This window comes from Camelus dromedarius, chromosome 33, assembly GCF_036321535.1.
Source record: "Camelus dromedarius isolate mCamDro1 chromosome 33, mCamDro1.pat, whole genome shotgun sequence".
Lineage (NCBI taxonomy): Eukaryota > Metazoa > Chordata > Mammalia > Artiodactyla > Camelidae > Camelus > Camelus dromedarius.
Genome location: NC_087468.1, coordinates 11,496,646 through 11,721,518, shown reverse-complemented (window position 1 = coordinate 11,721,518; position 224,873 = coordinate 11,496,646). Strand labels below are relative to the sequence as shown.

The following is a 224,873-nucleotide window of genomic DNA, read 5'->3' as shown; positions in this document are numbered from 1 at the left end:
TTGAATTGGTGGACTAAGTAAAGCAGTAAATCTATAATTGATATCTGCATGTGTCTATACATCTGTATCTGTATTTCCTATTAGATAAAGGTATTTATTGCAAGGAATTGGCTCATGCATTTATGGAGGCTGAGAAGTCCTAGGACCTGTTGTCTGCAAGCTGAGGACCCAGGAAAGCTGGTGTGTAGTTAAAAAAGCCTGAGACTGGAGAATAATAATGTAGATTCCAGTCCGAGTCTGAAGACCTGAGAACCAGGGGTGTGGAGGACAGGAGAAGAGAAAGCTGGGTCCCAGCGCAGCAGTCAGGCAGCGAGAGCCAGTTCACGGGTCCTCTGCCTTTCTGTTCTGTTCATGTCCCATTCATGCCCTCAGCAGATTGGATGCTGCACCCACACCGGGGAGGGCACTCTGCTCTACTCAGGCCAGCAGGTCTCTGATTCATTTGTGGAAGTTCTTTATGTCTATTCCTGATACAAGTTCTTCATTAGGTATCTGCATTGGGGATGCTACCGCCCTTCGCTTCGTTATGATGAAACGTGGGAAGTGGGAACCCTTTGTGCTGGCTGCTCTGTCCTTGTTTTCTGAGAGGAGGTTCCAGGCTCACTCTTCTCTTTCCTTGGACCAAATCTGGAATCAGCCATTCTCCAAGGATCCTTGGTTCCTTTTAGTGAGAAGTGATTCTTTTGTCTGAAGGTAGATTTATGTTTTTATGAGCAGACATAGGACGTTTTAATGCAGCATCTCCACTTCTGTTGGGAATTTTAGAACATCTGCCTCACTTAATGCTGACGTAACAGTTCATTTGGATGCTTATTTTCCTTGCTTTGCTGCTCAGATAGAATTGGACTTCTCCAGATTTTAGAAATAAAAGGAAACTCATACACTGCTGGTGGGGAGGTAAAAATACTACCCCACTTTGGAAAGTGGTTTAGCAGTTTCTTAGAAAGGTAAACATTTACCTACCCCGTGACCCAGAAATCTGACTCCTGAGTATTTACTCAAGAGAAAGGAAAACACTTGTTCACAAAAACTCTTCTACAAGATTGTTCCTAGAAGTGCTATTCTTAGCCAAAACTGGAAACAGCCCAAATATCCATCTGCAGTATAATAGAAAAGTAAATTATGGCATATTCACACAATGGATAGCTGCTCAACAATAAAGCTACTGACGCCCGTACGAATTTCAAAAACACCACGTGAGTGAAAGGAGTTAGAACATACAGTGCGTACTATACGATTCCATTTATACGAAACACTAGGAAGAATAAAACTGATATATAGTGACCAAAAGTAAAGAGCCACTGCTTCTTGGGGGAGGACTGAAGGGAAGGGACACAGAGAAATTTCTAGGGCGATGACAGATCTTCCTTATCTTGATTGGGTGTGGGTTCCACAGATGCGTCTCTGTCTGCCAAAACTGTACAGTTAAGATTTAAGTATGCAGTGCATGCAACATTTTTCTTAAACTTGTATAAGTGTACGTAATATGTATGTGTGTGTTTTCACGTTTCAGAGTTTAAAAAGAAATAAAAAGGGGAGGAGGGAAATATTAACTGCCTGGCAAAGAAGCAGAGTTAGCTGAGTAGATCACGTTCATTTAACGTTAGGTGAAAGGGGGTAAGCAGGACCTCGGCTCTGCTGTCCTGGAGCTCACTTTGGTTTTGCCCTTTTCAGGGGTTTATTGTCCTTTTAACACTGTCCTGTAGTTCCCTTTAGCTTCACCAGGTGGCAGTGTTGTACCAGTCATTCAGGGGCCGAGGCCCCGTCAGATCACCAGAGATACCTGTGCCAAGCGGAAGCCCCTAAAGAGAGCTGGTTTCATTCTGTCCTTATCATAATCCAGACAGTATTACTCATCTTCATTACCTGTTTAGTTCACCAGCCTCAGCTGAAAAAGACTTTGATCTTCTTCCAGCCCATGGAGGATTTTGGAAAATGATTTACCTTCACAGAGCCACACCCCCGCAATTTTCAATTACTGAGCCCCAGGCTTCACTGACAATTACTACCATTTGTTGAGCACCTGCCACGTGGCAGGTACTGTGTAAGTGCTGAATACACATTCTATCCTTTCTGCTTTAGGAGGCAGGGCCTATTCATAAACTAAACTTTCACGTGAAGACACAGATCAAAGGGGTTCTGTGATGTCCCCCTGATGGTAGTGTTGCAGAAAAGTGTGTTACAGCTCGGTGTTACAGCTCAGTTGTGACAGCAACCTGGATCCTGGCAGAGAGAAGCAGCATTTGGAGAGCTGGAGAACTCAGGTTTATTTACACCAGCAGGCCCAGAGGAGTTAACACTTCAAGCCCTGGATCCCATCTGTGGGTTTACACAGGCTTTTATAGGCTGCCAGTCTATACTTTGCAACATCATATGCAAATAAGGTATAATAAAAGTTGACTAATTAGGAACAAGCTTTGTAGAAATGGATCAATCAGGAGGGAGAGAAATGGACCAATCAGGAGTGAGCTCTATGCAAATGAAGTACTACAAATGGACCAATCGGGAGTTAGCTCAGGGAACCAATAGAATTTTAGGGATAAGTTCCACTTGCCTGGAAATAAGCGGTTTCTGAGGCAAAAGGTGAGATAGAGCCGCTGGGCCAGGGAACCTGATGGCAGGAGAGTAGTGGCCCTGCCTGGGGGTCTTGCTGGTCTTTTTTATGGGGCTTTCCACCTCAGTAAGATGACCCCCCAGCAATCGGACATCAGGGCCGCAGTCAAGGCAGTGGACCTGGGACTCTCCTGGTCTCCTCGCTGAGCAAAACAACAGAAGACAGGTTTTGGCTGATGTTTCCATGAGGGTATTTTGCTTTTCATCCCTTTAAAACTCTGGAGTGGCTCACCTGTTCAGTGCTGGTCCTTAGCACATCCCATGAACTTGCCAGCTTTGGACTCAGGACTTCTAGCATGTCTGCTTCAAAAAAGAGTAAGGTGATTGGTCTCTTTAGAAGCCATGTCTATGGAGAAACAACAAAAGGAAAATGATTTTATTTTCTTGTCATTTCTTAGAGCATCTCCGTACCCTGATCCCTTCCATGGCTCCTACTGATTTAGGCTGCTCCTTTTTTGTTTTCAGGAAACAGAGTTGCAGAAATATCCCTCCATTCACCCGTGCTCCCAGCTCCCAGCATGGCAGTGGGCCCACAGAGGGCACTCAGTGAAAGTGTGTGGACTGAATGGCCTTTTGAATTCTTGGCAAAACACACCTGAAATTATTTTTAGCTCTCTAATTCTAGTTTGCCTCATTATGTGGGGTGTCCTGTTCTCTGCTGGACTAATTGTTTTTGAAAGATGTACTTTCCCTGGGAATGACTTCAAGTGACGTGGTTTTAAATTTTGGAAGCACACCTTTGTCCAGGGTTTTTTTTTATAAGAACTCCAAATTCTAGCTCTTTGTTATAACTACACACACACACACACACACACACACACACACACACACACACACACACAAACGTTTTAAATGGTCCTTTCCCTTTTCAATACACACATTTGCTCAGCTTGGGCAGGCTGTTCTTGGCTGACACCGTCTGCTTCTTTGCGCTCATGCAGCCCCACAAGACCAGTCACCCAGTCTCTTGCAGAGTTAGGTCTATAAAGTTGCAGCCATAGAAATGACCAGAGGCCTCAGGATGCGGAGCAGAACACAGCCTGCCGTGGGGAGATGCCTCTGACCTGGGCTCCTCAGCTGGGAGGAAGGAGGGTCCTACGGCTTTGAGTTGGGGATCCTGGCTGTGCATGGAGGTGAGGCCTTGCTGGGAGATGTGCCCTTGTGTGGTTCAGTCCCAAGCAAGGCCTTCACAAGGAAACCCATCCAAGGGTCCTGGTGAGCCTGTTCTAACAGTGATGTAGACTCATTTCTCAGAAACTCCAGTGGGGAGATAAACAGACACATGACTACACTATCAGAGGAGAGGTGTGGCCCTGGAGACAGGTACTCGGACCTCGGCCCCACTGGTGGTGCAGTCGCAGGCTTAGCCACCAAGAACTTCAGGAGGGCATTTGGGTGGGGACACAGCCTGTTCAATGGCACAGATAGAGGCATGAGCGCTGGCAGGTTGGGGGCAGAGACAACTTCAGTGTGGCTGTGTCTGGGGACGGAGGGGCGTGGCAGGAGATGACAGCTGGTTGTGAGCACATGAAGATGCCGGGAGACACCTGGTCCACAGGCAGCTGTAGTTAGGTAGGATGGCCTAGGCCATGCTTCAGTAACAGATTAACTCCAGATCTCAGTGCCTAATCCAACAAGGATTTAGTTTTCATTCTGGTGGCTGGAATTGGGGTGTGTGGGCGGGGGTGGTGGATGTTGGCAGCTCTGCCAAGTCCCCGGGATACAGGCTGATGGATGCTCTACTATCCCATGACAGCCCATCTTGATGTACGGCTTCAGGGGCCCCACGCAGAGGGAGAGAGAGAGTCAGGAGACCTCACACCTGCTCTGCTGTGCTGTAGCCAGAAAGTAACTCCCTTTACTTCTGCCTCCGGCCTGTTCACCAGGATTAATCAGTCACATGGCCTCAGCCAACTACAAGGGAGGCTGGGAAGCGGAGTCTTCCTCGGCCTCCGGGAGAGGATGCTGAAACGGGGCTGGTGAACGTGGACACTGTTCTTGCCGCAGCAGCTGAGCAACGCTGGGGACAGAACTTTATTAGGGGCTCGAGGAGCCCGGAAGCATTGCACGTCGGGGACTGTTGTGACCAGATGGGGTGACCTGTGGGCCGTTCTCCGGGACAGGCGCCCCGCCGCCTTCCGCCGAGGGGAATTGCGGAGGCTCCGCGGTGTGGCAGGTGCTGCTGAATCTCAAGGATTTTCATCAGCCAGGGAATCAGGGGACAGGACTCCCTCCATGCCTACTTCCCTGACCTGAGCAAAGGCCACTTCTCCCTGGAAGTTTCCAGGTGCTCCTGGTTTTCTGACATCTACCCAAGTGGAGGCACGTTTGACCTGAGGCTTCTTCTGTTTTTTTTTAATTGAAGTGTAGTTGATTTACAATATTGTGTTATTTTCTGATGTACAGCATATTGATTCAGTTAAACATATATATATTCTTTTTCATCATAGGTTATTACAAGCTATTGAATATAATTCCCTGTGTGTAATTCCTTGTTGTTCTATTCTGTACATAGTAGGTTGTATCTGCTAATCCTAAACTCCTAATTTATCCTTCCCCCACTTTCCCCTTTGGTAACCGTAAGTTTATTTTCTATGTCTGTCAGTCTGTTTCTGTTTTGTAAGTAAGTTCATTTGTGTCATTTTTTAAGGTTCCACATATAAGTGATACTATATGGTATTTTTCTTTCTCTGTCTGACTTCAGTTAGTATGGTAATCTCTAGGTCCATCCATGTTGGATGGAAGTGGCATTATTTCATTCTTTTTAATGGCTGAATAGTATTCCTGAATACAGCATCTTCTTTATCCAGTCATCTGTCAATGGACGTTTAGGTTGCTTTCATGAATATTGGGGTGCATGTATCTTTTCAAATTGGAGTTTTCTCCAGATATATGCCCAGGAGTGGGATTGCTGGATCATAAGGTAAGTCTATTTTTAGTTTTTTAAGGAATCTCCATACTGTTTTCTATCATGGTTGCACCAAACTACACTCCCACCAGCAGTGTAGGAGGGTTCTCTGTGCTCCACACCCTCTCCAGCATTTATCGTTTGCAGACTTTTTAATGATTGACTTGTGGCTTCTTGTGAGAACTTGGGTTTGGTGGAAACCGGAGTCCTTGAGCTGACCCTGGAGGCCTCGCAACAGACTACAGAGCTGAGGCCTCCTTCACCTGCAGCCCCGGGCCGGCTTTCCTGCCCCTGGCTGCCGGCACCTGCCGGGTGCCCTGGTATCTGTATCTGCGCAGGTCCCACCTATGTGTGTCTAGTTCCTCAGCCCGCTGCTTCCTCTTGATGCCAAACTTCCATCCCTGCTGGGTTGCCACCTCACTACCTCACACCAACTCTGCAGTGGGCGTCTGGCCTCCCTACATCCTGCCTGGCCCCTGATTTAGCCTAGGTCCTTGGCTCTGGCATACCCCCAGCTCTTCCCCTCCTGGCGCTATCCTGCTGACACCCATCTCCCCTTTGTCACGCCTCCTTTCAAAGGGCCAGGTCTGCTTTGGGGTGCGGTGCCCTCACCTCCAAAGCATGCTCCTGGCCTGGCTGTCCCAGAGGCATCCGCTTCCCAGATTGCAGCCCTCTGTCCCACCAGTCACCCCACGGGGCATCAGCGTTCACCCCAGTTACGCCTCCCTCAAAGCCCGGATATTCTCAGGCCCTTGGGTTTTCAGCCTCCCTCCCTCTGGGCCAGGAAGACCCTGACCCTGACTCCGTGGCCCTGATACAGGTGCCCTTGCCTCCCTTGTCCCAGGCCTGCCTCATCTGCAGGAACATTGCTCTCCGGGCAGAACTCACCCTGCTGCGTCAGGGGAAATCAGCTGTCACTTTGTGGGGATGAGGGGTCCACCTCAGGGGCCAGCAAGACCGAACTTCCCTTTTGCATTTAAGGAGACTGAAGTTCTTAGAGGTTAATGAGTCTGAAGCGAGGGGCCGGAACCCAACACTGTCCTTTCTGAGTGTGATGTGTCCTTGAAACGTCACCTGCTGTGCACACAGAGGGCGCCCAAATCCCAGTCTCAAACAGAATCCCTCGACCACAGTACCATCAGGTTACAAGCTGGGGTTTCCCGTACCAGGACCTGAGACAGGAGGAAGACCAGACAACACGTGGGAGGAAGGGCCTGAGGACAGACAGAGCCCAGGAGAAACTCCCGCTGGCGAGATTGCCAGGAGCAGGTTGCTAGGACTGTGATGACTGACACTTCAATTTGAAGTCTTTTCCTTCCTCTGCGGCAGTCACCTTCCTTTACCCCTTGGCCATTAGTCAGAGATCCTTACATAATTCCTTTGGTGATGAGTCAGGGATGAAGAAGGGCCAGCTCCCCAAATATCAGGTGGTGACCAGCAACAAGGTGAGCAGGGGCCACGACACAGTCCTCCTTTGCCCCAAGGCAAGAAGTCCCTGCTGGTGTGTCCAGTCCCGGGGATGCAGCTGGTAGGCTGGGCCCCAGTGCAGGACCTGCAGCTCCCCTGCACCTTGAGGGTTTTCCCTGGAGCTGCCGTACCAGCACATGGGTGCTGTCCCACAGCTGAGCACCAGCAGCCAGGCATGAGTGAAGGGGTAAAAGGAAGATGGAAATGATGTGGCTTAGGTCTGACGAGCACAAGATTCTATTTTGATAAAATTTAGGGACATTTATGTTTTCTTCAGTACCATATAGTTTGATCTTTAAATACTTTCACTACTGAGCCTTCTTCGGGAGGCACAGAAATGGGGTGAAAGAGGGGCATGGGAGTAAAGAAGAGTGGCTCGTGGGGCGGGGACAGGACAAAAGGGCGTGTCACAGAAAGGGCAGAGCGTTGAAGGAAATTGCCAGTGGCACTGAGGGGCCTCCAGTGGCCAAGGGCCTGGTGAGACAAGCAAAGGAATTCATTTCTATCCTGAGGCTGGTGCAGGAGGCATTGGAGGTTCGAACCAAGGAGTCACGTGGCCCGATCTGCATTTCTGAAGGTCCATTCTGGGGAGATGCTCAGGTGCTGGCACTGGCAGGATACAGCTGAGTGGCTGGATGCAGGATTGAGGGACAAGATATCAGGATGGTTTTCAGGCTCAGGATTCATGATGGTGGAAATTCTCCAGAACAGTCCCACAAAGTTATCCCTTCTCCTCTCACTAAATTCTCAACCCAAAGCTTTTCAGAATGATATACTTTGGTGGCTTTTTGGAACCAGAGTCCTGCTCCCACGATTATAACCAGTATCTTTTGGATGTTACCTCCTGCTCAGAGGACTTTCCCCACATACCCACCACCCACCACGGTGGACCAAGCAGCCATGCCTGGACCACACAAGGCTGTCGCCATGGGCTAGGCTGCGGTGGCCTGGGAGACGCTGTCTCAGGTTGGCATCATCATTTCTTCCTGCTAGGATTCAGGATGTGGCTTGTGGTTCTGTGGGTTCTGGCACCAGTAGACCTGGAAGAACAGGTAGACTCAGACCAGCAGGCAGCCTTCTCTGCCCTGTTGGATGCAGAGAGGCCAGTCTGCAGAGGATGCTGGCCAGTGTGCAGTGGGGAGAAGCCTTGAGAGAGGTCTGAGACAGAGCGGTGGGCAGTGGGCACTCAGTGGGTTTCCTGCTCCAGCCCCTGAGCACCCCCCCCGCCCACCTCCCCTACTCAGGCTTATGCCCTGTATCCCTATTATAAATGCTCACTTTTAAAATCCTTCAGCGCCTAAGTGGATCTCTGATTCTTGCCATCAAAAGAGTGTTGACTAAGGCAATGCTGTGCTCTGGCCTCAGTGATCTGACCCCTCGGGTTGATTTACAACCTGTTCTCAAGACATAGCGTGAACACCTAAGGCCAGAAGGAAGAGGAACCAGCCCTCGCCCTGCTGCTTCCTTGAGAACTGCTGAGTATCTCTACCTGGGTATCTATCCAGGGAGGTGGCACAAGGGAGCTGGAGGGCCACACCTGGTGTCCTTGGGCCCTACTGCTTAATAAATCAGGGCAGAGTCCCACCCCTCACCCAGGTCTCCCCGGCTCCACACTCCCCTTTCCGACCTCAGGGCTGTGGGGCTTAGGGACCGTCAAACTTCTGAGGATGTGAGTCAGGGGTAGGAAACTGGCCCCAGGAAGTGTTCCCAAGGTAACAAGGACCAGCTTACCCCAGATCAACCAAAGATGGATGGCGGAGGGTCCTGAAGATAACAGGAGGAAGGGACGTGCAGGTGTGCCCAGAAAGAGGTGAATAAAAGGAGGGGGCTGGACAGGTCCACCCTTGGACCCCCTTCCCTACTTCTAGAAGCCCACCAGCCCTGCTGCCTGGCAGCCCCACGCCCTGAGAGGCTGCTGCAGGAGGGTCTGGGCTGGCCCAGCCCCCACAGAGCCCGCTTGGTCTGCCCCTCCAAGGAATTCAGTTACAACAGCAATTTCATCGCCTCCTCTGCCCAGCACCCAGGGCTGACCCCGGCGCTCCACTCATTCTCCCAGGTGGGCTGGGGGAGGGGAGGAGGCTGGGGCCAACCAGACAGGCTGATGATAGATTGTTCCACCAGGATCCAGCTCAGGAAGGAGACTCCGGGCTTAGCCACTGACTCAGGAAAATCCCTTCATTTTGCCCACCCATCAAATAGGCAGATTCAATATTTTCATCAACCCTCCTGCTTAGGCTGAGAAGGAGGCTTGGTATGTTTTGTTTTTTCTTAGGTGAACTCTTATGTTCAAAGTATGGTGCTTCTATTATGGACACATGAAAACAAGAGCACTAGAAACTGATTGGCTTAGTTACAATAGTTGCGGGTGGTGGGGAGACAGGACCTGGGGGCCTAGGCTGCTTATTTCCCAAAGTTCCAAGCGTTTTTAATCCTCCCCCAGGAAGCTGGGACCTCAACTCTCCTGCCAACAAATGCACCCAAGTCAGAAAATACAAAAAAGCATAAATGGCAGTTATTAATTGCACCGTAGGTGGGTTATATCGAGCTGGGAAAGGGCCATTTCCATCTTGCGGGTGGCAGGACTAAAGTTAGAAAGTGATGGCCAGAGGAGTAATTCCTTTCAACAGCTCACATTGGAGGAGAGAGAGGAGAGGCAGGTGGGTAGCCTCCAGGGGGCCAGGTGCCCCCAGAGCAGGTGCAGAGCTCAGGTGAGTCAGAGGAGAAGGGTGAGGGATGGGCCCAGCCTGCGTTTAGCTTTTCGGCAGTCTTGGGGTGGAGTGGTCAGAGGCCTCCCTCCACAACTAGAGTTGGGCTCCAGGGAGCAGTGCTGGCCCAGGAACCTCCACCGGGATCTGAGGAGCCCCCCTCCACTGCTGCAGCCCTGATCCTCATCTCTGAGTCACCCTTTGATGAGATTCCGTTTCCTGTCTGCACCCCGTTATTAACTGGGCTATTCCTTCTACAACTGGGTACTCTTGCCGCCCACCCCCACCCCCCCTCTGAGAAAACTGCGGGGGCAGCAGTGGGAAGGGTGTGGACTCTGGTTCAAACTGAAGTCACTTCTCTACTGCTGACCCCCATGAGCAGCCCCAACCCCCTATGCCCCTCACTCACCTTGCAATCCAAGGTGGGGGGTTGCAGGGACATACCCAGCCTCTCCCTCCAGGGCTCCCATGGGGGCTGCTATGGAAACTCACAAACTTCTAATACTTCTCTGAACGCAGGTAATGCATGTTTGTTGCGCACAAATTCGGAAGTACAGATGAGAAGAGAATTAAAAATTGCCCGTGATTCCACCTGGAGATGATCGGTTTATGCCTTCACCCCATGTACTATTTTGTAATCAGCTATTCACACCTGTTAATGCACTGTGACTGTATCTTTCGGGTCAAAAGAGCCATGTCTACATCATTTTTCTTTAATGACTGCTCAGTGTGTTGTGTAAAACGCTCATTTTACCAATTCCTTCGTGGTGGTGCCGTGGGAACTGTTTCCGGCATCATGAATAATGCTGCCAGGAACACCCTCCATCCATTTAGCAATATTTCCCCATGACCTGTTCGGCTACAGGCACCCTCTGGGCTCTGGGCTTACAGCCACTGACAAAACAGAGGCCTGTGCAGACACATCTCTGGGCATATTCCTGATAGTTCTTCAGCTGACAACTGGATGGGCCACTGCTAGGCCAAAGGACGCTACTTGCTGGGATTCACCTCCCCTCCCCCCGCCCCCAACAAAGGACTGTGGCCCCTCAGAGAACCGCTCTGGAGGCCTCTGCTCCAGATTGGACTGGCAGTGGGCACACGCATGACCCGAGGGGACAGAGCAGACCGCAGAGGAAGCTGGGAGAACCAGGAGCCTGGTTCTGGGGCCTGCGCGGGTGCTGGTCCTGCCACCCTTGGGCCAGACTTCAAGGGGTGGCTCTTTTCCAAGGCCCCAGATTTGAGTGTTGAGTCTGAACACGGAATATACCAGTTGACAGTGTGCCACCCTAGACAATCCAGAGGTGCTGAGGTACTTCCTCCTCCCAGCTCGGAGGCAGCCCTCCCAGAGCATCTGGGGACCGGAGAAGGGACGCAGGCTCCCACCCCAGACGGCTGGGGGCGGGGCCGAACACCCCCCGCCCCGCCCCTCCCTGCTGCGCTCCGGGCGGGTGCCCAGGTAGCCCAAACCTGTTGGGCCGGTTTCGAGAGCGGGCCGGAGGCTGGTGAAGGATGCACGGCCTGCCCCGTGCGCCGCTCGCACTCTCGGCCCCCTGAGCCCGGTGCCGCCCGGCCCGCAGCCCACCAGCCGACCCCATGGTGTGCGCGCCCGGCCTCCTGGCGCCCCTGCTGGGCCTAGGCCTGGGGCTGGCCCTGAGCCCGCTGGGGGCGGCTGCGGGGGACTGCGGGGCCCTCGGCCGGGCGGAGCGCCTGGTGTTCGCCCCGGCGGCCAGGGCCCGCTGGATGGCCCCTCTCGTCCGCGCACCGGGGCCCCTGGACCCTCTCTACGGCACCGTGCGCCGCTTCCTCTCCGTGGTGCAGCTCAACCCCTTTCCCGCCGGTGAGTGCGCCTCTCCCCTAGGCGGGCCTCGCTGGGTATTGGGGTCGCCACCCTGAACCCTTGTCCCCCCTCCACCGCGGGGCGCGCCCACCCGGTCTGCAGGTGCTAGGAGGGCAGGTCCTCAGCACTTCCCACCCCCATCTTCCTCCCCAGAAGCGCGGGCACCCAGGGCATCACCTTCCTTTGTGACCTTGGACAAGCCCCTTTTCCTCTCTGAGCCGCAGTTTCTCTGTCCTCAAGTAGAGGAAGTTACATTCGAAATTCTCAAAGAGCTGGCTGAGATTTTCTCTGGTTCTAGTGGTGCCAGGAATTGGGAGGTCAGGAGGGGCAGCAGGACCTTTCCCAGCCGCCCTGCCTTTTAGGGGAAGGTCTGCTAGGCCAGGCCCCTTCTCTGCTTTTAACCAGGCTGCTGGCTTCCAGCCACAGGACCAACCTGGAGGGTCCAGGAGGAGGGGTGGGCCAGGCCTCCCTTCAGCCACACCCTCCTGTAGCCCTGCTGAGGCCTGGTCTGGACTGCCTGGGGCTCTGGTGACACTGCCTTCTCCAAGGGTTCTGTGGTGGTGGGAGGACCTCCTCTGGAGAGCCTACCTCCCCTTCCAGTGGGGACGGACACAGGGACAGGGCAGGTGCTGCCCCAGACTCAGCTTGACTCTTTCCCTAGAGTTGGTAAAGGCCCTGCTGAATGATCCGTCCTCCATGAAGGTGGATGAGGTGAGCACAGGGCCCTGCCGGGGGAGGGAGGTCCGAGGTGAGCCCGAGGGGCAGAAGGAGAAAGGCCGCCTCAGCTCAGCCCACATTGCTGGGTGTTCCCAGGGTGGGGTCTCAGGCACAGGCATCCCTTCCCCTCTTCTGTGAGCACTGCAGACCTGATTTCAAACCACAGCTTTGCCCTTAACTGTGGGGTTTGCAGTGAGCCCCGGCCTCCTTGTACTTCAGTTTCCTTGCTTGTAAGATGGTAAAGAACAGTAAGGACACCATGCACCTCGCAAGGGTTCAAGGATACACTTGCAAAGTGCCCCCCAACCCCCGAGTGCGCACCCCTCCCTTTCTGGTTTCCCTCTGGAGTCAGGACGGCCCCTCATGCCTTGCTGCCCTGCCAGGTGGTGCGGTACGAGGCGGGCTACGTGGTGTGTGCTGTGATCGCCGGCCTCTACCTCCTGGTGGTGCCCATCACTGGGCTCTGTTTCTGTTGTTGCCGCTGTCGCCGGCGCTGTGGAGGCCGAGTGAAGATGGAGCACAAGGCCATGGCCTGCCAGCGAGGCATCCTCATGGTCTTCCTGCTGCTGACTACCCTCGTGCTGCTGTGAGGGGCACCCACATCAGGTGGGAGGTGTGGGCCGAGGCCCGAGATGCCCACGGGCATCCAGCCAGCCCCATCTTCCTCCCCCATCCCCACAGGATCGGCATGGTCTGCGCCTTCGTCACCAACCAGCGCACGCATGAGCAGATGGGCCCCAGTGCCGAGGCTGTGCCAGAAACTCTGCTCAGCCTCCAGGGACTGGTCTCTGATGTCCCTCAGGTGAGCACCAACTAACCCCTCGTGCCCCACTAAGCACCAGGCCTAGGCAGGACAGAGCAGGGTGGGTCCTGCAAGTAAGTCCATAGCCTGCAAGTGAGAAAGGATGCCCCTTCCAGCACGCACCTGACTGCCCTCTACTGGAGAGTCACTGTAATCCATAAATGCACCCATGGTACCCTGTGGTTGGATGCCCAGTGGTTTCGGGGATCAGGAAAGGCTGGGGAAGGGATGGGGCTGGGGCTGTCGGGTGACGGGAAGAGCAGCCACACGGCCCTGTGTTTGCCTAGGAGCTGCAGGCCGTGGCACAGCAGTTTTCCCTTCCTCAGAAGCGAGTCTTGGAGGAACTGGATGGTGAGGGTTCCAGCTAGCAGGTTGGCCAGCCCCAGGGGCCCCCTCATCCCCTCCTCCCAGGCTCCACCTGCGAACACCCTCACAGAGGCGGAGGTCGGGCCCAGCCGAGCAGCACAGCAGCCACTCTGCTGCAGGACCCCCCTGTGGAGCCCGGGGCGGGCTGGCTGGCCGGGTTGGGGGCCCTAGGCTTCTGGGGGCCAGCTCTGCAGACTGCCCTGTGCTCTCCAGGTGTCGGCATGAGCATTGGGAACACGATCCACACCCAGCTCAAGAGCACGGTGTATGAGGTGCTGGCCTCAGTGCTCAGCCTGGGCCAAGGTGAGTGTCTCTGGGGGGCAGGCCCCACCCCCGCCCAGCCCTGCATTTCCGATGCCACCTCAGTAGGCCCCACCCCGACTTTCCCACACCTTTATCCTAGGATCCCTTCTGGCATCCCTTCCCACTCCTGGCTTAACGTGCCCTGGGGCAGTTTCCATTATAACTACAGAGGTTAACAACTGCTTGTCCCTTAGGTTGGGGGTGGGGGGAAATGTTTTGTTTCCCACAAGGCCTCCAAGGATGTTGGTAGCAGTGGAGACTGCTCAATCCAGGTGTCCATCTCTCAGCCCTGCAGGTCTCCGTGGACCACCTCCGAGCCCTGAATGCCACCTCCGTGGAACTGCGGAAGGGGCAGCAGGCCTTGGGGCCGGCTGTCCAGGGGCACCAGGAGCGCCTCCTGGCCCTGCTGCAGGAGTCCAGCTGCCAGGGCTGCGCAGAGGCCCTCAACAGAACCCGTGCGCTGAAGCTGGGAGCCGACTTCAGCCAGGTGCAGGGCCAGGACGGAGGCCTCTTGGAGCAAAGCGGGCTGCTCTGCCTGCTGCTCCAGGAACCCCTGGGCAGCCTGTATTCTGGACTCCTGACCTCTTTCCCAGGGCTGCCCCTCCAGTCTCCACGCACCCAGGGTTAATGATGGTCACCCTGGCAGTGGGGCAACAGCTTTCCTGGGCCACATGCTGTGCCGTGAGCCTCACAAGGATTAGGTTCTTGAGTTCTCCCTGCCACCCAGGGCTGTCAGGTCCTGTGGTGGTCCCCATCTTGCACACAAGGACACTGAGGGTTCAAAGACCTCTTTCCTCCATCCTCCCCCAGGGACTCCTCACAGTCCTCTCCATGGACTTTGTCATAACACCCCCCCCAAACCATTTCAGGTGCCCCCAGTGGACAACGTCCTGCATCGGCTAAAAGATGTCCCAGAGGCTAACTTCTCCAGCATGGTCCAGGAGGTGAGTCCTGCCCTGGTCTACCTGACTCCTCCCCCACTTGCCTGGGAATTCAAAATTGAGAGGCCTCGGTTTCCCCCTTTTGGGGTGGGAGCCCAGTTGAACCCAAGACTCGGGTCAAAGCAGGGCCTCACCTACCACATGGTGCCCCGGGCTGGAGGCTCGTGATGTTGGTCCTTGAGTGCACACGGTCTGGTGGGGGAGGCAGGCCTGGAGCTCAGAAGGAAGAGCTAGGACCCTCACGGGGTGCGGGGCTGGGGGTGGCAAGGGAACGAGCGCACAAGCTGAGCCGCAGAGGACAGGCAGGCTCTCCTGGGTGGAGACAGGCTGTGGGGGAGGGTGCAGTGTGAGTCAACACCTGTAACCCAGGGCCTGGAAAATGCCGGGGTTGGGGAAGCGGTGAGTCAGCTGAGCTGGTGACTGGAGCAGAGGTTCCAGGAGAAAGGAAGTGGGAGCTGAGGCTGGACGAATAGGTTGGAGCTGGACTTCAGGAAAACAGTCCTGACGGCCATAGGCAGGATGGCTGGGAATCTACCGCACTCACGAGTCTAGGCAGGAGGGGCAGGGACAGAAAGGAGCAATGTCTAGGGGGCTGAGTCAGGCTGGGCCGAGGGAGGGGAGAAGGCATTGACCAAGAGAGCAAAGGGAAGCCTGTTTCCTGATTTCCTGGGCTGGGAGCACGAGGCGGGATTCTCTCCCTGTGGACCTAGCTGGGACCCCTCGGGTGGAGAGCAGGAGGCACAGCCACATTTGGTCCCCACAGGAGAACAGTACCTTCAATGCCCTCCCGCTCCTGGCTGCCTTGCAGATGGCCGACGTGGTCAGAGGTAAGGGCGAGCCCAGGGGCCCGGCTGGCTGCCCAGGATGCCCCCCATCCCACTCCTCCCAAAGAGGCTTGTTGAGAGAGGCGTGGGGCAGTGGGGTGGGGGAGGGTGAAGGCCATCTCGGCCGGGCCTGGACAGAGAGTGGGCCAGCTCTGCGTGTCCCAGCTATTCTTCCTGCCCATCCGTCTCCTCCCTGGGCCCCGGGATGTCTTCCCCATCCCATAAGCCCCTGCTGCTTTGGGCAGAGCTGAAGAAGGTGGTGGCCCAGCAGCCTAGAGGGCTGAGGACGCTGGTCGAAGCATTCCCGGGCTGGGAGGCAGCTTCTCGCTGGAGCCAGGCACTGGAGGAGGCGGAACAGGGCAGCCGCCCCTACCTGAAGGAGGTGCAGAGATACGAGAAATACAGGTGCCTGGGAATGCGTGGGGGTGGGGTGGGATGGGCACCTCAGCTTCTCAGCCACCCGGGGCCCAGTTTCCAGCCCTCATCAACCCTGCTAGTACTGAGTCCCTGCCTCCATTGAAACCAAGACCCCATACTCCTTGGGCCTCCATGTCCCCACCTTGGCTGTGTGCCCTTGGGATCTAAACCTGGGGACCCCACTGGAACGGTGGGGCCTCAGGAAGTGTCTGCACCCACACTTCTAAAGCCCCAGCATTGGGGTGAGTGGCCCCACCCAGCCTCTAGGTCCACCAGCCCGTCCTGACTCCCTTTCACTGACGCCCCACCTTCTCTGCGGCAGGTGGACTGTGGGCTGCGTGCTGTGCTCCGTGGTCCTGCTTGTGGTGGTCTGTAACCTGCTGGGCCTCAACCTGGGGATCTGGGGGCTCTCTGCCAGGGAGGACCCCGGCCACTCAGAAGCCAAGGGCGAGGCTGGAGCCCGCTTCCTCATGATGTGAGAAGCTCTGGGGAGAGGGAAGGGTCCCTCCCCCAAGCTGGTAACTTTCTCTCATGCCCTGGACAGCTCCTGGTGTGGCTGTGGGAGCAAGTCCTGGGAATGAAGGGCCAGTTTTAGTTCTGGCTCTGAACTAACTTGCTGGGTGGCCCCAGGCAAATTATAATCCTCAGTGTCCTCATTTGTATGAAAGGGTTGGTCTAGAGCAGGAATGGGAAATAAGAAGCATTTCCCCTTCCCACACCGGTGGCAACTACAGTAATCAATGGCACCCTTTCCCACTGAACCCAGATACAGCCTCAGAATCCTTCTTAACCCAGCTTCTAGGCAGCAGCACTAATAGGAGGGGGCACCAGAGGTAGAATCTGTTTACCATCCTTGGACTAGACAGTGTCTAAGGCCAGGGCTGCCGCATTCAGTTGTGCAGGCTGATCACTGCATAAGGGTGCCTAGCCAAAGAGGTGAGTGAAACCCAGCCCATGTTTCACTCTTCAGGGCTCCCCTGACCTGGGGCTGTGCCTGTCTCACAAGGAAGCCCTGGTCAGCGACACAGGTCCTTCTCAGGTTCTCTAGGTTGGTGCCCCTGTTGGTGGATCACGGCTGGCTGTGCTAGGTGGTCTGCTGAGGCTGGGCTCTGGAGCTGATCACTTCCGTGTGCCTTGGGCCCAGAGTCCGGCAGTCCTGGCTCCTTGAGTAAAACGGCTGCCCTCCCCTTCAGGCTCCCAGGGCTGCCAGGGCACCATATCCACCAGTGGGCACGAGGAGAGGATGAGTTGGGGACAGTCAGCAGTTCTGAGTCCTCTCTTCTGTCCTGGAGGCTGAGTCCTCTGAGCTTCTCTCCCCAAAGGGCTCAGCCCTGGGGCCAACTCACTGACCATGCTTGCCCTGGGGTATGGGTGGGGACAGAGCATCTTGCCTCCTCTCTCCCATCTCAACCCTGTCCCTCTGCCTTCCCCAGGGGTGTGGGTTTCAGCTTCCTCTTCGCCACACCCCTCATCCTCCTCGTCTTCACCACCTTCCTGGTGGGCGGCAACATGCAGACACTGGTGTGCCGGAGCTGGGAGAGTGGAAAGCTCTACGAGGTGGGCCTGCCTTACTCCAGGGCCCAGAGGGATGTGGAGAGAGACGTGGGCAGAGCAAGAGGTTTAGAAGGAAGTGGGAGCCGGAGGGGGCAAGAGGGAGAGAGGGGCAGGAAGAATGGTGGAGTCGGCTAAGGAAAGAGACAAAACCAATGATAAATAAGGGGTGAGAGAAAAGAGCCAGTGAGCCCCTGGGGTGCTGCCCAGGCCCTGGGACAGGGACCCGGTGGGATGGTACCCAGACCTGAGCCCCTCTGCTCTCCTAACACTGAGTCTGGGAGCTGGGGATCCTGGTCCCCTATTGCATCAAGGAAGTGAGCCAAGTTGCTGGCATGGATCCTCTGCTGAAGACCAGAGGATCCAGGCCACCTTCCCAGAAATTTGTGGGGCAAGTCCCTGCCAGGAGTTAGGACCCAGGAGTGATTTGAGTTAGAGGCAGATTTGGGCTGGAGTCACAGGGCTGTGGTCTCTGCCGTGACAATAGTGTGGGACTAGGCCCTGCGGAGCTGGGGTGGCCTTGCCCCCAGACTCCCCGCTCTGGGCCCATTCCTCCCTTGCCCCATCTCTAGTTTGCAGACACCCCAGGGAACTTGCCCTCGTCCATGAACTTGTCCCAGCTTCTTGGCCTGAAGAAGAACATCAGCATCCTCCTGGCCTATCAGTGAGCAGGAAGCCTGGGCTGGGAGTGGTGAGGGGGAGCTGAGGGGAGTGTCCCACTAGGGCGATGGCAGCCCCCACCTGCCCTCCCTTTCTCTCATCTTCGATGCCCGTTGTTCTCCTCCAGACAGTGCAAGCAAGGGGCTGCACTCTGGAAGGTCCTGCAGCTCAATGACTCCTACGACCTGGAGAAGCACCTGGATATCAGCCAGGTAAGAGAACCTTCTGGAATACTGTGGGGACCCCTCCTGTAGATCCCCCCTCTTGGTCTTGCCTTTGTGGAGGGACCGTCTCCTTGAACCTAAGAAGTCTGCAAGAGCAACTGAGGTGCCTCAGGGGCAGGGGACCCAGGTGCAAGCTCAGGGCCTGGCCCAAGGCTAGAGCCCTGGGAAGGTTCCAGGGTGTGTGGGTGGGTGCATGAGTGCCTGGAGGCTATGGCCAGCTCTGAGCACCATGCTCCTGGAGAAATGGAACACAGATGAGGACAGGATGGTGACAGTGAGAGGGCTAGGGTGTGTGTGTCCTGACTGAGGACAGGCATTGGTTGGGATGCTCCAGTTGAGAACGGGGAGGATGGGGAGGGATGTGACAGTGAAAACGATGGTGGTGAAGTTGGGTACCACTGGAGGAGGGCTCACCACAGCCCCTTCTGAGCTCACAGTGCCAGTAAGTGGTGTCAGGATTTCCACCTCCCCTCGACCATCACCACCAGCCTGTTCCCTCATCTCTGGGCTTTGCCAGAACTTGGTATGTAGAATTGGAGAAACTTACCCATGCTGGCAAGAAACAGTTCTAGGACAAAGAAAATGAAGAGCTACTTCAAAAGAGGAGATGTACTTTGAAATGTGGGTCTCTTAATGGTGTACAGAAGCTGTAAAACGCCCCTTCTTTCCTCTCTCCACTCCTAAGTGAGGCGGGAGGAGAGCTGCCTTGACTCTGAGGGTTCCCGGGGAGCCCTCTCCAAGCATATCCTGGGAGAACTCACATTTCTCCCACCTGCCTCTCCCCCATCCCCTCCTACAGTGCTAACTCCTGATTCTGTATCCTCTCCAGGATCCTTCCAACTCCTTTGAGTCCACCACCCATTCCTAGCCCACAGGATAGCATGGCCAGGTAGTCCAGATTTCAATCCCAACTCCATGCCTTAAATTGTCTAACCTGGGACAGCTTCCATAATGCCTTAGCCACCGTCTCTTTCAGTGTCTCTAATCAGGTGTGAGATCCACTGAGCAGGCAGTATCCTGGTGGAGGCCACAGGGTGAAGGTGGGCCAGGGAGGGCTGTGGCAGCGGGCCTGGGCAGAGGAGGCCCTGTGCCCTGGTAGCTGGAAGGGGAGAGCTCTCCGCCCTGGTCCAGGGAGGAGTGGGGTCTGAAGAGATAGGGCTTCAGGTCCAGAGGCACTGGGCCATCTGGCAACATACTAAATGTGACTTTAGGAGAACTTGTCCTCAAAGGAGATAATAATGAGCTGATGGTGCAGAGATAAGGAAGACAAAGTGTGTGCTTTCCAAGGCACCAGGAGGACTCTGCCCACCTTCAGACATCTCCTGTACCTGGTGCTTGAAACGCTGCCCTGAAATCCCCACCTCTGAGAAGATAAGCCTTTTCTCCCCCTGGGGAAGGCGGTGTGGTGGATGGGGGAGGTGAGCAGAGCAGGGCTCCATCCTCCAGTGCTCCTCTCTGGCTTCAGCCTCTTGTCCACTAAATATTAGGCTGAATTTCATGCCCTTCAAATCTCTCCCAGCAATGGTTGGAAATGTGGAGTCCCTTTTTAAACTGTGCTCTGTCTTAGAAATGTGAGTGTGTCCATTCATTCATCCAGTCATTTATTTTTACACATTCAGCAAACTTGTATTGTACCCGCCATGTGTGAGCCTCTGCTCCAGACATTGCAGGTCGGGTACAGAGTGGGCAGACAAGGTACCACTCTCAGGGAGCTGATGGCAATAAACAAGTACCCAAATAAGTAAATAGCATACAGGTGGAGACTGTACTATTGGTGATGTGATAAAGACGGGCCAGGAAGCTATTTTGTATCCTCCCAGGGAAAGTCTGCGTTGCTGTCCAGTAGCCAGAGGAGAGCTGGGTCTTGGTAGGGGGAGTTGGAGTTGGGGATGGTGGGTTGGGAGCAGAGGCCTGCTGGGAACCTCTCTGGGGTTGGGACTGTCCAGGGGAGGGGCCCTGGGTATCCAGGAGGAGGGCCCTGAGGGCCTGGTGACCCCTCACCTGGGATAGCAGCTCTGGGGTCCTGGCTCAGACACGGAGTGCGCCCCTACCCTGCCCTTTCTTTCCCAGTACACCACCAAGCTGCAGCAGGAGCTGCAGAAAATCAAAGTGGACGTGAAGAATCTGGACCTGCTGAGCCCAGCTGCCCGCCAGGACCTGGAGGCCCTGCAGAGCAGTGGGCTTGAGAACATCCCCTACCCTGGTTTCCTTGTCGAGGTCAGCAGTGGGCACCTCAGGCCAGATCAGAGAACAGAGGGGCCCGCAGAGGGGGTGGGGGTGTCTTGCCTTGTCTCGGCCCTCCGCCTTCCCTCAACTCCTCCGCATGTCCGTGGGGCCTCTTCTGTTGGGGGTGTCCCCAGATCTTGGGCCCCAGGGTGCCCCAACCCAACAGCATGTGTCACTGTTCATGGTCCTGAATCCAGTGCTGTGGCGAATACTGGTGGGAAGTGGCCTCTCTTTGGGTTACACCAGAGGGCGCCTCATTTTTTTTTCCTAATGGAAAATGTTTCATATTTCACAATTTCAGGTCAAACCCAGTGTGACTGATGTGTCACAATAGACTTAGCTGGTGTGGGTACTTTAGAAAAGACTGAGAATCAGGGGCTGGAGGGACCAGGGATCAGCCCCTCTTGGCCTCTTCTGTCCGTCTCTAGATCCAGAAGCCTGTGGTGAACACCAGCATGGAGAAGCTGGCGCAGGAGCTAGAAGGACTGTCCCAGACCCAGGTGAGAAGGGAGCGGAGACCCCACTGGGCAGGCAGGAGTCAGAGGCCTGGGAGAGGGGAGAGGGTAGGGGTGCCTGGATTGGGGAGGGGTGAGGGCAAAGACAGGTGATTGAGGGCCCCCACAGTGAGGGCTGAGGCTCTGGACCCCTGGATGGGATGAAGGGTTTTACAGCACCGGTTCTGACTCAAGCTCTACCATTGGCTGTGTGGCCTTGGTTCCGCATCTCTGGGCCTTGGTATCTTCATCTGTAAAGTGGATTATCCTCCACCTCAGATCAGGTGCGGTAACGGGTCTGACATCACCCAGCTGGGCAAGCACTTCTCAGCTTGTACACCGACCGCTTGTAGGATCCACCGGGCCGGATGCTGTGAGGACAGCCTGGTGGATCAGATATCGTGACAGTTGCCCTCTAGAAGCTTACGCTCTGCTGGAAGAAATAGCATTTTGTATTTATAAATATTGAGAGTTTAAAAAGTTCTCTCAAGATGTCTCATAGATACCCCCCCAACCCCCCAAGAAGGGCGGAGCAAGGAAAATTCCTTGGTTTCAGCGACTGCTTGGCTGACATAGGGGCACCTAGCAAGCCAGGGCTGGACCTGGAACTTGGGCTCAGGCCCCCAAACCCAGATCTGGCCCAGGACTACAGGAGGCCTTGGGTTTCTGCCTCTGAGCCCATTTCCCACTTCCCAGCAGTATGTCTGGTTGAACAGTTTGGTAGAAGACACATTGGCAGAAACTGCCTGGCCCGGACTGGTACCATTCTGATCTGTCTCCCCTCAGGGCAATTCTATGCTGGGGCAGCAACTGCAGAAGGAGGCCCAAGGGCTCAGAAGCCTCCATCAGGAGAAGGTCCTCCCCCAGCAGAGCCTCGTGGTAAGTTTGGAGGCCCAGGAAGCCTGGGCCTAGGGAGGAAAGGCAGGGAGGGGGCCTGGAAGCAGACGGAGGCACTCGGAACCCTCTCTAACCATCCCCTTCCCTAACCAGCCCTTATCTCTTTTTTACAGGCCAAGCTCAACTTCAGTGTCAGGGCCCTGGCATCCTCTGCCCCATATCTCCAGGTGGCCGCTTGGGGTGGATGGGGTGGGTGGGGTGGAGCAGGTGCACAGCAGAGGGAGGAAGGAAGGGCGGGCCCAACTGTCTTGGGACCACACCTGCTCTGCCTGGTCCCACTGGAGGTTGAGGCTGGGGTGGGGAGAAATGAGGGTGGGTGGGCAGATCCTTGAGGACCACCATCTTTGGCTACTGTGTCCTTAGGGCCTGTCACCCTCCACCCCAAGGTGAGCAGGTTGTGCGTAGTCTGTCGAGTTAATGAATGGATGAGTGAATGAGTGGCCGATCCCTGACTGAGCCCCTCCCCTCTCCCCTAGCTGGAGACTTCAGGTGTCCTGGACAATGTCACTCACCTGAAAGGAGAGCTGCCTGCCTGGGCCACCAGCATCCTGAAGAATGTGAGTGGGGAGGATAGGGCAGGGGGCAGGGGACTGCCTCAGAGCCAGAGGTGAGTTGAGAGGTCGAGGCACACGGGGCTCCCACTCCAGGCTTCTCCAGCCCTGCCCCATCACTGTGGCTCCCAGGAATGCCAGCTCGGCTGGTCCTGGTGGTGCCTGGCATGGGGGGGCAGGGGTGCTGGTCCTGGGGCTCCTACCAGCCCAGGGCCCCTCTCTTCCTGCAGGAGAGTGATTGTTTCCTGACCCGGGAGATGGACTACTTCTCCCAGTACGTGGCCTGGGTGAGAGAGGAGGTGAGTGGGGGCTCAGGCCCTCCGGGCCGCAGGCAGGCGCCTAGGGCACCAGCTGTTCACCCTCCTCTGCTCCCTAGAACCCCTGGGAGGTGCCTTGGGCCTTCAGGATTGAACCCCAACTCCCAAACCCAGCATCTGTGACCCTATTCGCTGGCTGGGTTCTGCCCATCCGACTTCTGCCACAGCCCGTCTCTGAGGCCCGAGGTGGGGCTGGGCTGGCCGTGGCTCTCTAACAATGCGCTGTCCACACCTTGCCCCCTGCCCTTCCTTATGCTGGTCCCCTTGCCCGGCCTGTCTGAGGCCACCCCAGCCCTCAAAGTTCACCCCCTCCTGTGGGCCCTTACAGACCCTGTGGACTGTATGTCACCCACATTAGGATGGCAGGGGTCTTGCTTAACCCTGAGTGTGTGTGCACACGTGTGTACAATGCATTATGTGTACGTGCACACACATGTGTTGCCTCCCAGTGAGAGTGTGACTTAGAGGACAGCTCTGGGCCCACAGTAGGGGCTTCATACAGGCTGGTGAGTTGGGTGGGAAGGGGAGGAGGTAAGCCATGAGCCGAGTCAGTGCATCCTCACCTCTCTGTGTTCCCACATCCACGTCTCTGCATACCCCTGTGCAGTGGCTCCCCACTATGTCCTTGGGCCTATCCACATCCCTGTCAACCTCTCTCTGCATAAGGGGTTTACAGCTGTGGGTCTGAGTGTCTCTGCCTGTACCTACATCATTTGACATGACAGGTGACCCAGCACATTGCCACCTGCCAGCCCCTCTCTGGAGCCCTGGACAATGGCCGAGTGATCTTGTGTGACATGGTGGCTGACCCCTGGGTGAGTGCCCCCCAGCTCATCAGGGCTCATGGACATCAGGGCTCCCATGGGAGGGGTAGTGTGGACAGGGCATGGGGGCTGCACCCTAGTCCTTCCCCTCAGCTCTGAGAATGCCTCCCCTTGTCCCTCTGGGTCAATGGGGAGACCTGGGGGGCGGGGCGGGGCGGGAAGATGCTGCTGCCCCACCACGGTGCGCTGATCTCGCACCCTTTGTTCCAGAATGCCTTCTGGTTCTGCCTCGCGGGCTGCACCTTCTTCCTGATCCCCAGCATCATCTTTGCTGTCAAGACCTCCAAATACTTCCGTCCCATCCGGAAACGCCTCAGGTGAGGAGACTGCCAGGACTGCAGGGGGCAGCAGGGGCCCCAGAAGGAGTCCTGGCACCCTGCTACAACCCCTCCAGAGACCTCTAGGCAGGGGAGGATTATGCCTAACCCTGAAAGTTCATCCACTTGTCTGCCCCAAATCCTTCTTGCTGCAACACATCCACCAGACGTAGCTTTGGGAAACTTCCTACCCCTGGAGAGCTTCTGAGGCAAGAAATCCCAGGCTCTGGGTTTGTTCCTGTGTCAGGGCTGAGGGTCTGTGCCCAGGGGCTCACTCACTCACTTCCTGTGATGCCGCAGCTCCACCAGCTCTGAGGAGACTCAGCTCTTCCACATCCCCCGGGTCACCTCCCTGAAGCTGTAGGACCCCAGTGGGTGAGTTTCCCCACCCTCTTTAATTCCTGGGTGCCAGGGGTAGAGATGGGAAGGAAAGGGTTTGGGATCTGGGGTCTCCAGGGCGCAGGAGGGCAGGAAGATTCTGAGACTTGGCCAAGACCGACAGGTCTGAGCTCGGCTCCTCCCTCCTTCCCCCATTTGGTTCTTGATCCAGAACAGGGATATTTGCTGCAAAGTGATGCCTGGGGCTGCCTGCCTCCCCCACTGACTTGACCTGGACCAAAAGACTTCTGTCGCTTTTGCTGTCAGAGCCCAGGCTGGCAACTAGGCCTGGATTGTCCCCAACTCCAGTGACCTGACCCCATCTTGCTGCTCCCTTTGCACCCCCTTTCTGCTCCTGACCGCCATTCATTCTCAAAAACACACTTCTGCTGAACTGCAGAGCCAACAGGTTCTGCTAGGTGTCTATCCCTTATCCTCCTTGCTGTAGTCTGTCAGCACCAGGTAGAGCCTGTTCTCCACCTACTGGAACCCTCAGCCCCTTAGGTGGAACAGAGGCCCTGCCCAGCCCCACTCTGTCCCATCTGCCCACCCCCTGCCCACACCTCCCCCGCACCTCTCTAACCTCCTTGCCCCTTTTCCTCATCTTGGCCTCCCCAGCCCTTACATCTTCCCCCTGGGGAAGTCCCTTGTCCCTCTTTGTCCCCTCTTTACCTTATCCCACTACCTGCTGGCCCCCACAGAGCCCTTCTGCCCAACCAAACTAATCAGGTGAAGCCACTAAACAGGCCAGGGGCCATTGTGGCCTGGGCCTGGACTGGCTGCAGGCTCTGCCTCATGCACCCCAAGCCCTCCACTGCTCGGGGACCGGGACCCTCCACAGGCCCGGGTCTAGACTTCTGGTCCCTGGTGGGTGAGGGAGGCCTGAGTGAAGGCTGAGCCCCCGCCTGCACCTTGGGTTGGAAACCGCACCGCTGCCCCTCAGCTCCTCTCTGAGCCCTGGCTCCCTAGGAAGGGACCTGGGGCATGGGCTGGAGCAGGGTGTCCCCCTCAGCTCCCCAGAAGCAAGCCTCTTCAACAGCGCCACCCAGCTTTCCCAGGAGAGATCCAGTGGCCACAACAGGATTTTGCACTGTGGCCCTCACTCCTATCCTATGTGCGTGGCCTAGGGTCATCCCTGGTCCATCCCTGTGCCCTGTCTCTGTGCTGGACCCTGAGTTCCAGAAATGGGAAAGAGGAGGAGAGAGAGGAGACGGAAGGACCTCGCATCCATTAAAGTGTTCTCACTTGGCTAAGTCTTGGCCTTGGGTCTTTCAGCTCTTCCAGGCTAGGGCCCTGGATGTGGTTGGCGTTTAATGAGTGTTTGGGGAGAGGAGAATCCCAGGTGTCCTCTGACCGCAGGCACCCAGTGACACCACAGCAACCTGCAGGTGGGGAGTGGGGCCCACTCTGGGAGAAGGAAGACTGGGGTTCACATCCTGGCTCTAATGCTTGGTAACCAGGGCACCTTGAACAGTTTCTTGGGTCCCCTAGACCTCTTCATCTATAAAATAGGGAGAATAGTTATAGCCACATCAGAGGGTTGTGAAAAATGTGACAGTGTTTGGAAATCCTTTGGCAGGGGCCGGCACAAAACAAATGCTCAGATGCCGCTCTTTTTATTTCCTCCATGACTGTTCTGAGCAGAGCTGGGTCTGGGCAGATACAGGGGAAGAAGGAGACAGATCCCTGTTCAAAGGCACAAAGCCTTTTAAGATTATAGTCTGCTGAATTTCAGGGGGTATCTGTGTTTAATTGCATCTTACAAACCAGCAACAAATTTGCTGCTAAAATTAGGATGGTGCCTACACAATGTATTGTCACCATTGCAAGTACTCTCAGACAGGCATCCTTGAACGTAGTACAGTCGCCTCTTTTTGGCTTTTCCCAGAGAAATTTTGACTTGCTTTTCATCTGATGCCCTGTGTGGGGAACTATAGCACCCTGCATCTGAAGAATGAAATCAGTGGGATTAAAAACAGAAAACCATTAAAAAATCATTTCCAGTTCTGTATCAGAATTGCCTATCTTATCTTTTATGTATTTGAGTGTATTCTGTGTTATTTTAAGTTCAATAACTCCCTAATATGGAGCCTCTGTGAGTCTGTTTCTAGTGTCTGTTTTTTCTCTTGATTTTTGTTAGTTTTGTCTTGTCTCCTTGCACACTTGGCAAAATTGAGTACCACCCATTTTATCTGAAAACCTATAAAAATAATTTGAGGCTGAGGATGAAGTTATCTTGTTCTGTGAGAATAATGTTTACATCTGACAAATGGCTGGGGATCCTTCAAACCGGGTTGTTTTAATTTACTTTCAGGGACTGAGTGATTTGCAGTCCCTTGGAGCACTTGTCTGTTTCCAGTTCATTCATATTCTGGGGGGGTAAAAACTTCTGTGGACCCAATCCAAAGCATGAAGGGTTTGCCAGGCACCCTCTGCTCTTGGTGGGCCTAGTTTTGACCTCCTTAGTCCCAGAGGCTGTAAACAGCTCTGCTGAGCATCTTTGCCTTGTCTTCTGGGATCAGCAGAAGGGAGAAAGTTGCCCCAGATGCCAGGCACATGTCACTGGGTTTCTTTCTTTTCCTAGGTCTTGGCCTGGTGATTTTACTGCCTTGTTTGCTCCCTGACACTCCCAAATCAAACTTAAATGTGTGTGTGTGTGTGTGTTTGTTTATTTAAATTTTTAATTTTATTATTATTTTCTTACTGGAGGTCCTGGGGATTGAACCCAGCACCTCCTGCATGCTAACTGTGCACTCTACCACTGAGCTATACCTACTCCCCCCTAAATATATATATATTTTTTGAGCAGCTTTTAGTTGTCCTCAGTTGGGAATTTAGTCCAAATTACCTGGCCACCATGATCAGAAGTAATAATCCTAAATCATTAACTGGTTTTTTCCCCTGTGACTTGGGAAAGGCTGCCACTCATTGAATTTAATATAAGAAACCTTGGCCCAGCCAGTTGAACATAGACTTTCATATATATATATATATATTTTTTTTTTTTAATTGAAGTGTAGTCAGTTTACAATGTGTAGATTTCTGGTGTACAGCATAACAGTTCAGTCACACATATACATACATGTATTCGTTTTCATATTCTTTTTCATTGTAGGTTACTACAAGATCTTGAATATAGTTCCCTGTGCTACACAGTAGAAACTTGTTGTTTATCTTGAACATGGACGTTTCAAAGGAGCTTAGCGTGGAAAGCATCACTGTAGGCTCTGGTAACCTGGGGGTGGGGCTGGCGCTCTGCAGGTGACAGAAATAGCCACAAAGAGAAATATATTACATATTTTCCCAGTTTTAAAATGCTGAGATCCTAAGATGCTCATCCTACTTTATGTGTGAAGCAAAGCCCCTTCGTGGTCACAGTGTCATCTGTTCTCGTGACATTCCCTGAAGAGGGTGGGATTGTCATCCTTGTCTCATGGTTGGGCAGATAAAGCCCCAAGTGGAAGCACTGCCAGGCCTTGGATTCAGATGCCCTAACGCGGTGGCCGTGGAGGTGTCCTCCTGGGCACACTGCCAGTCCACGCTCCCCGTGGGAGTGTGGGAGGGAGGCTCCGTCTCCAAGGAGGTGTGATCCGAGTGTACTTGCTGTCCCTGTGGCAGCAGGGGTGACAGATTGGAGGGCCTGGGAGTTCTGCCAGCCTGGCCATCCCAGAGCAAAGGCTATGAGCCATGGGTGGCAGATTCTGCCAAATGCCACATGGGCCAGGGCATCAGGTCCCAGGTGGCTGGCCAGGGTAGTTCTGGCTGGCTCTGGGTGTGCAAAGGAAGGGCCACATGGCTAGAGGCTGGCTCAGGCTACCTGAGGGGGCAAACAAAGAGCGTTTGATTTACTGAGCTCTGAGTATAAACCAGGAAGTGTGCTAGGCCCTTCACATGACCTGACTAAGAGACCAGCACTGAAACTGTGCTAAGCATCTCTGTCTCTGTCTGTCTGTCTGTCTGTCTGTCTGTCTGTCTGTCTCTAACCCCTTGGCCAGGGGCAGGCAGAACTGGGGCCCAAAAGGGTCTGGAGAAAAGATACAGACTGGGGACTCCATGGAGCCAGGTTTGGGATATGTCGTTGAAAAGAATCAATAAACAATCAGTAATAAGAACAGAAAAGAGTTTTATTTGAGCCAAATTGAGGACCAGCCCAGAAGTCCGCTTCCCAAATGACTTCAGGAAACTGCTCTGAAGAAGCAAGGTTTTCAGCACAGTTTTATATCTCGTCAGGGCAAAGAATATGACACGAGTCAGGAATAACTTTCTTCAAGGTTTCAAAAAACAGACCAGCATGTACAGTGCGGCCTTGGCACCTGGGAAGGGAGTCTTATCATCAAAGGAGGACCAGCATTGGCATCCCAGGAGGAGGGGCATTTAATCTTTATTTTTAACATGAACATTCTTTACTTCTGGTTCATGAGCCCTTTTCTTTAGTAATAAAAGCAGATGTGCAAAGTCTGTTTGATAGGCCACAAACAGCCTGTTTGATTAGCATCAAATTCAAGTGAACACATGTATGAGCCAGAATGACTTCCCTATGCCTCAATATGTGAAAACGTCTTTCATGTTTACAAAAGTGCCTGAGGAGGAAGGATTTGAACTTGGGTCTAGAGTGGAGAGGATTGTGAAAAGCAGTTGAGGAAGCTCCAGAAGACCCCGAGACTTGGGGGTGGGGCTGGCGTGAGCCCTCACCAAGATGGGATTAGAGTGAAGCCCCCCAGCTAAGCTGCTTGTCACTGCCTGCTCTCAAATGCAGGCCACTCACATGTTGTGACATAAGGAAACTCAACCTTCCTCCAGGCTTGACATCATCCCTTCCCCCTTCCAAACTCCCTCATCCTCGGGCTTCCCACCGTGAGGAAAACCACAGCTGAAACCCATCAGGCTGACGAGCTCGTGGCCGACAGGGCAAGGTCCTCCTGCAGCCTTTTTTGGGTCTGATGCACTTGCCAAAGAATCTCCGGAAACTCCCATTCTCAGGGAGAGTTAGACTCTGCCCACGTGCCCACACTGCTGTTGGGCCCGCTGGGGCCCACGTGAGGAGCCGGGCTCTGGAATGTCCTTGACCTCCATGCTCTCCTGGCCTTTCTCAGTCCTGCATTCCCCACGGCCCTGTGCGGACAAGCCGGAAGTGCTCTAGAAAAGCCCCTGCAGGTGCCAGGGGAGGAAGAGGTCGTGGCGGGGCACATCCCTCCATGTGTGTTTTATGCGTGGCACCCCCTTGATGGCAACTGCAGTAGAAGATTCCCCAGGTCTGGAGAGGTAGGCAGTAATTCCTGATTTGTTGCAGCTTTAAGCTTGAATTAACTTGTTAATTTGGAAAAATGCATCTCTGGGTGGTGGAAGTTCAGCCAGTGCACCAAGGTGGGGGGCGTGGGGGGTGCTTCTCTGGTTCTACCTCCGCAGACCAGGACATAATTAAGGCCAGGCCTGTCCTGGGCGGCATGCTGGCAAGTTTCCAGGCTGATGTATGGAGCATGGGAGGTTTGGCAGTGTCTTAGCTACGTGCTCACTTCGGGATGAAAGGAACAGGCTTTCTGTACCTGCTTTGTCACTTTCTAGCCTGTGACCTTGGGGAAATCATTTAACTTTTCTGGGTCTCACTTTTGTCATCAGCAGAGATGACCGCACTTCCCTTCCCAAGGCCACTTTGAGGACCCATCATGATCAGGGTGTCCCTGCTTGCTCAGAGCCAAGGTCACTAGGTAAAAGGCCTCCCTGGCTCTCATGGAGCTCAGCCTCTGACCCTGACCTGACAGCTGCAGGGGGCTTGCCCGCACCTCTCCCCAGGGTGCAGCAGTGGGGGGCGGCTCCAGAGTTCACTGAGTATGAGGCCCGGGCGGTCCTGGAAGTCCAGCCAGGCCAGACACCTGGACCACCTCCTACTCTAGAAATACTCCTCCTCCCTTGGTGGGTCAACAGCTCCAGGCTAATTTTTTACTCCTAGGATCTGAAAGTTGGAGCTGATCGGCCGGCTCAAAGACACACACACGCACGCACGCACGCACGCGCGCGCACACACACACGCACGCGCATACACACACACAAATGGAGAAGGGCCTGCAAGTGCTCTTGTGCCTGCAGAGGAGGGGGTGTCTCAGGGCTCTGTTTCCATGGGAACCAGTGGCACAGGCTGGCTCCTTCCTGGGGTGCAGAAAAGGGAAACTTGGCTGAGGTTTTGGGCACCTGGCTCCTGGGCGGTTTCCCCAGGGGCTAAGCAAATACCCAGGGGTTGCCCTCCTGAGGGGCAGGAAGGATTCCCCCTCCCCATGACGCCCAGGGGCCCTCACCCATTTACTCCACCACCACCCCCAGGAGGTCTGGCCTGGTGCCTCATATGGTCCCAGCTGCCCTGATGTGGTCCCAGCCTCGGACACAGATAACAAGGACAGAGGACAGGCTGGCTGGAGAGCATAAGGAGCTCAGGTTTGGGGAGGGCTGCCCCACTGCAAGGCCCTGTGTGGGGCAAAGGAGACAGGTAAGGGTGGGGCACAGATGAAAGAGACTGAAGGACCCCAGCCTGTGACCCTTGTGATGCAACCTTGGTAGCAGTCGCCATCTCTGGGTGATGAGCCCCCATCGGTGGGGCCATTGAGCCCAGAAAGATGTCCCCACCGGGAGGATGCTCCAGACACAAGGGGTGTCTAGAGGTCACCTGCAGAGCGGCTGGCAGGATACCAGGGAGACGGCTCTCCTTGACGGCAATGCCCGAGGTCATCTGGGGTTACTTCACCTGGTGTCCAAAAGGAGGGGCCAGTAGGATGAGGGAGGGGGCAGCAAGGAGGGGCGGGGCTGCCCTGTTCTGGAAAATGCTTTGAGAGGCTCTCCAGGGCTCCAGTGCTGCCCCCTCCCCCTGTTGGGACAGGAAGTTGTGCCGTAGTTCCCCTCCCCCAGCCCAGGCTCTCTGCACCCTCCACCCATCCCCGTCCCTGTCCCGAGTGTGTGCGTTAGAGAAAGAGACAGACAGTGGGGGTGGCGCACAGAGAGAGACGGCCAGCGACAAGGGCAGAGGGGGAGAGGGGAGACCCAGAGAGCGGGACTTCAACAGGCTGACACGCAGGGTTAGAAAAAGCATCCATCAGAGGGCGTGGGACAGGGAGCCGGGGAGAGATGGAAAATATGAGAGAGACACACACGGAGAGAGGCTGAGCGAGGAAGGAGGCAGAGCAGAAGGGGTGGAGCCTAGGGCAGAAGCGTGCAGTGAGGGCGGGTGGGTAGGGGGCGGGCGAGGAGCCGCCAGTGACAATTACGTCTGGGTCCAAGCAAACATGAGGCAGCTGCCAGCCCGACCTGGCAGTCCTGTTCGCCTCCGCTGCGAAGAGGGGAGGCCGGCAACAGTTTCCTCCGGTGCCCAGGATGCAGCGGGCCAAGGTAGGTGCTGGGGTGGGGGTGCTGGGGGCTGCACCAGGACGGGGAGTTCGGGCTTCTGGGGGTTGCCCTGGACCAGGGGACCTTGTTGTGCCTTTTCCTTTGACCCCGTTTCCCTACTTTCCCCTGTAGGGTCGCTTTTCGGAAAAGTAAGTGTTGGGGTGTCTTGGCTGGGAGGCTGGACTCCTGGGGTCCCCTTTGTACGGCAGAGGATTTAGGTGTTTATGGAACGAAGCTGGATGGAGCAGGAGCTTGGGGTCACCCACGTGGTTCAGTTAAGCCCCCTGAGCAGGTGCCCAGGTGCTGACCCTGACCCTGAGCCTGGGCCCACAGCTCTTAGGGTTGGGGAAAAGTTGAGTGCTGGGGTATCTTATGCTTGAAGGCTGGTGGATGAGTGCATCTTTTAATTATTCAAGTAATTAATGAATGTCCACTTCCTAAAGGGCTATGAGAGCCCTGACAAGGACACATGCAGGTGGTTCCCACTCTGTGGGGCTGCTGGGAGGTTGGAGGCAGAGAGTGCAGGGAAAATACCTGGGATAGAGGACAAGAAATGGTGGTGGGGTGTTGGGAAGGATAAAGAATAGTTAAATGAAGAATAACAAGGGACAGGAAAATAAGCCAACCCCAGGAATATACTCAACTCCCAGAGAATCTGTCCTGATACCTTGCCAGCTCCCCACATATTTGAGACAGTTTTACATTGAAAGGAAGAAAAAAAAACACCAGGATTAGATCTGGCTGCTTGTAACAGAGCAGCCCAAATAGCAGTGGTTTGAACAAGGTTGGTTGCATTTCTCATGCAGAAGTCCTGGAGGGAGGCACTAGAGGGTTGGCATGGAGGCCCTACGGTCAGCAGGGACTCAGGCTCCATCTGTCTCACTGGCTTCCATTCTTGAGGTTACCTTAAGGTCCAAAATGGCTGCCAGAGCTCCAGCCAGCACACACAGGCAGCAGGAAGTAGAAAGAAGGAATGGCAAAAAAAAAAAAAAAAAAAGGAAAGAAAACAAAACACAACACAAAAAGACACCTCAGATAAAATCAGGGTTTTGTGAAGAATGAAGAATGTTTACTGGGCTGGCATCTGAGTTTCTCCCCAACTCCCACCTCCAGAGATGGCTTCCTGTGTCTCTGTCACCCATGAGGAAAAGCAGCCCAGAGTGGGCTTGTGGTTGCTGGCTCCAGGCAACTGCCCCAGAGCCCCAGCCCACCCCTTCTCTGTCTGCTCCATCTCTCAGGGGTGCTAGGAGGATTGGCAGAGGTGATGACGTGAAACCCTCTGAGCGTGGGAGAGGGCATGTTAAAAAAGTACTCTCTTTCTCACCTTAAGTCTCCCCAGCAACCTCCAGGCAGACAGGGCAGAAGTAGAGAAACTTAGCACTTGTCACAGGCTCACACACTATGTGCTCCCTGCACACACGAGCCCCAGCCAGCATAGTTCACGTGCATCCGCAGGCGTCGGTATGAGCATGCAGTGCACACCTGTGCCCTGTGACTGTGCCCACACTACCCACGCTGCGTGAGTTGCGTGCACACAGAGGAGGGGATTTCTCCTGAGTCAGACTGCATACAGATGTGCCCGCAGCCTGCTCTGTCCACCAGGCAGGGGACAGTCCTCCTTCTCTTGCCTTTCCTCTGCTGTCCCTACCTGCCAGGAGGTCACTCCCTGTCCCTGCCAGCTGGGTGGAGTGAGTGACCCAAGTCCTGCAGGTGCATCTTGGCCACTGTGACCCCACACTGGCCTCCACCCTCCCCCACAACCAGTGGATCTCGCTGTGCCTGCCGGGGGCTTTCCTGTGGCTGGCCTGGCCAGAGACTAGGGGGGTCCCACATCTGCTGCTGGGCCAGGCAGGGCAGTAGTCCTAGGAAAGCCACCACTGTGTCCCTTACCAAGGTCAGCAGAGGGCTGTGAAAACCACCTTCCTTCCTGGTGACAGCAGGGACTACAATTTAGAGCACAGGCTGGGAGTTGGCCCAACTCTTCCACCCCCAGATGTCTGTCACTGTCGTTTGCAGATCCTCACAATGTCCCAGGGTGGGGGCAAGTATTGCCACTTCCCCTTCTACAAACAAGAGGCTCGGAGAAGGGGAGCGGCTCATCCAGCACAGCACCGGGATTTGAACTCCCTGAGCTCCTAAGAGAAAGGAGCCAACAGAACCCTTGCTCTGCTCCCAGGACTTCAGGGAGGGACGTCTTCATGGCCCAGCATGTTCCCCGGGACCATCTACCTGCCCAGGTTCCTGCCTTCTTGCAGGGCACTTTTGGGAGGTGGGCCCTAGTTTTCTCCCCTATTTCCAAAGATAGTAATCAAAGCCCGGGAGTTGGGATGGGGAGTGAAGGGGCTCTAATAGCTCTGTAGGTGGAGCCTGGGACAAGGTCAGGGCTGAAGGGGCAGGAGCCCTGAGGTAGCAACTCCTCCCTCCATGGTCTTCTCAACAGGCCCTGCACCTGCATCATCTCCCTGGACCCCCATGCAGCTCCCCAGGCAGATCTTGGTATTGTACCCACTTTACAGATGAGGAAACTGAGGCCCATTCTAGATTGCAAGCTAAGAAATGTTACAGCTGTAATTTGAAGCCTGCTCTGTCTTACTCCAAAACTCAGTTCCCTAGGGCTTAGCGGGTGGAAGGATGGGGAGGTCATGGGAAAAGACTACAGGGAGAGAGGGCCGTGTCTGTAACCAGGCAGCTGAGGAGGTGCCGCAGGCCAGCTAGGGGCTGGCTCCATTGGCTTGTGGCCTGTTGCACCCTCTGAACCCTTTAGTGAGTGCACCCAAGTCAGACCCCACCCCTGGCCCTGTCCCCTGGATTAGTCATGTGACCTTGAGCCAGCCATAGCCCTTTTCTGGGCTGGGGATCCATAGCTGCAAAGGAAAAGACCCCAGTATTTTGAAATCAGGATCCCTTTCCTATCAAAATCTTCTGCGAGAGTAGGAGCTACTTTGCTGACTCTGGCTGGCTTGGGGCCCATCGGCTCTCCCACCTCACCCCAGGGCATCTCTGGTGATGCCCAAGAGCAGCTGCAGAGCCCTGAATGTGGCCTCTGTGAGGGAGAGAGGCAACCTTGGTTTCCAAGGCAAAGAAAGGAGAAGGGAAAGAACTTGGCAAGTCTTCCTTTGCTGGTCGTCCGGCCCCGGGCAGGAAGGAGACAGAGCAGGAAGGAGGACACAGTGTGGAGTGAGTCACTGTGCTGCCCACCCCCCCATCACCCCATCGCCAGCTGAGGGATGTTTCCCCGGAACAGGTGCATCTGTCAGCTGTGATCAACCCACGTTCTAGAATCGCACAGGGCAGCCACATGACAGGGAGAGAACCAAGAGGACCTGTAGTTGCCAAAATTGGAGAGGGGATCTGAGCTGAGCTGAGCAGGAGAGCAGAGAAGGGGCCTGTCCCACCTCCCAGGTGGCCCAGCCTCGCCACTCTGATCTGTTGCCTGAAGTCTCTGCCCAGCCCTCCCCTCCATCAGGCCGCCGTACCTGTGCTGGGCTCAGCTAGACCGAGCAGCTGCTGGTCCTTGCCGGCCTCCTCTCCAGCTCTACCCGCCACCCCCTGCCCTCTGCCTCCAGCACATGCCTCTAGGGCAGGCAAGGGGTAAATTCCAGTTCCTCCTGCTGGTGTCATGCACTGTGCCCAGCCCATGCTGGCCCTGTTTTAAGATCCTCTCTTCAAAATGGGCAGTGACCCCAGAGAGCCAGTTCCAGTCCCAACTCTGCCCAGGTGACTCTGTGTGCTTGGGCAGGGTCCATCCCCTCCCTGGGCCTCAGTCTCCCCACCTGGGCCTCAGATATGCTCATAACCTCTGCTGGGCTCCCACCCGAGGTCGGGTCCTGGGCTGAGCAGTCAGGGCGGAGGGCAGAGGTGGGGGCCACCGCAAAAAGCGCCGTGATGCTGTGATGCAGATCCTCTGCCCCACGTATATGCCCCCTGGCCTATCACAGAGCCCATCCCCACCACCTGGAATTGACGGGCCCAGCCAGGTGCAGGGGTGGCTGCGGAGGTAACGCAGCCGCACCTTGTCAGCTGCTATCTGGCTCTGCAGCAGCAGATCTGGGCTCAGTCCCAGCCCCCTCACACAGTAGCTGTGTGTCCTCTGACAAGTTACTTAGCCCCTCTGTTCCATGGTCTCCTCGTTTTCCTGGAGGAAATATCAGAAGCCTCCTAGATGAATAAGATCCTACACCAGCCCGCTTAGTGCGGCCCCTGGCGCACAGCCAGAGCTCCATAAATGACAGGAGTGTCAATGTCATTATTTTTTGATTACTGAGTAGAGCCCGGGAAGGGCACCCAGACAGGAGAATGTTGTCAATGAGCATCTCGAGTCCACCCTGGGTCGGTGAGAAACTCTCATTGCCTGGGCAGCGAGGGACAGGGGAGGAGCTTGTGTCCTGGCAAGGTGACAACCATCAGGAGGCAGGGCAACTCAGTCCTCCCCTCCCTGCTCCAGTGCTCTGGGAGGGGCGGCGCCCAGGCTTGTGTGCACGTGTGCACGTGTGCACATGTGCACGTGTGAGTTCTGCAGGGACTCATGACAATCTCAGCTCCCCCCTTGGGAGGCAAGCTGCCTGGCCTGCATCTGTCCATGCCCAGGGGTGGGTGGAGATTCAAGGCTCCCCAAAGCCTTCCCATCCCAAATCCTTGGGGCCCGCACGACACAACGCCCACGGCCACTTCCTGCCATCTGTCCCTAGTGATGGAAATAGAGCAAGCGAAGACAAGTGGGCGCTCTGGGAGCCTGCCTGCAGCCGTCCCCATGGATGGGGTCAGGGTGCCAGGGAGCCCCACATCTGAGCAGGCCTGCGTGTCCCCGCTGGCCCAGGCTCTGGCCTGGAGGCAGCCCCCCAGCGGGGAGGGAGGCTGAGAACCTGAGACCCCCTTCCTCCCACAGACAAGGCTCAGAATTTCCTATCTGGTGGGATATACACTCTAAACCTTAGCTGCACTTTCAGATCGACTGTGGAGCTTTATTAAAAATAGAGCAGCGCAGGCCCCACTCAGTCAAATAAAGCAGCCCCCGGGCAGGCGGAGGAGGGGAAATCTCCCAGGTGATTTTGATGCTCAGCCAGCGGAGCAGAGCGACAGCTTGGGCAGTGGGCTTGGCCTGCCCCTTGCACTGGGCAGCCGGGCCCTCCCTCAGCAGCAGAAGTGTGAAGAATAGCGCTAATCACTCCTCCTGGGGGCTTTGTACCTGTCACCTCATTTAACCTTACCCCTCATCCTGTGAAGGCATATTATCCCCATTTTACAGATGAGCCAACTGAGGCTCAGAGTGGTCAAGTACTTTGTCCAAGGTCACCCAGTCAGGAGATGAGGGCCGGGGATTTGAGTCTCTGGCTGGCTGCATAGACCTCTTCCTACTGTACTTGACTGACTGACATAACATCAAGCTGCTTGAAATCCCCCCTCCCCAGCTGAGTGTGTCTTCTGAACCAGCATCCAGGGGGTCCTGGTGGCCCTCGCAAAGCCATTCATGCTATATTGCACGTAAAAACACCTGTAAACATTAGGGAGAAGTTAGCTGTGCCTTCTGCATATGCATTAGCTCAATGATATTACCTCTGGGAAAGGGAGCCTGGATGTTTTCACCCTAGAGGTTGCCACGTGCCCATAAGTACCTCTGCCAAGCCTTCTCTGAGATGCTTTCTGGGGACTCTCTGGAGCCCCGCTGATGAGAACCACAGAGACTGAGCCAGCGGCTCGCAGATCCAGCCTCCGTGGACCTCCACAGGACAGAGCTGTGCACCCTGGGCAGGGGGCAGTGAGCATGGGTAGCCACCCTGTGGGCTACTGGTCTTTCTGGGGGCCTGTGGGGAGTGGGGAGCCACAAGGTGGGATGTCCCGGTCCAAGTCCCCGTGGTTTATCTAAAATGATCTGGCCTCTCTCTATGGTCTGGAAACTCTCAGAGGTTGGTTGAGAGTGGATGCTTCTTGTGAAGGGTCTGGACCACATTTGGGGGGAGCTGTGAGGCATGAGGAGTTGTTTTGCTTCCTGTGATGGTATCACAATTATTGGGGAGTCACCTTGACTCCCATCAATACCCACATCTACAGCGAATCCGAATACTCATCACATGAATACTTCTGCCACCAAACCCACTGCCTGGGCCTGGCTCAGACCCCCACCATATCCCCCTCAACTTGGGCAGCCCCCCAAGTTGGCCTCCTGCCTCATTGTCCCCAGTTCTCCTCCACATCCACCAGACCACCTTTCTGAAGCAACTCTGACTGACCCTATCCTGGACTTGGGTTGGAGAGAGGAGCTGGGTGTCCTAGCAACAGGAGGCTGCCCCAAACCATCCGAACCATCTGAGAACCATCCAGCACAGTGCTGGCCAATAGAAAGGTATTACAGGCCACAGGTGTCATTTCAAATGGTCAGGCAGGCACATTAAAGAAAGGTTTAAAAAATATTTTTAATAATATATTTTATTTAACCCAATGTAAATATCATTTCAGTGTGTAATCAGATAAAAATTAGTAGTGAGCTGGTTTACGTTCTGCTAGGAAGAATTTGAAACCCGGCGTGTATTTGCACGGATGGCACGTCCAAACCTGGACTAGCCTCACTTCAAGCGTTCAGTAGTCACGTGCAGCGAGTGGCCGCCGTGCGGGGTCAGCCCCGCCCCAGCGGGGTCCAGCCCCCTGAGCCGAGTGGCCCCTCGGCCTCCCAGGTTTCCTAGCCTTTTGTACTCCGCCTCCACAGATTTTGCCTTGTCTGCTGTTGCTTCTTATTTTTTCTTTAAAGGAACTCACATTTTAAATTGCAATAAATTCGTATAAAAGAGAATCACTTATCTTTTAAGTCATAACTGTAACCATAAGTCACCGAAGTAACCATAACAATGCCTAAAACAAAACCACAGCGTTAAATTCCTGCCTCTCCCCCGCCACGTGGCCTGCTGGGCTCTGAGCTGAGGCCACACCCTGTCTTTGTGAAAGCGGACAGTTATCCTTCTCTGGAGCTAGAGGGGTGCTCTGGGCGCCCAGAGTCGAAGTCACCATCCCCTGCACCAGGCTGGAGGTTCTCCCAGGTGCTCCTCTCCCTGGAGCCAGGGACCTCCAGCCAAAGCCCCGACGCACCTGAAGCTGAGCAAATTGGGTTGACTCCTCATTGACCTTGGGCGACAGAGAACACTCGGGCCCGGCCTGGGGAACCTGGTGAGCGTGGTGCGAGGGGATGAGAAAGACCTGTCACAGAATTTGGTTAATTTGGAGGAGGGCCTCAGGAACCTCAAAAGGTTGGTTTGAGCATTAAATAAGGCCCCTCTCCAAGCACCTAACTCTGCCTGCTGCATGGTGGGTGCCCTTTCTGTCCCTCCCTTGCTCCCCACAGACCCACGGGCTTGGCAGGACGTATGAGAGTGGTTTTAAACTGAAACTTTGAGATCATTGCAGACTCGCACGCAGTTGTAAAAAATAAAACAGCCCCTGCCTACCATTTACCCAGTTTTATGAGCACTTGTGTGTGTGCATGGGTTAGGGCTGTGCGCTTCTATCACGTTATGTCTGTTTGTGTTTCCAGCCCCCCAGTCAGGATACAGAACAGTTCCATCACCACGGGGACCCCTCCTGCCCGAGGCTCTGGGCCCACCTCAGTTTCTCTCTCTGACGTTCTCCACTAACCCCACGTGCAGAGCCCACAGCAAAGAAATCATGAAATAATGAAGCATCAGCTGCCCATCTTCCCCTCCCCACTCCCGGTCCAAAATAAAAACTTTATTCATTTCTCTCCTGAATAAGACCATTAATCATGCAGCAGTTCTCCCTCTTACACAGCCTGGGCAGGGCCTGTGTGCACGTGTGTGTGTGTGTGTGTCTGTGTGCACGTGCGTGACTTCTTTGCTGCTTTCTCTAGCGGAGACTGTGCCTGCAAGGTGGCCTTACCACGTACTGACCGAGGGCTCTTGGGGAGAGAGGGTGGGGCTGCTGAGAGACTGGGCAGGAGGTGGGCAGTGCCGGCAACACCAGAGTCCTGGGAGTTCTCCAGCTGGCCTGGGGGCTCCTGGCACGAATCCCGGGAAGGCAAGACCCTGGGTGGAGTTAAGGATGGCCTTGGGACTGGCCTGAGGATGATCTGGAGGGCCCCTCTGTGTGCTGAGCAAGGGCTCAGGGCAGCTCTGCCTGTTCCTGCTGCAGGAGGTGATGAAGGCGTCGGATGGCAGTCTCCTGGGCGACCCAGGGCGCACACCGCTGAGCAAGAAGGAGGGCGTCAAGTGGCAGCGGCCGAGGCTCACCCGCCAGGCCCTGATGCGGTGCTGCCTGGTCAAGTGGATCCTGTCCAGTGCAGCCCCGCAGGGCTCAGGTAGGGGCTGGGCTGGCTGGGAAGAGGGCGGGGATCTGTTCTGAGCTCCAAGGACTCAGAGACCACTGGGGGACCCCAGCCTGGGCCACACCACCTCCGTCTCTGCTGGGAGAAGTGTCTATTCATTCACACCTGTCCCCATCCATTGGTGCCTGCTCTGTGAAGGGCACTGAGCTCAAGGCGGGAGCCAGGGAGGTGGGGACAGAGGACTAGGACCTCGATGGAGTCTTCCCAGCTGGGAGGATGGAGCTGGGCTTCAGAGCCTCGCCGGCTGGGGAAGCTTGAGTGGCACACTCGTCCTTTTCTGTGAAAAGAGGGGCTGATACCAACCTGCGAGCAATCACGCATGAGGGGCCTGGTGAGGAGAAAGCCCTGGCTCCCGCCCCTCCTCAGTCCTGCCCAGGGCGCCCCAGGGGCTGATGTTGGCTCTTTACCTCAGGCTCTGTCCCGGGAGCTCGTCAGGGAACTGGCAGGAACCGCTGTCCGCACTTGCTGTTGTGGGTATTCGGTGCTTGTGATGGAGCAGGAGACGCAGAGGGGACCTTGTGTAAGCTCCGTACTCTCACACACGTGCACCCGTGCACCTCATACCCGTGCACGCCCACCAATCACATGTGGGTGTACACACTTCACACACGGGCGTGCACACCACACGCTGGCCCACGCACCACACGCGCTCCTGTGACCACACACACAGGCCTGCAGAAGGTCTGCCTCTTAGACTTGAAGGAAAAGGCAGATTTGGCCCCTGACAGCTGCGTCTTGTTTGTTGTCTCAGACACTTGCTGTGATTTCCAGGCAGCCTCAGTCCCCTCAGCTGGAGAATGGGGATATTCATGGCCCCGGCCTCCCAGGTTGATTGGGGTGCGGCCAGCAGCGTGTGCATGCCGCCCCGCGCCTTACCTGCACCCCAACTCCAGGGCACTCCCAGCCTCATCCTGGCCCCTGCCCATCTGTGCTGCTGTCACCCTTGTTGCTCTCCACCCGTCCCTTTCCCACAACGGCCCCCACGGAGGTGCTGGTGCCTGTGAATGCCTCTGGGGTCCATGTGTGCTCCCCAGTTCTCCGGACAGGGCAGAAACGTGAAGTCACCAAAAGTGCATGCACCAGCTTAACCGGGAAGCCCACGTTGTCAGGGCGATGTTTCTCTGCAGCAGGGGAAAAGCAATTCAATTTTCCACTGGGGTAGAAACAGGGAGCAGGGGGTGCATGGCGCCCCCGTGTGGTGGGCTGTGTATGCCTGGTGGTCTAGTATCTGCTCTGGGGACACAGCTCGAGGCTCAAATTCCTCCCCACCTGCGTCTCCAGGATTTTCTTGGAAGCAGCACAGGCTCCCCCTTTCCTGCTGTGGCTCTTGCAGCCCCTCGGCTACCCCAGTGCCTGTCTCTCCCTCCCTGGTCCTCTCCTCCCAGCATCCCCTATCCCCACCCTCAGGCCTCTTTCCTGCTGAGCTCCGTCTCCAGCTTCCAACTTCTAGGAGAAACATCTGGCAACAGTGGTGCTTCAGGACGGCTGGGTGTGGTGGGTCACCCCTCGCTGAGGCCTTTTGCACAGCTGAGTGTGGAGGAGAGCAAGCCAGGGGCAGGCTTGGTGTGGTCAGGGTCACGAAGAGAGGGGGCTGAGGGGACCTGCCCCAGTCCCCACCTTTAGCTTAGATGGGTTCCTAGATGGGAGGGTCTTTTCTCTTCAGCTCCTTCTCGAGCTGTCTGGAAGCCTTTGCTGAATGGCTGGTCCAGCCCTGCAGCAGTGCAGCCGGGGAAGGGATGCAGGGCCCAGGACACCATCACCAGCTTTGTCCAGCCCTGCCTGTTCCCCTGGTGACACGTTTACCAGGCACCTGAGGCCCCGAGGGGACATGTGGGGCATGGAAAACGAGATCCTCAGTTGTACAAGGCAGGCATGGAGGGTCACTCTGTTTCACTAAAACTAAAGAGGAGACTGACGCACGGGAGGTCACACAAGTCAGCGGGTCACACGGGCCAGGGGCCCAGCGAGGGCACTAACCTGGAGCGCCCTCCATGCGCTGCGGGCAGGGCGCCCACCCTCACGTGTGTCCTCCTGGTCTTTTCTCTCGGGAGCTGTGGGAAGGGGGAGCCTCAGGGTCTGCGGAGGCAACAGCCACCCTTCCCGGCCGAGGAGCCGGGACCCCAGCGCACCCCTGTCTCTGAGACTGGGCATCGCTCCAGGGCCTCAGCTCCACAGCCCAAACACGTCCCATGCGTGTCCCTTGAGGACCCAATGCTGGCGTGGTCACACCGAGGGCTCTGTGTGCTTGTGAAACGCTCAGCTGTGCACAGACGAGGTGCCTCTGCTCCTTCAGGACCCCCCCACCCCCACCCCCAGCTCTGGGTGCAGAGAACAATTGTGCCATTCAGTGTAGCTGTCCCTACACTGGCCAGGCCCAGCTGGGTGTCCTGGGCGGGCGCCTGCAGAAGGCGGGCAGGTGGCCCAGACACTATGCCCTTGTTGTCAGGGCTTTTCCATTCAGCAGAAGTGGCCAGAGACAGATTTCTGGGACATCCTGGAACGGAAGCCAAGGCCCAGGCCCAGAGAAACACATAGTGTCCCTGAGCTTCGGCAAGGAAGAGGTGGGAGTCAGGGGCTGGTATGCACCAGATGGGCCAGGCCAGCTGTGGCTGTGCCCCAGCGGTCACTCCTGGGCTGTGAAGTCCCCAGCATGGAGTCGGGAGCCAGTCAGCAGTGGTGGCCTCTAAGACGGGTGGGCCCAGGACCAGGCAGCACAGAGCAGGTGTCGTGGCTCCCCCATCCGCCACTGAGGTGTGTGTCCTTCCCCAGCACTGGGGGGCCATCCTCAGTGCCCCAGAGGCCGGACTCTGAGCTGCTCTGCTTGTCTCCCCAGCATCTAAAAGTCCTTCCTGGCAGGATGCTGGGCCGTCTCTCTAGGGGCACAGCTGAGCCACCAACCAGACAGACCTGCTTCTCAAGTCTGGCTCCCACGAGGACTGTAGGATTGAGGGCCTTTAACTGTAAAACTGGAATAATAATATCACACACAGAATAACCTGGAATCTTGGTGAAAGACAGCTGAATCCAGGCTGGTTTAAGCAGAGAGGCATTTACTCTAGGCTCTCGGGAAGTTCACAGAAACTCTAGAGGACCAGAGAAGGAGACGGTGCTGGAACCAGTGTGCAGTAGGCTTTTCCACTCGTCTGTAAGGCCAGCTGCTTCTGGACATGGAAATAGGGTGAGGCCAGTGGGTCTTGTAAGCACTGGCCTTTGGCCACAATTCTTCGCTGTAAAATGAGACTTTGGGTCAGTAGTAATGATCTGCGAGACACTGTGATGGGTAATGTTGGCAAAAACAAGGTGAGCAGGAAGGAAGGTTCATATTCAAATACATGTCAATTTCACAAAGAATGAATGGACGGAGGGGAAACAGTGTCACTGACCTGCCACCTAGTGGCTGGCTTGTCATCCTGCCGGCTGGCTGGGAACTTAACAACAGCTGTATACAAATCAGCCCGGTGAGGGAAGTTCTTTTATTGAATCTGTGAGTAAGCCTAGTCCATCCCGGCCCTTTGTTCATGGGCAGTGCTGAGCGTCTAGGAACACAGGCTAACTGATGTGCACACACAGGCCATCTTGTGTACCAGACTCTCAGCGCCTCCTCAGCCCGGTTGCCCTTTGGAGAACATCTCCGCCTTTGGAGAAATTTTCACGCCTCCCAATCGCCACTCCTCCAGTCTTCCCTCCAGCTCCCTGACCCCTGCACACGTGGTGAGTAACCACCCCTGAGTAATGTAAATCTACCTCAGGTCACCTCTCCTTCCAGGCGACTTGGGCAAGAAGATACACTCAATATTCTGCCCACCAGGAAGATTTCCTTTCTCCACTGCCCTTCCCACTGAATGGACCGCCGTGTCCACTTAGACGTGTTGGGTGCCATCATTTCCTGCAGCTCTGTCTATAAATTACACATGCATGCTTTTCCTCTTCAGGTGGTCTTGGGAGCTCTCCACAGAGCCACAGATGTGAGTTGAGGGCAAGGTGAGAATGCAGCTGTTACCATGGGGGTCTGAGTCCCAGGCATAAGCATACACCTCCCAGAGCTTTCTGGACCCCCGACCCTAATACCACACACAGCACCTGCATGTGATGCTGGAGTGCTGTGCACGCATGCGCCGTTAGAGCTAGGGGAGAGGTTGACACTCGGTTCCTGATGGGCAGCTCAGGTCTCAGGACCACCTGGCGTCCCACAGTCAGGCGTTCCATCTCCCTGGGAGCCCAGTAGTGAGCCACTAGCTGTATGCTGAAAGAAGAGATTTTTGCCAAAGAAAACATGGCTTCGCTCGAAACCAGAGGCTCCCATTGGGGCCTGCCCTGGGCCCTGCAGAGCCTCCTAACTTGCCTTAGACACACTGTGCGCCATGGAGTGTGCTGGGTCAGCAGGCCCAATGGGCAGAGCTGCTTGTTCATGGCCTGGGCCTGCTGCACGGCCTTTGCCTGTGCTCAGGGACAGTCTGGAGCTGCACACTTCCCTGTCTAGTGGCCAGGCCTGCACAAGAAGGCCCATCGAACCCTGCACTTGCTTTCATGGCTGGGAGTACAGAGGCAGCAGTTTGCCTTTCACTCTGGAGGGGATATTTTAACTTGGCCGGCCTTGCTTGTAACAGAAACCCCAAACAACAGGGGCTTGATTTAAACAGAAGTATGTTATCTCCCATATGAGAAATCTGGGCTAGGCAGTGGCTGGCACTGGGTTAGCAGCTTCGGGATATCTGAGTCAAGGTCTTTGGGGTTTTGGTGCTTTCCCTCACAGTTGCAATGTAGTTGCTTTGGCTCCAGCCATCACGGCTTTGTTCCAGGCAAGAGGAAAGAGGAATCGAGTGAAAGGAGGAAGTGATAGAGCCTGTGTCAGGAAAGCAACTGTCACAGAAATCTCTGGAAGATGTATGCCTACATTTCACTGGCCAGAACTGAGTCACTCTGACTGCAAGGAAGGTGGGGGATGGCGTTTTAAAAAACTGGGTACATATCCACCCCCAACCAAATCTGAATTCTCTACGTGAAAAAACAGAGGAGAATGAATGCCGAAGGGGGTTCTCTGCCACACGTAGCCCGTGGGGTTGTTTTGATGACTGAACGCACTGGTGCCCAGAAGGGCCTTAGGGAGTTGCCTGCACACACTGGGTGCTCAGCGAATGTGGGGGTGGGGGGGGGTCATCAGCAATGCCTACTTCAGTCACACACCTGGTTTCCCCTTACTTCCCTCATCAGAGGGACCCCTTCCCATCTCCCCTTTCTCCACTCTACAGAGACACCAGCAGGGCTGGGGGATGGGGTCAGTGAGCAGAGGTCAGAGGTGAAGAGCTAGCCAAGGGCCAGGGCCCCACCCATCCCCCAGCCCTGCCGAGGGTCCCTGGCCCCTGCGACTCCTGGGTAGGGGGCTGGAGGGGAACAGGGCTGCTCCCTTTCTGGCTGTGCAGAAGCCCTGGGACCTGGATGAGGCCCCTTTGCAGTGAGATCACACCCTCAGCTGAAAATCACACCAATGGCACCTCCCCCGTTGGTGCAGGGAGCTCAGGAGCGATGCCCACCCCCGCCCTCACACCCTCCCAGCCCTGGAAGCTGCAGGGGCCCTTCCAGCTCTGGGAAGAGTGAGCACCCGGGCCCTGAGGAGCCAGAGCCGGGTGCAAGGTGAAGGGCTGGCCCTGGGGCAGGAGTATGGCTGACCCCCGCAGTGGGGGGAGCAGGACACTGGCCGGCCCCCCGGGTCTCTGGGCTGGGCTGAGGGGCAGGTGGTCCTGGGAGAGAGCAGGAGGTGGGGACAGAGCACAGAGGAGGGGAAGGACAGGCCAGAGAGGCCGAGACACTGAGGGACAGGCTGAGATCCACAGGATTGATACTGAGATTGAGAGACACAGAGACAGACCACACGTCGAGGAGAGAGAGAGTTCTAGAAGAAAGGCTCTGAGTGCCTGGTTGGAGAGAAGCAGGCAGAGGAGGGGCAGCACAGGCTGGGGGCCTGCACTGTGGCTGATTGGGCAGAGGGAGCGCAGGAGAGGGGCTCCTGGGCCCGGCGGCTGGGGGATGGCAGAGCGCAGCAAGGCCCCTGGCGCGGCCCAGGGACCTGCACTGAGGCTCCGGGAGTGCCAGCATGGCTGCAAGCAGCACCTGGGCCACATCTTCACCTTCTTCTTCCGCTTCATCTCCGGGAACCTGGCTCGAGGTGAGGGCTGCTCTGGCAGGACCGGGGACAAAGGTGCAGGAAGGGTCAGGTCAGGGGCTCAGGACTGTGCCCACCTTGAATAGGGCAGGGATGACTGGGGGGCAGTGGCCATGGGAGCAGGCCTGGAAGGGACTCTCAGCATTAGAGTCCTGCCCCATGACCTGTGGGCAGTGGGTGCCAAGCCCGGCCTCCCCCACTCCTGGGCTTGAGGTGGGAGAGGAGGTGGGGAGGGAGTTTCCTTCTCCAGGGCTCACAGCCCAGGCTGGGAGGGAGCTGGCTGCATCTCTGGGGCCAGCCTACCTGCCTTCACACACCAACCTCACTGCCCTGTCCGCTTCCCTCATCCCTCATCAAAGACAGAAATGACATCTGCAGCGAGGATTAAAAAAATGAGCAAAGTGTGTAGCAGCTGCTCAGTCAGTGACAGCCTTCTTTCAAAATCTAGAAAATCCACCAACCTGCAGTTTCTAGCAGGGACACAAGGGGGCTCTCCAGGAGCCTGCACTCTCAGACCCAGGCCCAGGGAGGAGCCCAAGGGGGAGTCTACGCAGGCCGTGTCCCACTTCCGCTCTGCCTCCCTTGCCTCCCCGCTCCCCTCTGGGGCAGATGCTCAGAGGCTGAGCAGATCCAATGCTGGGCCACGTGGACCAGGAGGCAGGCACTGGGAGAGGGGCTCCTGATTGTGGGGACCTGGAGTTTCCTTGGCAGGAAGCCTGGGGGAGCGATGGTGTCAGGACCTTCAGACCCTGGAAGGAGAGACCCTCAGCAGCTTGGGGCTTGCCGGCCCTTTTGTCCTGTCCTGTTATTGGGGGGGGGGGGGAGGGAAAAGAGGCTAAAGAAATCACATGATTCCCTAAAGAGAAATCAAACAAAATCCCTAAAACATAAACACGAATCAGTGTAGACATGTGACACGTGACAAGCTAAAAGCTGCGTCTGCTGCTCAACGATGCACGTAGACTCTGAGGGACAAAGTGCTGAGGGCCCGCGGGGCTGGGCGTGTAAGCCTGACTTTTGTCCCCTCTCCAGAGGCTAGGCTTTGTCGCCTGTTTGTTCTCTGCGGTATTCCCAGTGCCTAGTACAGAGCCTGCCTTCCAGTCCCTCAGCTGACAATGATCACAAAAGCCTGGGCTCGCTGGTCTACCTCTGAGCCCCTTCCAGCTCCAGGGGATGCTGGTTCAGGGATTCACAGGATGGGGGGGGTGGGAGGAGCTGCCTGGGAGCAGGGAGCTGGGAGGTCAGAGCAGGCTGGGTGTGAACCCGAGACAAGGCTGAAAGCGACGTGGTGGCTGCTAAAGACACAAATGCTCACCATCACCTGTGGGACAAGCTGGAGGAGGTGTGACTGTCACCTCTGACCCAGCCCTTCAGATACATTTTGTGCAGATCTGGTGGTCATCTTTCAAGGGCGAGCTGGTGCTCAGGGAAGCCTCAGAGCTCCAGACCCTCATTCACTCTGGGATCCCCTCCCGCCGACTCATCTCAGGCCTAAGGGAAGGCAGGGTGTGGGCAGGTCCCAGGCACCTCCACTCCTCCACTTTGCTACCAGCGTGGTGCTGGGGCCAGGCTGATGCCACTGCCCAGCGATGTTGATGGTGCCCTCTAGCCTCGTCTCCCAGCTGTAGAGACTCTCCTTTCCAGGCAGCCTTTTTTGGAGGAGGATGGATCCCCAGCTCTCTTGCACAGGGTCCGAGGAAGCCCTGCAGATATGCACCCTCTGCCTCATGATCATCCCTGGGTGGGTGTCCAGGTCCCTCCCTTCACCCTGGAGGCCCCTGGCCAGTGACCCGGACCTCCTCCAGGTGTGGGTCAGACCCACCTGGCCCTGCATCCCCCAAACTCAAGGAACACACGCCCAGGTCCCCACTGGCTTCCCAGAAGCCCCTCACCTGGACAGAGGACTGAAGCCCTCTGGGTGCGAGGAGGAGGGAAAACAACCCAGCACACCAACCAGCTTTTCCAAAGACATTCATTCCCGTCTTCGCCTCACCAGCCCTCCTCTGCCCTCCGGCGGGGTGAGGAGGGGTGAATCAAAGAGTCAGTTTCCCAGTCCCTTAGTATGACCTGCATGGCTGGTCTTGGCCTTTGAGACCTCTGCCCCAACCTAACAGGAAAAAATCACATTTACTACCTGGATATGAGACATGGAGTCCACATCAAGATGGGGGAGAGCTTGACTCTTACCGCACCCTGCAACAGGTGCCCAGGCCAGGACTCGCAGAGGCAAGGCAGGTGTCGGGCAGAGGCAGGAAGGGGCCAGGATCCAGGAAATAGGGCTCAGGCTCCAGATGGAGGCAGCAGAGACCCAAGGTTGCAGACAAAGTTGGGCACAGCTGGCTTGAATTGTCAAAGCATCATTCTCGATGTGTTAAAAATATCATTCTCCTGCCAATAGACAGTGAGTGTGTGTCAGGTTCTGTTGAAGTTCTTAATAAGGGAACCAACAGAGCGAAAAAGCCAGTGCAAAAGGCAAAGACACACAGGGATTTTTAGAGAGGGTGGGGAAAAAAGGAACGCCGAGATGTCACTGCTCAGCTACGGAATCTAAGAAAGATCCAGGGCAGTGAAGCCACCCCCTGGGGGGTTATCATCTCTGCCAGAGAGAAGAGGAAATCATCACCTTATCAGCTTTATGGTCATGTAAAACGCGTGGGCCCTGACCAAATGCACTGCTTAGTCCTGCTCCCCTGGACAGTCAGATGCCCCAGGGCAGGACTGGACAGGGCCCCACCGGGGCCGGGAAGGTCACCCAGTGCTCTTGGGCTTTATTTCCACAATTTAAAAACAATTTTTAAACAACAAAGAATGTTTACTCTGCCACTCATAGCTGTTAAAAGGTAAAAGGAAATGGCACATTAAAATTTTCAAGAGTTTATTTGAACTGGGCAGCACCAAACCACAGGGAGTTAGGAGGTTCCAGTGACAGGGGCGAGTGGGGAGGTCTTAACGGAGAAGACGCCGAAGGAAAGAAAGGAGATCGGCTAGTCGTAGAGCAGGCGGCTGTGTTAGCTGGGAAAGCCTAGTTGGCTGTTGATTGGTCATAAATTTCATTTTCTCGGATTCGAGTGCATCGATTCTGGTTTAGGTTTCGGTTTGCTTGCATAAGCGACCAAGGCCTTGGAGCCACCTCAGTCCCATGGGTAATTACTTTAACAATCCCTCTCCTTGGTCATCTTCAGATACACAAGAGGCAGGCCAACAATTTGGTATTCCTGCCGCTCTCCGTCGCGCTCACGTGACTTGTCTCCTGGTGAAACTCACAGGGTGTGATGTCGGGCCATGGAAGAATTGCTTTTGTTCTTCATCTCGTTGTCCACCTTGTTTCTGTTTCTCTAAGCGCAGTGAGACCATCTGACGTACGGCTGATGGCATCAAACATGTATTTAAGACCCTTGAGAGAACATAGTCCACCAGGGAGACCGCAAGGGGTGACTCTTAGGAGGGCAGAAACAAGAGACTAAGTACACTGCTTAGTGAGGGTCCCCATGAACCAAACCAGCTGATGTCAAATAAATCAAAGAATGCACCTGAGGAGGCATCAACCCTTTTTAGCCAAATGTCTTGTTTGTTAATTTCTTGTATTTAACTTTGCTTTACCAGAGTTGTTGGTCCGGATTCAGAAGGAGACCATTGTTACAGCCCAAGCTCCTCCTTGTCTAGCCAGCAAGCAGTCTACAACTATTCTATTATCCAAGACCACCCTGTCCTCTGAAATAATCCCTGACCCAGAGAGGCCTATTTAGGGGTGGTACATTTTTCAACTCTTCATTCCTCGCCTTTGAAATTTCTCCAAGAACTTGCATAATCGAGGGTTTGAGTTGGTAGACAGCTCCATTTCACTGGACCAGTCTCTTAGTCCTAAGAATAGCTCAGTTCAGTTCAACAGTTGAGTCTCATTTCAGGAAGAGGTGTTGCCGGTGAGCTCTCAAAGTCAGGCATAAGAGGTGCAAGCAATCGTGTATTTATGTGTTTGTTTCTATTGCAATGGAAACAAAAGGAAAACAAAGGATAATGGTTGGGACAGATTATAAATCAGTTTCTGAGTCCAGAGGATGACCAGCCGAGAAGATCTCTAGATGCTGGGCTCGTAGACGTTGAGTTCGAAGCATCTTTTGTAGTTTAAATGTCTCTGGTGGTGTCACCGGCTATTCTAGGAATGTTCTGAGTGGTCCACATAGCAACAGGCACAAAGCGCATCCACATGGGAGCCGTCGTGGTGGTTTCTCTGAAGTTCATATCAAATCGTCCAGCTTCAGTTTGCAGGGATTGGGGGGGAAAAAAAGGTCAGTGTTTGGAGAGTTGTAGCCAGACATTGGAGGAAACTAGAAGAATTTAGGATCCAGTCCAGTTCACAGGTAGATAACAAAACCTCAAGACAACGAACAGGACTAGAATCTGATCTCCACAAGGCTGTGTTGTGTAGTTTTCCACAGGAACATAATTTTTCTCCCTACAATTACCCCAATTTCTAGCAAAGATAACCACAGTACAATGAACCTGTTTGCAAAATAAGTCTGGTCTCATTAAACCTGGCCTGATTATTTACACAAGAGCAGCAAGAGTAGTAATTTTATGTCCATTCTTAAGTATGATATTCTATTTAAAGCTTGGTGCTGCCTAGGGACTTCACTGGCTCCAAAGTCAACCGTAGTGTACTAAATTTTTTAAAAGCCTCTTTCGTCTAAGAAGCCAAGTCAACAACTTGTCCAAGACAAAAATCTGTTGCAAGGAGAACAGATTCTTATTGATTTATGCAAATACCTATATTGTCGTAAAGAACAAGAATATTCAATAAGAGTTTCCAAATTCTGGAGCAATCAAGTAGAGAGAAAAAGGTAAATACATTCTGTTTTTGTTTCAAAAGTATACTTTACCAGATTGCTGTGATATTGGTAACTTAAAAGAAAGGAGAAAGGGGAAATCAAATCTGGAAAACAAACCATTGAAACATCAGCAATGTTTCAAACAGACTCATAAAACATAATGATCCTCATCACTGCATTCAGTCCCATGTCATTAATTCTCGATTAATGCTTGATCTCCGGTCAGTAGTTTTGTGAATCCATCAGGTTCTCCCTTTGAGTTCTGAAAATTCTGACTCAATTCGGCGGTATGATCTTAAAGTTATCAGAAATCTGAACTTGTAAGAATTCTTTCCATGAATCTCTTGGAAGAGGAAAAGCGTCAGATTCAAACCATAACTGTCTATAAATGTCAAAAGACTTAAAAGTGGTTATAGCTAAATGTCTGATGAGAGTTCACTATAATGCAGGTAGTTAACAAGGAATTTTTATTATTTCTGTGACACAACATTTTAAGATAGTAACTAGAATTATGGTAACATCATATCAGGACATATCAGATCTCTAGAAATTTTGTACAATTTACCATTCTAAAACAACAAATTCTTCTACTTTAAAACAAAATAGCTCTCTTTTCCCTTAAAAAAATGCATTTCCATATTGCATACCTTTTCTTACCAAAAAGCATCCTACTCTTCTTGTATGCAGACTTATTTCTCGTATTATTTCTCATGGTTTTAATATTGATTAGACTTCTTAACTCTTAGAAACCTTAATTTCCAGTGAGAATAAGAAATGAGCAATTGCAAACTGTTACACCAGCACTCTGTAGGTTGGTAAACTTACTGACACATTTCATAATTTCTAGAAGCATATTCTTCCTCATAGTAAAATTTCCAATATGGCACCAAACATATTTATTAACAGACCCAAATATCTTTAGTCCCTCTGTAGTAAGAAGCCAAAAGTAGGTAAACCTATGTTCAGTAATTAGTGTTTTGGTATTTTATCTTATTCAAAAATTGTTGGGAAAGGCAGTCTCATATATGCAGTCTTTTGATCCCCACTCAGTCACGTAAGAATAAGGTTTGGGCCTAGAACAATTTACCAAAACATAGAGTCCTCACATCTTGTGTTGGGCTTAGTTCCTTGTGTGGGAATATCTCTCCTTGTTTAATTCGGAATATTCCTTTGTCTCTGCTTAAAGTGTGTGCATCCTATGGTGACTGGCCAACCCATTGTTGTACCTGTCCTCTGCAGGGAGGGGACAGGGTTCTTCCATTGTGTCACGAAAGGGGTGTTCATAGGTCAGTTGCCCTGTGTCAGCTGCTGGGAGACACCTGCTGGCCATGGGGGACCAGAGCCCATTATCAGAATCAGCCTTGCTCTGTGCCTTCCCTTTGTAAGTAAAGCATTTCACCCAATGCTTGACTGTGCTGTTCTCCTTGAAGATGCCAATATCAAGATGCAGTGGGCAAAAGAGTTCAGAGGTCCCCCCCCCCCCCCGGGTTTGGTAACCAGCACTCTGTGCTCTTCTCTCTTGGAATTGCTAAAAAGAACAGGTGGGCTTTGAATTGATTCTAAATCTGCATTTCTGTTCTTCTGAAGACTTGATTTGAAAGACGCGAAGTTGTTTTCAATTCCTCAAAGAATGGGGTTGTCCCCTGGATGGTATCAAGGAGCTGGATCCACCCATCCAATTTGCTTCATGTCAGGAAGTAGATTTCCATCTAAGACGGAAATCAAAAGATTTCTATGTTCTAGTTTTAGAGCTGTGTATCTTTGGAATGTTTTAATAAATTGTTCCACAAAGGCTTCAGAATGTTGCCTTTCCCTCTGGATACATAGTTCTATTTTAGCTTAGGAAAGAACGTTTCAAAAAAGTTCCTAACAGGCTCTGAATATGTCTCCAATTCAGCCAATTTCTGACTACAGAGCTTCTCTTAAAGAAAAAATCTTTTCCAATATTTTATCAGGTTTTAGCTGGGACAAACAGTAAATATTTCTGGCAGTACGGAACTCTTTAAAAGAGACAATTTTGATTCATTTAGTCTTGGAAGATTCTTCATACCAATCAAAAATGCATCCCATTGTTTTTAGATAAACGTATGTTCAGTGATTAATGTTTCAGTATTTTATCTTATTTGAAAATTGTTGGGAAAGGCAGTCTCATATATGCAATCTTTTGACCCCCACTCAGTCGAAGTTTGGGACCCATTTTTCTCTAGGGCATCTTGTAAATGGATAAGTTTATCTAGGTTAAAATTTCCTCACTGCAAGCCACTGTAATTCAAGATTATCTTTGGTGAGGTTAACCCACAGACACACACAAGTTCTGGGCCTGTAACATTTCTACACACAGTTAGCCCGGTTGGAGGAGTCCCAGATTCTTTGGACTCAGGGAAACCCATTTTCTCCTTCCTCTCCTTTCCTTGAAACAAAATTTTACTTACCTGAGGCCTCAGTTCAGTTTAAGTTCAACCCATTCCAGTTTAAGTCAGCGAGTTCAAAATGTTTAAGTTGGACCCAGTCCAACTCTGAGTCCCAGTCTGGTAAAAGAAATGCTCAAATGAAGTTGGGGAGCTCATAATGCAAAAGCTGTGGAGCTCAGTTATCCAAGAGGGACCCACCCATGACCTTCAGGTGCAGTGAGAAATCAGCAAGTGAAAAGGGCCCAGCAGGTGCTTGCTGCTTGTTGCTCCTGGGGGCCGTTAGCCAAGGCGCGTGGGGCGTCGCCTTCACATCCTGCTCCAGACACAAGAGCTGTTAAAAGGTAAACAAAGGCAAACTATCATTTTCAAGAGTTTATTCGAGCATATGCTGATTTGAATCAGGCAGTGCCAGACCGAAGATGGTCAGGAGCCCTCCACCAACAGGAGCTAGGGGAGGGGTTTTATAAAGGAGATGCAGAAGTGAGACAAGGACATTATTTGATTGGTGGTAGCTCAACTGGTTGTCTTATTTGGGGAAGCCTAGTATGCTGTTTGTGATTGCTTGTTCTCAACTTTTATCTTCTCGGGTCTGAGGACACTGACTCTGGCTGAGGTTGAGGCTCTTCCGGAGGCTACCAAGGCGTTAGAGAGGAACCTCAGTCCAGTGGCCTCCTTTACTTAAATACGTAACAGAGCTCGGCATGAAGCAAATTGCTCCTAACCTCTCCGAGCCTGTTTCCTCCCTCATCTGTAAAAGGGTCACAAGAATAATGAGGTCATTAAGAAGGTTGTTGTCATCTGTACACGAAAACCTCTGCACCTGTGGCACGGCCTTTTACCTTCTCCACCTTGCTACCATGGTGGTCTCCTGTGTTGGCTTCCTTTTTGTTGGTGTGTGACTTTGGGCAAGTTACTTGGTCTCTCTGAGCCTCGATTTCCTCATTCATTGAACAGGTACAACGGAGGGTGGTTTTGAGGATTCTACCAGAAAGGGCTAGGGTAATGCTACCCCGTGTGGTTTTAGTGGCATGGCTGGTGATAATGGGAACTTACTGTGTGACTCTGAGCTGGGGTTTCCACCTTCCTGGGCCTCAGTTTCCTTATCTGCAAAGTTAGAACTAGAGAGGGCAATTTTCAAGGTCAAGGACCAGCTCTAAATTCTGTATTTTCCCCCCGTACCCCTTGCCCAGGCACAGGGGCCTGTGAGCTTGAGGGTGTGTCTGTGGCTCCTGCCTTTAGGGCCATTGCCCACTCCTGCCTCTTCCTGGCTTCTCCTTGGATGCTCTTTCTGGGTCCTGTGCTCTTCCAGAACTCAGAGGACCTCCCAAACTTCTCCCTAGGGCCTTGCTAATGCAGTAAATCTCATTTAAAGCCAACCTTGAGCATCCTGGTGCTCTTCCTCAGCATTAGCAGGGGGATTGGGTTTCTCCAGGTATAATGGGCGGCTGTGGTTCTTGCCTCTGCTCTGGCCTACCTGGCCTCCCCCACTGCCTGCCTCCAAATGGCCATACCAGAATGGGTAGGAGGAGGTGGATGGGGACACAGAGGTAGGGTGAGTGGGAAGGGCTCATTGGGCACTGACTGGAAAGTTGGGGCAGGGAGACCCCCAGAAAGGTGTTTGGGAGTCACCTGCCCAGACACAGGGGCCCCTTGGTCCTGTGCCAGACCCCTACCCCAGCATGGTGTGTGTGTTTGGGGGGGGGTCCCCTGTTGCTGTGGGGTCCAATTCCCTGCCCTCTGGGGTGGAGGGGGACTGGGGGTTATTTGGAATGGCGGGGAAGGAAAACAGGAGTAGCTTCCAGACTCTCCAGGGTGGGAGGAAATGTTTGTGTTGCACTTGGGGTGGCCCAGGGAAAAGGCAGAACCCTGGTGACCGGGCGACTGGGACTCCCGGACAGAGCTTACAGGCTGGCGAGCCTGGTACCCATGGGCCCCGCCTCCCGCTCTGCCTGCCTGCTTCCCTCCTTGCCTGCGCGCTCCTGACAGGCATTCCCTCATCTGCCCACCAGGGGGCAGCAGGGGCCAACGGGTCCTCCACGCGGGACTATTTTAATCTTAAATCACTAGCTCTGTATTTTCGGACACCAACCCTCCTTCACCGCTGTGGCATCTTCACACTTTGGGGCCTTCACAGCTTTGAGGCTTAGGGACACAGGGATCTGAGGTTCCTGGGCTACCACCTCTCTTCCAGGATACATCCTGTCTCTTCATGCCCTGAGCTAAGCCGGGACAGGCTGGAACCCTCTCCCCAGCAGGCCTCCCCGCCCCTCTGCGGCCCGTGAAGTGCCTGCCCCAGTCACTAGGGCTCAGCGCACCCGGGTGGCAGTGTGCCTCCTCAGGTCACTTCCAGAGGCCTCAGCAGGGCAGGGTGAATCCTAGGGTGTTACAAAGGAGCTCTTCTAAGCTGTCCTTCTCCTGTGGATGAGGAACCAGGCTCAGACAGGCTCTGCAGTGAAATGCGGAAAGACCGGCACTGAATTGTCAGTAAACTGGAGGTTTCCCCTTCCAATGGCTCACATCTTCATCCTCTTTTGAAATAATGCTGAAGGTAGAGAGTAGTGGGTTTTTTTTTTTTTTAATATGTTTGTTTTTAATGCCGTTGCATTGCAAAATAGAAGATGACACTTTTATGGACTCTTCCAAATTTGAAGGGAAATTTGAGGGGTCTATAAAAGCCTGGGGACCACAGTAGCAGACCCCTGCCTGGCTGAGGCTGAGCTGGGAGGCTGAAAGAGGACTCCAGTGATAGGTGTGACAGGTGGAGGCCAGGGACAAGATGGGGAGGGCAGGTGTCCTGGCTGGGCTCCATGGAGGACATTGTCCCCTGCTTCCCTGCAGAGCAGGGTGCAGACATGTTGGTGGATCAACAGATCTGGGTCCCCCCAGGCTGAGAGCTGTCCTGTCCAGAGAAGGACAAGCGAAGGATTGGGCCTGAGCAGTGACCAGAACCCTAGGACTGGAGTGGGAGGTGACAGAGACCGCACAAGCCTTGGAACAGAGCTCAGCCAAGAGTAGGTGAGTGAAGGAGGGAGGGAAGGAAGAAAGGAGAAACCAGGGAAGGAATCGTCCAGAGTGTTGACCCAGCACAGCCCGGCAGGAGGGAAGAGCCAAGGGAAGCCTCACACCACCTCTAAGTTTTCAAAAGAAAAAAGAAAGAGCAGTGAGAGGGTCAGGAGAAACCTGGAAGCCATGGGCAGCCTGGGGTCTGGCTGACAGCGGCGTGATTGCATGAGGAGGGCCCCCCAGCCAGGTGAGGGGCTCACAGGGCAAGGCCACTATCATCCCCCACCCTTGAAACAGAGGGGCTGCCCCCAGAGGGGAGCGAGGAGCTTGGGCAGGGGCAGGTCAGGGGTGGCTGGAGACACCAGGAGCCTTGAGCTGGGGTGTGAGGGCTTTGGGAGGTCAGGTCCCCTGGCAGCTCTGCCCCATCAACCAGTAACCGGGCAGGTCAGTTCACTTCTGTGAGCCTCTGGCCACACGTGTAAGGGTGGTGGGAAACTCCAGAGGGTACCTGCTCTTTATAGCTCTTTCCTCATTTCCTTTTCTCAGTCCCGCCTCTCCTGCCACAGGTCTTTCCCTACAGGTGGCCCTTGCAGGCATGTTCCACACAAAGAGCAGCCTGCGGCAGCTTTGCAAACTGAAATAAGTCAAAATCCCCTGGTGGTTTCCTCTGAACCTGGAGTAGGTTCTGGCCCCGCAGCCCTGCTCTTCCCGGGGAGGATATGAGCACATCCCGTCCTGTCCTCTTAGTCTTTCTCCCCCTCAAATGTCAGCTCCTCCCAGGACTCACTCTATCAGTCTCCACCATGCCCTGCACGTACCAGGTGCCTGATCAAATGGTGTTTGCAAAGACCACTGTCTTTTTTGGGAATTCAAGCCAGATGCTGTTCCCCAGACCTAGAGCTTTTCCTTGTATGTAAAGCAGTAAGACTTCAGGAGGCCACCCATCCATTTCAGGTCTAGGGACCCGGGTCAGTGAGCCAAGGCCAGAGGTCTTGCCAGCAGACTATGCTAACCAGGCCCACCTCGTCTCTGGCCATTGGCTCTGCCACGCTGCATCCCAGGAGCCCCACTGCATTCAGGGATCCCAGTTCAATGGCTCTGAGGTGACAGGCACACCTGCACACGCACACGCACACACTCCAACATATACACACTCACACACCCAGTACGCCTGGAAGCAGGGTCACTGTTTCATGTCCAGTCACAATCTGTGAGGCTTCTGGGCACCTGCTGTGGCCCGAGCAAGGGGCCGTCCAAGGTACCTGAGGTCGACAGAGGGAAGGATTTGTCCATCCATCCAACTCACATCTATGAAGCACCCCCTGTGCCTGGCACAGAACAGGGCTTGAGGCCAGCAGGGAGGGGAGAGAAGCCCCAGAAGCCGGCCCCTCTACCCTCCCCCCACCCTGCAGTGCCCCATCTAACCTCTCCCTGCAGCACACCTGGGAACCCGCTGTGGTTGGGCTGTTAGGGCCAAGCCTGAGTTGGAAATATTTTGGGACCTGATGCCTTGTGCTGGGCAAATCTGGAGCTCCAGGTGGTCTGCGCCCTCTGGGGAGATGGGAGCAGAAGCAAGGGTCTGGGTGCAGTTTATCCTTGTTCCCCCCCACCATAGGGATCTAAAAATCACCCCTCCCCCATCTTCCCTGGGCCTGAGAAGATGCACCAAATACAGTGGCAGACTCCGCCCTCCCCCAGCTCCTGTGGCCTTCCTCTCTGACCTACTGAGTTCTCTTGGTACAAATGGGAAAACTGAGGCCTGGGAAGAGAATGTGGGCTGTCCAAGGTCTAGGTCTGGGAACTCCCAGGACAGTGCTCGGTCCTCTCCTCCATGCAGCTACCTCAGCCTCAGTGTCCCTGCTCGGGGAAGTATGAGGGACCCAGAGAGGCTAGGGCCCTGTCTCAGCACCTCGAGGAGGTGTGTGGGGTGTGCGGGGGGAGGGGCAGCCGAGCTCTTTCCAAGCACAGAACTCACAAGGGAGGTGGCTGAGGTGAGTCTGAGGGGAGGCTGGGAACTGCTGTGTGCTGTCTCAGCTGTGTGTGCGCGCACGTGTATGCGTGTCTGAGTGTGTGTGCGCACACATGTTCACCCACACATCCTCTGTGATCCATGTGGGCTTCAAGACTGCCTGTGTTTTGGGAAGGAGAGCAGATGCTGTTCTTGCAGCAACATCCTTGGTCCTTAGAGATCAGCTGAGTGACCCCTGGGACAGCCTGCCGTGCAGGCCCTTACAGCCAGGACGTCAGGGTGGAGGGGCTGCTGGGCAGAGCGCACCTGCAGAGGAGTAAACAGAAGCCGGGCTCCCTTTCGGCTGTGGTCTTTAGACATGCCTCAGGCATGTGGGCTTCTGGCTGGGACAGGGCACATCTTAGTGGCCTGTGGAAGGAAGAGATGATGCCATGGAGGAGGAGAAGAGAGCAGAGAATGGGTAGGTCTCAGTGTAACCCAGGGGTTCCTAGAAAGGGTGGGAGGGGCCTGGACTCCAGTCCTGGCTCTGCCACTTACCAGCTGTGTGACCTTGGGCAAGTCACTCCACCTGTCTGAGCCTGTTTTCTCATCCGTAATACGGGGAGGAAAGATAGGAGAACCCTCCTTTCTGGGCTGCCGTAAAGATTAAATAAGATACAGCACTCAGCCCAGGGAGCCTGGGGCATGGGGGCCCCTCACCCAGGGCAGGCCTGGCTCAGGGAGTGGGGCTGAAGCTGCACCCCTCTGGGCGGCCTGATGGGGGCCTGCGGGGCAGGGACCCCTGTGTTAAACTAGCGCAGCTGGCGCACACATTCACAATGAAGCCGAGTAAATATTTACAGCCATTATGGGATTGATCGCCTTCGATCCTGTGTCCTGCTGTGAGTCCTGCTTACTCATGCTTTCTCTTCTCTCACGAGTCTTTAATAATTCAGCTCCTAATTGTCTCCAAACGCAAACCTGAAAATGCCTACTCAGGGGCCTCCTCCTCACGTCCTCCCTGCCGGGGACGCCTCACCCCGTTTCTGCTGCAGACGCTGGCCCCCTGGCCCGGCCTGTGACCGCTTCCGGGAGGGCCCGGGGGCTGGGTTCCCGGGTCTCCCTTTCTGGCTGCAGCGTCCTCAAGGACAAGAGGCTGGAGCAGCTGAGAGGAGGCAGGAAGGTGCGGCCACGGCCCCCAGGGAGCCCTGCAGCCCTGAAGAATGGGAGGGGAGGGGTGAGGACATCTTGAGGCATCTTGAGGTGACAGGGAAGGCCATCCTGAATGGGTCCCTGGACAGGCCTCAGGCTGGAAGCTGCTCCTGCCTGCGCTGAGGGTTGGGGGTGGAGCCAGATCAATAGCGGAGCGTCTCCTGGACGCGAGGTCTCCCGTGTTGGGGCTTCCTGGCTGTGGGCGCTCCCCAGCGCCCTCTAGGGGCCATCTCCATTAAGGGGGGCTGGGAGACTGCGCTGTGTCCCCCCCATGCCTGGCTGGGTGACCAGAGCACCACTCTGATCTCCTAATATCTGCACCTAATATCTCCACTTCCCTTCTTCCTCAGGGCCCAGGCAGGGTGACACGGAGTACTAGGGGAGAGTCGCCTGACCCCCTCAAGCAGAGCATCCGCCCAGTGAAATCTTCATGGCCACTTGGGCCAGGCCTGGCTGGGGCGGACCCTGTGGCAGGAGCCCCAAGGAAGGAACCAGTGTGGTGGCCTGTCCTAGAGGAACCACTAGGCCAGGGTCCCCATCCCTGAGGTCTCTGGGCTGGTGCCCATCCAGTGTAAACTTCTGGGAGTCCCTGCCCTCCAGCCCCAGGCCAGGCTGAGAGCATCCGGTTTCACTCAGCAAATCGTGAGTTTGTCCACCAGGTGCTACCCTGGGCCCTGGGACCACTGCGGGGAACCAGACAGATCAAAATCCCTCTAGAGTTTATAGGATGTAAAATGAGATTGATAAATAAATTATAGTTAGAAAGGAGTAGGGCTACAGAAATTACATGGGGCAGGAAAGACAGATAGGGGCGCCTAGGGAAGGGCTTTGAGGAACCATGGCATTTGAATACAGACCTGAGGGGTGAAAGATGAGCAAAAGGGAGCACTTTCCAGGCAGAGACATGGCAAGAGCCAGAGCCCAGGAGTGGGGGCGAGCTGGCGTGTCTGTGGAACAGGGAGGTGGCTGGCATGAAGATGTTCAGAGGGCCTGAGGGCAGACTGAGAGGGGCCTGTGCATCCCTGCGGGGGCCTCGCTGGTCGTGGCAGTGAGGCGGAACCCAGGGATCTGAGTGGTGCAGTGCTGGGAGCTGCCCCTCCTCCCGCTGCTGATGGAGAATAAGCCTCAGGGCTGGGAGGGTGGCTGGGCTGTTTGGTCATCAGGTACCAGGGGCTGGTGACAGAGGTGTGAGAAGCAGGCGGGTCCTGGAGGCATTTTGAAGGTGGAGCCAAAAAGATTTACTGATGGACGACTTGTAAGGTGTAAGAGAAAGAGGGGGAGCCCAGGATAACGGATAGGTCAAGGTTTTTGTCCTGAGCGTCTGGAGATCTGAGATTATTCATGGTGGTTGGAAAACCCTCCGTTTGCCCTCCAGCAGGCCTGGCATCGGGGGCAGTGGGGGGTGGCAATAGCTCAGCTGTATAGCGTGGTAAGTTTGAAGCATCCAAAAACACCCTCCTGCAGGTATTGTGGGGGCATTCGGCAGGTTGGATAGGAGAGAGGTTGGGACTGGAAAGATTAAATTGGGAGTCATTAGCACAAACACGGGATGGATTTAAAGTCCAAAGACTGGACAGAAGTGGTCCATGGCCAAGCCAGACATGCATGCTGACATTTAAAGATCTCTGACTCCTGCACGCACACCCTGAGCTTGGCCCCTGGTGTCTGCAGAACGCTTCTTCTGTTGTTTATTCTATCCAGAAAAGCACTTGTTCACGTTCCAGACCTTCATTTTGTTCTACTCATTGATTGGGATGAGGGCCCCCAGATTTTCACATGCGTATAGAGGTGAACCCCTGACTCAGCCAGCCAGTCATAGCGGGAGAACCCACTGGCCAGGGCAGGTGCCTGGAGAGCCTTTCCCAGGTCTTTTGACATGAGTGGCCCCAAGTTGGAACACAGAGGCCATAACACACAGGCCTGGTGGCTTCTAGTAGCTGAGTATGAAGCCACATGGAAGAAGCCATCTGGGGAGAGTGAGGCTGACGTGCAGAGCTGGAACGTGAGTCACAGTTTGAGCCCATGTTTCTTTTCTTCTCTTCCTGCAGTTTGGTTTAAGGGCCAATAAATCCCTTTGCCTGAGTAAGTTTAATGAAGGGAGCCCTAAAACCGCATCTCAGCCTTCAGATGACAAGAGGAGGCTTGGACAGGGGAACACAAGGGAAGGACTGACCCCCTAAGCTCTGGATGAATCACCCAGAACCAAGCCTATGAGGAGCATGCGACACATCAGTGGTTGCTGAGGCCAGGGCCAGATGCAGCACTCCCTGGGGGAACGTACTGGTGATTTGAGTCTACTCTGAGTCCACTGTTTAAAAATATGTGTAAGTGCCCGCGTCTGGGACCTCTGTCGCGCCAGCACGTGTGGCGGGGGACGTGGACGCGGGTGAATGTGGCCCTTGCGGGAAAAAAAAAAAGATACACGCATAAGGCCTATTTTGGTTCATGTGGGTTTCCAACGGAGGTCTGACTGTTTCCTTGTTTGTCGATTTCCTCCACTAAGAATCTCAGGGAAACAGTGAACATATGGGATAGGTTAGGTTCACTGTGCAGCCAGTGGGGGTGGTTTGGGGTTGAAGGCTCAGGGGTTCTCCTTCCCATCGTAGTCTGGGTTGAGGCCTTTACAAGGTCCCTTGTTTGGTGCTGAGTAGCATCCCTACCAGTGGATAAACCAGACTGCAGGCAAGTGTAGAGCAGGATCAGGGTGAGCGTCTCTGCTCAGGGCCCAGCATGCACTGGGGCTCAGGAAGTGGCTCCTTCATGAGTATTTCTCAAAAACCTGAGAGAGGAGGGAGTTACTGAGGTCCAGCCCCTGCTAGTGCTTTCCGTGTTAGGTGAGGGAGACTGGGCCAAGACAGCACACTGCACATCTGCTTCCAGAAAAGGCAGAAAAGAATGAAGATGGGGTACCCTCAGTGAGCCAGAAATTAGGAAGAATCACCAAAAAGCAGAAGGCAGGTGGGCTCACACCAAAGAAAGAAATCACTGTGCAAAGGGGCCTTGAGAGTGTCGCAGCCTTTGGACTTGGGTGGGGGCATCAAAGACAGAAGAGGTATAGAAGTAGCAGTATCCAGGTGAGGGACCGCCCCCACCACCCGTCTGTGCACAGAGGTGCCCACAGCAGCCCAGGGCTAAGTGTGGGCACGTGGACCCAAGAGGCAGGTCAGTTTCCAGGGAGGCTGGCAATGCCCAAGAAGCATGGGGAGCCTAGTCCAGGGGGCGAGCGGGGGGTCCATGCCATACAGCACCCACCCCACCCTCCCTGCAGAGATGGGTCCACACACACTTCACATGCAAATGTGAACACAGGCTCCAGAGCCACCCAACTTTTTTTTTTTTTAATAGACTTTATTCTTTTAGAGCAGTTTCAGGTTCACAGCAGAACTGAGCAGAAAATAAAGAGAGTTTGCACGTAGCCCTCCCCACCCACACGTATATACTCCCCAACCCTCAACATCCCTCATCAGTGTGGCATATTAGGTATAGTTAATGAACCAGCGTGGACACATTGTTATCGGCCGAAGTCCATAGTTTACATTAGGGTTCACTCTTGATGTTGTACATTCTATGGGTTTTGACAAATGCCTAATGACATGTAGCCGCCACTGTAGTATCATACAGAATAATTTCATTGCCCTAAAAATCCCTTGTGGAGAGCCAGCCAACATTTGAGGAAAACCAACAACAGCAGATAGAGGCACTAAGCTCGATGAAGTGAAGACTTAACACACAAATCAACAGAGTGACTGAGACAAAAGAAAAAGCATAGAACAGAATGAGTGTATTTAATATTCTCAGAGATCCCAGAGGAAGTCATATGTATACAGTCAGAATCAACTGTCTTGGAACTTTAATTGCTGAAATGTAGAAAATGTTGTAGATGGGTTGAACAGCAGAATGATTACCCTAAAAGATAAAGAGATGAAAATATGAAACAGAATTAAGGGTCCTGGAGGAGAGTTGAGTAGTTTCAATTTTCATCTAAAAGGAGTTCCAGAAAGCAGGTACTGGGGGGACAGAGAAAAGGGAATATTAATAGAAAAATTCTGAGTGTCATTTGATTTTCTCTTCCCACCCACGCAGTGAGGGACCCAGGGGAGACGGGAAATGAGCTTCTCCAGGGCCCCACAGCCAGGAGGAGGGTCTGCCTGACTCCAGAGCTGGACTCACGCTAAGACACGCTGTCTAGTCCCTAGAAGCAAACAGGTCGAACAGTTTCTCCGGGTGGGGGCCCCGGGATGTTAAGACGTGTCCTGTGAAAAGAGGTTCTGTTGCAAACACGTTTGAGAAGTGCTAGTCAGAGGCGGTTTAATGAACTGATTCACTCTGTTTTGAGGACCACGTGGTGGTTAAGAGCCCTGGCTGGCTTTGGACTCAGGCAGATCTCGGTTCTCTTTTTGGGATGTTTGGGAAGACATTTTGCACCCCCCCAACCCCAACCCCAGCCTAGCCAGGCCTCGCTCTTCTCATCTGTTAAGAGGGAATCGTAATTACATCCCTGACATTTCTGGCTGCCTCCCAGGTTTTAGGGGCCTGGGGAAATGATAGCTGCGAAACTGCTCCTGACGTGTAACGTGAAGTGTCCTGTCTCCCGTGAATTCTGTCACTGACTCCTCTACCTGCTGCTTCAGCTAGGGTGGGCGGCTGTACACACACAACTTTTCACACACGATTTAGAAATCTGGACTCTAGCATCTGTTCTTTTGGTAAACGTGTGAGGCATGAGACGAGACTAGGATGCTTGCTTCAGGGAACCCCGGGGCAGCACTGAGCCCCGTCTTTGTGCCCTGGATGCTCGGGTACAGCATGGGGCAGCCAGAGGCCTGTCCCTCCCACTGCTGGGGTGGCAGTAAGCTGTGCCTGCCCCTCCCACCCCCTCAAGCTGCTGCCAGGTAGCTTCTAGATGTTCAAGTCCAGGCAAGGGAAAGGCCGAGGAAGGACCCTCGGCCAAGGAATTGAGGAGCCTGGGCTCTTGTCCCCACTGGGCAGCGCGTGACTTCACAGCTCCTGGCCGGGCCTCACTTGTCTCATCTGTGAAATGGGAGTTGGGAGGACGTCACTGCAGCCTCTCCCTCCCCTAATCTAGTCTTGCCGCCCGCTGGAGTGGTCGCTATGAAGGAAACCAAAACAAACCAAATGCTCCATTGCCCTGGGGGTAAAGCCCTGTCCCAACTCAGGCTGGACCTTGGGCCCCTGCCAGGCCCTGCCTCGCCCCTATGGCCGTGACACTGGCTCACTTTCAGTGCCCCGCCCACCCCTGCTCACACCGCTGTGCACTCTCCCATCCTGGGGCGCCCCAGCCCGGCCCCAGATCCTCCGCACACCCTTCTCTACCCTCAGACCTTGGCCTGGGAACATCCAAGCCTCCTGTGGGAAACCTGCTCTGGACCCAGGGTCTGGCCGGGGAGCCCCCCTGATGTATTTCTCCCATCGCGGTCTCTGCCATGCCCTGTTACAACTGTTCCGCTGGCTGCCTCCCCTCGGGAACCTAAGCTCCTTGCGGCCAGTGGTGTGTCTGCATGTTTAATGCTGTGTCTGCCAGGCACTGAGCACACACTCAGTAAATTATCTGTTGAACGGGTAAATGCGTGAATGAACCTAGGGCACTTCTAACTCTGAACTTGTGCATCTCTTCAGATTGAAAGAAGAATCAAAAACCGTATTTCCTTCTCTGGGTCTAGCTAAGAGACTCCTCTGGGCCCTGAACTCTCCTCCAGAATGGCCTCACGGGTCCCCTCCCTGTGCCGATCCAGCCTTCCAAGAAGGGAGACTGCTTGAGCATTTCCAAGGAGCTTCGCAGAGCACATGCCCGGGCTGGAATCCCCGCGCTTCTGGAGAGCAGCGCGCAGGGCAAGTCCTGCACCCTCTGTTCTCTGCAGTTGTGACTGGGGGGTCTACTAGGGGTGTTGTGAGGGTTAAATGCTATTACATATGTAGATGCCCAGGAGAGGGCCTGGCACGTGGTAAGCACTCAGTAAGTGAGGCTGCTACTCTTACCATGATGATCCAATTCCTTCAGAGAGAAGAATGGACAGGCTGGGAGGCAAAGGTGGGACTCAGATCCAGGACCTCCAGCTCCCAGTCCTGGGCTCTGGCTTTTTCACCTCAGATCCCAAGGTCTTGATTCCCAAGTAACTCATCCGCATCCAGCTGACGCAGGGCATCTGTAATAAACATACCTCCCTGAGCTGCCAGAGGCGACCGCAGAAGCCGAGAAACTGGCACCAGGCGTCCCGGATGGAAATTCCCCAAGACACCCTTGGGCCCTTGGCTCGAGTTCAAACAAAGAAATGCTTATGTCCAGACATCTTCACAGATCAGCAGCAAGGATGTGACTTGAGAGCACTTAGCATCAGTGTCATAAAGCATGAGGATTGATGACCCTGTGTGACTGGGGTGAATGCCAGGGGGAGCAAGCATTATCTGAGTGATGCTCAGGGAAGCCAGTGATGCTCCCCATGTACCTTTTGTGCATAGGGCCCTAGCCTTGATTCAACACGATATTAAGATAACCCAGCACTATTTAATGGAGCCCCTCCGTGCACAGAGCATTCACATGTGCACTGGTGCACCTGAGACTCATGACAGCAATCTGAGGGGGCAGACCTGGGATTAAGGATTATTTCTCCCACTTTGGAGATAAAGAGCTGAGGCCCAAGGAGGAGAGAAGTAACGTAGCTTAGGTTACACAACCCTAGATCTCCTGACTCATCATTACCCAGTCCTTTTGCCAACACAGAGAGGTGGGAAAGACAAGTTCAGCCAAGAAATATAATTTACCCAGAGAAACTCACAAATCAACATGGTGGACGTTGTATAAACTCTAAGGGTCTGAAGTGAGGTTGCTGCGGCCGGCCTTATCCGGTCCTGTCATTCTGGGGCTAGTTGGTTGCCCTGGGCTGGAGCGGAGTAAGGATAAGAAAAGACACAAGAAGAGCTGAGACATCCTCCAAGTGCAAGAGGGAACAGGAATTTCCCATCACATTGGATGAGGGAGTAAGTAGGAGGGGCTCTGAGGACACGGTACCCTCAAACATCCCTCATTCCATCACCCTATCAGTATTACTAGACTCTTGTAAACCCCTGGGACAATAAACGAGGATTTGATATGCCTTGTATCCGGATGGAGGTATGAAGAGAGGTCCTCACTAAGGGGGAATCAGATCACTGGGTAATCAAAAGAGAGTTTTCCCATAAGTAGTCAGTGAGGGGTCCACCACCACAGTGACACTTGGAGAAGTGTCCACATGGTCAAGTAGCTCAGTTCTCTCATGCCTGCCAAGTCTTTCCAGACCATGAGAACCATGGAACCTAGAATTGCTTAATTAAGAAGCATGAAGTTCCTTTCCTTCCAGAGACCGCTGGCCCTGATTCTGGTCCAAGATGCTGAGAGATCCCATGATTCCTATGATGGGCAAAGACTTATTCCTAGAAGCTGGTTCCAACATGGGGAACTTCATCTCTTTAGTACTTCTTGTGGAACATTGTCTATGGATGACAAATTCTCTCAGTTTTAAACTCTGAATGTCTTAATTTGTCCTTTATTTTTTTGAAGGATGTTTTTGCTGGGTATAGAATTATAGGATGGCTGGTTATTCCTCTTAGAGCAAAATGTTATTCCATTGAATTCTGGCTTTTATGGTCTTGGTCCCTAACTCTACCATCATTTGTACTGTCATTCCCCTGAATGTCTTTTTTCCTCTGGATACATTCAAAGTTTTCTCTTTACCTTTGGTTTCCAGCAGTTTGACCAAGATGTGCTGAGCTGTGGTTTTCTTTGTGTTTATTTTGCCTGGGTTTTGTTGAGGTTATTGAAACTGTGGTTTGATAGCTTTCTTCAGTTTTGGAAATTTTTCTTCCATTATTTCTTCAAATTCTAATTCCATCCCTTTCTCTCTCCTCTTCTTCTGGGACTCTAATTACACATTTGCTAGGCTTCTTAAACTTTGTTCTTTGTCTCACATCTTCCTTATATTCTTTTCCATTTTTTTCTTTCATTTTTAGCCCATCCGCATTTACTGGAATTATTTACTGTGATTATCGACATGGTTGAATTTACATCTGCCATTTTACTACTTGTCTATTCTTTGTTCTCTGTTCTTTCTTTACTGCCGTCTGTTGCGTTAAACAAATTTTTTTTCAGTGTACCATTTAAATTCTGTTGATTTTTAAAACTATTATTTTGAGTTACTTGCTTACTGGATCTTCTTGGGATTACAATATACATTTTAATTTATTACAATTTACTTCAAACTATTAACTTAATTCCGGTAAAATATGAAAACTTTCCTCCAGTGTATTTTCTTTTTCTCTCTCCTCCTGTATGCTATTATCATCACCAATATTATCTTCAAATATATTACATCACATATATCACTATATATGTTATAAGCCAAAACATACAGTGTTACAATTATTAGTTTATGCAAACTTGTATCTTTTAAAAAACTCAAGGGTAGAAATCATAAAAATATTTCTGTAGTCTTTTAAATGCATCCACATAATTACAACTTGTGGTAACTTTAATTTTTTTCCTGCAGATTTGATTAATTTCCTTTCAGTCTGAAGGACTTCCTTTAGTATGTCTTATAAGGCAGGTCTGATAGCAGTGAATTCTCTCGTTCTTTGTTTATCTGGCAATGTCTTTATCTTCATTTTTGAAGAATAGTTTTTGCTGAATAAAGAATTCTTGGATGATAGTTTACCTTTTCTTTCAGTGCCTTGATTATGTCATTCCACTGCTTTCCAGCCTCTATAATTTCTGATAAGAAGTCAGCTTAAATTCATATTGTTGTCTGATTGTGATATGTCATTTTTCTCTTGCTTTCAAGGGTTCTCTCTGCTTTCAAGGTTTTCTCTTTGTCTTTGTATTGCAAATACAAATGACTTTGACTGTGATATGTATAGGTTTAGATACCTTCATGATCCTATTTTGGATTATTTGTGCTTCCTGGAACTGTGGATTTATGTTTTTCATTCAAACTGGGGAATTGGGGGCTATTATTTCTTCAAATATTTTATCTGCTCCTTTCTCTCTCTCTCTTATTCCTCTGCGACTCTCATCACAGATACGTTGGTATGTTTAATATTTGCCCACAAGTATCTGAGACTCTTTTCATCTTTCTTCAGTGTTTTTTCTCTCTGTTCTTCAGGTTTGATGATTCCTATTAATCTATCTTCTGGTTCACTGATTCTTCTGCCAGCTCCAATCTGCTATTGAGCCCCTCTAATGAATTTTTAAAATTTTGGTTATTTCACTTTTTGTTTCCAGAATTTCCATTTGGTTCTTTCATATTTTCTTTTTTTTTTCTTTAATGGAGGTACTGGGGATTGAACCCAGGACCTTGTGCATGCTAAGCACACACTCTACCACTGAGCTATACCCTCCCCCCATATTTTCTATTGCTTTATTTAGATTCTCCATCCACTAAATCACAGGTCATATTTTCCTTTAATTTTTAAAATATGGTTTCCTTAAGTTTTTTGAATACATATATTTTATTTTGTTTTGTATTTTATTGAAGTGTAGTTGATTTACAATGTTAGTTTCAGGTATGCAGCAAAGTGACTCACTTATACATTCACATACATATGTATTTTTTCTGTTCAGATTCTTTTCCATTATATGCTATTACAAGAAATTAAATATAGTTCCCTGTGCTATACAGTAGGTCCTTATTTTTCTATTTTATATATAGGCTTTTTTTGGGTGGTAGGGGTAATTAGGTTTTCATTTATCTATTTGCTTATTTATTTGGAGGTACTGGGGATTGAACCGAGGACCTCATGCATGCTAGGCATGTGCCATGTCACTGAGCTACACCCTCCCCTCCTATAGTTTTTTAAATATATTTTTAATAGCTACTTTGAAGTCTTTGTCTGCTAAACCCAGCATCTAGTGATTCTTAGAGACATTGTCTATTGTCTGCCTTTTTTTCCTGAGTGTGAGCTAAATTTTCTCGTTTCTTGGCATCACTTTTAATTTTCTGTTGAAGACTGGGTCAGGCGCAAGTGCAGCTCTGTGTGGCAGGTGGTATCAGCTTCTGTGGGTCACCTGTGTTGTGAAGGTTGGAGGCAGTCAGAAACAGCTGTAGGCTCCAGTTTGTTCTCGCTTGCACTTCGTGTCAGTTTTTTCCCCTTTCTTCTGGTGCTGCTGACCTACAGCCACTTCCGGGATGTGCAGAGGGAACAGCCTTCCAGAGACTTCTTCCCCGGCTGCCACAGTTGTGTAAGGACTCATTCTTATTTCTTTAAAATATATTTTTATTTATTTATTATTGTATTACTTATTTTTTATTTGGGGGTGGGGAGGTAATTAGGTTTACTTATTTTTACAGGAGGGACTAGGGATTGAACCCAGGACCTCGTGCATGCTAAGCATGTGCTCTACCACTTGAGCTATACCCTTCCCCAGGGCTCATTCTTATGATAAAGCCTTATTCCATACCCCTCGTGGTAGTTCTGCGGCCCTTACCAAACCCTAACCGATACAAGATCCCAATTCTCTGTTATAACCGATACAAGATCCCAATTCTCTGTTAAAATTTAAACTTCATCTTTTCATTCATCTTATCCACTTCTTTTTCCATTTTAAAAAACATTAATATTAACATAAACATTTATATTATAGTTATTTTGAAGTCTTTATCTGCTAATTCCAACATCTGGGTCATCTCTGGGTTCTGTTTCTATTAACTCCGTGATCAGCCACTTTTTCCTTCTTCTCATGTCTAGCAGTTTTTTTTTTATTGCAAGCTGAAAATTACAAATGATATGCTGAAGAGCCTCTGGATCAGCTTCTCTCCCTGTAAAGAGTGTTAAGCTTTGTTTCAGCAGACAGTTAAAATCCTGGCAAATCACACGACTTCTGTCAAAGTTTGCTTTTAGGCTTTATGTAGGCAGATCTGTTTCAGATTTTTCCTTATTTATAGAATGTAGCTCTTCTCTTAAGGCATGGCCTTAATCCTAAAATGTGACCTTTCTGGATGAGAGAAGCAGAAGGTGCAGGGGTTCACCAGTGTCCCCTGTTTTGGCTGGGCCTGAACCTCAGTGCTTCCTCGGAGCTGTAGATGTCTGAAATGTCTGTTCAGCAATCAGCTCCCGGAGCGGTTATTCTCTGCAAGCCCTCCTGGAGTCTCTCCCTGCTCACATACAGCCTGAGAATTGGCCAAGGACCCACGGTATATTTTCATGTTGATTTTTGGGACTGATCTTTCTCTGTGGCTTCTCCTTTCCCCCTTTTCCCCCTGAAATCATGGCCACTTTAGCGGTTCTGCACGCTGATCTCTTTTTCCTCCATCCGGTGTGACCACCAGCACTAGTGTTTTGGGAGACACGCTCAGGGATAAAGATGAAATGAACTTGGGAATCGGTGAGTGTGAGTCCTTCTCGTGAGGATCACCGCCCTATGTTAATTGCTGTCCAATGTCCGCGTGGGGTTGCTTTACATAGTTTGTCCAGATTTTATAGTTGTTTTCAGGGGTAAGGTAAGTCTGACACCAGTTACTCCACCATGATTGGAACTTCCTTTTCTGCACCCAAGAGGCTGAGAGAGGTAATGGCATCTGTTTGGTTAAAAACACAGATGTATTCAAACTCACCCAAACTCCTGCTTGGTCTCTGAGCATCACTGGGATATACAGTAAGTCCTTTCTCTGTAATAACAACAGAAGCTACAGCCTTTACTGAGAACCTTATATGGGCAAAGGACACACTGCTTTAAGTGTTTTAGATGAACTAACTTTTGACCCTCACACTCACTCTGTGATATAGTTATCACCATTTCCACTTATAGTTGCGGAAACTGAGTCATGTTAAGGCTAAGTGACTTGCCTCAGATCACATAATTAATAAGTGGGGAAAGCCAGGATTTGACCCCATGCAGCCTGAATACAAAGCCTGCACTATTAACCATTACACTACATTGCCACTTAAAAACTATCTCAATTTTTTTTTTACAATTTTGTTATAAGTTACAAGAAAAAAAAAATCACAGTATCAGCAGAGCCCTTAAAGGTACAGGTTTTCCGCCCTAGCTGCATTTGGGTGGGATGTGTGGAATCTGCCGGCTTCACTGTCAGTGAGGTTCCCCCCTGTCCAGACCTTCTGCCTCCACCTCAGTCCAGGCCACACTCATCTTCCACCCAAGCTCTCCTCTGTCCTCATCGTGGGCTTCTCTGCCTCCAGGCTTGTCCTCTGAGCAGCAGGGACAGAGCTAGGCTGGGGGGTGCTGATGAGGACTGAGGCCACGAAAACCAGGCCAACCATCAGGCTAGGAGGTGGGGCAACCTGGAGGTGGTGAGAAGCAGCAGGAAGTTCCCAGCCCCAAGACTGGCAACTGGCAAGGCACACCTCAAGGGCAGGATGGGGAGGCAGGAGTTTGAGGGCACACCAGCCATCTCTCTGTGGCACTGCCTTCAGGATGAATCCAAACCACAGCTCTGCCCCTTACCAGCTGTGAGCACTTGGGGCAAAGAAATTGAGGCTTCGTGGAAAAGAAAACCTAAGTAATGATGACTTAAATGAGACAGGGGTTTCATTTTCTCAAGTAATAAGAAATTGAGAGGCAGGTAGTTGTTAGGTTTAGTTGGCAGCTCAAGGCATCAGCATCCAGGAACTTGTATTTTTCTCTCATGGCTCCAGGTACAGCCATCATAACCCCATTCCAGAAAGAAGGGCAGAGAAGTGCAAAAAAAGTCCATCCCCCTCTTTTTAGGATGGTTTCCTAGGAGCCCCACCCAGTGCCTTCTCATTATATCTCATTGGTCCAAACTGGGTCACATGGCCATCTCCAGCCACAAAGGAAGCTGGGAAATGTAGTTTTTTTCTTTTCTTTCTTTTAGCAGAGCACGTTATTGCCTCCAACAAAATTATGATTCTGTTAGACAGAAAGGAAGTACAGATACTAAGTCTATGTAACCAGAAGTCTCTGCCACAGGGGTAAATGGCATAATTTCCTCCATCAATAGAGTTGACGTGAGGATGAAACCAGGTAGTTCTTGTAAAGCACCTAGCAGATACCTGGCTCAGTTAGTGACAGTGGGTATTCTTGACCTTGAGCTTTGCTAATGGCCCATCTGAGAAATGTCTTCACAAGAGGCTGACTCTGCAAAACCCTCACCAGGACCACCCACCCAGAGCAAGGGCTCAATAAATGCTAGTAGGATGGACTTGTCTAAATCCCACCCAAGGACAGACCTATCAGTAGAGGTAAGTGAGACACAGTCTGAAGCCTTTTTAAAACCCTCCATTGGAGGAAGTTGACCCTTAATAGCCCCACTCAGTAGGGGAGGGGTGAGACCTTGGGCCTCGGGCCCAGAGGCTGCAATGAGAGGGGTACTAATTGTCTGCCCCAATCTACCCCTGATCTTCTCCCTCTTTAGAGAGTTCTGGTTTCAGCCCCAGATTCTGGTGTCTCCCTTCCCTCTTCAGCCCCAAAAAGAGCTGGGCCTTCCTACTCGCCCCAGGGGGGCGGGTCTGACTGGTCTGAGCCATCATGTTGGCATTAATTAAGGTGGATCTGGTGCTGTAACAATGAGATGCCCAAAAGCCTGTAGCTTAAGAACAAAGTTTATTTCTCTCTCTGTGACCTTCTTGAGGTCTGTGTTCAGGTTGGTGGGAGACTTTGCCCTACAAAGACATTCAGGGCCCAGATGCCGTTCACCTTGTGGCTCTGCCAACCCCTAGGGCTGTGTCACTGTTACATGATTAAGGCTGGTCCCTGCCACGTTTGGGCTCCAGCTGTAGGAATAGGGCAGGAAGCAATGCCCAGTGCAGTAAGGGCTCCAGCCAGAAGGGGCGCTCTTCACCTCTGCTCACATTCTGCTGGAGGAAACTTAATCACGTTTCCAGGCTGTGGGGGTTTTGGAAAGGCAGTTCCAAGCTACATGTGTTCAGTAACAACTCTATCTATCACCACAAAAGGGTAGAATGGACTTTGGTGGTCTCTGTCCCTGTTCACCAGCAAACACCCATGACCATCCTTTTTCCATGTATATAACACACTTCGTCCCTCCCTAAAAGGAGATGAGGTAAGAATAGGAAACACACAGTAGACAGTGATCCATTGCAATGATTAAATCTTGCTAGACAGAAATGACAAATACCAGTATCATTGCTGTCAGAACTCTCCCTGTCCAAACTCAGGAACGGAGCAGATTCAGATAATTTTTTGAGATATCTTTTCTTTGTGGACTCTCATGGATGTTATCCAAAACTCAGGGATCAGATAGATTTGGATAATGCATTACACTACTCATAACCTGAACGCACTAGACATAACTCTCACTATCTGAATTCAGGAAGCACATGGATTTGGAGAGTGAGGATTCCTGGGCTACCTGTCCTGGCAGTGAAATGAAAAAGTCAACTGGCCACCTCAGTTTCGCTGTCTGGAACCACGCTTCGTCCCCATCCTCCCCCGACCCAGCTTTGCCCTCCAGGAGGACCTTCCCTGTCAATTTCCCCCTTAGCCACATTGGAAGTAGGTGTTGGGAGGTGTGCCCTCCTTTGAGGTTGTAGAGCTGCCCAAGTTTGCTGCTAGTGTAAGTTGGGAGAGGTACTGTAAATCTTAATCAGTCACAGGCTTTTGGGACCCAGGCTTCTGACCACAATATGATTGCCTCAAAGACTTGGTCAGTTTCTGGTCCATTTGTTTCCAGTCGGTTCCTTGGTCAGTAACCACTATCACAGTTCTTTTCTGAATATAGTTCTGAGAGCTTCTTTATTTCTTGGCTCCCTTGACTTACCCATCACTCTCTGTCTCTTGAGGCCACCTTTGTTTGGCTGAGAACTCTTAGAGGAACTTTGAAAGATGCTTTTTGCATTTTTCTCTTCTGTTTGGTCCAAAAGCGGTTTCCTCTTCCAACACCGTGAAGCCTCCAATATCTGATACCTCCCTCTTCCCTTCCATTTCTGCTTTCAAAATAGCCAGCTCTCAACTGATCTCATCTCTTTCCTTAAGGAATTTTTTAAAGTTTCTTTCTTTATCCCTTAACAGCTCACAACGAGTGGTCAGGATTGGTGGGAGGCTCTGCTCCATGTGGTCATTCAGGGAGTCAGGGCCCTTCTGTCTTGTGGCTCCATCCCCTGCCCTCAACCCCCCGGCCCCTCCCTGGTTTGTCATGGTCTGCATGGCTGAGGCTGGTCATCAACATGTCTGGGCTCCAGCCGGTGGGAAAAAAGAAGAGATGATGAGTAGCAGACTTGTCTTAAGACCTCTGTGCCCAGAGCAGCACCCATCACTTCCACTGGCAAGAACTTAGTCACATGGCCACACCAAATTGCAAAGGGGTCTGAGAAATGCTACCACCATCAGGCAGCCATGTGCCAGAGAGTCAAGTCCCTACCTTACTGGGTCTGTTTGAGGACTTGGGTGATGCTGCTTACAGCATTTTTTTTTTTTACTATAGAAGAGAAGAGAATGAGTTTTTGTGGAGGGCTAGCAGTCTCTGCTACAGTGATGGTCTCACTCTTTTTGCCAGCAACTGGTTTAGGGATGGTGTGTGAAACAATTCAAGCCAATGAAACATGAAGGATTATTCATGAGAAGCTTAACAGAAAAGTCTCCCTCAATATAAGAAAGAAACATCAGAAGAGTTGGTCCCTTCTCTCCCAGGACGTTGTCTTGTCAGGATGTGATGTCTGGAACTAGGCATCTCTCTTGTGATCATGAGGTCAGCAGGCTGTGAATAAGGTAGATGCTCTGAGGCTGGCACTGTGGGTAGATACAAGAACTCAGTCCTTAATGATACTGCTGGATCTGAGATGACTGTCCCTGGAGTCAGCCTCCTGCTGGACTTCTTATGTGTGACATGGAGCAATTCCCTACAATTTAAACTAATGAATGGAGGTTTTCTATTACCTGCTACCATAAATCTCTCACATTTCATCTGTAGTTGGACAGGAACAGAGATTGTGGGAATGGGTTCTGTGTGACCCTACGGGTCTGTTTGATTGAGGGCTTGGGTGATGCCATAAGGCAAAGATAACTGGACCCCCTTGCTGTCACTTCCTAGGTGGTCCTGGCCCTGATAAGGCAGGCTTCTCCAGGAACAAGGTTCTTCAGTTGTGTCTTGGGATGCTTTCACATCCATCAGCTTGTCAGATGCTCATAGCTCACGGTGTGACAGGCAGGTAAATATCACCAAGGCACCCCATTTTACAAGAAGGAAAAGAAGGCTGGGAGAAGTGCTGTGCTTTGGCCAAGTCTTCGTAGGGTTGGAACTATTGACTTGGCCCTGGTTCTCCTGCACTCCCGGTCCAGTGCTCTTGCTAGTGACACAGGACACTCTCTGCCAAAATAATTGGAGAAAAGGCATCATCTGAAATTTCATAAACACTTATACAAGGCAGTTAACACCCGGATCTTCAGGAAGCTTGTACTCTGGTGGGAGAGCAGAAACAAATAAATGAGCAAGTAAATATCTAAATTCACATCGCAATAACTGCAGAAAGGGGATATGATGGGGGCCATGTAGAGACTAATAAGGGGAGGCAGGGGAGACACCCCTGCAGACATAACAGTAAGCTGAGACCCAAAGGACGAGTAGGGTGGGTGAAGAGGAGGAGGAGGGACAGCACCGCGGCTCAGGGAAGAGCCCACACAGAGACCTGGGGTGGGACAGTCCGGGCTCACGGAGGTAGCTGCATGCGTGGCTGGGGTCGTGAGAGCAAAGGAGAGGAGGAGCCTGACCACACAGGTGGTGCTGAATGAAAATCACCTCTGGAGCTGGACTGCTTGGGTTCACATCCTGATGCTATGGTTTATCAGCCTCACGCCCTGAAACAAAGCATTAACCACTCTGTGCTTCGGTGTCTTCCTCTTTCTTATCAAGTCCCGACCTTATCAGGATCTGGGAGGAGTCAGGGAGATGAGCTGTGTTCCAGTGCCTGGTACACAGTAAGTGCTCAGTAGATGTCAGCTGCTCTTAAGGGGCTTGTTATGGATTTCGGTCTTTGTTCTGTCAGTAATGGAGAATGCATGAATCAGGACCATCTTGGTTGCAAGGGACAGCAACCCAACTCACACTCGCTTAAGCGACAATAGGGGGATTTATTGGCTCATATAACTGAAAGATAAAGGTTTGGATCTGCCATCAGGCACAGCTGGATCCAGGCACATAGCACTGTCTACTGGACCCAGCCTTTCTCTCCACCTTTTGCTCTGCTTTCTCATGAGGTGACTACATTCTCAGGCTCTCTGTTCTCACATGGTGGCAGGGAGGCCACTTAGCTGCCATAGTGAAAGAGAATGCCTCTCTCCTGATTGCCACGGAGGTCGCCCACCATCCTGGCTCCCATCTGGTGCCCATCCCTGAGCCAATCCCATGGCAGTAGAGGGGTGGAGTAGAGTGGAAGAAGAGGAATTGATGCTGATCGACCAATCATGTCCCCAAACCTCTGAAATCCCTGCCCCGAGGCTGGCAGGGGCAGCAGATTCTGCAAAGGAAATCGGGGCACTGTTACCAGGTCAGGGAGAGGAATACCAACCAGGCAAACACAACCAGTGTTGAGTCAGAGCCACTGGTGGTTTTAAGCAAGGGAAGGACAGGCTCTGATGTTCATGTTGAGATGACTACTCTGGTTGCTGAACGGAGAAGTGGGCAGAGAGGAGGTGGGGAGAGAAATTGGGGGATGGTGTCAGGAGTCCAGGAGAGAGGGACAATGGTGTGGCCAGGGTGGTTGCTACCAGGAGCAGAGATGGATGAGAAAGGGGCACAATGCCAGGGCTTGGTGACAGACTGGGCAGGAGTGAGGACAGGCAGAGCCCAGTCTAAGAGCCAGGGTTTTAACCTGAGCAGCTGAGACAGGGAGCTTGAGGAGGCACTGGTTTGGGGTAAGAATGAGAGTTCAGCTTTGGCTGCGCTGCACGTGAGGAGCCCTGGGACACCACGGGGAGGAGTCCTAGAGGGGTTTCTTTGGCAGTGGAATTCCACTCTGGTCTGGTTGTTATGAAATATGAGAAGGATGAATAAACTGCATAATGCCTGCTCTACCCAGTAGAATGCACTAGAACCAAGAGAAGCCTGCCCTCCGGGGGAGCTGGGACAGGAACAGCTTGCTGGGCTGTTTGCAGGGAATGTGTTCCTAAAACAGCCAGGGTCCGTCCTGGTCCCTCCCTTAAGAGGCAAAAGAACTCTTGAATTCCTTGAGCAGCTAGGCAGTCAGGAACACTAGGCTGGGGGCATCCAATGAATGCTGGACAAACCGCCGGGGTCCAGCCCCCGGGAGCCTGCCTGGCAGCCGTGGTGAGAAAACAGGAACACGGGCTGTGTGGAAGCTGTCTGGGCCGATACCCGAAATACCACATGGAAGGCGTGGCTCATGCAGCCCAGAGGCCATGGGGGTTCAGAGAGAGGGTTAATGTAGGGCTGGAATAATCCAAGTTGGCTTCCTGGAGGCAGAACTCAAGTGGCATAAAAAATATTCCAGGTAAGAATGGAAAAAAATATTCCAGGCAGAAGGATGACCTCAGGTTTGGAGTGCACCCTGCTCTGCCCCAAAGCAGCTGGGGCTCTCAGACTTTCTAAATTAGACCAGGACGCCAGTGCCCCCAGGGCTTCCCACATCTCCTGAGGTCTCAAGCCAGGGCTCAGGGTCCCCCAGGCTTCCCCTGTCATCTGAGGAAGAGCCAGCTCTTCCCTCCACTCTGCTCCTCATTTCCCTACCTCTGCGGCAGCCCTCAGCCCCCAGCCCTGCAGAGATTTCTCTGTCTGTGCCCCTCCCCTCAGCCTGGGCCTCCCCCAGGGAAGGGAGCTGGCAGGGAACACGGCCAACACCCAGCTGGTTCCCTGCTCCAGGAGGCATGGGGAGGGGGGGAAAGGGGAGAATGCATGCCAGGGCAAACAACCCCCCACCCCGCCCCACTGGGGAGGGGAGCTAGCGGCAGGCGGGAAAGGCCTGGCCTGGCACCTTATGCTGTGGGAGGAAATACAGGGCTTGGGGGATTGTCTAAGCTCCCCTTTCCAGGTCCTGGGGTGTGTGACTGGGCTGTCGGCCCAGCCTCAGTGGACCTGGGTTGGCCCCAGAGCTGGCAGGCCCCAGGCTAGTGAGCGAGCAGGAGAGTCAGCTTCCCATCCATTAGGCCCCTGGCCCGGGCTGCTGATGCCGAGCGGACATTCTGCTCTCAGCTCTAGTATCCACTTAGACATCGTTAATATTTTACGCTGCATAGCCAAGGGATCAATGTCTCGTTTCTAGCTCAGTATTTGTTTATAAGCAGTCATTGAAGCTTGCTTGGGGGAGATGCTTAGGAGCACCGGGGAAACTGAGGCAGGGGAGCAGGGGTGGGGCAGCTCAGGAGGACCCCCAAGATGGCTTTCTTTGCTTGCTCTTATCTCTGACCTCCTGTCTATCTTAGGTCTTGTACCCTGTACACACCCCGCTCCGCAAACAGGGGCCATCATGTGACACATCCCAGCCCTTGTCTTCAATCCTTTACAAGCCCCTGGAAAGGCTGGATTATCACCCCCACGTTATGGATGAGGAACAGACTCAGAGAGGTTATGTACCACGGGGCTCTTAACGGGGCTGTTGAGTGAGGATTGGTGAGAACTAGCTTGGTCACGGGCTAGACTTTGCGCAGCACTTATGTGTAAACGAGATGGCGGGAGGTTTCTTAACCTTTCTAGATTTTATACACAAGCAACTCGTGGGCTCCAACAGAGCCACATTCTCCGGCAACCGTTAGCATCTCTACTTAGAACTCTTGCCTTTGGTCAGCAGAGACTCACCGCAGGCCCACTTAAATGGAATCGAAAGCTGTGCATTTACAGTTTTTTTTTTTTAAAAAAAAACCTCCAATAACTCAGTCTTCCACCAGGTGTGTTAAACAGCGAGGTTGAGTTGTGCAGGCTGAAGGAAACGCCGCAGCCTCTCTCCGCTTGGCTGTCCCCTGGAAGCAGTGCAGTGTCCTGGGACAGCGCCTGCTCCGGAATCCAGCGGGCTTGGGCTGTACCTGTGTCCCCTTCCATAATCCACTTTCTAGGTCTCGGTTTCCTGACCTGTAAAATAGGGGAAGAGGAATGCCCACTGGGGAGCCCTTAAGGACTGCAAGTAAACCTAAAAGCTTGGCTCCCGTACGCCAGCTCCAGCAGGGGCCCTCAGCCGCGTACGCTGCGGTTTCCCACCGCACCGTGGTAATTGACCTCTGCGCCTGGATCGCAGTACACGCTTAGTATTGTTGAATGAATGACAGAGCGGCTAGCAGAGGCTCCACAAATGGAAGCTGCTACTGTTCAGGATATAGGTCCAAACAGGGCTCACGCTCACAGGCTTGGTGCGGGGCTGGATATCCCCCTCCACTAAGACGCCAGAAAACAGAAGAACTCGGTGTTCACCGCCGCTCGCGCTTCCAGAGCTCTGGAGTCCCGGGCTGATGAGGACACCGCGGTGCGCAGCGCCCGCTGGAGGGCAGCAGAGAGTCACTCCCTCAAGTCCCGGAGTTTGGGGGCTTGGAGGATTCTGGGCTTCGCCCTGCCACGCTGTCTCCTCTCCCCTTCCTTTCTCCTTCCTTTTCGTGGCTTTTCTTTCCTGCTCAGTGTCCCCGGGCAGGAAGAAAGCGATCCACAAACGAATTAGCACTCTCTTGAACTGCCCGCGCATAGCATTTGGCATCCGCTCAGCTCTTTCCCACAGCCGGAAAGGCAGGCACCAGCCCCTCTTTACGGAGGACGAGGAGGCTGCAAGTCCGTAACTCAACCAAGGTCACGCAGCAAAGTCAGGACTTGAACTCATCTCCGTAGACGCTAATGCCGAGGCCCAACTCCCTGCTAAAGCCTCGAGCGCATGCGGGTTTCCAAAACCGGAGAACTTTGGATACCAACTTTTCCATTTTCAACGGGGGCCAAGTTCAATCTCCGGCCGAGGGCTGATGGTTGTGGGAAATACCCTGGGGCAAGAGGGCTTCCCGGATCCTCCTAAAGCCACCTCGGCGCTGGCCCGCGGGGCGGAAAGCGGCGGCGGCCAGGCTCAAGCTCCTCTCAGCCAGGAGAGTGGAACCCCGACTCTCCACGGAGAGCGACGCTGCGGCTCCCTTCCTCTCCAGCCCCCTCCCCAGCCACTCGGCCCCCACCTGCACGGGCATTTCGGTGAAACTACCGACCGCGCGGCCTCCCGGGGGCTGGCCGGGGAGCGGTGGCTGTGCGCCAGGTTCCGTCCAGGGGCTGGACCATGCGGGGCGGGGCTGCCTCCCTCCGCCCCTTCCTGGGCTCGCGAGGGGGGGCCGCAGGGGACTCCTCCCCGGGTGGTCGCCGCGCCTAGGCCAATGAGCGCGCGGGGAGCCGCGATGGAGGCTGGTGCCCCCGGGAGCGCCGGGGACTCCCGCCGCCGCCGCTCCCCCGCGCCCCGGAGCCCGTGGGGCTGGAGGGGGGGGGTTGGCGAAAGAGGCGCGGCGCCCGCGCCGGGCATGGAGGCGCCTCTGGCCCGCTCCCGCCACCCGAGCTGCGCTCCGCGCCGCCGCCGCGCCTCGAAGTTTGCCGGCTGACTCGCAAAGTTGCGCTCGGGCTCCGCTGCCGCGCCGCGTCCAACCTCTCTGCGGGCCCCAGCTCGCCGCCGCCGCCGCCCTCCGCGGGGCCCCGGCCGGGTCGACATCCGCAGCCCCGCCTGCCGGGGGGCATGTGAGCCGCGGCCTCCCCTAGAGACCGGGCGGGCTGCACCGGCCCCGGTGCTCCCGAGGCAGCGCGCGGGCAAGGGGCACGCCCCGGCCCCAGGCAGCCCGGGCCGCCATGGGCATCCAGGGCATGGAGTTGTGCGCCATGGCCGTGGTGGTGCTGCTGTTCATCGCCGTCCTCAAGCAGTTCGGCATCCTGGAGCCCATGTCCATGGAAGGTAAAGCGTGGCCACCCGCCCTTCCGCTGCCCTCCCCAGGGGGCCAGGGGTCTGTGGGGAGGGAGCAGCACATGCGCTCCGGGGCGCGGGTATCTGGGTCCGGCGAGGAGCGGCCCTCGGGGACGCTGCCCTCCGCCGCGCTGGCCGCCTCGGCCGCCGCCCGCTCCTGACTCCGGAGGGCTGTGACTGGGACTAAGGGGGCAGAGAAGGCTCGGGCTCCGAGGGGATGGGGTCGCGGCGCTTGGGGTGGGTGTGAGCGAGGATGCCGGTGACACCTTGAGCGGGCATCCCTGACTGTCCTAGGCCTGCCAGTCCGAGCGGCCCCCGGTGATCACAGCCGGCTTGGCCGCCCGGCGGTGGGAGGTGGCACAGGGTGAAGATTACAGGAAGGACCCTCAGCCCAGGGCGTCTGACTACAGCGGCGAGTAATATAAAACCTCTGCGCGTGATGGGGCCGTCCCTTCCGCCCCCAGCCCACATCCAGTTCCCCTTCCCCAGGCAAGGCTCAGGCCCACGGCATCAGTAACCAAACCCTGAGGCGCCACTGTCTCAATAAAACATTAGCTGAGGAGACAGACCTACTCTAAAAGCAGACGTTGACGGCCTCCCTGGGATCCCCAACAGATACCCCCGACAAGTACCCTTGGAGCTGCTTCCCCACTTGGTACCTCCTTCCCACTTCTGGGCGGGTTAGGAGAAGGAACTGCTCCAGGACACACCCCTTGTGAAGGGGACCTTGACCCACCAGGGCTGTAACTTATCCTCTACAGCTCTGTACCTGGCCTGTGGAGAAGGGTCCATCCTGTCCCATGCCTGTCACCTGTCTGCCCCTGCTGTCCTCTTAGAGGAGGATGGGCCTCCTGCCTACCTCAGCACTCTGCTGACCTTGCCAGGCTCCAGCTCCTGGGACTGAAACCCAGAAGCCAGAGGGGAGGAGGGAGAACTCGAGGTTGCCTCTGAACAGCCCGGCAGCCCCTCCAGCCTGGGGATGTGCCCCCAAACCCCTTCAAAGGGCTGCTGAGAGCAGGAAGGGGCACAGGGCCAGGAAGCAAGGCCCAGGCTCTATTCTGCCTTCAGAGCCCAGGGCTGGCTCTTTACCTGGGCCCCTCAGAAGCCATTGGGCTCCATCACACCTTTTCTAGGTGAGTTCAGGAGGCCCAGAGAGAAGGGACTTGCTCAAGGCAGTTCTGAGAGGTGCCACCTTGAACTTTACATTTTAGTTGGGGAAGAAAATTACCCAAACTGGGCCTGCACTTGGCTGGATGGATACTGACCCCGGCAGGGGGAATCTAGGGGACTTACTAGGAAATAGGGGTGGGGGTGGGTGGGCATCCCACGCTGCTGTGCCCTGAGGAACATGCCTCCTGCGGGGCACCAGCCCACCCCCATCCCCTATCCTTTCTCTACCTGGAGCCTGTGGTGGGAATGGGAGTGTTTGGTACCTGGGAAGCCATGGCCCCTACACTGCTCTTTGTCATTTCCTGGGCCCTCCTGGGACCACCAGGGGCCAGGAGCACGAGCCAGCCTCTCTCTACTTAAGTACTATAAACCCTTCTTAACTGAGTCCGATGTGCTCACGGGTCTGGCCGCCTGAAGTTTACCTTTGTGATTTCTAAGGACAAGGGATTTCTTTACAAGGTAATTGGATGCACACTACAGATGCTTTATTCAACTTGCTGAAAAGCCCACCTTAGGCTCTAATGAGTTTGTCTTTTCTGGTATATTTGCCCACTTGTGCCCCTTGGCATTCTGGGGCCTGGCTGCAGGGGGAGGAGCGCAGAGCCTCAGAGTCAGCCTGGTCTGAGCTGGGATCCTGTCACCCACACATACTGGCTATAAAATTCCCTTAACCTTTCTGAGCCTCAGTTTGGCTGTTCTGTAAAGTGGGACCAATAATAATTCCTGCCCCATAGGGCAGTAGCAGACTTTTAACCAGTCAGTAGGGCTTTAATGGCCCCCAGAATCATTTTTGGTGTGTAATAAATGCACTAACTTTGTGAACCATTGCTATCACTAATAATTAACGACAGAATGATTACTCTTAATAGCAGAATTGATTCACAGTTGAAAACATTTTCTCACTTAGACAGGCCTCCCCTGCTTGCATCAGAGGGAGGGAGTTTTACGTTCCAGTTCCGTGTTGCTGAGGACTGGTACCCGCTAAGTGCCTGGGAAGGCCAATTGGCCAGTGTCTAGGGTACTGTCATGGGCTGTGAGGAGCCCAGGGCCTTCAGCCCCAGCCTGGATGTGAGCTGGCACCGAGGGAAGAGTGCTGGTGCCCAGCTGCCCTCCAAGCATGCACATGTGCAGTAGGGTGTGTCTCTTGTCCCCTCTGAGCCTCCGTAGTTCTCCTCTGTAAGAGACCAGAGTTAGGGTGTCCCTGGGGATTGTTAAGAACTAATGGATTTGGGTTCTAAGGATGCAGGCTTCTAGAAGTAGATGCGGAAGTTGAAAGGCCTTCCTTTCTCTGCCTGTCGCTCTCTGTCCCTGGGCGACTCTGTCAGGGGGAGCTCCAGCCTGGGCTGGCCACTAGCTTACTGGGTGACTTTGTTGCATCTAAGCCCCTCAAGCCTCAAATTCCTCTGTAGAATGAGAATAATAATAAAATTGTTCCCCCGTACACCCCACAGGCGCGTGGTGAACTTCAAGCACTTTGAAAAAGTTACAGTGAGACTCCAGCCTAAGAGACTCAAGGGCGGGCACACTGGCAAAAAGTGAGCCTGGACTGGTGAGCTGGTGCTGGTTCGCAGGCCTGCCACAGCCCTGCCACAGACTTCTTGTCCATAACTGTGGCCCAGGGCTTGGCTTTGGCTGCTGCCTCTGCTGTCTCAGTTCACATTTCCCAAGTTCAAGACTAGTGGCTCTCAACTGAGCAGTTTGGGTGCTTAGTGGATGTTCAGTGATGTCTGGAAGCATTTTGGACTGTCACAGTTGTTGGGGGTGAGGTGGGTGCTACTGGCATTGAGTGGGTAGAGGCCGGGGATGTGGCTAAATAAACAGCCTGCAAGGCGCAGGCAGCCCCTTACCACCAAGAATGGTCAGGCCCAAATGTCTGTGGTGAGGTTGAGAAACCTTGTTCTAGGAGGAGCACTGGCCAGGGGCGAGAGAGCCATCTTTCAGCTCTCACGTGGCCACTAACAAGCTGTCATTAACTTGGGCAAGTCACTTTCCTCTCTGACTGCTTCCTCATCTGTAAGGAACTTTCCCTGACCCCTCTGGCTCCCTGCCCCTCTGGGTGTATTAGAGAAGATACTGTCCTGAAATCTTCTGTGTCCCTGTCCCCACCCAATGTGATCAGCTCTCTGAGGGCAGCAAGGACTTGTGTCCATACGCTGTGGTCCCAGAGTGCCCAGCACTGTCTGGCAAACAGCAGGTGTTGAGTCAGTGTAAATCATATGCCATTGTCAGCCACTTATTGGGCACCCAGTGTATGCCAGGCAGTGTGAGGCTGCCAGGAACACAAGCAGTGCAGGGTCTTGGCCCTCCCTTTAGGGCAGCCCTGGGAGGTGCCCTCTGAGGGGAGGGTCCCTCTGGCTGGGGTGGGGACAGGGAGGCTGGATTGTAGGGGCCCGAGTCTCGGGGGGGTAAAGAGAAGAGAGTGTGAGGGGGAGCATGGGGAGTGCCCAAGGCGGTGATATCCTGGCCCACCACCCCGCCTCAGCTGTCCCTAGTTGCCCTCTGTGCACAGCCGGCCATGGGGGGGCCTGGCCTTGCAAAGTGACCTGGGAGCCTGGTGGGTCTGCAGCCAACTCTTGGCTTGGAGAAGGCCCACGGGTCCACCGTTCCTCCTCCTGCTCCTTCTCCTGTTCTTCTTCCCCCAGCACCCTCTCCTACCTCTGCTGGGGGCCTGGTGATGCTCTGAGCATCCTGGATGCCCTTTTCCCTGGCAGGATCCACCACTCTTGGTAAACTGCAAGGCCCTCAGGCCTCCTGCAGCCCCTGGGCAGAGTTTCCAGATCTGGGACACTGATGCCAATAACAGTGGCCAGCACCTTGTGATCACTGTCTACACTAGGCACTTGGTGCACATCATCATTTTGTCCTCAACAGCAGGCCCATTTTACAGATGGGGAAATTGAGGCTCAGGGAGGGGCAGAGCCAGGACCTTTTTGAACTCTAGTATACCCTCCTGGCTACGTCTCTAACTCCACAGGGTCCAGGAGTCTTTGGACACAGCAGTGCGTCCCAGCCTCTGACAGTGCAGGTGTCTAGAGCCCAAAGTGGAGGCAGCTGTCTGGGTTCAAATCCAAAGAGGGAAAAGTCTCCCTCGTAGAGCTGCATAAATGGGTGCCAAGCTCACAAAGCAGGGCCCGGCATGGAGTCAGGGCTGTATGCATTAGCTCTCGTCATTTCTTACTGAAAATGTCCTGTCCCGAGTGCTCCCCAGGGTCACCGGTCACTAACTGTGGACTAGAAATTGGTGGGAGAGGAGGAGGCACTTGCTAGGCAATTCACCACGGTGGGCATCCTGCACCACGTGCTCTGTACGGCCAGGGCTCCTGAGTCCCAACTGGCTCGAGCTGCTGCCCACAGGCCCCCTGGGACAGGCTCGGGAAAGGGCAGGAGAGAGGGGGGCTCTGCGTGGGGAGGCTTCCGCAGGACAGGTAGATGGGCTGGAGCCCAGGCCTGATGTGGCTGCAGGCTGGGAGACTTGCGCAAGGCCCCCTCCCTCCCACCCCAAGTCAGCGCCTGACTGCCGCACATCCAGACACAGTCAGAGGTTTCAAGGCCACTTAGCCACAGAACCTCAAATGAAGCTTTACTTAGAAGCCTGCCCTCCCAACATATTGCTTGGATTGTGAAGGGAGTCCTGCCCCACCGGCCTCCCCTTACCCCACGGCAATCCCCGGGGCTCCTCTGTGGGACCCCAAAGTCTAGATGTCACTTGACCAGCAGAGAGTAAGTGAGGAGTGAGATCCACCAGCCGGGTTCAAGAGGGGTGGGAGCCTGCGAGTGGGAACAGCACTTGGGGTTTTGCTGTGAATGAGAGCAAAGATGGGTGATGGCTGGAGGTGAAGTCGGCTCAAGAGAAGATCCTGCAGCCCACAAGGGAGCCTTGCAAAGGTTTCAGGGCCAGCCCAGGGAGTTCATACCAGCTTCATGCTTTGGGGTAGGCCAAAAAGCGCCCCTCAGCCACAGCAGGTTAGGGTGGGAGCCCCGTTTCACTGTGTGCTCGAGGCCCAGCTTCCTCTCCCCAGGCCCACGTGAACTGTCAACCACAGGCACCCTGGACAATTTCAGGCCCAGCTGTGTCTCTCAGGGGCTGGGTTCTTGTATCCCTAAGAGGCAGGTCCCTGAGGCGGTGTTAGGGCCCACGTCCCTCCTGGTCCCCAGAGGCCGCATTTGAATTATGCACAGTCACCGCAGCTTCCCTCCTCGGTGCACACTCACTAAGGAGGGGCGTGACGTTAGGTCACTAGTGTGGGGACCACACGGAGGACTCAGAGGCCCCAAGAATGAAGGGAGTGTAGAGCCTCCATCAGTGAATTAGACTAAGCTTCGTGTTAAAACAGCCTTGGGGTAAGGAAGTCCATGACCTTCCCCTGGGGGACTGCATAGATGTTTGTATTTTCCCATTTATAAATAATGTTTCCCGTTTTTTTTAATTTATTTTTTTAATTGAAGTACAGTTGATTTACAGTGTTGTATTAGTTTCTGGTGTACAGCTTAGTAATTCAGTTATTCATATAATATGTACACATTCTTTTTCATTATAGGTTATTACAAGATATTGAATATAGTTCCCTGTGCTATACAATAGGTCCTTATTGTTTATCTATTTTATATATAGTAGTTGGTATCTGCTAATCCCACATTCCTAATTTAGCCCTCTTCCCCTTCCCCTTTGGTAACTGTAAGTTTGTTTTCTATGTCTGTGAGTCTCTTTCTGTTTTGTAAATGAGTTCATCTGTATCATTTCTTTAAGATTCCACATATAAGTGAGATCATAGGATATTTGTCTTTCTCTGTCTGACCTACTTCACTTAGTATGATAATCTCTAGGTCCATCCATTTGCTGCAAATGACATTTCATTCCTTTTTATGGCCACGTAGTATTCCATTGTATATATACCACCATTCATCTGTCGATGGACATTTAAGTTGCTTCCATGTCTTGGCTATTGTAAATACTGCTGCTATGAACATTGGGGTGCATGTACCTTTTTGAATTAGAGTTCTCTTTGGCTGTATGTCCAGGAGTGGGATTGCTGGATCATAGGGTAAATCTATTTTTAGTTTTTTAAGAAATCTTCATACATACTGATTTCCATAGTAGCTACACCAAATTACCTTCCCACCAGCAGTGTAGGAGGGTTCCCTTTTCTCCACACCCTCTGCAGGATTTATTATTTGTGGACTTTTAAATGGTGGCCATTCTGACCAGTGTGAGATGATACCTCATTGTACTTTTGCATTTCTCTGATAATTAGTGATATTGAGCAGCTTTTCATGTGCCTATTGGTCATCTGTATGTCTTCTTTGGAGAAATGCCTATTTAGGTCTTCTGAAACAGGAAACATAGCTGGGGGGGCCAGCCACCCAGCGTGTGTTATGGTGCAGCCCCCACATGCAGGCATTGTTCCAGGGCTGGGTGCAGCACTGAGCCGATAGAAGGACCTGTCAAGGTCCCCGTGGTAGAGGGAGAGACTGACCATAGACCAGTTGTATTGTTCTGCTCGGGCTGCCATAACAGAAGAGCACGGACTGGGGAACTCACACAACAGAAATTTCTGTTGTCACAATTCTGGAGGCCAGAAGCCCCAGATCAAAGTGTCAGTGGTGTTGGTTTCTGGTGAGGCCCCTCTTCTTGGTGTGCAGATGGCCACCTGCTTGCTATGTCCTCCCGTGGCCTTTCCTTGGTGTGTGCATGGGGATGGGGGCAGGAGATCTCTCTTCCTCTTATAAGGGAACCAATTCTATTGGGTTAGGGCCCCACCTTTAAATCTCATTTAATCCTAATTACCTCCTAAAAACTTTATCACGTTGGGAAGTCAGGGCTTAAACATATGAACTGGGGAAGTGGGGGACACAAGTCCATAGCACCAGTAAACAGAGAAATAGGCACACGCCATAGACCCACAGGATCCAGGGCAGAAGCAGGGAGACACCCCAGGAGGGATGATGGAGCCCTGGACCCGAGTGGGGGCAGTGGAGGTGGGAGAGGCAGGTGCAGGCTGAGAGTGGAGCAGGCAGGGTTTGCACGGGGATTGAATGTTGGGAAGAAGGTCTATACCCAGGGTTTTAGCCTAAGCACCCGGTAGGATGGAGCTGCCGTCAGCGGAGCTGGGGAAGGCTGTGGGTGGAGCAGGTTTTAGAGGGGAGATCAGGATCTCAGTTTGGATTTGTTCCACTTGAGAAGCTCCTACATCTCCAAGTGCAGGTGGCAAGCAGGCAGGTGAGTCTGGAGCTCGGGTAGAAGTTAGCCCACATCCCACGATAGCTTGACTCTGTAAGGAACTTTCAGATTTTGCAGGTTCAATGAGTATAACTTTTTTCTCTCATTGTTCTCACATCATACCATTTTTCATACTAATGATTTTGAACACCCCTATTTGTGCTCATGAGCTTTTTCTGTTTCCTTATCTGTAAATTTTCTGTGCATTTCTCTTAGGATTGCTGTCCTTTTATAATTTTCCAAGTGTCTGATCTTTAATCCCGATCAGAGGTGTTCTCTCTCCCCCTCCTTGCCCTGGAGAATCTAATTATTTTTAAACATTTCAGTTAATCTCTAATAAATGCATATATATCTGATATGTGAGTCACAAAGAATAATGCGATGATTACCAGAACCAGAGAGTCACCAGCCTGCCTCTCAGAGTGACTTTCCTCTCTCACCCTAGAGGTGACCACCAGCCAGATTTGTGCTTGTCACTCCTGGATTTTTGTTCTTATTTATATAGTTATCCCTTATGTCTCCCTATAAATATATTGTTTGTTTATTCTTGGTTTTGAATTTTATTTAACAAATGGAATCAGACTGGTCTCCTAGGACTGTTTTTTCATCTAGCAATGTTTCTAAGACTCACCATATTGCTGTGTGTTTCTATAGTTCATTCATTTTTCACAGCTGTTTAATATTTCTTCCAGAGGATGCCCCACAATCTATGTATCTGCTCTGCTGTCAGGGGACATTTGATTGGTTCAAGCTGGAGTGCTGCAGGGACTCCTGGGCATGGAGTTTCTCTGGCGTATATACCTGGGGGAGGATTACTGTGCCCGAGGGTACGCAGGTATACATATGTCATTCGTATGAAAATGCAAATGGTTTTCCACAGTGGTTGTCCCAGTTTGCACACTCACCAGCATGTTTGAAAACGACCATTGATCTAGGTCCTCTCCAGCACTTGGCATTGTCAGCCTTCTTATTTCATTGTTATTATTTCCTGTCAATCCGGGAGGTGTTGCATCCTTGTTGTAATTTGCATTTTCCTGTTTATTAATGAGGTTGAACCATCTTTCATGTATTTATTCATCTTTCTGGTTTCCTTTTCTGATGGTTGTCAGTTCTAGACATTCTTCTCTCATCAGTTGTAAAGACTGCATGCTGTCTCCTCCCATTCTGTTGAGTGTCTCTAACTGGCCATGGTACCCTGTGTTGAACAGAAATCCTTAATTTCGATGTAATGGCATTCGTCAGGTTTTTTCCTTTCTGGTTTTAAGATGTCTTCCCCTACCCTTAGGTTAGCAAGATACCCTTTTACCTTTCATTTTTATGCTACAGCTTACCTTTCATATTTGGGTCTTCAGTTCAGCTGGAGCCCACTTTTGCTTGTGGCGTAAGGAAGGGGTCCAGATTTATTTGCTGTGTGATGAGCAAGTTTCCCTCACACCATCTACTAAACAATCTGGCCTTTCCACAAAGCTTCTGTGAGCTTCCCTCTGTACCTCGGTGTCTTTTTGAGCTCTCTGGTCTATCAGTTTGTGTGTTTGTTTGTTCTTGGACCAAACCACACAATTTTTATTACAGTGATTGTATGTCTTAGTATGTAATAGGGAAAACTTCCTCTGCAGTCTTCCTTTCTAGATTTTTATGGATTTTTTTTATTCCCCATTATACATTTCAGAGGAAATTCATCAAGGCCCTCAAAAAATCCAGCTGGATCTTTGATTGAGGTGGCATTGAATCTGTAATTTATCACAGGAGAAATAACATCTTTATAGTGTTATTATGGTCCTGTCCAAGATGGAATGCCTCATTTATTCAGATGATCTTTCTATTAGGCATCCTTTGAGTTTTGGCTAATACTTAGATGCCTTTTTAGTTTTTATTGCTATTATGAATGTTATCTTTTTTATTATATTTTCTAGGTGGTTATTACTGGTGTAGAAAATTGCTTTTGATTTCATAAATTAATCTTGCATCTGGCAGTCTGAACTCTCATGTTTATTGATTCTTTTGGTCCCTGTAGGGACCATATCATCCACAAATGGTGTTAGTTTTAAGTTATATTTCCTAACTCTTACACTGTTTTTGTGTTTTGGATTTTTTTTTGTTTTGGGGGGGTTGGTTTTTGATCTTTTTTTCTCTTTTTCGAAATTTCCTTAGAGCATTGGCAGGACATCAGTTTGTGGTAACTGTGGCCAACCTTGGCTTGTCCCAAGTCTTAAAGAGAGTGTGTCTGAGCCTTTGCTGTTAAACCTAATATTTTGTGCAAATAAATATTTGATTTGCAAATATAAGCTACATCAAGTTTAAAAAGTTCCCTTTGACTCCTAGTTTGCTTAGAGTTTTTGTTTATTTTAATTATAAATAGATGTGGATGTTTCTCTTTTTTTTTTAACATTGTTTTATTGAGTAATAGTCATTTTACTATGTTGTGTCAAATTCCAGTGTAGTGCACAATTTTTCAGTTATGCATGAAAGTACATATATTCATTGTCATTTTTTTTGCTGTGAGCTACCACAAGATCTTGTGTATATTTCCCTGTGCTATACAGTATAATCTTGTGTATCTATTCTACATTTTAAAATCCCAGTCTGTCCCTTCCCAACCCTCGCCCCCTTGGCAACCATAAGCTTGTATTCTATGTCTATGAGTCTGTTTCTGTTTTGTATTTATGTTTTGTTTTTTTTTTTTTTAGATTCCACATATGAGCGATCTCATATGGTATTTTTCTTTCTCTTTCTTGCTTACTTCACTTAGAAGTTTCTCTCTTCTGAATTAGGATTTTCATGATTTTCTCTCCTACTCGTACAGATAAAACCTTCTCGATCCTGGTATCCCTTTTTGTTTTGTTTTTTGAAATAAATACAATTGGATTCAGTTACTTAACATTTGGTTTAAGATTTTGCATCTATGTTCAAAAGCGAAATGGGCATATAATTTTCTTTCTTTTTGTTTGTTTGTTTTTCCAGCTGTATTGAGATAATTAACCCTTTGTGTAAGTTTATGAAATGATCAGCACAATAAGGTGAGTTGAAATATCCATCAACTCACATAATTACCATCTTTTTGTTACTGTGGTGAGGTGAGAACGTTTAAGATCTCCTCCCACAGCAACTTTCCCGTGTACAGTACGTACTGCTAAGGGTCATCTCCACGCTGTACGTTAGGTCCCCAGAATGTATTCTTCTTATAGCTGTAAGTTTGTACCCTTTGACCAACCTCTCCCCATCTCCCCCACCTCCCCAACCCCTGGCAACCACCAGTCTACTCTTCTGTTTCTATGAGTTTGGCTTTTATTTAGATTCCACATATACATGAGATCATACTGTGTTTGTCTTCCTGTGTCTGACTTACCTCACTTAGCATAATACCCTCAGGGTTTACCCGCATTGTCATTTTCATTCTTGTATTGCCCTGTGTGATTTAGGAATCCAGATGACTGTCTTGATCACTGGATTAGTGGTATGGAGATCACTGGTGATCTTTGAAAGGCCATTTGTATGGAGTAGCAGGGCACATGCCCCAGGGGAGCGAGCTCAAGGGAGAATAAGAGGAGAGGAAGTAGAGAGAGTGAATTTAAGGAGAGAGAAAGAGAACAGCTTAAGGGGAAGTAGGGCTAAGACAGTTTTGTTTTCTTGGTTTTCATTTTTCAATGAAAGAAATAGCTGCTGGTTTGGAATTTTTCTCTTATTTTATTTTTTGGCCCCCAGGGGCTGAGGAGTAAATTAGTTGTTTATTAACTTCATGAGATGTTGTCAATCTTGACCTATCATTGAGACTCTATATGGTTTTATTAAGATCTTTTTCTCTTTGTTTTCAGCTTGGGTAATTTCTATTGAATTGTCTTTAAGGTCACAGACTTCTTTTTCTGTAATGTCTAAACTAATCTTACATTCATCATGTGAATTTTTTATTTTAGATATTGAGGTTTTTTTTTTTTCAGGTTTAGAAGTTCCATTTGGTTCTTTTCTAATGCTTTTCCTTCTCTGCTGAGAATCCCATTTCTTCTCTTTTCTTTCCCTTTATGCTTTCAACAAATTGGTAGTAATTGTTTTAAAGTTTAAAAAAATAATTCTAATAATAAAAAACAAATAATTCTGCTGACTGCTTTATGTCTTGATTATGGGTCATATTATCCTCCTTCTCATGGCTTTTCATTCTTTATTATACGGTGGAAATTGTGGGTGCTATGTGGTAGGGAATCTGGACTGTATTATCTTAATATAAGGCCATCGGATTTTAGTTTGGCATGCAGTTACATTACTGGCAGATCCCTTGATCTGGACAGACTTTATTTTAAACTTTGTTAGACTGGGTTTGTTTTGATTTTGGCTTTAGCACTAGAGCATGGCCCTTAGCCCAGGGCATGGTCCTTTCTCCTAAAGCTTGGCCTTTCTGGGGTTTCAGCTGAGTGCCTGGGGTGCTTAGGGAGGTAGCCATCCTAGCTGGGCCAGAACTCCAACTTTTTTCATCATTGCATGAAGTCTGATACATCTTTTCAGCTCTCTGCCCTACTAGCCCCAACAACTGCGCACAGCTGGTCCTTACAGAGTCTCATTCAGAGCACGCGTGGCCCAGCCCTCGGCCAAGACCCCAAGGGAAACCCCCACACAGGCTTCCAGGGTCACCCCTCTGTGCAGCTCCCTCCTCTCCAGGACCCTGCTCTGCAAATCTGTCTCAGCAGCCCCAAACTCTGATCTCCACCTCGTCAGCACTTCGCCATGTCGGGGGCCAGAGTGTGTCCCTAGCCAGTATCCAGGGTGAATGTGGAGCTCACTTGATGTATTTCCCTTCTTCCAAAGATTGTAGTCCTGTGCTGTAGCCCAAAGTCTGCAGACCCTTGTCCCACATAGTTCTTCCAGTTTTCAAGTTGTTTGTGGTGAGGAGATAAGGCTGACACTCACCACCCCGTCATGACCAAAGGCAAAAGTCTAAGCAGAATTTTTTTTTAACTGACGTACGACTGACATACAACACAATGCACAGATGTTGAGTGTTCAGTTCAGTGAGTTTTGACAATTGTGTATACTCTTTTAACCACCACCGGCTGTACTGCTTTCTATTGCCCTGGATTAGTGTTGCCCATCCTGTAATTTCATATAAATGGAATCCTATAGTATGAACTCTTTTATGTCTGACTTTTTAAAAATTTAATGGAGGTACTGGGGATGGAACCCAGGATCTCGTGCATGCTAAGCATGTGCTCCATCACTGAGCTACACCCTCCCCTACTCTTTTATTTTAAATTTTTCTGTGTCTTTGCATTAAGAATATCATTTTTGTAACTAGCGTATAGTTGGGTCCTGCTTTTATATTCAGTCTAAAATGTCTGCCTCTTAACTGAAGTAAGTACCTTATTTTTAATACTCATCTATGCTGCTGTGTGCCTCTGTAATCCTCTGCACAGTTCTCCCTGGTGGGCATCCCCCGTATCGTGCCTGCCCGTCCTGCCTGTGAAGGACCCCTGGAAGCTTCCAACTCCCCCATCAGAAATACTGTTGTCAGGTCCCTTAGCTGGGTAAGATTCTATCTGAGATGTTTACTCAGAGCAGAATTGCTAGCTTGCAAGATTTGCTTATAGTTAATTTGATTAAGGGTTGCCAGATTTAACAGTATGTCTGTATAAGATGGGGACGATCCAGAAGGATGGGAAGAAAGATGATGAAGAAATAGTGGGGAGAATTGCTGGAGCCACATCCTTGAGTAGGTGAGAGGGCTTGGGACCCACTGAGCAAGTGGAGGTGTTTGCCTTAGGCCAAAACAGGGACAGTTGATCCCAGAGGAGGAGGATGTCTGGTCCAGATGCAGGTGGGTGAGTAGGTGTGATGTTGGGAGCTTGGGAAATTTTTCTTTTGTGGCTTCTGTGTTCTCAGTGAAGTAGGAAGTAACTTGAGATGAGGATGGGGGAGGAGGTACTAGGAATTTAGAGAAGGGAGATAGGAAATAGCTGTTATGTGGAATGGGTGCATGCATGGACAAAGGTGATACAACCTGATTGCTGGACAGTTTGCAGGGAGCTCTTGAGGTTAGTGAGAGCAGGCAGTGCTCACGGTCAAGGCCCAGGTGCCGAGCAGGCCCAGCACAGGGCTCAGCAGGCTCGGGGCGGCTGTGCAAGGCTCTGCAGGGACACAGTGCGCCGTGCAGGGAGGCCGCCCCGCAGGGCTCCCCTGCACTGGGAGCAAGCACACAGCTGTGCAGATAACCATGGACTCACAGTTCTGAGGGGCACGAGGGCAGCCAGGGTGATGACAATGCAGTGGGGATGGTGCTGCCCATCTCAGTGGGAATTTCTGTAACGTGAGGCTGCTGCTCAGCAAGGGTAGGACTCCACGCTGTTTGCCTAGAGCTTTATTTGATGTTGTAAAGTTGATGTGTGCCGTACCAAAGTAAGTTAGGAAAATGTAGACCATAAGCAAAAAAGTAAAGATCATCTGAAACTTCCCCCAACTCTGAAAAGTTAGCCATGATTAGTCAACATTTTGATGAAATGTTATGAAAGAAAAGACCTGGTCCTGCCCTCCAGGCCCTTGACCTCCTATTCAGATGTGAATAAAGCCCCCATACCAAATGTAGCCGCAGCGGCATGTTAGGCTGGATGGGCCAAGAGGGAGTGCCTGCTCCATTCCTGAGAGAAATCAGGGAGGGCTGCATGGAGGAGTGGTCCGGGAATTAGGTCTTGAAGGTTGAGGGTCCCCTGTGCCTGTCTTCTGTCTTTTTTCCCTTCCACCTCTTCTTGTTCAGTGTTTCCCCAGGACAAGACCAGCTCCCAACCCTCACCCCCATCTGTGTGGCTGAGAGGGTGGTCACACAGGGTGGTGAGGCAAATAGGGAGGTCTCTGTGTAAGGAACCAGGCAGCAGAGAGGCCCTGAGGCACAATGGCTGAGTGTGCTGTTCCACTAGAGCCCATGCATTTGTACAGTGCACAGCCTGTGCAGCCATACATGGTAGTCATGCAAGGAGAGTCTCTCCACCCCCTACTTCTGCCCATGGCCGAGCACCCACACTGGAGTGAGATGGGGGAGCCCGGGCACATGTTCCATCTCCTGGGTCTGTGTCTTCCTCCAGACAGCAGCGACAGTGAGCTGGAGCTGTCCGCAGTACGCCACCAGCCGGAGAGGCTGGACCAGCTGCAGGCACAGACCAAGTTCACCAAGAAGGAGCTGCAGTCCCTCTACAGGGGCTTCAAGAACGTGAGTGCTCCCCATTCCCCTGGGAGAGGCCCCGATCTGCCGGCCCTCCTGTCCCTGGCTCCAGGAAGGAGGGACTTTGGTGTAGGCAGACCTTCTGGAAAATTTCCAGGGCACAGTAAATATCCCAGGGGCAGTAAATATTTATGGGGCTGAAGTTTTGTGGGAGAGCTGTCTGGGGGGTGGGCCAGGTCCCAGAATCAGTGTTCAGAAGGCACCATGCTCCTTTCTGTGTGTCTCTATGCTGGGAGGAGCATGTGGACGGATGAACTTGGTATGAGGCCACCTGCTACCATCATTTCCACCCCTGTCTGCCCCTCCTGCCATGCCCACCCAACCAGGATTTCCCCAGCCTGGGGCTCAGTGGAGCCAGTGGTGCCTCGGCAGCAGGTGTCCCCCAGAGGGCTGAGAGGGGCCCGGCCCTGTGGAGTCTGGGTGTGGTGCTGGGGTGGCTGAGGTCGCTGAGAGGGGTGCCTTCCTGCTGCAGGAGTGCCCCACGGGCCTGGTGGATGAAGATACGTTCAAACTCATTTACTCACAGTTCTTTCCTCAGGGAGGTGAGTCGGAGGCTGTCCCTCCCCCCCACCCCATTTCTCCCCAAAGTTCCTGCTTCCCTGGGGCAGCCCTGCAGAGGGTGGGCATCCCTTTTATGGGAGGGGACCCTCACCCCCCCATCCTCCCCACCACCCCTTGCCTGATGCTGCCTCTGTCCAGTAGGAAGTGGGGAATCCAGCCCAGGATGCAGCTGGGATGTCCAGTGGGGCTGCTTGGGGTTGGAGCTCAGGCGCCAGGCAGCCCCAACCCTCCCAGCCCGCACCCTTGGTCTCCCCAGATGCCACCACCTACGCGCACTTCCTCTTCAACGCCTTCGACGCAGATGGGAATGGGGCCATCCACTTTGAGGTAGGTCCCTGTTGACCCCTCCCATGTCCCCTGGTCCTGCAACTTGTGGGGGTGGGGTGAGGGGCATCTCTCGGCCCTGGTGCCACCCTCTCAGGGCCATCCAGAGGCTCAGACATGACCCTGGCTTAAATGGTCCAGCGTGTCACCCAGGGAACAAGACGAGTGGACTGTGCTTGGCTGGCCCTGGGCCTGACTGAAATCACCGAACTTTGGTTTTGCTGTCTGGCCACCCTATTCTCAGCCTTTCCTTCCATTCCAGCCCCGCCAAGCCAAGGGAGCTATTCAGGCACATTGAGGCTGGTAGTGACCCAGCGTGAATTTGCATTTGAGAAGGAGGCAAGGTTTAACGACAGGTCTGTGCTGATGGGATCTGGGCAGCCCGCCCCGGAACTTACCCCCTTGCCAGAACACAGGCAGAGCAGCCCGGCCTGCGCAGCCTGCCAGGTCCTCCCAGCGGGCACTGTGAGCCAGCCTGGTGCTCCCCGCTGTCGGGAAAGAGAAGCCCGGCCCCACCTCCACCGACATCGGGGCCTCGTCTGGGCTCCACCGAGGGCCAGCCACATGGGATCGTTTGAGAGAGGCCCCAGCTGTGGAGCCCAGGCCCCTAAAAATAGCTGCAGGCGAAAAGCTGAAACCTCTTCGGAGAGGAAAACCTTGCTCATAGCCGGGCTTGATCGATAACCGCCCAGCTTGGCTTCCAAGGCCAAGGGCGGCTGACAGGAAATCGGCAGAGGTGGCAGCCAGCTCAGAAAGCCCCTGCCTGGACCCGCCGGGGTAATAATAACTCACGATGCTGTGAGATGCTTAACTTCTTGTGCCTCCAGCCAGCCCAGCTCACTGACACCTGGGCCTGGGGCTCGGGGGGAGCAGCCCAAGGCCACCTCGCTCTGGGACCACCGGGTCCCCGCCCTCCCCGGGCCACATTCTTAGGGCTAGTGTGTGTGTGAGTATGTAAACCTACCGTGTTTTTAGCTTTTTTATTTTCAGTAATGCCAGTCAGTACGAAGGAGTAAACAGGGAAAATCCATCGTCCTCCCCTGGTCTCACCCCTGTGGCCAGTTCCTTGGGTGTCCTTTAAGAGGCACCTGAGGCCTCTGTGAGTGAGAAGCAGTTGTGTGATGGGCCCAGCCAGGGCTCTGATGGTGGTGTCTGTTGTTCAGAAACCAGATGGTCAATCGGCTTAGCAGGGCCCTTCCCTGCACAGTGGCAGGTGTCTGATGGTCTCTGTCACTCTCCTGTGGTCATCGCTCTCACTCCCCAAGGGACGGTCTGGTGGCCCCTTTAAGGTGGTCAGCAGAGGGTTTGCAGGGGGAGGTGCTGTCGCCTCTCTGCCAGGCGCCTTCCCAGGGGCTGTGAATCTCTTACAGGATCTCAGGCCTTCAGCTCTCCTTGATATCAGTGCTCCTCTCTGGGAAGACTTACAAGAAGGGAGGAGGGCATGTATCTCCCAGGAAGGATGGGAGTGTTGGGGAGACACTCAGCCCTCCCCACTGCCTCAGACCGAACCTCTCAGCCTGCCCTAAAAGCAGAGTCAGGTCACCTTATTGATACTTACAATGATCGCCCTCCTTTCTGTATATCCTTGAGATAAGACATGTATTAATTAGAGTTTATTGATATGGTGAAACGTTGTAACTTCCCTGCCTGCACCTAGAAGAGTAAATGGCAAACCGAGCAAACCTCCGCGCTGCTGGCTGCCCTCTCCTCCTACAGTGACTCGCCCCCTGTGCCCCTGGCCAAGCTGGTGACCTCAGGACCCAAGCGAGGGCCTGCAGCTCCAGATCTAATCACACTCGCCACCCCCCACAACCTCCTGCTCTGCACTCTACAGGGCGCCCCTCATGTGCACTCTGGGGTGTCCCAGCCAGTGCCACTGTGTCCCTGGGGAGCCCCGCATCCTCCCTGGGCCTTGCCTTAGGGACAGTGCAGAGCAGGGCTGTGGGCATGATGGGTTTCATACCCCCCGGCAGTGAGCGCAAGGAGCTCCAACTAGCAACGGTCCCACATGAAACTGCCGTGTGCGCCTGGAAATTTAAAGCCAGCGAGTGGCTGGATATTTAGAAACAGCAAGCACCCAGACATGGGCTGGCTGGACTTGGGGTCACCTGTGAGTTATTGAGGACGGGCCAGTGGCCTCGCGGGGACATTCCCACCCACCTCTCCTAGCACCGTCACTACTATGCTACACACACATGCTAAAGGACACTGAGTAGGGACATTCCTCCATTGTGGCTGACCACGAGGGCTTCTATGCAGCATCTGAGAAGGCTGGATGGGAGGACAGTGATGCCAGGTCCCTCCCATGCCCACACAGGAAGGGTGTTTGGGACCCACCATTCCCTGCTGTGCCGAGTCGGAGCCTGCATCTTTTCTTCCCCCTGGGAAAGCCCAAATCAGACCCCAGGGAAGAGGGCATGACGTGACTTCAAGGATGCTCTGACTCTCCACTATCTCTATAAATCATACGCGAGCCGCAGTGGTTAGCACTCCCCAGATGCAGGCACGTAAGAACTATCACACTGTTTCTCCTTCTGTGTGTCTTCATCTTCTTTACTTATAAAGACACACACACAATTTTAAGGCTCCAGGAGACTTACAGGGTGTGCTTTGGGAAAACAGAGTTACCAGCCCCCAGACACGCCCGAGGAAGCAACCACATCCTTGTTTTAGCCGATTGTCACTGTTTTTCTCCTTGTCACCTAATAGCATCCATTTATTGCTCCTTCTCGATGGCCCAGTTTTAGATGCTGCCTGTTGTCTCTCTGCGTGGGTGCCGGGAGTTGAGTGTCCCGCGCACACACACACTTTTCCCATCCCCTGGCTTTCCAGAACTAAAGGATTCAGATTAGATAAGCACTCTCGGTTTACTATCATGATGTGAATTTGATCCCCAGCTGAGCCTGGTAGGGAACTATGATTACGTTTCCATTTCCTGCACATGTTTTTGTTTTGCCTGCGGTGAACAGTGGTCCTGAGTTGTCATCTGCCTGCAGTCTGTGGCCTCATCGTTAATTCAGCCCCGGCGCTTCTCCAGTCGTGTGAACGGGCATCTCCCTAAGGACGCCTCTCCAGCCTCCGACCAGCTCCATCATCCATCAGAACTGCGTGCCCTCCGGGGACCTCTTCTCCTCTCTCCTGGGTTGGGTCTCCTGGTCCTGCAGGCCTTCATCTTCTTCTTCCTTGCTTTACTCTCTCTTTTCAGGAGTACGTCTTCCTGGAGTTTCCTAGGAATGAGTACATGGGGTAACTTCTGGGTCTTCAGATGCCTGGGAGTGCCTTCGTTCTGTCCTCACTCTTGCTTGATCTGTCGTGTGGACCAGAGCTACGGTGGGAAGCTGTTCTCCTTCAGAGCGTTGGCCGCATCGCTCCACTGGCCTCTTGCCCCCAGTGTTGCCATCAAAAGGCAAAACCTCCTGATTCCCGACCCTGTGTCCAGAACCTGATTTTTTTTTTCTGTTTGGTTTTGCTTTTCTCTCTGGGAGCTTGTAGGATCCTGTCTTTGCAGCCAATTTTCTGAACTGTCATCATGATAATGTGCCTGCAGTCCACACTGCAGGCTATCTCCACGCATTGTTAGTCCTTATGGGACCGGGGTACTCACAGCCTTCTGTTCCAGGAAAGTCTTCATTCCCTCTTGGACACGTGCCCCTCCCTGCCCTCTGGCTCTTCCTGAAACTCCTGCTGGCCAACAGCTGGTCCTTCTAGGGTGGACCTCTCGTTACCCGCTTTTGTCTCCTATTTTCCAGCTCTGCCTTCTCGCACTATTTGATGGAAGATTCCACGTGCTTTTCCAACCCTTCTGAGTCTGTTATTTTGCTTTCTTATTTTTCATTCCCAGGAGCGCTGTCTTGTACCCAATTATTCCTTTTTTATTGCATCCAATTCTTAGTGTGGGGGGTGCCAGATTTCTACCCTCTGAATTGAAGAGTTTTGGTTAAGTTTTTTTTTTTCCCCTCCTGGAATAATTTTTGTTTCTTCCAAAACAGCTTTTCTCTCTTTCCCTTAATCTTTCTCTGATACAGGCTTCCTCTGATCCAGAAAATCTAAAATTTGAGTGGGGACCAAGCCCCTTGATGCTTTGGTCCTGTCCCTCCACCGTCTGCCACCCTCCACCCCCACTTCCAGACCCCCTTCTCTTCTCTTCTGTCAGAGCAGCCTGGGGGGACCCCATGGGGCAGGGAGGGCTTACCCTACAAACCTCCCACCAACTGTTACAACAGTTGAGGTTTTCACACAGAAGCCATTTGACCATTCACGTCTTGTCACATGAGTGATAAACTATCTGTCACACCTCAGAGGGGATTACACCCAGGTACGGCGTGACTCCAGAGCTGAGCACTGTTAGTTTTTAAGCTATAACTTTTCAGGCACCTTGACATGTAGACACTTGATAAAGTGAAAATAGAGCGCCCCTTCAATAAAAGAGCAGCCCTGGGCTCCTCTGTCAGCGGCAACACACGTGGGTCTAAGACAGCATTATGTCTGAATGTCTTTGAGCAGATCAGTACCAGCCACCATGCCATCCCCGCCACACACACACGCTCGCACACGCACAGACATGCAGACACACCGCAGACTCACGCAACATCGACCTGGCAGACACCATCCGCCCGCTGTGATGGAGGTGCCTCCCCTGTACAGGTGTGAATTTCAGTGGAAGCCACACAGCGAACTGGAAATAGACTCTGGGCGCCGGATTGTCACTCCTCCCCCTCCTCTTTTTCCACAGGACTTTGTGGTCGGCCTCTCCATCCTCCTGCGAGGAACAGTCCACGAGAAACTCAAGTGGGCCTTTAACCTCTACGACATTAACAAGGATGGTTACATCACCAAAGAGGTAGAGGGTTGGCCGGCGCCTGTCTGCCCCCCACCACCTCTCTCCTCCCCTCTCCTGCTGCCCTGGCTCCCTGCCTCCCCTCCCCATCCAGAGATGCCTGGAGGGGCAGCCGGCCAGGGGGCTCTCCTCCTCTCCTGGGCTCTCAGACCTACATTCCTGGGTGCGGGGGGCCTGGAATTTGTGTGCTCCTCGCCACATGTCTCTGTCCCATCCAACCAGTGTCCCTGCTCATCCTTCCTCACGGGGAGGTCCTTGGGGAGACACCAGTGGAGAAGCTGAGGGCAGGGGTTGTGGAGCTGGTCTTGGCTCCCACCAATTACGGGTGAGCAGTGTGGTCCCTTAAGGCAGGGTGAAACGGGGGTGTGGGGCACTCACCCACGGGCCCAGTCTGATTTTGTTTGGCCCAAACACTTTGGTACATGAAATGGTTGCTACTGTTTCCAATTCTGGAGATTGCGCATAAGAATCTATCTCCAGCTTCTTGGAGAGTCAGAAGCTTAGCTGGGCAGACTGGATGGGGGCGAGCTTGTCTCTTTCCAGCTCACACAGCCCCACTTGCTTACCCACCACTGCCCTGGAGGTGCCCCCCTTTAATGCCACCCCCGCCCCTCAGACCTTCAGTCCCCACCACCCCACCTCTTTGCAGCCAGGCTCATGCCAGCCCCTCTGGCCCCCTGCAGGAGATGCTGGCCATCATAAAGTCCATCTATGACATGATGGGCCGCCACACCTACCCCATCCTGCGGGAGGACGCGCCCCTGGAGCACGTGGAGAGGTTCTTCCGGGTGAGCGCTGCAGCCCGGCTGCACAGGGAAGGGGCTGCTGCCCTTCGGGCAGCCCTGGGCCTGCCATTCCCCTCTGAGCCTCCCCCTCCCACAAGGAGACTCACCTTGCTGGTGGTCAGGATCCTGAGGAGCCATTCACAACCATCCCCACTGCCCAGTCTGTGAACCACATCTCAGAGCAGGTGGGGGTGCCTGGATTCCGAGGCAGCTGACACCCTGGGCCAGTGTTCCGGTGCCTTCCGAGAGCTCTCCCGGTCCTACGAGGGACCTCCCTGCGAGAGGAGTGGGTTGGGGTGACTGCTCTGTGTCCATGGGGACTGACAGGGCTGAAGCCTCCTCCTCCCACTTGCTGGGGGCCCTGTAGACATGCGGCCACCTGTGCCTCAGCTGCTCCACCTGCCAGGCTGCCCGTCAGGGAGGTGCAGGGGTCCAACGAGCGGGGATGCGTTCTGGGGGGCATGAGCCCAGGAGAGCTGCCGGGAAGTGGCTGCAGGTCAGGGGCCGACTAGGGAGATGCCAGAGAGGTAGACTGTGCGGTGGGGGTGGCTGAGGAGGGCACTTTACGCGGCCTGGATCCAGGGCAGGGGACAGGCTGGGACGGAGGGAGCCCACCCACCCACTCAATGCCATGTCCTCAAGCCGGGGGCAGGGGCCGGCCCTGGTGGGCCACAGCCTTACTGAAGGCATGGCTTGGGTTGCAGAAAATGGACCGGAATCAGGACGGGGTGGTGACCATTGATGAGTTCCTGGAAACCTGTCAGAAGGTAGGCAACATCAGGGCTTGAAGACACCTCATGTCCTGCCCCTGCCCGTCCCCTCCTCACCTCCAGTCTCCACTTGCCCCCTTTCACCTGAGCCCACCCCCCAACCCGCTCCTGCCAGCCCCCCGCCCAGCCCAGCCCAGCACGCTGTCCCTCAGTGCCTCGCATCAGTGGGGAGACCTGGGGCCCTCGGGACGGGGTCACGCAGTGAGAAGGAGGCTGGAGCACCCCCCAGCCTTGCTGCTGACCCTCCTCTGCAGAGCGCCCTTCAGGGGGCAGGATATGGGCCTCGGTCACCTGCCTCAGTCCCCGAGCGGCCCCTTGGTTGCTCCCGACCTCCATCCAAGTGCGCAGCCAGTCGGGGCGGGGGGTTTGTCCATCAGTGAGTTAGCAGCTCCCGGACGGGCCAGCAGTCCGGCCGTGGGGCTGGAGACAGGCTGTGCCTGACCAGCTCCCCCTTCGCCCGGAGGGACTGGCCAGTGACTGGGGGGTTCCAAGTCCCTGACGAGACTCTGCTCAGGGCGAGGTCGGATTCAGGCACTGCCCACCAGGGCTGACCAGGCCTCTCGTCCTCTCTCCTCGCAGGACAAGGACATCATGAGCTCCATGCAGCTATTCGAGAACGTCATCTAGGGCACGTGTGGTTGGGGAGGGCGAGGGGAGGGGTCCCTGAGTGGCTGTTGCCACCTCTGCCCCATAGAAACCTCAATCCTGCCAGGAGCCACCTCCATGAGAAACTTTTTTCTAATATATTTGCAAAAAGTGAATAGTTTGCTCCAGACAGACACACACACACACACACACACACACACACACACACACACACACTCTCAAACACCCTTCCTCTGGGCTGGCAGGTTGGGGGGCAGAGGTGAGGGAGGGGCTGGGTCCAGGTGGTGAGAGCCACACACCCCAGCCAGCCCCCTCCCAGGCCAGTGGGTGAGGCCGCCTCTGGGCGGGCAGCTGAAACGGCAGTGTCTTCAGGCCGCTGGCCTCTGAGTGTTGCCTCCCCTAGAGAGGAGGTTCCAGTCTCCAAAGCAAAGGCCCCTCCCATCTGCAAGCCTTTCCCACCACACTGGGCTGTTTTGGGGCTGCTCCGGCCTTCCTGTCCCCCCCAGCCACTCCCCGCCCACTGACTACAGTTCCAGAATGGCCCTCACCTTAGGACCCCAGAAGGGCAGCTGGGGGTCGGGGGAGTTCAGCCCAGGAAAGACGTGGTGATTAGACAAGCCCGCTGCTTCCTGGAAGCGCTGCCCTGGGTCCCAGGACACCTGCCAGCCCACTGAGCTGGTGAGCCCCGCTGCTGCGGGGCCAGTGGGCTCCTGTCTCCTCCATCCCCAGAAGAGGGCCCTTCAGGCAGGGGACTGGGTTTCTTGGTGGACAACCTGAGGGGAACTCTCTGCCAACTTCACTGGGACCGGAGGAGCCTTCCCTTGCTAGGGCTGGCTCGGTGGGGTGCAGCGGGTAGGGCTACCCACACCCCCTCAAGCATCCATACCTTCCTAGGTCCTGAAAAGAGGTCACACAACCCAGGGCCCACAGCCAGGGAGTGTGGGGGGCAGAGCAGGCCTGGGAAGGGGCTTCTCCCTCCCTCTTTGCTGTGGGCCCATCTCCCTCTGCCCAGCAGCTTGGATGAGCCCCACTCTTCCCGGTTAGGGTCTGGAAGCCATGTGGCCGCCCCTCCACGCAGGCTCACCCCAACCCCATACAAAAAGCACAAGGGCCCCACCAGCTCAGGCTGCAGCCCCCGGGGGATGCCTAGGACACTGCTTCTCAAGGCAAGGCCCTCCTGGCGGGCTGAGGCCTGGGTCCTACCAAGCCCCATCTGGTGGCCCTGGGGAAGAAGCATGGGGGTCGGTTCTGTGCCTCAGAGTCGTGGGGGCTCAAAGCCCATCCCCCCCCCCAATCCCTGGCCCAGCCCATCTCACTAACATTCAAAAGCACAAACCCTGGGGATTCTGCTTGGCTGGGTTCTGCTCTGGGGATGGAGGCTGATGTCAGCTTGAAGCCAGCGCCAACAGTGAGGGCCGAGGGGCCTGCGGCTGGATGGCAGGTCTACAGAAACCTTCTGCAGAGAGAGAGAGGGGCTGTCCCACCGCCAGGCCGCCTGAGATGGAACCCCTGTCCCCGGCAGCACAGGCCCTTCCGAGGAACATTCCCAAACCATACATTCCATCGGCCGCCGCCCCACCTCTGCTCAGGCCTGGCCCAAGGGTGAGCAGGGCCCTCAGAGGAAGAGGGGGGTGGCAGAGGCCATGGAGATTAGCCTGGCTCGGCCGCGGTGGGGACCTCTTGGCACCCACACACAGGTGGGCCTGCCCCTTGGAGTTGCACTGACACCCATGTCCAGTCTGACTGGGGGCTCCCTCTCCCCTCCTCCAGGAGGGCATCAGCTTTCCCTGGCTCAGGGATCTTCTCCCCCCTCCCAGCTGGTGTGGCTTTGCTTCTAAGGGGCCAAGGTCAAAGGAGAGAGGGTCACCATCATGGCCCTGCCCTCCTTGGCCTTGGGCCAGACTGGCTGTACGTCCAACAAGGAGGGGTCTGTCTCCCGCGCTGGGACACGGACTGGCCGCATGTCTGCATGGCAGAAGTGTCTCCCTTGGGTGCGGCCTGGGAGGGTGGTTTCTATTCTCAGCGCCCACCAATATTCGGTCCTGTATATTTTAATAAAATAAACTTGACAAAAGGAGGGGGACTCTTGTTGGCTTTGTCCCGACTCTGGTTTTCCAGCCCCTCCCATCCCCGCTGCTATTAACCGTGGCTGCTGCCCAGTGCTGTGCTGGTAACTGTCTAACATTCCCCGAATTGTAGCATTTGCCAATTTTCAGACGCGTGGTTCCCATGGTTGGGAAGCCTTTGTGAGATGCGCCAGCCCGGCAGCCTCTGAACAGATCTGCAAGGTAGGGGGACTCCTCGAGGTGCCATTTGTGTTTCATTCCCAGATCATTTTTCTCTGCCAGTTCCAGGAAGTCATTTCTGTGTTTCCCCTTGGCTGGAGGGTGAAGGTCACAGGGCAGAAGCAGAATTTGCCTGAAGACATCTTCTCTTCCCGCCCACACACCCCACCCACCTGCCACCCTTCACTGCGCGGCCACGCTGACCTGCCTGGGGCCTGGAGCAAGCGCTGAGCGTCACGGGGGCCTGGCTTGACTCCTCCCCTCTCACAACCTATGGAGGAGGCCCCTTGTTACCTTTTTAGCAGGGGTTTGGGAAAAGTGAGGGCCAGAAACATTGGGTAAGGCAACTGTACCCTTCCCCACCCTGCTCTGCTGCACAGCTTTCCAGAGCAAAGTCTACGATTTAGAAGGTCCGTGGTTCCCCTTCCTTCTTCACCTGAGGTTCCATTGGTTCTAGGTGCTGTGCTCCTCAAAGGCCACCAGGGGGCGACTGCACCACACACCGGCCTCCTCATCAATTTCCTGCCCTTAGGTCCCCGAGGAAGTTACTTGGAAGCAAAGCTACTTATTTCTTTCACGGCCCCAAAGACATTTTCATATTTCTGCCTCATTTTCCACATGGCTTTCCCTCAGAAAACTGCATTTATCAAGTAACAATTCCACAGGCACGCCCAGGGTCCACTGAGCTGGGTGCTGGCAGAGAGGCCACACTGTCAGCTGTATTTTGTTAACTAGGACACACATAACTGTCATCAGACGACACAGCCGTTACCACACAAGGCTGACTTAATTCCAGCCTGAAGCAAATAAAGTGCATGTTTGGTTTCACGGGCCTAGCCTTATCTATTAGGCTTTTGAAAATCCTAAAACGGAAAAAAAAAAAGCTTGAAAACCCCACACACATCCTTCCCAGGCCCCTGTAGGGACCAGAGGGCCAGACAGCAGACAGCCACCTGGGCCGTGGGAGACCCTCTGGGAAGGAGGCGTGTGCAGAGCAGGCTTCAAACAGCTGAGACGTGAGCTTCACAGAACCAAACTGTAAAATCACCACGCCCTCCCCTCTGCACTCCTGAGGACGCACGTCTTGTTGCAATCTCCCGGAACAATCCTGTCTCCGACTCGGCGGCCTGGAGCCCTCACTAATGGCATCAACACTGTTTGCCCTTCCAAGATCCCCGCTGCCTCAGAGGCTCCCAAGAGCTGTTTGCTCTCCGAGGGCTTCTAGTCATTGCGTGTCTGCTTTGGGTGGGATTTCTGCCTCCTCCTTCCCATCAGGCAGTGACACCCCCATGATCCTCCTCCAAGTTCCGAGTGCCCAGGTCCACAAGAAGGGAGGTGTCAGTCTACATTTAGTAAACAGTTTCCACCTACCGGGCGTGGGCGGCAACGTGGGGAGACCACGGTGGACGAGCCACAGTCTTTGCTTTGGGGAAATACAAGTCCGGGGTGGGAGGGCACCCGGAAGGCAAAATGTCCAAGGCAGTGATTCGGGTCATGAGGGACGCTGCAGACTAGGCGACCAAGCTCACCAAGGAGGACTTGGACGTCCCATAGGATTGTGATCAAAGCAAGAGGAAACAGGCGCCAGGTGAGGGGTTGAGGAGGAGGGGCCCTTGCTGATGTAAGTATTTGGGATGTCGGCTTAGAGCCCAAGGCAGCCTGTGTTCCCTCGCCTGTCCCGCCTTCCCTCACAGCTTCCCTCGTGGCCACATTTCAGACAGGACCTGAGTCAGTAAGGCTTTGAGACCTAGTGCGGGGCCCTCCTTGAGCCAGGTTCTGACATCTTGGGCACGGTCTTTTCACTGCCCGAACATCCCAGGCAAGCCCCCAAGGCCACGGACACTGTTGCCAGCCCAAAGCAGGTCCTGGGTCCCCCTCCCAGCCTCTAGCCCACTCACAGGGGTCCTAGCCCTTCGAGTTAGGGGAGCACCGGAGGCCAGCCGGCTCTGGTGTCACGTGCTCAGCTCTAATCACATGGACTTTGTCTGAACCCGCTGGTTGTACTGAGAATGTGCAGGCTGGCTGGCTGCAGAGTGCACTCTGCAGGGTTCAGCGATCGGAGAAGAGAGCAGGGTGCAGGCAGGGCCCAGTCTGCACAGGGAATGGTGCCTGTGGGCCGGAAACAGAGCCAGCCAGGCCAAGATGAGGAATCTGGAAGAAACTACCTAGCTCTTGGTCAGAGCTGAGAGGCCAGAGAAGGGGTGGTGTAATGGGAGTGGGCCTCACAGGAAGGCCTCGTGTGGCCCTGGAAGGGTTTCAGGGCCTCCTGAGTGGACATCTGAACCCAGCCCTCTTGTGGGTGGTGGTGACACTGGTCAGAGGACCATCCGACCCATGAACCTCCCCCTGACAGCTGTCCCGACCTCTGAGGGCTGTCAGTCTTAGACCTGGGCTCCCTGCCAACTGCCCTTTTGTTCTGTCTGTTCCTCCAGCAGGAAGGCCCAGCTTCCCTCTAACTCACCTGCCCCAGGCCTACCTGTCTCTGCTCTCACACCTCGACCCAGGCACAGGGCTCCCTGTGTTCAGTTCTCTGCTGGCTTTGAACGCTGTTGAACCCCTGTGGATGCAGGATCTCTGTCGACCCATCCCCCTGTCTGACAGAGCCCCTCCACTCCCCTGGCAGTAAGAGGCCTTCAGAACTTCTCTCTAGCCGACACAGACACCATGGGGGCAATGAGGAAGGTCAGCTGGCTGGACATCAGTCTTCTGCCTCCCCTGCATCCTCCCTTGTCTCCTGCCAGTGCCCCCCAGTCTTGTCTGGGGATCCCTCCTCTACTCTCTGTCCATGCAGTCGAGGGATCCACCCAACCTCCAAGGCCAGGCCCCAGTCAGCTGGTGCATTCCCTATCCCCGGTCAGAGTGGCTGGTTGAGGGGTGGACACCCAACCCAGTTACAGCCAGTGAGGCCCAGGGAGGCCTGTGCTGGGAATGCTGGGGAAAGACACTGCTCTCTCGCTCTCTGAAGCTGCGGTGTGAGTCCTGGAGCTGTTGCTGCCATTTTGTCACTGTGAGGACCCATGGGGATGAAGCCAGTGCGGAAGATGGCCTGATGGAGGGATGAAGAGAGAACAAACAAGATGAGGGGAGGGAGGGGGCATGTCAGCCCTTGAGTTCAAAATCAGACGGCAACTTAACAAGTCCCCCAATCTCTAGACTCCTCATGAATAGAGTCTTGAGTAGGATCCACCTTCCCCCACCAAAGCCAGTTAGGAATACCAGCTGGGTTTATGTACGTGTTACTGAACCAAACCTGGGTCTGCTCACCCGTGCGCAGTAAAGCCAATCTACCGACACCAGGCTGTGGTGAAGGGAAGTGCAGCATTTATTGTAGGGCGTCATACAATCTGGGACGGCTAGTGCTCAAAAAGCCTGAACTCCCCGAGGTGTTTCAGCAAAGTGTTTTTAAAGGCCAGGTGGGGGAAGGGAGTCCCAGTTTGTGATCACCTTGTGCACAATTCTCTGACTGGTTGATGGGGAGATAACAAGGTGTCACAGGGGTTAACATTATCACTCCTTAGGAGCCAGTAGGTCTGGGGGCTACGTATTGATGATTATCCAGTTAATTTCTTCTTTAGCATCCATGAAACAACTCAGGAAACGTGACTCATATAGTATTACCTGGGTACTTCAGAGGGGAGCTACAGCAGAGAATGTGGGGCACAGGTCTGTCTTGGGAAGGCCCCATAGGGCCTTTCTTGATTACATAAGCTTGCAACTACTAAATTACATACTAAAGGAAACCGGATTCTGAAATAGCCAAGAGGGGGTTCTCTTGGCACTCCAAAACAATTTGAGCAGGAGTTAAAGCTGGCAGTCTTCTGAATCTGTGCCTACAGTTTCTAGTGGAAACAAGAGTGGTAAGTGTTTTTCTCTTCTCTAAAATTAGGTTAGCCGGGAAAAATATTTGTAGTGCTAGCTCCTTGGATCCTTTGAAGTGGAGAAACATCTAAATTCCTAAAATTTAGGGAGCTCTCATCTTAAACTATTGTATCTATTTCACTTGATATGCAGATGCTCCCAAAGACTTCCAAGTTCCAAAATAACCTCATGGATAGATTTGTTGTAGAAGGCTAACAAAAGATTAATGATTATCCGGGTCCCCTCTTTCCTCCTTTATTTGAGTACTCGTTGTAGTCACCTTCGGTCTGAACTGCCTTTCCATTCAGAAGACTTTATTGTATATACGTATCTGCATGACTGTGACATTGTGCTGTATGCCAGAAATTGACACATTGTAATTGACTGTACTTCAGGTAAAAAAAAAAAAAAAAGACAAAAAACCTCCCCAAAACAGAAGACATTATTGAAGGGTTACCTTTAGAAATGGGACCACCTGAGGCTGTAGGCAAGCTTCTTCAGATCAAAGGCTGAATTGAGAGCCATGGTTAAAGAAATTCTTAAACCCGGGGAGGATCCTCAGAAGTGTTTGTAAGTGGACTACCAAAATGGGAGGCTACCCACCTGACTAAACTGATCATAGCTGGTATTCGTACCCTGATAGGAGTTTTTTTTTTTTTGCAGGGTTTTCATCCCTAAGCTAAATGAGGGAGAGTAAAACATTGCAACATAGGTGAATGGGTGTGCCAGGCCTTTGTTCTCATTGAGGAGGCCACCCAGTCTTCTGAGGAATTCAAAACAGCTATTCTTGTTTTACAAATCCAGTCTTTACAGGACCAGAGGCGTGGCTCCAGAAATAATCCCAAACCCACCAATCCTTGTACCACATTGAGGAAAGAAATTCTATGAGAGAGTGTATGCTTCTAGAAGTTATAAAATATATTCATAAGTACCAATCAGGAAACATTGGTATGGCAAACAGTTCACAATTACTTACTTCTTGGTTTTCGCTAGTGATTAAGGTTTTAAGGTTAAGAATTATAATATATGTAACTAAAGCTACTAAACTAATAAGGGAAACATTTCAGGATGCAAGGAAAATGGGAGGCACGTTTTCGGTGGAAGAGGGTGTAAGGAATGGAAATGCCTTTTGTTCTGAGATGCTGCTCCCAGATTACAATCCTCAGTTTGGCTCAAATAAAAATTTCTATGTTTTTCTTAGATCGACTGATTAACTTTTTTGTTGACAAATAAGTCGGAGTAAGTCAGGTAAAGGGTTGTAGGGTAGGAGGGAGACTGCCCTGCCCCATCAGGCGCTGGGTTGATGGGGCCAGATCCCGGAATCGTGGGTGCACGTGCGGATGGAGTGGAGAGGGTGGCGGCACGGAGCCCGCACATAGTGGGAGAGGTCCTCTGAAGGTTTCGATTTCATCCTGAGAGCAGCAGGAAGCCACTGATGAGAGTACTGTCACATCAGTGTTTTGAAAATCCTCCTCTGGCTGAAACTGGACCCCAGATTGGAGGGGGCAGAGTGGATGCAGAGAACCAGCAAGGAGGCCGATGTGGTCAAACACTGCTGCAGAGCCGGCCCGGATTAGCCTTACATCTCACAGCGATTCTGGTTCTAGGTCTCTCGTGCATGTGCAGACAGTGACTGGGGAAGGAGTCATCTGCCAGTTTCAGAGTTTGTGGCAAATCAAGGTGCCATAATGGAGCCTCTGGGAAGCACCAACAGAAGAATCACCATGTCAGACTCTAGGACTCCACAGCACGTCCATACCTTCTTCTGAGATAACTACTCTCCTTTTGGGAAACAGTTCTGGCTTGCTGTTGGGCTTTGGTAGAAACAGAACACCTGGCCATGGGATATCAGGTAGCTGTACGGCCTGAGCTTTCCAGAGCAATCTGGGTGTTGTTGGATCCCCCTAGTCAAAAGGGTGGACGTGCAGTGGCAACCTGTCATCAAATGCAAACGGCTGAATGGAACAGGCCGAGCTCGGGCAGGTGTGGGAGGTACTACTAAGTTGCAGGAGCAGCTGGCTCAGGTTCCTTTAAACAAATTCCAGTCGCACTGCCTCTCCTTCTAAGGCTCCTCTGACTAAGGCTTCCTGGGATTTTCTTTAGGACTAGTTTACTGAGGATGAAAATACTCAAGCATGGTTTACAGATGGGTCTGCATGATATAATGCTGATACTGCCCAAAAGTTATAAGTTGCAGCAAGACCATCTCATTCAAGGATGACCCTGAAGGTCAGTGGTAAAGAAAAATCCTCCCTGTGCATAGAACTTAGGGCAGTATATTCAATTTTCTAGAGCAGGAGATAACCAGAAGTATGAATCTACTGGTTATTGATTCATGATCGGTTATTAATGGTTTGGCTTCATGCTCAAGGACTTGGATAGAACAGGAATGAAAAATTGGAGAATTAGTCAAGGCTCACCAGAGAATAGAATAAACATAGATAGATAGATAGATAGATAGATAGATAGATAGATAGATAGATAGATAAATAAATTTTAAGGAACTGACTTATGTGATTGTGGAGGATTTGCATGCCCCCCCCCCCCAAAAAAATCTAATGGGGTAGACCAGCAGGCTGAAGACTCTGGCAAAAGCTGCAGTTTGAATCAAAAGGCCATCTGCTGGTAAAATTCCTTCTTCCTCAGGGGAGTCAGTCTTTGTTCTAGTAAGGTTTTCAACTGATTGGGTGAGGCCCAACCACATTGGAGAGCAATCCGCTTCACTCAAAGTCCACTGAGTTAAACGTTAATTTTATCCAAAAAAACACTCTCACAGAAACATCCAGAATAATATTTGACCAGATTTCTGGGCACCAGGGCCAAGCAAAGTTAACACATAAAATTAATCATCATAATTATTGACAAGAAAGTCTGGAGAAGTGTGTAGATTGACCTCTCTGACTGGGCACAGACTGTGAAGATACTAATGTACATGGAATGCCCACCAAAAGACATCCTCTGTAGAGGAGACACTTAGTAATCAGGTGGACAGAATGATGTCCTCTACAGATGTCAGCTAGCTCCTCTTCCCAGCCATCCTAGTGCTTGCTCAATGCACCCATGAACAAAGTGACCAGGATGGCGGGAACAGAGCCCATGCATGGCCTCAGCAGTGTGGACTTCCCATCACCAAGGCTGAGCTGGCTAATGCCACTGCTAACTGTCTAATTTTCCAACAGCAGAGACCAAATTGATCCCTGTTATGGTACCATTCCCCCTGGGCACCAGCCAGCCATCTGGCAGCAGGTTGTTTGCATTGGACCTTCTCCATCATGGAAGGGACAGACATTTGCCTTTACAGGACACATATTAGTCATAAAGTTTAATGAAAAATACAGCATTAGGAAAGGTTAATGAAAACCTATAGTAACCAAAAAAGGCAGGATGATTATGGGCTCAAACCTTTGGGGAATAAAATTTTAGGTTACTCCTCTAGGTAAAGAACCCAGCCAGGCAAGGATCTCATTGAGGGCAGGGTAAATACACAGTATGCAGTGAAAGAAGAAAGCCGTTCATATCAGTTATGGCCTTGTGACCAGTTACAGAAAAAAGAACTGAGTAGCTTTGTGTGTTTTCTATTTGATTGTTACATCTGGACATGCTCCCCATGCGCTTCTCTCTTCCCAATTTTACTTTACACAGAAGGGTCATAACTTACTTTCACAATTTAGGCAACAGAATATTCAGGGGGACTGCTACTAAATTCGGAGAGCAATTAATGTAGCCAGTGATGGATACTAAGACCCTTGGGGAAAGGGTGAGAACTTCTTCACTCTTAAGAATAGCCTTATGGATGGACCTAGACATGATCATACTAAGTGAAGTAAGTCAGACAAAGACAAATATATGATATCAGTTTATGTCGTATCCTCAGTTGCTGTGTCATTCTTTTAATGCTTGTGCCCTGCCCCCTTCCCTCCTGTCTCACTTGGGATCAAGAATGCTGGTCCCACTACTCACATTGCCAGTGTCACCTTAAGCTAAACACTTCCAGCCTAAGGTTCCCCATTTGTAAAATGGGTGCAAGCACCCCTCCTGCCTTCAATGATAAGGCACAATGGGAAGGCAAAAAGATCTGTCTTTGTCAACCAGCACGCGGTAATCTCGTCTCCACTGCATTTTGCTCAACGATCAGATCGGTGCCTGGACCAGATGCAGGGCCAGAAGCGGGCAAGGCCAGCGAGGCGCCCGGGACGTAAAGTTTCAGGAAGCACTCGCTTTCTAACTCGTGCAAGAGCAGAGCGCCCAGAGAGCGACTGCCTCCGGGAAAGGGTCTGCGGCTGCCCACGCCTGAGTCCTGTCCCCACCCACAGGCCTGGAGGAGGGCGTGAGTGACAACCCACTCTCCAGCGCTGGGCCCGCCCCCTCCGCGACTTGGCTTCCGGCGCCGAAAAGAGGCGCCCTGCTATTGGCTGTTGTCCTGTGACATCACCAGGGAGCGCCCGCCTCTGCTGACGTCTTATTTGAGGAGCCGCACGGCGCGCTGCCGCGTTAGAACTGTGGGCTGGTCGTGGTCTCCCGAACGCCCGACCAGCGCCCAGGCGCCCGCTGACCTTGGCCCTGAGACCGCGAGTTCTAGCCCGACAGCACAGGGCTCCAGGTAGGTTAGGTTTGGGCCAAACGGCGGGGCGCGTCGGGGCTCAGCCTCCCTCCGGGCCTCCCGCTGAGGGCAGGACCAGACGGACCGGGCGGGCGGGCCGGCCCTCCTGAGCACCCACTGATGCAGGGCACGGAGCTGGGCGTACAGGGAAACTGGACCGGCACAGGGACCCAGGCAAGTGGATGGGAGGGACGCGGTCCCAGGTGCAAACCCTTGTCTCTCAGGCTTGCGAAGCCTGCGCCTTTGCTGGCCTCATGTCCCTGCCTCTCTGCTTAAGGACCTTTTTCTGGAGTTGGTTTGAGCTCGGGGTCTGCGGCACAGTGGTTTCCGCAGAAGCGACGGGACCACGTTCTAACTGGTATCTTGGCAAGTGACACCTCCTCAAGCCTCAGTGGCCCTTCTGTAAAATGAGGCGCTCTGCCTGAGGGGGTTGCTGTAGGGCGGAATGAGAACCTGCAAGTGCCTGTCCTGTGGGAGGGACAGTCAATGAGGCCTGTAGTTTTTTATCTCGGAGAGCAGGTGACCAGCCTTATCCCTGAGGCAGTAGCTAGCAGGAGATCAAGTTTCCCGAAGCAAAGCTGATGGTACACCGGGTGCCCCTGGCCCTCTAGAATATCGCCTGTTGGAGGTTCCTATTTCTTGTCACAACCTCTGGGCTAAAGTATCCCACTGCCAACAACCTTAGGATACTTTAGCCCAAAGAACTTCAGTGTCACCTGTATTTGGATTCAAGTTCCAGCGCTTTCCTCTCCTTGGGAACTTGGGCAAATCCCTTAATTAACCTCTCTGAGTAGTTTTTTCATCTGTAAAATGGGACTAACAGTCCCTATCTTCCGCAGCTGTCAGGAGAGTTAAATCAGACATTGTAAGTAAAGCGCTTCAAGTAAGTTCCAGCATTCAGTGGGAGCAGTTACAGCAAGGTAATAATCTTAGTGTGTGGAGTATCCGAGCGCGTGCACGTTAGCTTGAACAGCCCCTGGTATGGTTGGTGCTTGTGTAAGACAGGAGGGTAGGAGGTTCAAAGCACCTGGTTTTCTGGCTAAACTAATTTGTCAGCACAATGATTAGATCATTGACTTGAATCTGATGAGTCTTTAACTGAAGAAGGCAGATTGAATTATCAGGGTGAGAACCAGGAGTCTGGGATTACCTGCACTCACCTGAGCATAAACGGCTGCTTTTAAAAGCAAGGAACTATACAGGAGAGGGACTCTTGGAATGGAGACCAGACTTAGAAACAAAAGAAGAGAATGGGGTTTGTCTGAGTGGAGCCTAGAACTCAAAACAACACCTGAGCCTCGTTCATACTTTCTGAGTGATTTGAGGAATGAAGGCACAGTCACTCCTTCCGAGGTTGATAATCACCAAGCTTTCCCAAGTAGTGAAAAGTCAAGCCCCTGCTTCTGGCATTTGTTCATTCAGCAGAGTAGCTGAGAGCCTTCTGTGTGCCAGGTGCAGTGTTGGGCATTGTGGCTCAGCAGTGAGAGACGGTTGTGGCCCCAGAACTCAGGACACAGCCCAGTGATGCCTGTCAGGCCCAGACCCTGCCCTTTGTCTGCAGCCTCTCTCCTTAAGCCGCCCTACTACAGGAGCAACTAAATAATTACTGCCTAGAAAGGCAGGCGGTGCTGCTCCTAAAGACTGGGACAGCCTGGTGGGGGTTCTGGCTTGATCATGTGAACAGCAGGAAGCATTTTAAGTAGGAAGGTTACAGGATCAAGTTGGCATTTAAAAATTTTGCATCTGTGAAGCCAGTTTCGCCTCTGGCCACTTGCTCATGCTGGGCTCCACTCGTTCTTTTTTCCCCACCGTGGGGGTGCTTGGGATTGACCCCAGGACCTCTTGCACGCTAAGCACTCAGTCTGGCCCTGAGCTGCTTCCCTCCCTTAGGCCCTCCTCTTAACTAATTCCTAGTTCTGCTTACTTTAGCCGAGGCCAGCTCAGCTTAGCATCACTTCCTCAAGAAACTAGACAGAGGCAGAGCCCTTGATCTCCAGAGCAGTAACCCCAATTGCTGACCCTACTTACAGCGTCAGTTGTTAACATCAGTGTCTCAGGCAGGCAGGATGACAGGGCTGAGTGTGTCTGACCTGCATTGTTTGCCCAGTGTCTCAGTGGTGCCAGGTACAGCCTAAGCTTTCAGAAAGCACTGATCAAAGGGAGACTGGAATCCCTGGGACCTAGCTTAGTGGCTGGCGTGAAGTAGTTGCTTCTCTAGAAATGCTTCATTACATACACTGAGCGAAAAATCACCTTATAAAGTATACGGAGTTGAGAAGGAGAAGCCGGGCTGGGCTAACAAGATAACTCATAAATCTAAGTGTAACAGGTGTCGGTTTACGGATCGAAGTTCTGCTGGGCTAACTTGTAAATCTAAGTTAATAAGTGTCGGTTTGCTGATTCCCTGTCTTTTTTTTTTTTTTTGCTAACCAGCTGGATTTTCAAACAGACATATCTGGCCTTGAAATGTTGGCTTGCTGCCTTCCTGCCTCTACTTTTGTGATAATGATGCTGCTAAAGCTGTTCCATGCCTATTGGCCGAATACCCCAAGCTTGTAATTAACCCTATAAAATCTCATGCACATGTCTTGGAGGTGCTCAGAGCTTCGGAGCAGAAGCCCCTCTGAGCCTGCTGGCGTAATAAATCTGAGTACTCCAACCCTCTGAATGGTGCTTGTTTCTTGCTGGCCTGTCATTTCCGTAACAGAGTGAAATAACATAAATCTGGACCACTTCCCGTGTGGTGTGCCAGGAATGGCTGATGGGGTGAAAGGACTTGAGCTGTAGCTCGAGGAACTTGGGGTATCCTGGTGACAGTTTGGGGTTCCCTCTGTCCCCTGCGACCCAGTTTTTTCTTCATAGGCTCTGATGCTGGCCTCTGGTAGAAGATGCTTGCTCACGGCTCTGCTGCAGGCTCAGAGGTGGCCCTTTCAACCCTCCAGGGACATGAGACTGGTGCAGTTCCAGGCACCCCACCTGACGGGCCCGCATCTGGGCTTGGAGTCAGAGAATGGTGGGGGGGTCATCAACCTCAACGCCTTTGACCCCATGCTGCCCAAGACAATGGTGGAGTTCCTGGAGCAGGGGGAGGCAGCTCTCTCAGTGGCAGGAAGGTAAGTCAGCAGGGAGCATTGCCCTGCAGCAGCTGCCCTGTTCCCTCCCCGCTCCTCCCATCCACATCCCTGCCCTGGGAAACAGAACCAGCGGGTGGCTCTTTTGCCTGGGAGCTGGGTAACCCAGGCTTTCCTTTCTTACTTGTTCTCTTAGTGAAGAGCCCTAGGAATTTTACATAACATCATTCTCAGTTTCCCGAGGGGGAAACTGAGGCCCAGGGAGGATGATTGACTGTTCCCAAGGCCACACATTTGGTGGTAGAGCCAGAATTCTACTTTGTCACACTGCCTTCCTGGGGGATTAAGTTCCTGCCTGCCTGAGGGGCTGGGACCTGGGGTCCTAAGAGGTATCTTGGGAGGCTGAGAGTGATTGGACTTGGCTCATAGCGGAGAGAAGACTACAAAGAGGTTTCCTTAAAGATGGTTCTTGGGTTTGGCCTGGATTAGGTGGGGGCCTCCCAAAGCCAGGAGCCCTATGGAGTCTGGTCTAAAGGTATTGATGAACAATAAATTAAAAATCACTCTGAGATGTCATTTTCATTAATTAAATTGGCAAAAATAACAGTTGTTTGACAGCACACAGTGTGGGTAACAGTATTTTCCCCCTACTTTCGTGTGCTCGCAAGATTAGAAACTATTTTCATGCCCCCATCAGAATTGGGCGTATCTCTACTGTGCAGGAACATGCAGCCACGTGAAAAAGAGGACGTTGTATACTGTTAGGAGAGATCTGTAAGGATCTCTAAAATACATATTTTTTAAAAGATGTATATAGTGTGCTATCATACGCATAAAAAAGATGGGAGAAGAGCTTATATAGAGTGGCTGGGAAGAGCTACGCAGGACGCAGGGGTGGAGCCGGGTGGCTGGGAGGTGGGGGAGAAGAGAGACTGCTCCATTATTCAATCCATTTGTGCTTTTGGAATTCTCTTACATGGACATGTATCACCTACTGGGGAAGGGAAGTCAGCGCTGGATTAATATAAGTAGTGCTCTGATATCAAAGGACAATAGCTGGGCTTGATTTTCACACTGACTCTGATAGTTGATCTAGAAAATATATTTTAAAAAGCAAAACTTGTAGCTGCTGCAGAATCTCCCCAGCGTACCCCCAGGATTGCCGGCCTGCTCCCCGCCAGCCCCTCTCTCCTGCTCTGATCTCTGCAGAGCCCTGGCTGCCCAACTGCCGGTCCTCCCACGCTCGGAGGTGACCTTCCTGGCCCCAGTCACACGGCCAGACAAGGTGGTGTGCGTGGGCATGAACTACGTGGACCACTGCAAAGAGCAGAACGTGCCTGTGCCCAAGGAGCCCATCATCTTCAGCAAGTTTGCCAGCTCCATCGTGGGGCCCTATGATGAGGTGGTCCTCCCGCCTGAGAGCCAGGTTGGTGCCTCCCCACTGTCCCCCCAGGTTGCTGCGGGCCCTCACGCAGGTGCTCAGCGTCCAGCCTAAAGGAGCCACCTGTTCAGTAGTGTATTAAATAGAAACTCCAGGGGGTTATACAGTAATAAGATTGGACTCAGGAAAAGAAAGATAGTAGTTTCTATCTTCTTGATTACAAAAGTAAAATACCTGCATTATAGAAAGTTAATAAAATACAGATAAACATAAAGAAATAAAAAGTCACCCGCGGCTCCACTGCCCAGGGCTTGCAACATTACTGGTCTGCTGTAAATCATCTCAGTGTTTTTCCAGTCCTGTTTCTGTTTATACTGTACGTATGACTACCATGTACTTAAGTCTCCACCAAGAACATTTCTCATGCCATTAAATATTCTCTTCCGACACGTTTTAGGTTACTGCTTGGTTTTCTGTTGTATCAATGGCCATAATTTCTTCATTTGTTCTCATATTGCTAGATAGGTTATTTCCAGTTTTTAGCATTTACAAATAATGTTGCAGTGAACATCCTTATAGAGAAGAACTTGCCCACCCATGGATATATGATTATTTCCTTTGAATAAACTCTTAGAATTTGAATGTCTTTGTCAAAATGTAGACAGGGTTTCAAAACTTTTGAGAAATCAGCCAAAGTGACCTTCGAAAAGTTACAAAAGCACTTTACATCTCCACCACCTTACTAACACTGGTTAGTTTTTCTTTCAAATTTTTGATTTAGAAACATTTTGGAAATTATAGGAAAGTTGAAAAATAAGGCAGTGACTACCCACAGACTGTTCTCCTAGATTTCACTGTTAACCTTTTGTCATATTTGCTTCCTCTCTCCTCCTCCCTCTCCCTCCCCCACCTCTCTCTCTGTCTTTGTCTCTGTCTCCCCTCCGCCCTCCCCCTACTCCCCCATTCCCCCCCCCACCTTTCTGTCTCTGTTTCTCTGTCTCTCTCCCTCATCCCCTCTTCCTCGCGCCCTCTTTTCCCACATGCACACACACATTTTTTGGAGGGGGTACTGGGAAGAACATTTGAAAGTAAGTTACGGACGTTAAGACAGTTCACTCATGGGAACTTCAACATGCATCTCCTAAGAATAAGGACAGTGACACCATTATCACAACTAAGAAAATTTACGTGAATAATACCTGATATATAGTCTAGTTGGGAATATTCCCAGTTGCCCCCAAAGATGACTTTTAATTTGGGTACTGTTTGTTTTTTGTTAGGCCAGGATCAGTCAAGGTCACACCTTGTGTTTGGTTATGTCTCTTTTGTGCCTTTAATTAGACTTTGCCATATAGTGTCTGTTGAAACAATTCAGCTTTGCCATTGTCGTGTGAAAGCAGCGTGGCTGATAGTGAATGAATGAACGTGGCTGTGTTCCAGGAAAGCTTTGTTTACAGAAACGGACAGCAAGCAAGGACTCTGTCTGTGAACCAAAGTTTGCTGACCCCTGACCTCAAGCAATGGCCCTACCCCCTTTGTATCTTTTATGACAGACATTTTGAGGAAGCCAGGCAAGCTGTCCCCTAGTATGACCCACACTGGGTTAGTGTGGTTGGTTCCTCATGATTAGATTCAGGTTAAACGTTTTTGTTGAGTTCTACACAGGTGTCTTAGGCTGGTCGGCTGCTATAACAAAATACTGTAGAATAGATGGCCTATCAGTTAGACGTTTAGTTCTTTCAGTTCTGAAGGCTGGAAAGTCCAAGATCAAGGCGCCAGCAGGTTTGGTGCCTGGTGAGGGCCTGCTTCCTGGTCCATAGACGACTGTCTCTTTGCTGTGTTCTCACATGGGAGAAGGGAACTCTCTGGAATCTCTTCATTTTTATTTTTAAAATTTTTTATTTTTTTTAAACAATGGATGCCTGAGTATCAACCCAGGCCAAATTAAATCTGAATTTCTTAGGGTGAGGACTGGGAGTCCTAATTTCTTTTTACTTATTTATTTTTTATTTTACTTTTAATGGAGGTACTGGGGATTGAACCCGGCATAGGATCTCTTTTTATAAGGGCACTAATCCTCTTCCTGGGGGCTCTGCCCTTACGACCTGATCACCTCTCAAAGACCGCACCTCCTAATACCATCACACTGAGGGGTGAGTTTCACTATATGAATTTGGGTTGGGAGCAGGGAAGGCAAACCTTCAGTCTGTAGCAGTAGCTGTGTACTTGTATTGTGTCCCATTGGGAGGCTCGTAAAGCTTGATCACTTAGTTTACAATGATGTTCACGAGATCTCTCCGTTGTAAAGATATATTTACTGTGGTAATTAATAGGCAATCTGTACAGTAGTAATTTGAGACCATGTGACTATCCTTACCTGAATCCATTATTACACTAAGGGTTAGAAAAAGATGATTTTTCTGCTGTGCCTTCTACTCTTACTAGCTGGCATTCTGTGAAGAAAAGTTGCCTCCCTCTTTTTTTTTATAAACCCTTGTTCTTTTGATTATTACTATGAATTCCTCATTTTAAATTTTATCCAGTATGTTATAATCTGTCATCACATTCTTTTTGATACTCAGAGGGTCTCAATTTGGCCAGTGGCAGGGCTTCAAGTTGGCTCTGATCCGCATCACTTTCTGAGCACTTCCTTGCTATGGCCAGGCTGTTCCAGGCTCACCTTGTACTCTGTCTCAGTCTTGGAATTAGCCTTTTCCCCAAGGAACCCAGTTTTTTTCTGTGTTTCTGGCTGTTGCTGTTGGGGCAGCCAGTTTGAAAGGCTAAATTGTATCTGTTCTCTGCTGCTGCTTGGCTGACTAGAAAGGACTGAGCATGTTTTCCTTTTTTGTGGTCATGTGTATGTGTTTCTTTTTGTGAACTGCTTTTTCACGCCTTTGGCCCACATTTGTTTTGGCATGTTGATCTTTTTCTTGTTATTTAAGTGAGTTAGTGCATCAGAGTACTTAGAATAGAGCCTGGCACACAGTAGGGTTAGCTATTGTTACTCGGTATTCATCCTTTTTTGGAAGTATCAAGAGTGACTCCTAAACTCCCTCCCCCAGGCCGATGTTGCTCTGCTGCAGTCACAGGGAGAGCGCTGCCTGTCACTGCCCAGAGTTTATGGGTCAGCATGTGGCACCGCCCTTGCTCTTCCCTCTGGCTCATGGACCCGCAGATGTGGGCCGGCAGCCAACCCCCAGTGTTAAGAGGCCCCGGCCCCGGGGCGCAGTGTGTAGCCCCTCAGCACAAGGACGGGGCTCCGAGCCAGGCAGCTCACCGCTTGTTTCCCGCTCTGCAGGAGGTGGACTGGGAGGTGGAGCTGGCCGTGGTCATTGGAAAGAAAGGCAAGCACATTAAGGTGAGGTGGAGGGGTGGTGCCAGCTGTCCTTGGCACTGGGAAGTGGTTGGCACCTACCTGGTCCTGACGCTGCCTTGCCCCTGCCCACGACCTCTGGCCACTAACGTGGGATCAAGGCTTTGAGATCCTTTGTTGTAAAGGTTGGTGTCAATCTAATCTCCAGTCTGGCCACATCCCCTGCCCCCATAGGCCACAGATGCCATGGCCCACGTGGCTGGCTTCACTGTGGCACATGACGTGAGTGCTCGTGACTGGCAAATGAGACGCAATGGAAAGCAGTGGCTGCTGGGAAAAACCTTTGACACCTTCTGCCCCCTGGGCCCTGCCTTGGTGACCAAGGACAGTGTAGCAGGTAGGTCTTTGAGAGCCCACTTGTGCTTCCTCTTGCTCTTAGATACATCAGTGAAGAAAAAGCAGCTTTACAGGAAGCAGGAGCGAGGGGTGTGGCTCAGTGTGGGCTCCCCTGCCATCCGCAGCTGCCTTTTTGTTAATTCCTTCTATTAGAGCAAATCTCTCAGCCTGGGCCACGAATTCCCCAGTGGGCCTCCTTCCCTGTCCCTCCCCCTACAGAGGACCACATCGCAGAGGTGAATCTGCATGCGCAAAGTGAACTGCAGAGATCAGTGCCGTGCTGTGTGGGTCAGGCTTCCTCTAGCAGCCACCATCTAGGAGAATCTCTAAGTTGGAAGGAAGCAGTGCTAGCCTTTGAGCATCACAGAGAGTGGCTGTCACAGAGGCCCCTGCATCTTCTGCAGTAGGGATATGTGTGGCATAACCAGGCGGTGGCTACAAGCAGCCTGGGCACAGTGGAGCTGGGAAGTCAGTGGTTGAGAGGACAGAGCACAGCCATCTGGGCGGGGCCCTGTCCACGCGGTTTACTCTCGCACCACCCCTTGCAGTCAGTCATCAGTAAAGTTAAGTTGTGTTCCCAGGGGTGTGTTTGTGACTGTGTAAAACACACAAAAGTGAAGATAAAAGTGCTGGTTACCCAGGACACTGACGTGTAAGGCATCAGGTGCTAGAGTCCCCCCTGTCCTTCCTCGATGCCAAATCATTTTATATGTGTGCTGTTGTCGGCCACTGCTGCGGCTGAACATCCGTTTTTTTAAGGCAAAACCCAGGCATTTTTCTCTCCCCCTTGAGAGTCTGGAACATCCCCTCCTTGACACACCCAGGTGACCACGAGGCAGGTGCTCTGCTAGGTGGTAGATCCACAGGGAGGCCCGAGTCCACCCAGAAAGTTGCAGGGTAGGGAGTGCCCTGTGCTTTCATCTTCTGGTTGATTATCAGAAGCGGTTGCAGGAAAGAAGGGAGAAACCCAAAGTGTTGTTTCTGTATTTCAGATCCACACAATTTAAAGATTTGCTGCCGAGTGAATGGGGAGGTGGTCCAGAGTAGCAACACCAACCAGATGGTGTTTAAGACAGAAGAGCTGATAGCCTGGATCTCCCAGTAAGTGGGACGGAGCCCCACCCCAAACACCCACCTGGAGGCCAAACCGAGCCCTCCATGCCTGGTTGTGGCCACCTCAGCCCCTTGTCTCACCGGGCCCTTTTGCCCTAGGTTCGTCACTCTTTACCCAGGGGACATCATCCTGACTGGGACCCCCCCAGGAGTTGGAGTATTCAGGAAACCTCCTGTCTTTCTCAAGGTAGGTTGGCTAAAGGAGGAAAGGAAGAAGGACCCAGAAGGCCTGGCAGGGTTGGCCCAGACTTGAGATCCACGCCTGTGTATGTGTAGATGTGTGTGTGTGCGCACGCGTGCCGGACCAAAGGACTGACAGCCTCGCGGCCCACGCTGTTGCAGAAGGGCGATGAAGTCCAGTGTGAGATTGAAGAGCTAGGCGTCATCATCAACAAGGTGGTGTGATGGCTCCTGCTGCAGGCCCTGGACTTCAGACGAGGTGGCGGCATCCGTCCCACTGAGCCCAGCACAGGGAGAGGCCCGTGCCAGCCCTCTCAAGGCCCCTCTTCCAGGTGAGGGAGAGATGGCCCTCTCCTCAATAAACTACTCTTTGTCTTCCTTTAGGGTTTGTTTTAAGGCGTGATAGGGCATTCTCACTCAGTGGGGAGGGAGAGAGCAGATAAAAACAAACACATCCCAAAAAGACACTGCTGAGCTTGGGAAAAGAGGACTCATCCAGTCCTCTCATTTACTGCACCAAAGGATGGAGAAAGCAAGTGAGGGCAAAGGACCATCAGACTGTAAAAAGATTTTATAGCCCAGCTCAGGGTCTACAGCTCCGCGCCGTCTTCTGGCTCCGGGGCGCGGCTGTATTCTGGGGCTGAGCAGTCTGAGCACGGCTCCTCCCCACAGCTCTAGCTACAGATGAACTGCCGGATGAACTGTTCCAGCTTTTCCTGATTGTCCCGGCTGGCAAAGGTAGAGGACAGGTGGAGCACAGGGCCCGCGGGGCTGGGTGTCTGCCGCAGCACCTGGGCCACAGAGAAGGGCTCTGGGCGCTCACCACGGGGGCTGCGCACCCCCCCCCCCCCCGCCGGAAGCCTGCAGTGAGCCCTGTGGGCCCTCGCACCGTGGTGTCTGGGCACAAACGCTGCCTCTCAAACCGCCCCCAGGGCCCCACCTGAGAGCAGGATGAGTCAGCAGTTTGGGAGACCAAGAGGGGCAGGAAAACCATTCTATCTTCTCCAACTACTGTTGCCACACCTGTTCTTGGGAGACCCTGGGTACTAGGGTGGGCACAGCTGGGCTTCCTTGAGCAGCTCTATCATGGTGTGTGTGGGGGTGGGGGCAAGGGGACAAAAAGATGGTGAGACTGGTCCCTCTTACCCCCAAGTCTCTGAAGGTCCAGATAGCACTGATGGCAAGATTTAGGTCTGCACACTCTGGAGGAAAGAGAAGCGAAGGCTACAAGGCAGGGTGGGAGGGCAGACGCCTCTCTCCCGCTTGTTTAAAGAAGGAGCAGCCCGAGGACAGGGCTAAGGCCAGACCCAGAGGCCTCTGCATTCTGTAGCCCTCCTTCCTGGAATGGACTTTCATTGCCCAGTAGGGGGCAGCAGCCACCAGCAAACCTTCCCTGCCTCCCAGGGCCTGGGCTGGCTGCTTGGGACTCACCGAAGAACCCTTCCTCCTGGGCAGTGGCCTGTAAGAACTGGAACAGCTGCTCCACGTAGCCCGACTCTGCAGGAGAGAGGAGTCCAAGAGCCAGGGCTGCACACAGGCGAAGCCCCTACCCTGAGCCCTCTGCCTCCCCTGAGGCTGGGCCTCACCAGTATCTGGCAGCTGTCCCTCGTGGAGGAAGGTGGCAGCCTGAGCAAAAGCCTTGAGTGGCGGGCTGAGCAGGCGGCAGAGGAAGAGGAAGAAGTCAGGGCAGCGTGACTGTTGACTGAGCTGGAGGAAGACAGGCCAGGGTAAGAGCAGCTCCCACTGCCTCCCTCCCCTGGTGGCTTCTCCCAACGTACCCTGAAGTACCGGCCCTCAGCTTCCTCAAAGTCATCACTGTCACTATCAGTGAAGTCCCCGCTTGGTTTCCACAGCAGTTTTGCACTCAAATGCTGCCGCCCTGTGTCACAGGCTGGCCGGGAGCCTGGGGTCTGGGGGAGCCATTGGTCCCTGTCAGGCCAGCCAAGGTTCAGCCCTGAGCTCCCCCAGACCGGGTACATGCTGGCCAGGCCTGTGGAGGTGAAACCAGCAAAAGCAGACCTAGGGAGCCCAAGAGGATACCCCAGGCCACTCAAGACCATGACACCTGCCAAGCCAACTTGCAGGGTAGAAGCGAGCACTCACCCTCAAGGGCCGTGGCTCACCACCCTCAAGAAATGTGGTAAGCAGGGCTGTGCAGAGACCCTTGGTGCATCTGTCCAGTCCGGTCAGGATAACTATACGTGGGCCCAGGGCAGATGGGGTCTGCCAAACCCAAAGGCAGAGGGTGGCAGAGGAGGAGCCCAGGCAGCTGTCACGCAGGGTGGGAGGCTGAAAGAGGCCAGGCCCCAGGCAGGGGCTTGGTCTCCAGCTGCCCTTCCTACCTCTTCAGCAACTAGGAGCCCACACTGGATGAGACGGTCCAGCACCTCCTGACAGTAGCAGTAGGAAGACTGGCAGGGCTGGGGAGAAAGGCATCCATGTGGCCTCAGGAGAGCCAGGCGCTGGGCAGGGGCCTGGCCAGAGGCGAGGCCAGACCAGATCTACTGGACACCATAGGGTCAGTGCTCAGGCAAGCACGGGCCCCTCCTACACCCAAGAAGGGGAGGCCTAGGACTGAGCTGGGTTGGCGGGAGAGGCCTGACCTGCAGCAGCAGCAGGTCCTGCGGCAGCAAGTGCAACAGGAGCAGGATCTGGCGGTACAGCTCCTTCTGGCTCAGCAGCTCGATGCCTTGCAGCTCGCAGGGCCCCTCAGGCGGCACCCTGCCCGCCAGCAGCCCCCGCACAGCACAGGCTGGGGGAGGAGGGGGCCAGTGGTCAGGAAGAGAAGCCATTCCCCTCACCCCTACACACATCCCACCCACCCCAAGCCCTGGGGACTCACCACCCACAGCCTCGCTCAGGAAGGCGGGCAGCAGCCCAGCGCTCAGGCGGGCCAGGTGCATGAGGCCTGGGCCGGGCCGAGGAACCACCAGCAAGTCCCCCTGATGGACGCGCATCAGGGCCACGTGCGCCCGCAGCAGGCTTAGCGTGTGCTGCACCAGGCACCGCAGCTGCCCTGAGAAGCCCACGTCAAAGCCACGCAGCAGTGTCTCCTCTGTCAGCCAGGAGAACTCCCCCAGGAGCTGTGACAGGAGCACGCCCTGGGTGGGCAGTGAGGGGCTGAGCGGGAGGGCCGCACCTCCTCCCCAGCCCCCACCGCACCGTGCCCTACCTTCCGGTGCTTGAACAGCAGCAGCGTCGCCATGATGGCCGTGCTCATCACCGCCGAGCTCGCCACGCAGGCTGGGGCCGGGGGTGGGGGATGCTGGTCAGGGGCCAAGGCCCAGCAGCCTGGGCCCTCCGTCACCAAGCAGGTCTTTCCAGCCAAGGGCATACCTCCCCAGCAGCCCCTCAGACACCCCCCCAACTCCACCCCTGGGAAAGGGAGAACAGGCTTGGTCCTTGGGCCCCACCCTCCCCAGTGGAGAACTGGCATTTATCAAGTATATGTTGAGAGCCAAGCTGGGAGCTCAGGGTCCTTCCCTGCCTCTTGTAGGCCTACTAGCCACCAACCCCACAGCCTCTGCCATGGAAGGGACACTTAAGATGGTAGTAAAGCTGTTAAGAGCCCCCTGTGTGCCAAGTGCTGTGTTAAGTCCCTTACATACATTATTCTATTCAGCTGTGGTCACCTCAGTGCAGTGATGCGCCTGGGGCTGGGCTGGGCGGCCACCTGTGTGCACACTCTCAGCAGCTCCATCACGTTCCCCCTGGCTGCCCCACTCCTTAGGGGCAGGGCAAGGTTCCACCCCTCTTCATATGTCCCAAGTGGGCCACACAGGAAGGGGGCAGGAATGAAGGGCCCTGACGACTGGCCAACTCTGAGAGCCTCCCCCAAAGGCCAGACCGAGCTCCACTCACCATTCAGGACGTGGCGGCTCAGCATCCTGACCAGGAGCTGGTCCTCTTCCTTGAGAGCCAGAAGGGGCCCAGTTACTGGGGTCCACTCCTGCTCTTTTTCAGTGTCTGGGACAAGGGTACTGGGATAGAGACACAGATCACAGGACAAAGGGACTGAGCATGAAAACAGCATGGGGAAGCCCAAAGCTTTCTCAAAGGTGAACGTGTTTCCCCATCCCTGAAAAAGGTGGCTCATGTAACCCAAGTCCTTTCCAGGCCTGTGCGCCATAACCCACACTCAGATGATAGGCAGGGAGGCGTGCCTGGCACTGTTCTGGGTGACCCAAGGTTGCTTGGTGAGGGAAGGCTAGAACTGGTGATGTCTGTGGTTATGGGAGGATTGGGTCCCAGCTTACAAGGTGGGGCCTGAGGGCTGCCTGCCTTGCCCCCCGAGATCCACACAACTCCCCTGCCCCTACCATTGGCCCAGCACGATCGGCTGCAGCAGCTGCTCCAGGGTCTGCCTGCTGCCCCAGCAGCTTCTGGCGTTGATGGTGTATTCCTGCCCAGGACAAGGCTCTCAGGTGGCCTGCCCTGGCCCACCAGAAAACCTGCACACAGCCTATCTGAGGTAGGCAAGGCTATCCCTGCAGTGGCTTTGAGGGCCAGGCTGCCAGAAGCCCCAGGACAGACCCCAGGAACTCCCAGCCTTGCCAAATAGGGTCCACACCTGCAGGGAGAAGGGCTGGGCCAGATGTACACGGATGCAGACCCGGTGGCTGCAGCCCCAGCCTCGCAGGCTCCGAAGAACAGCCAGAGCTCCTGTCCACAGCCCCAGAGGGGGCAAGGCCTGCATGGGGGAAGGGGCTGAGTGGGCCAGCTTGCCTGGGGCCGGCATGCTTGCTGCTCAGCTGTATCTTGGGCCTGAACTGGTACATAACCATGGCCTCTCCAAGCTTATTTTTTCATCTGTGGAACAGGAGAAATCCCTCCCTAGCAGGGTCTTTTGAGAAGGAAATGAGAGAGGCTGTAACAGCCTTGGCAGGTGCCACAGGAGGATGACTGTAGGGGTAAACTTCCTTTGCACTCCCTGCTTAACCCCAGCCCTGAAGGGGACTCAGCCTCAGGACACAATATTGTGCCTCCTCTCTGTAGATGGTGTCCGCCTGGGGTCTCCAAGGGCAGGAGGGTCTCACGTGGTATGTGTCACGGGGTGCATCTGGAACCCGGTCATAGGTGACGGCCACTGGCACCAGCATAGCATCTGGGACGATGCCCACCTGGACTGCCTGCACCACCAGTCCCAGCCAGGTCTGGCCCAGGGCTGACAGCCGAGACCCCTGAGTCCCAGGGGGCTCCTCCAGGAAGATGAGCAGGGGCTGCCCGCTGAGCAGCAGCTGCTCCAAAGCCTGGAACAGGGTTGGGGGAGACAAGTGTCAAGGCCAGAATAGCAACAGGCCCCCGTACCCTGGCCCCACATACACCACTGGGGGCACAGCACTCACCGCCTGGACCACAGCCCTTGCAAGAACACCCTCAGAGCTGTCCAGGGAGAGGTTGGCCTCTGAGGGCAGGAAAAGTCCCCCAAGCTTCTTCAGCAGAGCCCTGTGGGCCACAAGGAAGATGAGGAAAGGGGCTTAGGAGATGGGACCAAGCAGGAGGCTAGTGAGGGCCTTGGCCCACTCACGGCCAGCCTGGGTCCTGCTTGAATACCCTGAGGCCAGGCATGGCCCTAGGGCCCACAGCTGACCCACCATCTGAGCCCCACAGGCTGGGCTGGCAGAAAGTTGGGAGCAGAGGGGCCAGGAAGAGGGTTTCTGGGGAGCTGCTGTCAGCAACACCCCCTTACATCCCCACACATCCTTGCCCCAGCCTGGGGTCCTCTCCCCTGTATGTCTTAAGGACACAGACTTTTACCTGAGGATGGGGGAGCAGGCGCGGGGGTCCCAAGCCACACGGAGCACACCCAGGCCCTGGGAGAGCAGCACAAAGGGCAGCAGGATCCCATCCAGGAGTGACTTGTGGGTAGAGAGGAGGACGAGCGGCGAGCCCTGCTCCAGGGAGAGCCAGAGAGGTGCCGAACAGCGCCCGCCCCCCGCCCTGAAGATGCAGGGAGCTGAAGCCCAGCACCCCCACACCCAGGGCCACCCCAGAGGGAGAGGGTTCAGCTGAGCAGTTCTTCCTCTGAGCACATTTCCCAAAAGCAGAGGAGCTTTGTCAACAACTTTTAAGGTAATGCACTGGCGTAATGGTTGTTAAGACCATGATGAAAAGCCGTTAGAGAAAGCCCCATGGGAGCAGGACCGTGAGACACGAAGAGAAGGTCGTCAAAGAGCAGTGGATTTTTCCCACCAGCTGATGGGGCTGGTCCCCACTGAGGGGTTGGTCTAGCCTCGGCTCCTCCGTCCCCAGTATCCCATCCCCATCCAGATGGAGGGCAGGCCTTACCGCCTGGGCGGGCCTTACCGCCTGGGCGGCCTTGTGGACCATCTTCATCTGGCCCTTGTGCAGCTGCACGTTCAGGAAGAGGCAGTTCAGAAACCGCAGCATTGCCCAGCTGAAGAGCCTGGAGAGTGATACCCAGTCTGAGGTATGGCGGGCCCAGCCCGCAAGGCAGCCCATGGCATCCCAGAGGGCCATCCAGCACTTCTCTACGGCGGGCGCTATTACTGTCCCCACTTTACAGAAGAGGAAAGTGAGGCTCAGAGAGGCTACAGATGCTGCTGGATAGAAGTAGGGGTGCTGGGACTGGAAGGCGGGCCTGACACCACAGCCCACACCGGCAAGGTGCTGATGCTCTTCCAAGAAGACCTCATGGGACAACTGCCTCATATCAGCCTCAGAGCATCTCCCTGCCTCCATTTACCCCAAAGGAGACTGGAGAACCAAGACCTTCTCCAGGCATAACCTGGCCTGGTTTTTGCAAACTGCTAGGAAGGGTGAACTAAAAAGGGAGGAATTAAGTGATACAACAAGAAAAAGGGATAACTGAAGAGGCAGAGTCTCTGGGGAGGGGTTGTCCAAAGGCCCAACACACGGACTGGCTTTAAATGAGGACAGAAGCGCAGATGCAGGTAGCATGCAGATGTGGTGGACACACAGCATGTCCTCATCCGATGGCTTCTATTTCTCCATGAAGCATGGGGCAGGGGGGAGGGGGGAGGAAATCGGTTGACAGTGGTAAGTCAGAGAAGGAGCAGTCTGGATTGGAGCCTTGGAGAGTGCTGGGTGCCCCTCTGAGAATCACACTTACAAAGGAGACAGGTCCACCCAGTGTTTTTTCCTCTAGTGACATTTGCTGCTTGAGTACAGAGACAGAAAGTAGCTGGGTTCAAACACAACCAACTTGTGCCCTAGTGACTCCTTCACAAGGGCATTTTTGTCACAAGGAGCCTTGGAATAGAAGCTAGGCCAGGAGGGCAGGAAACACAAGAGGGGAGGCTGACAGCTGGCATAAAGGTGGTCCAGTCAAGGGACTGGAAGTTGCAACAAAGCCAAAGAACTGTCACCTGGAGGGCTGGTCATAGATCACCAACAATCTCTACTTCCTGTCCTTGCTCAGTTGACCACAGCTGAACCCGACGTGTGTAGCCCTGCGTGCTCTTTCCCTCAATGACTCATTCATCCCCTGGTTTAAGCATCATGTATGTGCTAAAGCTCTGCAAATGTATGTTCCTGGCCCCGACCTCCCTTCTGAGCTCCAGACTTATATACATAAGCAGCTCCTGCCTCGGTGCCTCCACCAGCATGTCATGTTTCTAAAACTCTGTGTGTCCAAAACATCTTTTGCGGCCAAACTCACTCCTCCCCAAGCCTGCCCCCTCCCCTCCCCAGGTGCTTAGACAGAAACCCGACTCTTCTGTAATCTCCTCCTTTTCCCCTCACAGCTCCCACCTCAACCCCAATCCATCAGTGAGTCCTGTTAGTTTCATAATTGGTCGCTCCATCCATTTTCCCAACCTCTACCGTCACCCCATCATCACGTCTCCCCTGGACTAACAAAACAGCCTCTCAGATGACCTATTCTCTACTCTTGACCTCAATTAATTTTGTCATTCTCTGCTTAAAACCTTTCCATTGGTTCTCATTGCACTTAGGAATCAAATCCAAACTTCTTGTATGACCCTGAGTATCTGGTCCCTTCTACCTCTCAATTTTGTCTCCCACAACTCTCCCCGTCACTTGCCAGCTTCCAACCACATCAGCTTCTTGAGCAAACCCGGCCCTTTCCTGCAGCCACAGCTCATGCTATTCCCTCTGGTAGGAAATGCTTCCCCCACATCCAACCCTCACCTCCCCAAGGCTGGCTCCTTTCCCCCTTTTGTCCTTGGCTTACAGGTCTCTTCCTCCCCTGCTGTTACTCTCAGCATTAGCCCTTGTTCTGTCCTTCCTGCAGGCATGTGTATCTCTCTTCACTCTCACCTGTGCATCCCTCCATTTCCCCAGAAGAGTGCCCTGAATCTAAGAGGAGCTCAGACTTGTACCAGATAAATGCAGGAGGGAGCAGGTGGTAACAAAAGGATGAATGAGGAAGGGAGCATGAGGGCCTATAAGATGGGGGAACCTGTCACCTCATCTCTCTCCCTCTCTCCATAGGAACCTGACCTGGGGGAGGTGGAAGGATGGAGAGGTTACTGGAATCTAGGCCACAATCAGGGGTTCTTGGGCTGACCCCCAAGATCTCACTCCCAGGACAGTCACATACTTGGGCTGGAATCTGGGGGCGGCTTAGATCAAACCTCCTGCCCCATACCTGACTGATCCCACCAAGGAGCCAGCTGTCTTCAAAAGGTCTAGATCAGTGTCTCCCTCAGGCTATGTGGTAAACACACCATCCAGCTCCCCAAGAGATAAGTCCAGTCTTTCCCCAAGCCCAGCCAATGCCCTCTCCAGAAAGGCAGAAGCCCCAGCCTAGAGTGCCCCTCACCAGAGTTACCTGAGCAGGAAAGGGCGGGGTGGGGCCTGGATGTGGCCCAAGATGCGCTGTACATCTTTCTTCACAAGGCTGGGCACCTGGCCTTCCCCAGCCCCTCCGGGGGCCCTCCCTGAGATGACATTCTGCACCCTGTTGTGTCGCGGGGAGTGGTGTCAGGCTGGAGCAGGCCTAAGGTCACCTCCCTCAGCCCCATAGCATCCCCAGGGTACAGCCTCCAGTCTTCACTTTCCGTCTTTGAGGGGCCCCAGGCCAAGCTAACATTCTACAAACCAGCCCTTTCAACCAGCCCTGCCTAGAGCTTTTGTCATCCCTTCAAGGATCCCAGAAGTACCCAGACCCCAGTCCCTGCCTCCTTACCCAGTGCTTTCCATGATCTTCTGTGGGGCATCCTGGCAGGGGGGTATGTGCTGCTCCAGTGACCACAAGAAACAGCAGAGCCTCCGGACCAGCCAGCCCCGAAACCTGGGCACAGCCCCCAGAGCAGGGGGCAGATCTCTGAGAGCCCACTCCCGACTAGGGCCCACAGAGGACATTCCATCAGGAAGGGATCACACCCCAGTCCCACGGCCTGGGAACACCTGAGCTTGGCTTATCATGGAGCAGGAAGAGGAAGCACCTGCTAGTCTGTGGCCTATTCCTACCCCTCTCTCCACTGAGTAGGGTATAGGTTCAGGGCCTGACACAGTGGACAATCCATCAATGCTCACAGAAGGAACAGCAGGAAAGCTCCAACCCTGTCTGTCCCCGCCTGTGGGTTTGGAGCAGAGGGGAGGGCCCTTCTTTTTCACTGAAGGAAGAAAATGACACCACAAAGCAGGGCCCCAGCAACCCGGCACCCAAAGGCCCGGCCCTCCACCCTGCCCCACCCCCAACTCTGACTACCTGGTGTTCTCCTCCTTCACCAGGATCACACTGCAGAAGCCTAGGTCCATTATGCTTCTGTGGAAGAGGGACTCCTGCCCAAGAAGGGCAGGGACAGCATGTCCTTGGGGGTCCTTTGCAAACCAGCAAAGGAAAGCCCCTGCTCTGTCTTCTGTGGTCTTTCCCTGAAGGACTATCGAGTCTACCAGAAGACAGGATTATAGCACAGCATTTCCCAAAAGATGTTTGACTCCAAATCCTGAAGCTTGCTCAAGAAAGAGGGTTTCATGGTCAAACTGGAAGGGCTGCATTCTCTATAGACTCACCCTCTTGGACAGTAGCATATTAAAGTCTGAGAAATTCTCTCATCAACAGCAGAGAACACGCTGAATCCCCAACAGAACCCAGGGTCCCATCAGCACCAGCACATGACATGGAGGTACAGAGGTCTTCAAGCATGTGCTGAGTGCTGGGTGACTCTGAGTGAGCAATGTCCTCAAAACTGAACAACAGGACTCATGCAAGCATGTCAGATCCCAGCCCTCGGGCCACACCCTACCTCCTCTCAGGCCCCCTCTGTACTTCCCCATCCAACTCTCCCAGGCCTGGGAGCCAGGAGCCAGGAGCCAGGAGCCAGCCCCTGGCCAACAACCAAACAGTACTCAAAGTGGGGCCTGGCCCTACCATTACTCACCCAGCTCTTAGGGGTACAGGTCTGGCAGCAGCGACCCACAAAAGGGCGGTATTTCCCCAGGAATGGGGTGACAGCCTCCAGCTTCATCCTAAAGCCGGAGGACCACAGGCTTGTCTGGAAAAAGACCACAGGCTTGTCTGGAAAAGGGCCACAGGGAGAGATGACAGGACTCAAAGTACTTGGCAGAGGGAGGGAGGCTCCAGGAGTGAGGGGGCACAGGGCAAGAAGGGAGGCAGAGGATGTTCTGGGAATAGGAACAGCTACACCACCTCCTGACCATTCTGGCTGCTCCTCTGCTGGGTCTGGAGTTGGGCTTCCAACATGGTGTCCACGGGGGTCTGTAAGACCTGGGAACCAGCCACCTCCACCTCTCTCTCCAGAGGAAGCTGACCTGGGAAGAGGAAGAAGGATGGAGGAGGTACTGGAGTATTGACCACAACCAGGGGTTCCTGGAGCGACCCCCATAACCCCTACCCCAGAACAGACAGACAATACCTAGGTTAGCAGTGGTGAGAACCAGGGCAGGAATCTGGGGGCTGGCTCAGATCAAAGCCCTCTCCCCCGACACTGGACTGGCCCCACCACGGTGCCAACTGTCCTCAAATGTATCACAGTGTCCAGATCAGGGCTTCCTCAGGCTAACATTAGGGGAATCGGTTGTCTCACCATCAACATCCACCCTGCCATCTGCCATCTCAGCACAGATGGGGGCTGTATTTGAAAACTCAGACCCTTTCTGTGAGCAAACAAGGCTGGATTGGCAGGAAGAAGGCATAAGACTGCCAAAGAGGAACAGGATCATCATCACAAGGCTACCAGTCCTGCTCAGCTATTCTTCCCCTCTGCACCAGGAGACAGACATTTATCCACTCAATCATTACAGGAATGTGGGCCTAGGGTACTAGGTGGGGGACAGCTGGGTGGTCAGAACACAGAAAAATGCCACACAGATCTGTTCCCAAGGAATAGTCTTCTGGTTGCGGATAAGACAGACCACAACCTCTCCTCTTACACAGCACTCTCCACAGGCGATCCCACTTGGTGCCTCCCAGCCTCCTCCTTCCTACCACAATATCCCCCTGAACTAACAAACAACTATCTTCCATAAAACAGCACTGAACCCTCCTGACCCAGAAACTGAGCCCTAAAAACCCTTTTACCCTGATTTCTCACCATTTCCCGGATGGGTAGGCTGATCCAATTAGTTATATTACCCCTGCCCCCACTACACAGTGCACACACCTACCTGGGAGGGCCTTCTCCTTCCCCACCATCGCCCGACCCCACCTCACCCCTGTCAAATTCTGCCCACGGCTCTAAGTCCATGACACTTCTGCATCATCCTCTGGGCTTTTCCTCTCTTTCTTGGTTCCCTCAGCCCAAGTTTACTGGGCAAGAAGCCTCCTCCAGGGCTGAGATTTCATTTTCTGGCATCATCTATAAGTATCCTGAGGGCAAGGGCTGCACTGATTCATCTCTCTGCCCTGCCCAGAGGAGGGACCCAAGAAATGCTAGAGACTGACTGTAACGTCCTCTCCCAGAATTCCTCTAGGTCTCTCCTCCTCTCCCCAGTTAGCACAGTTTAGAACCAGGAGGCCAAGCGGTAACAGGATCACAATTCCCCAGTGCACAGCTCTGGTACACTCATCCCAAATACATTTCCTACTTTGAAAATATTCTCACAGCCCAGTTCAGATACTTGGTACACGGAGTCCCCAAGCCCAGGCTGCAATTTGAGGAGTCCTGCTTGCTTTGCAAGGAGGATGTCTGCTCCCCAGCCTCAGACCACCTCACTCTCAAACCTAACCCCCACTAGATCCGTGCTAACCCTAAAAGGGCAGAGTAAAAGACAAGGGGTAACTCCCACTCACCAACTAAGTCAACACTCAGCTCACACAATCTAGAGGTCAGTTCTGGCATATATCTTTCTAGCACTCAAACCCCCCCAAATGGAGATCTCAGTATGCAGCTCCTGCCTGGACACCCCCTTCCCCCAGGACACCTGCAGCAGAGGTGGCAAACCGGCCACCTGAGGGCCAAACGCAGTTCACTTAACCCATTTTCTTTGGCCATGCAATATTCTAAAACTTGACGAATTAACCTCAACATTCAAAACTACAGAGATTGTTACATAAAAAACCAGGGTGTCCAGCGGCGACTTGGCATCTCTGGCATGTACCCCACAGGGCCTTGGCTGTCTGGAGCCCGACACCACTGTCCCCATTTCCCTTTCGCCCTCCAGTTTGACGCCACATCAGTCACACTTGATGCCCGGTCCCGGGGCACATCTGAGTTTGGGGCCCTTGATCAAGGAAGGGACCACATTCAAACCCGTTCCCTTGTCTGGGATGTCCCTACAAAGAATCACAACTTAAACATGACCTCTTCACCCCTGGGCCGGCACGGGGCGGGGGGGGTGCTCAGAACTTGGGTCCCTCCCAGACCGACGATGCGCGTTCCCTGACCTGTCTGAAGACGCAAGGAAGGGTGCCTGCCGCAGCGGCTCTGGGTCTAGAGTGACAGGAGGCCGAGGACCATGCAAAGTGGTAGTCTCTGAGGGGCTGCCCCTCAGGCATGGACCCCACAGAAGGGCTCATCCGCGCGGAAAGCCCTACAGGGCCAGCGCTCTGTCCCTCCTTCACCAACCCCCAAAAAGGTCCTCCAGGCCGGTGCTCAAAGCAGGAAAGCCCCTAGGCGGTCCTGGGCCTGGTCCGACCCGGCCCAGCTCGGGAGTGACCCCCATACCCCAACCCTGGCCAAGTGAATCTCACCTCACACCTGCCCGCCAACTCCCGCCAAAGCAGCAGCCGGGGAGGAGGCCGGAAGGCGCGGGCTGGTGGCTTCTGCGTGCTGTCTAAAAGGCAGCGCTGAGAGCCAATTGGAGCGCGCGCTGGGCCTGAGGCCCCACCCCCACGGCGCCCTGCCCCGCCTCGTGCTGAGCCAAACGCTGCGTGGCCACGAGATTCTCGCGGGGGGCGGGGCTGCGTGTGTGGGCATGGCGGGCCGTGGGGTGGGGCGCGAGGTGGGCGGTGATGCATCGTTGAGTCCCTGGCGGTGTGCTTGGTCCTGCTCGCCTTCCCAAGCAGGACCTGCAGGTGCATGGGGACCCCTGGAGACGTCTGCGAGACCGGGGTACTCGAAGGACGAGGACACGTGGGCAAACAGATTCTAATGAAGGCAGTTCCCAGGGTGCCACCAAGCTGGAGTTCAAGCTCTAGCAAATCCCAAGTTGGGGACACTTCGAAAAGATAGAGAATCACCGGAAGCCAGTTTGGAATCATGAAAAACAAGTGAGGCCTCCTCAGTGTCATTTCCTTTGTTCATTAGAACCCTAGACCACGGCCAGGGATGTGCTGCAGTCACCAGGTGCCTGAGTTTCAGCTGGCCCTATGACCAGTGTGTTTATTCCTGCGGCTTTTTGATTAATAACCGACTCCTGTCTCGGCCTTTAGGTGAAGGAAAACTGTGTAGGTTCATTCATCTTTTGATTGTTCCCAGCACACAGCCGGGGACCAAGAAGTAGTAGGCAAGCCGTAGAGAATAAATGAAGGAGGGGATGGTTGCGCTTTGTTCCTGCACTGCCCCTCCCACTCCACCGTGTAATGACAGCCAGACAATGCCACAGTTTCAGAACTGCATGAGCAAAGCCACATCCAAGCCTGGCTGGGTTCACACTCCTCCCTCCTCTCCAGCCAGCTCTAGTGTGACTGCCCCCACCCTCCCCTCCAGGGTGTAACCTTCTTTGTGCCACTTTGTGCCTATCTACCCAGGCCGTATGTTTCTGTCCACTCACTTAAACTCAAGTTGCAATGTCCTTTTAGCATTCTCAGAATCCATTTTGTCCCCCACCTTACCCTTCTTTTATATCAGGGTACACTTGAGCTTCAGAACCGAAAAAGAAAAACAGCAACAAAAAAAACCCCAAAATCAAAACCACCTTTAATTAAATTAGAAGTTGTACGTTGCCTCCTAGGAGTACAGATTTGCATTTACCTGACGCCCCTTTGTTCTGGGAAGACCATCTGAATAGACAGCTGAGTTTCCCAGTTGTCAGTTAGCCCCCACCATTCCTTCTTAGGGAGATTTAATGCTCAGAAGTTGCCTAAGACAGATGCTTCAGACCTGAAAGTCACATGGCTTGTGACCACAGAGACCAGGTCTGTCATCTAGCAGAGTTTCTGTCCTCAGTCGTGTTGTTTCTTTGGAAGATACGTGTTTTGTTTTTGTTGTTTGCTACAATTTGGATGTTTAAAAAGAAGCGTGACTCTCAGACCTGGATTTTAGTTGGGTGTACCGAGAATTCATTGTTCTCTTCACGTAGTGCGCAGAAAACACGGAGCTGTCATTCCACAAGACCTGCAGGCCAGCTCCCATGCAGACTGACTGGCTGACCTGACCACGGGAGAAACAGAGAAACTCACTGGACTTTGGGAGCCTCTCTCTGGGCTCAAGCCAGACTGCATCACTCAGAATGTCCTGACTGAGGACACGTAACTGAGTCCCTGGGCCCAGAGGAACAAAGGCCCTCCCTGTGGTTGGAATTCAGTGTTCTCCTTTGCTGCTGTACATCATCTGGAAAAGAAGACAGGCTGGCATTCATCTGGGCAGAGGGGCTCTGGCCACTCTCTCCAGGGCTCACCAGGCGGTGTTCTCTCTGCTACCCAACTTGGCTGAGAATGGAGGGAGTGGTGCTGAGGAACATTCCAGGCCCACTTTTCCTTCCCTCTTGGGGATTTCCTCTCTAGCATTGATTTATCAAACTACCCAGTGCTGGGTGGGCACAAAGTGGGAGTGTAGACACTCCCCAAGGAGTCATCTCATGCTCTTGGGGGTGGGGATTGGCCCAATATATGACGGTATCAGTTCCCCCAAATTAATCTATAACTTCACTGTAATCTCAATAAAAATTTCAGCTATGTACACTTACTCTGAAACATGTGAGAAGAAATAAAGGTCTGCGGATGCCTAAGTAAAATGAGGGTGGGCAGGCAACTTGCATACTACAATGACAATGTCTTAAAAACAAACAAAAAACCAATATGGTTTTAGTGAAAGAATAGACAAGCCATTGGGACAGCGTGGAGAGTTCAGAGTTGGACCCTGGTTATAAGGGAGCTTAATACGTGATAAATGGTGCATCACAAGCCTGTGGGGAAAGAGTTGTTGTTCTCATTGGGAAAACTCTGACTCACTTTACAGAGAAAAATGATATTATCCCATGCAAGGTGGATGCTCAGATAGTGGATTAAAGAATCAATGTGAACAGCCAAATTATAACATCGATAGGAAAAATATGAAGCAGAACATCTTTGAGACCCAGAGGGAGGAAAAGATTTCTTAGACAAAATATCAAAGCACAATCCATAAAGAAAAAATAAAAGGAGGGGGACTTGATATTATGCTGAAATTAAAAATATCTGTTCCAAATGACACACGACAAAATGAGAGAAGATATGTGCAAAGTCTAAAATTAAGATTAGTAGAGTCTCAATTAATAAAGAACTACTCCAAATTAACAAGAAATAAATGGATAAAGGATATGGGCAGGCAGTTTTTGGAAGAGGAAATCCTAAAGCCAAGAAACATGAGGAGATGGCAAAAATCATTAGTAGAGAAATGCAGAATATAATAAGATACCCAAATAGACTTTTTTCCAAAGAAGACATACAAATGGCCAATAAGCACATGAAAAATGCTCAACATTGCTAATCATTTAGGAAATACAAATCAAAACCACGCTGAGATACCACCTTGCACCTATTAGGATAGCTACTGTCAAGAAAGTAGAAAAAACAAGTGTCGGTGAAGATAAGGAGAAATTGGATCCCTGGGGCGCTGTTGGTGGGAATGTAAAAATGGTACAGCCACTAGGAAAAGTGTATGGCAATTCCTCGAAAAATGAAGAATAAAATTACTACATGATCCAGCAATTCTAATTCTGGGCATGAGTGCTGTGAGAGCGGCATCTGGAGAGAGAGAAAGGAGGGATTGATTAGTTCTGCCTGACAGGGAGCCTTGCCTTTATATTAGTAATGAATGCCTTTTAAGGTGAATGCCAGGAAGCCCAGCTCCAACTGGTTTTTTGTGTTTAGCGTTTTTTTGAACAAAGAGAATTTCTTCACTCAAGTGACTGAAAAGTCCAGAGGTAGCTTTCAGGCACAGATGGATTCAGGTGTTCCAATAATGTCATCATGCCTTTCCGATCTGCTCCCCGCTGGGATGGTTTCATTCTTAGGCCGAGCCCCTTGGGGGACAACTGTATACTCTCCAGCCAACAAATCCAGAGGTATGGGCATCCCTTTCCCAGAGGTTCCCACAAAAGCCCCAGAGCTGATGCTCTTTGGCCCAGAAAGAGTCACATACCCATGCCTGATCCAATCTCTAGGACTCTGATGGCCAAACCAGGGTGGCACGGGTGCCTGGGTTGGTGGGGGAACTCTGGCCCGGGGAATGACACAAGCCGAAAGCCCAACTACATGAAGCTGGAACAGCAGAGCATGGAGTTCCTTGCTGCCCGGCAATTCTAGGGCAGCGGGCACCATCAGAGTCTCGGCTTGGGGTGGCGTGGTCGGCACGATCAGATCTGCAGTTTGCAGGCTTCGCTTGGCAGCTGGTGGTAGGTGGCCTGCGGGGAGCAGTGACATTCAGGCCTGCCAGCATTTCCTCCAAGAAAGAAAGTGCTTCATGAAGTACCTCCCTCTAGACCCTTCTTCCTGCCAAAGGGTCCCTTTCCTGGTGAGTAAAGAGGCAGCATTCTCAAGATTTCAACACAAATGGCTGGGGAGGGCCCTCTTGGGGTCCTGGGTCATTGCATGAAAGAGCTCATGTGGAGGCAAATTTATATAATCAGTTGCCAGAAAAGTACTTAACTGGCTTGTATTCATCCGGCACCAGGCTAGCTGTGGGGACAAAATGGTCACACTCCCACAACGAAAACCCTTTCTGGGTCAATCCCGGGACCTGGGGATTCTCCAGCACTTAACTACCAGCCTTTCGGCCCCACCTGGCCCACAAGCAGCTGGTGGGTGGCTGCTGGCATTGTCTCCGGGGTCACTGGGAGCCAGGCTGGGCTGGGCAGGGCCATGGTGGGGGCAGCGTGGGGGTTCTGAGGGTGGGGAATGGCCTTCTTTAATGCCACCCCCACAGTTCCCCCCACAAACCACTCCTCCCCACTGCCTGGGGTTTTGAATGCAGTTCTCAGCCTCTTTCTGGCTGTGGTGGACAGTGTGGTTATGTCACAAGCAGCCTGCTGCACAGGGGTGAGCCGCAGCTGTGTGGACACAGAACGCAGCCTCGCTTTTCCCCAGACTGGGGCTGCTTGGTGCTGGTCTGCACCTGCCTCTGGAGCAGGACCTGGAGGAGAGGGAAACATGTGGATTAGTTAGAACGCTTTCAGCTGCAAGGAATGGAAAGCTCACCTTGAAAAGGCTTAAACAATAAGGAAGATGTGCCTCTTATACAAAGAGGGCCCAAGGTATGACAGGCCGGGGCTGCTTGGCTCAGTGCTACAGTGACATCAACAGAGGCCCAGGCCTCTTCCACCTTTTGTGCTGCTCTGTTCTCCATTTTGCCTGTTCTGTTCTCCGGCCAGCTTCCCTCATGATCACAAGATGACTGCCACCGTTCTAGTCATCACATCTAGCAGAGGAGACTACTTCTTCCTGGATATGTCTTTTTAAGAGTGAAGGAACATTCCCCAGAATTCCCCTAGCAGCTTTTCCGTCTAGCTCACTGGCCAGAATTGCATCACACACCCATTCTGGGTCAATCTCCAGCAGAGGGCACAGGAAAACCATGACTGGCTTACGTGTTCTCCCCTAGTAACACAAGATTGTAATACTCCAGTGGCATCTGCTGCACCAGGACACAGAGGTTCTTCCCACTCACAGACCAGTGGAGAGGGGATTGGAGTTCTATTCCTGTTTCCTCTGTCAGTCCCTGTCTGACCCTGGACAAGCCACATTGCCCTGTTGGTCCCCCACTTTCAGGCATTCTCTCCTCACACCTTGCTGACACAACTCTGATTTGGCTTGGTGGCAGTGTGCCCAGCCAGGTAATGGCTCATGACTGGGGAAACAGCACTTCTGCCTACTTGCCTGGTTAGGCTCCAATGCAACTAGGGGTAACCACATGACCTACTCCCAGGCAGGGAGGAAGAAGGACACTGCTGGGATCCTTCTGGGAGATCTTCTGCAAGAAAAGCCACCTCCCCTTTACTCTTGTGTCCTCCCTTCTTTCCAGTTTTGGTTGCCATTGAATGAGGATGTGACGTTTGGAGCTTTGGCAGCTATGTTGCACAATGAAGAAAATACCAAGAAAAATCTGAGACTTACCAACCTCATGCTTTGGCTTTATGGGGCTGTTTGACAGTCCTGGGACCACATAGATTTGTTATGTGAATAAAATAAATTCCTTTTAATTAAGCCCTTGAGTTTTCTTTACTGACAGCCAAACATACCGTAACTGACATAGCGCTGTTTCTTCATCAGTAAAGTGAAAAGAATGGTTCTGATGGTAGCCATCATCCTTTGGGCTCTCATGCTCTGTGATGAGGAACTCCACCTAGAATTTACCCACCAGAGCACTGAGGAACACCAGGTTTCTGCTGACCTTCTATCTGTCCTTACAAACTTGAGGACAAAATGGTGAGATTGGACAGTCCCTGAGCCCTTTCCTTTCCTACCAGGAAACTTCATCCATGACCAAATTTCCCAAAGGACACAGATGACGATCCATTACATTTGCGTGTAACAAAATCACAGAAGCCTGACATCAGTGTCTTAAGTAAATAGGGTTTTGGACTTTTTTCCTCAAATGACAAGAAGTCCAGATGTCAGGAAGCCACAGCTGGTCAAGGTTCTAGGGTTGGAGCAAGGTTATCAGGGACCAGGGTCCTTTCAGCTTTGTCATCCTCAACAGGGTGCCTTCGTCCCTATGGTCACATGATGGCGGATGTCCCTTCAGGCAGAGCTTCAGTCCTAGAGAGGAATAGAGGCAAGTTAAGGGCAAAGGTAAAGTGTCACTGGATCTGACAGGGAAGTAGCCATCCTGCAGGCCCCACTCAGAGGACCTCTGTCACCAGTTATACTGGTTGTGTAGCCACCCTCAGCATTGAGGGAGAGGAAGGGGAGAATGACTGTTGGGTAGACAACGAGCCACATGAGCCACCAGAAGACCTGGGACTCAGCCCAGCACTGTTTCCTGCCGCCCTCTGTGATGCTGGCACTCAGTTAATGCCACAAGCCTCAGCTGTCGCATCTACGTGGCACAAGGAAAGGGAAGAGGACCCTGCACTGGGGTCCCCAGAAGGCTGGGGTGCTGGTTTGGAAAATTAGGGCAGGTGTGGGATTGGGAAGAGTGGCCCATTCGAGGCTCTTTTGATTTCAAGAGATATAAATTCATTCTTAAGGAACCCTACTTCAAAAGACACCTGCACCCCAATGTTCATAGCAGCACTGTTTACAATAGCCAAGACATGGAAACAGCCTAAATGTCCATCAACAGATGAGTGGATAAAGAAGATGTGGTATATTTATACAATGGAATACTATTCAGCCATAAAAACCTACAACACAACGCCATTTGCAGCAATGTGGATGTTCCTGGAGAATGTCATTCTAAGTGAAGTAAGCCAGAAAGAGAAAGAAAAATACTGTATGAGATCGCTCATATGTGGAATCTAAAAAAAAAAAAAAAAAAAAGAACATAAATACAAAACAGAAACAGACTCACAGACATAGAATACAAACTTGTGGTTGCCAAGGTGGGGGTGGTGGGAAGGGATAGACGGGGAGTTCAAAATTTGTAGATACTGACAGGCATATGTAGAATAGATAAACAAGATTATAGTGTACAACACAGGGAAATATATACAAGATCCTGTGGTAGCTCACAGCAAAAAAAAATGTGACAATGAATATATGTCTGTTCATGTATAACTGAAAAATTGTGCTCTACACTGGAATTTGACACAACATTGTAAAATGACTATAACTCAATAAAAAATGTTTAAAAAAAAGATACCTGCAAAAAAAAGAAGAAATTTATTCTTATCAAAAGGGGTGGGTGGAGATTTATTTTAACTCCTCCAATGGACTGTTTATAACAGCCCATCCCAACATCTGTAAAAGACCATTTCTGTCCTTTGTTCTCCCAACTTGCCTGAGGTTTGCTATAGGTTGCATGTCCGGAATTACAATTCTTTGCTATTCCTCAATAAACCCATTTTGCTGGTAAAATTACTGGCTGTTTTATTGTTGGAGGTCAACACTCCTCTAAAGCCTTGAGAAAGGAACACAGTCCTGATGACACTCTAATTTCAACCCAGTATACCTGTGTCAGACTTCTGACCTCTAGAACTGTCAGATAATACATTTGTGCCCTTGTAAGCCTCTGAGTTGGTGGTAACTTGTTACTGCAGCTATGGGAAACAGACATGTGGCATTTTGAGGGCAGCCTTCCACATGGTGGGAGTGATGGAGAGGCAACCAGTGCAGCCCTGGGCAAAGAAATATAATGCATGCCGCATATGTAATTTCAAATTTTCCAGTAGACACATTAAAAATTAAAAAGAACCGGTAAAATGAGTTTAACCCAACGTTTTCCAAATACTATCCTTTCAACGTGAAATCAATATAAATTAATGAGATTTTATGATATTAATTAATGAGACAAATTATGGTATTGTTTAGATATGAAGGAAATCTTTTACTTTCTTTTTTATCCTAAGTCTTCAGAACCCAGTGTGTATTTTGCACTCAGAACATCTCAGTTTTTCTGACCTCATTTCAAGTACTCAATAGTCATTTGTAGCCAGTGGCTACTGTATTGGAGGGCACAGGCCTCGTGGCTGTACCTCTGGTGGTTAGGGTGGTAGCTGCTGGCATCAGCCAGAACCAGGATTCATTTGTGAGACAGACAAGGGAAAATGCCAACCCCTGCTGATGTGTGGAAGTGTGTATGACAGCTGAGAGTCACGTTTTTTCTGATCAGGGATCCTCCACAAACATGAGGTCACTGTGGGCTCCGTCATGGTGGGCAGAACGGCCCCAGAGAAGAGGGGTTGTGGCTGCCTGTTGCAGGGTGTGGCAGCTTCTTGGGTTGAGGGGGAAACAGTCCCAGTGGAACATGTGCAGACTAAGAAGGGAATTTTAAAAGCTTGTGGCTGGGACATTCTGCTTCTAAAGAATAAGGTGAGCTCAAAGCAGGGAGCCGACTACAGAGAGAGGGTGAGAAGCTTTCATATTTGGAAACTGAACAGAAACACTGGCTCAGGCTTTGGACACAGAGCATAGAAACTCCAAGAAGAATGAGATCAGCTGGAAAAAAAAAAAAAGGGGTTTGATCTTGTAGACCAAACAGGAACAGTGGGGAACAGGCCAAAAACGGAGCGGAGAGCAGTCAGCTTCTTCCAGGGCTGCAGCCCGATTCCTCTTCTATGGAGGAAAGTGGGATCAGCTCAGGAATAGGTTGATGTGATGACGGAGGGGTGTGGGGTAAGGGGGTGGCCAGGAGAGGAAGCGAAGCTGGGCGTGCTGTAGGATTGGGGGCAGAGAGGAAGCCTGTGCTGCTAACAGGTCACAAGGGTCATGTGAGGCTTGAGGCCTTCAAGAACCAAGGGAAGCCCACCTGGGCCCCAGCAGCTCTGGGGAAGCGCCTGCTAGTCCAACCAGCCCTCCCCAGCCCTCCCCAGGCGTGAATGAGGGCAGCAGCCCTGGGCCTCTCTCCCCACACTGCAAACAGAGAGCTGGAGAAGGCCGGGAGGGAGGGAGCTGGCCTGGTTTCCCACTGGGAGGGTCAGCCCATGCCTCCAGAACCCCATGGACCTTGCCCATCCCCATGTGGACTCAACCTTTAAACTCTTTGCTCAGCACTGTAACACTTCCAACCATTAGCAGTGGGAAGCAGATGCCCCCCCAGCCTTTGACCTTGGCCCATTGCAACATTCTTCTTTTTTAGAGGAGGCATGGGATACAAGAACCCAGAAGATCCTTCAGCCAACTTATGTATCATCTCACTTAGCCTCCCAATAATCATTCAAGATGAGTATCATTCTTACTCACCTTATAGATGAGGAAACAGAGGCCCAGGGAGGTGAGGGTGACCCTGTGTAATAGCCAGGATAGGCTTGGTTGTGCTGCTGTAACAAACAGCTCTGAGATCTCACAATGCTTCTCACTCCCACTGTATGTCTCCAGGGGGCTGGCAGCAGGGTCGGCTCCATGCAGGTTACTCAGTGATTCAGGCTGATTAAGGCTCCACTCTCTGGAACAGTGGCCTTCTCAAACTCCCTGGCAGGGAAAGACACAGCCGATGGGTCCACACGCTGACTCTTCTGTGCTTTGGTGTGACCCTACCTAAATAGAAAGGAGCTGAGAAGTCTGGGAGAGCAGCTGGGATGTCTGATGAGCCACACCCAGTTAGGAAGTAGGAGCAAGATGAACTCAGAAGTCTCTAATGTCAGTCTTCACTCTCACACCCACATCACACAGCCCCAAATGACTGTGAAAGCTGGTTGTGAGCTGTGCAAATGGTGATATGCAAATTCAAGGGGTGTCAACACCATAACCCCCAGATATTCTCATCAACTCCCTCCTTAGTCCATCCCCAGAGACAGTTCTGCAAACCACAGGGCCTTTCAGGCCAGGGGCAATTCGATGGCACTACCCCCACCCTCCTGGGGCTGCCTTCCCACTTTCCAGCCTGCACTCTAGGTCCCTGCTGAGTCCCATTACCCTCAGCAGCCCCCAGGTTCCTGAGCCTGAAGCTGCCTTTTCATTCCTGTGGAATCTGGAGCCCCAGCCCTGCACGGCCCCCACCCCCAACCTGATGCACAGGCACCTGCCCCAGTCCTCGCTGGGAGCAGCCTTGCTAACAGCCTTGCTAATCCGTTAACTATCTACTGCTAGTGGAGGTGCCTGTTAATTGAAAACTCAGCCCCCTCCTTTAATTGCTTGCCTGCCTTCTGGCTGTCTCCGTTTAGTATGGGTTTCCTCTGGGTTTTCTCCATGCTCTCTGGGCCCTCGGTTCTCAGCCTCTGGACTCTTGTTTCTTCCTGGTCAATGTTGGCGTTTGTTACCACCTTCTGCAGAGCTGGTCACTGGGGCGTCTCAGGCCCCGGTGTGAGAGTCTGGGGGTTACACCCACAGCCAGCAGGAGATGCCTCACTCCTCCCAGATCTACTGTGGGAGGCAGGAAGGCAGTTAAAAGCAATTTGCCCCAGGAGTTAATGAAGAGGTACTGGGCCAGTGGGAGGACTCAGTGGGGGAACAGGTTTCAACTTAAAAGGCCAAACCCCCCTCCTCTTGCAGAGCTGGCCAGAGGAGCTGCTGCCTGGAGGGCTACTGGGAGCCTCGAAAAGTGAAAAGCAAAGCTGCTGAGCCAGGTGCCTGGAAGGTTCCACCCTGACTCTCTCCCACTACCCCCCATCCCCAGTGTTTTCTGACCTCATTGCTTTGAGTCTGGCCCCCAATCTCATTCACCACTTCTCTCCCTGGCGTATCACCACATTGGCCAGGTACGGATACAATTTGGAAGTGTCAACAATCTGATGAGTGAAAAAAGCAAATTTCAGAAAAATGGGTATAATATCCCATTCTTCTGATAAACCTCTTTGAATGTGGTATACATTTATGTTTAGAGATACATACATTTTTTAAAGGTTTGGTAAAATGCCCACCAAACTGATGAGTAGTTAATTTGGAGAGTGGGATTGGGAGAGCGAGAAGGGAAGGCTAGAATTTTATATTTACTGTTTGAATTATTTTACCAAGAAAGGGAACAAGTGAACATCTGTCTCAATGGCTCCATGACCTTGGACAAGCCACTTAGCCACCCGGTCGGAGCCTCAGCGGCCTCAGCGGCCTCAGCTCTAAGATGGAGGCTTGTCCCAAATCCCCTTTCACTCTGTATTAGGACTCCAGGTTGAGAGCAATCTAAACCAGCTCCAGCCTGTATAATAAAGGGGGGAGTGTCTCATAAAAGGACCCAGGGGATTCTTATGCATCCAGGTGTTAGGCAGGAAATGGAGCTGGGATGAATCTCCACCTCTTCTCACTATGTGCCTGCTTTCTTCTCTCTCTTTAAAAAATCATTTCTTGGCTTCCACATTCCCATGGCAGAAAACATAGCAGCAAGGTTTATGTATTATGGGCCTAGCCCACTAGGAAGGCCTGGGTCCTAACTCTGAAGTCCTGGACAAGTGTCTATTTGGCCAGCCTGTATCAGTCCTACGAGGCTGGGTTATGCTGTAGTAACAAACAGCCTCCAATTCTCAATGGCTCAAACAGTAAATTGATTTCTTGCCCATGCAATGTGTCCACTGTGGGTCAGCAGGAAGGCTCTGCGTGCCGTAGTCACTCAGTGACTCAGTTTGATGGAGGCTTCATGTCAGCAGGTGTGTCCAGGAACACAGAGACAAGGAATGAGACAAGATGAACTACTTTATTCTCCTGCTTGGAAGTCACACCCACATCACTTGCAATTGGTCGCAATTTGATTTATTGGTCAAAGCAAGTCAGATGGCCAGGCCTGAACTGAAGTGGATGGGGAAGTCATCTCCTATGCTGGGATAAAAGAGACGAGAACATTTGTGAACAGCCCCAATGACTACCACAATGACCTGTCACCAAGAGCCCCTGCCCCATCTCCTTTTACCTGACCTGTCACCCCAGGAATTCCCACTGTGTAAATGAAGTGTTGCCAGGGAAGATGCTAGAGATTTCCCGGAAGGGTTTAGCTTCTAGACATTGTTAGTTGGTTCCTTTTCCGTGGTGGGGAGAAAAAAAATCATCGTGGCAGAGAGCTGTAAGAGTGCAACATGTTCCTAGAGACTCCCTCTGAATCCCAGAGACTTGCCAAGCCCACCCGCCTGGGACTTGGGGTCTCAGTAGAACAGCCTTCTCCCCAGTCCAGCCTTTCCCCTCCTCCAGCAGGAAAGACACACTTCTGAAGGAGGAGGCTGAGGATGGGCGGTGGGGGAGATCGTTGACGAATCCTGTCTGAGGATCCAGAACATAAACTTCAGCTGCTATTTGCTTTGATGGTCCCTCCCTGGTTTCATCTACAGAAACATTGTCTCTCTGTGGTCATTTAGGGGGAGGTGCCAGGCAGGCAAGAACTTTAGGACCCAGAGGCGTGGGTTCAAGTCCTGGCTCTACCACTAAGTGGCTCTGTGACATGGGCAAGAGACTTAACCCCTCGGAGCCTCAGTTTCCTCATCTGTAAACTAGGTTAATGACACTGTCTGCCCCCTGATGGTCCTTCTGGATTCTTGTGAGGACTGGTTGTTACAGTGGGTGTCACGACTCTTTGTAAGGGGTGTCACCTGGGCAAACATAAAAGTTGTCTTTGTTGTTGTGGCCTTCCTGGCATCCTGCCCCTGAAAGCCACCCTGTCTCGGGGCCTCCCCACCCAGACATGAGGCAGTCAGCCTGCCAGCTCTGGAGACAAGCTCATGTCTGAGATTTTAGACAGAATAATTTCTTCCGCCTGTCAAGCCTGCCTGTCCGGGAGAATCACACAGCCCACACAGCTCCCCCAGCCATTGTTCGCCTCATCAGCCAGCAAAAAAGCTTCCATCTCCATGAAGCAGAGTGAGGCATGGGGGAAGGAGGGGGACGCTGAAGAACGCAGGGCTGACGGCCCTCACCCCAGAGGGCCCCTGGCGCCGGGCCAAGGGCTGCCATCAGGAGGCAGGGGCCAGCTTCCTTCTGGATCCCCACCCCACCTGGATTCCAGCCACATGGCTAGCTCCCTGCCGCGTGAGCCACCCGAGAGGCTCAACCTGCTGAGGCCTTGACCCAAGCCCCTGCAGGACCCATGCAAGGCAGGAGTGAGCAACAGCGCCCTGGTGTTCCAGCTGGGGACAGAGAGGGCAGGCGGCCTGTGTCACACCGCCAGTGAATGACAGAGACAGTAAGAGAGCTCTTTCTGCACTGCACTCTTTCCCAGAACTTGTCACTGGAGGCCTGGAAGCCAGAAGGGCCAGGGAAGGAGGTACAGGGAGAGCTTGCTCCCTGCTCTGGAGGGGAGACCGCAGGGGCCCCGAGCTTGTCCCTCCCAGCCTTGGCCACACCCAGGACTCTGCTGCCCTTGCTGCCTGGCCTGGGGCTCAGCCAGCTCTTAGAAACAGCAGGCGCCCCCACACTAGTCTTTATAGCGAACAAAGGCATCAGTGGGGTGAAACTTCGGAGGCCCCCATTAAATGTCCAGCAGGCTGGCTCCCCAGACTGAGTGAGTCTCCCGAGGACAGGGGAGGTGTACATGGGGAGGGGCGCACCCTGGCCACCCTGCCCTCCTGAGGGAGGACCTTCTGATGTGGACCCCCCCCCACCAGCCAGGCCCCTGGGTCAGGGTGCTGATGGTGGGTTCGGGGGCTCAGGGAGCTGAGGAAGTGAGGGGTGGAGGCAGGGGACCTGGCGGAAGGCAGGCAGAGCGGTTGTGGGGACAGGATCTCAGATGCAGTTTCTACAACAATGCAGACCTTTTGCTCAAAACGTCCCATTTCTCCCAGCCACGGCCCTCCACCCGAGGGCCCTGAGGAGAGAAGTCAGGAATGGCTGGGGCACCAGGGCCCCCTCCCTTTCTTCTGTGGCCCCCGGTGGGTACTGCACGCCTCTCAGGGCCGGAGGTGGGCACTCCGGGATGGGAGAGAGCTGAATGAGGGAAAGAAGGGGGTCTGGGAGAGGCAGTGCGTTCCTGCGCCCCCAGACAGGGCTCCTGGCTCCAGAAACTGGGGCACAAGCCTCATCTCCACCAACCCCATAGCTCCCTCCTCCTGGCCCCTCCACCCCACCCCCACCAGCTCCCCTGCCACTGCGCCTGGTCCCCACAGCCCATCAGGAGCCAGAGGGAGCACCTCTCGCCGGGGTAGCTCCAGGCACCAAAGGGAAGGGACTTTCATGAGCGTCACTCAGAGACAAAGTCTGGGGACAACAGGCCCAGCCTGGGGGCTGAGAATTAGCCAGTCCCACCATATCCAGGGCCATAAATATGCCATGCTCTTTGACCCAGTAATCCCACTGTTTGGAATTCCTTCCAAAGACATAACTGCAAAGGGAAAACAGCTATACGTGCGCAGCTGTTTATAGCAACATTATTTATAATAGTACGAACCTGGAATCGGCCCAAGTGCTCTGCAAGCTGTGGACGGGAGGGGCTGATGTGTCAATAAGGCAGAATATTTATTATGCAGCCAAGAAAAATGGCAAACTTGGAAAATTCTTCATGAAATAATGTTAAGAGAAAAGAGAACACAAACTTGCACGTTTATCCTGCCAGCCAGTGGTGACTGAGCACCCCGTCTGGGCAACTGCTCTGGGCACTAGAGAGACCACTGGGAGTGGACCAAGGCCCCGACCTCCTGGACAGAACATTCCAGCCCTGAGCCGTATGATAAACAACGAATCACAGCATCATGAGATGACTGCCTTCCTAAGATGAGAAATGGACAGTCTTCACCCCTGCTGCCCTCTGCTGCCCACTGTGGGGTCTGTCCCATCTGGCTGATGGGTCACCAAGGAGTGACCCAGCAGAGGGCCATGGACTCCTAAGGGAGAAGCCTTTCATCAAGCAGAAGCTGAGCTCAGGAGCAAGGCAGCCAGGGCCACTGTGACGGTACCAGGCCACGGGCAGTGGGTGGGCACAGCCAGCCTGAAGGGTCTTCTTCCCAGGGGAGGGAATCTGGCAGGCTGCTTTTGGGGAAGCCCATGAACCTTAAGAGTTGTGGACAAACCAGAGCAGAAACAGCTCCTGAGAATGTGAGCTCGGTTTTCTACTAACCTGGCAAGTGGGGGCTCAGGAGTGATTGGGCCTGAGGGGCTGGGGGTCCGTCCTGCTCTCAGCATGAGTGTGTCCCATGGTGGCCTGGGGCAGGTAATGGGGTTGGAGGAAGGGTTTTGTATCTAATCTAAAAGTGGGTTGGCCCCAGTCCTGCTGGTCCATGAGGCCCACTCTGTGCAGAAGGACCCAGAACCTTCCCACACTTGGTCCTGTGTGGAGACTGGAGATTCACAGAGCACTGGAGCTCAGAGGGCTGGGGCACCCGGGTCTCCCTGAGCAGGAGGCCTTTTTCATTTTCCCAGAGCCAGGAGGGAGCTCCCTAGGGCTGGGGGAGCCGAGTCACAGAATTGCAGAGGGTCCCCCCAGGTCCAGGGTCCTGGGTGGACCAGGGCTGGGGAGCAGGGAGGCCCTCTCTGCCATAGCTGTCCCACCCCAAGCAAGAGCTAAGAGACTCCCAGCTTCGGGCCCGTGGGTGGCACCAGGCAAACAGAGGAGTCGGCAAGCTAAACATGCTATTAGCAGCGACGGAGAAGTAACGATTATGTGCACAGCTGCCAGAAGCATCTCCCTGCCCCTGTCGCCCGCATGTGGAGAAGGGCCGCCATCATCTGCCTTCCCAGAGATGCCCGACCCGGGAGAGAAAGCAGGCGGCCAACACTGGGGGCTGCCTCTCCTTGCACTGTGCCTGGCCTTTCCCCAGGGATCTGGCCTTTTATCTGGTGACAGGGGACCTGAAGGTGAGGCCCCCCTCCCCGTGCCTGTCCCCCTGTAGCTGGGCCTTTGTTTCTCAAACTGTAAGCGGGGGATGAAAGCACCCCCCCCCCACCTCCACAGGTTCGTCCGGAGGCCTGATGAGATATTTTGCATGGAAGCACCTTACAGATGGCAAAGGGCTACAGGGTCACTGGTGTTATGATTCTTCCATCAAAAATCTCATTTTCAGGGATTCTCCCTGTTTCCTCCACACAGAGTGAAATTGAGGCTGAGGGAGGTCAAGTGATTTGACCAAACAGAAGCAGGTGTTCATTTCTGACACAGAGCCAAGAGGAAGCTCGAAGAACATCCCTCCCACCACCACCATGCTGTAAAAGGGGACCCGAGGTCCAGAAGGATGTCCACAGAGCAGGACGGAGGGCAGACAGCAGGAAGGCCAGCGCTGCCTGCTCCCACTGGGCGCACTGCCCAGGCCACTGCCCGGCGGGGCCTTGTCCTGAGCTGGGAGCAGGTGGCCGGTGCATCTGAGGAGTGAACTCTTGGCCGAGAACTGAAGCAGCCTTGCCCGGCTCCTTCATCTCAGGGTGGGGCTCACTTGGAGACCCAGTGCGAGGACTGGAGGAAAACACCTCTAATGGTGGAAATGTGGGCTCCATACTGGCTAAGAGAGGGTGGAGGCAGTGGACAGCTTCCAGGAGCCATGGAGGTCGCAGCCTCTGAAACTCAGCGCCTTCCTGAACCCTGGCCCTGCCCTCACTCCTCCAACTCAGCCAGTCTTCCTGCCTGAAGAAGAGCGCCTTGCCCACCTGCCCACCCCTGCCTCCGCTCAGCATTTTGAAAGCACTTGTGTGCAGGGAGAGCAGGCTGGGGAGGCAGGGATGATGCTGGCATCATGTTGGAGGGATGCTGCAGGTGGAGAGGTGACTCACAGGACAGTGGGGGACAGGAAGCATTGCAGGGAGCCAAGTGGAAGGGAAGGGTGCTGGTGACTCAGGGACATTTGGGGAGGGCTGGGTGGAGAGGGAGCTCATCCCTGGAAGCCACTATGTCTGCGTACAGCACTGTGGATGCAGGGCTGCCTGCCTGGTGCCCCCTCTGAGGGCAGCCCTCTCCCTCAGCGCCTCGGGGGCCCTGGCACAGCCTGCATGGGCCCGCACTCACAGCTGCCAGTAGGCTCTCACTGCAGACTTGCTAAGAGGACTTGGGGGGGATTGCTGAGGCCGAGACCAACCCTCTGGGCACCCCCTTGAGACAGCCCCCACAGACAGCAAATGCCTCACCCCTGGGCCCCCTGGCTCCCTGGAAGCCTCCTCAGCCCTGCCCTGTGCTGGGCTCCGTGACCAGTTGCCTGACTCATCCTCACTCATCCTGTATCCCCAGGATGCGACAGCACTTGGCCATGGCAGGGCACAGGGGACAGCGGCAGCTCAGACTGTGGGATCTCACGCCCTAAAGAGAGGCTCCCACCTGGGGTGGAGGTAGGAGAGAGGGGACCTGATGAGGTCCAACCTCGGCCTCAGCCTGCACCCACCTTACCCCCATCCCCAGCCACAGGGCTTGGACCCATCCTCCACCTCCTCCTCCCAGGCCACCCTCCCTGACACCCAGTCCATCACCAGATCTGCCCCCAGCCTTCCTCCTGCCCTGCCCTGGTCCAGGCCACTGCCCCTTCCCTCCCCACCTGGGAGCCCATGGCTGGAGCCTCCCTCTGGGGTCTGCCTTGGGGCAGGCTACTTCACTGCCCTAGGCCACGTCTTCTTACCTGCAAACGAGAATATGCAGAGAATCCCACAGGGGTTGGCAGGTCCCAAGGGAGATGGTGTGGCAGCAGCTCCAGGCCACCCAGCAGGACTCCAAACAGCAAGGGACTCACATCCGTTGGGATTCATTCCTGCTGTGAGCAGCAGCAGCTGAACAAGATGAAAGTTTATTTCTGCCTCACACCTGACTGTGGGGAGCCAGAGCCAACTCCATGGCTCTGCTCTGTAAGGGAGGAAGTCCCAGAGGTGGGCAGACCCCCTCCCCCAATCCACGGCCATCACCTCTCTGGGCGCCATTGCCTTGTCTGTAAGGAGATGGAGTGATCATGCCCGGGCTGTCAGGAGAGGGGCCCCCTCACAGGGACTCAGAGGCTTCTTCCTCTGGCCCCGCTGCTCCCCCCACTGACCCGTCCTCGGCCGGGGCCTCCGGGGCCCCACTGTGATGGGGGTCTTCTTCCTTACTGGCCGAGTCAGGGCTCTAAGAGGAAGTACAGGAGCGCCCAGGGACATCGGCAGAGGTGGTCTTGGGTCCAGAGCCCCAGGACTGTCTTGCTACTTCAAATGTCTTGACTGTGGAACTGCCACATAATTCTCTGTCCACGTGTCAGCTGGCCACCCTGCTGCACTGTGAACCCCTCCATGGCGAAGACCGTTTCTCCTTTGCCTGGGTCTCCCCTAGCTTTGCACCCGGTGTGCCGCAAGTGCTTCGTAAACGCTGAGTATCGAATGAATGAAACCTACTTCCTCTGCCTCCTCTAGCCCTCAGCTCTCCTAATGTTCTTGCCCCAAGGGTCAGGAAGGTGGCACAACTCACTCCCCAGGGAAGAGCATGCCCAAGGCCACCAGACTGGCTGGGGGCAGCATGAGGACTCCAAGCTGGGCTTCTGGCTCCTGTTCTGGGCCCTGTCCAGAACCAAGTGGGGGAAACTGGGTGTGTTTCAGGGCGGGCATGACAGCTGTCCAAAGTGACACAACCATGCAGGAGGTAGGAGCTGAGGGAGCTGCGGGAGCTGTCAGGTGTGAACAGTGCTGCCTGGCAGCCACTGAGGAGCAGAGGGGTGAGGAGGCGGAAGGGAGCTGGGTCCTGGGTAGAGGCCTGGGGCCTCCTCCCCCTAGTACACACCCCTGGGCCAGCCCATGCTGGGTCAAGCCTCAGTCTGGGCAAATGTGTGGACCCCTGGGCTGATGGGCTCAGGGACCACCAGCCCCCTTTTGGGAACCCAGTGAGAGGGGCTCAGAGGGCTTCGCAGACTGAAATGGTGCTTGACCCGTGGAGCAGGGCGGGGATCAGTGTCAAGCACACCGTCCATTTCCTGGGCGCCCTGCTGGGCTCCGGGGTCCAGCCCTGCTCCTCATAAGCTGACTGCAGGCCTGGGTCAGTGTTGTGATCCCCTAGAGCTCCATGGAGCTGGGGTCCTGAGTGCTAAGATGCCCTGGCCTGAGCACACAGCCTCTCTGGGCCTGGCCCCTGCTGGAGCCCAGCCAGTGAGGCCTCTATAGGCCTTCTTTTAGCTGTAAAGATTTGCCTTTCTAAGATCTGAGCAGGGCGGAAGTGGAGGAGGTGTCAGGGGGAGGAGGAGCTCAGAAGACACAGCCAGGAGTTTTATTTTTTATTTACTTACTAGATTTTTAAGATGTCTTTAAAATTGCTCAAGAATATCTCTTTGTAAAAAAGAAAAAAAAAACACTTAAATATTCCAGACAATGCTAACGTGTCTCTCAACTACCTCCCCCTCCCCAAAACATGTTTCTTCTCCAGAGGTAATGACTTCAGCTAGGTGTGTTTTTTTTTAAACAAAAGTAATACATTAAAAAATATATAGATGTTCATGGTAACAATTTAAGCAGATACCAAATGTCTGAGATGAAACATACATCTCCCTCGCCCAATCATTATTAACAATTTTTGGAGTATGACTCTGAATCTTTTAAAGCTCATCTATAGGCATAAGAGAGTCATTGTTTCCTTATAAAATGTACATCCATTATTTTTCTACACAAATAGGGTCACATCCTGCACATAGCCCTGCTGCTGAGCGTTCTCACTGACGCTCTCAGTGGCTTCTCCTTGCACAACCAGAGTTGGCACCCACACTTTATTTAACCCTCTCCCTGGGGTGGACCACTGGGGTGTTTCCAGCTCTCCCAGCAGCCTGGGGAGCAGCGCAGGAACCCTGGTTCCAGGCAGCTGTGCCAGGCACCATCAGCGCTCAGGGCTCAGCAGTGGACACTCAGGAGGGCCTGGGTGGTCAGGCGAGCGGGCTGCCTTTGTAGGGACCTAGGGCAGCCCCAGGCCAGCCCTGCCACCTCCTGGCTGCTGGTGACCTCAGGCCAGCCACCAGCCTGGAGTTCCCACACTGGAGATGGGGGGATGAGGGTGGGGGATGGGTGGGATCAATCCTGTCCCTTCCAGCCTCTCCAAGGATGGGCAGGGGGTTACATCTGCTTCACTGTGCCCTTCCTGGCAGATGGCCCCTCCCTCCAGAAACCCGCAGGCCAGAACCCTAGGCAGGGCACCACTGTGCCTACACCCCCTTTGCTCTCCTTCTGTGTCCATTCTAACAGCACGAGACCCAAAGCAATGTCACACACAGACAGGGAGTCTCTGTGCCCTGTGTGGTCTGCGACACCCAGTGAAGGGGGCTTGGGAGCCACCCACATGCCACCCCCAGCCAACGCGGAAGGACACCTCCAGCCAGCTTTGAGTTTCCCCCTTTTCTCCCTCTACTGCTGCTGCTGGTGGTTCAACAAATAAACACCCTCGCCACCAAAGAGGAAAAAAAACAATAAAAAATTTAATACTCCTGGGATGTAGATCTTCTCAAACAGAAGGCAGCTTCTGCTGGAGCTGAATTTGGCAGAGGCAGGGGTGGACTGTTTTTCTCATTAGTATTTTCAGTTTTTCCCCAGGAGTTGCCTCTAGTTAAGATACATTCCTGGAATGTGATCTCCTTTTGCTTTGCTGGTAATTAAAGCTGCCGTTTGTCAGTGTTTCCTTTGTCTATTTGCCTTGTTTGTCGTGATTGCTGAGGGTTTCTGAGTGACAGGATGTTACAGTGGAGGTCAGGAAAGGGACATGTCCTCAAGGTCTTGGGTGGGGGGGGGGACTGCCCCAGCAGCTGGGAGCCAAAAAGGCCAACTGGCCATGGAGGTCAAATCTACCCTGGAACCAGCCATCTGCTACAAGACCCTGGATGAATACACTGGCCAGACTATCAGTTAAATGGGACGGAGCGCTGGAGACATTTTCAGACATACCTTCCTCTCCTGTACCTTCTCTCAGGTACTTTTGGAGGAGATATGCCATCAAAACAAGGAAGTATAACAGGAGTCACCACACTGACGGTGCCCAGGCCTGTCACTAGCCAGCTTCCTGCAAGCGGCAACTCTTCCTTCATCTTTGCTCCACGAGCAGTGCCAAGGCTGGACTAGGGGGCACCAGAGAGAAGCTGGGCCAGCGAACAGAGTACAAACCCAGACAGCCCAGCCTGAGCGGCCCACAGGGAAAGGAAGAGCATAGGGACGAATTCAGAAGTCACCTTCCCAAGACCCGTTGGCTGTGCTCTGTGTGAACACATGGCAAGGGTCCTGTTGTGCAGGTTGGCCACTGCTCAACCAAAAATGGCAGCCTGCAGAGGTCAGCCTCACACCCAGGGAGGCTCCCCACTGTGCAGCCAGCGCTCCATACCCCATCCCATTGCTGCTGTGGATGAAAGTGTAGCCTGGATATTGCCCCTGCCCCTCGACCCCAAGAGCTCAGTGACACTGCCTGCAGCCCCTCCTGGTCCCCCCTCCTCCGCCTGGGGTGGGGTGTCCAAGGCCCTTCCCTAAGGGTGTCTTAGGACTGCCTCCTCCCAGCCAACCCTGCTTCCAGGGCACAGGGACTATTTACTGAGTTTCAGTTACATGACTGAGGTCCCAGGGAGCCCCACGGAAGGCCTCCCACTGTAGTGTGTGCAGTCCCTCCCCTCACTTTCCCTCTCTGTCCCTCTGCTCTTCCCTGCCCCCTTGGGAGCTCCAGAGGGGTCTCCCCCTCCCCTGACATGCATCTTCACCCCACGTGCAACCCATGTTATACCCCTGGGAGTGTTTGAAGGCTTGCCCTTGTTCAACTTTGTACAGAGGGGCCAGCTTCCATTCATGGGACCAAAATGGGACACACCTCATCCTTTCAATGCCTCAGATCAATGAGGAAAGACACATCGGGGAAAGAAAGAAATCGTGTGTGTCGTCCTGACCTCCCCAGAGCATCAGACCAGAGCTCCAGCTAACCCTGATGTGGATATGTGTGGACTTTTGGCGACATGAAGGTTCAGTGCGTTTCCTGGCCTGAGCCAGAGGAAACAGGGCTCAGGATGAAGATGTTAAGCAGCTGTCCAGGTCCGTCCACCAGGCCTAAGTCGCCGCTTCCTCCCTGTGGACAACGAGCTGAGGAACGGAGCCAATGATATGGGCAGCAGGGGTGCCACGAGGGCACTGCAGGGCCGACTGTGGCTCTCAGGGCCTCCGCTCACAGGCCAGCTGGTGCGGCAGTCTGGAGTGTCGCCTGAAGAGGAGTCCCGAGGCTGCCCCTAGGCTCAGCAGGGACAGATGTGCGGTGGGCACAGGAATGGTCACATGGGGCTAAGGATTTTCAGCACCTAATCCACATGGCCTCTCAGATCCTGTCCTGGCCCATGTTCACTGCTTCCCTGATCAACAGCAAATGCTATAAATGCAGCCATAGGCCTCCTGAGGGGACTCTGAGGGGAAGACAAGGGACTGGTGGCCCCAGAGTTCTGCTCCCAAGACTTTTTTCCTGGAACCCCATTTCCTGGAGAAGAATCTGCAGCCCAGGCAAAGGGTCAGGGCAGGCATGCCTTTGAGGCTGTCCCCTACGGTCCCCTCCCTCCCCCTGGTCCCTGTTCCCTTAGGGAGTGGTGCTATGATCCTGTGACAGCTGGCACTGGCTGAGCACACCTCTTAATGAGAGCCCATTAAGCCTCCATAACCGCATAATTATTGCCATTAGAGGGGCTTTGTTCTCTTTATTTTGGAAATAAAACTGTTTTAAATCCCCAAAGCAAGAGAGGAGCACACCAATTTGGGGAGTCTCGCTGGGGAAGGTGCAGGGGCGAGGCTCCTGGGGTGGGGCTCCAGGTCCCCAGGCTCTTGTTGACCTTGGCAGTGAGCAAGCCCCGCCCAGAGCGCAGCAGAACCGCACTGAGTGCTTCTGCAGCCAGGGGGGCAGCAGGGCCTCCCATCTCCAGGGCCCAGAATGAGTGTGGGAAGCTGCCATGGGACCCCAACCAATACTGCTCACTTCTGGCCCCGTGACCACCGGCATCACCCGAACTCCCTCTAACCCACACCGAGGCGGCTAGTATTGGTGTTTTTCCTTTTTTGGTCAGAAGACAGAGGATGGTAAGTGGCCTGCCTAGGGTCTCATAAGTGGTAATAAGAGTGTTAATAGCAAGAATAGGAATTGTCATTAATTGAGCATCTTCCTTCATATACACAATTTCACTTACCCATCACCATGGCCTTTGAAAGAGGCACTAATCTCTCATTTCACGGTGAGGCTCAGAGGCATCAGGCAAAATGTCCCAGTTCACCGGCTCTTATGTGAAGAGATGGGATTTGAACTCAGATGTTTCTGCCTCTCTAGCTTCTCAGCCTGTCCTTCCCTCGTTCTCTCAAGAAGGTGCCTGGGCTTGGCCAGGACCCCAAGGGCACTCAGGTGCAGCACCAGCCCACTGAGGCAATCAGAATGCATGTCCTGAACCCCGACCGTGTGCAGGCACTGTGCACCGGGGAGTGTGTGGATGGGAGGGACAGTCGTGGTCCTTCCCCCAGGGAGTTCCCTGAAAGCAAGGGAGAACCTTGAGTAAGCCGGAAATGGCTGTCCCTGTGGTGATCTTGAGCTGCACCCTGCTGTGGGGAGCCGTGGAGCACCCTGGGGAAGCACCTCAATGAGAGCGTGGCCAGCAGATGAGAAAAGGGCAGCCAAGACAGAGGGGACGCCCCGGCACAGCCCAGAGGTGCAGAGGGTGAGGGGCATTTGGGAATGGGTGAGGGCTTTGGAGGTGGTTGTGATGCCTGACGCTAGGAGGAGCTGAGAGCGAAGAGCCCCTCTGCCAGGGGTCCCCTACTTCCCTCTGGGGCCTTGAGTGGGGCTGGCTCCCCACCCCCAACCCCTGGTCCAGGGAGTGCGCTGCTGCCCTAGGCCGGCCAGAGAGGCAGCCAGGGTTCTGGCGTGAAAAGAAGACTCTTCCAGCCCCTTTCATGAAGCACAGGAGAGGCAGGAACTCAGAGCCCACCCCACAAAGTGGCCTTCCTTGTCTGCCCCCCACACCTAATCTTCTAAGGTGGTCAGCAGAACCAAAGCTGACAACAAGACCACTCTTGCAAAGCAAATGTGCTAGAAGGATGTACGTGAAAGGGGCTGGGATGTCAGAAGGGGCTTCTGAGCTATCCTGGTGACCAGTGTTCATTTCACGGAGGAAGAAATAGGCCCAGGAAAGCCGCACCACGTGCCCAAGGTGAGTTAGGAGAGATATAAGCCTCCCTTCCCTCCTACCTCATGCTGCCTCCACACTGGTAACTTTTCCCACCTTCTTTGCCTGCCCTTGCCCCCAAAATATTTCTCCTCAGCCTGCCATGCTGGGTGGGGTCACACCATTAGGATGGTTTCTTGGAGGAGGTGGTTAATATGCTTTTTAGGCAGGCTTTAAATGGGTATCAGTCACTCATACCTTAGCATGAATTAGTTTCATCAGCTGCTTTCCCCAGAACTAACAAAGCAAGGACATTGGTGGAATGAGGATTTTTAAGAGAAGGGCAGGGAACAAAGATAAATGCTGGAGAGGGTGTGGAAAAAAGGGAACCTTCCTACATTATTGGTGGGAATGTAGTTTGGTGTAGTCATTATGGAAAAAGTATGGCGATTCCTTAAAAAACTAAAAATAGACTTACCCTATGATCCAGCAATCCCACTCCTGGGCATATATCCAGAGGAAATTCTATTTTGAAAAGATATATATACCCCAATATTCATGGCAGCACTATTTACAATAGCCAAGACACGGAAGCAACCTAAATGTCCAACGACAGATGACTGGATAAAGAAGATGTAGTATATATACAATGGAATATTGGAATTTATACAGTGGAATACTACTCAGACATAAAAGAATAAAATAACCCAGCAGCAACACAGATGGACCTGGAGATTGTCATACTGAGTGAAATAAACCAGAAAGAGAAAAAAATACCATATGATATCATTTATATGTAGAATCTTAAAAAACGAAAGAGTGAACTTATTTACAAAACAGAAAGAGACTCACAGACATAGAAAACAAACTGATGGTTACAGGGAGGGTGGAGTGGGTGGAGGGATAAACTGGGGGCTCAGGATTTGTAGATACTATTATATATAAAATAGATAAACAAGGTCCTACTGTACAGCACAGGGAACTATATTCAATATCTTGTAATAGCCTATAATGGAAAAGAATATGAAAAGGAATATATATATATTTAACTGAATCACTATGCTGTACACTTGAAATTAACACATTGTAAACTGGCTATATTTCAACAAACGAAAGAAAGAAAGAGAGGGGTAATTGTGAAGGCTGTAGCTTTGTTCAGGGAGGACAAGCTTAAATGGGCCCAAGGAAGCCGTTACAGTTCAAAGAGGAAGACTGGTCTCAAATTTAGCTTCTCCAATGTATTCACTCTGAGCCCCAAGTCCCATCTCTGTAAGATGGCAGTGGTGGACTGACTGAATCAGAAGCCTCTTCCAGGCTGACGTTCTGCTTTTCCCCACCACAAAGAGAGGTTCTCAGGAAGGAGGTAGGCTGTCTTCCAGGCCCCCTGCATCCCTGCCTGAGTCCCAGGTCAGGAAGGCTGGGCCTCAGGGCCCTTCATGTCATGGGCCAAATCCTGTTGCATCTCTCCGTGAAGACAGGAAGACGGGCTCCAGCAGGAGTCAGTCACAGAAGGAAATTCCTGCCTTGTCGGCATGGCAGGAAGTGCACTGCACTGTAGCCCAACTTCATCTTCAGCTTTTAAGAGCCTCTTCCAGGGCTTGACTCTTGTTGGAGACTTGACTCCCCCGTGACACGCATAAACATCCAACATCCGCTCTATTTGTGTCCTAAACGGCTTACAGAGCTCTGATATGTCCATTATTTCTCTCTTTTTATGTTTATTGAAGTACAGTATCATGATCATATAACGAGTGTGCACATCTTAAGTGTAGAGCTCGATGAATCTCTACAAAAGTACACACCCCTGCAGCCATCACTCACATCAAGACAATAAATAAGCCTTCAACAGTATAATTTATTTACCTTCTCTGTCCTTTGGGCTGGTGTTACCATATATTTTATTTTTACATTTTTATTATTTTTGCTTCAAACTGCCAAAAGTGTGGTTTTTTTTAAGTGGAAAGAAATTATTCTCTTTTCGTCTACATGTTTACAGCTTCTGGTACTCTCTATTTCTTTCTGTAGTCTAGACTTCCACCTAGAATTCTTTCCCTTAGGCCTGAAGAACATCCTTTAGGATTTCTTGTAGAGGAGGTCTCCTAGCAATGAATTCTCCAAGCTTTTATTTGTCTGAAAATTTATTTTTTCTTTTTTTTTTCTTTATTTATTTTTAGAGGAGGTACCAGGGATTGAACCCAGGATCTTGTTGAGCTGTACCCTCCCTACTTTGAAAATGTCTCAATTTGGCCTTTATTTTTGAAGATGATTATTTTATATAGACGTCTAAGCCCTTTACAATTGTTCTTTAATTTTCTTCCAGCTTCCTTCATTTCTAACAAGCCAGCTATAGTTCTTATTGTTTTTCCTCTGAATGTAATATGACTATATTTTCTGGATGATTTTAAGATTTTCTCTTTACCTCTGTCTTCTAGATTGATTTCAACGTACCTAGATATAGACTTCCTTGTATTTATCCTGCTTGTTTTACTGAGATTCGTAAATTTGTGGGTTGATGTCTTTCATTCATTCTGGAAAATGTTTGGTTCTCTCTTCAAATGTTTACTCTGTCCCCATTCTCTCTTCTGGGACAAATATACATATGTCTTACTGTTTAATATTGTTTCATAGGTTTTTGTTGCTCTATTCCAAGGGTTGGCAAGCTTTTTTTCTGAAGGACCAGAGTGTAAGTATTTTATGCTTTGTGGGTCATATGGTCTCACAACTACTCAGCCATGCCATTGTGGCACTAAACCAGCCATAGACAATACTTAAACAAATAAGAATGCCCGTGTTTCAATGAAACTTTGTTTACAATAACAAGCAGCAGGCCAGACTTGGTCCATGGGTCCATAGATTGTTGATTCTTACTCTGTTCTGCTGGTGGTAGTGGTTTCTTTCTATGCTTCAATTTGGATAGTTTATTTTGACCTGCCTTTGAGTTTTCACTGATCCTTTCTTCTGTTGTACCCAATCTGCTATTAAGCCTATTAAATGAGTATGCCATTTCAGATACTGTATTTTTCAATCCTAGAGTTTCAATTTGCTTATTTTTAATAGACTTTATTTTTATAGTAGTTTTGTATTCACAGCAAAATTGGGCAGAAAGTACAGAGAGAGCGGGAGGGTATAGCTCAGTGGTAGAGCACACGCTTAGCATGCACAACGTCATGGGTTCAATCCCCAGTACTTCAATTAAATTTTTTTAAAATTAAAAATAAATAAATAAACCTAATTACCTCCCCCACAAAAAAAACCCCAAAACAAACAAACAAACAAACAAACAAAAAAAGAAAGTTAAAAAAAAAAAGAAAAGAAAATGCAGAGAGGTCTCACATACTCCCTGACGCCACTGTCAGCATCCCTTACCAGAGTGGTATATTTTTCACAATCAATAAACCTACACTGACACATCATTATCACCTAACGTCTATAGTTTACATTAAGGTTCACTCTCGGTGTTTTATTTTCTATGGGTTTGAACAAATGTACAACGACAGATATCCACCACTGTAGTGTTACTGTAGTGATGTAGTACCACTGAGTAGTTTCATTACCCTAAAAATCTTCCATTCTCGACGTGTTCATCCCTCCCCTCCTCAACTCCTGGCAACCACTGATCCTTTTACAGTCTTCATTGTTTTGCCTTTTCCAGAATATCACATAGTTGGAATCATACAGTGTGTAACCTTTTCAGAATGGCTTCTTTCACTTAGTAAATGTTTTTAAGATTCTTCCATATCTTTTAATGACTTGATAGCTCATTTCCTTTTAGTGCTGAAAAATATTCTGGAAAAACTGTCTGGATTACCACAGTATATTTAGCCTTTCACCTACTGAATGACATTTTGTTTGCTTCCAAGTTTTCGCAATTAATAATAAAGCGGCTCTGAACATTCATGTGCAAGTTTTTGTATGCACATAGGTTTGCAACTCATTTGGGGGAAAACCAAGGAGCAAAGTTGCTGGATTATATGTAAGAATATGTTTAGTTTTGAGAGGAATTGCCAAAGTGTCTTCCAATATGGCATTTTACCTTTTCACCAACAATGAATTCTAGTTTCTATTTTTCCACATCCTTACTAGCATTTGGTGCTGTCAGTGTTTTGGATTTTGGCCATTCTAATAGGTGTGTGGTGGTATACCATTGTTGTTTTAATTTGCAGTACCTTGATGACATATGACTAAGCATCTTTTCATATGCTTATTTGCCATCTGTGTATCTTCTTTGGTGAAGTATCTGCTCAGGTTTTTTGCCCATTTTCTTATATTGGGTTGTTCATTTTCTTATTATTGAGTTTTAAAAGTTCTTTGTATATTTTGGATAACAACCTTTATCAGATATGTCTTTTGCAAATATTTTATCCCAGTCTGTGGCCTGTCTTATTTTCTTGACAGTGCCTTTCACAGAGCAGATGCTTTTAATTATAATTAAGTCCAGCTTATCAAATAGTTCTTTCATGGAATCATGTCTTGATGTTGTATCTAAAAAGTCATTGCCATACCCAAGATCATCTAGACTTTCTCCTATATTATATTCAAGGTGTTTTCTCATTTTGTATTTTAAATTTAGGCCTTTGATCCATTTTGAGTTAATTTTTATGAAAAAAAATCATTTTATGAAGTTAATTTTTAGGTCTTGTCTAGATTTATTCTTTTGCATGCAGCTGTTCAATTATTCAGGCTCCATTTAATGAAAAGACTGTCTTTTCTCTATTGTATTGCCTTTGCTCTTTTGTCAAAAATCAGTTGAATATATCTGTGTGGGCTTATTTGTGGGTTCTCTATTTTACTCCATTAATCTATATGTCTGTTCCTTTGCCAGCACTATAATGTCTTGATTGCAGCAGTCTTGAAGTCACATAGTGTCAGTTCTCCAACTTTGTTCTTCTTCAGTAATGTATTGGCTACTCTAGGCCTTTACCTCTCCATATAAACTTTAGAATCAGTTGGTTAATATCCACAAAATAATTTGCTGGGATTTTGATTGGGATTGCATTTGAATCTACAGATTAAGTTGGGAAGAACTGACATCTTGACAACATTGAATCTTCTCATTCATGAACATGGAAAGTCTCTCCATTTATTTACTTCTTTGATTTCTTTCATTAGAGTTTTTTAGTTTTCTTCATATATACCTTGTACGTATTTTGTTAGATTTATACCTAAGTATTTCATTTGGTGGGCTGTTAATGTAAATGGTATTCTGTTTTTAATTTAAATTCCACTTGTTTATTGCTGGTATACAGGAAAGCAATTGCCTCTTGCATATTAACCTTCTATTCTGCAGCCTTTCTATAATCACTTACTAGCTTTAGGATTTTTTTGTTTCTGTTTTAGTTAATTCTTTCAGATTTTCTACACACACAATTATGTCATCTGAGAACAAAATTTTATTTCTTCCTTTCCAATCCATATACATTTTATTTCTGTTTGATGGAGCTGTCCATTTCTGATAGAGGGGTATTGAAGCCTCTGACTTTTATAGTAGATTCATCTATTTCTTCTTGCAGTTCTATCAGTTTTTGCCTCACTTATTTTGATGCTCTGTTGTTAGGTGCATAAACATTAAGAATTGTTATAATTCTTGGATAATTGACTGCTTTATCGTTATGTAATGCCCCTCTTTATCCTTAATAACTTTTCTTGTTCTAAAATCTGCTCTGTTATAAATTAATATAGCTAAAACCACTTTCTCTTGGTTAGTGTTAGCATGGTATATTTTTCTCCACCCATTTACTTTTAATCTGTGTGTTTTTACATTTAAAGTGGATTTGTTGTAGACAACATACAGTTAAGCCTTGTTTTTTATCCACCATGACAATCTTTGTATTTGACTTGATGTATTTAGACCATTAACATTTAAAGGGATCATTGATATAGTTGGATCGATACCATATTTTTTACTGTTTTCTATTTGTTGCCTTGTTCTTGATTCCTATTCTTTTTTCCCACTCTTTTTCTGCTTTTTTCTGGTTTTAATTGAGAATTTTTATAATTCCATCTTCTCTCCTTTCTTAGTGTATCAGTTATATATATATATATTTTTAATGATTATAATAAATAAATAATAAATATCTCACTCTTGTCTTACACAATTTTGTCTTATTAAGTGCCTGCTGTATGCCACTCTTTGGGTACTAATGCCACAGTTCTTCACCTTAATATGCTGGCCACACTGTGCAAGCATCTGTCCCAAAATGCATACATATTCCTCCCTGATACAGTCCCTTGGTCATGCTACCTCCAGAGGCCATTTGTCCCCAGGGCACCTGAGGGCCTGTCCTTCTGGATGTGTAAGGTCACTTTCCCAAAATTAATGTTCATCATGGCTCAGTCCTGTCCTCCCAAATTCCACCTCCCCTCACAAATTTGGAACTGAAAGATGCCTCAAGATCGTCCCTGATTTGCAAGGTAGTGGTGACTGACGACCTTGAGCAATCTTATCCCCCAGGACCAGGTCATCACATCTACCCCTTCGTTGGAGCATCCTCAGGTAAGCCCTCTGTAATCACAGCGGGGCCGGCTGCAGTGTCTCAGTATCCGACACCTTAAAGAACTCACGTCAAGAGCAGAACACGTGGCCAAAGTGAGTCCGGTGGGTGTTTTCAGAGCAGAGCGCACGGATCTGGATCCCACTTGGCCCACTTATTGACGGGTGGCCTTGGGCATTTGCTTTCCACTCTGCTGGCTCCCGGAGAGGACAGGCCAGGGCACAGGGAGCAGGCGTACCAGTAATGAAGAGAGAGTGCACTTCCAAGCCCCACGTCCCCCCCTGACCTCAGTCAGGTCTGGCCCAACCCAGACACTGCTCCTCAGTGGTAGAAAAGCTCTCCTGCTGCTGTAATGCAACAGCATCCCCTCCCCAGAAACGCAGGTTTGAAGTTCACAACCGGTGTGCAAGGCCACTGAAGGGCTCTGAAGAGTGTGTAGGACGAAGCTCGGGAGTTGTGAAATTTGTTCAAATCCCAGGTCTGCCGCTTATCAGCCCTGTGACCTTGGACAATGACTTGGCCTCTGTGGAGCTCAGTTTCCTCATCTGAAAAGGAGGGTGATAGTGGCCCCCGAGCTGAGATGGTTCGTGTGTCTAATGCAGACAAGCACACAAACAAAACAATGTCCATTGTCTGCCTCCCTCCTTTCTCTCCCCTCCCCCAGGCCCAAGATGCTACAGAAACCTGCAGACACGATCAAGCACCCCCCCACCAGTGACCTCTGAAAAATCAGGGAGATCTGAAAGACGCCAAAGGATAAGTGATAGGGAAATTTATACCCATTTTCAAAGAAGGGATTTGGGAACCTGCATAGAGATATGCTTGAATTTTACCTCTAGCAAGATTCTTGAATTATTCAACACCTTTATTTACAAAAGCCCAAAACAGCATCTGCAGGCTCTTCTACAGGGAAGCAGCGGTCCCCTTCCCCACTTTGATATTTGACTGGCATTAGGGGGAGGATGTTAGAAGCACAGCATTTCTCGATGTGACAGACTATTTCATGCTTCCCTGGAGGTGGTGTACACAGGTTATAACGCAGTGGTGTGTTTTCATAGATGACTGAACAACTGATTATTCTCAGGGTGGGAATGATAATCAGCCACAGGGGTCCATCCTGCCCAAAAATCTACTCAGTGAGTTGGATGGCCCATAGAACGCATAATAATCGAATTCAAGAATCACACTGGCTGGAAAGGATGGTGAGCTCATTGAGTGATAGGATCCAGATTCAAAATTAACCCGAGAATGTGGAGCAGTGGGCGCACTCTCAGACATTGCCACTTTGGGAAAAGATCTGTTGGTTTCTTAGACAAGTAAATGTGTATCTACTTGTGAGCCAGCAATTCTAATATTAAATATTTACTCACGAGAAATTAATATGTCCACACAAAGGTTGGTACACAGATGTTCTTAGCAGGTTCATTCATAATAACCAACAACTGGAAAAGGCCCAGGTGTCTACCAATAGGACAACAGATACACACATTGTGATTTAATCATACAATCAAACACTATTCAGGACAAAAAAGGAACAAACTACAGACATAGGTAACCATCTGGATGAATCTCCAAAATGTTATGCTGATTTTTAAAAGTCTGACACTAAGATTCTACTTATTGTGTTTCTAGAATAAGCAAAACCCATCAAAGGTGTCTGCCTCTAGAGGGCTGAGATGGACATTGCCTGGGAAAGGGCATGGAGGAGCTCTGTGGGGTGATGGCGATGCTCCCTATCCTGAGAACAGTTTGGGTTACACAGGTGTTTGCATTTCTGAAAATGTATGACTTGTGCGTTTTACTGTATATACCTAAAAAAAATCAACAAATATTGAACTCTAGTCAATGGATGCAAGCTGAAATGTTTGAGGGGTGGGGGAAGCTTACTGATGTCTGCAACTTACTTTGAAAGTCATCAGAAGATAAAATGGAAGAATGATGCATAGACAGATATGATTTGGCAATCGTAGTAAAATGTCAATTGTAGAATCCAGGTGGGGAGTATACAGGTGTCCGCTATTTAAATCTTTTCTGCATGTTTGAAAATTTCATAATAAAATGTTCAAAAAATTAATGCAGCAGGATAGGGAGACGGCTGAGAGTCAGCAAGGTGAAGCTGAATGCAGGTGAAGGGCATGCGGTCTCTGTAGGTGTAGGCGCTCCTTTGCTTAAGCTGGTTCACCAGCTGCTCGTGTTCACAAAGAAAGGGTTTCACGCAAGGCTGTTATGAGCACGTGTGCAGCTGCTGTTGACAGTGCAGAATTGATAGATGTTCCCATAATCCCTGCTCACGGAGGGCATCCCATCCTACTCCACACTGCTCACATCCCCTTGAGCCTGAATGTCCCACTTTCGAGGAGACGTTAGCAGATGAGTGGGTATCAGTCAGCATAGGTAACGAAAGATCCCCAGATCTCAATGGCTTCTCTCTCATGCTCCATGTTCACTGTGGGTTGGCCACGGCTCGGATCCGTGTCATCTTTGCCCTGGGACCCAAGCTGACAAAGCAGTCTTTATATCTAGAACATCCTCTCTATCTGGTGGCAGAGGGGAAAGCTACATGGCAAACCACAGGCTGGCCCTCACAACTTCTGCTGAAAGGGACACATGACGCTTCTGCCCGCTTATCATTGGCCAAAGCAAGTAACATGGCTACACTTTGGTTCAGCCGGATGCAGATGCCCCATCCTCCTGCAGGGAGAGGTACAGCTGACAACAGCCAGCAGTGATTCATTCTACCCCCAAGGACTCCACCAGGATGGTGGGAGGTCTGGGAAGGGGGAGGGGACTGGGAGAGAGGAGGCTGATGGATGACACGATGGTTTTCTTCAGATACTTTAAAGGACACAGGATGAGGCTTGCTCTGCAAAGCTCCAGAGGTTAGCCTGAGGCCAATCTCAATGGCTGAGAGTCACTGGCTTTGGGTCACCACGGGAAGTACTTTCTAATGTGAAGGACTGTCCACCACGGGGAACAAGGAGGGCACACAGGACCTGGGCACCTGCACAGCCCAGCATGGCACCCAGCATTAAGAGATGATTGCATCCCAGCCTCCTTCTCCACCTGGAAATACTGAGCCCAGCTGCTCAAAAAGCAGTGGGTTCCCTGTCACTGGAAGGATGTAAGCCGACCCTGGATGGCCATGTGACATCCTGTGGATAGAATCCTTGCTTTGGGAGGGTGAGCCCAGACCAAAGAGTGGCTCCCCCGAGAGTACCCTTGTGAGGGACGCTGTGCCCCCTCCTGCCATCAGCAACCCCCATCAGAGCTGCCAGCGGGGCGGCTGCATCACCAGGGTTGCAAACAAGCCTGCTCTCTGGGAGGGGCCTCAAGGCGGAAACCCCCCAGGTTGGGCAGCTGCCCAGGGCTCTTGAGACCTTGAATGCTGGCCAGGACTTACTGACCGTCCCTGTGACCTTGAGCAAGGGGCCTCACTGTAGGGGAGGTGGCGCTGAACTAGCGCACTTGTGAGAAACTCAAGCAACGGTGACTCTGGGACTCTGAGTGCATCTGCCACAGCCAAGTGCTGAGAGCATTGGCCAGCTGTTCAGCGCGGCTCCCACGACCCACTCAGAACCTCACCACCGAGCAGGCGGCTCTGGGGAGCTCACGCCCCTACCATAGGCCTGCTCGTTCATCGTTGATTTGCTTCTCAAAGGTATCAGACCCATCTTGCCATCGTAATAACCCTTCCCATGAGGATAGTCCCTTCTAGTTTGCAAAATGCAAACTGACAGATCCTCTGCAGGCTCCCAACCAGCGTCCTGGTCAGAGCTGGGGTCCTTGCTGGACTCATTCATCCCAGCCTGGGTGCCGGTCTGGAAGGTGATGCAAAAAGAAAAAGGACCAGCCTGCAGCCCGGACGCCTGCCTGACCCCTGGGACCGTGTTGCTTGCCAAGCCAAGATCATCAGATCATTGGCTGGAAGGCCAGCTCCCCACTTCTCCTCCCACTCAGGCAGCTTGTAGCAGTTTACAAGGGAAGTTTACCCACCTCACAACTTCCTTAGAGATGAGGGAAGCAGCTTGTCCAAGGCCACACCACCGGTCAGAGACAGGCAGGGATGGGGCCCCACATAGCCTGTTTCTCAGAGCCCAGAGCACCACGGCTGCCCTTCCTCCTACCCAGCTCATGGGCTGCCCATGGGCGGTGGGCGGGAAGCCCACCTGCTCTCCTCCAGCCCCCGTGAACTCGCACAGACCATGCAGTGTTGCTTTAAGAGGCAGATGAGATCAAGCTGCTGAGGCTTGGCAGTGCCTTCCCCTCCCTTCTGCCCTGGGGGTCCCTGGGGCTCCAACCCAGCCACATGCAGAGCCGTGTGGGGAGAAGGGGAGGAGGGTTCAGGCCTGGCTCTGGGCTGGCCAGCCAGAGGCCGAGGCAGCCGAGCTGCTCACGTCCGCACATTTCTGAGCATCCTCATTCCTTGGCCTGCTTCCAGGGGTCAAGGCTCCCACCCCTCCACTGGGGACAGCCGCCTTCTGCGCTCAGCCATAGGTGGCCCAAGAATTCTGGCTGGCTTGGCCTGGGGCCGACCTCAACAGAGAGGCATGCGGAAGGCCATGTCTCTGAGCCCTCCCACCCCTGCCCTGTCCCAGGCATGCAGAGTCAGAGGCCTGCACGGTCTCATCCTGACCCTCACGGCGGCTGCCCTGCATGGTCTCCCCCCCAACCCCACATGCTGCAGGTCCCCTGCCGTGGCTCACCTCTTTGCAGCCACCGGGCCCTTCCCCACTCCCACCTCTTCCTTTCTGAGTGCCTGAGTTAGGCACGTGCCTCCACGCAAGGCACACCCGCACCTGAAGGCCCCGGGAGGGGCCACACATAGGATTTATTCCAGCTTTCCCTTCATCCCCCGCTTACCTCCTAACCTTCATGGATGTCCTTAGTTACCCATTTATCCTTAGAACTGTCTATGATTCCCGTGTGCTTGTGTATTCAGTTCACAGGAGTGATGTCGTGGTATAGCCTCCATCCACCACATGGTTTTTCACTCAGCACAGTTTTTTAGGCCCTCCTGGTAATTGAATGTCACCTTGTTCCTGATAGCTGTGTGGCCCACACCTATCTGTTCTCCTAATGTCGGACCACTAATTTAACCCCACTCTTCACTGCCATAATCATACCACACCTGCTTGAAGTTCCCTACAAACCCGTGTGGAGCTTCCTGGGAGGAATTCCCAGCAGCCAGATGGTGGCTCACACTTACCTCCTAGGGGCCGTCAGGTGCTCCCAGAGCAACCGCCCCAGCTACACGCCCACGAGCTGGTGTGATGCGAGGAGAAAGGACGAACCCATATGAAAAAGTCTTTGCAACCTGCCGAGGCAGGAGGGCATGTTTCAAAGAAAGCAGGCTTAGGCGGCAGGAGATAGGAGAGGCAGTGGCTGGCGGTGTCTCTCCACCACCAAAGAGGAGGTGAGGAATGAGGGAGAAGGAGGCGGGATGGGGGAAGGGAGCGAGCTGAGGTGCTGAGAGAGGCAGCAAGTGAGGAGGCCCCCCGAGGCAAATTTGGGGTTGCCCCAAATGTCAGTTTTTTTGTGTGAATTTGGCATTATTCCCATTTTGTAGATAAGGAAAGTGAGACTTAAAATGGATAAACTGGAAAATAGTAAATGTAGACTTGAGTTCCAACCTATTTAGTTCCAGCATCACTGTCTACTACAGAGAGCGGTTAAGGACATACAGTATGCAGTCGTCCTGACACTAGAAGATCCAAATAAGACGGTGCAGTGCACATAAACATTCCTTGGCCGTTGCCATGGAAACCACCTTGACTGCAGTCCTCTTCACTGGGGGCACTTACCTCCTGACCATCTGTTGCATTCCCACCCTCCCAAATTCACACACTCCTTTCACACATGAACTATTAAAAACGAAACAAACATAACCCAAAAAATCTCAAGAAGTTACCTCTTTTTCTTTTTTTGTGGAGGTACTGGGGATTGAACCCAAGACCTCGTGTATGTTAAGCATGCGCTCTGCCACTGAGCTATACCCACCCCCCAAAAAGTTACCTCTTACTGAGTGACTAGTGACTGAGGCTACATCTATGGTCCAAAAGGTCATTGTAAAGCTATTTGCTCTGCAGGATCTGGATGCCCAGCTGCTCAGAAGCGCCCACTGACACTTTGTGTGAGGGTAGCTGTGGTGTGAAACAGATACCAGCATGGGAACTGAATTGGGAAGAATGGGGGACAGACCAAGGGGCTTGGGGTTCATGGCCATCTGATCTCGATCCCAGGGGCAGGGGGATGCTCTTGACATCTGGCTAATGCTACCTGGCGTGTGTGGGCATTACTGAGGATATCACTTCCCACATCATAGAGTGCCCAGCAGAAGACCCCTGGGGTGAAACAGCCCTCTGCCCCATGATACCTGTACTGTGTCTGAGCCTAGCTTTGTTTTGAGCAAATGAATTATAAATCATGTCACTCATCAGGTTTCCCATGGCCCCTCGAGGCCATCTCTCATGAGTGTGCAGGACATCCCGGGGGCCTCTGGGTACCCACCTTTCCCTGGGTTCTTAGATTGTCTTTTCACTTTCCTGATGGTGTCCCTTGAAGCACGATTTACTTTTAACTTTGAAGAAGTCCGATTTATCAATGTTTTCTTTGGTTGCTTTTGCCCTTGGTGTCGTATCTAAGAAACCATTGCCTACTTCGATGTCATGAGATTTACGTCAGTGTTTTCTTGTTAAGAGTTTCGTTGTTTTGTCTTACATTTAAATCTTTGATCCATTTTGAATTAATTTTTGTATATGGTGTGAGATAGGGATCCAAATTCATTCTTTACATGTGACTATGCAGTGTCCCAACACCATTAATTGCAAAGACTATTCCTTCCTCCATTGAATTTTCTTGGTACCTTTGTCAAAAGTCAATTGGCTGTAAATGTGAAAGATTTTTTTCCAAATTGTAAATTCTATTCCATTGATCGTAATATAACCTCATACCGGGACACCTAGTCTCAGTAAATGTAACTTTGTAGTAAGTTTTGAAATTAAAAAAATCCTCCAACTTTGTTCTTTTTTAATATTTTCTTTGCTATTCTGGGTCCTTACATTTCCATATGAATATCAGGACTACCTTCTCAATTTTTAGAGAAGTCAGCTGGAATTTTGATAGAGTGCATTGAGTCTGTAGTTCAATTTGCGGAGCGTTGCCATGGTAACAATATTAAAGGTTCTGATCCATGAACAAGGGATGTCTTTTCATTTCTTTAGATCTCCTTTCATTTCTTTCAACAGTGTTTTATGGTTTTCAGAGTATACATTCTTCACTTCTTTTGTTACATTTATTCCTAAGTATTTTATTCTTTGATGCTATTGTAAGTGGAATTTTCTCAATTTCATTGTCAGATGATTCACTGCAAGTATATAGATATCCAAGGATGATTCTGACTCCCTCCTTCCTTCCTGTGGTTTGGTCTCCCTTCCCTCTGGGCTGTGGCCCTGAGACACGCTGGGTTCCAGCAGCATCACCCCATGCCACCAGGGTTTGGTTATAGGCCTATGTCCCCAGCAGACCATGGCTCCCGAACGGCCTCACCCCAGCACAGGGCCCAGTGCACAGGGCATGCTCATCTAGGGAATGATGAATGAATGAGTGAGTGAGTGGATGAACGAATGGATGAATGAATAAATAAACTGACAAATTAATCTGTGCTGGATGCTGGATTCTGCATGTTGTGTGGCAACTGCTCCCAGAACTCTAGCCAAGGGCCCTCCAGCTGAGTCCTGGTCCTTCCCCGGAAGTACATCACTTCATACCTTCCACCCACATGCCAGGGAAATGGAGCCAGGAAGGGTAGCTTCCTGGCACTTCCTAGCAGGCTGTGAGGGGAGGGCTCATTGGAAGCAGAGCCGGGTGAAGGAAGAGGGAGCTGGACCAGGCCAGACAGGCTCCGGGCTGCCAAAAAGTTGAAACAACCCATATGTTTATCAACTGATGGGTAGCTAAACAAATTGTGGCATATTTATACAACGAAGCATCATTTCAGCATAGATAGAAATGAAGCTGTGACACAGGCTATGCCGTGGATGAATCTTGCAAACATTATGCTAAGTGAAAGGAGCCAGTCACAGAAGATCACATACTGTGTGACTCCATTTCTATGAAATGTCCAGAAGAGGCAAATCCAGAGACAAAAGTAGATGAGTGGTTGCCGGGGGCTGGGGGAGGAAGAGGTGTGGCAGGCCGGGAGATGACAGATAAAGTGTTTCTTTCGGGGAGATGAAAATGTTCTGATATTGATTGTGGTGATGTTTGCACAACTCTGTGAACATACTAAAAGCCATTACAGTGTGCACTTTAAGTGGGTGAATTATATAGTATGTTATAAATTATATCTCCACGAAGAGATATAATTATGTGTGAATTATGCCTCAATAAAGATTTTTTAATAAATCTCCTTGGAGGAGCATTTGCCGCAGCTTGGCCCTCTTTTCCAGACCACAAAGCTTCAAGGAGAGGAAGGAGCAGCAGATTATGAGTCCAGACCCCAGCTGCCCCACAGACCTACAGGGTCACCTTCACCAGGCCACCTCCCCTCCCCAGAGCTCATCTCCTCATCCCAAGAATGGAGGAGCCAGGTCACTTCCGAGGGCCGGCCCATCCTGATGTGTATGGACTCCAGACCCTCTGAGCCTGCGGCCCCACTTCTGGAAACCTCGTCTGGAGAGCCGTGCTCATGCAGGAGAAAGCTCTATGCTCAAAAATGTTCCCTGCAGCATTTGCCATAGAGCTGAAAACCAGAAGCCACCTAAGTTTCCAAAACCAAGAAAACAGTTACATAAACAGTAGTTGTGCTGCTTAAAACGGGGCCTGAAAACACTGACAAACATGGGGAAATGCTGCAGCTGTGACGTTTGGTGGAAAGGCAGGACCCAGAACTGAGTGAGGACACTGGGCCACGGGCCATGCAAACATCACGAGAGCGGAGCAGGGACGACAAGAGCTGCTGTGTCTGGGTTGGGCGGGGTAAGCAGCGAGACTGAGCACATCTCCCTCTTCTCTCTAAAAGCCCATCGATGCCACCATAGTGGTGTTTGGGTGACCTGTGGATTGGAAATTGGTTCCCCGGCATGTGATCTGTGTGTCCAGGTTATCTGCAGGCACCTCATGGGGCAAGTGGACTTGAGGGCAGGCTGGAGGCCTGTGGCCACTCCCCAGGATGCCTGGACCAGGAGATGCCGATGGGCAGGGCTCGGCCTGGGGTAGTAGCCATGGGCCATCATGGGCCACTGTGGGCTCCAGCAGGGGATTCCTGCCAGCACACCCTGCAGAGCATCCTCACCCAACTGGATTAGCCCCCTCGGAGAAACTGGAGCTCCCTCTGGGGTGACTCGCTGCCCCACAGCAAATTAGAAACGTCTTGTGGACAGAGACTTCGGCGGCTCATTCTATGTCCTTGTCCCTCCACTCAGGTGCTACCTGGGATCTGAAGCATCAGTGAAGGAGCGAGGAGGAGATGCTGGAGGGAAATGTAGCCCAACGTCCAGCTCCTGCCCCATGGCCCTGGGCAGGGGCTCCCTTTCCAGACTTACCTGGTGGCTGGGCCGGTGGAGGTGGGGGGCTGACCTGGCCTCTTCTCCAGCCACATCAGGCCTGGCCCAGTGCCCGCTCAGCACAGCTCCCCTCCGCAGAGTTCCCACCTCCCTTCCTCCTCCACCTCAGGCCTCCTGTGGGAAGCTTCCTGCAATTCTTCGGGGCCCCCACCTCCACCCCATACTTCCCCGGGATAAAGGAGGCAGCCACACCCCCTCACCTGAGTGGAGAGGGAACCCCACACTCTGACCCCTGCGCGTGGAAGGAAGGCAAGAGGGAGGAGATGAGCGAAGTGAGAGAGGGTGGAGCAGGGCTACTGTCAGTAGGAACCCCCAGCTGGCTTGCGTCTGGGGTTACAGGCCCCACCTGAGTTCTGCTTGGGTCCAGTGGCCTTGGTACCTGCTGTCCATAGGCATCAGAGACAGAGAGAGCCAAGGCAGGCGGAGAACCTCAGTGGGCCGAGGGCAGAGGGTGGGGGTGCTCTGGGTCAAGGAACCAGCCCTCAAGAGTCTTGGAAGGGCTTTTCAACTTTCCAAGACAGTTTCCCATCAGGGCCTCAATCCCACTCATGACTCAGCCCTCGCCTGAGAGACGGCCCGGACAAGCCTTGTTTTACTAACAAAAGAGCCATTGGTGGGTCCTACTTTGTGCCAGGCTGCTGGCAATGCCCAGCCCAAGGAGAGACAGACAGACAGACAGACTGCTGAGAATGGTGCAGGAAGTGCAGCAGAATGTGTCCCTGGGCTTCAGAGCCCAGGCGGGGGAGACCTAGAGCTGAGCGCTTTCCGAGCAGTGAGGCCCAGAGTGGAGAAGGTGCGGTGGGGGTGAAATTGCCAGGCAGAGGGAACAGCGCTTGCAAAGACTGAGTGCAGCTGTCAAATGGCTTCAATTACAGAGAGCTTACTAAGTGCCAGGTGCCTGATGGTACCTCATTCCATAATTCTGTGAGGGAGGTATTATGGTCCCATTTCACAGAAGAGAAAACTGAGTCTTATGGTACATGACTTGCCCTTGCTTTCTCCTAAGATTTTTGTAAGTCAGGGTAGGCTCAATACTATAACAAGAACTGCCAAATCTGCATAACTTAGCACAAATAGCTCACATCACAGTCAGGCAGCTCTCCTCCAAGTGATGACTCAGAGACCAGGCTCCATTCACGCTCTGGTGCCACCATCTTTAGCCCGTGGCCTTCAAGTTTGCTGCAGAGAGGAAACTGAGTAGAGGATTGCACGTGGGAGACTTTTGTGGGCCAAATAGAAGTGGCACGTGTCTCTTCTGCCCCCTTTCCACTGGCCCCACTCACCCCTAGTTTATGGGGACTGGGAAATGTGGTCTAACAGGTGCTCAGGAAGCAAGGGAGCCCAAGGATGTCAGAGGCACGGATGGCTCAGCCCTGAGCAATCAACCTGGAGCTCAACCTTAGGCTTCTGCCTCCGGCTTACCTGGAGGAGCTGGGCACCTCGAGGACATCCAAGTAACTGGGATGGCTCAGACCATGGGGCTGGGGGAGAAATAGCCCTGATGGGCTACAAGCTTGAATGTGAGTTCCCAGCACCAGCCAAGGTGTCTGGACTTTGTCCTTGGGCAGTGAGGATCTACTGACAGGCTTTAAGCAGGAAAGCGCTGTGGGCAAGTCTGGGCTCCAAAGAGATAAGGTTGCCAGGGAGAGGAAGGTGGGGGAAACGGGGATAGGGAAACAGGCCAGGAGGTCAAGTGAGTGGCCCAGGGTCCCTGGTGACCCAGAGCTGAATCTCTGGACCCCTGCTCCAGTGCTAATCCTCCTCTGTCCAAGCCTTGGCCTCCTGGGGTCAGGAGCCCCAGGCAGGACACCCGATCCCACCCCAGAGGCAGCTGAAGGCCACCCTGGCTCCAGGAGGGAGGATATGAGGCGGTAATTCTATTGCAAGCATCTGGGAGCTGCACGGGCAGAGGGCCCAATAACTACGTTTTGTTCATTGCAGGCGCTAAGGACATCACTCAGGGCCAGTGAGGAGCCACTAACCCAGACTGTGCCCTGCAGGGAAACCATCTCCCAGTAGCTTCATTAGATCAGGGCCTGGCCGTGGGAGATGGAGTGGGTGCGGTGGAGCCACTGGAGAGGTTGGGGGGCCTCCCCAGGGGAAGCGTTGGTGGTGCACGTGGGCAGTCTGGCTTTAGGTCTCAGCTCCTCAGTGACTGGGGAGAAGGATTCCGTGTCTACCGCACAGACCACACGTGGGCTCACAGTCCTCCGGAGCTGACCGCCACCGCCTGCTCTGATCACCTAGGATCCTGGCTGCCTCGGAGCCCTTGGGTCCAACCACTTTGCCGTGGCCTCCAGGTCAGCCAGTGGAACACTGAACTCAGGATTGATTTCCACATCAGATCCCCCACTTAATTTTCACATTTCTGACCTGAGAATAACAGTCATCCCAGATGCTGAGTGAGGGAAACACCATGAAATCATCTTTGTCTCTCGGCTTAAATCCTTCTACCCCGTGGTCACCGAGCTTTGTCAAGCCCCTCCCCCAAATCTACCTCCACCTCAGTCCTCGGTACTCAGACCAGGGTTAGGACCAGGCAAGGGCCCACTCTGTGTGAGCTGCAGGGTGCAGGTGGGGAGGCAGAGGTGGGGGTCTGCCCTCAGGGCGCTTCCAATCAAATATAGGAGGCCCACTTGGTCCAACCTCCCCCTTGACAGAGAAGAGGCGCTAACAGCTCTGCTGACACAGGCAGACTCGGGAGGCTCCTGGGAGGTGGCGGCTTTTGGATGGGATCTCCAAAGATGGGGAGAATTTAAATCAGTGCGGAAGGTGAGGAAGGGCATTCAAGGCTAGGGAACAGTGACCGTCCATTCAATGAGATTTTAAGGGCCTCTTACGTGGAGGCACCTTCTGACCGGTAACAGGGACAGAAGACTCTGCTTTCATGGAGTTTACAAATTCAAACACAATAAGTACGATAAAGAAAATAAAAGAGTGTGTGGTGGAGAATGACAAGGGAGGCTTCCCTACAGGGACATTTGCAGAAGATCTTAATGATAAAAAGGAGGCATGTGAAACTGAAAGGAAGAGCATTCTAGGCAAGGGAACAGCCAGCGCAAAGAAGACCAGTCTGACTTCTTCAGGGAACAAAATTACATTTACAATCCACACAGGCTAGACATACAGACTAATAGGATAGAACTGAGAGTCCAGAAAGAAATCCATATATCTATAGTTAATTACATGTTCAGCAAGAGTGCCAAGAGCATTCAAAGAGAAAAGAATAGTGTTTTTGACAAATGGTGCTGGGACAACTGGATATTCACATGCCAAAAAATGAAAGTGGTCCCCAGCCTCAGATTATATGCAAAGATTAACTAAAAATGGATCAAATATCCAAATGTAAGCACTAAAACTATAAAACTCTTGGAAGAAAACATAGGAGTAAATCTTCATGACCTTGGATTTGGCAATGGATTCTAAGATATGACATCAAAAGCACAAAAAAGAAAAAAATAGATAAATTGGACTTCATCAAAATTTTAAAACTTTTAACTGTCAAAAGACACGATCCACAGAAAATGACAAAACCTACAGAATAGGAAAAAGTATTTGCAAATCAAATACTTACAGAGCTGAGTCTAGTTTCCAGAATATATAAAGAACTCTTAACACTCAATAACAATAAGATAAATCGTCCAACTGAAAAATGAGAAAAGGACTTGAGTAGACATTTCTTCAAAGAATATGTACATATAGATGGGCAAAAAGCACATGAAAAGATGTTCCATATGACTAGTCATTAGGGAAATGCAAATCAAAATCACAGTGAGATACCATTTCACATCCACTAGACTGGCCAGATTTTTTTTTTAAATGAACAGTAAAAAGTGTTGTTGAGGATGTGGAGAAATTGGAACCTTCACACATTGCTGGTAAGACTGTAAAACAGTGCAGCTGCTTTAGAAAAGAGTTTGGCAGCTCCTCAAACATATAAACATAGAATTGCCACATGACCCAACAATCCCACTCCTAGACGTACACCCAAAATAATTGAAAACAGGTACACAAATGTTCGTAAGGGTACCATTCACAGAAGACAAAAGGTGGAAACAATCCAAATGTCCATCACTTGCTGAAGGGATAAACAAAATGTGATACATCCATACAATGGAGTAACAATTAGCCACAGGAAGGAACAAAGTTCTGATGCCAGCTACAGTGTGGATGGACCTGGAGAAAAATATGGTAAGTGAAAGATGCCAGACACAAAATGTCACATATTGTATTATCCCATTTATATAGAATATCCAGAATAGATAAAGCTATAGAGACAGAAAGTAGATTAATGGTTGCCAGGGACTGGCAGAAAGGGAAAATTGGAAACAGCTGCTTGCTGGGACCAAGGCTTCCTTTTAGGGTGATGAAAGTGTTTTGGAACAAGGTAGAGGTGACGGCTGCACAACATGAATGTACTAGATGCCACTGAACTGTACACTTTTAAATGGTCAATTTTATGTTATATGCATTTTATCTCAATAAAAATACATTTTCTGACAAAATATTTATATTCGGAGTACAAGAGTACACCTATAAACCATCAAGAAAAAGACAAACGACTCAATTTTTTAAGTGGGCAAAAGATATGAACAGACATTTCACAAAGAAGACATCCACAAAGCCAACGAAAAGATGCTCAGCATCATTTGTCAACTGGAAAATGCAAACTAAAACCAGGGGGAGGTATCATTACATGCTCCCCAGACTGAGAAAAAGACTAACACCAAATGCTGGCGAGGATGTAGAGCAACTGGAACTCTCATACACTGCCAATAGAAGGGTAATTGGGGGAATAATTTTGGAAAACTGTTTGGCAATATTCACTAAGCTAAATACTTGCCTATCTTATGACCCAGTAATTCCCACGCCTAGATATTTACTCAAAAGAAATGAGTGCATGTGTCCATCAAAAGATATATCCATGAGCATTCATAGTGGCTTTATTCATAGTTGCCAAAAACTGGAAACACCCACATGTCCATCAAAAGGAAATGGACCCGTAGAGTGAGGTACTGAAGTAAGACGAGGACAGCCTGGGTGGCTCTCCTTGACATTATATTGTGCAAAAAAAGCCAGACACAAAAGAGCATATATGTTTCGGAAATGTTTATGTGAGAGTTCTAGGACAGGCAACACTAATCAATGGTGGTGGAAATCACAGTGATGCTCTCTCCTGGGGTTTATTGGCTGAGAAGGGGGACAAGAGACGTTCTGGGGTGAAGGAAATACTCTGCACCTTGATCTGGGTGAGGTACACAAATAGAAACATTGAGCTGTACACGTGGGGCTGTGCACTTTTCTGTCTGACCTGAGTAATCTTTCAAAAGGCCCCTCTGAGTGCGGAGTGGAGAGTGGTCTACCAGAAGTATTAAAACGGGCACATTCACCCAGCAAGCATCTCCCTGACCTGGCTGGTCAGGCCTGAACCGCAGAGTGGACCTAGTCTGGGACCCAGGCAAGAAGGGTCTCGGGGGCATTTTTTCCCACACTGCCTCGGCCCAGAGATGGGGAGGGACACGTCCCATGCACATGGCAGCAGAGCAGGGCAGAAGTCAGGTCCTGGCTTCCCAGGCCAGTGCTCACACCCAGCCACAGGCTCCTCCTGTATGGCACCCTTGTGAGAGGGGATGGTGTGTCCTCTGACAGTCACGCAGGAGGGCAGGAGAGGGTCATTCTAAGGCCTGAAAAATTTGGTATCACAGCTTGGTAGGTAACATATCCCCACCCATCCTCACAGGGAGGAAGGCAGACATGCCAGCTGCTCAACACGGGCCTGGCTTCTGGTAGGAGCCAATAAACAGTGCGTTCGTACCAGCAGGAGGGAGCGCTGAGGTGGCTGAAGAAGTTGCGGACTCCACGGGGCGACATTCATCATACGGTGGGTTCCAGCTCAAGCTGAGAAGAGCCTGGAGAGTCTGGATAATTGGTCCCTTCCCTCAGAGGCACAGAAGGAGCTGGCAGGAGGCGGACCAAGCAGGCCAGGCCAGGCCTGGGTGCCCTGTGGTCCCAGGGTGGCACACGAGCCCTGATTAGCTCCCAGACCTGCAGCTTTCAGGGATGGGGCAGGGGGACATTTCTGTGGCTCCCACCACTGTCAGGCCCTCCTTGGGGTTGACAGCCAGGTGGCAGCCACCCTCTGCCCAAACAACCTGCCAAGCCCAGGGTCTGCTGGAAAGTCTGTGGGCTCTCAGGCCCAGGAGTGAGGGGGCAGGAAGAGGAGGGCGGGGAGGGGGTGGGCGGACCTGGAGTTCTGGGCCCCACCCTCCCTAGACGTCTCTTCCCGTGGCCTGGAAGAGGCCGCGTCCATGAGTCTCGGCTGTTAAAAATAACCCGCCTCTCCATCATCCCGACAGCCACACTCCGGGACAGCGTGTTCCAAGCCCGAGCTGCTCTCCAGGGACTGGAGCAACGGGGCAAGAAGGGCTGAGGGTGTTCCTGGCCGACTCAGGCAGGAGAGCAAGTCCAGAGGCCTCTGGGCCCCGCAGGCCTGTGACAGTTCAGGCTCCCCAGCTTCATGTCGGCCCTCCTGTCCCCCGGAGATCCAGGGGGGTTGTACCCCGTGACAGGAGTTCGTGATTGCCTTGGGGGCCCGCAAGGAACTATGGGATCAGGGGCATCTCCTGGTGACCTGGAACTTTCTCCTCACTTGTATGGAACCCAGCAAAGAAGACATTGTACCCACCTACCACCATGTGGTTTCCTCCTTTGATTCCCCAACAACATCCCAGGCTGGGCCCGGAGGGGTCTTTTCTGGGGATCAGGGAGGAGAGGAAGGGACTTGGGTGCATGTGCAGCCATGTCCTTGTTCCTCAGATGCAGTCCCTCCTGTGCTTCCCAAAGGAGGGGAAGAGGGTGACAAGAGCTCTCACAATTAAGAGCCCAGGGTCTGGAGGCAGAAGGACCTGGGTTCAAATCATACCCCCACTTCTGACTACAGTGTGACCTTGAGAAAGGTGCTTAACCTCTCTGTTCCCTGATTCCCCCATCAGGAAAATAGATGCTCACGGTCCCAGCTTGTAGCATTGCTATGAGGACTAAAAGAGTTCCAAATGTTACTAAATGCACCATGGCCAACACAGTGAGAGCTCAGTAAATAGTATTATTGTTAGAAGCACCCTGGTTACCCGTTGAGGGCATCAGCTGTAGAATGGAACTTCAAATCTTGCCTCCTCTATTGACCAGCTGTGTGGCCTTGAGCAAGTTGCTTGACCTCTCTGATCTTTCATTTCGTGGCCCGGAAAAATGGAATAATGCCACTTACCTCCTGGAGCTGTTGCAAGGCTTCTTGTGTGGATGCCCTGAGGTTGGTGCTGAGCGTGTAGTAAACGTTCAGTAAGTGTGCGAGGCTCCCAGCAGGAGAGCATTCAGGCTGGAGCCCCAGGGAGGAATAAACTGCAGGCAGGGGACAGGGCAGAAGAGCAAAGGCAGCTTCTTTGAAATACACTTCTTCAGGAGCAGTTCGAGGCCTTCCTGACCATACATTATTCAGGCTGAGGCTCTCGGGGTGTGCCAACCCCAGGCTCACCTCGCTCCAGACCAGGGAGCCCCACAGGCTTCCTGAGGCCCCCACGCAGCAGACCCACCCAGACAGCAGGCCTCCCCTACCCACATTCATGCTAGTCTACTGCACCCAAGGGTGGAAGAAAAGGAAAGAGAGACAGAGAGAGAAACCAAGAGGCTGAGGATCCAGGAAAAAGCAAAGAGAAGGGGAGAAAGGAGGAGAGCTGACAGAGAACGGGCAGGGAGGAGGAGTGAGACACAAAGTGAGACGAGAAGACAAAAAGTAACAGAAAAATTCTGCAAATGGAGAAAATAAGAGTGACCTCTCTTAAAGGCCCAAATGGAAGGAGGGAGGCAAGAGGGAGGGGGACCAGCTAAGGAACCCCAAGGTGGGGCTGGAGACAGCCTGACTCCCCTGCAAACAGGGCTTTTACCTAAGGATGGGTAATACGTTGTCATGACAACAGATGTAGCATTTAAGGCAATTACTGGTGAATAACAGAGGAAGGAGGGAGTAGCCTGGCTGGTGCTGCAGCCCAGGGAGGGGGTCTTGGAGGTAGCCCCAGGCCCTCATCTGCCCCTGCCCCATCCCAGACCCTCACCTCAGCTTCAGCCCAGCAGGGACATTTCCAGTCCAAGAGTGTCCCCAGGGCAGCCTTTCCGAGCCACACCCTCATCCTCGGACCCTACCTCCTCCCCATCCTGCCCAGCCTGACAGCACACACAGCCGTGTCCCTGCAACAGCATCTCAATATAACTCCCTCCATGAGAGTGAGGCACAGCGGGGGCCTCATTTTACAGAAGGTGATGTAAGAGTCAGGAATGTTGAGTAACTTTTCTGGGGTCACACAGTAAATAAAGCCAGGATCTGAAGGCTGCTCTGCTGCTCGGCACATCCCCTCCCCAGGTGATGCCCAAGACTTGGGCAGGCCTAGAGATGGGCTAGCCCTGAGCACCTCATCCTCCAGCACCTGCTGGGAAGGGTCAGAGACAGCATTTGTGGGTGAGAAGGAAGAGGGGACACGTTCAGTGTACTGGCTCTCTACAGATACCACCCCATTCTGTCTTGAGATAATCCTTCTGTTTTAGACGTGAGAACACAGGCTCAGAGAGAGGATGACTTGGCCAGGGGCAGATGCCACCCCCAGTGCCCGTGGACAGGCAGCTCTGGGGCTGCTCCAGGCCTGGTTGAGCAGGGACGGGTGGCAAAGCAACTCACTGGATGCCCCAGGATTCGGGGAGTCAGGGAGCTTCTGCAGGGTGCCTGCAGGGCCTGAGCTCTGTTTGCTGGGGGTCCTTAGTCTGGAGGTTTGGGGACCTCAGAGTTCCCCTGCAGTTGAGGGCAGCCCCCACCATCAAGTCTGTGTGTCCTTTCCGCTTCCATCCTCTGGGCCACTGGCCTCACATCCACAGAGCATCCAGGCAGACGTCCACCTCAGGGCCATCAGGCCGAGGGGGTGGTGGGACATCCCAGGGGAAGGGAGGGAGCGCATGGCCGGGCAATGAGAGGGCAGCCAGGAAGTGCGTGCTTAGCCTTCTCCGTGGGTGGGCATGTTTGTCAGTAACCCTGGTCCCTGGGAGGATGAGGCTCTGGCCTTTCACAGGCCTTCAGAGCTCTGCCTGGTTGGCCTCAGGGTGACAGTGGTCCCTCCCAACACCCCCCAGGCCCATCCTGAGGGAGCTTCCTCAAGGATGAGTCCCAGAACGCAACATCTCCCTGAAACAGCCTCAAGAACCTGGGAAGGCTAGCCAGGCGGGAGGCAGGGCCCAGCAGCGAGGGGAGACCCTAGGGGTGGGGGGCGGGGGCTCCCAAATCTCTGAGCTGCTTGCAGCTGTGGAGTGGGACCGGAAGGAGGAAGGAGCGTGTGTGCGCTGAGAGAGAGAGAACACTCACTAAAGGAGTGGAGCTGCAGTTGGTGAGAAGGCGGCACTGAGGATTTCCAGCTCTTCTAGAGAATTTATCAACAGACTTGTCCTGAGTGCGGATGAGAGGAGGATGGGAAGGAGGGTGGAGGGAAGTGGGTGCACTGGTCACAGGCTGGATCTGGAGTCTAGGGGAGTTGGTGCACCGAAGTGGAGGCAAGGAGGCCTGGGCAGAGTGAGAGGGGCCTGCATTTTCTGAGCCCCGGCCCCAGGCCAGAGACCAGGACGCCCAGAGTGAGGACACAACTCAGGATGCCCAGAGTGAGGACACAAGGGGTTGTGTCTGTATGACCCTGATGAGCTCTGAGCCAGGTTGAGAGGTGGGCTCTGCACTGGCCTCACCCCAGAGCCAAGGCGCAGAAGATTCAGGGCTCACCAGGTTACCCCTCAACCCTAGGCATCTGCAAAGCCACTTACAACCCCAGAAGTGCAGGGCAGAGGGGGATGCATGTCACCCACAAGCCAAGCCCTCGAGAAGTCTAGAAGCCTGGCAGATGGGCTGAGGTGGGTGTCTTGTGAACCCTGATGCCACCCTGCCCTCCAACCTCCACCTGTCCCCACCGGCCTGGTACCACAGCTGCGGGCCAGCCCTTCCCCACTGCGTACCCTCTCCCTTCCCTTTCCTCCAAGGGTGTCCGGGCCCAGGTTGTGCTTTATTTGAGCTAAAGAACCCCCCACCCCTGCAGAGAGCTGTGACCTGAGTTTCAGGACACCTGGGTTCTGTTTGTGGTTCCAGGCATCTCAGCAATGTGACAAGTCCCTAAACCACGTGGCCCATTTCTGCGCCTGCAGGATAGAGGGGAGAGATGAGATTTGACAGCCCAGGTTCATTCTAGTCCTCCAAACAGGGTCTTTGTAACCTGATCCCTTTTGCCTTCACCCATACAGTTTCCACCTCCTGCCCTCCACCGATGGGGTCTCAAAGGAGTGCATGGGAAATGGGGTGCTGGCCACGTAGTGAGGGAATCTGGGGACACCCACAGGTCCACGGAGACCAGTGCCCCTCACCCAGACCCAAGGAGCAGTGGTCTGAGAGACTTCAGGGCAGAGAGAAGAAAATAAACAATCCTGGCTGTGGGCTGCCTCCAGCTGTGACTGCGTCTTTGCCTCCTCCCCCTCCCTCATTCTCCCTCCTCCTGACACTCATCACTCTTCTCCACTTCCTGGAGCAAGAGACCCTAACATCCCCACTTATTTTTAGTCCGCCGTCTCTGGAGCAGCACTGCTGGCCCCAGGCCTCGCCCCACCCTGTCCCCTGCCTCTGAGCGGTCAGCTTGGGGCCAGAAGTCACCTCAGAACATGAGGGAGCGCACACCCAAGCCAGCACCTGGACAGTACGGCCCCCTGCGCCCCCTCCTGCCTGAGAGACCAGCCACCAGGCCCCTGCAGAGTGTGGCCTCCAGCAGGCCTCCTCCCGGCTTCCTGCTCCTCCAAGGCTCACCCCCTGCTGCACTCTGTCCGCCAGGGCTCTGTAACCTTGTGCTGGAGGCCTCTCCCTTGCCCACTGGACCCCCTCTTCCCTCCCAGGCTTTTGGGTGGTGTTGGCTCTCTCTATGGCCCTTTGAACCCGGCACAGAGCTCAGTACACTGGACAGGCAGGGCAGGAAGGGACCCAGGTCCCAGGCAGGCTCAGCACGAGGCCCTCCAAGCTGCCTATCCTAGACCTCCTGTCCATCTGAAGACTGCAGCCAAGGTGGGTGTGGGGGGCAGCAGGCACCCCCGGGGGCAGCCTCTGCCCACCTCCACAGTCCCAGCAATTCCTTGCAGGCTCCAAACTTGCACACTCCACTCCACCAAACCAAAGCTGTGCTGTGGGGGGCTCACAGCCCGCCCGCCCACCCACCTGCCCAGCTCAGCCATCATTCCACATCTGTCCATGCTCCCTCCCTCCCCGGGAGGAGTTTAAATAGCTCTGGCTTTCTCCTCCGCACCACACCTCCAGGGACACTTTAGCACCCTGGAGACTGGTGCGGGGCAGCTGTCAGGCCAGGCCAGCCCAGCCTTTACATTTTCCCTGTTTGCCAGGCACTGTCAGTCCTGGGATACACAGTGAACAAGACAGATACATAGCCCAGCCCTCATGTCCAGCAGGGGACAAAGGCAAGGAGCAGATAGGTAGGTGAATTATCTAGAATGTTAGCAGGAGATAAATGCTTAGGGGAAAAACTTAAAGCAGGGAAGGGAGATGAGCACTTGGCTGGGGAGGGGCTGGGGAAGCGGCAGCGTGATGCGCATTGATGGCTAGGGCTGCCGGGGTGGCCCCATTGCTGTGGCGCACTGTACAGACAGAGGGAATCAGGCCTCAGATTCCACTCCTGGCACACAGGGAGCAACAGCGTCTGCTCAGATCAGCAGCATAACAGAGCTGTGGGGGCTGGGTGGCTCTTGAACCATCTTTGCCTTGCTTTACACACTCCTGAGAGAACAAGACCTCCACGTGCCCCCAGCGTCCTTCTCCCACTCGTCCTGCCCATCTCTGGCCCTGGTCAAAACTGCTGGCCCAGGAAGTCCCCATTCTTACCAATTCCCATCATGCTGCCTGGCCTCACCCCCTGCCACCAGCTCCCAGACCTTCCCCCTGCTGGCAGCTGTGTTTCCACAGGCAGTTTTCTCAGAATCTCTGGGGTCCTCCTGGCAGCTGACATTTGATCCCTGGGCTGCCCCCTACTGCAGCAGCAGTGCTGGGATCCTAGAGGTCTCCAGAGGTTGGATCTCTTTACCGCCCCCAGTGGCTCCCCTCACATCAGGCTGGGCAGCCCCATCCCCCAGGCCCACAGAGGACAAAGCCAGGATTCTCCCTAGACCTGAGAGACAAATAGGTTTCATCTTGCACACTAGTTGCAATCATTTGAGAATACCTTCCTGGCACTCCCTACAGCCTCATCTCAGCTCATGGAGAGAGCTCTGGGCTCTGCTACTGATGTCTGTCACAGGCACAGTAGTAAGGGTTTAGGCATATGTGTGGTGTATTTGACTTTTGCCTGAGAACATTCCCCTCCCAGCTCCACCCTGGAGAAAGCCTGGCAGAAGCTCTGGATGGGAAAGAATTTGGAGCCCACAGAAGCTCGGAGTGAGGGAAGGCAACTTGAGCAGATTCCAGGTGCAGGATGAGGCCCTCTTCCAAGACAGAGAGGCCACCCTGCTTCTGTCAGACCGCTGAGCAGTGAGTCAGGGGACACCTAGGGGACACAGCTAGGTCTGCCAGCTCACCTTGGAGAGGACCTGGACTTTCAGAGGAGTAATCATAACGGCTTTGCCATTCTCTGCCCTCCCACACTCTATTAGGACATTTTATGTACCATCGCTACCTCTCAACACACCTCTTCAGGCTTAAGGTGATCCCATTTCAAACATGAGGCAATTGAGGCTCAGAGAGGTTTTGCGCTTTGTCTGAGGCCACACAGCCAGTAGGCGATGGAGCCAGGTTTGTGTGCAAATTCAGTACTGATTTTCATGCTGCCACTGGGATGACCCAACCAGGCCCTTTCTCTGCCTGCCCCTCTCCACCCAGCCCCACCTACTCCTCTACACTCGGGATGGGTCCCTGCCACCACCTTCTGGGATGTCCTGGTGCTTCCCCAGCTCTGCGGTACAGTTCTCCCGCAGCTCAGCCAAAGCCAGGATGGAATCTTCCAACAGAATTTCTCTAGGAGACTATGGAAAGCAAAACAAAACAGAGAAATCAAACACCAAATCAGAGATGCACTCCCGGAGAACAGGGTTCCAAGCCTTAGGTGACTAAGGCCAAGGCTGTCCCAGATTGCTGGGAAAACACACCCATTCAGCAAGTGTTCCTGTGCACCTGCACTGTGCCACGATGCGCTGTGGGTGAGGAACAGGCACCAAGGAAGACGAGGCCCTGCCCTCACCAGGGAGGCCAGTGGGCACATGTGGACGCAGCGGGGGTTACTTTCAAGAACCACAGCCTTGGGTCATTCTAGGCCGTGACCCCATGGGAGCATATTTTCCGCAGGAGCCTCCCTCCCCTGCCTGCCCCTCCTGGGGGACCTCACCCCGCTTCCTCCTCCTTCACCTCTGCCCCAGCTCAAGTCCCCTTCCAGCCTTGACTTTAGACACAGTGCCAAGCACAGCCTCGCTGCTGCCGCCCCCAGGCACGTGCCCCCCACTCTCCTGTCCCATCAGCTCCCAACCTGCCTTGAGGGCATATCTTTGAAGATGGCCCTTCTGAGGTTCATGCCACCTGGATTTCCCTGAGACACAGGTGTTGTGAGCAGGACAGGGAGGTGGCTGAGGGGTGTTGCTTGAGCCTCTGGTGGGAAGGGGATGGAGGCGGAAAATACCAGCAGAGTAGGAAGCCTGGTGGGCAGGGAGGGGAAGTGGCTTCCTGAACAATAGTCAAGCAGAAAAAGACAGCGGGGAGGTAGGGACAGGAAACCACTGACTCGGTGCCCCCTCCTCTTTCTGCCCCTGCCCAGGGGTTCCGGGGCCAGCACCCAGGATATCATTTAAACCGTGCTCTAGTCTGACTCCACCTGAGAATGAGGAATTTGAAGCCCAGGGAAGTTAGGGGATTTGCCCAACATCACACAGCAATTTAGCAGCCTTGCTGGGACCATGACCCAAGCCTCTGGAGACTGACTAGTTCTTCTGAAACAGCTGAGGAAATCCTTCAAATGACTGCTAACCTTGAGCCCACCCGAAATCCAGCAGGGGCTAGAAAGGTCACAGCCTGCCCAGATTTGCAGCTGGGACAGCTGTGTCTAATTGGCACCTGACAAGGGGCACCTGGGGACCTAGTGGGGCCTGCTGCCTGTGACCACCCAGCCCCAGCCCCTCCTGCACTGGGGTGGGGAGGGCCGGGTTTAGCCCTCGCCCACCCCCAGTGTCCAGGGACTCCAAGCAGCAGGCTCAGGCAGCCTCTCACGCTCCCTCTCTCGCAGCTGCAGCTGAGCTGGGGTGGGAACTGGGACAAGGAAGGGACACCCGGGCTCCCCGGTGCCATGGCCCAGCCCTTTTCCCTCTTGAAGCAGCCCAGGTCCCCACATCACAGGAGGTAGTGGCATTCCATCTGAGCCCCGGCTGCTCAGAGATCAGAGGTGCCCACCCCCCACCTCCAGAAGGGGCCTGCCCCTCCCCAGGGAAATCAGAGGTCAGGACCTTCACACCCTCAGCTGGGGCCCAGCATCTCCCCTGCCTGCTGGGGAGCCAGGGGCCCCAGAGGGCTGCAGCAGGGCCAGAAATAGCCCCAACTTGCCAGGGAGGGAGGCTCTTTTTCGGTCCCCAGTGTGTTTCAGTCCCCTCGCAATCACAATGGTCCACAGAGCCTGCAGGCTCACAAAGAGCCAGGACCATCCCCAAAGGAGAGGCGGAAGCCAGAGTGTCAGCAGAAGGCAGAGGGGAGGCTGGGGCGGGGGGGGGGGGGGCAAGTCACTGAGGACCCGGAAGTGGGAAGGGCCAGGGGAGGGGAGAGAGAAAGGAAGGGGACTAGAACCCCAGGGTTAGAGAGTGGGTGTTAAGAGGGGGCGCCTCTCCCTTTCAAATCACTGCTGTCAATAGATGGTCACAAGGCCAAGCCAAGGGTAGGAGCCTTTGGCCAAGGACCAGGCAAGGGTGTGAGAAGATCAGAGCCAGCAAGCCCTGGGGAGGGTGCAAGCTAACATTCAGGCTCCTTCCAGCCCTGGCCTTCTGACAACAGCTTTCCTTCCCCATGCCGCTGCAGGACAGACGGAAGAAAGGACGGATGTGGGGAACTCGAAGAATCCCAGAATCTAATTTTAGCTGAGTACTCCTGCCTCCCCTGCTAACAGCAAGCGGAGCCCGGAAGGGTGGGAGCTTCCCACCCGCTGCCCAGGCTCCTGCTCTAATGGAGGTGCCAGCAGGCAGGGAGCCTGCCCCCAAAGCCTGGGGTCTCTGTGGGTGAGACCCTCCAGCTCACACAGGGCAGGAGCTTGGCTGGGCTTCGGGTGGCTCCGGGGCCTGCTCCCTGATCTTAAGGTGGTGGACACTGAGTCCGGCTAGTGCCATAGTTGAGGTTAGATCCGGTGGGTTTGTGTCCTGGCTCTGGATGACCTCAAACAAGCCCCTCAACCCTCCCTGAGCCTCAGTTTCCGTGCCTGTCAAGTGGGGACAGCATCCGTCCAATCTCATTGCTGCAAGCCAGGCACTAGCCCTCGTAACTCAGAGCCACCATTACTCCTCTCGCCACTGCCTGACTTTGATGGCCCTAAACTGATGGGTCACTCCAGACTTGGTCGGCCTCTGCGCTGAGGTACAAAGGTGAGGAAAACAGCCCTGATCCTGCCCAGAAGCCCGAATCTAAGAACAACTGAGTAACTTCAGAAACCTCCATGTCTGGATCTTCTTAGAGGCTGGGGCGGGGGCAGGGCAGATATGGAACACGGGGGACCATTGGGGCAATCCCTCACGGGCAGACAGGGACACCGAGGCCCCCAGAGGGGCCCAGCCCTTCCCGGGTAGACAGATGATGGCAGAAGCAGCGTAGGACCTGGCCTCGCCATCAAGCCCCGACTGTGGTTTTCACTGGCACAGAAGTTCTACCCTGGTCCTGCTGCCCACAGTGACCAGGCCCTCTGAGCAGGGTCTAAACTTTCTTTCAAGGGTATCCCTTGTGATCTAAGGACCCAGATGCCCACAGAGTGTGTGCAGTGAGGGGGGAGGGGCTCTTCCTAAGCCCTCCATCCCACAGCATCTCTGTCTTCTCAGTTGGTACCTCCCTTTGGTCAGGGATAGCTTAAGAAAGGGTACTCCAAAAGATGGGAGTACCTGACCAAGACAGCTCACCTGCTTGCCTCCTGTCCCCCGCCCTCACCTCCAGGGCGTTCGCCAGGATTACTCCTGGGAGGAGGAGGGCCGATATCACTCCGTATCTGCTGCTCGGAGCCCAGCTCATTGACTCACTAACTCTCAGACTGGCTCAGGGTGAAACCAAATGTAAGTGCTACTCGCACAGAGCAGCAGGAATGGGCTGTGAGAGGAGGAGGCCAGGGTGGGAGCCAGGGGTCCTGGGACCCAGCTCAGCTCTGCCACCTGTTTCCCTGGGCAAGCCCCCAGGACTCTGTACCTCAGTTTCTTCATCTGAGAACTGAGTAAGTTAGCAAAATGGGGATGAGCCTAGCACAAGACCTGGCACACAAGACCGGACTGTCAGCAGGTGTTTCCTGAATGTGCGCCTCTTATTCCTTGAGTCTGAATGCAGTCCCTTCAGTATGAAGCTGTGTTATGGTGGGCACAGAGACAGGCACCCTGGGTTCTAGACCCGGCTCTCCCACCATGTGGCTACGGGGGATGTGGGGGGCCAAGGCAAGTCATCTGTCTCTGGGCCTCAGTCTCTTCTTTAATAAAATTCAGGGTTCAGACTGAGCTGTCAGGAATGGAAAACCTGTGACACGCACACCATCACTTATTCATTCCATAGCAGTGACAGACATGAGCAGTCGATCACAGCACTGCCACCTACTGAATCTAGCCAGATGCAGTTTCAGAATCCCCAAATGCCCAGCACCAGCTAGGTGAATTTGCGCCTCAGTTTCCCCTTCTGTAAAATGGCCACAGCTAGCAAAGTTATGAGGATTAAACAAGGATTAAACAAGAAAATGTATTCAGAATGGACTGCCAGGAGCCTCATCCTAGCAGGGATAATTTTCTGGCACCATCTCTAGAGACCGGGCAGGGAGGGCTTCTCCCAGGCCAACAGGGAAGAGTGTGGTCCAGTGGAAAGAGCTTGGGCCTGGATGATGTCAGGCAAGCTGTGGCATCTAAGCCTCAGTTTTCCCTGGAATAAAGTGGGCTGATACTTACCTTGTAGGATGTTCAAAAGGATTAATTGAGGTAATCAGACAAAGAACCAGGAGAGTGATTGGCTCAGTAAATGGGAAAAGGTGAGCTACTCTGACCCGCCCTCCGGCCCTCAGGCCCTCAGTGGTGGGTACACAGGAGCTCCTCAAGGCAGGGTGTGGGTTCCTCCTTATGTCCTCAGTGAAGCCCCGTATCCAAGTCCATCCATGGTGGTGGATACACTGGAGTCTCCGGTCGTTGTCCCTGGCAGAAGCCGTGGCCCTGCTAAAGTGTGAATGCTCAGTCGAGGTAGGGTGGCTTCCCCCCGCTAGATCTGGGCCCCCACCCCAGGCCTCATCCCGCCCTGGGGCCTGCCACTGGCATCAGCCCTACCCCCGCCCTGCCATCTGCCCTCACCACCAGCCTGCTGACTGTCCTCCACAGAACCAGGCCAACCTGGTTTAGGCCCCAAAGACTACCTTCTCTGAGGTGACAGGAAGCTGGTGGACTCAACTCCCAACGCGACTCACAGGGTGTCTGGGGGGGCTCTGGGAAATGAGGAGACTGACAGGAACCATCTGCAGGCCTTCCATCTCTGACGTCGGTGCCTGACTCCTAGTCTGGAAGAGCCTGATGCAGAGCAGCTCTGTTCTGCTCTCCTGTCTCTCGCTGACGGCAGCAGCTTAAAACAGTCCTCGGAGTGACCATCGCTCCGTCCCTCCCTCCCTCCCTGTGTTCCTCCCATCCCGCATGGGTGACACCTGACCATCTCTGCTGGCCCTCAGCTGCTGCACCTGACTGGCCAGCAAAGCTAGCTCAGGCTGACCCTCAAACTGTCACAAATACACCAAACACCCCTTGCACGTGCTATCCCCCTGCGCAAAACATCTTCCTATCTTCCTTGTTGGTGTATTCCTGCTCTTTCCCCAAGACCTTGCCCAAAGTCCATCTCCTCTGGGAAGCCCTCCCTTCCTTCCCTTCACAGGCAGCCAGTCTCAGTCTCCCCTGATAACTCTCGCCCTCCCCCCCCCCCAGACTTGTAATGACGAATAAAGGATGCTGAGTGGACAGGGCAGGCAGGCAGGCGGGTGGGTACCAGCCAGCCACACCCAGAGGACAGGGCAGCTGGCCCTGGGAGGGAGCCATGCCCCATCTGCTCTGCACATAGCTGAGGAATAAATCCCCCTGACAGCCCTTGGCCATCTAGAACGCAGCTTGCTTATTACAAAATATCCTTTATTGATAAAATAGCTCAGACTTTAAAAAAAAAAACACCGGCATATCACAAGGGAAACACAGGCAACAATAGCAGGGGTGGCATGGGGCACACACAAGACCAGGAGGCAGTTTCACGAGTCAGCCCCTCCCCTGAGCCCAGCCTCCCCAGCCCTGCATCAAGGCAATACCCCTGGCCAAACATTGAGACCAAGGAAAGAGCGCAACAGCCCTCCTCCCCAGGGGGGACTCTCTTTGGTCCCCTCCATTCTCTCCAAGCCCAGAAAACTCCCTCAACACCCCTCCAAATCGAGCCAGGCCCATCAGAGTGTCACCAGTGCCTGTGCCGCTCAGCCCCACCCCCAAGATAAGATGCCTGCTGGCTGCAAGTTGAAGCCAGACACTCCCACGAGGAAGACTGGGAAACATCCTTCATGTGCTCCCGATTCCTGGATGCCAGTTCCCGGGTGAGGGAGAGGCCCGAAGGAGCCCCATCAGTGGGGTGGAGCAACGCTACTGGGTCTGCGATGGTCAGACAGCACCCAGGGTGGGATCAGTTATGCATCACAGGGACCTATTGGGTGCGTGGAGCCCTGCCAGGGCACTCCTATGGGTGGCTCCACAAGAACGCACGGGGCCCCTGCTCACCTTCTCCAGCCCCAGCACCTGCCACAGGCTCTCATCTCAGACTGTTCCCATTGGCTGGGTATTTTTAGCTATCTTGGGGAAATAATGTGCCTGCTTGATGACAGAAGACTTCGCCCCTTCGAGGGGCCCAAGCCAGTGAAAACCCTCTTAGTGTTGCAGGTGAAATGTCACAAAGTTGTCATGCAGCATAATAACTCAACCTTTTGCAGGCGTAAGAATACCTTCTCAAAGAAATCCTTAAACTGAAATCATGGTCCTGTCTGCCACTCCCCACTTCCAGTTTGGGGTAGGAATTCCCACACCCCGGGCACAGAACAAAAGTCTACAGGAAGACAGGTGGTGACAAACACAGAAAAGGGGGATTTTTATATCACCAAATAAGCACATTTTCTGGTTCTCTGGTGCGTTCCCCCACGGAGCTCAAGGCTTTCTGCCAAGCCTCTCATCTCCCTGTGGCAAGTAGGCGGTAAGATATTGTCGCCCCGATTTCTGCAGGGGTGAATGCTAGTGATCAGGGCTCTCCTGTAGAGGCAGATGCCAGGCCTCCAGACCGCCCCGCTGAGGCATCCACACGCCCACCTGCCTCCCAGAGGGGCACTGGGTGAGGAAAATGATCCATGATTCTGGCCTTTAAAGGAGTTACAAATCCAAAAGCAGAGGGAAGGGGAAGACAGGCCAGAGACAGTGCCAGCCCATAAACCCCCACCGAGGGCCTGATGGAGACCTCGGGCACCCAGTGTGGAGGCATATCATCATTTCTGTCCCTTCCGCAGCAGCAGACCCTCCTGGGGAAAGTGGAGGGCTGGCTTCCTGCTCTTTTCCAGGGGAAGACAAGGAAAGCAAAACACCACAAGCAAGTGATCGACCAGAAAACACAGGGTCCTCAAGGAAGGGAGGCCCACCTTTGGCTTGCAGGGCTCTGGGGTTCTGGGAGGGAGCCTGGCTTCAGCTACACTCAGGAAGGTCCAAGCCTCACCCTGTGCTTAGGCAGGGGTGGAGAAGATGGCGCCCCACAGCCAAGCCAGCAAGGGGAGGCTTTAAACAGACCCCTCTGAACAGCACCCCTGCCCTCCCATCCCAAGATGGGGCCTGCAGGACCTGGGCAGGGACCAGAAAGCCCCAGGGAGGTGGCCACATAAAACAGGGCGAGAAGCAGGGTGGCCCGGGCCCCACCTGGCACCAACCCCACACGGGCAGTGGGCAGGCGGGCTCACCAGGCTGTCTGGGTCCACTGGCGGCAAAGGATTCTTCGGAAGGCACGGCGGAAGTCCTGGTTGAAGATGGTGTAGATGACAGGGTTCAGCGAGCTGTTGCAGTAGCCGATCCAGAAGAAGAACTGGAAGAGGCCGCGGGGCACCTTGCAGTGCTCAGGGCAGATGGCCCCCAGGCTGTAGCTGAAGAAGAAGGGGAACCAGCAGAGCACGAAGACGCCGATGACCACGGCCAGCACAAACGTGAACCGCTTCTCCCGGGTCAGCTGCGCCCGTCGCCGCCACCACTGCCCCCGCGAGGTGCCCGTGCCCCTGCCCAGGAGTACCTGGCCACGCAGGGTCGCCAGCACCCGGGAAACCTGTGGCTGCTGCAAGGGTGGGCTGCAAGCTGAGGCAGGAGATGCTGGCAAGGCCTGAGGCTCACACTCTTCCTCCTCCTCCTCCTCCTCCTCCTCCTCCGCAGCCTCCTCCTCTGGAGACGTCCCACAAACACCTTCCTTCTGACCCTGGCCTGAATTGGGAAGAGAAGGCCAGTTGGGTGGCAAGGTGGGGGTCCCAGGGTCTTCAGGGGTCTCCCCCTCATCCTTCTCCCCAGTGGGATGAGGGCGTCCGTTCGCCTCTCCAGCAGTAGCCAGTTGAGAGACCAGGGTGGGCAGTTTGGCTGAGGCTGAAACTTCCCCAGGGATGCGGCAGGGCTGCTCAGAGTCACCCTTCCCAGGGCCCCCCTTGGCCCTGGGACCTCTGCGGTGGCTGCGCTTGGCGATCAGGTAAATGCGCAGGTAGACAAGGATCATGATAAGACAGGGTGCAAAGAAAGAGCCAATACTGGAGGCCAGGATGTACCAGGCCTCCTGGTTGAGCTTGCATTGAGGGCGCCCGCGGGGCTGGGGACTCTGGTCGCCCTTGTAGATGAGGGGCGGCAGCGAGATGACAGCCGCGATGAGCCACACGGTGAGGATGATGCACTTGATGCGGCGCGGGGTGCGCTTGGAATTGTACTCCAGCGCGCGGCTCACGGCCCAGTAGCGGTCCAGGCTGATGGCACACAGGTGCACGATGGAGGAGGTGCAGAAGAGCACATCAAGCGCCAGGTACACCTCGCACCAGGTGCGCCGGAAGTACCAGTAGCCCAGCAGCTCGTTGGCCAGCGAGAAAGGGATGATGAGCGTGGCCACCAGGATATCGGCGGCGGCCAGCGACACTAGGAACAGGTTCTGCGGGGCGCGCAGCGAGCGACTTGTCAGCACAGCCAAGATAACCAGCGCGTTGCCGAAGATGGTGAAGAGGATGAGGAAGGTGATGACCGCCGCGATTGCCGCAGTGGCCTGCACGGAGTAGGGCTCCTGGTGGTCCATGGCGGGGCCGGACTCGGCCAGAGGGGGCGCTGCTCTCCCTGCGCGTGCACAGCCGGTGACAGCGCTGTCCCACCCAAGTCGGCTAGACGAGGGGATCGCCTCCCTGGCTGCGCTGAAGGTGCTGGAGCCCCATGGTCAGGCCGAAAGGGGCCAGGAGGTCGAGGGACGCCCGAGGCTGGCCACTGCCCTTCTACATCCTCTTGCACCGGCGCCCAGCGTCACTGCCGTCTGTCCCGGAGAAGTTTTCCAAGTTGTCCCCCTGCCGTCCCCACCCCGCCGGGAACCGGGGGAAAGTTGCGCCCTGCCGCCGCGAGGCTGCTGAACGCGGGCCCCGGCCAGCCGGGCAGGGGGCGCCACGCCGGTTCTCGGAGAAGGCGCGGAGGCCGAGGCGCCCGCTCCGCTCCGCTGGCTCTAGCCCGGAGCCGCGCCTGCAGGCAGCCCGCCGCGGCAGGGGAGTGGGGAGCAGAGCGAGCGCGGCTGGAGGAGGGAGGAGACTGGAGGCGGGAGCAGGAGGAGGGCAGGGAGGCGGGGCGGGCGGTCCGACCCAGGGTGGGTGGAAGGTGTGCCTCTCTTGGGGAACGGGCGGACCGCAGCCTCCCCGCGCCCCCAGCCTCCGCCTTGGCGCCCTCCGCCCTTTTCCTCCCGGCCTCCGCACTGGGCAGGTCAGAGGGGCCCGGCTTCTGGTGTCTTCCGGACCCGGGGTAGGAGGCTGGCAGAAGTGGCAGGGTCGGTGCACGCGGGGAGCTGGGACGCGGCGCTGGCGGGTCCGCGGGCACCGAAGCGGGACGTCTCTCCTGCGGACTGCGGGCCTGGGGCTGAGCCCTCGGGTCTGAGACAGTGGGCGCGAGCAGATCTCTCCTGCCGCCCAAAAGCCCCAAAGACAGCGTGAGTGGGTGTGTTGGGGCGCCAGAGCATAATAAACCACACCCCCTACCCAGCGCCCGAGAGGAAAGAAGCCAAGTGGAGGGCGTGGGGTGAGCGGGAGATAGCTCCGAACCCCTTCCCCAAATGCTTTGCCGCCCCGACTGGACTCCGTCGGGCCTGCGGAGTCCTAGGAGGCGCGCGTGTCCAGGTGGCGAGCGCCCCCTGCCGCCGCCGCCTGCGTGCCGAGCTCGTCCGCAGCCCTCCGGAGACCCGCATCCTCGCCGCGTCCTGGTGGCGCTGAGAAGGTTCCCAAGCCCGCGGGCGCAAGCGAGTGCTCAGAGCCTGGATTGACGACTTCAGCTTTCCTGTTTCTCCTGCAGCTGCCTCAGTTTCCTCCATTAAGGGCAAAGAGGTAAGAAAACAACTGGCTTGGACTCAAATCTCAGCAATAACTGGGACTCAGGCAAGTGGGGGTGGACCCCTTGCAGACTCCAAATTCACGACAAATAGGAAGAGGATGTCCCCTGATGCAGAGCAAGGAGACCTAGTAGGGGTCAAGGGCGGGGTCTTTTTGACACAGCTCAGATTAAATGTAGGTCTCAGGAACAGCTTGGAAGGGAGGAGCTTCCTTGTCTGTGTAGTGACCCCCTTCCCTGCTCCAACCCTGCTGACTCCCCACCACCACCACCACCACACACGGTGCACACTCCTCTTGGAGTGGCTGTGGAAAGAATAGTTGGGGTAAGAAAACATTTCCAGTTAAGCACACACTCCACCCTGACTCCATTCTGGCCTCAAAGAGCCGCGGAGACCGGGTGCTCTGCAGCACATTCACTCTACCCACGCTCCCTGATAGCTGCTGCCTCAAGTACCGGCCTGGGCAGCCTCCAGGGGTCTTTTTTCATCATTTCCAGAGCCCCTAATGCTATAACCCAAACCTAGACCCAGGCCTCACATTTCTATCCCACAGCTCTGCACGTCATCTTCTGTATAATAAGCATCAATCCACTTCTGAAAGTAGGGCTCCTCCAAATGACCTGGCCCTGAGCCAGTGTGCCTGCTCCATCTTCACAGGAGCCGGGAATGTGATCTCAAGGTGCCCACAATGTCTCACCCCTACCCAGGCTCAGACAGGTGGTACCCCAGACCTCCCCCAGCCACGTGGCAGGACTGACAGGGTTCCTCCTCCATGCTAGGCTGGCCCTGCCTCTTGCCAGCCTACCCAGCTCTTCTGTTAAGTGTGAGTACCCACAGGCTGGTGGGGTGGGTAGTACTTAGGCTAGGTTTGGAGAGGCAGCCAGCCTCCCTGGCCCCCTCCAGAGACAGGTTTCATGGCTGCATCCCTCCACTCATTAGGCTGGGCTGGGCAGGGCCTGGGCCCACAGTTGCCAGGGGTGGAGAGATTTCAGTAACCCCTTCCCTGAGGAAGGACAAAGAGGTGGCCATTGGAGCCAGGGAAGCAGCCACTTATGTAAGTTCCTGCCTGCGCCTCCCTGTCCCAGGAGCTAAAGAATCTTAGCACCCTGGTGGCCCAAATGGGCTTTGTTTTGGGTTTTTTTCTTTAACTGAGGTACTGGGGATTGAACCCAGGACCTCATGCATGCTAATCATGTGCTCTACCACTGAGCTGTACCCCCACTTCACCCCACAATGGGCTTTGAGAAGGACTACTTTTCACCCTCTCCAGCCATACTCAGGCTGGGGGCCAGTGGGCATCTCCCCAGACCCCGCAACCAGCAGTAGCACTTTGTCTCCTGGCCCGCTTTCCCTGACAGGCCAGCGCTCCAGGACTCCGTGGGCACTGAGGCCAGGGCTGCTTATACCCACCCAGCCACATCTTCCCCAGCCTGCAAGTCTGCACTGATTCTCACCTGAGCCTTCCCTCAAGGGGCAGCTCTGGATCTACCCATCACTGGGCCCTGCTGGGCAGCAGCCTAGGTGAGGACAGCCAGAGAGTACAGGCACCAAGAGGCTCAGCCACTTCCCAGGCTCTGTGTCGCCTGCTGTCCCGCCTCCCAGCCCCACCCTGCAGCTGGCTCTCTGGGCTGTAGAGGCTGTTACATAACTCAATTCCTGCTCACTCCTGCTCTCTGCCATCTCCATCCCCCGCCACCTACCTTCCCAAGCTGCCTGCTCCACTGAGCCCTGCATGAATCAGAGCCTCAGGCCATAGCAGGGCTTCCTTCGTCCCTTCCCAAACTAGATCGGACCTTCCATCGTCATCCCACTGCACCAGGGCGGGCAGAGTTCAGTCCCAGACCTACAGCCAGCCAGTAGCAGCAGCCGCCGCCAGGAGCACTCCCAGCCACAAGTGGTGGCAGGGGGAGGCAGTGACAGGCACTAGCCCGCCATCCAGGCCACTCCAGGCTACGTGTTGGTCCCCTGGACTTGACCTGGGCTCCAACGTCTCCAGTCCTTTCCAGGGGCTGTTTGCTCTGCCAGAAACACGCTCCTCACCCTTCCGTGCTTGGTGGCCCGCACTCTCTCAAGGTCCGCTTACTGTTCACCACCGTTTAGGCAGAAAACGGTACCCTGCACTTCCTCAGTGACACTTTCATGCTCAGAGCACTGTCCCGAGACGGTGTCCGATGGGTTTGTTGCACCACCCACTCCATCAGCACAGACATCCCTTCTCTGTCCCCAGTACCTGGCCAAGAGTGTTGAAAGGTGAGGGGTAATGGTGGCAGGCATCAGCGGATGACATACATGTGAGCTTTACTTAGACAAGTGGTGCCGAAAAGGAGGTGACCCCTAGGGAGGTCCTTGGGGAAAAGGTGACCTAGTACCGTATTTTCCGAAGAAAGGGGAGACAATTGTCCCATCCCCGGCTGTGAGAGCACAGCACTGCAAGAGATGGGACATCTTCAGTGAAGGCCATGGAGACACTTCTCCTTGCCCAAAAGGGGAGGCTGGCCCCAGTTCCTCCTGGGCCAGGGCCCCAGGAGCTCGAGGCGCTGCCCTCCCTACCCTGATGGCCCATGGGGACAATCCCCAACCGGCTTCACCCCCAAGCTTTCCCCAGAAGCCCCGGCCTTTCAAATCCCAGGGACCCTTACCCCAGACCACCCTGCATGACCCAACCTCCCCACCTTCCCGGACCCTTCAGTTGTGCCCCTGTGTTGTGAGTCAGTCATCCTCTCTCCCCACATCACGACTCACCTGACAAAACCCCAACCCTGGTCAAACCTAAATCATCCACCTGCCTTTGACCAAGCGGTTGCTTTTTCCGGAGCACAACACTCACTGCATCGACTGGCCTCGCTTTAAATTCATGACCACAAGTCTCCAGACTTTCTTTGTGGGCTCACTTCCCCATGCTTCACAGTCAGCCTGCTTCTCCCGCTCCTCTCCCTGCCCGCCCCCTCCGGCCCACCCCGTCTCCTCGAGCTGTGACTCTGCCTCATACTTAAGAGAAAATGGAAGCCATCCAGTACTCATCCCCAACACGTACCTGCGTCTGAGCTGCATCTCCGCTCACAGGGCAAGCCATCTGCGTGTGCCCTGGACCCCATACCCTCTCATGTCCCTCAGGACGCTGCTCCTTCAGTTACCCCATCTCCGGGTGTCACTCCTCCCACCCTAAGGGCCAGCCCCTCCTTAGGAAGCCTTCCATGCCCCCTGCAGCTGCCAGCCACCCTCTGGCTTATTTGCCTGGTCACTGTCTCTAATCCCTCACATTCTCCCCTTTACCCTCAGTAGGGTGTCTGCATCCCACCCTCCACTGAATCTACGCCTGGTGGGTCACTCTTGACTCCATACCAAGTGTCCTCCTCTGACTCAATTTCTCAGCAGCATTTTATATGACAGACCGCTCCCTTCCCGTTGGACACTCCGCAGGGTCCCTCCTCAAAATCAGTGATCCTCACTGAGAGTGATTTTTGCTCCTTCCCAGGGATGTTTGGCAATGTTTGGGGACATTTTTGACTGTCACCATGGGAGGAAGATGCTACTGACATCTACCGGGTAGAGGCCAAAGGTGCTACCCAACACCTTACAAGGCCCGGGACAGCCACCCTCAGTGAAGACGCATCAGACACAAAACGCTAATAAGGCTGAGATGGAGAAACCGTGCACAGAATGGTGCAACCCTGGTTCAGTCCTGGGGTCCCTTTTCTTCTTCACCTGAACGCTTCTTGGGTAATTAAGTCTAGCCCCTGGCACCCACCTGGCTCTACAAAGTACATCTCCTGCCCTGAACTTCAGGCTCGTGCAGCCCACACGCTCCCTGACTCAACCATTTGATGTCTAATAGCCTCAGACTTAAACACACCCATTTTCCCTGAACTGTGCATGCCTCTCCCCTCAGTTCTCAATGTTAAGTGGTGCCCTCACTCCCCACATCCTGTTGCAAGTGTGGTTGCCTCAACCTCCAAAAACAGTCCCAAAGCACCCGGCTATGCCCCTTTCCACGACACCCACTCTCACTTGTACAATTGTAGTGGCTTCCAACTGTTCTTCCTGATTCCAATTCATTTTCCAGGGAGCATCTGTAATGACTTTTTATGTTATAAAACCAGTCTTCTCACATCCCTTCTTAGAAACTTCCAGCACCTGCTCCCTGTTGCTCTTGGAATAAAACCATCACTCTCTGGCTGACCAGGTCCTGTCTGTATCCCCACCCATTTCATCTCCCCACTCACACTGGCCTGACACACCTTGCTCCTTTCTGCCTCAGGGCCTTTGCACTGGCTGCTCTTTCTCCAGATGTTCCCAGGGTTGCACCCTCCTGCCATTCAGGTCTCAGTCGAAATGCCAACAACCTGTAGAGATGCTCCCTCTCCCCCATCACTTACCAATCCCAGATGCTTTCTTATTTTATCTGTTTACTGTCCATCCCAATCCCCATCCTTGAATAAAAATAAACCCCATGAAAATAGAAACCCTGCCTTGCTCCTCTTGTTATTCCCAGTGCCTATAACAGACCCTGCCTGGCACCAAATTCAATACATGTGTAAGCATTAGACGCCTGCAGCAAGTATCCAACTTTATTTCTGCCTTCTCCCAAAACATCTGAGGCACCTGGCCCCACAGGGACAGGGCACATGCTTCTGCTCACATCCCCATCGCAAGCCAGCCACAAGAACAGTACCGCTGGAGGGTTCCTGGCCCGCTCACTGGCATTCCTGGAATTCCTTTGTTCTTGGAACAGCCCTCGCCAGGGAGGCCAGGAGCTGAAGGAGTGGAGCTCGGCTGAAGAAGACAAGCAGGGTGACCGCCATGTCCCTTTGCCCCTTCCAGGGCCCCCTCTGACCAAGACCCCGGGGCGGGGGACACCGAGGGGGCAGCGGGTAGAGACAAGGTCCCTGGAAACTGATGCAGGGTGGACAGCAGCTTTGGTTCCTGACTTCAGGGCCGTTTTATTCTTGCCAAGTTTCTTGCCCACAGTCCTGGAGGGCCCCCATCTCTTCATCTCCTTGTGCAACACAGAAGGAAGTTGGATTCTGAAAGTCTGGCGAGCCGGGCTGGAGGCTACGGCTGCAGAACCACGTTCCCAGCACAGACATGAAGAATGGAGGCTGCTCCCAGGGTCCCCGCCAGGGGTCGCTCCCACCCCCAGGCAGTACTGTTAGTCCATGCTGGAGGGGCTGGGCCTCAGCTGCAGGAGGCCTTGTTCCCTGTCCCTGGAGAAGTCTTTTCTCCCGTTCCCAGAGCCCCCCACCCCCCAACCCCGGGGCTGAGGCAGCAGTTGAGAGCAGGCAGAGTTAGACATGCCCCTAGAGGCCTGCCTTCCTCTGACAGACCTAGGGGGCCCGGCTGTCCCCAGGGACAGGAAAGGGCAGGGAGAGAGGCTGGCCTGGGTCTCAGGCAGGGCAGCCAGAGTGGGGCTGCAGACGGAGTGCTGCCCAGAGGGACCAAGGCTTACACGGGCTGGCTCTTCTGGGCAGAGGATGCCATCCCTGCCTGGGGACAGAAGCCACAGTCTTGACCTCCAGGTGTCCTTACAAAGTGACTTGCAGGTGCACGGGCTCCTGGTAGAGCTGGGCTTCCCAGAACAGCCTGGATGGGTACAAGCTGGTCTTCTTCTAGAGATGGGGCTGGGGGGACAGCTGGCACTTGGGCCTGCCAGGACTGCTCCAGAAGGGTGCTAGGAACACCCACTCCAGGCCTTGACCTTAGGGAGGCAGCTGGGGGTTGGGGTGGCTTTGCAGAAGCCTCCACCCCAAAATTCCTCAGAGCAGGGGACTTCCACACACGTGGGCTCTCTTCCGGCCCTGTGGCAACATGCTGGCCTTCAGCCCCAAAGTCTCTGGGGTCAGGGCTCCTGGATTCTACCAAAAGTGCCTTCAGAAGCTGCTGCAGGTATGGTCTGGAGGCAGGAGTGGGGCTCCTCCCATTGCTGTGGGCCTGGAACCCTAGAGCAGGAAAGACAGGTTATGTCCCAGAATCACAGAAGGACAGTGTGTGGCAGCTGTAAGAGCCAGAGCCATCGCCAGCTTTATGCAGTGACATAGAACTTGCTCTCCGGATCCGAGAACCCGTCATGCCCCTGCCATGCTACTTACTGCACACTACCTTCAAGACCCCAGTTCCCAACTCTCCCTTAGAGACAACGACCACAGGGCCATCCCAGTCCCTCCCCACTCGGCCCCAGAGGTCACCGTCAGACAGTCAGGCCACTCGGATCTTCTATGACCTTCCACCCACACCCCTGGCCTCTCTGGTGGTCAACCTCCTGACCTCGAATGGCAGCCCTTGCCATCCAACCCCCCCGGGGCTGCTCTGTGCACAGCAACACGTCACCTCTCCCCTGTATCCGGAGCCTCTTCCAGAGCTTGCCCTACACCTGCTGCTACATTCAAACCCAGGGCATCAGCAGGACACACACTTGAGTGCTGTCAGGCCCATGCAATCAGTGGGATGGGGCCGGCTGTCTCTCCCCTGCCACTCCTGGACCGTGGCTGGCTGCCACCAACTACTTTGTAAGACTTTGTTTCAGGCCCAAGGTATCTGGCCGGCCAGCCCCACCCCTCAGTTCTGCTCTGATCCCCACCACTCCTGCCCACGCATCAGAGGCTTCCTGATGAATCCAATCTTCCATCTGCTGACACTGACCGGTCTGAGCTGACACACTTCAACCAGTCACTCTTCTCCACAGACCACTCCCTGCCCAGACCCCCAGAAAACACCTCCTATGAAATCTCAGTCCCAGCAGCCCACCCTCTGATGGCTGCCTCCTTTACTGCCGGCTCACAGCATCACCATCCTTCAGCACCACTGAGCCCACAAGCCCCATCTTCTTGCTCCACAGCCTCCTCACTTCCAAACCATTCTCCTTACCTGGCTTGGGCTCCACAGCCCTTGTTGCAGTCACTGTATTGGAGACATTCTCAGGCACCTCCCCCTCTGTCCGAACTGCCTACAAAACCCCAGTCCTGGAGGACCAGGTCACTAACCTACACCACGCCTCCACCCAGCTGCCCAGCACCACCCGGAGCCCTGCCGTGTATCTGTAACAGGTTTCCTCTCCTGCTCTCCACTCAGCAGCTTCATACCTTTTCCTTCATGCCCATTCCTTTTCCCCAGCCTCTTGGTCAGAGAACTCACCTTATTATGTCAGAGCTGTGGACTGAAGTCCCCTCATCAGCATATCTCAAGATCCACATGCAAATTTGGATGTGTTCCTGTCTTCTTCCTTCCCATTGGGTCCAAGGAAACTCCTCAGCTCCTCCCCAAATGTTCTAGATATTCTTCCTCTGCCCCCTGAATCCATTTCTGCTTCTCCATTGGGTCATTATTTCAATATCCAAACAAAATGTGAAAGTTTACCATCTTGGTAAACTTTCCATTGACCTATGACCCCTCCTAGCTTCCTCAATTCTATTCCTCATGCTAGTCAAACCTCTCCAGTGGTTACCCACAAAGCTCTTGCCACATCTCCTATTCTGTAATTTTTAAAAGGGTATGGAATACTTGATGTTATATATGGGAAAGAATAGTCTAAGAAACGGTGCGAGAGCTGGATAGTCACATGCCAGAAACACAGGATTACATCTACATGACCTTGAGTTAGGCAAAGCCTTCTTAGATGTGACACCAAAAGCAGTGATAAAACAGGTAAGTTGGACATCACATCAAAACTGAAAATGTTTGCATTCAGAGGACATCAAGAAAGTTAACCCTATAAAATGTGAGAGACTGTTTCTAAATTATGTATCTGATAAGGGACACGTATCTAGAATGTTTAAAGAATTCCTGCAACTCACCAGTAGAAAGACAGTCCAGTTGAAAAATGGGCAAAGGATTTGAACAGACATTTTTCCAAAGAAGATATACAGATGGCCAATAAACAAAGAGATGTTCAAAGTCATCAGGGGAATACAAGTCAAAACTACAATGAGATCCACTTCACACCTACTTAGGTTGGTTATAATCCAAAGAATAGGTTGGCAAGGGTGTAGAGAGATTGGAACCTTCATACGTTGCTGGTGGGAATGAAAAATAATGCAGCCAATTTGGAAAACAATTTTGCAATTAAATATAGAGTTACCAAAGGACCCAGAAATTCCACTCCTAAGTATATACCTAAAGGAAGAAGAAAATATGCATCTAAATAAAATCTTACACATTAATGTCTATAGTACCGTTATTCAAAATAGCCAACAAGTAGAAATAACCCAAATATCTTTCAACTGATAAATGGATAAACAAAAATGATATATTGTTGGACAACAAAAATGAAGGGTGGCTGATCCTTGAACAACACGGGTTTGAACTGCATGGGTCCACTTATACGTGGATTCTTTTCAATAAAGTTGTTCATAGTACTCCATGGTTGGTTGAATCCATGGATGTGGAGGGCTGACTATTAAGTTATAGGCGAAGTTGACTGCACGGAGAGTCAGCACCTCTAACGCTCATGTTGCTTAGGGGCCAGCTGCACTGATCCCTGCTACAACATAGATGAACCTTGAAAACATTATGCCATGTGAGAAAAGCCAGTCACAAAAGATCACATATTGTATGATCCATTCATATGAGATGTCCAGAGTAGGCAAATCTAGAGAGACAGAGTGTAGATTAGTGATTGCAACTCTAATGTATGTTAGAGTCAGGGGTACACAGATGCAGCAAGACCCGGGAGTAGGATTCTGGGTCATGGGACAAACACACTTCAACTTTCCAAGACGTCAAATTGTTTTCCAAAGTGCTTACAGCAATTTATACTCCTATCAGCAAAGTATGAGTGTTATCATTTTTTATATTCTTACTAGTATTTGGTATTATCTGGCTTTTAAATTTTTACCAATTTAGGGTATATAAAATGGTCTTTATTTGCATTTCCTGGTCTTTATTTGCATATCCTTGATTACTAATAAGGTTCAATGTCTTTCTCATTTGGTTTCTTCTGTGAATTGCTTGTTAAGTCTTTTGCCCATTTTTCTCCTTTGTGGTTTGTCTTTTTCTTATGAAGGTGTAAAAGTTCTTTATATAACTTTGAAAACAATTACGTTACAAAAATTCTCTTCTGATCTGTATCTTGTATTTTCACTCTTATTTAATAAATAGTATTTATGATTAATGTAGTTGGATTTATTAATCTTTCCAGTTTTATGGTTTATGTTGTCTTATTTAAGAAATCCTACCTATTCCAAGGTCATGATGATGTTTTACTATATTTTCTTCTAGAAGTTTTAAAGTTTCTATTTATGTGTAAGTCTTACATACATCTGGAATTTCTGTGCATAAGTTAGGAATTTTTTAAATGGGTAACTAGTTGTTTTAGAGCCATTTAATGTCTAGTCTATTCTTTCCCAGACATCAGTGTCCCCTTGTCAAGTTTCTGCTTCTGAGTAGGATATCTGATTCCTGGATTCTGTTCTGTTTCAGTGGGTAACTATCTACCCTTGTAGCAACACTGTATGTTTATACAGAGACATTTAGTATACTGTACGTTTTATGTACATATTAATATATGCATTTACACCCTATACATGTATATAGAGACATTTTATAATCTGTGTAACTTCATATCTGCTAGGGCAGTCCCTCCACTTTTTTCTTCAGGAGTGTCTTGGCTATTTAGTATTATGCATTTCATGTTTTTAACGTTAATGTTAGTCACCTTGTCAAGATCTTCAAATGCGTTGGGGTTTTCAGTGGGAATTTACTGAGTCTGTAGATCAGTAGAGAATTATTTTTGCATTGTGTTCCTTTTAATCGGATACACCTCTATACATTTAAGTATTCTTAAATGATTTTAATAGTTAATTTTTTATAGAGCTTCTGTTCTTTTTATAGAGGTTTTTATACAACCTCTGTCAGATTTATTCCTTAGGACTACGATCTTCGCTATAATAATGGTATCTTTAAGAATTCTGTTTTCTAACCTTTAATATACAGAAATACAACTGATTTTTATATATTGATTGTATTTACCTTTAAAAATTCTTATTAGTTCTAGTAATCTGTTTATAGAGTTTTTTTTACTTTCAGTGTAGAATCATCATCTATGGATAGTGACAGTTTTTGCTTCCTTCCCATTCCTCAGGCTTGGCTTTTTTTCTTGTCAGACCACAATGTCTAAGACTTTCACTGCAATGTTGACTAGATGGGACAGCAGTGGAAAAAGCTTGTCTTGGACTTGATTTTAAAGTTTTGACATTAAAAATGATTTTTGCTCTGGGTTTTTGGTAGATAGAGGTCACTTTCTTAACCGATTTCTATTTGCTAACAGTTTTTATAATTGTGAGTGGTAACTTTTTTTCAAATGCTTTTCCTGCGTCTCTTGTGGCGAGCCCCTGATCCCGCCCTGCTCACCTCTGCAGCCTCATCTCTCACCTACTCCACCCTCGCTAACACCACCTCAACACAGGAAACTTCTTCTGGTTCCTCAAATCCCTCTGGCCCTTGTCACTCACCTTTCCCACGGGGGTCTTGGCCACTCGAGCTGCAGTCATAAAACCGGACGACCCGTGTGATGTCAGAGGTGCTCAGGTTCCATCGCTGGCCAATGTGGGCGCTGGGGGCCCAGAGCGGCGTGATGGTGGGCAGCCCGCGCCGGCTGAAGGCGAGCCTGGAACCCAGCAGGCAGGGCCTGAGTCCAGACAACAGCAGGGGCTGGCAGGGCTGCGCCGAGGGAAGAGAGCAAGGAAGGGGGGTCCTCACCTCCCATAGTGCATCACGGACGAGTAGTCATAGGGCACCAGCATGTTGCTGCTCAGAGATTTGATGAAATTGATTTCAAAACCTGAAAAAAAAAAAAAATCCTTGGTGATGGGAGAAGAGGGCGTAGGGAGGAAGCAAAAGTGATAGGGGATTTCTGGGAACTTATAACCTACCTGAGCTGAGGGGGTCCAAGACTACAGCCAAATGTGCATCTCCCCACCCCCAGTACTGATCCCTGACCCCCATCTCCTTGGTGCCCTGGGAAGGTTCCAGACCTGCACCAGCTGACAAGCAAGCACAGAGACTCGGTGGCTGGCCCGCCATCACTTCCTACAACTTCTCTCCACCTCTCTCTCCTCTCCAGCTCACCTTATGTGAGGCTATCTTTGTAGGAACTACAGCTTCCAAAGTCACATGCTGCTCAGAGCATCCTGGATGCCCCCTACCCGCAAGATGACGCGCCTACTCCCCAGCCCAGCTGTAGAAAACCTGCGAGCCCATCGTCTGTGGTGAGGACATCCCACTCCCAGCAGCAAACCCACCTGCTCTTCCTGCCTCGGGCCAGCAGCACCCGCCCCCCAGGTGTGGAGTCCAGCCCTTCCCCACCGGCCAGAGCACCTGCTGCTCCTTGTCACTTGGGTCCTCCAGGACTGGGAGGGACAAGGTTCCCTCCCACGATTTCTCCCCTGCCCTTCACAGTGAGCCTCTGAAAGGACAGCTGAGTCCTCGGTCTCTGCTCCCTCAAACCCCAGGCCCAGCCAGCCACCTGCACACCCACCCATGGTCCCCAGCAGCCTCCTCATCACTGCAATGGCATCCCTACCCCTTTATAGCCCATCACCTGCTTAAAATACCTGCCCAGTCAGAGTGCTTCTTTCTTCCTATTAAAGACCTTCAGGTTAAACATAATTTTGACTAGGAAACATATTCATTTGGTTCAAAAATGAAATGTTAAAGATACATCATCTCCCATTCCATCCCCCTTCTGAGTTCCCACCCCCACAGTTAATTACTTTATTTTGAATATTTTAGCAGTTTGTTCTAAACATATTAACTAAATACAAATGTTTCCATTTTTCCTCATTCTTAAGCAATTTTTTCCATTAGGGTAGCTGGTTTTAACCTGTTTTATTGTTTAAAAAAAAAAACAACAAAACAGCTTTTCCATTTATTTGGTGCTATTTGTTTTCCAACTCAAGTTTCTGCTTTTACCTTCACTAATTCCCTCCTGCTTTCATTTATTTTTTCTTAACTTAGATTGAAATGCTTAATTGGGTTCCTATTTTTATTGACATAAGTATCTATGTCTGCACATTTCCCCCAGCATTGCTTTAGCTGTGAACCGCTGGGTTCTAATGTGTTGTCATGCTTTAAGAATCCTTGTAATTTCTTTAACTCCACAGCTAAAAGAAAAGTTGGTTGTTTTTTAAAATTTCCAAGTGGGAAAGTTTTTTGTTTTGATTTGTTATTAGTTTCTGCTTTTTACGTCATTATCAAAACATTTGTATTAACTCTGCTTTTTGAAATTTAAAGTTTATGGCTGTCATAAGTTTTTATAGGTATTCCGTGAGCACCTTAAAGGATTATGGTCTATTTTCAGGACATGGTGTCACTATGCCCCCTCTTCTCTTCCCTAGACTAACCTCTAATTTCAGTCTCCATCCCGCATCCCACGGAAAGGTGCTACCCATCTGCCCCCACGGCATCCCACTCTTGGGGTGGTGGCGTCTGTGCATGCCGGTCTCTCTCGGGCACTCTCCCCAACCATTTCACCTGGCAAACCCCCACAGCAGCAGCAGCAGCAGCGGAGGTGCTCACACCAGAAGCCCTCCACCTACAGGAAGCTTTCCGACTCCTCCCACTCTATTCCCTTGTCCCTGAACCAAACTCCTTACGGACCTCCTTCTGCTTCCTTCCTTCATGAAGCCATTGTCACTGCTCCTCTCACCTCCACATCAGGCTGTCCCTGCCCCCTACCCCACCAAGGGCAGGGTGCCACCATTACAGGAGTCAGATCCCCAGCACACAGCTGGTGCTCCCTGGCACCCAGTGCAGTGGCCCACTCCCCAGACCAGCCTCAGCTTTCCCACTGCCACCTCTTAGGACATGGTCTCCTGTTCTTTCTGTCCCGTGTGCCCATCAGCACCCATCTCACAGTCACTGCATCGCTACAGCACTGCCCTCAGCTCCTGTGTCTGGCACTTGGCACACGCAGCCCACTATCTCCAGGGCTTCTGTCTCGGCTCAGCACCCCCAGCTGAGCACAGCCCCTTCCCCGACCCCACACAGCAGTGTCTGGCACGTGAGGGACTTCTGGATGGGTACACAACGAGCAAGAGTCCTAAGACCATCAACTCCATCCTCAGAAAACTGCAGTGTCAGGGAAAGGAAGGGAAGGGAGACACAAAGCAAATTGATGCCCTAGCTCAGGGTGACTGTGGGTGGGCAGCGAAGGCTCAGGGCCCAGAGCAGTAGCTTCTGGACCACTGTCCAGGTCTCAGAGGGAAGCAGGAACCCCACCTTTCCCATGGGAGACAGGCAGCTAGTGGGGAAGATGGACAACCTCTTGCAGTAGCCAGGCAACTCCTCAGGCCTGGCACGTGCCTGCGCCCTCTCCCCTCCAGGACTCCCACCCCGGCCTGACCTGGCTCACCTGGGAGGATCTCGTTCCAATTCACGCGGATGTAGCGGTCCCGGTCGGCCCGCGAATGCTCATGCCAGAAGCCCAGCACGTGCATGAGCTCATGCAGGACAATGCCCCGGCCCCTCTGGAGACAGCTGGGTGCCAGGGATACCACCTGCATCCCTCCACTGCGTCCTATGCTAGAGAAGCACCTGCAGGGCCGTGAGAGCGCTGGGTGGGCACCAGCCCAGAGGGTCAGCAGGCCTGGGCCCCTTGCCCCTCCTCCCAAGACCAGGGACAATGAGCACCACAGGGAGGCCCCATCCCAACTCCAGTCCTGGGCTTGCTGTTCCCCAGTCTCTTCACTGCCTGGCCTTCTGTGAAGAGGGTGTACTGGAGCCCCACTTCCAGCCTGTGCTGCAAGGAGTTGGTGGGAAGTAATACTAACGTGGATGGCGGAAGCAGCTTGTTACCTGAACATCCCCATGTGGGGAGCCCGGAGTCAACGCTCTCACGTTCTCTTAGGCCCTTCACAAGCTAAGAAATCAGCATTACCATCACCCCCATTTCAGAGACAAGGCAGGAGGGGCTCGGAAGTTAAGGGACTTGCCAGAGTCCCCTGGCTCCTGCACCGGGAACCGGGATTGGAGGCCAGGTCTGTCCCATAAAACCTGCACCCATTCCCCACGCCACATCTCCTGGGAGATGGAGATGAGGGTTCTGTAAAGGAGGGTCAGGTACCTCCTCTCCTCCACTCTCTGCCCTGAGTATTTATAGGTCCAGCTCAGATGGGCCAGGGGTCTCTGGGACCAAGGAGGACAGGCCCAGACATTTAGACAACGGCTTCGTTAATTCCAGGCTGAACTCAAGACGGCTGAGGCGCTCAGCCTGCATGTGCTCATGTACACACTCACACATGCACCCAGCAGCACTTACCCAGACATGGGGACGATGGAAATGAAGTCCCTCTGGCCCTCGTAGGGGACAAACCTGATGCACGTGAAGCGTTCAAACTCAGCAAATGCCTCCAGGATGACTTGGCGGCTGGGCTTATCTGGAGGAGACATCCTGGCTCGAGCCCCAGCCAAGCCCCCAGCCCTCATGGCCCCTTGGAAGTCTGTACTCGGGCAGGAAACCAAGCTTCAGATCGCTCTCCCAAAATGAAATGTCAGGTAAGGGCATCATAGTGTTGGGAGAAGAAAGCAGGACTCCAGACAAACCCTGGCTGTGTGACCTTGAGCAGCAGGTCACTGTCCTCCGGACCATTTGGTCTCAAAATGGATCAGACAGTCCCTACGTGTACCTTCTCCATCAGCTCCTCCAGGATCGCAACCTCCCAGCTCAGGAGGCCCTCAGGGGTAGAGAGGGCTTGTGGGTGATGGTGGTGGAGGGGTGAGGGGATGCACGGAAAGAGGGCAAAAAAGCCCAGGTTGCGTGTGGAGCGGGGGCTGGCGCAGGGAAGAAGGCCCTCAGCTCCTGGGTCGGGAGTGTGGGCTCACTCACCATACTTGCTGGAGAGCAGGAAGGGGATCTCCACGATGCCCGCACTCTTGGGCCACTTGTCGTTGGTGGCCGAGAACAGCCGGAAGGGACTCTGAGGAGAGAGGGCAGCTCAGGGACCCAGGCCAGCCAAGCTTCCAGCCCCTAAAGGTGCCCCACCTCAGGCCACAGGAGCCCTAAGGATGTGAGAAGCAGGCCCAGGTACAGAGGGTGGCTGGTCATTAGCAATAGGATGGCAGCGAGGGAAGTCAGCGGGCCCGCTCTGGGAGTTACCATGCACAGCACAACCCTTTCTCATAGGTGATACAGAACTTGCAACTTCTATCAAGCAGATACACAAGACAAAATATTCATCCCTGAAGAGGCTGGCTAGGATTCCCGGCACCCCAAGAGGCCCAATGCAGAAGGGAAGCCCCACCAGAAGCCCCACTCCACCTCTCCTGGAGCGTGGCAGCCGGCCAAGCTCCCCAGCATGTGCAGGGGGGAGGAAGATGGGGATACGGTCCTCTCCTGACCTTGGCAACTCCTTTATTCTTCTGCCAACAAAACCTTTTGAAGCATAGGCTTCACAGCACCCTAGCACGTCCTGCCCCACTGGCTACCAAAGGTCTTACTGGATTCTGCTTTTACCCCGACACTCACTGGCTAATGGGGACCAGGGGCCTTGCCCTGCCCCAGGGCTGGCCTTTGGCTCTCCAGCCCGGCCTCACGCTGCACCATCAGTGGGCAGCCTCCAAAGTGGTACAGCAGTCTTGTTCTCGCCAGGTCACTGTCCTGTTGACGAGCCCCCTGCCATCTCCAGCCTCCTAAAAGATGGCACTGCCAGTCACCCCGATTCCCATCTAGCCTTCTCCCTTTCTAACTCCACCTCTCACCCCGAGCCAGGATGGTTCCTGCATTACTCCTTGTTCTGTGTTCCCCAACCATCACTACCAACCCCGATGTTTACCACAAACACCTCCCTATGGCCCCACTGGCCACTCTGCCAACCTGTGCTCATCTCTTCCTTTGTCCCAGCACTTCCTCAGCACCTCCCCCAGGCAGGGTAACAAGCTGGAATTTGAAGTTTCAAACCCCCTCCTACAGGAAGACCTCCTAGGCTGACTGCTACCACCATCACCATTAGGCTGGCTCATTTCTAACAGGACATTCACTCTGACTCTTGCAAGAAGAGGTATCTATCAAGTTGTGAGCAACAAAGATGGATGGACCCCTCCCACGTCACACTCATGACACCAAAGGGTGGGCTCAAAGGCCTCTGACACTACCTGTGAGGTTATTTACACCCGTGTGCACGCTCACACTCACCGGCCGGAGGATGTCCCCCTCGAGGAGAAAGCTGTTCTCTGGAGCTTCCTCTGGGATGAGCCCTGGGAAGGGAGGGCAGGGGGGAAGTGCGCGGGCCCACGTCTCCCAGAACATGCTCTAGGACAGGCCCAGCAGAGGCCTCGGCTGCCAGGCCAATGAACCCCAGGGTCTGTCCTTCCTCGGACTCTGGAGCTAGAGCTCCCCTGGGCACTGAGGCTGTGTGAGTCCCACTCCACAAGTGTGCGTGACACTTCTCAGCCTGCTCAGACAGGGCACTTCCCCCACGACCCATATAGTCCAGTCCCGCTCCTGCCTCCTGTGTTTGAGGCCCTCTGCTCTCAGGAAGCTGCCTCCATCCTCCACTCCAGCCTAAGCCACACTTCTCAGAACATGCGCTGGGCTCTCCTGTCCCACCTCCCCCCCTACCCACCTGTGTCATTCTCTGGACTCTTACAGTGGCAAATGACACAAACTCTAGCCCGCACCGCCAGGGGAGGGCAAGCCCTGGCTCTTGCGGGCCCCCATCTCCCTCCCCTCTGACCCCTTCTCCCCTCTCCCCTCCCCCAGCTTCTTCTCCTTCCACCCTCGTTTTCTGCCACAGCTGGCAACCCTCTCCTCAGCCCCACGAGGGATTTTAGAAGAGTGCCTGGCATCTCGAGGAGCACTTATGCTGGGTTCCCTGGAAGTGGACCCTGAGCCTGGGGTGGGGGGTGGCCACGTGCAGGTGATTCCTGGCGGGAGCCGGGAGAGCTAGGGGGCTCTGGGGAGGCTCAGCTGGGGTGCAGCCTCAGCCTGGCCCCACGGGAGCTCAGGACCGCACGTGGCACTGCAGGCTTGTCCCTCCCTGAGGCAAGGGGCCAGACCCACGTCCGGTATGAGTCACTCTGGCTGGGCCGCCCTGGGCAGAGGACGGAGTAGCTTCCCAGCTGCGAGGTACCAGCAGCCAACATTGCCAGCAGCTGAGGGTGGTGTGTGCCTCCCGGTCAAGGGCAGCACGACCATTCACACACTAGGCTCGCGGGCAGTTGGCTGCCGGCAGCCCGAGGTGACGTTGCTCTCCACGGCAGCTGAAGAGCAATGCCAGGGAAGCCTCAGATGGGTCTGAGACGGCCAGAACCAGACCCAGTGACCAAAAGGTGACTCACTGCCCTGCTCACAGGGGAAGAGGGGGTGGAACCCATGTGGCTACCGCACCAGGCAGATTCCCATTCACCCAGCACTTCAGCTCCCACATCTGAACGCCAATGTCTGTTTCTACCAGCTTTGTCCCGGGCTGTCTACAAGTTCTCCCTCTTCAGCCGAAATCCCCAGACCGGGAGGCCTGAGACTCACGCTTCCTTGCCTCTGGACCCCCAGCGCCTCAACCTGCAGGTCATCCTGCACCAGGTGGCGGGCAGGCTTCCAAACCACCACTAATGACTCCGCTCAACACCAGATGTGGGGAGCCCCACGCTTTTACCGGCCACTTTTTTAAAAGCCGCTGCTCTTCCCACTTCTTATTAAAAAAAACCACCCAGCAGAGAAGATACAGAAAGAAAAAAGACTTAAGAAGTTGCCCATAGAAGTACTCCTCCCTAGACCCACCGAGTGAGCTGGCATGATTCCTCCCAGCTTTTCCTACTTGTCTGAACGTCCAGCACGGTCTTCACACATTACATGGACAGCATCATACCCCTCACCCCACGAGAAGACACAGTGCCCTCACCTTGGTTAATCGCAGGGATGTCCTTGTCCCAGGATGTCTGGGTTTCCTCAGGGGTGAGGCCTTCTGACAATCTGGTCTCACAGGCTCCTGGGCAGCCAGAGGCTGAGGGTGCTCCTAGGATCAAACCTGGCCCAGACACGGGTGCAAACACACGATGGCCAAAGTGCCCCCAATGGTGACTCAGGAGGACAGGACACGGGGTGGGGTGGGTGTCAGGTGTCAGATCGAAAGACCCAGCCCCCTTACAAAGGTTGGCTTCCAGGAAGGAGTCCTGGGAGCCTGGCTGGCCTCCCCTTCAGCGCTCCCTTAGCAGGACCAAGACTGGGTTCCAAAAGGCAGCCTCCCCAAAAATGAGGACGGAGGAAGGCAGGAAGGTAAGGCAACCTGCTTACCTGGCAAAAAAAGCAGAGCCAGCACCCAAGGCCAGAGGCCCCCCCTGTCCATTCTGCTGGTATTGGGCTCTGCTGGCCCCGCAGCCAGGAGGGGCATGAACTCCCGCGAGACAAGGCCGCCGAATTGCAGGCTTAGGACCAACCCCCACACCTCCTTAAATAGCAGCTTCTCCAGCCCCCACCTGCATCCCATCCCCAACCAGCTCCACCCGCTCCCACCTGCCCCAACCAACTCCACGTGCAGCCCTGCCCGCCCTACCTGTGCCCCACCCCCAGCCCAGCCCAGCCCAGCCCGAGCCTTCTGGACCCTGGTCAGATCCTTCCTGGCCTGGCTGAAGTGGGTGAGAGGGCAGGGAGAAGCAGGGCACAAGGCACTGTGGCAAAGGGGTGGGGGTCCCAGTTGGGGATGTGCCTTTCTCAGATCTCCTCCTACCACCAGGGGGCAGAGAAACATCGCAGAAGGGTGACAGGTGCTGAGAGGAACTTCATCCCCCATCCCCCTTTCTTGCCCCTGCTGTGTGCCCAGATGAACTGCCTGAGACCCTGAGGCGCCCCCCGTCTAACTGTGGAAGGAGGAAAAAGTCACTACGTTTTTATAAGCCTTTCTCATACACATATGGGAACGTGGGCAATCACAAGGGCAGGAATCAGTGAAAACTCACAAACTGAACATGGGGTGTCACCAGCGTCCCCAGAGAAGCCTGCCAGGTGGAAAAAGGGAACTTCTGGATACCTAGACCCTCACACAGATGCTGCCCCTGTCACCCCCATATCAGCTGTGCAAAATCGGCATTCATCCCCATTTCACAGATTCAGAAACTTAATCGCCTTACCCATACTCCTCCTCTGTACCCCTTGGTCTCTCAAGAGGCCCCTCATCAGAGCTTGGTCACCAAGGGGCCCACCTGGGTTTGAATCCTGGAGGTGCAGGATTTGGGGATGCGCCCGCACCAATGCCCTGTATACAGGGCCAAGGTCACTCAGCATCCTGCAGTGCCGGGAACCCAGCGTTTCTTCAAAAAGATAGGAGTTAGAATCATAGGGAGAACATGACGAAGACAGATGCCCCAGCTACCCGGTGGGGTGTTAACATCTGTAAGGATGGATGGAGCTGAGCTGCTTCAGATGAGTGCAATGTGGAATAATCACCATAATAATCACCCTGCTTGGGTAGAGAAACAGAGTCTTAACTAAGGGAGGAGGGTATAGCTCAAGTGGTAGAGCGAGTGCTTAACATACACAAGGTCCTGGGTTCAATCCCAAGCACCTCCTCTAAAAATAAATAAATAAACCTAATCACCTCCCCCCACCAAAAAAAACAAGGAAAAGAAAGAAATGCAGTTTGTCTTGAGGACATTATGCCAAGTGAAATAGGCCAATCCCCGCAGAATAGTGTATGATTCCACTTACATGGGATCTCTGGGGTAGTCAGATTCAGAGACAGACGGTAGAGTGGTGGTCGCCAGGAGCTACAGGAGAGGGAAATGGGGAGCTGTTGTTTAATGGGGACAGAGTGTCAGTTTCCCAAGATGGAAAAGTTCTGGAGACCGGCTGCACAACAATGTGATTGAACACGCTTAACATTACTGAGGTGCACACATAAAGGTAGCAAAGATGAGAAAAACTTTTAAAAATACAAAAAAAGAAAAACCAAAAAACAAAGTCTTAAAAAGAAAAAATAGTAAAGGTGGTATATTTTGTTACATTTTTTAACCACAATTTTTAAAATTTTAATAAATTAAAAGGAAGGAAGAGAAAGAAATGCAGTTTGTTGGAAAGATGAACTTAAAAAATGCGGGTGGGGTGGGGTGGGGTGGGGTGGGGTGAGGCTGAAATAGGAAGGGATGGGGCAGGGGTGGGGAGGGGCCGCAGCCACCAGGCCTGCTGTGTGTGAGAAGGAGCAAGGCGGCAGGAAGGCCTGCACAACTCAGGGCCTCAGATGCCCCCCACCCACCCCGAGCTGGGCGTCCAACAGAAGCCCTGATAGCAACCCCAGCTCTGCGCCTCACCCTCCCCCAGAGAGCAGAGGGAACAGGGCACAGCAGGGCAGGCTTCACCCCTCATTCAGCCCCATGGAGCCAGTGCCCACCTGCGCCCAACTCCAGGCACAGGGCTGAGCAGACCACAGACCCTGCCCTCACGAGGGTCCAGGCTGGTTGAGGTGCACAGCTGCACACCTGAAAACCCTGGCTCCTGGGGCTGTCAGTAGTTAACGTTTCCTGGGCATCTACTATGCGCAGGTGCTGGGCTAAGCCTTGACTTGTGTTAAGTCTCGCTACCACCCTAAGAGGTGGGGGCTGATGATAAAACCTCATTTACAGACCAGGAAACTGAGATCGAGCAAGGTTAAGTCAAAGTGGCCCCCTGGCAAACTCCACTACCCGTACACTCAGGTGTACCCTGCCGGGCACTCAGAGTGCCCAAGTAAGAGACAGCATTCCGCAGGGATGACCCTGGCACTGAGTTTGGAAGGACAAAATACAGTTAGCCAGATGACACTGCTCCTGGCCAGGAGCGTCAGAGTGAAGACTGAAGCAGGACCGGCTCTGGCAGGGCTGCCCTCAGTGGTCTCAGCGCCCTCTGCTACTGGCTGGGGCTGGGCCTGTGCCTCAGGTCTCCCCAGACAGCACCGTCCTGTGCCAGGCACACAGCTCCAGAGAGCCACACCCACCCACCCATGGGCACACGCACAGACACACGCAGGTATGTAGGAACACGTGTGTGTGCAGACCAAGAGCAGACACCAACACCCACAGGAACAGCCACAGACGGTCACGCACGCACACACGCACATCCACATGCTCCAAAAAGGAAGATGGACCTTCTGACCAGGGCAGTGCTGGGTCCAGCTCTGAATGGTAGACACAGTCTTCTCCCTCCGGGACCAAAGCCATTTACTGGAATAAGGCTGGAGCCAGTCTCCCAGAAACCACTGCTTTCAGCTCTGGATTCAGAAGGCTGCCTGGGAAGGGACACCCGCATGGGGACCAGGGCCAGGAGAGGAAGTCACCCCTGCACTTCCCTCCTTCCATCTCCCAGACCCGGCCACCCAAGGGAATGTGAGGTCTGATGAAAAAACAGCTTTTGAGCACATTCCTAGGCACTGACTTGAGATCAGACACTTGACAAATTCTTTTTAAACAAAACAATATTTTATTGACACATCCTCAATGTTCCGTATAAATATAAAGTGCTAAGTTTCCAACCCCCGCCCACAGGGCTGGGAGGAAGTGGGGGAGGGAGTGTTAAATGTCAGTTGAACACAAATAACTTTCCAGCGCCAACAAAGGCGTGAAACACTTGCGCACACACACAAACAAGAGGTCCGGACACAGCATCCACATCACTTCCCCAAGCCCCAGCACAGGGCTCAGGCTCCAGGCCCCGGGGTGGACCACTCCCCAGACAGGGCTCCTGGTTGTCACAGCTTGTTCCTTGGAGCCCTCAGGCTGCCAAGGGCTCCAACATGGAGGTGGGGCCAACGAGAGTCCCTGAGTGTAGAGTCCAGTTAGCTTCTGCCAGAGGACAGGGTCGCAGGGCACAAATGTCCCCCATTCTCCTTCTGAAATGAGGACTGAGGGTAAGCCCTCAAACTCCTAAGCAGAAGAGCACCAGGTGAGAAAGTCCAGCATCTCTGCATTCCCAGCGCCCCCATCTGGGGGCTTTTCAAACTCCAAGGAAGGGATCGCTCTCCCTGAGATGAGGGGGACAGTGGGGGACTGGGACCCCAGCTGCCCCCAGTCTGCCACGCCCAGGAATCAGGCAGTGCCTCAGCCCTGGGGGGCCAGCATGGTGGGGCCCAGCTTCAGTGACACAGCACTTGCGTCTCAAACTGTAGCAGCTGCCCCATGAAACTGAAGTTGGGGGAGATGACTCCCCGGCGTTGCTTAACAAAGTCGAAGGCCTCGTCCAGCCGCACGCGGCGGCTCTGTATCAGGTACGCAAGGCAGATGGTGGCAGAGCGCGAGATGCCCGCCTGGCAGTGCACCAGCACCCGGCCTCCGCTGTTCTTCACCGAGTCTGCAAGGGCAGTGGGGGAGAGTGAGTCAGGCGGGAAGGTGGGCAGGGAGGAGACAGGTGCCTCAGCCTCCTCCCCTGGGGCCCCACCAGGTCCTGGGACTGAGGCCCGCCTCTTACCGATGAAGCCGATGGCCTCCTGGAACCAGGCACTGATCTCCACCATCTGGTTGTCCTCCACCGGGATGCTCTTGTAGCGCAACAGGCCCTCAAAGTGGTTGGGGCAGCTGGCCGAGACGTTGAGGACGGCTGTGATGCCGCAAGCCCGAAGGCCCTGTAGGTCGGATGAGTGGCTGCAGCTGCCCAGGAACAGATAGGGCAAGATCTCCACGGGGCCACCCTGGAGGCAGAGAGGAAGGGGCGGTGGTGAGGTCTCGTCCCAGGCCTGGAGGGCCTGAGCACCAAGGGGCAGGGGTGTGATGGACTGGCCCCGGAAAGAGGAGCCCTTAGCCAGTCCTGAGCAGGGATCAGACTCGGGAATATGGGGACACAAGGGGACACGCAGAGACACTCACACACACACGTCCTCCTCAAGCCCCAAAATATGTGGCTCACAGGACACAGACCCACAAAAGCACACATGAGCAACCCCTGACAGGCACACACAAAGGTGTGCTCTGCCATTTGGGGATGGACACACACACACACACACACACACACACACACACACACACACACACACACACGAGTGTGGATATGGACATCCTGCATCCACAAACGTTAGGCTCTTTCCCCAGAGGTGCCTACCCTGCATGGTGGGGTCAGCGGGACAATGACAAGGAGCCCTGATCTCAACTCACCTGGTCATACAAGGGAACCCTGGGGTCGGAGCAGCTGTTTTCGGCCCCAGTAGACGGCATCGCTGGGACGGGGGACTCAGAGCACAGATCGGGGCAGCAAGCCTGGAAGCGATCGAAGCCTCCTGCAGAGAGGGCCAGGGCACGGTTAACCGGGAGGGCCCGGCTGGGGTCGGGGACAGGGCGGCAGCGGGCGGGGGAACGCGGGCGGGGGGTCGCCAGCGGGGCCGGCGCTCACCTGGCAAGAAGCACACGGCGGTGGGCCCGGCGCGGGTCTCGTGCAGCAGCGCGGCGAGCAGCGCGTGGGCCGGGCCGTCGGGCGGGAGCTCGGCCACCGAGGCGCTGCCCTCGTCCAGCACCACAGCCCTCGCCAGCTCCCCGCGGGCCAGGCGCGCCCGCAGCGCGCGGTCGGGCAGCAGGCAGGCGAGGGCGGCGGCGGGGGGGCCGCGCGCGCGGCGCCGCAGCAGCGCGTTCCAGGGCACCGGCCGCGCAGCGCGCACGTGGCGGCGGCAGAAGGCCAGGAAGGGGCGGCAGTCGAGCAGCAGCGTGCGCTCGGCCTCCCGCGGCTCCCGCAGCAGCGCGCCCAGCGCCGTGCAGTCCAGCTCGCGCGCCGCCTCCAGCCCCATGTCGGCCAGCCTCGGGGCAGCCTTCTCTCCCGCTCTTCCTCTCCTTCCCCTTCTCCCCGCTCTTCTTCCTCTCCTTCCCCCTCTCCCCGCGCACGCCCCGGGACCTCGCGGCGGCCGCGCTGACTGAGCTGTCTGCTGGGCTCTCTCCAGCGCGGGGGCTTAAGTACCCGTGGGCCGGCCTCCCGGGTCACCATACAAGGGCAGAGCAGGAAGGCGCCGACGCCGGCGCCGGCGCCGCCCCCGCGGCCTCGCGCGTGGCGCAGGCTGGGCGGCCCGGGACTGGGGCCGGCTCGGGGGAGGGGTGCGCTGGGAGAGGAAGCTGGGGGCCAGCTTTGCAGGCAAGGTGTTTGCCCAAACGCCTCCCTCCCACTTTTGCCCCCCAGGGCCTCTCCCCAGTGCTCCCACCCTATGACCTGCTCCAGGCTGCTCGGTGCTTGGGAACTCAGCTTCTCAGAAGCACATTCCCATCTCCGGAGACCTCGGGGACACTGGTGCCCCTCGGCCTGCTGCCTCTTCCTATTCCCTTTCCTTCCCAGGACTTCCTCCCCCCTCGGAATCTTTTACAACAAGAGTTGACATGTGAGCTGCCACGGATGATTTCCACACTGGAGGATGGGGAGCCGTGCTTTTCTCTTTTACTTAGAGAGCCTGGGCAGGAGGGACTTTATTTCCCCACTCCCTCCCCCGTTTCATGGCTGAGACCAGCAATGGGGTTTTGCAGCAGCCCAGTGGCCAAGCTAGCCCAGAACATAGTCCTGAGCCCAAGACCCTGGACATTGGCACAGCGGGTTGGGGGAAGCAGGGGCCTGTGATGACTTCCAGTTAGTAGTAGGGCAAGTCTTCTTCCCCTGGAGCCCAGGGAAACCCCAGGGGCCCAGGGTGAAGCACTTCCCCAACTCACAGGCCTGCTCTGAAGGGGAACTCTGCTGACGTTGCTGGGCTCTCCCTTCGGCCTTGTGGGAATTTCAGGAGCCTCACCGAGGGGAAGAGGGAAAAGAACTGCTACAAGCTGCCTCCCGGGCCGCCACTTTGCCCCCTCGCCAAGCCCTCCCTGGCCTGGGGCAGGCCCCCTGGACAGCAGGGACCCAGGACTGGACTTGAGACACTGATGAGCAGC

The 224,873-nt window shown here is 53.1% G+C and overlaps 7 protein-coding genes, 2 long non-coding RNA genes and 1 other non-coding gene across 15 annotated transcripts; 4 read left to right on the top strand and 6 right to left on the bottom strand.

The window, feature by feature from the left end:
* The first annotated feature begins 11,180 nt into the window (after nucleotides 1-11,180).
* On the top strand, nucleotides 11,181-28,726 carry PROM2 (prominin 2). 2 transcript variants are annotated; one of them, XM_064481907.1, is made up of 24 exons: nucleotides 11,181-11,530; nucleotides 12,192-12,241; nucleotides 12,631-12,833; nucleotides 12,929-13,049; nucleotides 13,337-13,400; nucleotides 13,629-13,718; nucleotides 14,006-14,205; nucleotides 14,588-14,662; nucleotides 15,423-15,486; nucleotides 15,729-15,888; nucleotides 16,223-16,375; nucleotides 17,334-17,457; nucleotides 18,024-18,115; nucleotides 18,239-18,323; nucleotides 20,406-20,552; nucleotides 20,990-21,061; nucleotides 21,842-21,934; nucleotides 22,066-22,119; nucleotides 22,429-22,509; nucleotides 22,734-22,802; nucleotides 23,546-23,635; nucleotides 23,855-23,961; nucleotides 24,262-24,336; nucleotides 27,455-28,726. In XM_064481907.1, exons 1-23 carry the CDS (start codon nucleotides 11,287-11,289, stop codon nucleotides 24,323-24,325), a joined length of 2,502 nt encoding a protein of 833 aa, XP_064337977.1. In that variant the 5' UTR covers nucleotides 11,181-11,286; the 3' UTR covers nucleotides 24,326-24,336; nucleotides 27,455-28,726. The 2 variants fall into 2 exon arrangements, with proteins under 2 accessions (XP_064337977.1, XP_031297076.1); XM_031441216.2 differs by lacking the exon at nucleotides 27,455-28,726 and adding an exon at nucleotides 24,512-26,348 and having other exon boundaries at nucleotides 11,182-11,530.
* A 2,585-nt stretch (nucleotides 28,727-31,311) lies between these two features.
* Nucleotides 31,312-105,972, top strand: KCNIP3 (potassium voltage-gated channel interacting protein 3). Of its 2 annotated transcripts, XM_031441215.2 has the most exons (9): nucleotides 31,312-31,710; nucleotides 39,841-40,006; nucleotides 95,876-96,000; nucleotides 96,485-96,554; nucleotides 96,830-96,900; nucleotides 101,630-101,737; nucleotides 102,418-102,522; nucleotides 103,224-103,286; nucleotides 103,869-105,972. In XM_031441215.2, the coding sequence occupies exons 1-9, from the start codon at nucleotides 31,696-31,698 to the stop codon at nucleotides 103,914-103,916; spliced, it is 771 nt and encodes a 256-aa protein (XP_031297075.1). In that variant the 5' UTR covers nucleotides 31,312-31,695; the 3' UTR covers nucleotides 103,917-105,972. The 2 variants fall into 2 exon arrangements, with proteins under 2 accessions (XP_031297075.1, XP_010982974.1); XM_010984672.3 differs by lacking the exons at nucleotides 31,312-31,710; nucleotides 39,841-40,006 and adding an exon at nucleotides 81,294-81,421.
* Nucleotides 68,909-68,981, bottom strand: TRNAA-AGC (transfer RNA alanine (anticodon AGC)). Its single transcript has one exon. It is a non-coding gene; the product is annotated as a tRNA-Ala (tRNA).
* Nucleotides 105,973-114,482: 8,510 nt separating the features above from the next.
* On the top strand, nucleotides 114,483-124,470 carry LOC105092881 (fumarylacetoacetate hydrolase domain-containing protein 2A). 4 transcript variants are annotated; one of them, XM_010984644.3, is made up of 8 exons: nucleotides 114,483-114,638; nucleotides 117,501-117,751; nucleotides 118,919-119,135; nucleotides 122,389-122,448; nucleotides 122,638-122,800; nucleotides 123,792-123,900; nucleotides 124,012-124,099; nucleotides 124,255-124,470. In XM_010984644.3, the coding sequence occupies exons 2-8, from the start codon at nucleotides 117,507-117,509 to the stop codon at nucleotides 124,315-124,317; spliced, it is 945 nt and encodes a 314-aa protein (XP_010982946.2). In that variant the 5' UTR covers nucleotides 114,483-114,638; nucleotides 117,501-117,506; the 3' UTR covers nucleotides 124,318-124,470. The 4 variants fall into 4 exon arrangements, with proteins under 4 accessions (XP_010982946.2, XP_031297073.2, XP_031297070.2 ...); XM_031441210.2 differs by having other exon boundaries at nucleotides 114,485-114,638; nucleotides 124,189-124,470; XM_031441213.2 differs by lacking the exons at nucleotides 124,012-124,099; nucleotides 124,255-124,470 and adding an exon at nucleotides 124,100-124,239 and having other exon boundaries at nucleotides 114,484-114,638.
* A 168-nt stretch (nucleotides 124,471-124,638) lies between these two features.
* Nucleotides 124,639-134,810, bottom strand: GPAT2 (glycerol-3-phosphate acyltransferase 2, mitochondrial). The gene is made up of 21 exons (XM_064481906.1): nucleotides 134,693-134,810; nucleotides 134,424-134,537; nucleotides 133,751-133,824; nucleotides 133,226-133,330; nucleotides 132,869-132,997; nucleotides 130,399-130,498; nucleotides 129,850-129,983; nucleotides 129,438-129,537; nucleotides 129,129-129,341; nucleotides 128,663-128,782; nucleotides 128,412-128,494; nucleotides 127,954-128,072; nucleotides 127,265-127,335; nucleotides 126,935-127,193; nucleotides 126,696-126,844; nucleotides 126,435-126,512; nucleotides 125,871-126,002; nucleotides 125,679-125,799; nucleotides 125,524-125,589; nucleotides 125,239-125,294; nucleotides 124,639-124,883 (listed from the first exon to the last, which is right to left on the bottom strand). The coding sequence occupies exons 1-21, from the start codon at nucleotides 134,744-134,746 to the stop codon at nucleotides 124,767-124,769; spliced, it is 2,394 nt and encodes a 797-aa protein (XP_064337976.1). The 5' UTR covers nucleotides 134,747-134,810; the 3' UTR covers nucleotides 124,639-124,766.
* On the top strand, nucleotides 125,583-127,662 carry LOC116149544 (uncharacterized). The gene is made up of 2 exons (XR_004133143.2): nucleotides 125,583-126,232; nucleotides 126,443-127,662. It is a non-coding gene; the product is annotated as an uncharacterized LOC116149544 (long non-coding RNA).
* An 8,393-nt stretch (nucleotides 134,811-143,203) lies between the features above and the next one.
* Nucleotides 143,204-146,801, bottom strand: LOC135319878 (uncharacterized). The gene is made up of 2 exons (XR_010378874.1): nucleotides 146,486-146,801; nucleotides 143,204-143,401 (listed from the first exon to the last, which is right to left on the bottom strand). It is a non-coding gene; the product is annotated as an uncharacterized LOC135319878 (long non-coding RNA).
* A 48,807-nt stretch (nucleotides 146,802-195,608) lies between these two features.
* Nucleotides 195,609-199,257, bottom strand: ADRA2B (adrenoceptor alpha 2B). Its single transcript, XM_031441201.2, has one exon. It carries the CDS (start codon nucleotides 198,816-198,818, stop codon nucleotides 197,463-197,465), a length of 1,356 nt encoding a protein of 451 aa, XP_031297061.2. The 5' UTR covers nucleotides 198,819-199,257; the 3' UTR covers nucleotides 195,609-197,462.
* Nucleotides 199,258-204,653: 5,396 nt separating this feature from the next.
* ASTL (astacin like metalloendopeptidase) lies at nucleotides 204,654-219,153 on the bottom strand. Its single transcript, XM_064481709.1, has 9 exons — nucleotides 219,150-219,153; nucleotides 217,925-218,203; nucleotides 216,220-216,281; nucleotides 214,915-215,005; nucleotides 214,348-214,465; nucleotides 213,442-213,623; nucleotides 210,789-210,870; nucleotides 210,542-210,696; nucleotides 204,654-206,035 (listed from the first exon to the last, which is right to left on the bottom strand). The coding sequence occupies exons 1-9, from the start codon at nucleotides 219,151-219,153 to the stop codon at nucleotides 205,542-205,544; spliced, it is 1,467 nt and encodes a 488-aa protein (XP_064337779.1). The 3' UTR covers nucleotides 204,654-205,541.
* A 2,293-nt stretch (nucleotides 219,154-221,446) lies between these two features.
* On the bottom strand, nucleotides 221,447-223,885 carry DUSP2 (dual specificity phosphatase 2). The gene is made up of 4 exons (XM_031441200.2): nucleotides 223,369-223,885; nucleotides 223,134-223,255; nucleotides 222,454-222,673; nucleotides 221,447-222,336 (listed from the first exon to the last, which is right to left on the bottom strand). Exons 1-4 carry the CDS (start codon nucleotides 223,754-223,756, stop codon nucleotides 222,122-222,124), a joined length of 945 nt encoding a protein of 314 aa, XP_031297060.2. The 5' UTR covers nucleotides 223,757-223,885; the 3' UTR covers nucleotides 221,447-222,121.
* Between the last annotated feature and the right edge of the window lie 988 nt (nucleotides 223,886-224,873).

Bases quoted from the DNA above. Each gene is read 5' to 3' on its own strand.
- GPAT2 (XM_064481906.1), bottom strand. From the start codon at position 134,746: ATGTTGGAAGCCCAACTCCAGACCCAGCAGAGGAGCAGCCAGAATGGT. The intron at 128,073-128,411 runs GTAGGGGCAGGG...TCTCTATCCCAG, and splicing joins CCGATCGTGCTGGGCCAATG to TACCCTTGTCCCAGACACTG. The intron at 126,513-126,695 runs GTCAGGCCTCTC...CTTTCTCCCCAG, and splicing joins AGGACCTGCTGCTGCTGCAG to CCCTGCCAGTCTTCCTACTG.
- LOC105092881 (XM_031441210.2), top strand. From the start codon at position 117,507: ATGCTGGCCTCTGGTAGAAGATGCTTGCTCACGGCTCTGCTGCAGGCT. The intron at 122,801-123,791 runs GTAGGTCTTTGA...TCTGTATTTCAG, and splicing joins GACCAAGGACAGTGTAGCAG to ATCCACACAATTTAAAGATT. The intron at 123,901-124,011 runs GTAAGTGGGACG...CTTTTGCCCTAG, and splicing joins CTGATAGCCTGGATCTCCCA to GTTCGTCACTCTTTACCCAG.
- ADRA2B (XM_031441201.2), bottom strand. From the start codon at position 198,818: ATGGACCACCAGGAGCCCTACTCCGTGCAGGCCACTGCGGCAATCGCG.
- ASTL (XM_064481709.1), bottom strand. The intron at 213,624-214,347 runs GTAAGTGCTGCT...ACGGCCCTGCAG, and splicing joins TCCATCGTCCCCATGTCTGG to GTGCTTCTCTAGCATAGGAC. The intron at 210,871-213,441 runs GTGAGCCAGGTC...TTTTTTTTTCAG, and splicing joins TTGGAACGAGATCCTCCCAG to GTTTTGAAATCAATTTCATC.
- KCNIP3 (XM_031441215.2), top strand. The intron at 40,007-95,875 runs GTAGGGGCTGGG...GTCTTCCTCCAG, and splicing joins TGCAGCCCCGCAGGGCTCAG to ACAGCAGCGACAGTGAGCTG. The intron at 96,555-96,829 runs GTGAGTCGGAGG...TGGTCTCCCCAG, and splicing joins ACAGTTCTTTCCTCAGGGAG to ATGCCACCACCTACGCGCAC.
- DUSP2 (XM_031441200.2), bottom strand. From the start codon at position 223,756: ATGGGGCTGGAGGCGGCGCGCGAGCTGGACTGCACGGCGCTGGGCGCG. The intron at 223,256-223,368 runs GTGAGCGCCGGC...CCCTCTCTGCAG, and splicing joins CGCCGTGTGCTTCTTGCCAG to GAGGCTTCGATCGCTTCCAG. The intron at 222,674-223,133 runs GTGAGTTGAGAT...CTCTGCCTCCAG, and splicing joins GGGTTCCCTTGTATGACCAG to GGTGGCCCCGTGGAGATCTT.
- PROM2 (XM_064481907.1), top strand. From the start codon at position 11,287: ATGGTGTGCGCGCCCGGCCTCCTGGCGCCCCTGCTGGGCCTAGGCCTG. The intron at 11,531-12,191 runs GTGAGTGCGCCT...CTCTTTCCCTAG, and splicing joins GCTCAACCCCTTTCCCGCCG to AGTTGGTAAAGGCCCTGCTG. The intron at 23,636-23,854 runs GTGAGTGCCCCC...CCTTTGTTCCAG, and splicing joins ACATGGTGGCTGACCCCTGG to AATGCCTTCTGGTTCTGCCT.